General features: G+C 40.4%; 18 protein-coding genes and 6 pseudogenes across 25 annotated transcripts in view; 15 read left to right on the forward strand and 9 right to left on the reverse strand.

Annotated features, from left to right (window-relative positions):
• LOC137280542 (sulfotransferase 1B1-like) overlaps nt 1-1087 on the forward strand; it is a 5634-nt gene extending 4547 nt beyond the window's left edge. Inside the window, exon 6 of the mRNA XM_067811889.1 lies at nt 126-1087. Coding sequence (XP_067667990.1) covers nt 126-235 — 110 coding nt within the window. The 3' untranslated portion in view covers nt 236-1087. The remainder of the gene's footprint in view (nt 1-125) is intronic.
• A 2476-nt stretch (nt 1088-3563) lies between these two features.
• LOC137293836 (sulfotransferase 1C2-like) lies at nt 3564-6976 on the forward strand. The gene is made up of 6 exons (XM_067824606.1): nt 3564-3788; nt 4515-4693; nt 4840-5163; nt 5685-5788; nt 5871-6057; nt 6654-6976. The coding sequence occupies exons 1-6, from the start codon at nt 3775-3777 to the stop codon at nt 6761-6763; spliced, it is 918 nt and encodes a 305-aa protein (XP_067680707.1). The 5' UTR covers nt 3564-3774; the 3' UTR covers nt 6764-6976.
• A 1550-nt stretch (nt 6977-8526) lies between these two features.
• Nucleotides 8527-16333, forward strand: LOC137293893 (sulfotransferase 1A1-like). The gene is made up of 5 exons (XM_067824691.1): nt 8527-8699; nt 9400-9723; nt 10079-10182; nt 11214-11400; nt 15043-16333. Exons 1-4 carry the CDS (start codon nt 8624-8626, stop codon nt 11364-11366), a joined length of 657 nt encoding a protein of 218 aa, XP_067680792.1. The 5' UTR covers nt 8527-8623; the 3' UTR covers nt 11367-11400; nt 15043-16333.
• Nucleotides 16334-19729: 3396 nt separating this feature from the next.
• LOC137273452 (sulfotransferase 1A3-like) lies at nt 19730-33215 on the reverse strand (annotated as a pseudogene).
• Nucleotides 33216-33883: 668 nt separating this feature from the next.
• Nucleotides 33884-41923, reverse strand: LOC137280620 (sulfotransferase 1A1-like). Its single transcript, XM_067811895.1, has 6 exons — nt 41826-41923; nt 40050-40252; nt 39072-39395; nt 38073-38176; nt 37480-37663; nt 33884-35957 (listed from the first exon to the last, which is right to left on the reverse strand). Exons 1-6 carry the CDS (start codon nt 41858-41860, stop codon nt 35842-35844), a joined length of 966 nt encoding a protein of 321 aa, XP_067667996.1. The 5' UTR covers nt 41861-41923; the 3' UTR covers nt 33884-35841.
• A 13839-nt stretch (nt 41924-55762) lies between these two features.
• Nucleotides 55763-63773, forward strand: LOC137280594 (sulfotransferase 1B1-like). Of its 2 annotated transcripts, none has more exons than XM_067811892.1 (6): nt 55763-55974; nt 59319-59521; nt 61258-61581; nt 61789-61892; nt 62330-62513; nt 62696-63773. In XM_067811892.1, exons 1-6 carry the CDS (start codon nt 55949-55951, stop codon nt 62809-62811), a joined length of 957 nt encoding a protein of 318 aa, XP_067667993.1. In that variant the 5' UTR covers nt 55763-55948; the 3' UTR covers nt 62812-63773. The 2 variants fall into 2 exon arrangements, with proteins under 2 accessions (XP_067667993.1, XP_067667994.1); XM_067811893.1 differs by lacking the exon at nt 55763-55974 and adding an exon at nt 57234-57360.
• An 8015-nt stretch (nt 63774-71788) lies between these two features.
• On the forward strand, nt 71789-76903 carry LOC137280558 (sulfotransferase 1B1-like). Of its 4 annotated transcripts, none has more exons than XR_010956706.1 (7): nt 71818-71860; nt 73978-74177; nt 74585-74908; nt 75437-75540; nt 75796-75979; nt 76366-76534; nt 76720-76903. XR_010956706.1 is itself a non-coding variant. In XM_067811890.1 (6 exons), the coding sequence occupies exons 1-6, from the start codon at nt 71826-71828 to the stop codon at nt 76479-76481; spliced, it is 963 nt and encodes a 320-aa protein (XP_067667991.1). In that variant the 5' UTR covers nt 71789-71825; the 3' UTR covers nt 76482-76903. The 4 variants fall into 4 exon arrangements, 2 of the variants coding, with proteins under 2 accessions (XP_067667991.1, XP_067667992.1); XR_010956707.1 differs by lacking the exon at nt 71818-71860 and adding an exon at nt 73466-73582; XM_067811890.1 differs by having other exon boundaries at nt 71789-71860; nt 76366-76903.
• Nucleotides 76904-80034: 3131 nt separating this feature from the next.
• LOC137273468 (sulfotransferase 1C4-like) lies at nt 80035-85217 on the reverse strand. The gene is made up of 6 exons (XM_067806171.1): nt 84514-85217; nt 83892-84091; nt 82817-83140; nt 81384-81487; nt 80888-81071; nt 80035-80150 (listed from the first exon to the last, which is right to left on the reverse strand). Exons 1-6 carry the CDS (start codon nt 85215-85217, stop codon nt 80035-80037), a joined length of 1632 nt encoding a protein of 543 aa, XP_067662272.1.
• Nucleotides 85218-86512: 1295 nt separating this feature from the next.
• LOC137280636 (sulfotransferase 1C4-like) lies at nt 86513-97734 on the reverse strand. 2 transcript variants are annotated; one of them, XM_067811897.1, is made up of 7 exons: nt 97480-97597; nt 93065-93264; nt 92474-92797; nt 92232-92335; nt 91294-91477; nt 90962-91101; nt 86513-86575 (listed from the first exon to the last, which is right to left on the reverse strand). In XM_067811897.1, exons 1-6 carry the CDS (start codon nt 97503-97505, stop codon nt 90986-90988), a joined length of 954 nt encoding a protein of 317 aa, XP_067667998.1. In that variant the 5' UTR covers nt 97506-97597; the 3' UTR covers nt 86513-86575; nt 90962-90985. The 2 variants fall into 2 exon arrangements, with proteins under 2 accessions (XP_067667998.1, XP_067667997.1); XM_067811896.1 differs by lacking the exon at nt 86513-86575 and having other exon boundaries at nt 89008-91101; nt 97480-97734.
• A 6076-nt stretch (nt 97735-103810) lies between these two features.
• On the reverse strand, nt 103811-119279 carry LOC137293898 (GPN-loop GTPase 1-like). The gene is made up of 12 exons (XM_067824705.1): nt 119069-119279; nt 115496-115589; nt 113450-113489; nt 111707-111773; nt 111332-111369; nt 110120-110198; nt 108974-109114; nt 108482-108628; nt 107916-107998; nt 107339-107448; nt 105613-105720; nt 103811-105095 (listed from the first exon to the last, which is right to left on the reverse strand). The coding sequence occupies exons 1-12, from the start codon at nt 119240-119242 to the stop codon at nt 104983-104985; spliced, it is 1194 nt and encodes a 397-aa protein (XP_067680806.1). The 5' UTR covers nt 119243-119279; the 3' UTR covers nt 103811-104982.
• Nucleotides 119280-119625: 346 nt separating this feature from the next.
• On the forward strand, nt 119626-137508 carry LOC137293904 (BLOC-3 complex member HPS4-like). 2 transcript variants are annotated; one of them, XM_067824718.1, is made up of 14 exons: nt 119626-119674; nt 120281-120380; nt 122364-122510; nt 123086-123193; nt 123322-123453; nt 123828-123922; nt 124472-124541; nt 125097-125121; nt 125994-127543; nt 129522-129599; nt 130441-130498; nt 132087-132195; nt 132623-132793; nt 137220-137508. In XM_067824718.1, the coding sequence occupies exons 1-14, from the start codon at nt 119658-119660 to the stop codon at nt 137227-137229; spliced, it is 2670 nt and encodes an 889-aa protein (XP_067680819.1). In that variant the 5' UTR covers nt 119626-119657; the 3' UTR covers nt 137230-137508. The 2 variants fall into 2 exon arrangements, with proteins under 2 accessions (XP_067680819.1, XP_067680828.1); XM_067824727.1 differs by lacking the exon at nt 137220-137508 and having other exon boundaries at nt 132623-132797.
• A 4197-nt stretch (nt 137509-141705) lies between these two features.
• Nucleotides 141706-159105, forward strand: LOC137293916 (pre-mRNA-processing factor 19-like). Its single transcript, XM_067824742.1, has 17 exons — nt 141706-141772; nt 145040-145189; nt 145855-145931; nt 146551-146608; nt 147703-147786; nt 148225-148298; nt 149854-149940; nt 150493-150534; nt 151352-151426; nt 151903-151978; nt 152622-152731; nt 153358-153513; nt 153626-153695; nt 154271-154432; nt 155190-155290; nt 156012-156073; nt 156724-159105. The coding sequence occupies exons 1-17, from the start codon at nt 141754-141756 to the stop codon at nt 156866-156868; spliced, it is 1548 nt and encodes a 515-aa protein (XP_067680843.1). The 5' UTR covers nt 141706-141753; the 3' UTR covers nt 156869-159105.
• A 23455-nt stretch (nt 159106-182560) lies between these two features.
• Nucleotides 182561-183994, forward strand: LOC137273476 (kappa-type opioid receptor-like). Its single transcript, XM_067806184.1, has one exon. The coding sequence runs from the start codon at nt 182561-182563 to the stop codon at nt 183992-183994; it is 1434 nt and encodes a 477-aa protein (XP_067662285.1).
• Nucleotides 183995-187655: 3661 nt separating this feature from the next.
• On the forward strand, nt 187656-188954 carry LOC137273485 (thyrotropin-releasing hormone receptor-like). The gene has a single exon (XM_067806196.1). The coding sequence runs from the start codon at nt 187656-187658 to the stop codon at nt 188952-188954; it is 1299 nt and encodes a 432-aa protein (XP_067662297.1).
• Nucleotides 188955-199003: 10049 nt separating this feature from the next.
• Nucleotides 199004-201573, forward strand: LOC137273491 (uncharacterized). The gene is made up of 4 exons (XM_067806208.1): nt 199004-199055; nt 199499-199636; nt 199932-199997; nt 200766-201573. Exons 1-4 carry the CDS (start codon nt 199004-199006, stop codon nt 201236-201238), a joined length of 729 nt encoding a protein of 242 aa, XP_067662309.1. The 3' UTR covers nt 201239-201573.
• A 2154-nt stretch (nt 201574-203727) lies between these two features.
• Nucleotides 203728-207932, forward strand: LOC137280662 (uncharacterized). 2 transcript variants are annotated; one of them, XM_067811899.1, is made up of 4 exons: nt 203728-203858; nt 204742-204879; nt 205175-205240; nt 206003-207932. In XM_067811899.1, exons 1-4 carry the CDS (start codon nt 203807-203809, stop codon nt 206473-206475), a joined length of 729 nt encoding a protein of 242 aa, XP_067668000.1. In that variant the 5' UTR covers nt 203728-203806; the 3' UTR covers nt 206476-207932. The 2 variants fall into 2 exon arrangements, with proteins under 2 accessions (XP_067668000.1, XP_067667999.1); XM_067811898.1 differs by having other exon boundaries at nt 203801-203858; nt 205172-205240.
• A 2942-nt stretch (nt 207933-210874) lies between these two features.
• LOC137273501 (uncharacterized) lies at nt 210875-212547 on the reverse strand (annotated as a pseudogene).
• Nucleotides 212548-216112: 3565 nt separating this feature from the next.
• LOC137273510 (uncharacterized) lies at nt 216113-227122 on the forward strand (annotated as a pseudogene).
• A 4027-nt stretch (nt 227123-231149) lies between these two features.
• On the reverse strand, nt 231150-233677 carry LOC137273516 (uncharacterized; annotated as a pseudogene).
• Nucleotides 233678-236954: 3277 nt separating this feature from the next.
• Nucleotides 236955-239498, forward strand: LOC137273526 (uncharacterized). Its single transcript, XM_067806255.1, has 4 exons — nt 236955-237006; nt 237727-237875; nt 238188-238245; nt 239026-239498. Exons 1-4 carry the CDS (start codon nt 236955-236957, stop codon nt 239496-239498), a joined length of 732 nt encoding a protein of 243 aa, XP_067662356.1.
• Nucleotides 239499-244291: 4793 nt separating this feature from the next.
• On the forward strand, nt 244292-248988 carry LOC137280688 (uncharacterized). Its single transcript, XM_067811905.1, has 4 exons — nt 244292-244438; nt 245341-245478; nt 245771-245833; nt 247474-248988. The coding sequence occupies exons 1-4, from the start codon at nt 244387-244389 to the stop codon at nt 247944-247946; spliced, it is 726 nt and encodes a 241-aa protein (XP_067668006.1). The 5' UTR covers nt 244292-244386; the 3' UTR covers nt 247947-248988.
• A 233-nt stretch (nt 248989-249221) lies between these two features.
• On the reverse strand, nt 249222-251682 carry LOC137273533 (uncharacterized; annotated as a pseudogene).
• Nucleotides 251683-254684: 3002 nt separating this feature from the next.
• On the forward strand, nt 254685-259077 carry LOC137280696 (uncharacterized). Its single transcript, XM_067811915.1, has 4 exons — nt 254685-254745; nt 255488-255625; nt 255946-256008; nt 258189-259077. Exons 1-4 carry the CDS (start codon nt 254694-254696, stop codon nt 258659-258661), a joined length of 726 nt encoding a protein of 241 aa, XP_067668016.1. The 5' UTR covers nt 254685-254693; the 3' UTR covers nt 258662-259077.
• A 3075-nt stretch (nt 259078-262152) lies between these two features.
• Nucleotides 262153-264201, reverse strand: LOC137273540 (uncharacterized; annotated as a pseudogene).
• Nucleotides 264202-265986: the final 1785 nt, after the last annotated feature.

Genomic DNA, 265986 nt, shown 5'->3' on the forward strand with positions numbered 1-265986 from the left:
CTTTCAATACTGTTGGTATGATGACGTTTCTTTGCGGTTCAGTATATTATTTTCCAATCTTCTGTTATTGCCTGTACGATTGCATTACTTAAGCCCTTATGGTAAATATGATGTTACTGTTTCAGGTGAAATTGGGGACTGGAAGAACTGGCTAACTGTTGCTGAAAACGAGAGATTTGATGATGTCATACAGAAAACATATGACGGTACAGGCATTGTTTTCACGTATGATTAGACAACGCTCTACAGGGTTGTCTCCGTGAATATAAACATAAAATCTCATAAGAAGAACGTAAGTAAGAACATATAGGTAATAACTGATCTGAGACAGAATTTATCCAGTGAATTTGACACTGACATCGACGTGAAGTCAAGGATTGAAACAGTGTAAGTAGAAGATGGACGTGGACGCGTTCGCACTTTCGCCACCGTGATTAGTCAGTTAGCTGTGGCTTTGTATAGATACATTGTCAAAGGTATTGGGTAAATGTCTCACAGCTCATATGGCCCATTCTATTATCAAATGCATACGCTAAATAACAATGTATATAACAACGAGAAATGCTAAAATGCAGATTTGCAGTGTATTCAGCACTGTTTGGTACGACAATGCATGTATTCAGAAATGTTATAGACTTCAAGCGTGTCGTATTTTACTTCTGTTCATCATGTTTAGGATAAAATACTCAAAATGATTGGATTAACGTGGTTAGATAAGAGACACGTAACTCGGATGGGTGGTCACAAGCGCTAAATTGGTTGACACTTCATTGTTTTCCAATTCATGCTGGCAGAGATTGGATCATTTACAGATGACCTTCCTGTAGCTGGGATATATGTGTGTTCGGCTACAAACAACAAACAAATATTATGGAATGGAGTGGAGTAGGTAATTGACAACAATCTAACAAAATGAATTAACCCTTCCTAATTACCGACTTGCTGGGTAACTGAATCTTGTGCAAATAACTTAAGGAAACTTTCAGAGATAACTTAAACTTTGTTCAGCCTTATCTACTCAGATATGTGCGTTTAGAAATGCAACAATAACTGTTTTAAATATGATGAATAAAAATGTAGTTAATAAGTTCTGGCAGCTCTTTTTATTTGCCATTATAGCAGACCTTCAGCAAACAGAATATATTACCAGTTCACGCAGCAGTATTCAGGTGCTTTGCAGGCTTACCTGTATTAGAGGAACAAGCAACGCCACACTCGTACCTATTGAGGTGTCTTGTAATAACAAGGAACAACACATCAGCCATGCCGGACAGCGAGGTGACACAACTTAATGCAGCTGCTGTTGGATCGCTTCCCTTCGCTTCGAAAGAATCAGTGAGTTTAGTTTTACGCCCCACTCACCAATATTCCAGCTATATGGCGGCGGCGTGTAAATGGTCGAGTCTGGACCAGACAATCCAAGACCGATCTGAGCAATTGGGAACCGATGCCATGTGTCAAGCAAGTCAGCGAGTCTGACCACCCGATCACGTTAGTTGCCCCTTATGACAAGCATAATCGCCCTTTGTAACAAGCATGCGTTTCTGGTGGACTATTCTACCCCGGATCTTCACGGGTCCCTTTATTTCGAGACTACATGGGAAAGCTTCCACTGAAACAGATGTCGATCTGGCCGTCTGTGGACGGACTCATACGTCAGATTTCAGCGAGGTAACGACAACAAGGAGCTGTTCATCTTCTCAACATATGAACACCATCGTACAAGCGTTTCGCAATGACTTTCACACTTCGTAACAGTCAACCAAAATACGTTGTCATACATGTTCTTTCGTATAAATAATTAATGAACTATTTCTTCTAGGAAAATAAAATTGTATTATCAGTGTTCTTTAATGAAAACAATAAATAATCTTTAGCGAACAAAATCTTCTGTGTATATCAATATTAATGAACTATGCCTAAGGTGGACACTCTTCAACAACTGGTCTGTCCCTTTCATTATATGGATGTAGAAGCCCCACCTATGTGCACACAACTATTTTTAACGTGTCTCCCAAGTGGGAGTACACACCGTGACCTGGTTGCCTTGTAAGGGAGGAATGCTGTGCATTCCCTCAGTGTGAGCTGTTTTGGGGAGTATGGGTCTCGAAACTGCTTAAATAACGTTTTTTTTTGTGCTCTAGGTAACAATGGGCGTAACTATGTTCTAGTGACGAATACTTTGCCATTGTATACGTTTCGGTGAAAATGCTAGAAGAAATTCTAACCACCCATTCTCGGATTACTCTGTTGTGAATATATGGCGTGTCGCACAGCAGTGATGGCTGCCAATCGGTCAGTGTCGAAGCAAGGTGCATGGGTATTACAGGAAGTGCATTTGGGGTTTTAGCGAACACAGTGTACCACCGTGGACATCAGGAGCTGGAGTGTACTGTGACAACCTATACCACCTTTCTTTGAGAATACAGCGAGGTTAACTTTTAACATGGGTCGCTGACACATCGGAGTGAGTTTAGTTTTACGCCACATTCAGCAATATTCCAGCTATATGGCGGCGGTCGAGTCAGGACCAGAAAATCCAGTGATCAAAATCATGAGCATCGGTCTGCGCAATTGGGAACCGATGACATGTGTCAACCAAGTCAGCGAGCCTGACCTCCCGATCAGGTTAGTCGTCTCTTACGAAAAGCATATTCGCTTTTATGGCAAGCATGGGTTGCTGAATGCCTATTCTACCCCGGGACCTTCACGGGTCTGACACATCGGAAATATTTCATTGGAGAATCCGTTTATTGTGTATGTATGGATAGATGGATGTCATTGATGCATAAGACAATGGTCACTGGCATGTATATTAGCCACTAGGTCAACAAGATCTACTTCCCACGACACACAGGTTATCACACGAGTGGGTTTTGGAATGGTTAATATCCTGCATGAGAATCAGCCACGTGAGAGTGTCAACATAGTATGGGAGGGATGGTCAAAGTGATGCAGGTGTCAGACGTTTACCCTTTTAGTGAAAACCACCGGCACGTTATATGGCGTAAAGAAGCCAGGCAACATTCCACAAGGTTACACAACAACGTTTTTCCATATACGTCTGTAGTAACCTTACATGTTTAAATCACCCAGACTATCAACAGCCATTCTATGTACACATGGGCACAGACAGGCCTTTAAAACAACAGTAAAACACAATTTCCAGCCAATTTGTCCAGCTCTTTTTCCAAGCACAGGAAGCGGAACACATTAACGTCACTTTCGCACCAAATGTCACCTACTGGAAAATATCCTTACACACATAAGCGTAAGTCATGGTATAAAAATGATAGTACTGAATATTTAAAATTGTGTTTTCTTTCAAAAACATATTAAACATTTGATCTAACACTGTTTCATCCAATCACCACACGTCTCTGTCCAATCGGTTGTTTACGCACGGTGCTAGCTCAGAGAGCAAGCGGTTGAAATATAGTGTAGTGGAACCACAAACCACCGACGTTAATAGCCAAGAGAGGCAACTCTTCACAGCGAATATATCTGACCGGCTTGTTACGTGCCTCTTGCCCAGGAACATGACCTGCATTTACAGCCTGGAGCGTGTCATTTGGACTGATTCAGCTGAGAGACACTGTCCCGTGGATCTCGGCTCGGCCGAGTGCTGTCTGGCTTTATTCCCACGAAACCCAGACTTACCAATCAATGCTAACAATGCTCAATACCAACGGAGTTGCATGATAATAACAAACTGGAACATTCCTTCTTTAGGATAATATCAAAGGCATACGACGTGTACACACTGTGTTCAGTATGGAAGGTCAGCGGTAAGTACCTGTTACTTCGTTAAGCTTCTGCATCAATTCGGTGTTTTTCACTGTAATAATTAGTGAAAAATGGACCTTACATTATACACTCTGTTTCACCATCACGCATTAATCTGTTTTAAATAATTATGTAACAACAAAAAAGTTAAGGACTTCCCAATTTTCAATATTACAGTATTTACTAGTTTGTATTACGATCAACATAATACTTACATATTGAATATTGAGGCGGTCCTTTTTCTGTTGAGTATACCAATGTTTTTAACATGGATTTCGTATTTAAAATGCTTATAAATGATGACTTGATCTCATCGCTATATGACTGAAATAATGCCGATGTGGTGTAAAACCCAATTCAAATCAACCCAGCATACATCCCCCGTCACTCCATTCCCCAGCGCTATTAATTAATTACTGGTGCTATTTTTTTCCAAACCCGACGATACCTGCATTTAGCAGATGCTTGTTGGTCTATTTCCTGACAACGTGCAAAGCTCTCTTAAGCTGAGAAGTGTGAGGAGTATCTGTGATATCAGCTCCCACCGGCGACGTTCCGTCATCATCTTGACTCGGAACGAAAGGAATTGATGTTGTATGTATGTGGTTGTGTGGCTAATCACTAATGTAAGCTTATCTTTAATTGCTGCATTCATATCATTTATTCAAATACGACTGCACTCACGTAAGCAGCACAAAGGAGTCCAAGCGTTCCAGTAATCTTTGTAGAACTCCAGAGATTTTGGACTACCGGAATGAGAATGGTCATGGGTGGCGCTTCTACAAAGATGACGACGTCCTCCGGATGATTGGCACAACCATAGAGGATGACAACAAAATGATCCAAAAAGTTCAGAAATTCCAGCTGAGGGACGATGACGTAATGATAGCGGCATATCCAAAATGCGGTAAGACTTTGAGACAGATTATCAAGATTAATACACTTTTTTGGTCAAAAACGAATAAAACATCGATCTGCGGCATACTTGTTACAGTTCAAAGCAGTGTAGACCCTAATTCAGTACTCCCACTATGCTATCTATTCCGATCCCAGGTACCCACTGGTTGTGGGAAATCGTCACCATGCTCAGGGCAGGTAACTCTGAGTACAGCAGAAAGACGAAGGAGATCGCGATGTTGGGGAATCCACAGTTTGAAATGGCTGATCAACTCCCATCTCCAAGAGTTCTAAACTCACATATATACTTCCGTTATATGCCAGAGAAGATGGTGGAGAAGAGAATAAAAACCATCTTCATCCTGCGAAATCCCAAAGACGTCAGCGTATCTTCTTACTGTATGTTCAACGGTTTCAAAAACATGTTTAGGTTTGGCGGGACGTACTCAGAATATTTTGATCTGTTCTTAGATGGAAAAGGTGAGTGAAATGTTACTGTGTTGACATTCTGCGCTGTCCGAATGTGGATCCAACCAGTCTCGATTGTTGCCAACTATCAGACAACGCTTCTGATTGGGTGCAGATATGAACTGCCTCGCATGTCGCTAACCGGAGTTATACAGTCTGACATGCTACTAACTGAACACAGAGGTTTACTTTCATACATGATGCGAACTGAACATCGAGTTATACTGTAGGGCATGCTGATAACTGAAAGTAGAGTTATGCTGTCTGACATGCTCCAAATTTAATGTAGACTTATACAGTCTGACATGCTGCTGACGTGATGGTCTCCCAATGTAGCTCTCTGGCGTGTGGCAGCTGTCTGAAGTTTTGTGCTTCAGGAATCTGATTTAATTCCAATGCACCGACATGCTCCTGGTTGTTCTGTTGCTCATCTACTTCAGTGAGTGCTCTCTGTAATATGTTTTCAGACAAACACTTTTGACTATATATTGTGTATTTATGACCTTCATTCCATCATTTCTTCCTTGTTTCAGTTCCTGGAGGACTTTATGCCGACTACGTGAAGGATTGGCTACAAGCGACACAGGATTACCCTGACTTGCCTGTCTTGACACTGTTTTATGAAAACCTGAAAAAGGTTTGTAAATTTGAACTGTTAAAGACCAGAGTCAGTGAGACTAAATAGTCTTAACTGGTAACCCACATTGTGTTGATTTTAGGATCCTGTTAGGAATATCAAAACGGTTGCCGACTTCATTGGCGTGTCTGTCAGCGATGAACTATGTGAGCAAATAGCAGAAGCTTGCAGCTTTAAGAAGATGAGGACGGCAGGTGAAGAGGTGAAGGAGCGCCTAGCTAATATGCCAGATCTCCGGAAGGATGGTCACAAATTACTCTACAGGAAAGGCGAGTGTAAATAAATATTTATCGTCATCATGGGCAAGAGCAGGTGAAAATCCTTATGTCGGTTGCTGTGAAGACTCACGGATCAGAGTAGGTCTGCTGTTTCTTGTGATTCTTCACATGGGTTAGAGTGGCTCAAAACATATTTTTTTTCTTGTTGCGAGCTCATACACGGGATAGAGTACTACAGTGTCAAGTATTTCAGTACTAGCTGGGATTACACACATCAGATACCGCAGGTCCAAGTATTTCATTGCTCTATAGTTTTGAGAACCGATATAAAATATGACAGTATCAACGTTTCTTGATATGGCAGGAGATCGATTTTCAGAGAATACACAGGAATGTATTCCCATACATGATGCAAGGATGTGGTGTCGCATGTGGCGTGAAGTAAAGGATCGTCGATGTCCTGGAAGGTTAAGGAACTCCACTGGCCGGAATGGCCGAGTATAAGTTCTTCTGGTAAAGAAGAGTGCCAGCAAAGGAGAGTTGGATATCGACCGACTACTGTCCTACCGACCCATCCGATTGTCTGTTATTGCATGTACATTTGTATTACTTAGAAACTTATCGAATGGGTGATGTTACTGTTTCAGGTGAAGTTGGAGACTGGAAGAACTGGATAACTGTTGCCCAAAACGAAAGATTCGATGATGCCATAGAGAGAACATTTGAAGGCACTGGCATTGTATTCACGTATGATTAGATAACGGGATATAAAGTGATCATAGTACCGTCGTAGAACCAAATGTGAAATAAGACAATTATCTCAGGCGGGATTCATCACTGACCTCATGGTTAAACTTCAATGAATCTTCAAGCTAGAACAATGTGGCGACAGAACAAGGAACATCATCAGAAGAAGTGTTGGATTCAAAATGAAAGTCAGGATTTTGTTACAAATAAAGGATACTGCAAATATTCCCCAACTTATGTGGTCTTTGCGTAATTTATAAATGTAGCCTCACAGGTATAAGTGAGAGTTACCCAACACATCTTCCTCTTGTACATAATTAAGGTGAAATTTAGGTCTCACAATGGCATTTAGAAGTGATACACATAAGGATGAGCGTCTGTCTATGGACGTCAACTTATTTATTATGAGGAAGATAACGTTTCTGAATACATCTTTACTCTTCCTTCATTCTCCTGATAAAGGAGTAAGGAAATTCTCCGAAACGTTGTACCCGTTTTAAGCAATGTTCGAGCAATACCACGCGCTACCAGAAATGGGCTTAATACAGTGTATCCGCCTGGAGAATCGAACATGCGAACGCTTATGACCACAAGGCAATTCCAAGTGTTTATCAGGACAAGCATGAGACTCGCAGTGATCGTGGTAGGAGTGTTGACATTCAAGTGAGGTCACAATGCCTGAATCTAGTTAAGCCGGTTGAAAATATATGCCGACACTTCTGATGTGTCCCTGTTACACTCTTATAAACCATATCATAGGTGACTTGCATAGGAACTCTGTTATCAACAGCGGACTTGGTTTGTACCCTAAAGTACACCTGCCAAGTTAATTAGGTCGTTTCGTGCCGGCACATTATTTACCCACAGTTGTGCACAAGATAGCAGTGTTCAGGTACTTGAATGTTGCAAGTAATCGTCAGTGTCAGCCCTGTCTAAGCACGTGACTAGATTAAAAGCTAAGTCATGTGAGGAGAACAAAGGCGTTGACTTCTACAAGAACTGTTTGACATGGAAGATTACCAGTACACCTTACTCTCCAATACACTTTAGCAAATGCAGCAAATACACCATTCACGGCCACAATAGTTGTTGAGCAGATACAAGCTAAAGTACGTCCCCATTGTGTGGTCACAAAAGTAGTATTAACCTACTGACCAGTACTGGATTGGGGATTATTGAATCATATTAGAGTTTCGAATAAAGAACCCTTTGAGTCAGGCACCTAATCCAAAGTTCTAAGGGATCTAACCCACTAAGCAATTTGACAGTCTGCGTACTTTGTGTGCTCTGATAAGTGTAGATGCCTGACATTCAGAGTGAGGGTTCGAACTTTGGATGTGACACATCCCACATGTAGATGTGGGCATATGCTGGCATAGATTGACCCTTATTCGTTGTAACCAGAGGTAATTCTCCCTACCCCCGTCCCGCCACCCCTTCACAACACTTATGACGAGTACGTCTGAAATTAGGCTACTGAAAGTCGTTTTTCAGTATTATTGTTTTGAATATTTTCAGCTCAACACTGTTGACACCTAGTTGCCTGTGGCGTAACTTTTAAGGGGTCAGAAATACGCCCCGTGTTATCCATGATTGACTATTCTGATAATTCTGATCCTTGGTATGTGAGCACCATACCCATTGCTACTGGTGGCATCAATCAGTAAACTTATATAACATGTGCCAGTTTTTCTCTCACAAGTGAGCCCATAAAGTGATATACATCAAAGCGGCGTTAAATACAACTAATTTGGTATTTCCTTAAAGAACCCCCGAGATTCTGGACCACCGGAATGAAAAGGGTCAAGGATGGCGCTTCTACAAAAATGACGGCGTCCTCCGAAGAATTGGCTCAACTCCCGAAGATGATATGGAAATGATCCGAAATGTTCAGAAGTTACAGCTGAGGGACGATGACGTCATGATAGCGGCTTATCCCAAATGTGGTAAGAACCAGTTATTGTTTCAAGACCATTATCGTTTATTAACAGCTTTAAACGTGAGTTCCAGTGTATACCCTCCCTGGCTGTCAAAGGGATGCTCTTCAAATAGACATTGGATTCTACTCATACTTGTCTAATCTGATTGGAAAAGGGCCGACGGGATAACCTCGTGGTTAAGGTGTTCGCTCGTCACGCCGATGACCCGGGTTTCATTCGGCACTTGGCCACAATGTGTGAATATCGAGATAATGCTGGAATACTGCTTGTAGCGGCGTAAAACCATATTCTCTCACTCTGGTTGGAAAGACAAGAACGAAGGTACAGATTGTGAGCAGTCTTAATAACTAATCAATGTAACATGATATTCAAACATTTTTAATCCTGTAGCGTTGTAGAGTGATGTTTTAACATTGTTATTGTTGTAGAGTGCCACAGCCAGCTTTTTTACATCCCTTCAATTGGATAGTGACTAGACTCACAATGTACTGCAGTCCAGACTACTCACAAGTTTAGTTATGGCGGCTATAGCCGATTTATTGTACATAACATGATTTCGATATTTTCAGCTGGGAACAAAGGCTGGCCCAATGCGAGAAGATACTGATTGTTATACACAGTTCTTGTTGAAGGAACTGGACGGTAGCGTCGTTTTCCTGAAAATGATCTGATGTTTTAGCTAAAATATATATTCTGATCCCTACAGGTACCCACTGGTTGTGGGAAATAGTCACCATGCTCAGGGCAGGTAACTCTGAATACAGCAAAAAGCCGAAGGAGATCTCAATGTTGGGAATGGCGAAGTTCGAACGAGCTGATGAACTCCCCTCCCCAAGAGTTCTAAACTCACATCTATATTTCCGTCATCTACCCGAAAAGCTCGTGGAAAAGGGAATAAAAACCATCTTCATCCTGCGAAATCCCAAAGACGTCAGCGTATCCTATTTTAACATGGTCAACGGAACCAAAGGTAGTTTTGGGTTTGAAGGGACGTATTCAGAATATCTGGATCTGTTTCTAGAAGGAAAAGGTGAGAGACACATATGGTATTTTAAGCCGCGTGGTATTGCCAGAGCCCGATGGCACGATATGCGTATTACCTTGTATTTATATGTTGATAGTGTTCTAATTATTGATATTCATTTCATCTCTGTGTGACTTTAAATGCTCCGACGTAGTCTTCTTTAAGATGCAGTCACTGTGTCTGCGCGTTGTTTGTTCACTGAGTGTGAGTTGGGATGATCCCACGTGCTGGTCTGCCCGAATAAAGGTTAAGATGCCCTCGCTGTCATATGTTTGTAATAAATATAAAATTAAACATTAAGAAACAAAAACAAAAACACTCCTTGTATGACGCTACATAAATGATCCCATCCATGTTTCAGTAAGCAGTGGTGATTATGTCGACTACGTGAAGGATTGGATGCAAGTGAAACAGGACAACCCGGACTTGCCAGTATTAACATTGTTTTATGAAAACTTGAAAGAGGTTTGCAGTTGTTTTATTCAACAGGAATTAGTTGTATGTTTGGTACAGCGCTAGACAGCTTGTGTTGCATGTTGAAAAAAGCGAAAGGAAACAAAGAGCTGACCGGGAATCAGTCTGTAAAATATCTCGCTGTGAAGCAAAAAAATTTCGTATAAATCAACTAGGTATTCTAGTACGAAGAACGAAGTTTGGAAATTAAATCAAATCAGTGCAACATTACATTGGCAGTGCAAATTAGATTGTTGCAGTGATTTTACCAACAGAGACAAGGTTGCCAATTATCACCTCACTGATCAGGGTATCCAAATGGGGACTAGGCAGAACATCTAGCTAGAGAGGAAATCGATACTATTGCTGGTCTTCTCGTAAATCGCGATGTAATGTGAGACCAGGGCCAAAGCAGATTCAGGAATTCTGCTCTGCCTGGATTCAAGGAATACTTTGGAGGTAGGTAGCTGATTCGGTGTTGCAGATATATATTCACTTTCCACATAGTCGTATCCAATGTGCCTTTCTGGGTCTAGCTCAATCTGTCTTATGGTTCCAATCTGTAGGTCGTGACATAAACATCTGAATCTTTCGGATACAGGTTTCATTATCCGTGTGTTTATACTACTGGCTTCACGAATTAATGCCTCTATCTATCCCCTGTTATATGCTTACTGGCTTAACCATGTTATTGCTGGCATTAGCTCATATGAGTATATTGTGCCTTTTAATCCTTACGCTCTTTATCAGTTGCTTGATAATGGTGTTAGAACTTATACGAAAACGTTTCTTCTTCTAAATGCCTCTGAAAGGGGTTTTCCAGAAACACAGCTTCCAGTTTAGTATCTGGGAGAAAGATTGTGATTGACGTGCCCTACATCTCATGTCTCGATCTGCAATATGATACGAATAAAACGAACAAAATGTAATTCGAAATTTCGTAACTCTTTTCATGACTTTGTGAAGTGGACATTTCATCGGACAAGCCATCGCGTAGTGCAGCAGTAAGTGCAACAGTAAGTGCAACCGTGTCTTGGTTGCAGAATCCTGTCAAGAACATCAAGACGGTTGCGGAGTTCCTCGGGGTGTCAGTCACTGACGAAATGTGTGAGCAAATAGCAGAAGCGTGCAGTTTCAAGAAGCTCAAAGCTGCAGATGAGGAGGTGAAGGAGGGTTATGTGAGATCTTCCGAATAATGGAAGGAAGGTTTCGCTGGGATGTTTAGAAAGGGTGAGATCAGTAATAGCCTTCTTCGTTTCAGACATAAATCACACGAGGTTGGTTAGTTTGTAAGGTAGTGTCAGTAGGTTATCGCGACTAAAACATGATCAAAATACAAATACACCTTCAAATTGTAAAAAAAAAACCTAAGGGCAGTAAACACAACTTGAATATCACAGAACCAGAATTTAAAACTAGCACCTAACTCTAAAAGTAAGTTTCTAAACTGTTAGTACAGATACAAAAACGGGCACAGCCACCGAATGAAGGCGGGTGGCCATACTAGGCACCATGGGGATGTTTAGAACTTTGGTATGTTTATCCCTTGTAGTGGTAAAATCAATGCAGTCAAGGAGGATATGCGTGACCGTGATTATTTCGTCACACGGGATGCAAAAACGGAGGATCTTCACTTTTCAATAAATATTCATGTGCGGAATTATCGCATGTTGACCTCTTCAAATCTGGACTGACAACCCAAATAGTTGGTTTTACCGAATACATTTCATTGATACCTACCTGGGTGTCACACATATTTTGCATTAGATCACGGATATATGATCAGCATTAGAATCGGAGTATGGAATAAGAAGTGGTATCACAGACTTGTTGAGTGTTGCCTTACCTGCAATGCCAGCGTGGCTGGATAACCAACAGACAATGTGATATTGGCCAGTAGGAAGAGCATTATATAATTCACTTTTTTCGATTAAATGTGGATGTATGCAAAATAAATTGGTGATAGCCTTACAGCACGAAAGAGAGTCATAACCGATGCTATACTGTTTATAATTAGGGTGTTTTAATATATTCCAGACACGTTGATATGCTGCTGAGTCACAGATCTAACATACTGGGTCATACAATCTAAAATAATATTTAAATGTCCATAGTTAGTACAGTCTTGATTCTGGTCGATGTACTGATTGCAGTTGGTTGACGGCAGTTGAGACGACGTGAGCGGACGATGTTAGCAGACAGCTTGCGAAAATCCAAATCTGTCCTCAACGTCGTGTCGAACATTTCAGCAACCAATCCTTATATGCCTATCACACGGGTCTCGAGAATTCTGGCAAAAGCTCATTACGGCCATTTTGATCATATAGAACTCACTCGAATAAATGACTCACTCATATATTGTCCCCTCGATTTATAATGCTGTGGAAGAGAAGTACCAGATGACAAAGTTAACTTGAAACCATTAGGTAATGTATGGCAAATGGAGGTGTTGTGTGGTCTTATGCTTGAAGCCCAGGTCAAATATCAAGGGAGGATGACAACTTTGTTCCTGGGTGTTGACTGGCCAGGATGACTGCCGGGAGTTTCTAGAACTTTATTCTTGCCCCACAACAAACTTTAGCCAAGCCACTTTCATTAATAAATATCACGTGGAAGAAGGGATGAATGTTTGCCGTGTATAAAGCTCAAAGAGCAATGTTCATTACCCATGCAAACTTTTGTATTCGAAATTTTGAGAACGTCATAAACTCACTTGTCTCAAATACTTTCTTTGAACATAAAGAAGGGCCCTCTCTTTTATGGTTTAAATCTTTGACACAGATATTTGGTGCTACATTTTGTATACTCATCAATACATCTCTCTTTTTTGTATTTGAAGATCACATATACCGGTACCATCGTGGGTACAGATACATAATTCAAAATCATTTATTGACATCGTTATAAAATGAACCCCCTCATTAAAACTACTCATTTTCGACACCGAAGTACCTTAAATCGATCTTATAGACAACAGTGCAGAATTCTCTTCCGCGAACGAAATTTCAACTAATCAAAGCTGTGTGTTTTCACAATCTACTGCTATTTAATCTTGTCTTTGCCCCTTGTCTTTGGTGTCATGTAAAATCATCTTGGTCATGATTCAAAACATATTTAACTACGAGTAGAAAGTAGTTCTGTTTTTTTAACTTAATGAAAATAAACAATTATATTATAATTGATTCTCAAACTGACTTTTGACCCTGACGCTACGATTTTCAAAGATGCCAGTCCAAGAATAAATGTTATTTAGGGCTTTTTTCGCCTAGCTATAAAACTCCTTTCTACTGGTAGTAAAATATGTATTTGATTGCTGGACAATAGGCTTTTGCATGGCACTGCTTATAACATGGTGACACCATCCCCGACACGTAGGAGCATTTAACGGCAACACAACGATTCGACATGTTTTCGTTGACGTCGAGAAATCAGAAAATTGACGAGCTTGTCAAACATTTTATATGAAACTAACTGAAACTCCTTCCTCACGTGACGTCACTGCGGTTCGCTGCAGTGCTCTGGCGACAGAGTTACGTAACCTGTCTGTGGTTTCGTTTGAGGCCGAGAATGAAGCAGACGAGATCTAAGCAACTTTTAATGGCTCAGTATTAATTAACCACACGTTTTTTAAGAATGAATTTGGCGTGCCGTGTAAGACGAACCACAAGTTTTTCATATATAATGGTTAAAAACTACACAAGAAATAGTTTATTCGTTCTTTCAGATCTTTGGAATCTAGCACAAAAGAGAAACTGACGTTCTTTTAAGTTTTTTAATCCAATAAATGGTGATTTGACGGGGTTCCTCCTCTGAGTCATTTAACGTACGGATCGTACATGTGACCTTCTCTCGTGTGTCTCGTTCATTCACAAGTACGTTTGCGATTTTGATTATAAAAGTATGTTATCTGACCCGTGTTGGTGCAAACAAATGTATTGTATCATGTAGGGCACTCGAACGTTAAACAACACCTAACGTTAAATGGGTTTATTCCAACATCACAAATTGAAGTAACCATTTAACAGGGTCATCATTTTGGCTATGTTTCGAATGATGTGTAAGTAGTAATCTCATTTGAAAGGAGGATGTTGAAGATATTTAACTATATTTTAACAACTGACGACGATTGCCATTGTCTTGTGAACAGTAGAATGTGTCAAGTAAGTCGACGTTGTGCAACAACCTAAATGACTGGAATTCATATGGGAAAAGGAAATTAACGGTGGTTCCTGAAACGAGAAACGAATTTTCGCCCACAGAGAATGTTATTTAGATCTAAGGCTCTTCGTTGGCCAGTTTCATATATAAGGACATGCGGTGTTTGTCTAAATTAGTTTCTGGTCAGGCCGAACGTTTCAAAGGAATACCATGAACTAGTCACTATTTTTGGACTCTTACTTTTAGCAGACCTGCCCATCAGTAAAGCTGAAATCGAGCAATTACTAAAACTGATGCAGAGCATAGTTCTGTTTTTACTTTATGAAATCCCAATGGCTGCAGAAGGAGAAGCATTAGGTGTTTTAAATAAATGGTATCATATCATATTTGTCGTTTTCATATGCCCACTCAGGTATTTGCGTCTTTTGAAGCCTTGACCACACATATCTCGCCGTAATATCACAGTAACTTAGTAAGGACTTAATAATACATTCTATATCTACGCACTGAGGTATTACTTACACAATGAACTTCATGGTATCCGTAAGCAGCCAATCTAAAATCTGGACTGGCAAATATAATGTCCAGTGCATATCCCTGTTGTTATTTGTACCATATGTTCCCAAATTGTTTCAGAAGAACTAATGTCCAGCTTATGCATATGTATGTCACGCCCTTTTAACCAAAGTGCTTAAAGGGGTGATTTTGTTTCAGGTGAAGTTGGGGATTGGAAGAACTGGATAACAGTGGCAGAAAACGAAAGATTTGATGATGTTATAATGAGAAGATTTGAAGGCACGGGAATTGTATTCACATATGAATAGCTGCCAATTTATAATGTGATCATGTTTGTATGCCTTCGTGGGAACCTAAAGTCAAATGGTAATATATATTACGCATCAAGAGCTTAGTATCACTGATGTAAACGTAGTTACTTCAGTCAACTGTTCGAAACTAGGAATATGCCACACGGTTTAAAGGTACTGTTGATGCATGAACTGTTGCACTGTAAAACACATTCTTAACCTTGAAAAGGTCCCGGGATAGATGAGGTCTTCAGCAACCCATGCTTGTCATAAAAGGCGACTATGTTTGTCATAAGAGGCGACTAACGGGATGGGGTGGTCAAAGTCGACACGTCATCGGTTCCCAATTGCGCAGATCGATGCTCATGTTGTTGATCACTGGATTGTCTGGTCCAGACTCGATTACTTACAGACCGCCGCCATAGAGCTGGAATATTGCTGAGTGCGACGTAGAACTTAACCTTGAAAAGGTGACTGTCGTGAGTTCATGAAATTATTAAACTCAGTGAAATAGGCGAATTCTTAACAAAACGTTACACCAAATGCACTATATATGCACATACTTTTCATTTTGATGCATGATCCTCATGGACCCCTGTTTCGCTGACCAACGGATTAGCAGTAGTTTGATAAGACTTGGCAGCCGCAATTAGTGGAATCAACACCGAGAGTCACAACACAGTCCCATAACTGAAGATCACGGATACGACAGAGTTGGAATAGGGAATTTAACACTGCGTGAAACTGGTAACAAGAATGACAGATCGTTTAACTGATTCCCATGTTTGCAAGTTTCAACTATCGGAATGGGGCGTTTTCTTCGAACTTTGTTAAGGCCACATATTTATCTGCGAGCGACGACCAAGCTGAGAGCGACGTGCTAGTTACAAGTGCACGGACGTGCTATTGTTTGTTATCATATTGTAACAGAGTCATTAGACATCAGAGATCGATGTGACGAACGTAGTTTCCTTAAGCCTATTACTGAGGCATTTGTATTGCATCACATTCCATGTAACATCTTGGACAGATTATGGTTGTATCCAGGGATCATTTATGAGAATCGGATGGCTTACTCTGTGTAAGTGAATAGTATTTTCCACCACTCACCAACTATCATTTAATATTACTACATATACCACCTGAAGAACACAGTATTTTATCTATGAAACTCAATAAAATTACTGATTTAAACACTGCAAGCTTGTGTGTGTTCAGAATGTCTTAAAACTGTGAGTGCGTCCACAACTGGTTTATCGCTACATCATCCTGCTCTCAAATCATCTACGTTAGGATTTGTATCCATATTCAGTTTTGACTAATAACCCTGCACATGAGTGCCGAACCTTTCCACAGCTGAATTCATCATATCCTCTGTGAAAAGGGTAGGAGGTGTTACACAATGCTGGAGGGATTTACGTTGCTTGTCAAACTGCCTAGATGTACAATCTTGCACTTACACACATTCCATATATATATATATATATACACACACACACACACACACACACACACACACACACACACACACACACACTACCAAACATAATCAAACATGAACGACGGCATGTTATATAAGTGCATATGATATTGAATCGAAATTAGTGTGGTGACCTGAACCATCTTTATTCTATATTCTCTGCTGTAGATTGCAAATCGTTTCGAATTAGTTGATGTAATAATTGAAAAGCGACTGACATGTATCGAATTTCCTTTTCCGCCAATATTTGTAACTATCATACTTGCAGTCATTCACCTTTATTGATCTTCAACAAATAATATGTATCTATTTCCTTTCATTGCACAGTGCCATCCGACATTTATGCATATACCATGCACGGACAGACACACACCCACACTCACACTTTGCCTTATGAAGGGCGTCAGTCTTGAGTATAGACCCTGTCCATCAGCAAATAAACCAAGTCAAACCTGTGTTAACCGCTAACTCTTACCACTACCACTGGGTATTGGGAATCTGTTCTGACCCGTGACGGTCCCGGGGTAGAACAGGCATTCAGAAACCCATAAAAGGTGACTATGCTTGTCGTGAGAGGCGACTAACGGGATCAGGTGGTCAGGCTGGCTGACCTTTTGAGATATGTCATGGGTTCCCATTTGCGCAGATCGATGCTCATGCTGTTGGTCACTGGATTGTCTGGTCCAGACTGGATTATTTACAGACCGCCGCCATATAGCTGGAATGTTGCTGAGTGGGGCGTACAACTAAAGTCACTCACTCACTCACTGGGAATCTGTTCTGACTGTGGATTTATCATCGATTATAGTCAGTGCTATCGCTGGATTATTTCCGGGTGCGGCGTAAAGCATTCACTGAGTTAGTAAGCACCTGCCATTGCATCATCCGACACATAAATGTCGCATTATCGCGTTGTCGCGCATTTTTAATTTTTTTTTTACATATCTTGGATGGGGCGAAAATGTGACACTGACCTTGAAAATTATCACGATGTCGTATGTCGCCCTTTGGATGAACAGAATTCTTTTTTCAAAACGCGACAATGGGACAAATAGCCAAAATGTCGCCTTGTCGCGCTTTGGTTAATCTTGCTCCTGTTTGCTTCTTTTTCGAGAGGACGACGATGCGACAATGTTCCTTCTAGGATTCCATATAGCAGAGCATTAAATTCCACAGCAGCGGGGAACGGTTTAATTATTTCAGGTCCGAATTTTCGTGTGAAAGTATTATGCAATAACAGATATTAGAATGGGTTGCAAACTCGAACACACGATGACATGTTTACCTACAACAAGAAATAGATAGTTCTCACTTCGTTAAACTTTATACAAACAGGGTTATCCCCACTTGATTTCCAGACGTTTCAGGTCGATAGTTTAACAGAAGCATTAACTTTACCAGGTTTAAATTGATTGCTGGGTCCGTCCTCTCAATCGCACTTAACAGAAATTACCCTGAGTCTGTAACCATATTGCAAATATCTGCCACCTACATGACAGTAGACGTTTCATACACGTTCTGCTGGTACTGACAAGCTGTGCACATCAGAATGATACCCAAGACAGACACTTGTTTATTGACCGAATTATCCACATATATCTAACTTGTTACATGCATTTGTGAAATATATTTGTGGAAAAGGTTGTCAATATGGTCACAGGTTAATTCGGTAATTGCTTGCAGCTTCGGGTATCATTCGGGTAATATTCAACTATGTTGCAAATGGTACAACGTGTGGAGCCCATTTCTGGTGTCCCCCGCCGAGATGTGACTGGAATATTCCTAAAAGCGGCGTAAAACCGTACTCACTCATATATTTATATCCTCCTTTCGAGACAATACCAATCATACGCCTCTATAAATAACAACTTTTTTGTTTGCACACATGAAGCTAAAAGTGGCTGCAATCAGGTAATAAGAAGTTAATATACATATTGTGCTGAAACAAACATCAGGCTGACATTAACAACAACATTGAATAACAAGTGGTACGTACAAGGACGAGGCCAGGGGGATAGTAAGAACAACAAATAACAGGGGCAATGACGCAAATAAGCATTTTTTTGTAAAACCAGTAAACACAGGCTGGTTGTGTCGGAACAGATAACGTCTGTAGCTTAATTAGTCATGGTTGATCAAAGGTGTGCGGCAACGGATTTCGTATTTCGAAACTGAAATCCTGATTCCTGATGTATAGGACTTTAATTTTGATGACTGAATCATATGGCTTGGGAATGTTTGGTGCTCTTTGAGGACTGATTTACTGCTTGGCTGTTGAGGTTTTATGCCCTCTGTTGTGGATGTCTGCGGGACGGCGAGATTCAGTTATATAAACCATTGCCTACAGGACACAATCCTATTCCGACCAGTACATCCATTGCAGCCACAACAACCCCCGTGAAACCAAGTCTGGTGTATTTTCATGGCTTGAAGTATTTATAGGACACTTAAGGTTCGGTTTCTGGGTTGACAGAGACACTAAGAGACTTACGGCAGTATTGGCTGGTCCGTCCTGTACAAACAAGCCTGTCTGGTGTACGTGACACTGAGATGTGTAAATCTCGTTCACGAATAATAGTTTGGTAGTCTGAATCAGTGCATGTGCGGTTACGTTTTCCAAAGGATCAGCGTGATATAGTGACTTTATATTCTGGGTCAAGTCTCCGAATTAGCCAGTATTGATCGTGAGAGCAGAAGAGAACTACTGATGTACAAATCTGAACTGATGAAGAAATAATAGCTAAACGAGTGAATCATGGGACAACGTGTCGAGAGTCAAACTGAAAGAAGTATCATTCAGGACCATAGAGCTGCTCAATCTGCCTTTGCTAGAAAAAGTATCAAGTAATGAAGGTCTTTATCTATAGTGAGTGGTATACACATTGGTGTGTCGAACATACTTACTTCTACACATCTATCTGTACAAGGATAGTCGTGAATGAGGTACAATTCAAAAGAAACAACACCATGAATGGAACAGACGCCAGTCGCAAAGAAAGCATCGTCTGACATCATTTTTCAGGAGTAAAATGATTTTATGAAACATTATAAAAGAACATGGCGATCATAAAGTTGGAATATCGCTTCACATAAAACCACTGCATTTAATTTGATCTCATGCGGGCTCATAGGTAAACTCGAAGCCAGAATCCTTCATCTTCTCATCCCACATCTGATCAAATCTCTCACTTTGTGCCACAGTGAACCAGTTCTTCCAGTCTCCGATTTCACCTGAAACAGACAAAGAATGTATCAAGGGTAGCGCACAGGCCAAAAATACATCTGGAACACTCACGTATCTTGATCATACGTTTACTTGTATCATAACAACATACCATGACACTAATACTAAATCTTCTGATTTACATGTGTTGGAAATGGGACCACATCCATGCGTAACGTAAGAAAATCCCTATGATATTAAATATATTTAATGGGGTATGCTGGTGACAAATTGTTTATTGTGTTTCACCGAAACATGGCTAACGAATGTGAAACTTCGGGATCAATAATTCTTTCTGGATTTGAACAACCGATTTGCATGGACAGAGATCTTAAGATAACGGAGAAAGTAACGGTGGGGTACTGTGTGTGTGAACCAAAAATGGTGTATAGATCTATGTCTTACGTGAACGTTTGAGCACAAAGGGCGTGGAAACACCACCTGTTTCGTTCTAACCATATTACTTACCAAGAGAATTTCGACAGGTTTTTGTAACCCTTGCATATATTCCACCAAACGCAAACTCAGGAAAAGCCGCTGATTCAATCTGGACAGTTACGGGAAACTGCATGACTCTTTCACCGGATGCTTCAAAGTTCATGGGTGTCCATCCAGGCGACAAAAGACATTGGATTTTTGTTACGGCAATATTCGTGACGCTTACAGATCCTATGTAAAACTGCCTATCAGAATATTAGATCTTAGCGTAATTAATCTTGTGCCGATCAACAAACAGAAGCTGAAGTCGGAAAAACCTGTTATCCAGCAAGTTAAATCGTAAACCACTGCATCAGCTAAGAGGGTGTTTTGAGTGTACTAATTGCGATAGTTTTAAGAAAGCATGTCATTTTCTGGACGATATAACCAACGCTGTCACAGACTACATTAAGTTTTGAGTATAGTATTATTCCTCTTAGGGCAGCCAAAGTTTTCCCTATTAATAAACCGTAGGTTACAAAGGAGTTTAAATCTTTATTGAATAAAAAACACAAGCATTTTGTTCGGGTAGTATTCGCAAAGTTAACGAAATACGAATGGATGTTTCATGTCAAACAGCAAAATGTATAGATGTATATAAAGTTAAAACTGAAAAAAACTTCCACCAACAATTTGAAACATGCTCGGCAAGCATTTACGTTAACAAAATCCAGTAATTTATTGATGTTCAAGGTAATCTTGTTGTCGTTAATGGATTGAATTCGTTTTATGCTAGGTTTGATAATCATGATTTTTAGTAACGATATTGACGATAAGATGTAACTCCGTAATTTCAAGAAGTGACGTTCTGATTTTAAAAACTCAAAGAAGGCACATCTTGTAGCACTGATAACTTGGTATTGTTTTGAAAGAATCAACTTTGTCATTTTTCAGAAGATGTGTCATTGGTCATTTAGTTCAGCTGTAACTCCCACCCTCTGGAAAACATCCAATACCATTCCTCTTCCAAAAGGAGTAATCCCACCATAAATAATGACCATAAAGTGCTTCGACATCGAAGTGTTTAAAACGGGTTATCAAAATATTGTTTCTTGATAATGTAAGTCATTTGCTAGATTCTTTACAGTTTGCATATAGACCAGGGCGTGGAAAGGAGGACGCAACGTAAACCCTCCTGCAAAGTATTTACTTTCATCTGGACACTTGTAACAAGTAAGACGAATCATCTTTATTGATTTTTTCTTCAATACCATCCAACCACACCTTTGATGAGTAAACTGCTAAATCTTGGGCTTAATGGCAACATTATCAAACAGGTTAAAGAGTTCATGGTACATAGAGCACAGTATGTCAATGTCGATGGCTACCAATTTTCTTTTCTCTCAACCTCTACTGGAGCTCCACAGGGCTGTGCTCTTTCACCCTTACTATTCATTTTGTATACCATTGACTGTTACGTGTCATTTAAAGACGTGTTTAATGTGAAAGTGGCAGATGACGCCAGTGTTTCTGGTCTAATTTCTTATTCAGAACATAATTAGTTCTGTCTTGGTGTAAAGAATTTGTGTTTTCTGAATGTAAAGAAAACTAAGAAAATGGCGAATGTTTTTCGGAGGAATAAGAAACCTCTACATCCTCTCACATTGATATTGTAGACATTTGTGGACCCTTACATATATATCAGTGTTTTTTGGATTTAAAACTTTCGATTTCAAAACACATCCATCACATTACTGTATTCTCCTCGCCCCTTAAGAAACTTTTTCTGTTGACTAAACCATAGTTACCTTTTTTATCAAACATTTATTCAAACGATAGTGACCTGGATTCTTTATTTTGCCATGGAGGTCTGTCTGCTCAGAACAAAATGAAGCTTTTCAAATTTGTTAATTCTGGCAATAAAATTAGTCGAGTGTTTTTCGAGTATATTCCCTTCATTCATGAACGCCAAAGGCAACTCACATCAGACTTGATAGTTCAATTATTTATGGCACCATTTTGAACTGCTTCCATCTGGCCGCCGTTTTCGATAACCTTAAAACAAACAGAGCGCTACCTAGGCATTCCTTCATACCTCTTTGCCAAAGTGGTTAATTGTATAAATATGTCTGGCAATCATTGTGGGCAAGTCACTAATGAGTATACTTTAATGAAACTTTGTATGTATTCATTTTGAGGCCGTTTTTCAAACACAAAGAACTTCCCCCGGGATAATAAAGTCATAATTTATTTATCTTATCTTAAGAGCGAGGCACAGATACAGATGACAACAATAGCTGTATGTATCTCCTCGTCTTATTACATATATCAATAGTCAGACATGTCAAGTGGCACAAACACAAAATGTGTGCATGTGTATGGACAAATGAAACTAGCAATAAAATATATCACTCATCAGTTCTAGCCAATCATGGGTTTCCAGGATTAAAGTTATAACTTCTTATACCTTTTCTATAGAAGGTCCCTTCCGTGCCATCTGCCCACACCTTCATGTCTAATTTAGATTTCATTTCCTGGTCAACTTTTTTTCATCTTTTTAAAGGAGCAAGCATCCACGACGTCTTCACAGAACTGGTCTGTAGGTGAAAGGCTTAGGAATCTGGCGATGTCTTTGACGGTCGTGACTGGGTTCTGAAAGTAGTGGTGCTGTTTGTTTGAGAATTTGTCTTTTTCTGTCATATTTGATATGTCATTAAAGATTATATGCCTTAACTCAATTAATACTAGTTTTAACGGGATGGGCAGTTATAGAATAATGTACTCGTTTTACCTCATGTATTCATAGACATGAAACTTGGATATTTGCTCAAAAACGGCGTTTGTGCAAGTTTGGGACTTCGAGGAAAACGAATATATGTAGTTGGACGTCAATGCTCACAGTTTTCATGCCCTCATAAAACAAATCCAGGACAGGCAAATTTGGGGCAGCTGCCAGTTCGGCTTTCCATGCATGCAGGTAGGTGTGGTAGGACCCATACGGCACTGCAAACAAGGGAGTAGAATAATCAAGTTGCAGCAATGACATAACGCCGAATAACGTTCCACTTTATCTGGAAAAGGTGTGATTCTAGACCATGTCAAGTTCCTATCCATCAGTAACATTGACCAAAGAAACGATCGCTGTAACTCAGACCTGTGACAGTCCTAGCGCTAGGATAGTGACGCTTTGTGCACAAGATATTGACATGTTTGTATATAGAGGTTTAACCTGGCTATAAGTATTGCCACTACAAACGCATCCAAAATCATAAAAAATCGCAACTAAACTCATGCCGGATCCTACTGTCTTGTGAGCTTGTGTTTATCAATACTGTGAAGAAGCCAGGATACTGAAAATTAAGGAAGATAAAAGACAAACAATGTGGCCTGACTGAATTAATTTGTAGGTTAGATGGAGAAGAGCTGAGGTCATATCCAGTTCCCGTCCATATAGGGATAGGACACTGGCGTGTTTGTGAGTACAACGTCGGACCTATTCCAGGTTAAAACCGGCCCACGTGTGCTGACCAATGCAAAATTTGACGTGTCCTTGGTACTGATTAAAATGAACATGTTCGTGTCAATGACCTCGGCGTTTAGTTCACATTTGATGCAGTTGCGGTGAACTATAAACACATTATTCACATGATCGTGATATTCTGACATAGATCAACCACTCGTTGGACTTACATTTCCCTGAGAAAAACGCCTCTATAAACTCGTCGAAGTCACCTCCATACCCATACGGTTTTTCCCTATCTCTGAGGTGATTGAAGTAGGACACACAAACATCTTTAGGATTCCGCATGATCTGGATACACTTGATCTTCTTCTCCACGACCTGTTTAGGGAGCATACGCAGAGGGAGGTGGGTGTTGAAGACACGTCGAGGTGGCAGTGCTTCTATTCCATCTTTGAATGTCCATTCCAACATCCGGGTTTCCTTCACGTCCTTTTCATACTTGATTGTCCCACTGATAAGCATCTTGAAGACTTCCCACAGCCAATGGGTTCCTAAAACAGTAAAGTCCAGTTTTTCACCTGAAAGTCTATCCACAAATTGAAATACAATGACAGTAGATCTATCGAATCCATGTCGCTAAGCCCTACACAAAAGCAGACGTCCAGGTTGCAGTGTTCATCGATATATGTAAATAATTTGTGAACGTTCAGAGCACAGCCTTTACTAATAATTCCATGTCAAAATAAGTTAAACTGAATACACGTGTTACTATCTGTTAATGAATAAATAGAGTAGTAGTAGATCGAAACAAAGCAGAAAACGTCATTCCCTGTGCGCAATTTTGTTCACCTTGTGCAACATCAATCACTACATGACTTAAGTATTCTAATTTGTGACTCTGGTAAAGGAAGTTCGACCTGTAAAAGTATATGTCCAGTGATGTATCTGGACCTGCCCAGAAGCTATAATTCAAGCAATTCTGAGTTCAATTTCAAACCTTTAGCATTTGCATATCATCCTAGAATAAGACGTAATATAAGTAAATCCCATTTTTGTTAACAAACCATTCTTTCTATGTTGTAGTTTTTGTTTATTTGTTTGTTTTGGGGGTTGTTTTTATTACTTTTGATATGGATTCGTTGTGTCTGAATCTTAACTTGTGATAATTAGATACAAAGCCATAGTCCCATTTCCAGAATCCTGGACTTACGAAGACAAAGATCGTAAGGTACTGCACCAGAAAAAACACCTGTACGCTGACCCGTCTTCCAGATACATGAATTTCGCGATGGTAATTTAATCTAAAACAGGCGGTCGCACCTGTCCAAACAAGTAACTAGCATTGAAATAGAAGGCTACTTAAATTAAAAATATATTGATTTTAGCAGGGTAACAGTGAGTGAGTAAGTTTAGTTTTACGACGCACTCAGCAATATTCCAGGTATGTGGAATGTAAATAATTGGATCTGGACTATCCAGGCATCATACTTGTAACATCAATGTGGACATGGAATATACTGTTCCACTTCGCTATTACAATATACTTAAAGGACGTTAAATGTTGAGGCTGCAAAAACGAAATTAAGTAAGAATTTGTTGTACAGTTTTATTGTGTGATCCGTTTGACATGAGTGGCACCTGAATTTCGCAGTTCTGCTAATATTTTGGTGTCACTCCTATCAATAAGAATTATTTATAGACCACTGCCATAGAACTGGAATATTGCGCGTGCTGAGTGTGGCATTAAACAACAATCAGTCACTCAGCCAGTGAGTTGAATATGTACATACCACATTTGGGATACGCACAAATAATGATATCATCGTCCTTAAGTTCGGCTTCTCTGATCCTTTTAATTTTCTCTACAGGATTACCTCCCTTCAGCACGGAAGGGGGCGGCACAAAAATATATAGCCCATCATATTCGTAGCAATAGAATCCGTGTCCTTTCGAGTTTCTTAGATCAGGCAAATCTCCAATGTCGGCTTCCCTGGAAGCAAGATTCATAATAAGGATATGTATGTTAAACGATGTTCACATTCATGTCATACTAATATCCACCTACAGGATACCTTAGTGTGTCACTGGAAGTACATGCCGGTCAGTTTGTCTCACCCTCACGTGGCTGCACCATGTTTCTAGGCACACGAACAGAACGAGATATGCAGAAAGCAAATCGAGAGCAATGGAAAACGTGATAGAAAGCAATCCTATTTGGTTTGTATTCCCCTTCGAAGTACTTAAGTTTCATGACGTTTCCCTCAGTTTAAGTATGATTTTCAGAAACTCTACTTTCGCCTAGTGGTAAGCAATTAGCAAGGTGGTAACTATTCTACTTAGAGCGCTCTGGTGGGCAGTGCAGGTGTATACTTACTATGAACAAGAATTCTCTACAACCGCGCGAGTGCTCGATGTCATTTTGGAAAACAATTCCAAGGAATTGATCTGACAGTAAATAACAAAACTTCTCCTTTCGGATATGCACTTCTTCAGGCAGACAAGAACCTTTAAGAGATTTAAAGCCGAATCTGATTTCCTGGTCAAGGGAAGGGCACAAATTACATTTAATTTCAACTTGGAAACCCTATCTGCCCCAGAGAAGGCGAGATATGGTATGGAAACAGAAATTGATGGAAGAGGAGATAGAGAGATTGGCAAGGAGAAACACATTGATAATGATAGCTGATTCACCTAGAGAGCACTGGAAGATTGTGCGAAATTATGAATTGAAAATATGTATTAATTACGTATCAGCAGACGATGAGGTGGAGGACGGGGGTCTTGTGATTCATCAATAGCTTTGCAGATATTCTACTTCTGTTAAGCTAAAAACACAATGTATTCCCAGATAAGAGAATCAGAGGATGGACAGTTAAGCCATGGATTATGACGACTGGGCTATTGCTAAAACATTTTTGGCAAATATGTACTAGCTGGGAACCAATTACACTGACAAATTAACAAGACAAATCCAGGTTGCATGCTCTTGGTTGTTTTCTTATCAATTAGAACAGGGTTGTAAACTACCCCCTGTTTGTCTGAATTAGGCCATTAGAACCATTAGGCATATATCTGAATGTGGTTAACGGTTCACTTTAGACGTTCCAAAATGGCATTCGTCATGCTTTGAGTCAGTTTTCTCTGCACATTCTTTGTTTATTCCACAGGCTCCTAAGTGGGTGAACTTGGCTAGAACAAACGAGGCTTTTGTAGCTTCCAGAGAGAATGAAGGGCTATTTGGTGAACACAAATTGCATTTAACATCTTAGCTTCTCATGTTGATTTCCAGAGATTATGATCTTTTATGTTCAGTTTACAGATGTGCTTGGTTATAGAGATGATGTCAGGTTTTTACCAAGTGGTGTTTGCGACTACCTGATTTCCGGAGTCTCACTCCAGAGCAGATTCCACAACTTGGAAGTACCCTCTTGCAGAATGGAAACGATGGACCACAGGCAAATGGGGTTGCGCAGCATAGAAATATGACAAGTTTTCATATATGCGAGCGAAGCGAGCAAAGGTTGGCAACGTATGTCCCTTGTTTCGGATCAAAAAATATTTTTCATGTCAAAATATAATATCGCCACCATCAAAGGTACACTCCCGTTTCCTCACTTGGCTGTGCTCTCGCGTTTCCTACCCCAAGTTTAGTAATTACTCACATGAAATATGTTTCATTCAACATTTAAAAAGCCACTAATGGTATTCAGATCGTTTATCGCCTCCATTACCCCTGCCAGCCTCCAGTTGAACGAAGTGATGGAACAAGAATAAGCAGAAATTAAAATGAAATACCATATTGCCTAATTTTATTGTGAACCTGTTGGAGTTTATTTATTTTGTCTGTCCTCACTATTGTTAGAATTTTCGTAACATTTAATCTACATAAAAACACTTCTGGCGTAATGGGCGAAAGAAGCAGGGGAGGTTACTGTAATCATTCCATGTGGAATAATACCTTCCTGTTCCTTCACTTCCTTGAACCGGAAGCTGGAAGGGGTAATGGAGGCGAAGAACGGTCTGATGTACCACGAGTTGCTCTTAGCAACTTGAATAAAAACATTTCACGTGAGTAATTGTTCAACATAGGGCTGGAAATGTGAGAGCACAACCCGGTGAAGAAATGGGCGTGTGCTTTTGATAGTGGCGATGTTTTATTTTGGCATGAAAAGTATTTTTCGAACCGAAGCGAGAGAAGTACGTTGCCTACCTTTGCTCGCTTCGCTCGTATGTAAGAACACTTGTCATTTTCTCTATGCTGCGCAACCCATTTGGGCTACAGTTTGCCTGTGGATGGACACATTCATGTTGTATGTCTGAGAAATTACCACTGTCATTGTATGTATTATCTGTTATTGACAATAACGTCTCGTTTGTGTCGGATCAAACATCAGTTATAGCAATCGTCATGCTTATGTTGGTATTGATTTACCAAGTACATCGGAGAGACTAGTTTTGAGGGTTGTCTTGCTAAGCAAAGATTTTCCAAAATCTAAGAAAGATTATGTTACTGTAAAAAGTGTACGAGTCTAAAATGTTGCAACCTACAGTGATCGACCTACGAATCGTTTCAAGGTACCTACGCCGTTGTTTTAAGATCAGTTGGAACTCTTCACTTTGCAAGATCTGTTTATGTTTTATATAAACAATCAATTTTTTTCATTGAACAATCAAAGACTCGTATTTTTAGAGATGGTGCTCGGCGTATTTTGGTGGGACGAAGTCTTAGCTATGCCTTGTGGCTTGATTTGGTAAATATCTAAAACGGGCTGAATACTTCTAAATTTCACTGAATATCTTTTTAGAAATTTTTCTAAAACATGTACAGATCATGTTCGGGAAGGAAGATATCCCTTTGGCTTATTTTCGTCCAAGAGTATTGCTTATCGGTTCTTTTAAACAACATATTTGTGCCGAACATGAAGAAATTTTACCTACATAGCGTATGTAGTGGGATGCATCTGTGGCAGTTAAGGATTCCATGTTTACAAGACATCTTCAAGGATAACTTACAGAATAGGTTTAATGTTTCCTTTTCCTCGATCTCAAAAAAATGCATTGCAACAGTGCTATGTATGTTATGATGTGTGTAAATCTTCACACAGGAGTGGGCTATTTTGTATAACTGAAATAGGTCGAGTATTGATATGTCGTGTACCTGCAGCCAGCTCCAATGTATGTTTTATGATTAGTTAGCGTTCATCTGAAATTTGAATGAGAAAGGTGATGAATGCGTGAGTATTTCAGCCATATCGTGACTTAAAAAAGTTTTGCATTGATAAGAAAGAAGGTTTTATACAATCTGTCGGCTAAGGAGAGTAAACGCAACTATGCTATGACAGAAAAAGGATTAAACTATCTGGCATATATCTTTAAATGTAGAACACAATTTTGGACAATATAATGATAAAATGGGATATTGATCGCCAGCAGCTGAAAGTAGATCACTGCGCTAGGGACCATGGAGACCGACAGTACTTTTGCTTCTTACATGGACCCTGACTGGATTTACACCATTCTCTCTGTCGCTGGCGATGGCACTCAATTATAAAATAGTTTTATCCGATTAAAAACTAGTAGATGCAAAAGTACCTTGAGAGACATTGACGTAGATATCCTCTCGGGAGGATCATAAAATGTGTTAATTACGTCAATTTTATTTCAAACGCAAATCATAAAGGAGCGAGTGAGTTTGTATTTATCGTCACATTGGCAGTATGTCAGCCATATCATGATGAGAGAAAACAAGTACGTAAATTACAAATTAAAGTCAACAGTACAAAACCCTACCATCGGAGGACAGTATAGTAGCAATGTCACCACAACCTTTTTGATAGATTGGGGCAAATAAAAAGTAATAGTAAATGATTATTTAGCAAAAGCAATATAACAAGGGGCTTGAGGAACGCAACATTATCATTGCGAATACTTTAGTGGCGTTTAATATCAGTGTGGACGTGAAAAAACTGTATATATTTATATATAGATAAAAAAACGCTTCTCAAATGGCAAGCGGAGTCCGGACATATATAAGGGGCACTTAAAGGAGGAGATTAGTTAAATACTAGCCATCATACACACGTGTGAATAAAGATTGCTACCAAGAAATAAATACAATATACAGTCTTCAGAAAACACTTACATCACGATTTGTTCATCACTTTGACCCGAGGATATTTTGAGTGTTAGTTAAGCGAAGACAGGTCGAAGAGATGAAAAGGAAGTATCCCTTTCTCATTCAGTTTATCAGTGGTCTGACGTAAAGAGACACTCATGTCACCAGACAATGAGATCTTGGACTCTGTATCAAAGAAAAAAATGAGATAATATATATCAAGATATAGTATGTCATGTATTTTTTCTTCAGTTGCACTGAAAGCCACGTGACAACGCCACCATTTGCATTATAACAGAGATCGCAGATACTTTTGATTCAGATTGTTCGACCCACAACTGGCAACAAAAGCAGAATCTGATGAAGTTACACATATCTGCTTAAAATATGCATCCAGCTATGGACGGCTTGCAATTGTTGGGTTCCCGATTGCAATTAATCGATGGTAGAAATGAAAATCCTAATTTTCAACACATTCTTTTTCAGTCTTTATTGTTTGCCATGGCTCCTTAGTTCAGAATCCTAGACCCAAATCCATGGTCCCACTTCCAGAATACCGAACGTCAGTGCTTAGACACTGATATGTGAACAAAACTAAAAATGTTGAGAACATCCAAGCACTTGTTCAGGGTCTCATACATCTAACGGATGTAGGAAAGTTGCGATGGCAAATTCATTTAATGGAGGGCCCCAGTTATTCAGTCAGATAATCTGCACGGAAAAATAAAATTATATCAATTTTTGTTCAAAATAATTATCATTGCTACTAATTGAAATAAGATGCAAATTGTGTCCAATAAGTTCGACGTATTTGTCAATGAGATTGCATATTTACACACTATATCTAGTGGCTCTTCATCGTCAATGAGGGTCTTCTGAAGGATCCGAGACAATGTGCAGCACAGGACGAAACAATCATTGTATCAATTTGCTTATATCCAAGAAGTGCACAACAACAGTAAAGTGACATATCTTTAAATCCTTGGAGTTTTCTGCTCAATAGGGAGGAGAGTTACCATCCCGGACCTCCTCAGCACAGATCCCCAACACCTCTTACTCATCTCTAAGATCAGGCATACACCTATCTTGGAATGCAAGTTCGAGACAATCTTCAGAATGCCAAATTCAATATACACTTGGGGCCGAGTATAAATCTCGTTTAAAGAAAATCTGGAGTTCAGAGCTAAATGCTCGAAACAAGGTCAAAGCCACCAATACCTTTGCTGTGTCAGTCCTCTCCTATTCCTTTGTAGCAGTTGATTGGACAAAACAAGACATCCAGAGTCTTCACCCCCTGACCAGAAGGATCATGTCTGACAACAGAGCACACCACCCTCGTTCCTCTTTCATTCGTTTATATATGCCAATCAATTTTGGAGGACGGGGTTTGATTAATGTGGAGGCTCTTCATGATAGAATTATATGGTGTACTTCTGCACATATTTATTTATCGGATGATGCTCTGGTTGTACACGTCAAGATTTACGATGAAAGCAAGGAATTCCACAGCTATTTTAAGCGTGCCAAGGTTGTTGGACACAATCTGAAATTTGAAGTTGATTTTGTTGGTGACGATGTACTGCTGGACGGTACAGCGATGGGGGTAAACCAGGTGAAGTCATTTACCAAGTCTGCCCAGAGCCGGTCCTTTGTGGAGAAGCTTTCTGAGAAACCATTGCATCGTGTGTACATACAGTGTGTGGAACAGAACAGGAAACCAAACGACTTCTTAGCCTGGATGAAGTCGGCTGGCCTCAAATGTGAAACTGAGGGCTTCCTTTTTGCTGCTCAGGACCAGTCACTTCCTACTCGCAACCGCCAGAACGTGATTCTTAGGAGGATATCAATATGAAATGTCGTCTTTGCAATGAATTTATAGAGACTGTCCAACACCTTGTCAGTGGGTTCCCTTCCTTGGCACAAACAGCATACCTTTAAAGGCATGATGGCATGGATCGCTGCTTTTACTATCGTCTCCACCATGCCTCTGGCTTTGACCCCAAGGTCCATCCATGGTACGACCCCGAACATGTTCAGGACGTCCTGGAAAATGATGTTTTTAAACTTCACTGGAATAGGTCCATATACAACCTGAGACGATTCCATCCAATAAACCTGATCTTTTGATAAAACCAATGAAATTGTTTATATCAGTGAAATTTCTGTCCCTTTTGAGAGTAACGTGATTGGCAAGATTTAGGAAAGCATGATAAATATGCGGACCTCCCATTTGAAATGTCTCGCTTGCATCCCAAGTACATTGTCGTCAGGCTCCACACTGTTCTGAGTGCCTTTGGTTTGGTACCTCCTGATCTCTTGGAGCAGATCAGGAGGGAGTCCGGGTTCTCCACCGGGAGCACAGCCCTGACAATCTGGGTAATGCAGAAGGCTGCAGTGTTGGGGAGCCTTCATACTCTCCGGAAAAGTCTTGGTGGGTTCGACTAGGAGAAGTCCCATGCGCTGTCTAGGCTGCGTGTAGAGGGGGACAAGGGCCCTGAGCTGATGATGAGCTTGAAATGCCTGACTGTGCCAGAATCACCCGAACCCTCTCTGCTGCATTTCAATCCTTATCTGTAAAACATAATAAATGCATACTTAAAATGCGCCTGTTCCACACCCTAAGGCATGCTCAAAGCGCCTCAGCATATTTACAGTGGAGTATTCACAGATGAAATAATTAGCAATATGAGAAAATATGAGTTTTCAGTCTGGACTTAAAAATGTCAATTGTGTTCGAGCTTTTAATGGCACAAGGGAGAGAGTTCCAAAACACAGGTGCAGAGTACGAAAACGACCGGTAGCCAAAGAATGTTTCAGTTTGTAGGATGGGATGACCAGTAGATCTTGTCTGTTTGAGCGCAAGATGCGTGTGGGGACATACGGATGTAGGAATTCAGACAGGTAGGAGGGAGACAATCCATAGAGGCACTTGTATGTCAGACAGAGGATCTTAGAGTCAATTCTGGCCTTAACTGGTGCAGTTTTTTTTCAACACAGGTGTTATATGGGAACATTTAGAAGTCTTGCGGATGATGCGGGCAGAAGTATTTTGTAACTTTTGAAGTTTTTCAAGGAGGGTAGAACAGAGGCCAGAAAGGACGCTATTGCAGTAACCGATCCTTGATATAACAAGAAGCATCAGTTCTTAGGTATTGTCGAATGTTATCAATGGATTTCAGGTAAAACTAGCAGATCCTGCTGAAACTGTTAACGTGAGCATCCAGAGTCAAGGAAGAGTCAATGTGGACACCCAAATCCTTAACAACGTCAGAGAACTTGATGTCTGCATCTGCAACTTTAAGGAAATCGCTTTTGACTTTGTTGCGTTGTTGCTTTGCACCAAAGAGAACTGCGTCTGTTTTAGTGTCATTGAGTTTAAGCATATTTGTTGTCATCCAGCACATGATGTCTTGTGTAAATTTAGCTATGCAGTGAAGAATTGTGGAGAAATCTGGCAGATGAAAGGCTTTCGGGAGCTGAGTGTCATCAGCATAGGTATGGTGAGAAACTGTGTGGTTCGTAGTAATCATTCCGACATATCCAGTTTACAATACAAACAGGACCGGACCAAGGACTGACCCCTGTGGCACACCACATGTGATTGCAGCTCCTCTAGATCTCTCGCTACGTATGAGAAAAGGTTGTTGTCGGTCAGACAGATAAGATGACACCCATTGAAGGACATGACCTTCAAGTCCGTACTGTTGTTTCAGCCTAGACAGGAGTCTATGGTGGTCAGTTGTGTCGAAGGCCGCAGACAGGTCCAACAACACTAGAGCGAATCAAGCCATCAAGCAGCAATCCTACCAACACATATCGCTTACACATGGCACAGGTCAAAAGAGATTCATTGGCTATCTAACTATTTGGGTGACTATTGAGGGGGAAACAACTCTTACGATAGCGATGGTGTTTTGCAACATATTATTGCGATAGCGATAGTCTATGGTGACCGACTATACAATCGTTTTGTTTCTCTCCTTGAATTGTGTCATTGTAGGTCATCTCTCAAATAAATGTATAGTTTATGTGAAATGAACACAAGTTGAAGTATTTTCAGTACATTTTAATAACCGATAAGAAACTTCCAACTCAGATGAAGTGAACTATTAAATCAAAAACTCATGAAGAAAGGGTGCATGACTCAAAATCACAGTGACGAATCTGGTACTTTTGTGCTGCCTATATATCAACGGAAGCGTCAAGACAGAACATGACGAACTGTTGTGACAGCGATAAATTACTAAACTGTCGATAATCACACATACTATCTGTGCATCGACAGCTTTTCCTTTCTACCATCGATTAATTGCTATCGGTCACTCAACAATTGCCATCAATATCCATCAATCGCTTCATGCATGGACAGAACCCTAGTAAATATACATTGCAGCTAAAAGTATGTCCCATGAATATTGGTACAAATTAACTTAACTAATCACAGAACATACACATAACTGTTATTCAGATAGATCCAAGACAACATTGATCACCATCCAAATCATCATCCAAAGTGGTACTAGCCCCGCCACACGCACGCACGCACGCACGCACACACACACACACACCGTTCATGTAATGCCGGAGAGTTATAGTCGGCGCTTTGTCCCTCTGTCCGTCCGTCCGTGATCATTTTGTTGCCGGAGCTTAACTAAAAAACCGTGCAGTATTCTTAGTCAAGAATAATTCAGGTAACTGTCACATGATTTGTTCTTTCCGACTTGTGCGTGTGTGTGTGTGTGTGTGTGTGTGTGTTGGTGGGGGGTGGGGGGGTGGGGGCGGGTCAGTTTCTGATGATTTGGAATCTTATTCTAGAATGTAATGAAGTCTTATCAAAGAATGGAAAAGAACACATGAAAAATAGTCTAAAGCCTTGCAAACCGCTGTAAATAAGTAACACATTTTCCAAATCTTAAACAGTTTGACCCAAAACTAATCAGCTGGTTTTAGTAATCAAATATATTACAATAGGTATGTTATTGAAAAAAAAGCAAGTGCCGATTTTAACGTCGTTCATTTCAATATGTTTACAATATGTTTACAATATGTTTGGTCCATAGGTTTGAAGAATTCTTGGGACACGCCAGGCTCATTTTCTGGGTTGAGAGACACAAAGAGACTGACGCTCTAAGTGGGTCCTGTACTAACAGGCCTGCCTGGTAAGCGTGACCCTGAGGTATGTGAATATAGGTCACCGACTAAAAGTAAGGTAGTACGGCTGCCGTAGTGCATGTACGGTGACGTTTTCCATAGGTCAGCGTGATGCAGTGATTTCATTTTCTAGGTCACGTCTCCGAATTAGTGAGTGAGAAATGCAAGGTCACGGGTCTTTATAAATAACTGGGTTACACAACTAATTTGCAAATCTGAGCTGATGAGCAAATATTTACTTAATGCAGCCGTTTGTCCGTTGTCAAACTGAAAGTTAAATATCAAGGCACAGGGTCGGCACAAGTACACATCTATGTACACAGAAATGTATGTTAAACAAAGTCATTCCGGGACGAATCCATATTCTACAACCCCAAACCGAAAACAATGAAGTTGTTCCCTTTTAAGCAATTGCAAGTGATGTTGTGCATCTAAAAATATTCGTTATTGCGTATGTTCGTTTCTTCTGCAATGCACTCAAATGCACCTAATACAACAGAATGACAGTTACGGAACTTAGTTGTATGTAGCCTAATGTGATTGTTCTTTTTATTTATCTCATTTTTGATAAGATGGTGGCATTAGTCACAGGTACAGTCTTGTAGGAGTGCAACAATATGTCATTCTAAAGAACATAAACCGCTGAAATGAATAAGACCCCAACCCGTTAGACGTAAAAGGATGGGAAGTCAATAAGCCTTTCATGTGTTACGTAAAGAAAACATTTTTCATAAAGAAAGCATTGTCTGACTTCATCATTGTAAAATGATGTTATGAAACATTGTAAAGTGACATATTCTTGGCGATCATAAATTGTAAAATATCGGTTCACATGAAACCAATGCATTTGCTTTGATCTCATGCAGGCGCATAGGTAAACTCGAAACCAGAATCCTTCATCTTCTTGTTCCATATATGATCAAATCGCTCGCTTTCTGCCACAGTGAACCAGTTCTTCCAGTCTCCGATCTCACCTGAAAAAGACAAAGAATGTATCAAGGGAATCGCACCCAGCCATATGATGGGAAAATATTTACTCATTACAAATACAACGATCGTTCCTTACACCTGGAACACTATATATCTTGAACGTGCATGTATACCCCAAATAATTAGTTATGCCGCCATTGACGTATCCTGCGAATGAATGAGCCCCTATCCAAAACCCTTTAGAGCATATCTGGGACATGGCTGGTCCTCATGTACATCAAATGGATCCTTACGGAACCTGGCGCAACTGGAAGCTCCTTATATGAGGAATGGTGTACATTGCCCGTTAAGAGGATCAGGAGGCTGACAGAGGGGTGTCAGGAGGAGAGTGCTAGCTGTCATACAGTCACATAGAGTCCTCCATGGTGTATCCATTGCATAGATGTTGAGGTTAAAGAGTCTGGGACATGGTGTTAACCAACATTCCTGTGTGTCTGTCATATGTGACCGTTGAAGATCCGAGTTAGACTTAGATCCGAGTCAGACTTAGATCCGAGTTTGACTTAGATCCGAGTCAGACTTAGTCTTCAGCAACCCGTGCTCAGAAGACTATAGGGATCAGGTGGTCAGCTTGATGACTCATTGAATCGTATTCCATTTACTTAGATCGATGCTCGTGCTGTTGATCACTCGATTGCCTGGTCCAGACTCGATTATTTAGCGGCCGCTATGTAGCTGGAATATTGCTGAGCTCGGAGTTAACGAACAAACCAACGTGTCATGTGTGACATATATGCTTCAATAATCTGTGTCTCAAAAAGGGCGCTGACCACAGGGATGATCACCACAATTGAGGTGCTAGTTACAAGCAATGAAAAACAAGCACGATTCCACTCGGGGAATCATTTATATATTCTTAGACGTGTCTAAATTGCTAACAGCTGAAGGGATGATGTAAATCCAACTAGGGTCCATGCAGGTAGCAAAGGTACTGTAAGTCCCCATGGTCCTTAGTGCGGTGATCTTCAGTTGTTGGTGATCTATAGCCCGTGTTTTATATTGTATTGTCCTCTTAATTACACTGTTTTAGTTTCACATGCTAGTTTTATGTTCATATGTGTGATAATCTAGTATTTCTACTGTCCTTCGATGGCAGGTTTTTATGTTCTAAATTTATTAATTTTAAAATTGATATAAATTAGATTGTTCTCGTCACGATATGGCTGCAATATCGCCGATGTGACGCCAAATTTTAACTCACTCACTTTATATATTATTATACCAGAGACACATTGGCTCTGACGTCCAGTATGGAAGGGGCGGTGGGTTAGCCTAGTGGTTAAAGCGTCCGCTCGTCACGCCGAAAACCCGAGTTCGAATCCTGACATGGGTACAATGCGTGCGTAAAGTGTTGTTTCCGCCATGACATTGCTGTAATACTGCTAAAAGCGAAATAAAACACTTACTCACCCTAGTATGTATTGTACACTTCCATTGTAACTGACATACAATGTTTTGTCCCTTAATTCTAATCACTCAGGGGTTCCAAGAAAGAAGTGACAGTACCTTTCCTGTAGAACGTTCCTTCCGTGCCATCTTGCCATATCTTCATGTCTGGTTTAGTTTTCATTTCCTGGTCTACTTTTTTCATCTTCTTAAAAGAGCAAGCATTCGCAACGTCTTCACAAAACTGGTCTGTAGATGAAAGGCCAAGGAATCGGGAGACGTCTTTGACACATTTGACAGGATGCTGGAAGTAATGGTGTTAGAACTTTTAATGACAGCTTGAAACGATCATAGCTTCTGCCTCTTGTGCCATGGTGTATATATATGCCCCTTACATACATGCATGCATGCATGCATGCATACATACATACATACATACATACATACATACATACATACATACATACATACATACATACATACATACATACATACATACATACATACATACATACATACATACAGCATGAGGCACAATATCGGTGGATGGATTTATTTTTAGTTCTTAGCTCAAAATACTAGTGCTTTTACGGCAGGGGTATCTGCAAAATGAGTTACAATGTTTAATACATGAATATTAGTCAACGACTGCGCTCATGTAAGTTTGAAGCTATAAGAAAGACAAATATGTGTCGTTGGATGTTGATACTCACAATTTTCATGTCCTCGTAAAACAAATTCAAGACAGGTAAATCAGGGGCAGCTGCCGTTTCCTTTTGCCATGCAAGCAGGTAGTTGGAATAGGATCCAAAGGGCACTGCGAATTAAGAAATGTGAATTTGAAACAATGGCATATAACTGATTCAGAAACATTTCCCGCTTTATCGAGAGAAGGTCAAAGTTAGAGTCTCAAACACGTTCCTTTTAACGAGTCGTCCAAAGATAACGTTGAAACAATATGTCAGAAAACTGAATTCATTTGCTGGAGAAGAGACGAAGATGAATTTTACAATCCCTTCCTGCCCCTGTTCCTCTTCCTTTCTGCGCAGAACACCGACGTGATTGCGAATACAAATTCGAGCCCATCTCACACTAAAACTGGCCTGTGTATGTTACCGGTACCATGGGATGCATCGTCTAGTTTATCGTTTCATCGGCACTGTTGAAACGTGTCTCAGTGCGCTACTCTTGGACCACGTCACGGTATACAGTATACCCGTCTCATCGTAATACCTTCGGGCCATCTGTTAAAGGATTAACGCGGATATGGATTGAAAATTATAGTCCTATTGCTCTCAAGGCACTCGCAGTATCCACTACACCACACAGGCAGTGAAGACCTCGATATCACCAAATATGTTGCAGCGGGAGTAATTTCTGCCAACATGACATCCTCGCAGCGAATATGGTGCGGTGGCATAGCCCCGTGGTTCTATCGTTGCCTCGTCACGCCGTAGACCCGGGTTCTATTCCCATGACGGGTACAACGTGTAAAGTCCATTTCTGGTGTCCCTCGCCGTTATATTTCTGGAATATTGCTAAAAGCGGCGTAACACTATACTCACTCATGTGTATATTCATTATTTGTCTTCATCCGATTCGAGGGAACCAGGAAGTATTGAGCAGTTTGACCGTGTATATTCACGGTATATAAACGCCTTTTTCTCATGGCCGTGAGGTTCTGACTGTTATCAACCACTCGCTGTACTTACTTTTCTCTGACAAAAATGCCTCTGTAAACTCCACGAAGTCCCCTTCATAATTATACGGTTTTTCCATATCTCTGAGGTGGTTGAAGAAGGACACACAGGCATCTTTAGGATTCCTCATGATGTGGAAACACTTGATCTTCTTTTCAACAACCTGTCTAGGGAGCATACGTAGAGGAAGGTGTGTGTTGAAGACACGTGGTGATGGCACTGCTTCTATTCCATCTTTGAAGATGAATTCCATCATCCTGGTCTCTTTGACATCCTTTTGATACTTGATGGTCCCGCTGATTAACATCTCCATGATTTCCCATAGCCAGTGGGTTCCTAAAAGAGTAAGACAACCGTCCAACCGAAATAATATCCTCAAACTGAAACCTTTGGTTCAAACTAAGAATGTTATAACATATGTGATATAAAAGCAACATGTGATTGTGTACCTCATATATTGTGTAACGTCATCAAATGAGACAGGTGTGTAAGCAGTGATACAAGTGACAAATTCTGTGATCAAACTGAAACATGATCGATGTGCTTTCACGAGGACATTTAGTGGTATAACCGAGATTCTTTGTTATGTAACTATGACATGCTGAGACGTGTGACATATCTGTGACACGTCTTAATATACCTGAAACTTGACGTGACATTACTATGACACGCTGTAATATTATTGGGAACTGCTGTGACATTATTATGACATTCTATAATATAACTTAGACCAGTCATGACATTACTACGACATGCAGTAATAGAGAGACAAGGTGTGACACTACAGTGACATGCTGTAACATAACTAAGACTAGTTGTGACATTACTGTGACACACCATGAGATAACTGAGACCTGTTGTGACATTATACGACGTAATATAATCATCGTCTGGTTCAGACTCACATATGTTCCATCTTATAGCTAGAAAGTTGCTGAATGTGGCGTTAAACAACAATCAGTCAATCAGTAGCAAATGTCGAGTACCTACCACATTTGGGATACGCACAGATAATGATATCATCGTCCTTAAGTTCGGCTTCTCTGATACTTTTGACTTTGTCTGCAGGATGACCTCCCTTCAGCATAGCCGGGGGCGGAATGAAAAGGTACAGCCCATCGTGTTCGAAACACAAGAACCCATGTCCTTTTGAGTTTCTCAGATCAGAAGCTATTTCTCGAATGTCAGGAGTCCTAAACAACAGTGAAGATATGTATGTATTATAAGAGATAACATATGATGTCTAGCTAAAACTCCATCCGTCAAGTCGCCTACAACACAACCCATGGAACTATCGGAAGTGAGAGCAATGAAAGACATGTCAGACATCAATAGTTTGGGGTTCGAATCCCGTTTCGCCTTGCTTATATTTTTGAGCATGACTACAGAATACCGAGGCCCGTTGTTGTACATAGTAGACATCTTCATCTCGCATCACAAAAACATTACACCAAATATGAATGACATTATTGATGTAACTGAGCTTTCATGGCACCAATGACTGGATGAAAGTTTTATGGGTTCGGGGTAATATCCGTCTTATTAAATGACCAAGAACGTTGTTTGGGGAGCTCGCGAGTGATGGGTCAGGATGACAGAAGTCAGCAGTAGAGTTGACGATAACAGCAACCATGTGTAATACGGTTGGGGAATAATGAGTGAGTGAGTTTAGTTTTAGGCCGCACTCAGCAATATTCCAGCCAAATTGGGGGCGGCCTGTAAATAATCGAGTCTGCACCTGACAATAATTATTCAGTCATCAACAACATGACCACCTCGCCTCTTACGACATAGTCGCCTTTCGTATCAAGCATGGGTTGCTAAAGATCTGTTCTACCCCTGATCTTCACAGGTCGTGGGAATGATGATCGAAATGGCTCAAGAAGATTATGAACACGTGACAGAACGAACACCAGGGTGGAATTGTGGAGCCCAGCTCTTTCACACTTGGACACATGCGGAAGCCGGATGGCGATTCTTCACTGTCGGCAGTGCGGTGGGGTAGTCTAGTGGTTAAAGCGTTCGCTCGTCACGCCGAAGTCCCGGGTTCGATTCCCCATGTGGATACAAAGTGAAGCCCAGTTTCTGGTGTCCCCCGCCGTGATATTGCTGGGATACTGCTAAACGCGGCGTAAAATTAAACTCACTCACTCACTCTTTCACCGTCGACATAGTCTTGGGTAAATGTTTGAAACAGGTATATGAGTGTGTGAAGTTGTTTTGGAAACTTATTGAAACGATTTGCTGTATGGCATGAAATGAGCGAATATATATGATATATATGTATATATTATATCTCATTACATTTACACTGCTTCTCCCATCTCTTTTTGCGAGTTTTGAGCAAATGCTGAGCAAATACTTTTTGGAAAGCATGCGCTATAACAGTTCGTTATCATTATAATTAACAAACCTATACCAAGTAGACTAGTGACAGTTTCAACACCGTTGTCATGACTGTAGTGGTGAAAAAGCTTTGTGCACTTTTAATACACTAGTGACTACAGCTGTGGTGATGCATTGATCAATGTGAAAACTGTCGCATGTTCCTCAACCTTCAACATTACTATAAAAAGTACAGAAGGAACCCTTAATAGCAGGCAGTGTAGACGCGATAATAGGTCACAACGAACCTTCTCGAAACGACTGGCGAAACCAAGTTGTATTGTGAACGCCGGGACTGCTGCAAGCATTTAGCCACGCGTGTGTATGCAGAATACCGCTGCGAAATAATTCAGAAATGTATAAACTTCCGAAAATACTTACATCACATCATTTTCACTACTTTGACTCGAGGACATATTGAATGTCAGTGGCCCAGTTCAGTTAATCGCCTTATAGCTCGCGGGTCCGGTCACTGATAGCGACGCAGGCCTTGCGATTCATAACAGAAAGCGGTATGACGTACATGCAAGTGTGTGGGAGGTCGGAGGTCGACGGTCGGAGGTCACGAGAAAATGATGTCACAAGCAGCGGACACTGACTGCATTTATGGTTCGCGGAGCATAACAATGACTCTGCAGAAATAGTACTTTAGGTATTTTCTCTTCGTACTGCGCTGAAAGCCATGACGGCTCTGAGGCAGTGTCGACAGTATTGTAAAATAGAGAATCTCAGTCAAGTGTCTACTGAAATATATATTTGATACAGTAGCAAATATGCCGAGGATATTTAACTTTTATCAACGAGTATTGATATTTGACATCAGCGAACACGAGGGTGAGATTCTATTTATCATCCAAAATCATTCTTCATTCGTTTTCAGTGAAAAATGTACATTGTACATCTCTGATGTTTATGTTGTCTGGTCCAGACTCGATTATTTACAGACCGCCGCCATACAGCTGGAATATTGCTGAGTGAGGCGTAAAACTAAACTCACTCACGCACTATTCCTACTCTTTTCTTCTGTCATGGAAAGTCGTTACCTCTCCAGAGTTACCTCTCCTTAGTTGTTGTAAGGACACCTTGTTATGGGGTCTCGAATGTCAGGAGTCCTAAACAACAGTGAAGATATGTATGTATTATAAGAGATAACATATGATGTCTAGCTAAAACTCCATCCGTCAAGTCGCCTACAACACAACCCATGGAACTATCGGAAGTGAGAGCAATGAAAGACATGTCAGACATCAATAGTTTGGGGTTCGAATCCCGTTTCGCCTTGCTTATATTTTTGAGCATGACTACAGAATACCAAGGCCCGTTGTTGTACATAGTAGACATCTTCATCTCGCATCACAAAAACATTACACCAAATATGAATGACATTATTGATGTAACTGAGCTTTCATGGCACCAATGACTGGATGAAAGTTTTATGGGTTCGGGGTAATATCCGTCTTATTAAATGACCAAGAACGTTGTTTGGGGAGCTCGCGAGTGATGGGTCAGGATGACAGAAGTCAGCAGTAGAGTTGACGATAACAACAACCATGTGTAATACGGTTGGGGAATAATGAGTGAGTGAGTTTAGTTTTAGGCCGCACTCAGCAATATTCCAGCCAAATGGGGGCGGCCTGTAAATAATCGAGTCTGCACCTGACAATAATTATTCAGTCATCAACAACATGACCACCTCGCCTCTTACGACATAGTCGCCTTTCGTATCAAGCATGGGTTGCTGAAGATCTGTTCTACCCCTGATCTTCACAGGTCGTGGGAATGATGATCGAAATGGCTCAAGAAGATTATGAACACGTGACAGAACGAACACCAGGGTGGAATTGTGGAGCCCAGCTCTTTCACACTTGGACACATGCGGAAGCCGGATGGCGATTCTTCACTGTCGGCAGTGTGGTGGGGTAGTCTAGTAGTTAAAGCGTTCGCTCGTCACGCCGAAGTCCCGGGTTCGATTCGCCATGTGGATACAAAGTGAAGCCCAGTTTCTGGTGTCCCCCGCCGTGATATTGCTGGGATACTGCTAAACGCGGCGTAAAATTAAACTCACTCACTCACTCTTTCACCGTCGACATAGTCTTGGGTAAATATTTGAAACAGGTATATGAGTGTGTGAAGTTGTTTTGGAAACTTATTGAAACGATTTGCTGTATGGCATGAAATGAGCGAATATATATTATATATATATATATATATATTATATCTCATTACATTTACACTGCTTTTCCCATCTCTTTTTGCGAGTTTTGAGCAAATGCTGAGCAAATACTTTTTGGAAAGCATGCGCTATAACAGTTCGTTATCATTATAATTAACAAACCTATACCAAGTAGACTAGTGACAGTTTCAACACCGTTGTCATGACTGTAGTGGTGAAAAAGCTTTGTGCACTTTTAATACACTAGTGACTACAGCTGTGGTGATGCATTGATCAATGTGAAAACTGTCGCATGTTCCTCAACCTTCAACATTACTATAAAAAGTACAGAAGGAACCCTTAATAGCAGGCAGTGTAGACGCGATAATAGGTCACAACGAACCTTCTCGAAACGACTGGCGAAACCAAGTTGTATTGTGAACGCAGGGACTGCTGCAAGCATTTAGCCACGCGTGTGTATGCAGAATACCGCTGCGAAATAATTCAGAAATGTATAAACTTCCGAAAATACTTACATCACATCATTTTCACTACTTTGACTCGAGGACATATTGAATGTCAGTGGCCCAGTTCAGTTAATCGCCTTATAGCTCGCGGGTCCGGTCACTGATAGCGACGCAGGCCTTGCGATTCATGACAGAAAGCGGTATGACGTACATGCAAGTGTGTGGGAGGTCGACGGTCGGAGGTCACGAGAAAATGATGTCACATGCAAGCAGCGGACACTGACTGCATTTATGGTTCGCGGAGCATAACAATGACTCTGCAGAAATAGTACTTTAGGTATTTTCTCTTCGTACTGCGCTGAAAGCCATGACGGCTCTGAGGCAGTGTCGACAGTATTGTAAAATAGAGAATCTCAGTCAAGTGTCTACTGAAATATATATTTGATACAGTAGCAAATATGCCGAGGATATTTAACTTTTATCAACGAGTATTGATATTTGACATCAGCGAACACGAGGGTGAGATTCTATTTATCATCCAAAATCATTCTTCATTCGTTTTCAGTGAAAAATGTACATTGTACATCTCTGATGTTTATGTTGTCTGGTCCAGACTCGATTATTTACAGACCGCCGCCATACAGCTGGAATATTGCTGAGTGAGGCGTAAAACTAAACTCACTCACGCACTATTCCTACTCTTTTCTTCTGTCATGGAAAGTCGTTACCTCTCCAGAGTTACCTCTCCTTAGTTGTTGTAAGGACACCTTGTTATGGGGTCTCGAATGTCAGGAGTCCTAAACAACAGTGAAGATATGTATGTATTATAAGAGATAACATATGATGTCTAGCTAAAACTCCATCCGTCAAGTCGCCTACAACACAACCCATGGAACTATCGGAAGTGAGAGCAATGAAAGACATGTCAGACATCAATAGTTTGGGGTTCGAATCCCGTTTCGCCTTGCTTATATTTTTGAGCATGACTACAGAATACCGAGGCCCGTTGTTGTACATAGTAGACATCTTCATCTCGCATCACAAAAACATTACACCAAATATGAATGACATTATTGATGTAACTGAGCTTTCATGGCACCAATGACTGGATGAAAGTTTTATGGGTTCGGGGTAATATCCGTCTTATTAAATGACCAAGAACGTTGTTTGGGGAGCTCGCGAGTGATGGGTCAGGATGACAGAAGTCAGCAGTAGAGTTGACGATAACAGCAACCATGTGTAATACGGTTGGGGAATAATGAGTGAGTGAGTTTAGTTTTAGGCCGCACTCAGCAATATTCCAGCCAAATGGGGGCGGCCTGTAAATAATCGAGTCTGCACCTGACAATAATTATTCAGTCATCAACAACATGACCACCTCGCCTCTTACGACATAGTCGCCTTTCGTATCAAGCATGGGTTGCTGAAGATCTGTTCTACCCCTGATCTTCACAGGTCGTGGGAATGATGATCGAAATGGCTCAAGAAGATTATGAACACGTGACAGAACGAACACCAGGGTGGAATTGTGGAGCCCAGCTCTTTCACACTTGGACACATGCGGAAGCCGGATGGCGATTCTTCACTGTCGGCAGTGCGGTGGGGTAGTCTAGTGGTTAAAGCGTTCGCTCGTCACGCCGAAGTCCCGAGTTCGATTCGCCATGTGGATACAAAGTGAAGCCCAGTTTCTGGTGTCCCCCGACGTGATATTGCTGGGATACTGCTAAACGCGGCGTAAAATTAAACTCACTCACTCACTCTTTCACCGTCGACATAGTCTTGGGTAAATATTTGAAACAGGTATATGAGTGTGTGAAGTTGTTTTGGAAACTTATTGAAACGATTTGCTGTATGGCATGAAATGAGCGAATATATATTATATATATATATATATATTATATCTCATTACATTTACACTGCTTTTCCCATCTCTTTTTGCGAGTTTTGAGCAAATGCTGAGCAAATACTTTTTGGAAAGCATGCGCTATAACAGTTCGTTATCATTATAATTAACAAACCTATACCAAGTAGACTAGTGACAGTTTCAACACCGTTGTCATGACTGTAGTGGTGAAAAAGCTTTGTGCACTTTTAATACACTAGTGACTACAGCTGTGGTGATGCATTGATCAATGTGAAAACTGTCGCATGTTCCTCAACCTTCAACATTACTATAAAAAGTACAGAAGGAACCCTTAATAGCAGGCAGTGTAGACGCGATAATAGGTCACAACGAACCTTCTCGAAACGACTGGCGAAACCAAGTTGTATTGTGAACGCAGGGACTGCTGCAAGCATTTAGCCACGCGTGTGTATGCAGAATACCGCTGCGAAATAATTCAGAAATGTATAAACTTCCGAAAATACTTACATCACATCATTTTCACTACTTTGACTCGAGGACATATTGAATGTCAGTGGCCCAGTTCAGTTAATCGCCTTATAGCTCGCGGGTCCGGTCACTGATAGCGACGCAGGCCTTGCGATTCATAACAGAAAGCGGTATGACGTACATGCAAGTGTGTGGGAGGTCGGAGGTCGACGGTCGGAGGTCACGAGAAAATGATGTCACAAGCAGCGGACACTGACTGCATTTATGGTTCGCGGAGCATAACAATGACTCTGCAGAAATAGTACTTTAGGTATTTTCTCTTCGTACTGCGCTGAAAGCCATGACGGCTCTGAGGCAGTGTCGACAGTATTGTAAAATAGAGAATCTCAGTCAAGTGTCTACTGAAATATATATTTGATACAGTAGCAAATATGCCGAGGATATTTAACTTTTATCAACGAGTATTGATATTTGACATCAGCGAACACGAGGGTGAGATTCTATTTATCATCCAAAATCATTCTTCATTCGTTTTCAGTGAAAAATGTACATTGTACATCTCTGATGTTTATGTTGTCTGGTCCAGACTCGATTATTTACAGACCGCCGCCATACAGCTGGAATATTGCTGAGTGAGGCGTAAAACTAAACTCACTCACGCACTATTCCTACTCTTTTCTTCTGTCATGGAAAGTCGTTACCTCTCCAGAGTTACCTCTCCTTAGTTGTTGTAAGGACACCTTGTTATGGGGTCTCGAATGTCAGGAGTCCTAAACAACAGTGAAGATATGTATGTATTATAAGAGATAACATATGATGTCTAGCTAAAACTCCATCCGTCAAGTCGCCTACAACACAACCCATGGAACTATCGGAAGTGAGAGCAATGAAAGACATGTCAGACATCAATAGTTTGGGGTTCGAATCCCGTTTCGCCTTGCTTATATTTTTGAGCATGACTACAGAATACCAAGGCCCGTTGTTGTACATAGTAGACATCTTCATCTCGCATCACAAAAACATTACACCAAATATGAATGACATTATTGATGTAACTGAGCTTTCATGGCACCAATGACTGGATGAAAGTTTTATGGGTTCGGGGTAATATCCGTCTTATTAAATGACCAAGAACGTTGTTTGGGGAGCTCGCGAGTGATGGGTCAGGATGACAGAAGTCAGCAGTAGAGTTGACGATAACAACAACCATGTGTAATACGGTTGGGGAATAATGAGTGAGTGAGTTTAGTTTTAGGCCGCACTCAGCAATATTCCAGCCAAATGGGGGCGGCCTGTAAATAATCGAGTCTGCACCTGACAATAATTATTCAGTCATCAACAACATGACCACCTCGCCTCTTACGACATAGTCGCCTTTCGTATCAAGCATGGGTTGCTGAAGATCTGTTCTACCCCTGATCTTCACAGGTCGTGGGAATGATGATCGAAATGGCTCAAGAAGATTATGAACACGTGACAGAACGAACACCAGGGTGGAATTGTGGAGCCCAGCTCTTTCACACTTGGACACATGCGGAAGCCGGATGGCGATTCTTCACTGTCGGCAGTGTGGTGGGGTAGTCTAGTGGTTAAAGCGTTCGCTCGTCACGCCGAAGTCCCGGGTTCGATTCGCCATGTGGATACAAAGTGAAGCCCAGTTTCTGGTGTCCCCCGCCGTGATATTGCTGGGATACTGCTAAACGCGGCGTAAAATTAAACTCACTCACTCACTCTTTCACCGTCGACATAGTCTTGGGTAAATATTTGAAACAGGTATATGAGTGTGTGAAGTTGTTTTGGAAACTTATTGAAACGATTTGCTGTATGGCATGAAATGAGCGAATATATATTATATATATATATATATATATTATATCTCATTACATTTACACTGCTTTTCCCATCTCTTTTTGCGAGTTTTGAGCAAATGCTGAGCAAATACTTTTTGGAAAGCATGCGCTATAACAGTTCGTTATCATTATAATTAACAAACCTATACCAAGTAGACTAGTGACAGTTTCAACACCGTTGTCATGACTGTAGTGGTGAAAAAGCTTTGTGCACTTTTAATACACTAGTGACTACAGCTGTGGTGATGCATTGATCAATGTGAAAACTGTCGCATGTTCCTCAACCTTCAACATTACTATAAAAAGTACAGAAGGAACCCTTAATAGCAGGCAGTGTAGACGCGATAATAGGTCACAACGAACCTTCTCGAAACGACTGGCGAAACCAAGTTGTATTGTGAACGCAGGGACTGCTGCAAGCATTTAGCCACGCGTGTGTATGCAGAATACCGCTGCGAAATAATTCAGAAATGTATAAACTTCCGAAAATACTTACATCACATCATTTTCACTACTTTGACTCGAGGACATATTGAATGTCAGTGGCCCAGTTCAGTTAATCGCCTTATAGCTCGCGGGTCCGGTCACTGATAGCGACGCAGGCCTTGCGATTCATGACAGAAAGCGGTATGACGTACATGCAAGTGTGTGGGAGGTCGACGGTCGGAGGTCACGAGAAAATGATGTCACATGCAAGCAGCGGACACTGACTGCATTTATGGTTCGCGGAGCATAACAATGACTCTGCAGAAATAGTACTTTAGGTATTTTCTCTTCGTACTGCGCTGAAAGCCATGACGGCTCTGAGGCAGTGTCGACAGTATTGTAAAATAGAGAATCTCAGTCAAGTGTCTACTGAAATATATATTTGATACAGTAGCAAATATGCCGAGGATATTTAACTTTTATCAACGAGTATTGATATTTGACATCAGCGAACACGAGGGTGAGATTCTATTTATCATCCAAAATCATTCTTCATTCGTTTTCAGTGAAAAATGTACATTGTACATCTCTGATGTTTATGTTGTCTGGTCCAGACTCGATTATTTACAGACCGCCGCCATACAGCTGGAATATTGCTGAGTGAGGCGTAAAACTAAACTCACTCACGCACTATTCCTACTCTTTTCTTCTGTCATGGAAAGTCGTTACCTCTCCAGAGTTACCTCTCCTTAGTTGTTGTAAGGACACCTTGTTATGGGGTCTCGAATGTCAGGAGTCCTAAACAACAGTGAAGATATGTATGTATTATAAGAGATAACATATGATGTCTAGCTAAAACTCCATCCGTCAAGTCGCCTACAACACAACCCATGGAACTATCGGAAGTGAGAGCAATGAAAGACATGTCAGACATCAATAGTTTGGGGTTCGAATCCCGTTTCGCCTTGCTTATATTTTTGAGCATGACTACAGAATACCGAGGCCCGTTGTTGTACATAGTAGACATCTTCATCTCGCATCACAAAAACATTACACCAAATATGAATGACATTATTGATGTAACTGAGCTTTCATGGCACCAATGACTGGATGAAAGTTTTATGGGTTCGGGGTAATATCCGTCTTATTAAATGACCAAGAACGTTGTTTGGGGAGCTCGCGAGTGATGGGTCAGGATGACAGAAGTCAGCAGTAGAGTTGACGATAACAGCAACCATGTGTAATACGGTTGGGGAATAATGAGTGAGTGAGTTTAGTTTTAGGCCGCACTCAGCAATATTCCAGCCAAATGGGGGCGGCCTGTAAATAATCGAGTCTGCACCTGACAATAATTATTCAGTCATCAACAACATGACCACCTTGCCTCTTACGACATAGTCGCCTTTCGTATCAAGCATGGGTTGCTGAAGATCTGTTCTACCCCTGATCTTCACAGGTCGTGGGAATGATGATCGAAATGGCTCAAGAAGATTATGAACACGTGACAGAACGAACACCAGGGTGGAATTGTGGAGCCCAGCTCTTTCACACTTGGACACATGCGGAAGCCGGATGGCGATTCTTCACTGTCGGCAGTGCGGTGGGGTAGTCTAGTGGTTAAAGCGTTCGCTCGTCACGCCGAAGTCCCGAGTTCGATTCCCCATGTGGATACAAAGTGAAGCCCAGTTTCTGGTGTCCCCCGACGTGATATTGCTGGGATACTGCTAAACGCGGCGTAAAATTAAACTCACTCACTCACTCTTTCACCGTCGACATAGTCTTGGGTAAATATTTGAAACAGGTATATGAGTGTGTGAAGTTGTTTTGGAAACTTATTGAAACGATTTGCTGTATGGCATGAAATGAGCGAATATATATTATATATATATATATATATATTATATCTCATTACATTTACACTGCTTTTCCCATCTCTTTTTGCGAGTTTTGAGCAAATGCTGAGCAAATACTTTTTGGAAAGCATGCGCTATAACAGTTCGTTATCATTATAATTAACAAACCTATACCAAGTAGACTAGTGACAGTTTCAACACCGTTGTCATGACTGTAGTGGTGAAAAAGCTTTGTGCACTTTTAATACACTAGTGACTACAGCTGTGGTGATGCATTGATCAATGTGAAAACTGTCGCATGTTCCTCAACCTTCAACATTACTATAAAAAGTACAGAAGGAACCCTTAATAGCAGGCAGTGTAGACGCGATAATAGGTCACAACGAACCTTCTCGAAACGACTGGCGAAACCAAGTTGTATTGTGAACGCAGGGACTGCTGCAAGCATTTAGCCACGCGTGTGTATGCAGAATACCGCTGCGAAATAATTGAGAAATGTATAAACTTCCGAAAATACTTACATCACATCATTTTCACTACTTTGACTCGAGGACATATTGAATGTCAGTGGCCCAGTTCAGTTAATCGCCTTATAGCTCGCGGGTCCGGTCACTGATAGCGACGCAGGCCTTGCGATTCATGACAGAAAGCGGTATGACGTACATGCAAGTGTGTGGGAGGTCGGAGGTCGACGGTCGAAGGTCACGAGAAAATGATGTCACAAGCAAGCAGCGGACACTGACTGCATTTATGGTTCGCGGAGCATAACAATGACTCTGCAGAAATGGTACTTTAGGTATTTTCTCTTCGTACTGCGCTGAAAGCCATGACGGCTCTGAGGCAGTGTCGACAGTATTGTAAAATAGAGAATCTCAGTCAAGTGTCTACTGAAATATATATTTGATACAGTAGCAAATATGCCGAGGATATTTAACTTTTATCAACGAGTATTGATATTTGACATCAGCGAACACGAGGGTGAGATTCTATTTATCATCCAAAATCATTCTTCATTCGTTTTCAGTGAAAAATGTACATTGTACATCTCTGATGTTTATGTTGTCTGGTCCAGACTCGATTATTTACAGACCGCCGCCATACAGCTGGAATATTGCTGAGTGAGGCGTAAAACAAAACACACAAACAAAAATAAGAATTTGTCAACCTCGCCTACTGGAGTTTCTAAGAGAATTGTACCCAAACCGACATTTTGAAATGATGTGAACTATCTTCTTAATAAACCAGGAGACATGTTCAGTAGTAGTAGTTTTATCCTTTATCTTCAGTTTATGAAAGCACTTGTTAAAGTATTTATATAAATGTGGCTTGAATAGTGTTGAATGATCTTACCCTATCTTCAGCATGACGTTCAACGTATCTAACACGGGACAAAAACGAACGAAATACATTCATGTGATTCCGTGCTAAGGGTGGGGGTATGGGATATATCTGCACGTACTAGAATCAGTACTTTGATGAGAAATCATGCCACATACCGAATACTGATCATTATCACTGTAACCAAGACAAATAGTCAAAGCAGGCACTTTGGCTGGGTTCTGCATGATGGAAACGCGGATGGTTCCTTATCAGTGTTCCAAATCAGTGTACGACAAATGTCAAAACTGCCTAATTCCAACAACAATACCTTCTTTACTCTTGCGAATTCAGTTATAACATTCAGCAATTCAAATGAGCATTAGCCAATGCAGGCAAAGAAACGAAGAATGAATCCCTATAAAATGAAGAAAATGCTGAAATCAGAGGATTGCTTTTTTGACATTTCCGATAAGTTCAGTATTCGGAGCTGTGTATTAGTTTTCGATCAGGGTAACGTTTCGAGTGTTCTTGGCGGCGTTTCAGAATGAATCATTGTTGATTTCATAAAGCAGCAAACACTAGTGATTACTAATATGTTATTCTTAAAAATATATTTTATGTTGTATGTAATGTACTATGTTAATACAGTAATGTAACCTTTCCCAAAATGTTGGCGGTATACCAAATTTTATATTATGTGATTAACCTAGAATTTTATCAAAGTTCAAATTGTTCAATACAGTGAGGATGTGGCAACCGTTGATGCCAAGATTTATTGACTTTTATCTAGTAGCTAGTGAAAGGACTCCACCAGCCAGAGTATTTTACACTTGCTTTACTTACTGTTGTTAGTTACTTGTTGGTCCATTAGATCAAAACTGAGAGACTTAATAGAATGCTATACGATATACAACGTATTGCAATATTTAAACAAATTTGGATGGCACTTCTAACACAGAATACTAGTTGGAAACTAAAGCAGGAAACAAGCTGTATTCAGTGATAATAATGGTTTGAAATAGGGCTGCAACGACCTATCCATGGATTGCAATAGTTGAGTCTCCTATAGCAATTAATCCACAGTGGAAAAGAAAACCTATCGATGCATCGATAGCATGTGTGCCTATCGATAGTTTAGTAGCTCATCGCTGTCACAACAATTCGTCATGTTCTGTCTTGACACTTCCCTTGAAAAATAGGCACCGCGAAAGTATCAAAATTCGTTCACTTTAAGTTTGAGTTATCCACCCTTTCTTCAGGAGTTTTTGATTTAATAATTTACTTTATCTGAGTTTCAAGTTACTTGTCGGTTATTAAACTGTACTGAAACTTGTGTTCATTTCACATAAAGTATACATTTATTTGAGAAATGGCGTAGGAGACAATTCAAGGAGAGAGAAGAGGTCAGAATATTATACAAAGTTTGTTTTGATTCATTTATAAATTTACAAGTTACTTAGTTACGGTATGGCCGAACTATTGCCGATGTTACTGTAAATTAACTCACTCACTTACTTACTCATTGAATTGATTGCTACAAGTCACCAATAACACAGACACATCCAGCACCTGTACCACGGCGCACTCTAGCTGCACTACCAGGCACTCACCAAGCCATTTTTTTTCGTAAAAACATGATAGGTTACCAAGCTTTGTATTTAGACAGTATTGAGAGCTTGTTCTACCTTTCCTAGCAACAATCATGTGTAAGCAAAGGTTTTTTTATAATGGTAGCTACGACTCTGACGACTGACATATAAAAGGTGCGTATAGGCTAGTGCAACTTATTTCATGCTGATAAGAAAAACTAGCGACATGTAATATTTGTACTATTTTATTGTGTGCAAGGGCTGTTTGGTTATGTGTAAATCTAGGTCGTCTAAACATGTGGAGCGGTTCGTGATAGGGCACAAAGCCAAACAAGTGAAAATCGTGCAATATGTTAAGTTCGAGTCAAGATATAGGACATGAAACCGAACAAAAGTGATTAGGGCATGTTAAGTTGCAGACTTCTGTACATAACACATTAATTGCAAACTAATTAAATAGCGATGTGCTTTTATTGGCCGTCTGAATAATAAACCATGTACATTTTGTTAACAATGATATGAATGTACAGGTTCGATAGTGACACAATTATTCAGACATATGTATTCCGAACGGGACAAAATGGCAATTGGGATGTTTCTCTGATTGTCCAGAAATTCAAGACGAGTGGAATATATCGAGTTTGTACCATTGAGAGCACCCTCGATATCTCGTGGGCATACCTTCTGATAAATCTCCATTACACCCTGGATGCATCTGAGGACAGCCCAATAATTTTATTACATGTACCTCCTTCTGCTTGCTCTCCATTCTCCTCACAGTAAAGCTGCCAGCGTCAACAAAGATAACGGTCGCAGCTGCGAAGATTTGTTCGCAGTGCGAATTAGATTTTGGGGGAAATCATACAGACAAACTGACAGGTCCGAAGCTCTGCGGTTGGTTTTGCCAAGTTTAATCGGTTAGATAATTACTTAAGAAGCGAAAGTGAGTTGTGATTGGTACGCACAATTTCCCGGCGTAAACATGTTATTGGATAAACAGCCATCCAAGGGAGGTAATATGATCGTTGTGTTGAGGCGTAGATGCATCCAGGGTATTGTGGAGGCAACACTGAAAGTGGTTATGTGCATTGATACCTCATGTCAAACCCTAAAGTTGATTTTATTGCTAATTACACAAGTGATATGTCGTGGTTTAAAATGTGGTAAGCTTGTACAGGAAAACGATAGACGGCGGGAAGAAGGTAACCGATTGTGTGTTGCCTATCTCCAGCTAGTCTGCAACTGTGAGTGAGTCAGCTAAAAGTTTAAGTCACTTCGACAATAGTTCAGCCATATCATGAGTAAAACTAGTTCTAAACACATGGTAAATACAGAGCTGAATTATCGACATTTGTGAACGAAGGGCAATAAAAACTGCTGGAAGTTCAAAGATATGAACAAGCGTGTACATATAAAAACCAGTTTGCCCATCTAAAACGTTCTTACCATTATTACAATACTACATATAAAGTGAGATTCGAACAGGTTAGAGATCGCCAACAACTGAAGGTAGATCACCATCCTTTGGACAATGGGGACTTACAGTACCTCTGCTACCTACATGGAGCCAAGCCTTCGGCAGCCGGCGATTGTAGTAATAATCAGACCGTACTTTAGAATAACAAATATCCTGCTTTTAAAAAATGCTGGTAAGATTTTGGGACTTACGTGACCTTTCGGGGGGACAATAATTTGCGATAGTAGTCTACAACAGCGGCCGCAGTGCTGATGACGACATTGCACCGGGAGGGGTATACTATTTACAGGTAATATACTGAGTCTGTACCTCTTCTTGATGATAACAAATGACTGCAAAGGCATACCTCAGTGGGGACATATTTACAGTAAGTGAGAAGGTGTGGCTAATGCCTCTGTAAACAATATTTACGGGAAACAGAAATGGGTTTCATACACTGAACCCATGTGGGGATTCGAACCCGGGTCTTCGGGGTGACGGACGAACACTTTAACCACTTGGCACCCCACGTTAACTGAAGGCATATGTCATTTTCATCATAACAAGTAATCCCATTTAAATAAAAAGGAGCCCAAGTGACATTCGAACATGAGAAAATCTAGACTTGCTTCACATAGGGTATGGTAGGGTAGCAGGAAATGCTAGGCATTGGGGATAATGTGGGTCAGGAACTGTGAGACAGACAGCCTGCGTCACGTAAACTGATTGTTCACTCTGTGCACACATATTTGACAAACATTTCAGCACACCGTCTCGCACATAAGCAAAGTTGAAAGGTCAGAAAATAGTATCGCCGATGTCAGTGTCGACAAAGTGAGTGTGTTGAATGGAATGTGTGTCATACAACCGGATAACGTTCAACAGAACAACGTTAAAGCCGTACTCGTTATCGTCACGTGACCTTGACATAAGGATTGCACTGTTCTCGATGTAAATGAGTCAGCATTTCATGAGGCTGGAATTGCTCCCGGTCAAACAAGGAGTTATTGCAGTCTGTTCACTGCTCAAGCTTCAGCATACACGCACTGGACATCAAGCATGGCGGGCGTTGAGAAATCACTGCAGTAAGTATTCATTCATGCATATGTTTCATGTAACAGTTCTCTGGTGTCTTTCAGATCTTAATAACATTATGAAACTGTGAACGAGGGTCGGGTGATGCAAACAGGTCTGAACCTCACACAGACGGAATTGCGTGATAGTGAAATGTCTTTTTTTTCAATGTGATCCAGGCCACTCAAAGCAGTTCGAATGATCATCAAATTGGTAGAGGTCACTATGAAATTGAGTCCATGATCTTTTGAAACTGGAACACGATTTGAGAAACCCACAGTGATGCAGTACAGGCAGGCAAAAGAGAGCTGGACATCAAAAACCATCAGCAAACATGGGTCGGTTGTTTGGCAGGCTTGCTGTTTGGTTGGTTGGCTGGCTAATGCCTTTCTTGTCAGTGTTCCAGTTGTGTGCAAAGATGGTTTGGGGCAAATGTGGATCCATGAAGGCTGCTGTCTGGAGATAGCTATCCCGCTGCACTGGGTTAGTAGACAGGCTAGACGTCGTCAAAGATCCGTTACTGCAACAAACAGCTCGAGTGATTTCACTTTCGATTGTGAATCAACACCTGTACTCTACCATGATTCCAACAGTCCGACTCAAGTCGAAACAACACCAGCCCGGTTGTTCAATGACATACTTTCACAACTGATTAATTTGAATCATAAAGGCGTACATGGCTGTGTAACAGCGGATTATTTTCCGTGACTAATCACTCATTCTATCTGACAAAAGATTCAACAGAGAAGTATGATGATAATGCCTAGGATCATTATTCTGACAAACGTAACAGTGACCATGGAATGTAACTGGTCAAACAATCGAGACTGTTAGTTATTTTTCTGATGATGACTTTATAGATTCGGATCATTAGCTGTATGTTTAACACAATTCTGGTTTTCTTCGTGAGATTGTTCAGTGGCTGATCCTCTACCTTCAGATGTAAACACGCAACCCTGGGCGACTCCATTCTTACACATATTTCTAAGGTCTGTCAAAAGATTTCTCCGCCATTATGTCCCTTTGTATACTTCCGGAATTAAAGACCACAACACCCTGACAAGAGTGATCCATGTATCGATCTGATGCATGGCACACAGATGGGGTATTTGCTTCTTAGACACTATCGATTTCAGGCTATGATCAGAAAGTTCATACGTAATGTTAATTCATTTATCAGTATCTGAATAAAGTATTTTTGTATAAACTCTGTGGATATAACTACAGAGGTCATTATTTTGGGTTTTTTATGCGTGAGTTATCTGCGTTTGTTTGGCGGGGGAAGGCAGGCCGAGAATCACCTGTCTGCCGCCGTTGACCCATATGTCTTAAATAGATTTGCTGACCCGAGCCATACAGCTGGCATTCAACATGTCCTCGTGTCAAAGTGATGAAAGGTTTGTAATTCATGTAATTTCTGAAGAGCATATATTTCTGGAATCTGCATTCGTACTCTTCCTCATATACACGCGTGTTAATGACTGAGACTGTCCTAGTATCGGCAGTTTAAGGTTTCCATTGTACGTGAGTGTTAGCCTGACACGACGTGCGTTAGGTCACTATGACCTTTAACGCAACTGCAGCGATTACCTCTTCAAAGACAAATTGCTGAGGTGTTCAAAGTACGATCACTTCACCCCTCACTCCTTCACCACATGTATACTGATTATTATGGTGTTGGAGGTATTCCACGAGTACATTGACGCCTCCTTGCCAAAGTCAGAATACAGAAACGTATATGAGGACGAGTCCATTCCACAATGGTCAGAACTGCCGAACTGTTGTATTCGATTCATTTGATTGCGTTATGTAACAAACACGTGCACGCAGTAACGATTATTTCCTGATGCTCAATATCACTTGTGATCAGTTGAAGTGGTATCTGTAGTAACGTTTACAGGTATTCAGTATGTCAAGCAGTAAAATAGCCAGTCCGCTAGTCCGTGGCTAGCAAATATCCTGTCGGACCAGTCAATTTCCATAGTCTCTGACCCGAGTCGCGAGTGTATTTTCATGTTATCATTTTGTAAATATATCACTCTCTCATAGAAATATTCGAGATTATGGCCTGATAACCATTATCATCGTTAGTAGCTTAATGCTGAAACCCGTATCATGCCGACAGTAATTTATTCTCATCTACTTTTCTAATCTTTTAGGCAGTTTTACAGTCCAATTTCGGGCTAGTGACTTAATGTGTGGGCTTGTAACTTTCAGGCATAGCTGGCCCGACTAGGTAGCAAAATTTGGAAACTATTTCGCATGCTCATATCAACTACATACTGTATATCACGTACAGTACACAGTACATCAAGTGCAGTATACTGTATATCACCTGCAGTATACAATACATCAAGTGCAGCATACTGAATAGCATGTGCACTATACAGTACAGTGCAATATAATGTACACCACGTGCACTAGACTCTGAAAAGAACATATTTCAAAGCGAAAATGTGTTCTTAAATTAAAATTATTAAATATAATGAGTAAATGAGTGAAGATTTTAAGTCAGCGGCATTATTTTAACAATATCGTGACTACAAACAAGTTATAATGTTACAATAAAGAAATGTAAATCATAAAGCCTGTCGTCAGAGTACAGTAAAGACTAGAATATCACAATTTCAAATACAACTGATGTGGAAAGTTAAAACAGCACCATTTGGACAAACAATATAAACACGGGTTATTCATGGTCAACAAACGAAGGCAGATCACCATAATAGGTACCATGGGCAATAAATATACTGCAAAGGAGCCCAGAGACTTTTGTGCTTTTCAAAAACTGTATGGAAACCAAACTCGCCTCATATTCTAGCATCGCATGGGCTTTCTTGGATACATTTGTTTCAGGATCTGTATGACAGACTAAAGTGCAATGTGCACCGGCTGGGTCGTAACGCGTATTACACCCCTCTCTCGTTGGTTGACAAGCACCTCGTGGAAGGGTCTCATGCAGCTTTACGTTGTCATCGTGTTAGCGAGCATGAGCAGTTAGTGAGAAGCTCTAAGCTCCTAGTTGACAGCTCACAATTAAACCGCAGATGGACCTATGTTGTCAATTTGAAATATCGGCCAACAACATACAACAAAAGCAACAACGTATGTAGTCGCTATAACAATATGGCGGGTATTGCCTCCTCCCTTGTCTGCACCATCATTTCAAATAGTGTCGGAGATCTGACATGTTTCCGAAATCATGAATAACCATTTGAGAGTCAGACAGACAAGTAACTTTCGGTGGTCCCGTATATTGTTCGGTGAAGTAGGAGTGAATGGAAAAGTTTGAAACAAATAAGTATGTTATCTAGCAGTGCACATACATATGATGATCATGAACGGTGTTTTCCAGGGATCCCAAAGTTAAAGAGTTTCAGGATCCGAGAACGTCCAAAGGACTCCAAAGGATCCCCTGCTTCCAACATGACGGGCTGTGTTTATTTGTGCCACCTCCCGAAATGCTGAAAGGGGCTCGTCCTGTAGACAGAGTGAACAGTATCAAAGAAGCTGAACTGAAGGACGATGACATCGTTATCTGTGCGTATCCCAAATGTGGTAGGTACACGACATGTCACAATGAATGACCGCATGTTTTTTTAACAGTTAATGTGCAATTCCACAGGCAAAGACTCCACGTTTGCAGGTTGGTGCCAAACTGTCCCACACTTTCATTAGCTTCTGTCAGTTATTTCACAGCACATCTAAGATACATCACGGAGTTTGTCAGTCTCTTATAAATATTAAGACCTGTATCAGTCATATGACAGCCAGCCTCAATAGAATGTTGACGTGACTCAGTTATATCACTGAATATTTCAAGTATATTACAGTGTGTCTCAGACACATATAGCCACCGATTGTTTTCGCTACTGGGTTGCACCCGCCGTTATTATATCATTTATCTAACCAGACGTATCAGTTATTTGAAAGCATGTCTAAGTTACATCATTTGGAAGTTCAGTTATATTATCAGTTGTTTAAAAACATCACGACACATAGAGTCATATCAAGACACAAATCCGCTTTTAAGATGCTTATAACGAACTGACGGATATAAAGAACTATCTATGGTCCTTCGCTGCTCGTTGTGGTTATATCACAGTATCCCTCAGGTATATCACAGTATGCGTCAGTTCTTTCACAATACACTTCAGTTGTATCCCAATATGTCTTAGTTATGTCACAGTATGCGTCAGTTATATTAATGTGTGTTAATACAGCACAGTATGTTATATTCATAGCACATGGTCCACTTTTAATTACATTCCCAGTGTGTTATATCACAGTATATCACGGATATATCACAGTATCTCACAGTTGTATCACAGTATGCCTCATTTATATCACAGCATGTGTAAGTTATATTTCGGTATATCGCAGATATATCACAGTATGTCACAATTTTATCAAAGTATGTCTCACTTACATCACATTATGTCGTAGTTGTATCACAGCATATCTAAGTCATATCACGGTATGTCTCACTTACATCACATTATGTCGTAGTTGTATCACAGCATATCTAAGTCATATCACGGTATGTCTACGTTATATCGCTCACGGTACGTCTAAGGTGTATCACAGTATGTCTAAGTCATATCACGGTATGTCTCACTTATATCACATTATGTCGTAGTTGTATCACAGCATATCTAAGTCATATCATGGTATGTCTCACTTACATCACATTATGTCGTAGTTGTATCACAGCATATCTAAGTCATATCACGGTATGTCTCACTTATATCACATTATGTCGTAGTTGTATCACAGCATATCTAAGTCATATCACGGTATGTCTACGTTATATCGCTCACGGTACGTCTAAGGTGTATCACAGTATGTCTAAGTCATATCACGGTATGTCTCACTTATATCACATTATGTCGTAGTTGTATCACAGCATATCTAAGTCATATCATGGTATGTCTACGTTATATCGCTCACGGTACGTCTAAAGTGTATCACAGCATATCTAAGTCATATCATGGTATGTCTACGTTATATCGCTCACGGTACGTCTAAGGTGTATCACAGTATGTCTGAATATTATCACGTCGTGACTCAGTTACATGTCACTCAAATCACAGCAACTGAAACTAGAATCCAGAAAGATGAGAAAAACATTTATTGGAGCGAAACTGAATGATGATAAATAGATCCAACAAGGTGAATGTTTCTTGATATACCAAAACTAATATGGGGGAATGTTCTTACTTCTAACAAATCAAACTCATTACCGCAACATTAACACTGTTTTGTGGGTATCTAACTGGACGTTAATGTTTTAGGAACCCACTGGTTGTGGGAAGTCATCGAGATGCTAACCAGTGGCACTCTCCAACATCAAAAGGCTGTCAAAGAGACCCGGATGTTTGAATTCCTCTACAAAGAAGGAATAGAAGCAGTGCCACCTCGACGTGTCTTCAACACCCATCTTCCTCTTCGCATGCTCCCTAAACAGGTCGTGGAAAAGAAGATCAAGTGTATCCAGATCATGCGGAATCCGAAAGACACGTGTGTGTCCTACTTCAATCACTGCAGAGACATGGCTGAACCGTATAACTATCAAGGAGACTTTGTAGAGTTTATAGAGGTGTTTATGTCGGAGAATGGTAAGTATAACGAGTGGTTAACCATAGTCAGTACTTCGCAACCACACAAGTAAGATGGACACGACACAGGCGTTATTATAAGTTCCATTCTCACAAACCTGGGTCAAAGGATTGGAATTTGAGTTTTGAGTTTCAACCATCTCCAGATCTAGTTGGAAAGGATTCACTTACATATCATTGCTTTAACTTTAACTTTGTTGTTCTTAGTTCCGTTTGGGTCCTATTCCACCTATCTGCAGTCATGGAAAGCGGAAGTGGCAGCTGCTCCAGAGTTACCTACCCTTGATATGTACTACGAGGACATGAAACTTGTAAGTACTAATGTCTCTCAACCACGTTTTTCTAGTAGAAAGATGCATACATAAATGACTTTTTTGAACAAACACAAAGACATAACTGCACGTAATCTGCAATGTTTGAGAAGCTACCCACATGAATAAATGGCGATGTTGAACAAAGACGTAAGCGTATTGCTATGGCAAGCAACAGAAATTACTCGTTCACATTCAAAGTGGCACCATGTTGTAAAGCGTTCTGTCCCGTTAACACAACGGACGTTTGAATGACAACCCGTGCAGTTGTCAGTGTAGGAATTGGTCTTCAGTTACCTAATTTTCTTCAGTCAGTCCAATCAATCACTCGCTGGAAATTCATCCACTCTTGTGCTTTATAAAAGAGTCCTAAACCATAGCTCAAAAGACGAGAAAGCTATAATCATTTCAAACTCCTCTTACACAACCGAATCCAGGATCCTGTCAAGGCTGTCAAAAAAGTCGCCAGATTCCTTGGCCTTGCATCTTCAGACAAGTTCTGTGAAGACGTTGCGGATGCTTGTTCCTTCAAAAAAATGAAGAAGGTTGACCAGGAAATGAAAAGTGGACTGCCCATAAAGATCTGGGCAGATGGCTCAGGAGGAACGTTCTATAGGAAAGGTATAACACATCCCACTTCAATTCGGCACTCACTCTTCCTCTTAAAGACTCGCCTACTCCAAATTATGGTTTCATCAACGTGCTGTGGCAATTCTATGTTCTCCACGATACAATTTGTGGGTGACAAACGGACACTTGTTTAAGAGTACGCTGGCTCTTGATACATTCGTTGTCTGTTTCAGGTGAAATCGGGGACTGGAAGAACTGGTTCACTGTGGCACAAAGTGAGAGATTTGATATAATATGGAACAAGAAGATGAAGGATTCCGGGTTTGAGTTTACCTATTCACCTGTGTGAGGCTCAGTCAAATGCATTGTTTACATGTTCTCCGAGTTAATGGATTAAGCAAAATGTACAATCCCGGGTGATATTTGTGTAGTATGAATGTACGTACTCATACAAATCGTGGGAAAGAAGAGATGATGAGATTTATCACATCCAGGAGCTTTACCACGTCCACATTGGGCATTGAATGATTATCTGTATCAGCTAATATAAAGCACAGTAAACCGTCATGGCGGATTGTTCCTGCAATGCTGTACGTTGAATCTTATTCAAGCCGTAAATAATTTCCGTCCTAAAATGCATAATAGCGCAAGCACTAAACATCTTCCTGATAAAACATCTTCCTGATATAACTCGAGAGAAAAGAAACGTTTGAAATAAAATATAAGCGCTTTCATAAACAAGTGCTAACTATGAAACGCGCCATCTAAAGCTATATTTACTTAGCAAATATTGAAAACTCTCATCATCAATGGACGTATTTGCTGACCATGTCGAGGTGTCGAGATGATAGGTTTGGAGCACAAATTCACAAATCGTGTATTGGGCATTGTCCCGCGGGCCTGATGGATTTGGTGCTGAGTTCTAAAGGTTGGCTTTAGGACTTACGTTTATAGCAAACAAACTGTTGCATGTTAACATCCAAATTCTTTCTGCGGCGGTGCAATATATTGCTCATACACATATTTATTTCAAGCTGATTTACTTTTATAAATCATATTATGAAACACTGTAGGCTATTCCAGTTATGTAATCCGTAAGTAATATGACTCCCATGACCGTTTCTCTCTCAGTGACAGATGCATGTGCATGTATTGATGTTCATGCTCACATTCTGCAAACATTCTGATGGCATTGTTACACTAACCACATGGTGGCCAAGAAGGAGTTTTGTATTTTTGTATTACCTTCCATCATATAATTGTGTAACCTACTGTTACTATCATTAATATATTTTCTTATACTATAACAAATCTGCGTTTGTCTTTTCTTTTACAACAGGATCACTGTTTGTATGGTTCATGCCATAACGTGTTTCTAAATATGTATTTGAGTGATCATTAATAATCTTTCTGTCTGTCCCCATTACGCTGATATCTAATACAAACTTTTCAGGAGGTCAGTACGTGTTTTATAAAACAAAAAAAAATCAATATTGCTTTTCTCGGGTTTTTTAAACAGATATTGACCGATTAGAAGTCTGGTGTTGTTAAATTACTGACAAGTCATTGTAACATGTAACATGCTAATTAGTGGGCAAACAACTGTGTTGTTTCTAACGGAAATTGTAGTTCATGCTCACCTGACATTTGTTTATGATAGTTTATTAGGCTAAGGAATCGCAAACAAGGAACTGTTACCAATGTTCAAACGATTTTGCACATGGAAATCAAGGTAGCTGCCTAAGGAATTGAGTACACTTGAAAATGTCATCAAAAGTTAAGATCCCTCAAACAGTCAGTAAGAACATCATCAACTACAGATACGTTCATCTACATTAGTACCCATGAAGATCCGGGTTAGAAATATTCTTAATCCATACTTTTAGAAAGAGACGACAACCCAATTGTCACCGTGTCCCAGTTGTTAAGAGCGATGCTCATGATGTTGATCACTGGATTGTCTGGTCAAGTGTCGATTATTTACAGACGGGAGGGTACGTAAGTCCAAAAACTTTCAGGTCTATGTGAACTTTCCAGGCTTTTTAAGCGTAGAATTCTTGTTGTTCTAATTTTGACTAACTTTTCCTACAATCGAAGTCCTTCGAAAAATAGTCTTCGATAAAACTGTACCGGAAAATAATTCCTGTTGTAATAAATACTGTTACGGTTAAGAATTTACCGTGACATCAATTTAAGAAATCCCCTTGTAAACCAGCAAAACAGAACAAAGACAAGTTGTTTACGTTCAAATTCTATATTGTTATACAACGAGAGCAAGGTATACAAAGTCACAAGTCAATATAACAATGCAGATTTCAGGTACAATTCAAGAGAGGCAAAATCTAAGTCAATCGGTCACAAAATACAATATAGCAAACTCACCAAAGTCTTGGTGTGAGAGAGAATCAACTATGGCAGAATGTCAACACTGCGATGGGTGCGGCAGCAGATGATGTAGATTCAGGCGTTGACGGGATTTCATGCGTGTTGGTAGTAAATCCAGCAAATATGAATGAATGTCAGTGAGTGAGTGTCGCCCTCAACACGGCAACCAGCCTTTATATATATATACTAAGTCATTCCCGAAAGTTCGGCCACAAACGAACATCGCCAACACTGTAGAATGTCCTAAAATAAGTCTCCCGGAAGTAAACATCGAAAACTAGGAGCAGAAAAATTCCGGAAAACCAGAATACTAAAAGTGTTGACCAGCTATTAAAACAAAATGTTACCCATCATATTAAATATTGAAAACACTAAATGTTGTGACCCAATAATAATTATTACTTAATTAATAACAAAAATATACAGTAAATACACACTCGTAACACTCTCCCCCTTGAGGAAAAGAAGGTTTCGCAGAAACTTTCTGTTACAATCACAGCAATAATAACATAATAACATGACACGTAATAATATGAGCAATATGAATAACCTTTTGCAGAGTTACAAAGACAAAATGCAGATACATACATACAGCATCATCAGGTCATCATACATTTATACCCTGGAAAGTGCATCAGCACAAACATTGTCTTTGCCTTTAATGTGTTTGATCACAAGATTGAACCTTTGCAAGGTCAAACTCCACCTCATAAGTCTCTGATTTTTGTCCTTCATTTTGTGAAGAAAAGTCAAGGGATTGTGATCAGTAAAAACTTCAATTGGCAAAGTGGTGGTACAAAGGTACACTTCAAAATGCTGTAAAGCTAACAAAAGGCCTAATGCCTCTTTCTCAATGGTAGAATAATTTCTTTGCTGCTTGTCAAATTTCTTTGAAAAATAACAAACTGGATGTTAAATCCCTGAATCATCCTCTTGAATAAGGACAGTACCTGCACCAACATCACTGGCATCAATTTGCAACTTGAATGCTTTCTGAAAATTTGTAGCCTGCAATACTGGAAAATTCATGAGTATGGCTTTGACTTTTTCAAATGCAGTCTGACAACTGCTATCCCACTGAGATTTTACCTTTTTACCCAAAAGGTTGGTAAGTGGAAATACAACATCTGAGAAGTTTTGACAAAACTTTCTGTAATAGCCAGCCATACCCAAGAATCTCATGAGTTCTCTCTTAGATTGAGGTAATGGAAAATGTACAATTGCTTTATCTTTAGCATGAACTGGTTGTACCTGGCCATGCCCTACAACATGCCCTAAAAATTCCACTTGTGCTTTCCGAATTCACACTTGGCGAGATTCAGTTAACTTCGCCTCAGACAGTCTTTCGAAGAAAGCACAAGTCCTTTTCAGATGGTCATCCCACTCCATATCGTAATTGATGGACATCATCCATGTACGCCTCGACACGATCAAGGCCTGATGTGACATTGTTGACGAGTCTCTGGAACGTCGCTGGAGCGTTCTTCAGACCAAACGGCATCACCTTGTATTGATACAGTCGAACTGGTGTAGCGAATGCTGATATTTTCTTTGCACGGTCTGTTAGAGGAATCTGCCAGAAGCCCTTCAGTAAGTCAAACTTACTTATATACTTGGCTTGACCAAAGCGATCAATGCAATCGTCCACTCTTGGAATAGGATACGAGTCAGTTCATGAGAGTGCATTGACAGCTTTCATGTCAGCACAGCAGCGCCAGCCACCTCCTCTCTTCGGCACAAGAACACATGGTGAACTCCACGGACTGTCACTGGGTTCAATAATGTCATTGTCAAGCATGTATTTCACTTCCTTCTGTAGAATTTCACGTTTCACTGGATTCATCCGATAAGGGTGTTGTTTTACAGGCACAACATCACCTACGTCTATATCATGGCTAACAACATCCGTTCAACCAGGCACATCAGGAAATAAGTGAGAGAACTCATAAATCAAATCTGACATCTGAACTTTCTGCTCAGGGGATAAATGTGATAGTTTCTCATCAAGGTGAGCTAAAACATCAGAATTTCTCAATTTTGGTGAAACATTATTACTAAGATCATCATACGTCACATTGCTAACACAATAATCAATGTTGTCAACATTTTCACAATTGTCTTTAGTACAATCAGAAACTGGGGAGAGTGTGGCAATACAATTGACATGTTTGGTTTCTAACCTGTCATGATATTTCTTAATCATGTTGACATGCCACAATCTCTTTTGTTTACGACGACCAGGCGTCTGTGTCGCGAACCTTTTTGTCAACAACATATGGACTTTGATATCTTGCTCTCAGTGGCTGACCAGCAATGGGAAGCAAAACTAACACTGTCACACCACAAGCGAAATTTCTCTCTTTTGACTTTTTGTCATAGTTTAGCTTCATTTTATCTTGTGAAACTTTCAAGTTTCTTCTAGCCAACTCACTTGCTTTCAACAGTCTGTCCCTAAATGTAGACACATAGTCTACGAGATTGATCCTGAGGTCTGTCATTGAGCCATTGTTCTTTTAAGTGTTTTAGTGGCCCACACACACTGCAACAAAACACAAGATCAAAGGGGCTAAACCCAAAATTTTCCTGAACTGACTCTCTGACAGCAAACAACAACAAATGCACACCCTCATCCCAATCTTTCTCTGTCTCAAAACAATAAGTCTTGATCACATTCTTCAAAGTTTGATAAAATCTCTCTAAAGCTCCCTGTGACTCTGGATGATAAGCACTAGACTTAATACCTAACTGGTACATAGCTTGCTGAAACACCTTAGACATAAAGTTTGAGCCCTGATCAGACTGAACAACATCTGGCAAACCAACTAAGGTGAAAAACTTAATCAAAGCCTTGTCAATCACAGGAGCAACAATCCTACGAAGCAGAATTGCTTCAGGAAATCTGGTAGAAGCACACATGATTGTGAGTAAATACTGATTACCAGACTTAGTCTTAGGTAGTGGAGCAACACAATCAACAATAACTATACTGGAAGATTCCTCAAAAGCCGGTATAGGTTTCAAAGGAGCGGAAGGAATTGTCTGATTTGGTTTTCCACCAATTTGGCATGTATGACTGGTCTTACAAAATTCCGCCACATCTCGTCTCAAACTGGGCCAAAAGAAATGTGCCAAAATTTTCTCACAAGTTTTGTTCACACCCAAATGACCTGCCATGAGACTTTCATGTGCCAATGAAAGTACATGTTTTCAAAATACTTTCGGTACCACAATTTGATGGTACAATTTCCATTCATCCTCTGCAGGAACATCCGGCGACCTATATTTCCTCATCAGAACACCATCCTTGTAGTAATAACAAACTGGAACCTTGCTAACCTCCTCAAAAGAAACAGCCTTACTAGCAACTTCTGCACTTCAACATCCTCACCCTGTGTACTAATAAGCTGCTCTCTGGAAAGAATGTGTTCACCACCTGACAAACTATCTGACTTATCAAGAAGTCCTGAAGAGCTACTACTCACTGAAGATAAGTCCTCTGTCTCCACCTCACAAAGAATGACTCATAAAAGTACATGACAAATCATAAATGGTATCATTCTGCAAAGAAGTCTTGGAAGAAATGCCTTTCGACTTTGAACGAGTCACTGCACAAGAAGGAAAAATACCCGGAAACTCATCCTTCAACTTTTCAGTACTAACTGAACTTTCCGGCAAAACAGTGACAATAGGATAAGCGCCAACTTTAGCCCCCATAAGGTCATTACCGATCAACAAATCGACACCTGGAACTGGGAGAGAGTCAAAAACACCAACTTTCACCTCACCTGAAATCAGATCTGAAGTCAAATTCACAAAATGGAGAGGGACAGAAGAATTGCCACCTATACCCTGAAGCAAAACATCTGAGTTAGCTGAAGACTCATCAGAAAAAGGCAAAATATCCTTCAAAATCAGAGATTGAAGAGCTCCAGTATCCCTCAAAATAATAACGGGTCGTGGGGTAGAATTATCTCCCTTAAGTGACACAGAACCCTTATACACAAAGGGCAAAAACTCCTTCCGAACTACAGAATCTGGAGACTTACTCTCACAGACAAAACTCTCCTCAGAACCACCTGGAAAGAAAGGCTTAGGTGCAATGGACACAAAAGCATTTGGGGAACCTGTAGCCTGATTTTTAAACTGGAGTTTGAAACATGCGGACACCAAATGACCTGGATTCTTACAATACGCACAAACAGGATCAGAACCACTGGTAGTCTTGGGCTTAGACTGAAAAGTACGTGACTGCTTGCCACTAGAATTTGAACCTGTTCTAACACCACTGTAATCTGCGTGTCCTGAAGTCCGGGGAAAAGCCCTTTTGGCCAGAAAACTTTGTATTACCCGGAGACTTAAAAGAACTCTTGTGAGTCAAACAATAATCATCTGCCAACGTTGCAGCCTTATGTAAGTCATCAACCTTTTGTTCATCCAAGTAAACATGAACACTCTGCTTGAAATCTTACATCAACACTAACTGTCTCAAACCATCAAAATCTGTGACCTGCTTAGACCCACACCACTTATCAAACAATGTTTCCTTTTCTCTAGCAAACTCTACAAGTCTCATTGTCCCTTTTGTGCGCATTCCTGAATTTTTTACGATAAGCCTCAGTTACTAACTCATAAGCTTTCAAAAGTGTACTCTTCACCAGATCATAATCTGAGTTTTGCTGTACTGACAAAGCTGAATAAGCGTCCAGAGCTTTACCCTTCAGAACAGTTTGCAATAGCATAGTCCATGACTCCCTAGGCCACTTAAGATTTTCGGCAACTTTCTCAAAATATAGAAAATATTTGTCTACTTCTTTCTCATTAAAAGGAGGTACAAGCCTAGCACGCCTTGCAATGTCAAAAGTAGAAATATCTGAGATCTGAAAAGGGTTTTCAAGTTTTTCAGAGCAATTTCTTTGTCAATTTGCAATTTCTTCAATTCTATGTCTAATTCCTTTCTATTTCTGTCTCTTTCTATTTCTTTTTCTATTTACTTCTGCATCTCAAACTTTTTCAATGCCCTTTCTTCTTTTACTCTTTCCTTCTCCATCTCAAACTTTTTCATTTCCAATTTTTTTTCCAAACTTTTCAATTCTATTTTTTTCATTTCCAACAGGTCTGAACATTCCTCTGGCACCATTTCTAAAACATAATCTTGAAAAATTCCCTCATCAATATAGTGATTTAACACAATTTTCCAACTCTGAAATTTCCTCATAGCAGATTTGGCATCAAGTTTGAGATATGAAGAAATTTGCAATAAATCTGACTTCCTCAACTGACTAATTGTCTCAGAGTCAGGGGACAATACAAACTTCTCAAGTTCAAACACCATTTTGCTGGTTCAACAATTAACTTGTTGCAAAATTGCAGAAATTTGGAATATATTTCATAAAATATATGCAGATTTCAGGTACAATTCAAGAGAGGCAAAATCTAAGTCAATGGGTCACAAAATACAATATAGCAAACTCACCAAAGTCTTGGTGTGAGAGAGAATCAGCTATGGCAGAACGTCAACACAGCGATCGGTGCAACAGCAGATGATGTAGATACAGGCGTTGACGGGATTTCATGCGTGTTGGTAGTAAATCCAGCAAATATGAATGAATGTCAGTGAGTGAGTGTCGCCCTCAACATGGCAACCAGCCTTTATATATATTTACTAATATATAAGTCATTCCCGAAAGTTCGGCCACAAACGAATATAGTCAACACTGTAGAATGTCCTAGAATAAGTCTCCCGGAAGTAAACATCGAAAACTAGGAGCAGAAAAATTCCGGAAAACCAGAATACTAAAAGTGTTGACCAGCTATTAAAACGAAATGTGACCCATCATATCAAATATTGAAAACACTAAATGTTGTGACCCAATAATATTTATTACTTAATTAATAACAAAAATATACAGTAAATACACTGTCGTAACAATACCCGTTAATTCATCAGCTCTGAGATAAAAGACTGTAGAAAATAACATTGATAACTCACACATATAAGGTTATTAAATAGTTAAATTGACACCTTATCTTATCAATAACACATATAAAAACATAAAGTACTCACAAAGAAAGGATGATTAGCCTCAGAGTGTCACCGTGTTTTACATTTATATTTTGTTAGCATAATGGACAGACTAGAGATTTAAATTGATCATTTATCTTAAAAACAGTACACTGAAAACCAGTGTTTCTTCTCGTAGAGTAAGATTAACTGGACTTTCAGTTTATAGTGTAAAGTATAACTATGTATCCCAGTATAACATCACAGACAATGAATAATCTTCAACAGGCATTCTAGACCTATGCTGTATGACTCAATACGAATCGGCAGACATTGATATCCATCAATATTTTGTAGTAGGTATAAAGCTGAAACTTCTGTAATATATTCATGAATTGTCTATTTTACATTTTAATGATTTAGTGTATGAATATATGCTAGATGAAAGTCAGTAAACGCTATGAAAAACTAGAACAAAAAGCCTAGAAACTTCTTTATGTTATTTTGTTAAAACACTTCTTTTTCAAAATAGACTTTTCTCCGGTACTTTTCTCCGCGCACCGTCGCGCCACTAGTAAAACGTGTGAAGCCCATTTCTAGTGTTATTTTGATGGAATTTCCCTTAAAACGGCACAAAAACATACTCACTCAGTTATACTGACAAAAATATCAATACATACAATCACGACCGGTATTTCCCTGTTGGTGACACGCTAAACAAGCCTAAGATAAGAAAGGACATTCTTGATGTTAATTCATTTCTAAGTTTCTGATTAAACCGTTTCATCACATACATGTTGCACATAAATACAGGGGTTATTGCTTTGGTTTTTTGTCATGTGAGCTAGTGATAATCTCCTGACAGCTAAAACACCTTTGATTTGGCAAAGACCAGGCCGCTTATCAGCTGGCTGACTTACTTGACCCTTAAGTTATAGTTAGATTACCTGAACCGATCCACACAACTGACATTCAAAATGTCCTCAGATAACAGTGGTACACAGTTAGTAATGTAAGTATTTTCTGAAGATTACCCGTTGTTTTTCTAGATTCTGTTCCCTTGTGTGAGGGTGCATTTACTTAACGCCTCTTGTCCTTTGACAGTGTTAAATTCACCAGTTCACTGTTTCTTTATTGCTCAAAGCCTCTCCCGAGAGAACATTTGCAGTCCTTTCATAGAAGCGGTTACATCAGCTGCTTCTGTCATATTTTGGAATTCGGACCTACAATCGGAGAGGTCGGTGTGAGATATGAAACCCTGCCAAAATCAGAATACAAAGACGTTCAGGCTCATCAGTTCTGCATTACGACTTTCTTTCCTGTTCGGAACTGTCATATTATTTTATTAGATGCATTTGTTTGCGAAGCGAGCGTATGGAGTAACGAATATTTCACAATGCACAATACCACTAGCAAACAGTTAAAGAGTATCAGTACAGAGTATATGATGTCTGGAAGGCAAAGGGCAAATTGGAAGAAATTAAGATTACAATACAAGACAGCGCAAGAAAATGTACAGAATAAACATTTTATACATAATGAAAAGCATGTTAACAGACGTCAGAAAACACACGGTGATGGTGACCATGACAAATGACCTCCCATGGATGCTAATGAAAGGTTCTAGTGGAAACCTTTGTGGTATATACCCGGTGACTGCAACCTTGAGGCAGCATGAGTCAGTGGTTATTACCATTCAATGCATGAGATAGTAGCTAGGTCGTTTGTCTGTCAACAGATTGCCTGAGGATATGTTATAAAAAATTCCAAATCTAATAGACCTCCAGGGCCTGATGGTATTCGAAACCAGCATCTGTCTCCAAACATAATTACTTCACTGCTTCGATCCTGTTGTGGACACAGGTCATGCACCTCCATGGTTCTCACCTTTGAAATATCTCGCTTGCATCCAAAGTAAACTGTCGTCAGACTCCCCATTGCTCTCAGTGCCCTTGGTTTGATACCTCCTGATCACGTGGCGCAGTTTTCAAACGGGAGTACAGCTCTTCTGACACTCTGGTTATTGCAAAAGCTACGGTGTTGAAGAGTCTACATATTCTCCTGAACGTTCTGGGTGGGTTCCCCTATTAAGCGTTTCCTTGAAGACGTCCCATTCGTTGTTTGGGTAGCATGTAGACGGGGTAAGGGCACTGAGCTGATGATGAGCCTTACCACTCTGAATCAAGAGTCAATAGTAAGACGACCAGTGCCCGACCAGTGACACGTGGTTTGTTGATGAGGTGCCACATGGTCATGCGATATTACCTTTTTTGAATAATGTCCCTATAAAACCCGCATGGGTTAGAAATCTTAGTATCTTAGCTCTAGGCTCTAAGCTCTAAGCTCTAAGCTCTAAGCTCCAACAACATACAACAACTTCTGGGACACCCCTTTTGTTAAATATCTTCCGAATAACACCAACTAACAACATACCTTTGCCATAAATTATATTTGAAAGATCCCCTTTGACGTAATAAGACAAACATGGTTTTAACTTGGTTGGTCACTCAAGGGAAAGGTTGACATGTCAATATCAAGGAAACGTCTCAAAAGCATTACAAAGGTCATTGGTTAATTTGATATTTTTATCTGCGGGTTATCTTGGTCACAAACGTTTGTTTGGCGGAGAAAAGCAGGCCGAGAATCTGCCTATCTCGACCCACAATATATAAATAGATTTGCTGAATCGAGCCGCATTTGCATTCGATATGTCCTCAGATCACATTCATGAAAGGTTTGTAATTTGTTTAGTTTCTGAAGATTATATATTGCAGGATTTTTTTTCTGAGGACTCTTACTCATATACACGCGTGTTAATGACTGAGTGTTCTAGTATCGGCAGTTTAAGGTATCCATTCTACGTGGGTGTTAGCCTGACACGACGTGCGCTGGGTCACTATGACATTTAACTCAACTACGGGGACTACCTCCTCAATGATAAACTGTTGTGGCGCTGAAAGTACATGCACGTTTCAAAACTGGTCGCCACTTCACCCCTCCTTTAAAGTGCTGAAAAGTAGTGTATTGCTCAAAACCTCTCCCAACATGGAAACGTTAGAAAACAAACAAGTACATGTATGTTATCTAGCTGAGCACACACATATGATGATCATGAACGGTGTTTTCCAGGAATCCCCACATTCAAGAGCTTCACGATCAAAGAAAGTCGAAAGGACACGGGATCCCCTGCTTCCAACATGATGGGGTGTGTTTATTTATGCCATCTCCCGAAATGTTGAAGGGGTCTCGTCCTGTAGACAGAATAAATAGTATCAAAGAAGCTGAACTGAAGGACGATGACATCGTTATCTGCGCGTATCCCAAATGTGGTAGGTACACGACATGTCACAATGAATGACTGCATGTTTTTTATTTGTGCTCCACTGACAAAGACTCTGGTAATTGGTTAGGTGCCAAACTGTCCCACACTCTGACTAGCTTTAATGATGTTTAATATATACATCAAGGTGAATGTTTGTTATCAATGGTAATATGGTAAATGTTCTTATTTCAAACAAATCAAACCCATTCTCGTAGTGTTAACCCTACTTTGTGGGTATCTAACTGCACTTAAATGTTTTAGGAACCCACTGGTTGTGGGAAGATCCAACAAGGTGAATGTTTCTTGATATACCAAAACTAATATGGCGAAAATTTCTTACTTCTAACAAATCATACTCATTGCCGCAACATTAACACTGTTTTGTGGGTATCTAACTGGACGTTAACATTTTAGGAACCCACTGGTTGTGGGAAGTCATCGAGATGTTGATCAGTGGCACTCTTCAACATCAAAAGGCTGTCAAAGAGACCCGGATGTTTGAATTCCTCTACAAAGAAGGAATAGAAGCAGTGCCACCTCGACGTGTCTTCAACACCCATCTTCCTCTTCGCATGCTCCCTAAACAGGTCGTGGAAAAGAAGATCAAGTGTATTCAGATCATGCGGAATCCGAAAGACACGTGTGTGTCCTACTTCAGCCAGATTAGAGATATGGTTCCACCGTATAACTATCAAGGAGATTTTGCGGACTTTACAGAGGCTTTTATGTTAGAGAATAGTAAGTTGATTGATCATAGTCAGTGCTTTGCCATCATGCAAGTAAAATGGACATGACACACATGATCTTATCACTACGATTCTCACAATCCTGACCCGGGGTAGAATAGGCCTTCAGCAACCCATGCTTGCCACAAAAGGCGACTAGGCTTATGGCAAGAGACAACTAACGGGATCGGGTGGTCAGGCTCGCTGACTCAGTTGATTGATGTCATCGGTTCCCAATTGCGTAGAGCAATGCTCATGTTGTTGATCACTGGATTGTCTGGTCCAGACTCTATTGTTTATAGACCGCCGCCATATAGCTGGAATATTGCTGACTAAACTCACTCAGATGTGTCAACGACCAGTGTTAAATGTTAACCTCGCTGTATTCTCAAAGAAAGGTGGTATAGGTTGTCACGGTACACTCTAGCTCCTGATGGCTAAAGTGCTGGAATTCAAGTATTGAGCTTTGGCCATCTCCAGATCTAGTTGGAAAGGATTCACTTACATATCATTGCTTTAACTTTAACTTTGGGGTTCATAGTTCCGTTTGGGTCCTACTCCACCTATCTGCAGTCATGGAAAGCAGAAGTGGCAGCTGCACCAGAGTTACCTACCCTTGATATGTACTATGAGGACATGAAAATGGTAAGTATTGATTTCTCTCATCCACAAACAGAAAATTATAATTGCAAGTAATCTACATATATGCATAAATAACACCATGAGGCATAACGTCCTGTCAACTTAACACAGCGGACATTTGAATGACAACCCATGAATATCGGGGCAGGAACTGGTCTTCAGCTACCAATTTTGATCAGTCAGTCCTACCAATCAATCGTTAAAAACTTTAAAGAAATTGATAATCATTTCAAACCCCTCCTACACAATTGCATCCAGGATCCTGTCAAGGCTGTCAAAGACATCGCCAGATTCCTTGGCCTTGCATCTTCAAACAAGTTCTGTGAAGACGTTGCGGATGCTTGTTCCTTTAAGAAGATGAAGAAAATTGACCAGGAAATGAAGAGTGGACTTCCCGTGAAGATCTGGGCAGATGGCTCAGGAGGAACCTTCTATAGAAAAGGTATAACGCAGTACAGATAATTCCTAAAAACTCAGCTCGACAAGCACTCACACGAATACATACTCACTCAGTAAAAGTTGAAGGGTGTTTGCTGGTCACTTTTTGAACTTCTGCGCAACTCAGACTGTCGTATTCGGCTACGATCAACGACATTCACAATAAATGATATTCACTTAAACTTCTATTCAGAGTATATACGTGTAATTATGACTCCTAAATCCCACTCAAGATAACAACACTTGCAAATCGAAATCTAATGCTTATTTCAATACTGCTGTTCACCCCGGTTTTCTTGGCTGTTTTTTGCAGACAAACGTCACACGTCGAAAACATACGTACGCCTGTTTAATGTATGCTGGCTTTGATACATTCAGTTTCTGTTTCAGGTGAAATCGGAGACTGGAAGAATTGGTTCACTGTCGCACAAAGTGAGAGATTTGATCAAATATGGAACAAGAAGATGAAGGATTTCGGGTTTGAGTTTACTTACACACTAGCGTGAGGTCCATCCAAGAACATCCAAGTTGCATCCAAGAACCACGTGGGAATAAATGAGTGAGTTACAGTTTTACATCACATCGGTGATATTGCAGCCCATCGTGATGTGAATAAGTTAGATATAATCAAATATATGCTATGAAGAGACAATGAAACAGTCAGCAAGTATCAAAGCTGTACGTATAAAACCTACTATACCAATATCAAAATTAAATCATTTTTTAATTCATTATATGCTACAGGCTACAGATCAACAATGCTACAGACCACTACAAAACAAAGGCAAGAGACATACAGTGTTTCTGCTGCTTTCATAATCCCCAGCAAGATTTATGCCGTCACTTTGTTTACCAGTGGTTGTGGGCAATGTTTGTCGATATTATATATGAAACTATTGTCCAATAAAAAACAACTATCTCATGAGGATGTGCTTTTGTTAATTGGAATTCCGCTAATGGACTTTTGGTTGTCATGGATCACAAAAGTTAAAGGCGTTAAGTGTGGACTTTGAACACGCACCTTGAACTTGGCCTGTGTAATTTCACCTGTGTAAGCTGAGGAATAACCTCCCTTTCGCTTCTAGCTTCCGGTGCCATTCTGGAAGCTATGGTACGTTGAGGGTGTGGCATAGTTATGTCAGAATAGAACTGCATAATAGGTATAATAAGAGATCCTTGATGAGATGCATTGGGTGACGGTTTCGGATTTTCGCTCATCTGTCTGCTAACGTCGACGTTTCAAGATAGACCACTCAGGAGGCCTCGTCTACATTTGAATATTGCTGAGTGTGGCGTAAAACTAGATTCACTCACTCACTCACCTTGGACCCATCAACGATGATAGAGCGGTGCTAATCGTATTTAGATCTTAACTGGATATATTCTTGCTAAAGGACTAACTGGTTTGTATCAGATTATTTTATAATTAGTAAGTATGAAGTCTTCTTCTGGTCTGACTAATTGTGAGGGAGGTCATTAAAGTTGTCTATCACTAACCATCCCTGGTTGCGAAAAAGTATCATGCCACTTGCATTATCTAAAATCAAATTTCCAGTACAAGGTTTAAGATATGTCTCTTGGCGACACAGAGATGACGATTTGTAACCTTTAATTAGTAACTGTATTTCATTTCAGTTCTTGGCAATTCCATTGGAACGGATTTAATATGAGGATGTATTTCTCGAACCTGTGCTAGACACATTTCTACCTCTCTCTTGATATGGCGTCACCTCTGTATCCAACGCAGTAAACGTGTTTTCATTGGTTGTTTCTGTAGAGGGGTATATTTGCGTACAGAAATTTTGTGGACTGTTCTGGGGTATTTACCAAGATCAACGATCCCTTCTGATCGTACAACTTTGTCATCAAATGATGCCAAAACATATGGAACGTAACTGAATTCCTAATTATGTTATCTAAACGCACCGTGCCCAAGTGTGTGCATGAATACAGCCCTGGGCATTGACTGATTATCTGCATGAGTTTACATACAGCACCGTATAACACTATCATGCTGGACGTTGAATTTGGTTAATGCAGTAACTTATTCCCGCTTTTGAAATACAAATGATATAATAACCCAAGCACCTCTCTTTTATTAACACACTTTACTGATTTATCTCGGCAGGAAGAATATATCTAAAATAAATTAAATATAAGCGCCTTCATAAACTAGCGCTTGAATCAAATACAAGATACCCTGGCTGTCACATTCTTTTATAGGCTCATATGTGAATGTTGGTTGGTTGACTGTTGTGTAACGCCGCAGAGGGTATTTGAACTATGTGGCGGCAGGCTGTAAATAATCAAGCCTGAACCAGAAAATCCAATGATCATCAGCTTGTAGCAACTGGGATACGATGACATGTGTCAACCAAGTCAATGAGTCTGACCGCCCGATCCCGTTCGCCGCCTTTTACGGTTACTGAATACCACGTCTAGCAGAGATCTTCATTGGTTATACCACATAGACAATTTCAACTTCATGCAACACACTTAACAGATTTTAATTTTGATGTCACAACATTTTTAGACAATTACTGTAAATAAATGTAAATGACATATGAAAATTATGCTGAACGTATAACTCGTCATGTTTGACATATCACTACTTCAAAAATTCACGATAATATTTCGAGACAGCTAAACATTGGATATTTGAGTTTGAAAATTATATTATAATAACGGTAATTAAATCAAGAGTATTCAACTTTCGCCTGTAATTAGGTGGACACATATCTCTCAAAATTAGTTCCAGACACTTGCTGCTGTAGAATATTTAGGGTGATCTACGTGGAGCGAATATAATATATTTAATACAATGGAAGCTGTCGAAACCGGCAGTCACCGGGAGTGAGGAAATAATCTGGTTTAGACAGCGTAGAGCTCACATTGTTACCTACGACTAGAACTGAACAGTTTTGTCACTCTCATATACATGTATCACGCGGTTCTCTCAAACACTGCACACGCTGACTCAACTCCCTAGTTATGTTTACAAGTATACCCATACTGAACGGAGATTAACTTATTTATGTCGACAACCATGTGGTTTTAACGCAGGATTGATTGGTGACAATGCATATCCGGCCGACTCCTTGCCACAAGACGGGTTTGACAGCGCTGATTACTGTGAAAACACGCATTCGGGCGGTTCATTTCATGCCGAGATCCGGAACTGACAGCTGCTGGACTGCAGAGCTTTTAAAGGATGATAAATGTACAAGCCACGGAAGGGACTGAGATTTTATGCCGGAACTGACAACTTACCAGACTGGACAGCTGACGGCTATGAAAGCTCCCACTTCAATACACTTTCAATTATAAATCCCAATGGAAATAACTTCATCGGAAAAACAATACCTTCATATTTCCTTGGATGTAATACAGATGGAAGGCGTTTTAAACCGTCTATGCATCTTTGCTTTTGGTGTATTATTGTACAACAGACTCCAGTAACTTACGGTCTATTACATTTCTGAAATCCAAAGTCATTTTATAACGTAGTATGTAACAGTCAAAGTATATAACAGTCAAACGAATTTAGTTTTGTGTATGAATGCTGCACCTTGAAAACACCGCTCACACTTGACATCCACTATCTTGCCATTTGGCTATCCGGTCCATTATTACGAGTCCAGTCCTGAATGGTGGAAGTCGTGCTGTGCGTCAGACATCAAACCAACACCAATGCTATACGAATTGAGTGGAGAATCACAGTACTAACTCGATGGGAACTGTAATGTTTAAATAAGTTTTAATTCATTCAGGAATGGCGCAGGTGCAATACCGACAAACTTATTAACATTATTTTTATTTGGTGACTGCCACGTTTACAACGCAACCGTACAAGGAAGCCATGACGTTGTTATCCATGGTGTTTGTCCATATATTAATGAGTATGTACATCAACAAGAAGGACAGACCGCTTATATAAGTTTTATTATCCACAAAACACAAAGACAACAATGCGACCTGTATAGTGGATCAGTAGCAACCTCAGCCACTCAGAACGCAGTTGTCCATTAGTAATCGTGGCAAAACCTCTTTCATTTGACCTCACACAGGTGTGTCGGTAAACTCAAAATCAGAATCCTTCATCTTCTTGTTCCATATGATATCAAATCTCTCACTTTGTGCCACAGTGAACCAATTCTTCCAGTCTCCGATTTCACCTGAAACAGACAATGAATGTATCAACGCCAGCTTACTTTACACAGGCATTTGTCTGTCAACTGCGTATGTTACTACTACTACTACTACTACTACTACTACTACTACTACTACTAGTACTACGGCAACACTGCTGTCACTGCTACAAGCACCACTGCCATGCTTGTCGTGAAAATGTCGACCCCACAGGACTAATAAGGAGAGCGTATCCGCCTTAAACTTCAATTAATACGCGAATAATGTTTAAAACGAATGTACCGTATTTTCTTGCGATTATGTTTTTTTGTGATATCGTGTCAAAATGTCGTAGTATCGGAAATTAGGAACCGCCAATGTACCCAAACCTGACTGTGTGAAAGGTTCACAAACGTTTCAAGGCAATAAACACGCCTCCCGGAACTACCCTATTCTACGTATTGGGTGAGTGAGAGAGGATTGCGACGCATGCAGCAATTTAATATTCTTGCTATAGGGCGGAAATCTGTAAATAACCGACTCTGGACCAGTCAATCCAGTGATGAATATCATGAGCATGAATTCTATGTATTGTCTTGGAGCGGATGATCTCTGTCTCTAACGTACTTGAAAGTGAATTAATATGGATTTTTAGGGATGTCTGATGTTAACGCATCGCGAGGAATAACTTTTCGTCGAACGTCTCTGGAATCTGACAAATGAGTGGGTATTTCTAAAATTCTAAATAGGTTGTTTCCTGGATATAAGTGAAAACGTGTAATACCTTTTCGGTAGAAGGTCCCTCCTGTGCCATCAGCCCATATCTTTAGAGGAATTCTATCTTCCCTGTTCAGGTCAACTTGTTTCATCTTCTTGAAGGAACAAACAAGTGCAACGTCCGCACAGAACTGGTCCGTACGTGTGATACCCAGGAACCTAACAATGTCTTTAACACACTTGGCAAGGTCCTGAAAAGAGCGGTCCTAGAGTTTAAGGAGGCCTCGTTCACATTCAAAAGATCATACTTCATCATACGAATCTTGTTTCATAAGGCGATTGAATGTGGTTTCTTTATCACTCAACCATCTAATCCTGGTGGTTTTTTATTCAAACGTATCCTGTATTAAAGGAACGGGAATCGTGAAAGGGGGTCCAACTTTGAGTTCACTTGCAGGTTATTTTATCAGTTAACGGTACAATATCACTCTTTGACAGTAACGTCAATGATGAACGTTTGTAACTACGGGGACAACTTGACGGTGTTGGATATCAATACTCACAGTTTTCATGTCTTCATAGAACAACTCAAGGACAGGTAACTCTGGTGAAGCTTCCACTTCGGCTTTCCATGATAGAATATAGGAGGAGTAGGAACCAAACGGAACTAGGAAATAAAGAAGACATGGATGAAACAATGACACTTAACTGAATCCTTTCATCAGACGTGACGCTGGATTCCGAAATACAGGAGGTTTCTGTCAAGGTGTAGTGCCGAAACATACAAATGGATTTTTTAAACTCCAATGCTTGAAACACACTAATGACAGCCGTAGCGCTGACAGCGCCTGGATCATGTCCCTGTGTGGAGAGGTCATTGAAGTTTGTGGAACATTAGTCCGAGCAAAACCATGAATAGAAGTATGCCAGATATGTTACCAGAAGTTTAGGAACCAGTGCCCTTTCTTAACCTTTCAGTGAAATTTTAGGTGAAATCGCCATGGCAGAAACCTTCATCCATTTTGAGTCTTAGTACTTATATAGTGAACAATGAACAAACACTTTTGCATCATCTCAAGAATATGATTTCAACCATACCACAAACCTGAGAAAGTGAGTTACTTTAAAATAGCCGTGACATCAGGTAACTTGAGTCCCTCTTTGTGCAGCGACCATAGTTATATTATCTGACATGATAACTTCTCATAATAGCGGCCGACTTAACTGGGTTCTTTGTAAGGAGTCACACCATACAGTAGTGCTACTTTAAAATAGCCGTGACATCAGGTAACTTGAGTCCCTCTTTGTGCAGCGACCATAGTTATATTATCTGACATGATAACTTCTCATAATAGCGGCCGACTTAACTGGGTTCTTTGTAAGGAGTCACACCATACAGTAGTGCTACTTTAAAATAGCCGTGACATCAGGTAACTTGAGTCCCTCTTTGTGCAGCGACCATAGTTATATTATCTGACATGATAACTTCTCATAATAGCGGCCGACTTAACTGGGTTCTTTGTAAGGAGTCACACCATACAGTAGTGCTACTTTAAAATAGCCGTGACATCAGGTAACTTGAGTCCCTCTTTGTGCAGCGACCATAGTTATATTATCTGACATGATAACTTCTCATAATAGCGGCCGACTTAACTGGGCTCTTTGTAAAGAGTCACACCATACAGTAGGGCTACTTTTAATGTGGACAATATACTTCCATCGTGGCCCATGGGTGATTGTACTAGTTCCAACTTCAGGTAACATATATCTCTAACCTTCCAAGATTCCATGCCACATTTTCACATATATACCACACTTGTATTATGACTGAGAGTCGACAACTCCGTGTTTTATGCAGCGCGTCATCATTTAACATGTTTTGGTATAATGTAGACGTGGTTCAAAACACTCCGCCTCCATTCAAACCATCATTCCACGGACGAACACAGGACAGAAACCCCCATGCCGTCCTGACTAAGCCTACCCTTGTACTTACTTTTCTCTGTTAGAAACGCCTCTGTAAATTCCACGAAGTCTCCTTCATAATTATAAGGTGGAACCATGTCTCTGCAGTGATTGAAGTAGGACACACACGTGTCTTTGGGATTCCGCATGATTTGGATACACTTGATCTTCTTCTCCACTACCTGTTTCGGGAGCATGCGCAGAGGGAGGTGAGTGTTGAAGACACGTCGAGGTGGCAACGCTTCCATTCCATTTTTGAAGAGGAATTCTATCATCCGGGTCTCTTTGACATCCTTTTGATGCTGGACAGTCCCGCTGATCAGCATCTCGATGACTTCCCACAACCAGTGGGTTCCTAAAACATTAAAATTCAGGACCCAATTCCACATAGTGATACCGGTCGTAAGCTTTTGTCAGCTTATGGGATTTACGATCACCTTGGCCCTGTTTGACAAAGCTCCCGTAAGCCTAAGATCTCATAGCATTGGTACGTCCTATGTTACAGTATAGGAGGCAGGGATGCTACAAGGAAACTTAGGAGATCTTAAGCTTATGAGAGTCTCGTGAAACGGGCCCCTGAACGCTGAGATCGCTTTATGGAGCAGGTGTCCAATGCCATTTGTTGAGCAGCAGTGGAAGACTTAAAAATAACTCAACAATTTTCAAAGTTCATGTAGTTTTACTTGCATACCTTTGAAATTTTCAACGTCACTATATCCTCCAATATGTCCTAATTTGACACTGTACAGGACGCGGTATAGACAACAGTCTGAACGGTCCTTATGTGACCACTGAACCACCAAATTGAAGTCCTTATTTGACTTCTAACAATTGTGCCCTGATGTTTGATGTGACACAACATTCAGCACAGCAGACGCGTTACGATATCTACTTAGATTTAGAAAATGGCGGTGTTCAACGTTATATCAGCGGTCTTATTAGTATCAAACAGAGACAAGCTGAGATGTGATTGAGGCATGCCTCATATAAGTTAGATACCACTGGATATTTTGAGATTTGCCATGATACGGCTGGTATACTCCATAAACAGATGATATTAGGCAGTGATATTCAACCACTCATTTTAGGATGTACTGGGTACATACCACATTTGGGATACGCACAGAGAATGATATCATCGTCCTTCAGTTCGACTTCTTTGATACTTTTGATTTTGTCTAAAGGATGACCCCCCTTCAGTGTGTCAGGAGGCGGCACAAAGAAATACACCCCGTCATACTTGAGACAGTAGAATCCGTGTCCTTTCGAGTTTCTCAGATCTGGTAGCTCTCCAAAATCGTGATCCCTAGAAAATATGGTTCATGGTCGAAATATATGTTATTTACTAAACAATGTCCTTATTTACTAAATAATGTCCAAACTATCAATTAATTCATCGGACAATCAACTAGATAACCGACAGAACTTCTGCCCTCTCAATCTGTGTGGCAATAATGAAGCATGCAAACTATTAGCGTGATAACGGTGTAAGAATCTACATTGAAACTGCCACTCATGGCGGGCAAGACGTTCTCATCCATAATTGTGTATGCTTCATCATTAACACATTAACATCTAAAATGCCGATGAATCTGTGTGACCCCAAAATGGCTTCACCAGATTTGGGAGGGAAGCAATTTCATATCTCGATAATACACTTAAATCAAGGCTGCGATATTGGAACTTGCAGAGCAGTAGAAAGAAGTGCCATAAACCTGTGGCCTGTACTTCTCTCTCACTCCAACAGCAACGTTTCCATTATCAGTCATCGGCCTATATTTCTCTATGACTCCTAGAGCAACGTTTCCGTTATCAATCATCGACCTATGTTTCTCTATGACTCCTAGAGCAACGTTTCCGTTATCAATCATCGACCTATGTTTCTCTATGACCCCTAGAGCAACGTTTCCGTTATCAATCATCGACCTATGTTTCTCTATGACTCCTAGAGCAACGTTTCCATTATCAATCATCGACCTATGTTTCTCTGTGACTCCTAGAGCAACGTTTCCATTATCAGTCATCGACCTATGTTTCTCTATGACTCCTAGAGCAACGTTTCCATTATCAATCATCGACCTATGTTTCTCTATGACTCCTAGAGCAACGTTTCCATTATCAATCATCGACCTATGTTTCTCTATGACTGCAAGAGCAACGTTTCCATTATCAATCATCGACCTATGTTTCTCTATGACCCCTAGAGCAACGTTTCCGTTATCAATCATCGACCTATGTTTCTCTACGACTGCGAGAGCAACGTTTCCATTATCAATCATCGACCTATGTTTCTCTATGACTCCTAGAGCAACGTTTCCATTATCAATCATCGACCTATGTTTCTCTATGACTCCTAGAGCAACGTTTCCGTAATCAATCATCGACCTATATTTCTCTATGACTCCTAGAGCAACGTTTCCATTATCAATCATCGACCTATGTTTCTCTATGACTCCTAGAGCAACGTTTCCGTTTGGTCATACTGATATCTGTGACATCTAATACGGTATTTTCTTTATTTGCGATGGAACGTCATTATAGTGTAGCGGCTGGTCCAATAGTTCCTTTATATGTCACGGACCTGCGGTATTTTCTGATATCGTGGGTAATATCGCCCTTATCAACCATCGGCCTGTATTACTGTCTGGCTTCTGGAACAATGTTACATCTATCTACAACTGGCCTGTATTACTGGGAGTTCCTATGTTGTGTTCTCATCTTGACTAGCTCTGCATGGACTGCACGGTATGTTCACAGAACATCAGCTAGTAACCATTACCTTTGTCCACCACTGAGGCCTCTTGCCAAGAATTAAATCACTGACTCGCTCAGAATTAAATGAAATAGGTGATGTGAAGTCCGTGGCGAAACTGTCAAGACTTAGAAAGGATTGTTAAACGATTTATGGTTTCGGGCCAATATCCACCTTACATATGTACAAAATTGTCCTGTTGATATGAAAACAGCGTACACTTCCCACTGCACATTACTATACTGACGGGCAAAAGAAACTTTGTACGGTATAAAACCACCCCACAGTGCCGAGCAGATCGCACTCCAACAGAAAAACATTTAACAATGCCATGGTTAACTCCAAAAGAGCGAGAAAGGGTCATCGGAATGCTGCAGATGGGCGCCACTACGGGTGACGTTGCAAGATCGTGCCACTGTACTGTCGTTATCGTCAGGAACCTTCGTCGGTGTTATCAACAGACTGGCCAAAACTCGCCCAAAACAGACCCAGGAGAGGCAGGCCAAGGGTGACAACTGCGCAGGAAATTCACCATCTGCGCCTATTGCACCTGAGAAACAGCTTCCTGACGGTGACGTCATCAATGGCAACGGCTCTCGGTCACCCAGTCAATCGACGGACAGTAACAAGAAAACTATCAGGGCCTACCGACCATACCGAGGAATGCTGCTGACTGACAAACATCCTCATCTCAGGGTGCAGTGGACGACAAGAGTTAGACCCCATGTCGACCAAAATAAGCCAAAGTTTCTGTTAAAGCTGACTTTTTGTACTCACCATGTAACAGTGTCATTGCTTAACAAATTACAACGTTCATATTTCACTTTGTTCTTGTCGTTTTTTAAAGCTGTCAAAGTGTGCCAGCGGAAACTTTCTTTTGTCCGTCAGTTTATTATATTGCAGAGGAATTCTTCCAAAAAGTGGGTTGCTTTAGTTCTAGAAACCGGATGGTAATATTGCAGTGAGGGCTACTTACCGCAATGGATAGTCAACGTGGCTCTGCTGGGATCCCATGCTGTATTTCAGCTCTCTGGAAGCCTACAACAGAGACGTACAGAGCGTGATTCTGTCTCAGCCTGACACATTCGAGGGATGGTAGGTATATCCCAGTTCCAGACACGTGACAATAGCAGGTCATACTGATACCTGTGACATCTAATACGGTATTTTCTTTATTTGCGATGGAACGGCATTATATTGTAGCAGTTGGTCCAATAGTTGCTTTATCTGTCACGGACCTGTGGTATTTTCTGATATCGTGGGTAATATCACCCTTATCAACCATCGGCCTGTATTACTCTTTAACTCCTGGAACAATGTTACCTTTATCAACCATTGGGCTGTATTACTCTCTCACTCCTGGAGCAATTTTACCTTTATCAACCATTGGCCTGTATTACAGGGAATTCCCATTTTTAGGCCCAAGCGAAATGTATCCCATAGGTTAAAATACGTGTATGTTTCTGTAGTTGAACCAATGGGATTCAGTGGAACTACACAATCATTTGCGGGACCTTAAACAACTTTGTTAGCGTATCCACAGGTATGGGTTGTTCAACCACTTCACCTCACCCAGCCACACCCTATCCCGCCACGCCACGCCACGCCACGCCACGCCACGCCACGCCACGCCACGCCACGCCACACCTTGTGGATTGTGTTAAGTTGCGTTTGTTGGAAAGGCCATGCTAATTAGTTGTGAATGTTACGTAATAGTGAGGACAGTATGACAGACAAACATATGCATTGAGGGATGCATAAAATGTTGCACACGCCATATGCATGCACATTCGTTACCTTGTGGCTACATATTACAGATTGGTTTCTTTCTAGCTTTACATAAACCGTCTAAACATGGAATACATGATAGGCAGTTCACCAACCTTAGAAATATTAAATCTAACAATGTTCATGTTTACACTGGCCCGGCTTAGGAATGTGTGAAGTGTTTGTTGTGTACTTTAAGTGTGACCAAAATATTTCCCTTAGCCCAGGACACATTTAACAACTGACCCGCGAACGTCATGGGCATCATTAGCCAAGATAAACAATATTTACCCGAGATGCACCTGACATGAATGATTTGATTCAGAATATTTATTATCTCAAATAACTTTGCAGAAATCCTATGTTGAACTTATAATAAATTATGGGCGGTGGGGTAGCCCAGTGGTTAAAGCGTTCGCTCGTCACGCCGAAGACCCGTGTTCGATTCCCCACATGGGTACAATGTGTGAGGCCCATTTTCTGGTGTCCCCCGCCGTGATATCGCTGGAATATTGCTAAAAGCGGCGTAAAACCAAACTCACTCACTCACTCACTCACTATAATAAATTATAATGAATAGTTTCACTTGCTTCAATAGATCGTGGGATACAGTTACATAATTTCACAAACTGACAATGCAGTGCGTTCAATGTGATACGGATACAATTTTGTGACACCTGTCAACTACAACGAGTATGATATAAGGGTTGAGAAACTGTACAGAAAACACAGCATTGTAACAGTGGCTCGTGGATATATAGAGTTACAGAATATTATCTCATAGCTCCACGTTATACAATCATGTTGATGCAGATATTGAGACAATTTATATATACGGTATTATACGTTCATCTTTTTACGAAAACAAATATAATTGAAACTGTCACAGCACGTTTTTCATTCATACTGAACAGTTCATGCTTCAAATGTTTCAGTCGATTTAAACTGACGCAAACGTACGGTTCTCTAATGTAAAATGGCAAAATATAGTACGTTACGGTTCTCTACTGTAAAAGGGCACGATATTGTATGTTTCTCTGCTGTAAAAGGGCTCGATGTTGTACGTTTTTCTACTGTAAAACGGCTCGATATTGTACGTTTCTCTACTATAAAACGGCTCGATATTGTACGTTACGGTTCTCTACTGTGAAAGGGCACGGTATTGTACGTTTCTGTACTGTAAAAGGGCAAGATATTGTACGTTACGGTTCTCTACTGTAAAAGGGCACGGTATTGTACGTTTCTGTACTGTAAAAGGGCAAGATATTGTAAGTTTCCCTACTGTAAAAGGGCACGATATTGGACGTCTCTCTAATGTAAAAGGGCACGATATTGGACGTCTCTCTAATGTAAATGGGCACGATATTGTTCGTTTCTTTACTGTAAAAGGGCACGATATTGTACGTTTCTCCACTGTAAAACGGCAGGGTGTTGAACGTTTTGAAGACGCTTTGAGTATGAGTGAAGTTGCCACGACAATCCATCACCATTCTCACATGCTGTTCGAGGAGAATTTTGATCTACGCCCTATAACAGTTGTAAAAGTTGTAGTGTAAACTTCTTAAGTCTTACTTTTTGTAGAACGAGCTACTAAATTACACTACAATAAGCAACGCATAGTAAAACTTACTGAGTGTCATGATTCAGATCCCATTATGCACTTATGCGTGAAAGCTATATTATAGTAATAGAATATACAGTAATTTGATATATTGTATGTTTTATATTATATTCCATACAGAATAATCACCAGTACTGCTTATCTGTAATTGTTATCTTGTAGGGCATAGATCTTTGTACAGGACTTTCATGTGCCTGTCTTTCTGAAGAAATCAGACAGGCCTGATAACCGTTCACTCTCTCACTCCATTTTGATCAGCTCAGTTATAAGTAAGAAAGAAAGTCTTGTGCGATGAGAGATCTGAATTGAAGAACTTCGTGAAAAGAAACAGCCAGGAATGTGGTGTACTTCAAAGCCGTCCCTCTCAGAAATAATTATGGAAATGTCTCTTGCAGTATTCCATATACAATGGACTTTTATCCATGATGTCAACTGTCAATATGAAGACTGGGCCATCAACCACGTACATCAAGCACTCCCTGCGTGCTTCAACAGTACAAGTTCTTGGTTGTGCAGTGTTCGAATTTCAACACATCATGACAAACACAAGTCAAAAGTACGAGTCTAGCATGGAAACATACACTGGTTTGGCTCATGACACAGAGAAGATCAGATGGTCCGCGATCATAAGGGACATATGGCATGTGTAATGTTCTGTAACACGTATGTCGATGAACGTACATTGTGGGTGATGCTGTTGTTACTGACGTTTTGAGGGATGTTGACTTCCATGACATTTCCCAATATGTTAAATTCCTTAGGCAGACATTTAATGACTTCCATGTGCAAAATCATTCAAACGTTGGTAACAGTTTCATGTTTTAGATACCACACATGCATCCTTTTAAAAACAACTGTCAGGTTAGCATTATCTACCATTTCTACCAACAACAGAACAATCTTCATCCTTCGCAGCTGTTAGCCTACCTTGTTGTTGTAGGGTTCATGTAGGTATCAAATATACTGTAAGTCCCCACGGTCCCTAGTATGCTGGTTTGCCTTCAGTTGCTGACAACCTAGAGCCTCTTTTCACATTGTATTATTATTTCTGGTTAAAATATTTCAAATCAAATTACAAGTTTTAAACGAGTATCTGTGACACACTAGTGTTATTCGTCAAGAAGATTTATTTTTCCAATTTTATTCATCTGTAGTTATTTCCATATAATTATTCATTCTCCTCCACACGATATGGCTGAACTATTGCCGATGTGCCAACGGATAATTACTCACTCACTCACGATGTTGTCCACCATGCAGTATGTTGACTGTTAAAATGATTTGTCAGTAACAATGTCATCAAAATGTTTGCACATACCGAGAACTGTTATTTATAATATATACATTTGTGAGTGAGTGAGTGAGTGGGTGGTTGAGTGAGTGGGTGGTTGAGTGAGTGGGTGGGTGAGAACCGGAGATGGAAATGAAATGAAGTATAGATTTCTTTCCTTCGGACTACTTGATGGAATGAATGGTGAGTGTTGCCTTATGTTGTTTACAAAAATAGCAGATTGTGATAAACATCTGTGTAACGGAAGCAGTATATTGCACTAGGCCGCAGATACTGAATCTGAATGTTAATCTACAACATTTTGTTTGCTATGAACACAAGCCCTAGAGCATAAAAAATGTTTCGTTTAATGGCGTGTAAGTAACCTTAGTCTCAGTATTATTCGTTCACTCCCACAATGACTCTAAGAAACCCTAGTAGGAGGTCGAGTCAGGTAACCTTTGCGCGACCGAACGGATTCAACCAATCACAGCTACTGTTAAGGGTTCGGCAGCACTTACGAATTTCCCGAATAACCGACACTGATCATCGGTCCACTTTTCAGCCAAACTGTAGGTGCTATATGTTTTGTCGCCATTTCATGAGCATTAGAAGATGCACTATGTAATAAAAATTGTACAATCAGAAGATGTGTGTAAATGCTCTCGGACACTTTACTCCTGATTAGTGTTTATCGAAACAAAATTTCTTTACATACTTCAAAAATGGTTCTTGGATATCATAAATTCATTATCGCGATGCGCACCTAACCAATGCATTTGACTGGATCTCATACTGGTGTGTAAGTAAACTCGAAACCAGAATCCTTCATTTTCTTGTTCCATAATTGATCAAATCTCTCACTTTGTGCCACAGTGAACCAATTCTTCCAATCCCCGATTTCACCTGAAACAGAGAAAGCCCCATCAAAACTAAAGTACCTTACACGGGTATACACTTGTCAAGAACTATACGAAAATACTGTGGAGAAAGCATTATTCCCACAGTACTTTAATCAACTTATAATTTTGAGTGAGTGAGTGAGTTCGAATCCGTTTGAATCCAGAGTTTCAAGGATTAAATTGGGGTGTGTTATACCTTTCCTATAGAACGTTCCTCCTGAGCCATCTTCCCACATCTTCATGGGAAGTCCACTTTTCATTTCCTGGTCAACTTTTTTCATCTTCGTAAAGGAACAAGCATCCGCAACGTCTTCACAGAACTTGTCTGAAGATGCAAGACCAAGGAATCTGGCGACTTTTTTGACAGACGTGGCAGGATCCTGGATGCAATTGTATAAAAAAAAAGTCTATGAAATTATTGTAAATGTTGCGACTTTTGAGCTATTGTCCGTCTATTCATACACAACACTCGTTTTGTGAATCAAGTACATGTAACTGATTAGAGTAAATGAATGTTTTAGCGATGGATTAATTGACTGATTGCACAAAACTAGACAGCTGAACACAAAATCCTACCCTGAATTTTTGTCATTCTGAAGTCCTTTGTGTTAAAGGGGAGATGGCGTTTTAGAACATGGCGCCACTTTGACTATGTATGATAGTAAAACATCATGAGGATAATTATGACGAATGCTCCATACGAAAAAAGGGACATGTTCAAAGCATGCACACACAGCACAAAACAACAATATATAACAACCTCGGATATCCCAAGCCGTGTTTTAGGCACTAGAAAGTTATAGTCTAATTCCACCTGGTGCTCATTTTCCTGTTGGGTGAAAAGAGGAAAATTTGAACAAGCTCTCCTTACCACACTGCTTCGTTCTTAGCAGGACCTAAGTCCTAAAACATCTCAGGAATCAAACTGCCAAACACAGCGCCCCATCCAAGCTCTCCGCGCTCATTGTTTCGGATTTGTGATTCAGCTCTACGGACAGGACGATACGCCGCCAACTTACGCACATTACTCCTGCAACTGCCTTACAATTGTGCTTCTGTGTTTGTTCACCAATGCCACTTAAACATGTTTGTAGCTATCAGAAAAACGCGTTGTTGAGCAGCATCAATACTTACCATTTTCATGTCCTCGTAGTACATGTCAAGGGTAGGTAACTCTGGAGCAGCTGCCACTTCGTCTTTCCATGTCTGAAGATAGGTGGAGTAGGACCCAAACGGAACTAGGAAGTAAGGAAGTTAAAGTTAAAGCAAAGTTCCAATAGTTTAACCTAGACTTGGGAATCGTAGTAATAACAGTGTCTGTGTCCTGTCCTTTTTACTTGTAATACTGACTTTGATCATTCACATATCATACTTACTTTTCCCTGTCAAAAACGCCTCTGCAAACTCCGCAAAGTCTCCTTCATAACCAAGCGGTTTAGGTATGTTTTTGCAGTGGTTGAAGAAGGACACACAGGCATCTTTAGGATTGCGCATGATCTGGATACACTTGATCTTCTTCTCCACTACCTGTTTCGGGAGCATGCGCAGAGGGAGGTGGGTGTTAAAGACACGTCGTGGTGGCAATGCTTCCATTCCATCTTTGCCGATGAATTCAAACATCCGGGTCTCTTTCACGTCCTTTTGATGCTGGAGAGTCCCACTGATCAGCATCTCGATGACTTCCCACAGCCAGTGTGTTCCTAAACCAAGAACGTCCGGTCAGATACTCGCAAAAACAAAGTTAACTCTACCAGAACGAATCTTGTTTGTTTAAAGTTAGACCATTCTGCCATATTACCTTTGAAATCAACGTGGTTCTGACTGCACATAGTGTTTGTCATACGTCTCCAGTGAAATGGGGCAGTCAGAGTGTAGGGCAGTTCCACATCATGACGTGGAGTCTTTGTCTGTGGAATTGTACACCTAAATACCATTTAGTAATTCCTTGTTACACGTCGAGTACCTACCACATTTGGGATACGCACAAATAATGATGTCATCATCCTTGAGTTGGGCTTTTTTGACACTTTTGATTCTGTCAGCAGGATGAGCTCCCTTCAGCATCTGAGGAGGTAGCACGAAGAAATACACCCCATCATGTTTGTAGCAGTGGAATCCGTGTCCTTTCGAGTTTCTTAGATCGGGTAACTCTCCATGGTTTGGATCCCTGGAAAACACCGTTCATGATCACCACTGGACTAACCCACCCCTAGTCACAGAATATATATACCTGAGGAAATCAAGACTTGCTTTATTTAGGGCTTACGCATGCAGGGAGAATGAACGGTATGGAAAATACTGTAACAAAAATTCATGTCTATTCTTGGCTTCAAGTACCGAGATAATCAATTTCTCAGCCATCACAGTGATTCCAGCCAAGATACCAGCCTTAAGCTGCATCTAATTAAGATGACCTACCTTTTGTGCAGTCAGCTTCCAAGCTACAATATGAGGTATAACAGTAAATTACGGCACAAGGAACGTCAGTCATGTTAACAGTCGCCATCTTGAATTCCCTGACGTCACGTTTGCGTGTCATGTGACCTTATGTCACCTATAAATAGAGCTGTCAAGGTTAGCGTCGGTGCGGCAAATTGGACTTTCTCAAGCAAGGTAGGGTTCCAGGGCTACGTCAAAGCTTAATTCTCAATTTCACATCATGGGACATAATTATTTTATAACTTTTAATTAACAAAGATATTGATAACACTTGGTCTGTTCTCTAAGTATCTAGTTGTAGTTAGGTGATTATTATGGTTTTATTTTCAACCTTGTTGAGATGCGGATTGATTCCGACGGATTATCCTTGGCTTATGGGAATCAAGTGTACAGATTACAGATACAGATACACTCACAGTCACAGTTGTCCATCGCAAGGCAAGTATGGTTCATCGCCAGTAAGAATTATTACCGTTTAAAATTTAATGTTTGACAGTCGCTGATTGTCCTCGCGATGGGGGGTGGGCGGGGGGGTGGGTGGGGTCCCAAGGTCATTCCGACATGCTATGTTGACCTTATCAAGTTGCAGTCTCTGCTAGGGGTTTCTTACACAGGGGATTATTGGAATCATCTAAAGCCTAGACATACGTTTTTCAGTGCACGTTTTAATTGGGATTAAGCACCATTCTTACTTTTATCACATTTTGACAGCTCTTCGGAGGTGTGGCCTCCTTGTCATTCATTCCGGATCACGTGACTTCCGGAATACATTGTTTACTATCTGGATCAAGTTCCGGTTGCTGCAAGTTCATTCACTTTCCAGTTTCAAAGTTTATTGTACGGTTTAATTCATATAACAGCCAGGAGTCTCAATCAAGACTGCCATACAGCATTGCAAGACTTCTACAACCACGAAGACACGGGTTGACAAGCAAGATATCCAGTCCTGATGACAGTCCAGGTGACAGTTTCGAGATCGTGTATTTTCAGTTTAGTGCTCATTAAATAAAATCGTTATTCGTTGGTTTCACATTAATATCAGACTCGCTGTGCGCATGCGCAGAGCGAGTAAAAGCATTTACTGGTCAAATTCCGGCTTGGTCGTATGCTTACCGATAGTGTAAATACACTCAAAACAATATGATTAAATAATAATTATTTACGAGTGTTCGTAGCTGACTAAATATATCGATTTACATATGCTTTTCAGGTATTGATGTCCTATTTTGGTTGCAGCTGCATCAGAAATGTGTGTTTTGATAGTAGTGAGAAGGGGATGTATGGGTGCGCACAGCAAGTCTGAAATTAATGTGAAACCAACGAATTGGAACTTTATCTACTTGTTGTGTGATCCTTCTGCATATCGCCAGTTTCTTCATTCTTTGTCTGTTAGGTCCTTGTGATATATTTTCACTGAACTCTGGTATTTATTTTCTCACATTTTTTGACTGGTGGCAGCATCCATTATATTTATGTAGTTTGTCTACTAGTATTTTGACTAGTCCTTGGCCGTTCCGTTACAATACTATGAATCAGGGACTGTGAGACAAACTAGATCGCCACTTGTATGTGTTGTGCTTGATAACATACTCGTATCTAACTTTCTAACATTCCCATGTACCCGTCAGCTCACCTGCCGAGCAACATAACATACTGGACCACCTAAACTTCTTACCCGTCAGTCTTTCAAATGCGTATTCGTGATTTCGGAAAGAAACATTATCAGATATCCAAAACGGGTGAATCGAGGCTGTCGACTTGTGAAGAGATGATGAGCACCGGACAGACAAGGCAGGAGGCAATGGCCGTAGTGTCCGCCATATTGTTACAGTCTCTACTATGCTGTTGCTGACGTTATTGGTTGTTGTTGGTGGTGGTGGATATTTCTCAACCAAACAACATAAGTCTTTCTGCGGGTGCGCAACGTTTAATTGTGGAGCTTAGAGCCAAGATTCAGTTTCTAACTAGCTACTAATGCTGGTTAACAAGAACGTAACTCAGCACTGACGATGTAGCCTCTGTTCCTAGAAAAAGGTAAAATCGCATGACCACGTGGCACCTGGTCAACAAACCACGTGTCTCTTGTACACTGGTAACCTTACTCCTGACCTTACACTGTTGTAAGACAACGGCACAAATCTACAGTCCCAGAACTTCAAGAATATGTCTTGTTTCATACACGAATCACCGCGACAACGTTCAAACTACAAAACAGTACATATCGGATTAACTTTCTTAATCCCCTGTGATATGCTGTACACTGCATATGATATACTGTATATTACACTTGACATACTGCGTACTGCATGTGCTATACAGTGTGTTACACTTAATATGTTGTATGCTGCACATGGTATACCGTATACTGGGTGTAATGTACGGTGTACTACACTTGATATGTTGTATAATTGCACGTGGTATACATTGTATTACACTTGATATACCATATACTGCATGTGCTATACATTGTATTACACTTCATATGCGGTATACTGCATGCGTTATACACTTTATTACACTTGTTGCGCTGTGGAATTAAAACGTTATGATGTATCGAAGTGTGTTACTTGGGGAACTAAACGTGACTCTCTTGGCTATAAATGGATGAAATAATCTGAACAACAAACATCGGGGCCTAAACGTGAATCTCTTATAATGGGGTAGGACAGTTAATGTGAAACCTTTAAATTCTGTTATCTGTGCTATCTATTAGTATTGCAAAATTGGTGCTCTGTTACAGCTAGCTATATGGTACTTCTATTTTGATTAAATATCTATTTAAATTCTATTTATCTGTCTAGCTACATCTTACCTGGACAAGCTAACGGTAAAATCGTGACGAACAGTCACTTGACTCGACCAAACCTGTATACACACTGACCGAGGTTAGGCTTTGACCGGTTTTGAGAAATAATATGTACTTGTGTATATCTGTTTATGTTATGCAACACTACAACAGTTAGTGAGGAGGTAGTCAATGCAGTTCAGTTACAGGTCAAAGTGACCCAGCGCACGAAGGTGTCAACCTAACACCCACGTACAAGGGAAACAAATACTAGAAACTCCAGGTCAAAAACACCCGTGTATTTGAGGAAGAGTGCTCGAAGAAGCCCTGAAATCTTCAGAAAATATTTACATTACAAAGTGTTCATCCGTTTGACCCGATGACATGTTGTATCGTTCGATTCTGCCAATCTATGTATAACTTATGGGTCAAGTGAGGCAGCCGTCAGATAAGCGTCATGCAATATCCTTTCAGCTGTCACATGACAACGAATCAAACCAATAACTAATGCAGTCATGTACATCACCACGCCAAAAGAAAATATAGTTATGAAGAAATACTTCTTTCAAAAATTGAAAAACCTCAACCTCAGTCCAGCTAATGCACTCATAACAAAATATGGTCAAGGTGTCATGTATTTATCGTCCTGTTTCCACCCTTCCATACATTTCACAATTCATTGCGACAGCTACGTGCCCACGTCTGTCAGCATATCTGTCTTCTTTGTATGATCTTCATGAGCCCTTCCAGTCTGCGTACGGACTAAATCATAGCACTGAAACATTCCTGCTCTGTGTCATGAATGAAGTGCTATCTAGAAAGATAATGCAGCCCTCTTGGTTTTGCAAGATCGCCCCCCCCCCCCCCCCCCCCCCCCCCCCCCCCCCCACACACACACACACACACACTTTACCCCAGATATCAATAATGACGAATGTGTACACAGGGGATCGAATAACGGAGACGAGAAACTTTTTAAAAGACTTCGAGAGACTACACCGTCCACAACAAGACATTTCACTATCACGCAATTCCGTCTGTGTGAGGTTCAGACCTGTTTGCATCACCCGACCCTTGTTCATAGTTTCATAATGTTATTAAGATCTGAAAGACACCAGAGAACTGTTACATGAAGCATGTGTATGAATGAATACTTACTGCAGTGATTTCTCAACGCCCGCCATGCTTGATGTCCAGTGCGTGTATGCTGAAGCTTGAGCAGTGAACAGACACCCTGTAAGGACAATAAGATTCTGGTCTCATGATATGCTGACTCATTCAAGTCGAGAACTGTACAACCCTGATGTCATTGTGATAATAACGTACAGTTTAAGGGTTGTTATGCTGAACATTATCTAATCGTATTGCATACATGCAATCCAACATACATACTTTGACAACATTGGCATATGTACTATTTTCTGACCTTTACACTTTGCTGATGCAAAGTGCGCTGAAGACGGTGCGCTGAAGAGTGAGCAATCAGTTGACGTGCAGCGGGCTGCCCCTTAGTCTGTCTCACAATCCCTAAACCAGATTTTTTCGCCACTGCCTAGCCCTCCAAGCAATGCTAAAGCCCATATGAAACATTTTCTCAGGTTCGAATCTCACAAAGCCACGTTCATTTACGGGATTATTTGTTACTGTCCAAATTATATATTCCTTCTATCTGCGTGGGCAGTCAAGTCGTTAAAGCGTTCGTTTAGGGTTCGAATTCTCACATCGATACTATGCTTGAAATCTATTTCTGGCGTCCCCCGATGTGATATTGTTTACAGATTTGTTAACCACACCTTCTCACTTGCTGTGAATATCCCGACTCTGTTAGGTATGTCTTTGCAGTCAAATGTTACCATCAACAAGAGGGACAGACTTAATATATGCCTTGTAAATAGAAGCACGACGCTGCCACAACGCTAGAGAGAGGCATTACACATCCAGATAACTGTTTAATGGTGGATTATTTCCACTTTTAACGAAAGAGACACGAAACATCCGATGTCCTACCTTAACAAATTTTAAGGAACGCCACGGCCTATTCCCTGTGTACTAAGCAATTAATTCAACATTAAGGTTAGACATTGGGCAGCAGTGCACATAATCACTCCCAGTAATGCATGCCAGATGTATTCCACACGTCTTGGACTTGGTGACAGACGGGGAAACATCACAATTGATATTTCGTCACGTTCGGAATATGTCAGAATTACTCTGTCACTATCGAACCTGTACAGATTCTTGTACCTTGTTGGGTTGAGTCTCATCCAGGATTCTACCCCAAAGAGTCTGGCATCTAATTACCAGCCCACAAAGTTAGCCGTCTAACCCACTCAGCCACCGAGACTTCCAGCGTATCAGTGTGGTTAATGACGTGGCATCAAATGCAACATATGTCATAATTGGGATTTCACTTTATTAGTAGAGTACAGGTTATAGTACTTTTTTGGTTGAGTCTCGCGACTTCCAGGACACAATTGGCTGAGCGGGCTAGGTGGCTGACTTTGTGTGCTGGCGATTAGGTGCCTGACTCTGAGGGTGCGGGTTCGAAGCCCAAAAAAGTACTAGAATCTTACTAGAATCTCACTAAGAAAGTGAAATCCCATTTATGACATTTGACCACTTTCTAAATGGCATTGTGTAATCGTGCCATTAAATATATACAATGGTGTCAACGGTTCAGAAATTATTTCATTTCACGATACAACACGCATTACATATATGATGACGCAACATTATTCAAACTACATACATAATCAAGTGGATGTGGAATTATTCTAAGGAGTATATATGTCAAATCAGGACCTCGTCCGGAATTAATACCTTTCGTATATAGTAGGACTCCACCTTTTATGATTAGTTGAACAATACCTAAATGTTTACAGTTTCAATATTGATATGTGCGTTTAGATACCACCAACTGTATCTGTTCTTGGCGACAAATTCCCACTAAGATACCTGAGGTACGTTGCCCTACTGTAAAGCACAGGGGAATGTAGCCCTTTTGTCTGTGTCCTTCTACAGTTATCCCCCTTTTGTCTTGCAAGCGATATGTCGTTATATAACAGCATACAAATCCATTTAAAATTAATTTATGTCGTTAAGGTATCAAAAAGTATTCCATTGTATTGCATGTTTCTTAAATCAGTTTAACACGAGAAAGCCGTATACATAAACATTATCAGTGTAAATGAGAAAAATGTATGTTAAAACGCATACCGAAACTAAAATTTGCGGTGTCGTTTTTCAAACCGGTTTATTATTTGCAATTGAATAAACACCATCCGAAAATACAGACTCAGCATATTGCAGTCCTACGTAATTTAACAGTCGGAGTCTGAACCAGGACTGCAACAGTATTTCTCACACAAAGAACAAGTTTTTATAGCCAATATTCTAGTTCAGGTTCAAAACTCTAAATGCTAAGGTTAAAATGAATTTCTGATAAACAGACCAAGATAGCACGTCTGTGGTACGCCACCGATGGCCCACCTTAAGCCGTACTGGTGTTAGATAACTCACCTGTCTTTAATTACATGCTAAATGACCGCACAAATAGCTTCGTCTCCATTCTGAGCACACTGACACGCACTTGGACGCATCTGCATTTCTGGAACCAGGGTGATATCGTGAAATTTCTGAACCAAGGTGATATCGTGAAATTTCTGAACCAGCGTGATATCGTGAAATTTCTGAACCAGCGTGATGTCGTGAAACTGAATAAAACTAGACTAAAACGTTTGGAATGGTTCAATAAGTTCATAATACTGAAATAAGTTTTCTTTTGTTTCCGTTTGTTTCTAAAACAATAAAAAACATAACACAATTCACCTTAACCATTGTTCTACCATCAGACGCAATCAAAATAAACACCTCATCCCCACTTCATATTACTGACTGACTGGACGTGACGTAAGATATAGGTTGCCTATCAGATCCCTGCATTGAACTTGCTAACGTCTACTCCTGGAGTATAGTTATTGGTCACTCCAGTGCTGTTTAAAGCTTTGAATAAACCAGAAATGCCCGTGTGAATCTGGGACATGTTTACAGGGACGGCATACACGTTGTCTTTTGGCTTCCCGTTGGTCCATTCGACTCTCTTTTTGCCCATTTGACTTTCCGCTGGCCCTTTTGACTTTCCTTATGCCCATTTGACTTTTTTCAGTTTGGCCCTTTCGACCTGTTCCTCCTAAAGGAATATAAGTGATAACATGTTTGAGATAAATGTTAAACTCCAAGTCACTAATAATGTATTGACACAGAGACTCATTTCCATCCTATTACAGACATATTTAATCTCATAATTTGCGTCACTATTAATACACATGCTGCTTCATAAGTTGTTTCAAAGGCATTTAGAAGTTGGAGGAATCAAACTAAAGTGAGTGAGTGAGTGAGTTTAGTTTTACGCCGCACTCAGCAATATTACAGCTATATGGCGGCGGTCTGTAAATAATCGAGTCTGGACCAGACAATCCAGTGATCAACAACATGAGCATCGATCTGCGCAATTGGGAACCGATGACATGTGTCAACCAAGTCAGCGAGTCTGACCACCCGATCCCGTTAGTCGCCTCTTACGACAAGCTGAGTCGCCTTTCATGGCAAGCAAGGGTTGCTGAAGGCCTATTCTACCCCGGGACCTTCACGGGTCCAATCAAACTAAAAGTGCTTTATGGTTCAACTTCTTTATTATACATTACGGTATAATAAAGAAGTTGAACCATAAAGCACTTTTAGTTTGATTCTGCTTCATGCATAACACTTGGCTCATTCGTATAAAGGCGCAGTAGAATAAGCAGATCGGCGGTTGTACAACAAGACTTGCTGTTTGCGTTGTCCCACATTGTGACCTAAACATGTGTTTACACAAGATCTCTTTGTCCTTTAAGGAACATCCTTGGGAATTCTGGGTTAGTCCAACCTGTCCTGTTTGTTTGATGTGCCGACAGATAATCCCGTACGGGGGATTACCGTCTTGTCTCTATTGTAAAGTCGAATACTGGACACGGGGAGCAATATAAAGTTATGTCTTTTTAAGGGTTAAAAGGTTAAGAAGGTAAGTTTTAACAACATTTTAATACTGCATTTAATTAACTATGCTGCATAACTTGACATTGTTTTACAAAATGCTAAAGCATATGGTTCCTGACTATCCTTGTGATCTTGCTCCTGGGAATGTTTCTGATAACAGTAACTACAATCTGAGGAATAATGAAAATTATCAGACTATAACATGCACATCTACTAATTATGCCAAATCGTTTTGTCCGACATAATGTAACTGTGGAATGAATTACCTATAAATGCGGAAAATGCTTCCTCTGTTGGACAGATTAAGAATCTAATCAAACCACAAGTCAATACAAACATAATGTACGATCTAAATCTTGGTAGTTGATTCTGTCCAATAATTCACTGCCGCCTTAGATTGGGACGCAGTGACTTAAACAGCGAAAGGTATAATCGTTTCATCTCAGATAATGCTTCTTGCTCCTGCTCACAAGGCCCAGGAGGATGTTTTCCAATAGTTCTTCATGTGTCCTAAATATGATAGCATTCTTTTCGTCTGTCCTAAATATGATAGCATTCTTTTCGTCTGTCCTAAATATGATTAGCATTCTTTTCGTCTGTCCTAAATATGATAGCATTCGATAGGAATGAATCTTCGTGTGAAAACAATGTACCAAGGATTACGACAAATAAATATACACTGTAACAGGGTGGAAATGAGTCAGTCAGTTTCTACGTTTTGCCAGCCAGTCAGGTTAGCTGAACCTGAGCGTTACTAGCCCACAAAATAATTCACTTGCCCGAAATTTGAATGTTGAAAATTAGTAAAATAACATATTGTCGGCATGACATGAGTTTCATCATTAAGCTGCTAATATGATGAACACATCTATCAGGCCATAACCTTGCACGATTAAAGGTGTATAACTTAACAAGTCAGGAAGAGTGATATACATACAAAATTACCCCATGAAAATTCACCAGCCACTCGGACCAGGGACTATGGAGATTTACTGTCTCGACTGGATTTTTATTGGCCAGGCGCTGGCGGACAAGTGGCTATTTTACACACTGAATCGTTTCCATCGAAGTTGCTTCATATATCATTGCTTCGATCAAAGTGGCTTGATATGTCATTTAAGTTAAGGGAGAATGATAAATTATTTAGTTCAAAGTGGCTTGATATGTCATTTAAGTTAAGGGAGAATGATAAATTATTTAGCTCAAAGTAGCTTGATAAGTCAGTTTGATCAAGACAGTTTGAACGACTATACCGATCACATATATTGGACTAGTCGTTACTGTAACAACTGTAATCAAGACAGTTTGAACGACTATACCGATCACATATATTGGACTAGTCGTTACTGTAACAACTGTAATCAAGACAGTTTGAACGACTATACCGATCACATATATTGGACTAGTCGTTACTGTAACAACTGTAATCAAGACAGTTTGAACGACTATACCGATCACATATATTGGACTAGTCGTTACTGTAGCAACTGTAATCAAGACAGTTTGAACGACTATACCATCACATATTTTGGACTAGTCGTTACTGTAGCAACTGTAATCAAGACAGTTTGAACGACTATACCATCACATATTTTGGACTAGTCGTTACTGTAACAACTGTAATCAAGACAGTTTGAACGACTATACCATCACATATATTGGACTAGTCGTTACTGTAGCAACTGTAACATTTGACATGTGAAACAAAATCAAAGCGTTCATCTAGTGAACGCTATGCATCTTAGCTAAGATATGTCCAGGTTTTATTCGACATCTTCTATTGTCAGCAAAATGTTTACAGGTGTTCAGAGGAACCATTTAGTGATGCTTGGTTGCGTTACTCTTGACATTTCTGCTTCACACTGCCGGGTGATCACATCGTTATTAATTACTATTCGTTATTTGAACGGCATATGCAACTGCCAGAGATCATGTTCTATCCTCTGTGCAGACATCATGGGGAATCGAACCCAGGTCTTGTGCATGACGAGCGAATGCCCTAACCACTAGGCTACCCCGCCACTCCCATATCTACTTCCACCACAGTACGTGGTAATGGTATGGGAACTTCTTTCTCCTGACCTCTGGCAGATAGGGCATGCCTGGGTATGAGAATGATGATGTGTAGGACATGACAAGAAACGGCCAATAAGGGTCATTCAGTTCATTGGGAGCAACATCCCCAGGTTTACTCCTCTGATGCACAGCCACTGCTGTCCTGTCCATATCACTGCAAATCGTGGTCACAGGCTATACTGACGTTGCTGATCTGGCTGCCTTTAACATATCTCTCCGAGCTCCTATCACTCGAGATTGTATCACTCACATGCATGTTACCATAAATGGGTTCTTATCAATGAAGTTTTTACAGTAAAAAATCTGATCACAGATGACTTACATTTCACTGATAAACTGAGGGAGAGGTTTTCCTAAGCATGCAAGACAGAGCACAAAATTTTATATGACAAACCATTTATTAATGAAAATACAGCTGAGTTGAAGATGTGTGAATTAGACAGCCGACATTGAGTTTTTGTTTTAATCCTCAAGTGGTCACTTTCACACAATCAAATTCAATGTTACCAAACAAGTTATGTCTAAACTTAACACCATACCCGACCCTTTTTGTCAGTGTTCTCAGCATTCAGATATTCAGATCACTAATTACTGCAACTACAAAACACATTTACTAATATACCAGATGAAATGATGCGCTGCAAACTGTTACAAAATTTCACAGATATAATGAGTGAGTGTGTGAGTGAGTGTGTGTGATTTAAGTTTCACACTGCTTTTAGCAATATTCCACCAATATAACGCTGGGTAACACCAGAAATGGGTTCACACATTGCACCCTTTGGGGAATTGAACCCAGGTATTTGGTGTGACAAGTGAATGCTTTAATCACAAGGTTACCCCACTGTTCCACACAGAAAGAAGTGAAATGCTTGAGATGAGACTACATATCACAGACCAGCTGTTTGTTATCCATACTGTCACAAGTTCCAGAGTTCCAGGACAGGAAGATCTCCTGTACTTCAGCCTCAGAACGTTAACAAGAAAACAACATTCCTCTCCATCAGCTCTTTCACTGATATAAATCAAATCATTTTTCTGGTGTAACAAATCACTCAATATACATATCTTCACATGATACACAGTACAAAAAGATGACACATGATATTGGATACAGCTGTATCATCACCAATAGACAATGAATGGAAACCCACTGAAATATAGGCTTTTGAAACAGACTCTCATTCAAATTCAAAGCATGTTAAGATATGTGCTGACCCTCCATGATAAGAGGGTTCAGTCTTTTGAGAGCATCTCAGCTTAATATTTGAGCACAGACCAAAGTCATTAAGGTTTTTACCACTCTAGAAAAAACTTCAAAGATGGTCACGTTTGTTCACAGTGTCATAAAACAGGTTTACACAGATGTTTCGGGCACCCCTGTAGACTGCAAACCTTGCACACAAAATTGTTGCACCATAAATGTTCAACCCATGTTTTACGGGATGAATTCAAAGTGGGGCCGCAAACTGAGGCTGAATCATCACCCATAACTTGCTTTCATTCTGACACTGCCATCACATTTGATCCCGTTCTATTTCAAGCATTCTGTCACGTGTTGGGTGTGGTTTCCTGGCTGGCCTTCTTCTGTTTGTCTGCCTCCCGCTGCTTGTAGCTGGCCAGGAACCGTTGGAATGACTCACGTTCCCTCATCTCCTCCTCATCTGCAGACAACAACGCCGACGTCACATCATTGTACATGTGTTCACATCAGACCAACATCAGTCTCCTGAAGGTGGGAAAGCTAGGACAACCCAAACCTAACCTGATCACATTCATACCCCATTTTCAATCTGACTGCTTCTGTACAACAATTCATAGTGATAGATAACATTTTGGGTCATTGAGTCATTTATTTGAGTGACGAAAGAGGCTCTATGAACCTCATTCAAACTCACCCATATGTATGCATTTAAGCTTATATGCAGCTTATCTGTACCTCTGACAATACACTGTTATCAGCTTATCTGTACCTCTGACAATACATTGTTATCAGCTTATCTGTACCTCTGACAATACACTGTTATCAGCTTATCTATACCTCTGACAATACAATGTTATCAGCTTATTGCTGTACCAGTCGTGTGGCATGATGCAAAGGGGAGGTCACTCTAGAAACTCTATAAGGATCTCTGTTTCATGTTATATAAATTCATTTAACGTAGTGTTTTATAGGAGTACCTATCTCTGGTTCCTCGTCCATCCCTATGTATTCCTCATCACTGTCCTCTTCATCGACACCTGGCGTTATCACCATTTGGCCACTCAGCTTCTTCGGCAGAGTCTCATCTGAAAACATCACTTGCAGAGTTAGTAACAGGGTATTTTTCAGTCTAAGTAAACTTAGTCTCAGTATTATTCGTTACACTCCAACACAGAGTTTAACACACCCTAGTAAAAGCTTGCATCAGGTAATCTTTGAGAGGCATATCACCTTCCGTTCAAAGGCGACATGGCCGAACGGATTTAACCAATGAGACAACAGCTACTCTTTAGGATTGGCAGAACTTACAAATTCCCCAGTTTCTGACACTGATCCCTCAACAAACGAAAAGTCTCATAAAACACAAATACTGGATCTGCAGTATATATACTTTAGGATTTCTGCTGACATCATTATCATTAGCTAATATTTCTGTAAACTGACATCCTTGGATACTGACGAAATGCTATTTTCAGTGACTGTTTATGCACTGTTGTGTCATGTTCCATGTGCATCACCCAGTAGCAACAGTAGGTAAAATAGCATTTGGAACCGTTCAGGTACAAACCTTTTCGAGGTAAAAGTTCAAAGGTATGTGCAAATGTCCACTTTTGGAATTTGGTACGCTGTGCATTGATCAATCTCAAACATTGCCTGAGGTGAGCTCCTACTTGGGTTTGTTAGACTCAGTAGAGACTAAGTTTGCACAGACAGAGTATTTTTCAGAAAACATTTTGAGATGCCATACAGACTAATATCTACCAGAGCTCAAATCTGACTGGACTTGGGGTTTAGACAAGTGGACAAGTCTAGCCCACTTACATATTGATGGTGCCTACATTAAAGATTTAGATTGTCATAAACTAGAAAGGGTTGAAAATTCTCAGTCACACATTTCTGTACTATAAAGTCAACAATCACTGACAAAATGCAAAGAAAGTAGGCATTCCAGTGTATGAAATAAGGCCAATCCGACTGCCTGACATGGGCTAGATTTCTGATGGATAGTCTACATGTGCAGCTAGTTAAGATGTTCCATACTACTGAGTAAATTCAACACATTTTGGTGTCATATCTTGTTAAATCCATTTAGGAACGGAAAAATTTTGAAGTTAGCATGGCATGACTGGCTGGAGTTTTGGTTTATTTCATTCACTGGTATATGTATACAGATCATCCTATCTGGCATGAACTAACATTATTGTATCATAATTGAGATGGTTGATGCTCATGATGTCAGTCACTGGACCGTCTGGTCATAACTTGATTCATTATAAACCACTGTCAAAGAGCAGGGTTCTTAATGCATGCAGTTTAAAAACAAGCTAGGAAATTGTTAGACCCAGTTTTAACATGATTATTCAATCTGGATTCAGTAGATCAAGAACTGAATAGATAAGATCATGTTTCAAAATAAACTGCCATGATGTCACATGCTTGATGACAGCAGTGCCCGAAAGATGACTTAATTTTTTCTATCTTCTTCTGCAGTGAGTGAAGAGGGTACTTTTTTTGCTTTTAACAATGTCACAATTACATCACAGTTTGTTGGACATGAGTAATACTACTGTCTTTTGTTTACAAGGTTTGGGTGACACCTGAGGCATCATCCTCACCATCCTGAAAACCAAATTGGAATTTGAATTCCCATGAACCAAACTCTGCAGTGCCTCATGCCCCAAGCTTATCTATTGCCCAAGATACCTGTATCATCAGCCATGTCCTTCTTCAGTTTCTCCTTCTGTTTCTGCTTCTCTCTCTCCTCCTTTTCCTCTTTCTCTTTCTTCATCTTTTCATACTGAGGACGGTACTCTCTGAAACATGAATCATCACACCCTCTAGAGTGAGTGAGTGAGTTTAGTTTTAGGCCATATTCAGCAATATTCCAGATAAATAATCAAGTCTGGATCCTAAAATCCAGTGATCAACAGCACGAGCATCAATCGGCACAAATGGGAACCGATGACACGTGTCAACCAAGTCAGTGAGTCTGACTACCCGAACCCTTAGTCGCCTCTTACAACAAGCATAGTTGACTTTTAAGGCAAGCATTGGTTGGTGAAGGCCTGTTCTACCCTGGACCTTCATGGGTCCACATCTTTTAGATGTTGTTGGAGCTTCCAGAGAACTATGACAACTCTAAAAGATGAATAAAATCATTTCAAACCCACGATAGTTTACACAATCTTCACTGCAAGTGAACAGTTTCAGTTTACAGTGTAAGTGTTTATATAGTTTGGTTTGAAACATGTTTCCACCGAACATTAAGGAAGTGACCTACTTGTCAAACTCCACAGCACCCTCTGCAACTCTGTCCAGGAACTGGTCCAACCCCTCCCCTGTGACAGCAGACACACCAACAGTCTGGACCAAAACAGTGAGTGAGTAAGTTAAAACTGAACACTGTGTATGCAATTACTCTGTGATTGCAATTAGAACTATCATTTAAAACAATGTCAACATGCAAAAATACCAGTGAGGAAAATAAAAAATTCATCACTGAACAAATTGTCCACACCAGCATGGTGTTGATAAACCTTGAAACATAATCAAACTTTCATTCCAACTCATGATAATCATAGGCTTCTGACATCAAAGGTAGGCAACTCTACAACAACATACACATGCTGCAAAGATGTACAGTTATAACACTAATTACATTCTGGATCAACAAGAAGTTGACAAAGACAAAGTGTCACGAGTTTCCAAAAGATATTGAATAATCTCAACAATATTCTTTAACTTCTTTTGCACCTGAAAACATATTCAAAAACAAAAAACTGGATTCAAGCTCACATCAATGTGAATAAGGACTATCTACAAGGTCATTCTACACTTGACCTTCACCTTGAGATTGGTGTAGAACTCGTCCAGCACAAGACTCATGGACCGTGTGAGGTTAGAGATGTAGGACGTCTCATGCTCCAGGGCATCATGGAAAGATTCGAAGTCCTGCATCCACTCCACAGCAAAGCTGTTACTGACAATGTCGATCTGCAGAATAATATCCAAATATGTCGGTTTCTTCAAGCACTAAAACTGCAGATGAATGCAAGGTAACAAACTGTGTAAAAGTTGCATCGTTGTCTGTGCATTACAGCATATCAAAATAACCATAGGTGTGTCAACAGTTACATACAACATTCTAGAAATGAGTGAGTTGGGCCTTTCGCTACTTTTAGGAATATTCCAGCAATATCACAGTGGAGAACACAAGAAATATGCCTTAAACATTGTACTCTTGTAGAGAACTTAAAACCAGGTTTTCTGCATGACAAGCAACCACTTCAACAATAGAGCTGCTCGATAACTATACAATGTACATGTTTTGTTGTATACCTTGTTCATCGCGATGATGAAGGGGAGCTTGGTCTTGTAGAGGATGCTGCAGGCATACAGCATGTTGGACATGAAGGTCACAGGTGACACGCTGCGAGATGTGTCCATCACATACACCACAACCGTCGGGAACGTTGACGCCTGGATACAGTCACAACAATTGAATAAGTAGGCAGAGATACTGGATGCTATCCTTTTTACTGGCATCTACTTTTCACAGGAATCCAGTCTAAGTGAATTAAGTCTCCGTACTTTTCGTTACACTCCACTACTGAGTCTAACAAAACCTAGCAGGAGGTCCCGTCATGTAACCTTTGAGCAACCCAAGACCGTCCAGTCAAACGCGAGATGGCGGGACGGATTTAACCAATCAGACAATGGCCGCTGTTTAGGGCTTGGAGGGACTTAAAAAGATTGCTAGTAACTGACACTGATCCCTCAAAACACAGGTATTTGGCTTGCAGTATATTTGCTTAGGGTTTTCTGATGACGTGGTTACCATTAGCTAATATTTCTGCAAGCTACATCCGTGCATTTTGACAAAAATGCTATTTTCAGCAACTGTTTACTCAATGTTGACAGTATCGTAGCACGCTCCATGTGCATTACCTGATAGCGATCATATGGAAAATAGCATTTAGACTCGTTCAGGTACAAACCTTTCCCACGGAAAAGTTCAAACGGTATGCACAAATATCCACTTTCGTGATTTGGTAAGCTGTGTTCTGATTGGTCAGTCTCAAAGGTTACCTGACGCGACCTGATGTTTTGTTAGACTCAGTAGTGGAGTATTACAAAAAGTACTGAGACTTAGTTTACAGGAATCAATACTTCTTCTGGTAGCAGAATTTTCATGTCTATTTTTTCCCACTTGAATTTATCTATCGGTTATTCGAAGTTATTTATGAATCCCAGCTGAAAACTTTATGATAATCAGGCATGTATAATGGCTTGAGCTGCAGCTATTTCTTGAGTGTCCCCAGACAGAATAAACATGGTCATGCACAACTTTCAGTGGCCCATTCTAAGTTCAGAAAATGGCTAATAATCCTGAAAATGGCCCATTGTCAAAGTTCTCTTTCCCAATCCCTGCACATTCGCCCTGTATAACAACTGACAAGGAGTGACAGTTCCAGGTTAACTCACAAGGGCCTCTGTGATGATGCTGCCAGAAGCTGACCATGTGAACACCTCTATCTGTCCAGGTGTGTCGATGATCACATGCCTGAAACACATCACATCATGTTCACAATATCCCCTGCAATGTTGACATTTAGAATCCCCGCCATTACATCTCATCCATGTTTCTAGTCATGAGTACATGTAGACACAGGCTATTCCACAGCATCTTCTAACAGAATCTCTATTTCAGAAGCACCCAGAACAATCAACCAAATACCTCCTGGGCTAGAATGCAGTTTACTGGGTGCAGCACCAGCCAATGGCACAGAGCAATTATCTCACTATAGCGCCTCCACCCTTTACAATCCATAGGGTTAGGGTTTGGGGTTAAGGTTAGACACCCTTTACGATCCATAGGGTTTGGGGTTAGGAGTAGGCACCCTTTACGATCTTTAGGGTTAGGTTAGGTTTGGTTTGGGTCTGAAAATGTGCACAGTGCAGTACTCCCACCTCCTGTATCAAAACATGTCCCAGTGAGTGAGTTTAGGTTTATGTTCCTTTGAGCAATAACTCAACACTGCATGGCACCGGACACCAATAATGGGCTTCACTCATGGTACATATGTAGGGAATCAAACCAGAGTCTTCAGTAGGACAAATCAGTACTGTAACCACTAGGCTACACCACCACTGTTTTCCAATATCATTGGGAGGTATATGACTATGGGTACAAATGACCTAAGCAGCGTTCGAAATAACTGCCGGCCCACAGGCCCAGCACTGGTTGTTATTCTATCATGCCAGCAGTTTCAAACATGCGCAGGCCCTTGTGGCCTTCAGTAAATTATCTGTCAATTAGGTTTCAAATGGAATGTTTTCCTCCTTTTTTCATTAATGTTCAGAATCATCCACCATCCATCATATTATGATAACTTACATTTTCACTTCCTGGTATTTCAGGGCTTTGGCGTAGGAATGTCATCACCAGTCTCTGCTTGCAATAGGTTTTGACTGATTTTGTTGAAAAAGTGTAAAACTTTGTACAGTGTAGACTATTTTGTTTCTGATTAGTTTGACTTCAACCAATGGACCTGCAGATTTCATTCAGGGCCTGATGGCCAGCTGGTAAATTAAACTATTGCAAACACAGGGCCTAATCAGTCAACACTCACTGTCCTGGTTGCTCATGCAAGCTTTGAACATACCATAACAAAAACAAATTAGCTCTATGCTTACCGACATTCTGCAGACCTCTTCTCAATGAAGCCCATTACCTAAAAGAATCAACATATTCAACACAGAAATTTACTATACCATGTGAATTTGACAGTGCTATCTCTCAGAAAGAAATATAATCAGCCAGTCATTGTCACTATATTTCAAGAATGTTTCTATCAGAAGACCATAATAATGAATGAGAACATCAAAGACAAACAACCTGGTTAATATGTTGGTCATCCTCATCATCATCCTCCTCCTCATCCTCATCATCATATAATTGCAGGTTTATTACCATGTTACTTTCAAAAATTACATCAGGAACATGTTTACTTTTACAAATGCAGATAAATGGGTTTTCCTTTAGTTCTCTGCAGATAACTCAACACAAACCTGATCAAATCTTGTTGCAAACAAATTCAGAGATGTTACAATGCCGCCATTTGGACCAAGTGAGTATCTAGGAAACTGTTAAGGGAGATAATTCTTACAAACAACAAATGGACCTACACAGATATTTCAAGCTCAGTAGTCTAAACTAGCACAAGACTACTCTGAGGTGAGATATAGTAAACACCCCATTTTCATGCAATAACTGTGAAGTGTTTAAGCATCGAGGAAAGTGTCTCAGATGCTTGTAAATATAATTATGATAAAAATTCCAACTAGGGTATAACTCCAGGACAAAATTAAATTTCTGCTGTAATTAAAACAATATTTAATGTTGAATTAATTTTAGACATACATCAGCATGTTACTCAGTATAATTGTCACATCACACATAATAAAACTTGCAATACATGCAGGTGGAAAACAATGTGAATAGATATGTTCAACATTTTTCAGGTCAAGGTTAATATTTCCAAAAAGGAGAGAGATGATGAGGGCACATTATGGCGAACTGAATCTGCGTGATGAAAGATTTGAGATCCTCCAATGTTTTTTTCAAAGTTGCATTACAAGGAATGAATAAAGACGAGCAGTCACTAATAAGCTAACCCTGCAGGTGTATGTTTTTGACTTTTATTGAAGACGTACTCTTGTCACTTTAAGTGAGTTATTACCCGTGAAGGTCCCGGAGTCAAATAGGCTTTCAGCAACCCATGCTTGCCATAAAAGGCGACTATGCTTGTCGTAAGAGGCGACTAATGGGATCGGGTGGTCAGGCTTGCTGACTTGGTTGGCATATGTCATCTGTTCCCAATTGCGCAGATCGATGCTCATGCTGTTGATCACTGGATTGTCTGGTCCAGACTCGATTATTTACAGACCGCCGTCATATAGCTGTAATATTGCTGAGTGCAGCATAAAACTAAACTCACTCACTTAAGTGAGTTATTATTCCAGACCCGTGAAGGTCCTGGGGTAGAATATGCCTTCAGCAACCCATGCTTGCCATAAAAGGCGACTATGCTGGTCGAAAGAGGCAACTAACAGAATCGGGTGGACAGGCTCGCTGACTTGGTTGACACGTGTCATCTGTTCCCAATATTGCAGGTCGATGCTCATGTTGTTGATCACTGGATTGTCTGGTACATACAGCTGTAATATTGCTGAGTACAGCATAAAACTAAACTCACTCACTCACTTAAGTGAGTTATTGAACGTCACAGCAACAACATTTCAGGGATATCATGACTTGTCACTATAACAATGGACCACATATCCTGTCAGCTATTTCAACATGTCCAATAATTTTCTTTTCAAATTTTCAAAGTGTGAAACTTTCCTTTTTCCTTCAACTTGATAAAATTGTCTTGACTGTGCCTCACCATTTGTTTGAAGATAATTAGTAGTAATAACAAAGGCTAGACTGATTGGTCAACAAATCCACACTTGACACAGGTGATTTACCAGGCATGACAACAGGAAAATCTGTTCTCAGTGGAAAACTTAATACTGTGTCATCAAATGGGGGATTCAGAGGAAACAATTCTGAAAAAAAATTGGCAGAATTCTGAATTCCAGGCCCATTGACAAGGACTGAAATGTTTAAAGTGAGTTAACTCCCTTGCATATGGAAGACATCCTGTTTGATGCACAAATACATTTGTTAGCTCTGGTTTCATGTTTATTCTTACATTAACACACAGTCATGTGTCAGCAACTATCATGACAAAACATGGCAAAGGATACTGTTTCATCACCTCCTTGTAGTTCACCGTGTCCCGGATATCTGCAAAAAACAACAGTAATGTTGTATTAATGCAAACATGAGTCATCAGAAGATGACATATCCCCCTGGCCCCCACGTGTTTGAAAGGACAAATAATCTGAGAGTTACACATTGTATTTTTAGACCAAGTTTAAATTGTTTCCATGGAATTCATGAAAATTATAAATGCCATATATCTGTAACCAGCAAAGTCACAATTTCATGATCTGTCTCATATATCTGCCAAGATCTGTTGACAGATATGAAATGGTTTTCGAGTTATGCTCTGGGAACGAAGCCCACCCCTCCATTTTGAGACTAAGTCTGAAACGTTTCCATGGAAACCAAGAACATAATTCATCACAAGAACCTTTAAAAGCCAAAAGGCACAACTTTGGGGTCTGCCACACACATCTAGAAAGTTTTCCTAACCGATATTAAGAAGTTTTTGAGTTCTGCTCCGGAAATGAAACACACCCCTCACTTTTCAGACTAGGTCCAAAACGTTTCTATGGAAACCGAGAATATTATAAATCACAAGATCCTGTACAAAGGCACCACTTTAGCCTCTGACTGATATATCTACCAAGTTTTGCTGAAAAATATTGAACGGCTTTTGAGTTCTGCTCCGGAAACAAAACACACCTCTCACTTTTGATATTATGTCCGAAACGTTTCAAGGAAAACCGAGAAATAATAAATCACAAAAACCTGTACATAGCAAAAGGTATCATTTTAGGTTCTGACTGATATATCTACCAAGTTTTGCAGAAAAATATTCAATGGTTTTTGAGTTCTGCTCCAGAAACGAAGCCCACCCACCGTAAGACTAAAACCCAAAATGTTCCATGGAAAAACTATAAAAAAAAAATATAAATGCCAAAAATCTGTAAATAGCAAAAGGAACAACCATAGGCTGAAATTACTACATCTATCAAGTTTGGTCTAAAAATATTGAACGGTTTCTGAGTTATGCTCCTGAAACAAAATGATTAAGGACGGATGGACGGACAGACGGACGGATGGACGAGGCGTCGTCTATATCCCCCAAATAACTGATGGGGAGACAAAAATACCTCACATTATCATAATGACTCATTTCAGCTGTCTAACCATGTCCATTATTGAGAACTTAATCATGTTAATAAACGAAACTCTCTGGCCGTCCTTATTGTCTTCAGGTTAGCTTTGAATTTATTCATCAGCAAAATACTTGTAGTGAGTGAGTCTATTTATACGCAGCGCTCAGCAATATCCCAGCTATATGGTGGCAGTCTGTAAATAATCGAGTCTGGACCACACAATCCAGTGATCAACAACATGAGCATCGATCTGCACAACTGGGAACTGATGATGTGTGTCAACCAAGTCAGTGAACCTGACCACCCGATCCCATCAGTTGCCTCTCACGACAAGAACAGTCGCCTTTCAAAATACTAGTATGTAACAGTAACGGATGAGTTGACGCTACACACTACACCAATACAGGTCACTTCTTCATTAAAGGTATCTCAAGTCATATGCAATTATCACTGGTTACAATAACACTGGTCATTGTTTAAAGTTAATCAAACATGTCAGCCAAACTGGACATTCTCCACATAGGCTCATTACGCGATCTTTGTTCACCTTTGGAGTTTTTCAAGCCATGTTACGTTCATAAATGTTACCGTAAAACAAGGAGTAGCAAGCAATCATGCGGTAAAACATGTGGTAATTCATGTTATTTAGTAAATAACAAGTGTGAAAAAAAATATACATAAAAAATTCAGGGTATCACATTTTATCAACACAGATTCCAGCTTGTAGTAATTTGGTGATGCATTTTAGACTAGATCCTAGCACTCGCATTAAATTTGTGACACATTAATTTAATGATTTACAGTATACCACACATTTTACACCAGTCACATGGTGAAGACAAAATGCTTTCAAATACATGAGTTTTTCTTATCAGTATGAATCTAAAAATAATATCAGACATCACTAATATCATTAAGATTGAATCCATAATAACAGTGACAGACCTATGTTGGCTGGAAAGCTCACTTCTCTTATAGCAGGGTCAAGGTTGATTGTGTAAGGGGGCGTCTGCTTGGCGTGAAGATGTGCAGTTAATCTCTGTAAGTGAAAGGGCAGGTGATTATCATGAGGATGATCTTGCACGACACAAGTCAGGTCATTCAAAAGTTTAACACTGTGACATCTTGAGCACTGAATGAGTGAGCGATATTGGTTTCATGTCACTTTTTGATAAATATAAGCAGTATCACAGTTTGGGACACCAGGAATGGGATTCACACACTGTACCCATGTGGAGAATCAAATATTGTGCATGGCACTTAGAGCACAGGAATTACAAAAGTGTCTAAAATTCCCACCTGCCTGACCGTCCAGCATGATCTATTTTCATCTCAGACAGTCAAATTCAAAAGTAGCTTGTCCGGTAGCTTAGCGGATATTTCTACCCCAAACAGTAAATATTTCACAACATCAGATAGGATCTCTTATCGTCTCTTTGAGGTGTTTGAGGCATTATAACTACTTACGACTGGACAGTTCATGTAATGATAACCAATCACAACACATGTACTTGTAGCTTAACTAAACTCGGTGCATTGCCTTTTAGTGCTACATGCAGCTAATTGTGATGCCTCCAAAGAGTAAAGTATTCAGTAACCTTAATTGGAAGTTTGGGGGTGAGTGAGTGAGTTTTGTTTTACACAGCACTCAGCAATATTACAGCTATATGCAGTCTGAAAATAATCGAGTCTGGACCACACAATCCAGTGATCTACAACATGAGCATCGACCTGCAATATTGGAAACAGATGACACGTGTCAACCAAGTCAGCGAGCCTGTCCACCCGATTCTGTTAGTTGCCTCTTACAACAAGCATAGTCACCTTTTATGGCAAGCATGGGTTGCTGAAGGCATATTCTACCCCGGGACCTTCAAGGGTCTGGAAGTTTGGGAATTTTAAACACTGATAACGAGAGTCTTTGTTTCCACAGCTGAGAGAAATAACTGAATATGAGACTGAGTCAACATTTTGAGTCAACATGAGCCTGAAGTCAGAGATATTCTCTGCTTAAATATGGCAGATGCTTAAATTTTGCTTCAGAATTTTTACCATGATTATCATGACCTGTTATGAACATCTTGTACTGACCGATACATGTATTTTTTCTGCACTATGTTGATTATATATCAGTTTGAGGTTACTAGTACTCAGTTTTAATCTCTTGTTTATTTTACTGCATATAACCAGGGAGACTATATCTAGAGGGAGAAGAAACTTCCCCCAAAAGCTGTTAAACATATGTCACGGGTCGCTACATAACCAGTGTAGCCAATATGGCGGCAGCGTAGTATTTAAGATTGAGCCTGGTTTATTTTCAGCAGCTGATTAAATTTGCTGAGTGTTATAAGAACTGAAATCCAACATGTAGAAGATAGGCTAACTTTTTCGTCACTTTTGTTTGAGTCAAATAATTGGTATTAGTGTCATGTTAGGACCGCAGATTTGTAGTAAAGTTTCAAGTCGGTACGTTATAGCTCACTGGCTTCTATTCTCGATTCACCGTGAAGATAGACTAAATTGTGCTGATAAAAACTTCTTTCCCACATTCATTTAATTTCTAGAAGGGAAACATACCTTTACTTGAAAGGTATTTGTAAGTAATAGTAATAGTTTTATGACTTGAAAGAAATGTTAAGGTGCTATTGAGGTGTGTGAAAAATATGGCATATCGCTGATCTGTTCTGATCCGCCACTGAAATGCTACACACCATTGTTTGAGTGTTTGAGTTATTCCTTCAAAAACATCTTTCACATACACCTTTAATTCTTATGAGGGAAATATACTATCAGGTGAAATGTGTTTGTAGGTAATAGTGATAGTTTCAAAATCTAAAAAAGAATGTTAGGGTGTGTGAAAAATGTGACATATCGCTGATCTGATCTTCCATTGAAATACTACTCGTCGTTGTTTGAGTGTTTCTAGTTAATACTTCAAAAACATCTTTCACATACACCTTAAATTCTTAGGAGGGGAACATACTTTCAATTGAAATGTGTTTGCAAGTAATAGTGACAGTTTCATAATCTAAAACAAAAAGTTAGGGTGTATTTGAGGTGTGTGAAACATATGACACATTGCCGATCTGATCTGATTCACTATTGATGCTTGTGATGCTTCAGGGTTATAGTTCCACAAATTCTTTCTTTCTTGTTGATCTTATTATTTGACAAAACTGGAAAGGTGTTTAGGACGCTGTGTGACAGTTTTACACATTCTGTTTTTGAGGGTTGTATGACAGCGTCAGTTATCATATTGTTAATGTCCATTCCATTCCCCATATGCAATAACATATCTGAATTAATTATTAATGAATACGAAAATGTCTCTAAGTAGATTTTTAAAATACGACAGCTGGAGTTAACACGTGTTCTCGCAATACTTTTGCGTTCTTTAACATGCTTTGGGAGGGAAGGTCGTGGTGTATCATTTATTCTTTCATCCATTCACATGTATACTTCTTTCTTTTACTGTGTTTCTTTCTTCATTCAATCACATAATTCTTGCTCTTAATTCTTACTGGCTGAAGTAACCCGTGAAGGTCCCGGGGTAGAATAGGCTTTCAGCAACCCATGCTTGCCATAAAAGGTGACTATGCTGGTCGTAAGAGGCGACTAACGGGATCGGGTGGTCAGACTAGCTGACTTGGTTGACACATGTCATCAGTTCCCAACTGCGCAGATCGATGCTCATGTTGTTGATCACTGGATTGTGTGGTCCAGACTCGATTATTTACAGACCGTCGCCATATAGCCGGAATATTGCTGAGTACAGCATAAAACTAAACTCACTCACTCACTACTGGCTGAAGTTGTTAAACACTGAAGCAATGCTGGGAACGAGCCAAGTCACTGTGTGTGTTGGAGTATGACGAGGCACGCGTTAATTAGTACAAATGGTAAAGAAAGCAAGCGAGTGACCTACCCCTGTTGTAGATTATCCCTCATATATATAACTGCTGAACTCAAACAGATCCAGGAACAACTTTACCTAATGCATTGGCTGATGCAGTGAAGGGTAAGAACACAATTTTACCAGGTCCAACTTGCAATCATTGTATCTGACATTAGCTATGGCTCTAACTTCACTTATTTCCCACACTTCTTCAATCCTTGGGGTTTCTCATGTTACGGTTGGCTACCCCAACTAAACTCTTAGTCTCAGATCCCCTTTATGATCATGAACGTATTTGTGGTCCTCTGGTTTAGAGGCACCCTTTTCCTACCCTAAGGAGAGCAATAATTGATCATCAAACAGCACTGAGATGTATTGGGTTAGTTGTAGAGCTTGGATTAGCTACCTTACCGTTAGTAGGGTATTGAATCTTTGATCTGGCTTAGCTTCAGTTCTATCTCTAACAGAAGCGAACTAAAGCATGATAACGCCCGGTTAAGCCACAGGCGATCGGTGAACAGAGTATGCCCCTATACCTAGTTATACCATAAGTACTAGTATAGGGGCATACCCTATGCATCGATCGCCTGTGGGTTAAGCTCACTTCGCAGCAACGGATATACCTGGACAAACGTGCTCTTCCCGGAGCCAGCCATACCAAGGACAATTACACATATTGGCTTTTGAGTGTCTGCATTTTTCTGCCCTGACATCTCGTCACTTGAGATCTGGTCAGAACTCAATAACTCTCGTTCTTCGCATTCCCCAGGAGTAACGCATGGCGCTGCTTCGGCCATGTTGATATTTTAGGCAAAGCTATAATATGTACAATGGGGTTTCGTATGACGTGAATAGGTAACATAAGTAGATGATAAGTATCTGATATGTATATGATGTTATATAAATATCATGTTCCAATTATGATATTTACCCATGTATTTTCCGGGTGGGACATGAAACGTTACAGATTTTTTTAATACGAAACCTTATTCAAACATGCAACACGACACGCATTAAAAACGAAACAAGCACATTCAATTAAACATATACCGCCAGGCCATTTGTTAAAATAGCAGAATCTGTTGCTGTCACCAATGCCACATTGTCATCTACTATATTTTTTATCACACTATCAGATATTGAATGTGGGTCATTCACGTGTGAAATGGGTATTATTTACATCACGTGACATAAATCATGTGACGAGGAGAAATGGCCGACCTGAGCAGGTGTGTCTAAGTTTACCGATGTCAGAATATATCATGTTTTGCCCTACGCTGAACAAGGCGTTTTAGACCCTATGTTGCAGTTTGCCTTCCAAGATATGCATGTTGTTCTGTCGAATGTAAAACAAACAGATGCTGCTGACAGTGCTATGCCGGGTCAAAAACATGACTTTTCAGCAGCCAGGTGCTCTAAGAGTTTGGGTTTAGGGTTAGGCACCCTTTACGATCCTTTGGGTTATGGCTTGGGGTTAGGATCAGGTAACCTTTCCGAACATTGGGGAGCGCTAATTAATATGGAAAAGTGCGCATGGAAACGTGCAGTACACCCGATATTTTTTTAATTATTATTATAGTCGAGCTCCAATTGTCGATCTTTACACTGTGATATATAGTAATCATACACACCAATCTGTGCAGCTGAGATCCATTACGTCAGTTGTCACATATTGATAAAAGTACACGTATACTTCCTGTAATGTTACATTTGGCACATGATTTAATTAACAAAATTCTTAACAAAGATGTGTGTATTCGAAAGCTTCTGGAGAATTTATAGAGTCATGGAGGTATTATATTATAAGTTTTTACCATGTTTGTGATATTTACCAGAGGAAATGAGCTATGCAGTTTCTTCATATATGACCACAATGTGCTGAAACGTGAAGAGGATGATTTGAAGGATGCCATTGTCTACTTTTACCCCAACACAGTAAGTCTGATAGATAGTGTACCTGTACAGACTTGATACGTATGTGTCAAGAGAGACAGCGACTAATATCAATAATAGTATCAGAGCTTTATCATCTGCAAAAGTTCCAGGTCTGGCACTACTTTCATTCAGAGGGAAAAGAGAAAATTTCTCTTGACACTATCCCTACAAGGATCAGAGTAAGCAGTTGTAACTCAGTCAGAGAGCACATTAGAGCCAGGGCTCCAGATAAGGCGGGTATTTGCATATTTTACTCAATAAGAATCACATTTACTCAATTAAATTGAAATCTGGGAGTACAAATAACGCATAAGAATCTTTTAAAACTCAATGGGTCTATAATACCTTGCATACTTTACTCAGTTAATCAAATGACTTGTGTGTGATAATTTGTCCAGGCGCCCACAATCTACAACAGTGTTAGCAAATTTAAGCAATGCCTATATAATTATACATATGCTGTCATAGTCATAGCCACTGTCCGGAGGTTACTATAGTAGTCACTTGAATTTAATGTTGAGTGTTTGAAAATGGCTGCCAACTATTTGACAGCGTAAGAATTACTAAAAACTTAGTGCTGTTGAGAACCATTTATATTCATATACTTAAAGGCACCAATACCAATAAGGATAAGAAACTCTGTGTAAAAGTACTCAATTCTTTAAACTAGTGAGAGTATACAAAATGCTAGTATCTCCTCAAAAAGTACAATTATTCATACATAAACAGGCATGGGAGTAAATACCCAATTGCTTGAAAAATTGTCTGGAGCTCTGAGAGCTCAGTAAGTGAGTGAGTTTTAGTTTTACGCCACACTCAGCAACAGAGCTCAGTGAGTGAGTGAGTTTAGTTTTACGCCACACGCAGCAACATTCCAGCTAGATAGCAACAGTCTATAAATAATCGAGTCTGGCCCATACAACCAGTGATCAATGGTATGAGCATCGATCTGTGTAATTGGGAACCAACAACATGTGTCAACCAAGTCAGCAAGCCTGACCACCTGATCCTGTTAGTCACCTCTTATGACAAGCATAGATGCCTTTTATGGCAGGCATGGGTTGCTGAAGGCCTATTCTACCCCGGACCTCCATAGCTCAGAGCTCAGAGCTCAGTGAGACTGATACCTAGAAATACATTACTATTATGTTGAATGATATCTTTTGACTTTGTAGTTGATTTTGCTATGATTAAATACATCTGAAGGTCGCATTAATGATTAAATTTCAGCAGTGTTAAATTACCACCTCCATGAAATCTGTTGCCTGTATTGTAATCTATATATGACAGGTGCATTGATGTTAGCATGCAACATACCGTACATTCTATATCAATGAAATGTTGTGGAAAAAAGAGATGATAACATGAAGCATAATGAGGCATAATCATCTCTTCCTTGGATCTTTTTATAATAATTCTGGACGCTGAATTGTAATAGTGAGCACTGTCATGCACTCACAATAAACAAGTGGCAATGATTGAAAATATTGTCAGTAGGAAATATTATTAATGTTTTCCTACATGAAGCTTGTGTTATTGAAATTTTCGTACACCAACTTTTGTGAAAGCAAATATTGTTCATTTTCTCTTACAGTATACAACTTTATGACTTTATTTATTGTTTATTCCTAAATTATGTTCAGAGTGATGCTTGTCAATAATCCATGCAAAAACATGTAACAATTCACCAGTGATGTGAAATATATTTATTTCTGTCAGACATTGTTGGCAATTCTATTTGTGTTGAGTATGTAGTAAGTTGAGCTGCAGTATGTATCGATGATTGACAAATTTCAATCTTAATGATCTGTACCTGTAGCAAGTCCCAGTGACTAGGAGTACAAAAAACACAATCTCTCCCTCTGTGCTTCCTTCCATCTCTCACGCCACCATTTGGCTGGGATATTGCTGAGTGCGGCATAAAACTAAACTCATTCACTCTTTCCATCTCTCACTCCCTTATTCTTTCTTTCTTTCCCACAGGTGAGTGTTGATGACCAGTGTGCCCTGGTGGGTAAGCTAATTGGGATATCAGACTTCTTCTTTCATTGTCTGCCACAATCCTCTCCCAGGGTAATCAAACTTCTGTCAGAAAAGTTTGCTACACAGCGTCATGGTGATTTCACAGTTGTAAGTATCAATACAATGCTCAAGGCTGATACTCATGACACAATACATTGATTTACAACTCTGTAGCAGTATATTCATGTCAAGCTATGTTAATGTGAAAAAGTGTATAATAACAAAAACCTATGGTTGGGTGGTGCGGATGTTGGGGATTGGGGTAGCCTAGTGGTTAAAGCGTCTGCTCTTCGCACCAAAAAGCCTGGTTCCATTCAGCACATGGGTACAATGTGTGATTGATTGAAATACAGTGGAAGCTATCAAAACCGGCATCTGTCCCATTCGGCAAGTTGTCAGTAATGGCATAAAATCTGAGTCCCATCCATGGCTTGTATATTTATCATCAGCTCTACGATCTGGCGCATTGTCTAAATTGGATGATTATTTATTCAGTCCCAGTGAGTTCTGGTTTAGACAGCTTCCACTGTATATAGTATTACCGGACAGAGGACACCGGAAGTGAAGAATCACACAAGCACTTGGTCCAATATCAAGAAGATGGAATTCTCATAAAAAAATATTTAATATTGTCTGTCACAAACTGTTATGTTTTCATAACTGTTCATCATTTGTTTGAACAGGCCCTTGGTTGTGACTTGTTCATCCCAGATGATTTCATCACTCATCATTTTGAGTTTGTTTGGAAAGTGTTTGTGTTCTTCCAAGGCAGTTTGGAGGCTGTGAGGCAGGTAAGTTTTCCCATCACAAGCTGGACATTGATGTTCACAAATTTCCTTCAAATTGGGGATAAAATGGTCATAAAGCATAGTTCTTGTTTGCTTAGTTTCTTTTTCAAACATCCTTCTTCTGTTTTCAGCGATGTAAAAATAACCAAAGTTTCCCAGCTGAACTGGCAAAGGTCTGGGAGATGTACCTGCCGTTCTGTCAGTTCTATGGAGATCTGTTGTCACAGGCGTTCCAGATACTGCCTGATGTTCAACTATCCAAGGTACTTGAATGCTGATTCTGTGCCACTAGTTATATCCTATTATTTTCATGAATGTAGTGCAGGAGCATCATCGTGTGTTTTTTTCACACATTTGTAATATATACAATATGAGTTTTACTGTGAGTGTTTTGGTGAGTGTTACTGTGTATATGGATGTTTGCAAGTTTCAACAGCGTGGGTTCAAGGTTGCAGATGTGTAAATACCTGGCAATCACATGAAGTTGTTCTTAACTTCTGAAGGAAATTCACCTGCCGACACAACACACATTACTGCAATTTAGAAACACACAATAGTAATTATAAGAGTGTGTGTAGGGTACATCAGAAGAATTAGTGATATCACATTGTCATCTGCCATTCCTGTGCTTGTACAGAGTAGCTGCAAGACGTTCCTCCATGCCTCGCACATCCTGCAGCGTTGTCACCGACAACAGGGGGTCATCGGTGGAGCTCTGCTGTACAAGAGCAAGTACGTTATTGATCTTTGTTCACAATATCAATCACTGGTTTGTCCAATCCTCACTGTGGTTTAGCAGTCACTGCCATACAGCTGGACTTTGCTAGGAGACAACAAACACCCTACTTACACAATCAGGAGAATGAGAGTCCATGGCTGCACAGCGTTGGGCACATATTGGTTTAGAAGATAATATCTGAGCGTAACCAGAAACTGTCAGAGGGCAGTTGTTGTGAAGAGATGTCACCTTTATTTGGCATATTGTGTCTGTACAAAATCTTAGGTTCACAGGACATCATGATCGGAATCAAATCATGTTATGTGTGTATGCGTCATTTATAAGATTTTAGATGAATATAATGTACTGTGGGTCAGATTTCACATGGTGTATCGGTATGTTTTATTCTCAGGAAAAGTTCTAATGAATCTCATTTATGTACATAGATCACCACTTATGAAATCTGAATAAACTGAATGAGAATCTGAGAGTGGTTAAACTTTCAGTAGACTTTTAACTTTGGGTTTATTTGAAGTAAACCTCCCCTCCTATTGCTGTTTCAGAGTGTTGTCTACACAGCTGTCCCCCGATGTCACAAAGAGACTACTTCTCCTCAAACCACAGCAGAATCATGTAAGTATTGGTTTTGTAAACCTCTGTGTCAGTGTAGCTCTCTGTCCTTAAATCACCCCTGTATGAATCTTGGCCAGATTGTAAACCTCTGTATCAGAGTAGCACTCTGTCCATGCATCTTGCCCAGCATTATTTCTTAAGATCTGAAATTTGTTGTTGTGTGATTCATCATTTCCATGTTGTTGAGAGTTTACGCTGGTTTGAAGCCTGAAATTTTAATGTTTTGCCCTAAAGGGCCTTAAATGCATTTTAGCCTTGAAAAGGCCTTAATCACCTGTCATTTTCATGGAAAAGGACAAATATTCTCATTAAGCTTATTGTATTTATAAGAAACTAATACACAAAACTACTTTCCAATATCTTTGCAATACCAAACATTCCCAGCACTGCAGTGAAACTAAGAGTTACTTCCCTTTAGTGATCAAAGCAACACTGAACCAGTAAGATTTTCTGATATGGCCTTGATTGGGCTTGTGATTAGGATTAAGGAGGCTCTTCAAATTGATGGTTTGTACAAGCTCTTATAAACTGTCATTTTTTCCCTTTCTTTTGCAGCTGCCATGTCAAGAAATAAAACCAGGTAAGACATGTTAAATGAAAAAACATCTCAATAAACCGTGCCATCTTTATAACATTCCTCTATCTCCGTGTCTAATTCATTGGACACTTCTTGTAGGTTTAATGAATTTGATATCAATGGAAGTGTGTTTTTAAATGCCCTGGTAAACCAAGTTACAGTTTCCGTGGTTAGAAAGGGATATTGACAATATTCGTGTGTGCCTGCAGTTCCATTTAGCAGTAATATATGAATGTGGAGAGGGAAACATCTAAATGCTCACCTGGTTTGACTAGTATAGGTTGCTTTGACCAGTTCCTGCCTAAAATGACCAATGAAGTCCAGGTTAGAATTGATCTTCAGTAACCCATGCTTGTTGTAGGATTCGAAACAGGGTCAGGTGGTCAGACCTGCTGGCTTGGTCGACACGTCATGGTATCCCAGATGTGTAGATCGATGACTGTTGATCACTGGATTGTATGGTCCAGCCTGGCTTTTCTCGAAATGTTCGTAACCTGTCGAACTTCCTAAGCCCATTCTTAAGACATTGGCTACGATCAAAGTTACGAATTTTTAGGACTACGAACGTTTGGAGAATAAGTGCCCAGATTTTATTAGTTACAGACTGTTGTCAAATAATGGGAATATTGCTTAGTGTGGTATAAACCTAAACTCACTTACTCTATTCTCAATCTCGCTTCTATTATTTATTAGTATATTTTGTCAGATTTAGGGTGGTAGGGTAGCCAAGTGGTTAAACCATTCGCTTGTCACACCCAAGACATGGGTTTGAATCCACTTATGGGTACAATGTGTGAAGCCCATTTATGGTGTCCTCCCAACATGCTGAATGTAATGATGGAACATTGCTGAAAGCCAAATCCCTCACTTTTCAGATTTTGAGCTGCCAGGGGGTCTACGGCTCCTGAGAGTCTTCATGCCTTCACATGAATACTGCAGGATGAGTGGGCGCAGGCAGACCTCACTCAGGTCCAAACCCAGACCTTCCAGTAACAGACAATTCCTGCTGTTTGACACTAAGGCTCAGATGCCTGCAGATCTTTCATCAGTTCCTACTCTGGATTGTGACAGTGCCTTTTCACCAGAACCCCCTCCTCCGCTAAAAGATATAGTTCAGAGGATGTTGAGTGGGGGGAATGCAGATTTTGATGATGAACCAGAATCTCTACAAACAAACAAAGTGATAAAGACAAATATAAAATCTCAGGAAAGTTCTTCTGTGAAAATTGAAGGGGAAACATCTCTGCCTAAATCTGGAGAAACAAGAGAGATAATTCACAATCACAACAAAGCATCTGATTTGAAAACAGAGTTTGAAAGTGGTCCTGATTCAGGTTTTAAGGAAGTAAAAGAAATTGACATCAGAAGATTTGATGGAGTCCATAAGACTTTCGCTGAGGATGAAAACTGTACAAAGAAAGATATGGATGACTGTCCTGAAACAGACAGTAAATCAAAGGAAGACGTTTTGGTTGTGGTAGATTCTGCCATTGTGGGAAATAGTGTTGTGAGTAGTGACAAACCCAATCATGGGGAAGATGCTACTTCCTTTACCCTTAGTCATGATCAAAACTGGAATAATCAAAAAGGGATTTCTAGCAATGTTAATGAAGTTACCAGCCTTACATCTGGTGTTTGTGAATCATCTGCAAGTCCAAAACTAGATGCATCCAAAACTAGAGAAGATGGAGGCAAAGTGGAAACTGACTTTAGTAATGTTGGTTTTGTAAGTGAGAGTTCGGGCATTATTCCTAAATCTGAAATTGAATCACTAAATGACTTGGATTCAGGGCACCATTCAAGTGGCAGACAATATGAGTCAGAAATCTCATCTCACACCGTATTAGATGGAGATTTAAAAAATGAGTCAGAAGGTCAAAACCTTGCAGGGTCGAGTAGCTCACCTGAAGTAAGCAGTGTTTCACATTCCGCCCTTAGAGGAACAGGTGATGAGTACATAGAGGAGGATGGAGGTCATGTGACAGGAACTAGTCTGAGCCAGTCTGAACCAGCAGGAGTGACAGATTCTGAGAATGATGCAGTTACTCCCCAATCGTGTGATGATAAACCATTTGGACGAAGCGGTGGGACTGTTTCTTCTGTGTCAGATGATTGTATGTCCTCTCACAAGGAAACTTTAGAGTTCACAGATGACCATACTGTTTCCACAACAGCAGACCAAAATTCAGAGTGGCCATGGAAATCGCCAACTACAGCATCCAAGAATGTTAGCTTTGTTCCCAGTTCGGAGAGTTACGTGTCCTCATCTTACTCCCATAGTGAAGGCGAAACCAGTGGGAGCTGGATGGCAGAAAGTGATGGTCTAGTCGACCTGACACTCTATGTTCAAGGTCATTCAGAAATGTTGCTGCTGTTGCTGTTGGAGAATGGCGTGAACTGTGATAAGCCTCTGGTTACCAAGTTGGTAGGTGGAATATACAGCTGACTGATCAGTTTGTTGTTTATCAGTCTGTTGTTTATCAGTTCATGTCACAGAATATAATTGTCATTTTATGATCTTGGAAAATATTTAACTCTAGCTCTTAAAAACTGTAGTCAGTTTTTGCTCTATAGCATCCATGTTACTGATGATATTAATGCTTGTTAAAGTGCATCCTGGATATCTCCAGGGTATATGTTTCGATAAATTTCCATTATACTCTGGATGCATCTATTACCTCTCTTTACTGGCTTCGCATTCTCACAGTAGCCAGTCAGATAAGCTACTTGCTGTTACACCTGAGCTTGCCAGTGTCAACAAAAATAGTGGTCAAAGCTGCGAAGGTTTGTTCACAGTGCCACTCAGATTTTGCAGAAATCATACAGACAGATTGACAGGTCTGAAACCAGTGTATGATATGTCATCTACTTGGCAGCTTGCTGCTTGCTAGTTACGTATGGGCTTACAAGTTTATTTTATAGCCAGCCCTGTTGGCCAATACGTTTCCGAAGGGCATATATTTGATTAAGACATTGACTACGGGAAATATTTCGAAAATGATTTTCAACCGTGGTAGGGTTGGTTACATGTCAGCAACATTTTTCAGTTATCAGCCCTGTGGGCTTCCTGTTTTATTTAGGAGTTTCATACACTGCTGAAACTTTATGAAAACTGTATGCAAGAACTGTGCCTCTCTGCATCATTTGTGTTGCTAGGTTTAATCAGTTAGATAGTTTAAGTAGCAAAAGTGATTTGTGACTGGTACATATAACTTCCCAGTGAAGACTTCTGATTGGATAAAAAGCCAGGCAAAGGAGGTAATAAATGCATTGGGCTGAGTCATAGATGTATCCAGGTTATAGTGGAGATAATCGGAATAAATACCCTGGTGATACCGAGGATGGTTAAATTGTGCACATGGTATAACAAGTATTATGGGCCTGTGACCCCTGTGCTGAAATAAACTCACCTCTCTCCCTCCCACAAGACAATCCAGTGATTAATATCACAGGAATCCTTATGCACGTTTCGTATATGATGCTGAGTCTTACCCATTGTGTTAAGTCACCTCTTATGGTAGACATAAGACTAGAGGCATGATCAGAATCCTTGATCCTGAATGTCTGTGTCAAGACGAGTGCCCGCAAGCACCCACGAAGCATCCCCACAGTTGCCTCATCAAGTGAACAAAGATGGCGACCATTTTTAATGGAAAAAAAATAAAATCATCATCATTAGTCACCATCCACCTGACGAATGGGCAAGGAATAGCTAAGAGACCTTGTGTAAACAATAAAAAAGAAGTTGCCATGTACATGTTAAATGTCATTCATCACCACTCGCCCCTCCTGTAACCTCAAACAAGAAGACGAAAAGAAATTCAGCTTGTCCCGGAATAACATAAGGTGGTCATGATTGGTTTAATGTAACCAAGCGCTCGCAAAAGTTCAGGACCCATGCAAGCACAGTCTCATAGGTGCTCGCAGTTCTGAGCACACCTCTGTTTTCGCCTGGACTTTCAAGGGGAAATAACCATGGATTGCTCAATACCAAGACCACTAGCAATGATGTGGAACAAACTAGTGGACATTCTGGTGGTGGCCAAAAGATTTTGACTCAGGTTTCACAACAAACGTATTGTATTGTCTCTTGATGTTTTTAGCTGTCCCAGTTAGGTGTCCAGTATCAGTAAACAGTGGTCATGAAATGCAGATTCACTTAGATCTGGCTATCCATGTATCTGAAGTTGTTCTAGGTGATAGATCTTTAACATGATTATTAGTGTTACAAAATATTTACTTTAGAAACGAATGAGGAAAAACTATGTGCGTAGTAGCTAGTTTTGAAGTGATTGTTTTGGTTATATATACATGTATGTCAGTATCTTTTGATGGAGAAGATAAAATAACCATTACTGTCACTTTGTTTGTTTAGATTAATTGACATTCATTCTTTTAAATAGTGGCGTGGTTCTCTACCGCATCTCGCTGAACTGGACTTTGAAGTGAAGGAAAGCCTTGAGTCACACAACACAGAAGAGGTGGATCATTACTGCCTGTGTCTATTGAGCAAAATATATTTCAAACTGAATGTGTAAAACTTTCAGTAATACGAACATCAAATTGAATGCCAGTAACATGTAATATTACCAAATTGTAAATACAAGAAATCCTTAATTTTCCATGATTCTCTGTTTCAAATGTTCCCAAATAGCTGTTAAACGTGAATGAAACCACTCTCCATTGGATGATGTCATAGTGTGTGTTTTTGCAGCAATACACTTTTTAAACAACACATATCACAGTAATTATAGTCTGTTTGCAGTGAAAACATACCAATGAACTTCACTTTAAACAAAAAAATGAATGAAATATGGTAAAATGAAGATTGCAGATCCTCATAATGTCATTATGCCAATTGAACATTTAAATCACAGAATTTTAATATCTTAGGAAGAGAGTTGTTTAACAAACGATCACAGATTCAAATTGTTATTATTTGGTTGTATTAAGCGATGTAGTTGAACAGTGAAACAAATGCATGTGCAGTACATGATGAACATAACCAAAACCAACCCCACATGTCATTGGTGTTTTATGTGCATACCCCTTCATCTGTAAGCTTGTTCAAATATGATGCTTCCGTTCTTGCCTTAAATATGTAAAAGTAAATAATTTGTTTTTAAATTCTAATATTTGCATGGACGTTTATTTGCATGGTCCAAATATCAAGATATATGCTTACCATAAAACGTGTGAGGTTTTCAGTTTTTTTACATGATGTTTATGTGTCTAGGCAAAGGGTAACCATAATTCATTGTTATCAAATCTGTGTGCTTCTAATTCCCTTGATTCACCAATCAGTGTGTTATTAATCCGCAGCGAGGCGTCGGCAGCTACAACTTCCTCCGATACGACAGCTTCACGAGGAATGTCTCAGGTATGATTACACCTTGATGTCCTGGTCCTTGAAGTTCAACATGCATATATCACTCACTATGTTACACAAAGTATGTGATGATATTACACAAAGTAAGTTATTTTCTTCGCACACATAGTCTATATGCTATAAAGAAGTAAACAGATTTGTTACAAATAGTAACACTGCTATGCTCTGAAAATTTAATATGCTAAGCAACTGTAACACATTGAAATGCATTTGATGTATTTATGTCACATCAGCTAATGGTAGGATTGGTACATTAATAAAGTTGTTTCAGGTCACCCTGGTTTGAGGAAAGTGAGGGGTAACAATAGATGGAGGGGGATATGTTACAAGTTGTTCACTGGTCACAAAGGGGACATTGGTTGATGTACCTTCGATGTTTGTTTATGTTCACTGAGCACGAAGGGCAAGGGGAACATAGACAAAAATCAAGGGTACATCAATCCATGGACCCTGAGGGACCAGTGAACAACATATTTATCTTACCTAACCACTGAATGTTAATTTTGAATTGTTTGAAGCATATTTTTGTAGCCATCGCTAGATTTTGCAGACAACAAGAAAAACAGAGTTAGAGTTATCTTCCTTAAAAACAATTTGAATTCGCAAAACACCAGTAATTTTCGTACATGATATTTGATTCAATATTATTCAAGTTAAAGAAAAACTACCAGTAAGTAGGTACCAAATGAGTTTGGCATTCCCAGCGAGGTACTTAGAAATGTTCCTCGCTTGTAAGCAGGGTACATTGAAAATAATAGAAGAGCACTCAGCCAATCAGAAAACGACATTCATGTGTGAGGTAAGACAAATGAATAGATACCACATGTCCAGTTGGGTTTCTGTAACTGTATTCAGTATATCACAGACAGCTGGCAATTTTCAATATTTATGTCTTTTTTGGATTTCATGTCAACAATTGGCTTTATGTTCAAAATAGTAATAGGGCTGGTGTCAAGAGCTTTATTCATACTGTACTCTTAAAAAGTCTAGGAAATAATAAACTTTCAATCTGGATAGGAAGTGTAAATGTTAACAAACGTTTCAAGGACAGACCTGTTATGAACCCACCAGCATTTCCCTCTATTACCACCCCTAAACACAATGCATGATATGCACGTGCACAGCGTAGTAACCCCATACACGTGCATGGGGTCCCATTCTTGATTTTGATGTTTTTTCAAAAAGGTCGAGAAGTCACTTAGCACATTAATTTTGACACTCATCTTGCATCACACATTTGCTAGTGTTTGTTTCTATTTGTTTCTTTTAAAATGAAAATCTTATACATGCAAATTACATGCCATACACCAATCATCCTTCAAAAGCGACTACATTCCAAATAAGTATGGTTGTAAGGAATGCAAATGGTGATGCACTCTCAAAACATTCAATAATGTCATATCAACATTGATAAATCTCCCAAATATTTTTAATTGTAAATTTAAAAAAATGAAGATCCCAACCTTTGTTTTAAAGTGTATATGTTCACTATTTCCTGTTTGTTGTGACAATGATCATATGCTGGTAACCCAGGTAACTGATAGTTTTATCTATGTATTCGTACTGCTATTGTCTGCAGGCAATGTGATTGAGTCAGTGACAGGGGCAGCACACGAGTTTGTGGGGACATCCGCCAAAATACATCACTACTTCCAACAGAACCCTAACATGGTGGACATCTTGCTTAGGTTCGTACACATAGGGCTGTGAGTGGACTGTAGACAGCTCTTTTTTTTTTCGGTTGATTGTTTGGGTGTTGTTAGCAGTTTAGCACCACACTCAACAATATTCCAGCTATATGGTGGCATTATGTAAATTAATGAATCTGGAGCAGACAATCCAGTGATCATACAGCTTGAACACACATCTACACAGCTGGGATATGATGACATGAGCTAACCAAGTCAGCCAGTCTGACCACATGATCCAGTTAGCCACCTCTTACAACAAGCAAAGGTTGCTGAGGACAAATTGTAAACAAGATTTTCATGGACAGACAGTCTGTACTCTGTGCACTGAGTGGAGAGTAGACAGTGAGTGTAAAGTGGATAGATAGGCAATGGACAGTTTACAGTCACTGATTTTACTCACTATCCAACATGGTTGATATTCCAGATCTCACACTGCCAGTGTGTACGGCCATCAGTCAGTGAGCCATGAAACCTTCTTCCAAATCAACGCCCCACAGCGCCACACAGGGGGCTATCCACAGCCTAAAGACATTGTGTTTACTCTGGACCAAGTTGCAGCACAGAAGCTACAGACTGACCATGATTTGACACTCCTGTAGGTACTCACATCATTGCCAAACAATGCCATATATACAGCATACAAAGGCCAGACAACACAATGTATGGGTTTCACAGCATACAACAGCCAGACCACACAATGTATGGATTTTACCAAATACAAAAGACAGACAACACAATGTATGGGTTTCACAGCATTCAACAGCCAGACAGCACAATGTATGGGTTTCACAGCATACAACAGCCAGACAGCACAATGTATGGGTTTCACAGCATACAACAGCCAGACAACACAATGTATGGATTTTACCAAATACAAAAGGCAGACAACACAATGTATGGGTTTCACAGTATACAACAGCCAGACAACACAATGTATGGATTTTACCAAATACAAAAAGGCAGACGACACAGTGTATGGGTTTCACAGCATTCAACAGCCAGACAGCACAATGTATGGGTTTCACAGCATACAACAGCCAGACCACACAATGTATGGATTTTACCAAATACAAAAGGCAGACAACACAATGTATGGGTTTCACAGCATTCAACAGCCAGACAACACAATGTATGGGTTTCACAGCATACAACAGCCAGACAACACAATGTATTGGTTTCACAGCATACAATAGCCAGACAACAAAATGTATGGGTTTCACAGCATACAACAACAGCCAGACAACACAATGTATGGGTTTCACAGCATACAACAGCCAGCCAACACTATGTATGGGTTTTACACAATTCCCCAGCTTGGCTAAACTATGTGTGTATATCACAGCATGTAATAACTTCACAACACAATATCTGGATTTCACGGCATATGAAAGCTCAATACCACAATGTATGGGTTTCACAGCTTGTTTCAGCTTAACAATACAACACTTGCATATGCTTTTCACAGTATATCATGTCAAGAAATTAAACAAAGACATAATCTGCAAAACAAATTGTGATTAGAACATGCATTTAGTGTGTTTTACACATCATTATGTTCAATATATGTCTCCAAGGCAGCATGTCTGGAAATAGTGGATATTTGCATGGCATTGTAACTAACTAACTGAAGGACAAGATGAGTGATATACTTATGGAGGACCAGTATTTCCTTGTTAGAATCTAAAAGAAACTGTTGCTACAACGGTGCTATAGAAACTGCTCATCCAAGCTATCTTGTCATTATGGTCCGTTTGGCTCAAAAGCAGACCGATGAATTGCAATCTAACCCGAAAACTAATAGACATAAAAGTACTCAATGGAAGGCTGATCATAATCAAAACATCATACCAACTCTGTGTGTGTTTTTTGCAGAGGTTTATCTTAAAAATTAAAAAGTTGTTTACCAAACTATCATTAAAATATTGACACAGTTCAATGTTACGAGGGAGGAGTGCAGGGAGAGACAGTGTAACAACTTTTTTATTTTTAGGACACAAATTCCACAAAAATCTCACAGATTTGGTGTGATGTTTTGATTATGATCAGCATTTCACTGACTGTCCACTTTTGATCCAAATGGACTGTACTTATATACGCTTACTTGTGTTTGAGTTGTGATGACTTGTCAAAGAATTTGTCTGAATACATATATCTGTTACTCTGAGTGTTAAACCCACTTGTTACAATTATTATGTATACTTTTGTTGAAGATATCTTTTCTATCTAGCATGCATATCAAGCTATGAATGTGTTTTATATAATTACATGGTAGCCTGTATTTAAAATCATACACAAATAATGCTTGTTGCCAGTAATCAAGTCGTGTACATGTCAGTAAGACAATGGTGATACAACAGTTGTATCTGTTATGGCAAATGAATTGTATTTCAGTATGTTGTGATTCATGTAGCCGTATTGTGATATGTATTGCGATATATTGGGACCCTAAGTGTTTGACAGTCAGTGACACTAAATGTGCATGTCAATCCTATTTTTCACATTATAAGTCCATAAACATACATGTTTTGGTTTTGTTGACAGCAGTCTCAAAATTAGGTTGACTAGTCATGGATTTTATTTCATTTTTTAATAATTTATAGTATTACAGTATGTCATATGTCGTTGAGTAACGAAGGGAACCATTTTATGTTAATGAAATGATGTGTAGATTTCTAATTGAACCAGAAAGATAATCACAAAAACTTCAAGTATGCTTCTTACCCAATATACCAGTTCTCAAACAAAATGTTGCAAAATATGTCATTTGGATAGCGAATTGCGATATACCAGTAATATCGTGTAGTCCAAGTAACAGAAGCATGCATTTATGTGTCCCTTCTAAATAGCTCAGTTTTCTGGAAAAAAAGAAAGACGGATCATCACTTAATGTTTTCTCTAACCCTTTTAAAGGATTACTTTCAATTTGGCCAAGAATGTTGATGAGGAAACTAACCAGAGCATGGCATTTTCTACAACACATGCATTGTATACATTAAATACTTGAAAATCTGGCCTTCATCAGAACATATTCTTTAAACCTTCAGATAGGTATATGTTAAGGACACTTAATCCATCTGTACTACACCCTTTGTTGTAATGGGAGACAAATGGGATTGGGTGGCCAGGCTCGCTGACTTGGTTGGCACATGTCATCATATCCCAATGTGCGTAGATCAATGCTTATGTTGTTGATCACTGGATTGTCTGGTCCAGACTTCATTATTTACAGACTGCTGCCATGTAGCTGGAATATTGCTGAGTGTGGTGTGAAAGTAAACTCACTGACTTGTGAGAATATATTATTTAAATTTAAAAATCTGGAGCATGGGAAGTGCCAGATGCAATTTACTGCCAGTACCATGTTAGTGTTGTCTTGTTACGTTTTACTAAACTCTAAATCACACTTTAAAATATATATGCCAGTACTTCACAGGATATGATGTTATTTGCAGTTTTGTCTAAAGCTGTTAGTCATTCTGATATTGATCCTGGAGATCATTAGCCACTAAAACTATAGAACATAAACATAATGTTGTCTCAAATCAGTGAATGATATTATTTCCATGCCTTTTCTGGAAAAATTGTCAGTTATCTTTTGTATTTACTTTGTCAATATGTAGACATCACTATAGTCTGTCAACCTAACTTTTGCAGTTATCTTTTTGTTATTTTTTCAATGTAAAAGTGTTTACATGTACCTGCATATTTCTCCGTGTCTTAACAGGAACCTATTTCTAATGCCACAGTGATCACCTATGTTATCTATGTAATGATCAATATGTTTTCATGATTGTTTTGATCAACTTAAGTGGGTTCAATTGATATAATGTCTGACAGGTGACATAACTTCAATTCAGATTTGATTTGAATGTAGAGTTGTTTGTAAACTTTGAGAGTACTTCAAATTTCAAAACTTAAAACAACACCTCTTCAGTTATCGTCAGAGAGTCCCATTTCGAAAACCAACTCATCAAAAGCTAGGTTGAGAGACTGTACCTATATGCAGTAGATATAATTTTCTGCAGGGCATGCTTTCATGCATTTAATGTTTAAGACATATGTAGTGTATAATATCTAATATGGTGTAAAGCTAATGTATTTATTATAGTGTAAGTGCAGCTCCCCATGTTATTTGTGATGGACATGAGCCATTGATGTTTGAGTCCAAGACTATGAATATAATACAAGCTACTAATGATTTGATCACTTGATTCTTACTTACTAAAAAACATCCAGTCAGTATTTACTAGTTTTTCATGTAAATGGGGGAAGCAGACTGAGTTGTATCCCTTGAACATGCCAGGATCCTGTGATTGTGGATTCAAGTCCTAACTATAATCACTGGACTGTTGGCGTTAAACTATGCCGTGTGTTTTGTCACAGTAGTAGATAGAGCTCCCACAACTGGTTGACAAGTCATGGTATAACCATCCCACTATCTTCACAACTCTCATTGTGGTAGGCCTACACTTGAATCCATTAAACATGGTTCACACTTACCGTCTCAGTTTATCTCCCCTTGATCTCATTTACATGTTATTGGTCAACCAAATGTACGTAGTAGGAAAAAGGAAACAGTTGAGGGAGGACTTGCCCCAGCCAGTTTCAGTGATAATGAAGACTTACTTTCAATCCATGAGACTTTAGTCAAGTCATTATTATAGTGTTCAATATCTCGCAGACTTTATCATTTTCATGGGGACTAGGGCTGGGATGGGTAACCTGGGTACCAGTGGTGGGTGGGTAATAAATTGATGTCAGGAATTAATATAACGGCTGTGTAATAGGAGGAGGATTGCCCATGTAGACAACTTGGACCTTGCCTAGCCCTGTCTTGTATGTCTGAGGCAAACTCACATTTTGATTGGTCTGTTAGACTATGTAGGAGAGCGAATCAAATAGTCACTGGAGATCACGAGAAACCTGGGAATGGATAGAGGAATAAAATCTTAACATGGGAAATAAAGAGGATACCTTTCAGCATCAATAAAACATACGTATTCACTGCCTTGCTTTTTCAGAAATGAATGACGGGAGCGACCTTCCATCTTGCACACCCAATATCAAATAGGAATAATTTACCTGACATCAGCATCGGAAACTCATCTTCAACTGCATAAATGTTGTTTATAATATCAGGGTATATATTCTTCTTGGCACTACTGCCATATATCGTTTGCTTTTTAGTTAAAAGGTTCAATTTGCCTATATCAAGATGATGCTTATTGCTTGTTTTTCCATTTATATGTTTTGTATGTATGTTTTATGCTTCTGTTCAACAAATATATAAAATGTATTATTGAATTTTCATTTTTATGCACTTCTGTGTTTATATAAGACACCAGCAGATATCATTTTCACAATGTAGTCACATAACTTCGCAATATCTTTTTTACTCAAACATGTCAACATACTTAATCAAGAACAATGCCATGAACAGCGAATCCAACATTTGGACTCAATTCAACTATATTTGTGAGAGGTCAACTGCAAGGGCCACATGATTATATATGAAGTGTTCCAGCTATGTGTTAGCAGTATGTGATAATCCAGTGACTAACAGTATGAGCAACGATCTAGGCAGCTGGGACAGGATGACCACCCCACCTGGTCAACTTTCAGGAGCCAGATTGATTCTTGTGGAACAGAAACATTAGGCAACACGAACCTTTAACAATACAACTAATATATTATACATCCAGCCATGTTCTAAATTTTGTTATCCTAATTTAATTGTCATCTTATGTGTAGTGTGAAGCCCATTTATGGCATCTCCTGCCTTGAAATTGCTGGAACCAGCATAAAACTATACTCGCTCACTCACTCATCTTATGTGTAACGTGATTTTCCATTATTGAACTGGGTATGACCAATAACTGGTATAGTTGGTTGTAACTAATGGAGTTCAGACGATATTCCCATACTTGAAACACAATCCTACTTTATACTTTGACAAATATTTCTGTTACGGAACATATTTAAGAATAAACTAACTCATATATTACTCTAACCTGCCTTTGCGTGAAGCACGTTGCTGTTGCACGTGCATCTTTGGATTATCTTTGGTTAAAATATGGTAGTTGTTGGTCCGTACCTGGCCCTCGGCATTAATGGGTACTCAGGACTGGTCGGCTCAGAGTCAGTAAAATATGTTGAGTAGGGTATTCATGTTTAACTGCGGCTCGATATCTCAGTGAGCTAGCACTGTAAACCTGCTCAAGTCTGAGCCAGTACTAGCAGCCAGACATAAGCACGCATGCATGTTGTCATAGGAGTGAAATATTCTAAAGTAAAACACATTTTCCGACCAAATTTCATTTGATTCAGCTCTTTTAACATTCTACTTCAAATTCATGACATTTCAATGAGAAACAACTGCTTTGAAAGAAATAATTGAGGTTTTAACCGAAGAATTCATCACGTAAGAGGCCCTAGAAGAGCACAATCCCAACCTCTATATGTGTGAATGCGCCATCCGGGATTCGAACCCACAATCTTATCGCCAGCACACGAAGTCAACGATATACCCCATTAAGCGCCCACGCTATACTTACAAGTGGATGCCTAGTTGTCTACATCCTGTACAGAGTGCATCCCTGCTAAACGTAATATGACCATGAGTGCAATTTATGAAGCCTATTTCTGGTGTCCCCCGCAGTGATATTACTGGAATATTGCTAAACAGTGGCATAATACTAAACTCACTCAATAAATCATGCAAATTGGCACGGCTCCCAACGACCGAAAGTTGGAATACACAGTGCCATCTAGAAAGTGGCTAAGAGTAACATGTTATATGTTGGATTACATTTTCTGAATAATGTACTGATTCTGGATTTGAGTTCCAGAATCACTAGAATCTGTACTTTACAGAGAAAGTATCATTCCAAATATATCTATTTGTCTTAGTTCTCGCGTGTAGTACAGATTTGCGTTAATGTAATATTGGTTTACTGAAATGCTAGGTCTGGATTGGATGATTGCGGAATGATGTCTGACTTGTCACCAATAATGTGAACACCCTAGCTGAAAAGGGAAAGTGTGCATGTTCCAGTGAAGCACTGACGTGAGCATCAGGTTATAAGGAGATAAAAAAATTCAGGTTTAAGAAAAAGACTGCTGTCCTTTCGGTTCTTTCTCCTCAAGAGAGAACAAACTTTGCAAATGAGTACTCCAAGTTTTTCTATGAAATGATCTTCAAAATCCGAAGCTACTTTATCAACAAAGTTGAATCATCTGACTCTTGTATTGATAGTAGTCCACATCCATTCACACTGATCCAGACAGCAACTGAAGCTGAAATAGTATCACTGATCAAAAGCAGCCCTAATAAGTCCTGCACTTTCGATCCACTACCATCGTGGCTTCTTAAGATGTCCATGGGCAGTTTTCTTCCTCTCATCGCCTTTATTGTCACTGAATCTCCAGCAACATCATGCTTTCCACAGTCTTTGAAAGAAGCTACCATAAAGCTGCTCTTGAAAAAGCCAACTAAGGTTCTGGAGTTACTAAAGAATTATTGGTCCGTATCAAATATCTCAAAGTTGATCGAACATGTTGTGGCCTCCCGTTTGAAAGAGTACATGTTGGAAAATGAATGTTACTAGGTCTACCGACCAGCCTATCGGACCCACCGCAGCACAGAGACTGCCCGGACAAGAGTATAGAGTCACTTTCTGAAATCAGTTGACAAAGACGAGCAGTCATCTTGGTGTTATAAGACTTATCAGCATTATTCGATACTGTGGATCAAAATGTGCTTCTTAATGTGCTAGATAACTTTGGAATAGATCCGATCGTACTAGTCAAACAGGTCACAGGTATCGGTTGTGTAAACTCACAGAAAATCTACTTCTTGGGCGATCCTGTTCACTATATACACACTGCCAGCTGGTGACATTACCAGAGCACACAACCTTGATTTTTCATTTCTACGCTGATGACAGTCAGATCTACATGGTTTTCAGACCACTAACAGTAACAATCTCGTATCAGCGATTCCAACACTGGGTAGACGACATCAACCACTGTATGACATCAAAGTTTCTTTAATTGAACGATGTCAGAACAGAGTTGTTGGTCATCTACCCTAAGCAAACCATGACAAGGATCCGTCTGTCACAGTTCCAAACTGGCGAACACACAATGCCCAGAAGTTCACACGCCTGGAATCTGGGGGTTATCTTTGAATGAGCACTCTGTGTATACTCAAGAAAAACAAACAAAAACTCGCATCCCCAGGGGTTTAATGGTGCGTCGTACGTTGGCAGAGAATGGATGAGCAATGGAAAATATATCTTCCTGGGTACCACGTTATGGAGGTTACTCACACACTAATTAAGCATAGGATCCCAGCTTCAGACGAGCTTTTCATGGTCACATGACAGGAAAGTGCTGCTGGGATATGAAACAAATTTGGATGATTGCAAAAGTGTCAGTAGAAAACGGGTCTTGGACTCCAGATGGTTGGATTGCTATCAAGGGAGGTAAAATCACACACTAGGCTGACGTGATAGCTGCACCGTGCTACGCAGACAGTACAAATCAGAAAGGCATTTATGGTGCATATGAAAATTATGTGATGTCCGCATGACGAAATTATACTCAAAACAAACTGCATTAATCTTGCATTAACACTCTGTGTGGAGACTCATATCAACTCTGTTTGCAAAGGGTCATACCACCACAAGAAAACATTGACCCAAGCCTATGTTACATCCAGGATAGACAAAAGTACAAAACACAGATGCAAGAACCATCACCAGAACATCGAAGTGGGGTCACATCAGGCCAGTTATTCAAGACCTTCATTGGCGTCCTGTCAGCCACAGGATCCTGTACAAGATTCTTGTTCTTGTATTCAAATGTCTGAAGGGTCTTGGAACTTTCTGATGTCTGGAAATTTAAAAATGTTTCTGTACTATACTAGCTGTTAAGGCTCATTTTTTTTCTCTTTCTCTTCTGATGTTTTAGAGAGGGTAGGGAAAGCTACGTTTTGCATTAGCTGTAGCTCAAACAGACATGCAGCCTCCTGTCTTAAAATAACACACACAGGCCTTTATGTAATGGTGAAGCCATTTCTGGTGTCATCCGCCGTGATATTTCTAATAATCTAGAGATTATAGTCTCCAGCTATAATAAATGAATTATTCATACTGCGAAATGAATTATTGATATCATTGATACTGTACCCTTTATCAATCGTATGACATTTGAAATTGATATAATTATAGCAACTTATAACACTAGCAAAGTCATTATATATCTGCATTTAAGATACCATTCGTTAATATAGACATCAAAATTCATAATGTTTAATTTCGGCACCTACGTAACTGATCCAGTGTAACATGAGACCAGGAGACCAGGAGACCAGGGTCACGAACGTGATATCAGAGAAACTGGGTAGGCGGATCATTCTATTGCATTTTCAAACGATTTCGATGAATGTTGTCTCCCTTTGGTAAGCCATAATACCTTCTTGGTTGTCCCCCCACAATTCCCTTTATTTCGTTTCGTTTTAGCAAAACATTATAGTCACGTGACATATCCAACATGGCGCTGTGCTGTGCAAGTGAGTGTTCACCTCTTTTCGCTTTGTATTTACGTGATCTATGGTCAAGGAATTAATGTGTGTGTTCATCAGTTTCATGTTTTTGAATAGCACACATTTTGATGTGGCTTGGTATAGGCATTTAATGTATTCCTTTGTTCTGCTCAAGACTAATCGATGTTGCTGTGCCGGTTAGCCATGCTGCATGAGTTTGATTTTCAAACAAAACATGGGAAATCTCCATTCATTTGATCCAGTCAGCAACGTTCTGCAACTGTATTATTCGTATAACGCAATACAGAATGTAAATGAAATTATTTGTTAATAATATCACTTTCTATGAGCTGACTAATTAGTCTTTCGCAAATGATCTGAATATATCACATATTTTCGTTAGTGTTCAGTTTTCGGTCGCTTGGCTTTTGCGTATTAACATACACCATCATGTGTACGCGAAGTAAACTGTCAAGATTATCGTGCAAGTGTGCAGCTTACGGTGAATATCAGGCCCCCCTAAGTAATTGAAGGAATTACAGCAAATTTGAAGGAATTGCATCTCAAATGTAAACAAACGAAGCCCACTCGCGAAACAATTGCAGCGATATCGGTAGTTTAGCGGTAATAACAGAAACACATCGGCAATATCGGAAGCAATGTCGGTAATACTGGAAACACGCTCGGCCATCTTCGGAGATTTTTCGGTCGCGAGCGGAAACTCACGCAGCAAAACATGGCGTCGTTGGAAGAAACACCCGTCTCGGTGAGTTGTGTTTTTAGTTCCTACTATTACATTTTTATACTTATCCATCTTTGACCACCCGTGTTGAATGCGTTTAGGTATGAGGTGTTGTCGGGACAATAGCTTATGTTTTTAGGAAAAGATAGTCACTCTAGAAGAGTGTCACAAGTCATGCCCCTGGAGGTTGTTTACATCTGAACATCCAAGTCGTGCCGATGATTACGAACGTGCGCTAGATATAACATCATTTGTTTTGGAAAATATGTTTAAGTTTGTCAATTGCACTTCATAGAAAGAAAAAATATGGCTCATATACTTCTTCATGGCGCATGTTCATGATTTTCGTAATCATCGGCACGACTTCGATGTTCAGGTGTAAACAATCTCCAGGGGCATGACTTGTGACACTGTTCTGCAGTGACAATCTTTTCCTAAAAACATAAGCTATTGTCCCGACAACACCTCATACCTAAACGCATTCAACACGGGTGGTCAAAGATGGATAAGTATAAAAATGTAATAGTAGGAACTAAAAACACAACTCACCGAGACGGGTGTTTCTTCCAACGACGCCATGTTTTGCTGCGTGAGTTTCCGCTCGCGATCGAAAAATCTCCGAAGATGGCCGAGCGTGTTTCCAGTATTACCGACATTGCTTCCGATAGGGCCGATGTGTTTCTGTTATTACCGCTGAACTACCGATATCGCTGCAATTGTTTCGCGAGTGGGCTTCGTTTGTTTACATTTGAGATGCAATTCCTTCAAATTTGCTGTAATTCCTTCAATTACTTAGGGGGGCCTGAATATATAACCACAGGTTTAATTGCTTATGACCGCCGACACTGGCTCACACTTCACAGATTTTGACTGGTTTACAGCATTTTGTCAGTTGTGTTATCCAAATGCTACTGGCTAGCGACCAGTTATCGCCGCGTACCAGTTATCGCCAACACCTGGCTGTAGTGCTTGCACAGACACTTGACTTGTCTTTCTGTAGTAAACTACACACTGACACATCTCAAAAATGATATTTTATGAGAGTTGGAAAGACCTCTGCCCGTATCCCCCCTTCATTTTTATTCTTGTCAAATATCACCTGAATACATGTTCCTCACCTGATAACAATGAGTTTTAACATGTTTCTCTAATTGAATTTCAATATACATAAAGACATATCCAGCTTATGAAAATGTCACTCAAAGACATTTTTCCTCATTGATAAAATTGGAAATTATACCTGAGAGTTAAAATCACTGTAAGTATTTCACATTGTAGACATTACAAATGTGAATCCCCTCGGAAAACAAAACCCAAACATGTCGAGGGGATGTCACGTGACCATTAGTGTGTTGGCATGAAATTTCATAAATGATGAGAATTTAATGAAATTTAACCGGGCTATGTCGTTGACATTACAGTTCAATGTCTGAACATACCCATAATGCCAACATTTGATCACGAAACTTTGAATTCACCTACATTTCAATCTCCCTTTGATGGACTCGACTGATACCATGCAGGCGATGATGACAAAATATGACTGTCAGTTAAACCTTTACCTTTACATTTTTCTCTGAAGTTCATTATCCCAGCTAGCACAAAAACTGCAATGAAACATTGTTTTAATTTTAAATGAGGCGATAGACCTGAACAGTTACATGCACTAACACCTATGTGAGCGAATCGCAGCATTAGGGCTGAGATCATTCCATGTACATATGGTGAGCTAAACTGTATTTGTATTGTCTAACAAGTCAAGAGTTCATTTATTTTTTGCATGTTATGTAACACACTGTCACTCAGCCAGTAAGATGAACTTTGTGTTCAGCAACAAGAGAAAACTTTTTAAAAATTTACATATTGCAGAAAGTTTGCTGAACTAATGAAATTTGCCTGTTGTTACGTAATCACTACAGTGATTTCATAATTTCTATGTCTTCAAGTTTATCTATCATATTTTTCATTTAAATTATGTCTATAGATGCATTTAACATTTGATTCAAACATGCTAATTGTGATCATGATCATGAAGAATGATGAATGTTACTTTAGAGTGTTAAACGTGGTATTATGACTACATCATGTACATAAACTATTCACATCTAAAACATAGATATACTTGACATATTTATATGCTTAGTTTGCATATAAGGATAACTCATTTTGACAACAGTTCCTGAAATAGCAGGGAAGTGGTAATTTGATCTACATGTTTAATGTGTAAACAGTACACCATTTTTTAAATTCTGTTTATTTGTTATTTGTTTGTTTGGCATGTGTATGGAGGATACAATAAAAACAAACTACACCTACCTGTCTTTTGACTAAGTGAGTTGTTTGTGCTCAGACTCAAAAACTGTACCAATAGCTTTGCCACCAAATAAATCAGGATATAGTGCTAACAGCATGTACATGGTGAAGAATGATTTGTCTCTGAGATGAATTATCTGGACACCGAGTTGGATGATGATCTTCAGTTGTATCATTAACATTATGCTGGCAGACAGTTCAGTCATTGTCGTCTGATTGTCCGCGACTTCTTGTTGCAGTTAGTAACGAGGTACCCGAACATCCAGTGCTCTCGCCAGTTTCTGGCCATGTGTTTGAGCGTCGTCTGGTGGAGAAATACATTCTAGATCATGGCACAGATCCCATGAATGGCGAACAGTTGGCGGTGGATCTGCTGGTTGATATCAAAAGTGAGTTCACATTGAAAGCTGTGATGTTCAGACACCACAATTCATAACAACTGAAATAAAAATGACTGTCACTCATAAAGTCATCTCCCAAATAGCAAAAGTCAGGGGGCATTGTATCTTCTTGATGGAAAAAATAAAATATCTGGTACCTATGAGATTGGCTTAATAATCTATTGTACCTTGTATGAATATGTTTACTTCCAACCTTCCTTTGTGTGGCAGATTGGCCCCAAGCTTACACATGGGTGTTATACTCTATACTGAATTTATTAATGTATGTCCTCTGATTTTGTTAGTGTAACATTTTGGTTGTTTCATAAAATATGACAAGACATTACATATGTGGCATTCATCTAGCATGTGGGGTGTGGGGAAGCCTAGTGGTTAAAATGTTCACTCATCAAGCCTAAGACGTGTGTTCAATTCTCCTCATGAGTAGAGTGTGTAAATTCCATTTCTCATCTGCCATTTTTTTATCGCCATCATGATTGAACAGTATTTTACAATATGTGTGAGTGAATGTCCTAGAAAACAAACCAATCTGAAACACTCTAACATTAGTTATAGTGTATATGGGATAAATGTTCCTGGCACCATGTGAAAAGTAGTGTTTGTAATTAGCAGAAAGGAACTTAAATGATGTGCATCTTACTGACCAATTTCAGCATCTCCACTTGTGAAGCCAAGGCCCCCATCGGCAACAAGTATCCCAGCCATTCTGAAAGCTCTTCAAGATGAATGGGTAATAATCTTTAAAGTGTCTATCTCTGCATTTGTTCACCCCATGGACATGACCATATTTTGCATGTGATTGTTAAAATAAATATACCAACAGCAGTGTGTTTGCTGTTGTTTACTATATGTTGCCAAAAGTGTAACTGAGCATGATGTTGATGTATTGGGCAAATAGGATTCTTCCAGAAATTCAACAGTACACGTGACATGGTGGGATATAGTGACAATGTTTGAGTTGCTTCCCTTACATACCAGAACTTGCTGTTTTATTGGTGTAAGTGGAATGTTAGTCCTGACTATGGCTCGCTCGCTCACTTACTCAAGCACTCATTAGCTCACTAATTCAAACTTGAAACACAAAGTGCCTTTTATGTGACCATTATTCGTGAAAGATTGATTTAACATGTTGACTGCCCAACGCCAGTATTCTTGTCTATATCAGTGGTATTTTAAGACACGTTTCACATGCTGGCAAAACAGGCATAAGAAGCTGTAGTCTCCTGGCAGTAACAAAGACCACCAGGAGACGTCTTGGGTTGGATTAAATTGGTCTTACTCATCACTCTTGCAGCTGTAACAGTTCTGCAAGGTTATTCTGTTTGACTACATGTGTGTCCTTGTTTCAGGATGCAGTCATGTTACACAGCTTCACACTGAGGCAACAGCTACAGACAGCCAGACAAGGTGAGCTATTTGTATGTTGAGTTTATGCAGCTGAACAGTCAGACAAGGTGAGCTAAGCATATAAAGTTGTTGTCAGACAAATGAAGTATGTCTATATACAGATACAGAGAGCCAAACAAGGTGAGCTAACATACAACCAGACAAGGTGAAAATACTGAAATGTATGTATATAGAACTGGACACAGATAAGGTTAGTCATGCATTATATACTGCTGCAGACAGATTAGATGAGCTATATGTCTTGATGTTGGGCATAGTCAGACGTGGTCTGCATGTATACAGAGGGATGAACAAGTCATGTGATGTCAGTTTTAATAAAGCTCTTGGGATTTCTTAAGTCACATCAAATACTGAAATGTACCATTAACTCTAAGTTAATGACAAACTTGCAGACAGTCCTGCAGACAATTCTGTACTGTGTTTTGTCAAAGAAGGCTCGTAGCTGCAAGGCTTCATCTGTAGCAGTGAGTTACTTCCCTTGAAGGCATCCCCCACCAATAACCTTTGGTCATGAAGGTAGCGCTCAGATTTTGTATGAAGTTTTGTTATGGCCATCAACTGGCAGTGTAAATTGAAAAGTATTAGCCAAATTACAGATGTTAGTATATACGTTTCACAGATATATATGTTAAGGGTGTTAATGATCATTGGCTTGTGATTGGTGGATTTTGACAGCACTATATGCCTGTGAATTTCACTGAACTGACAGGAGACCTGCATCGTTTCAGGATTTCCCTCCATCATAAGCTGACACATTCTGAGAAGTGGAATATTTTTCAAAGCAGTGTCAACCAAACTGTTTGTCCCACTCATCATCAATACTGTATGATGAGTCTGTAATTAGTTCTGTGTATGAAATAAGCCCCCAACCCAGCCGGACATCAGGGTTGGTAACATCAGAATATTACCAGCCCAAAATGGATTTAAACAGACCTAGAAATATTACTCGGATGTATGAAACATGTTATCCAATGTTTTTACGAAAGCATCCAACTGGGTAGCCGTACAATTAGACCATCCTCCAGAAATCTAGCGCATCTCTGGCAGACAGACAGGCTTTATTTTATACACTAATCAGTGTTGTATGCTTTCAGAGTTGTCCCACGCCCTGTACCAGCATGACGCTGCCTGTCGTGTGATCGCACGTCTCACAAAGGAAGTCACAGCTGCCAGAGAAGGTATGTCACATTTTCACTCAAGCTGCATGCTTATATGAAATGCATGAGTTGAATTACCATAATCCAAATAGTTTTCATTCCTTGCGTAAAATTATTAAGAAGTGATTCGATCATGCAGTTGCACTCACTTAGTGCTTACCATGTTCATGTAATGGTGTCGATGGGGTAGCCTTGTGGTGAAAGTGTTTGCTTGTCACTCCGAACACCTGGGTTTGTTTTTCCACACAGGTACAATGCGTGCAGACCATTTCTGGTATTCCGCTCTGTGATGTTGCTGGCATATTGCTAAAAGTGGCATAAACCGAAACTCACCCACTGTTCATGTAAAGCAAACACAGTAATGGGAGTAGGTCACACTCAGTTGGACTGTTGTTTTTGTCACTGTGTTTTGTCATACTGAAGGATGTACATGTTTGATGGTTCAGTGTTGTACTTCAGCCTTGGCCACACTAAAACCCCAGGCTGGTTTGACAGCAGGGCCTGGAGGCTACCCACAACCAGCACAAGCCCCGGTGAGTGGAAACTTCTAATAACATACAGGCTTTCCCTGGGGCTGGTCATTACTAAAAGCGGTTCAAAAATATGTTGAAAAGCCTCTTGGCACAGGGCAAGTGACTTCAAGAAAGTAACTTGTCCTGACTAATTTTCCACTTGCCCTGATTTTATGACACAGTGCATGATGCTAATGTTTACTGGACTACTTATCGAAAATTGATAATTTCACTGTCTATTATTTCCACTTTATAAATATTAGGAACTTTGATAGCTTCACTATGAGCCAATATGAAATTATGTGCAAGATTATTTGCAGTTTCAAACGATAAGTGGAAATTTTCTAATAGTCCACTCACAAGTAAGCTTACATTATTTAATTGGCCGAAATGAAATCTGACTTGTCCTCGGTGTCAGGCGATGGGATTTTTTAACCCCTGACTAAGAGTTGTATTGTTAATGGGATGATATTACCCTGATATGTGAGGAACAACTCTAAATAAAAGGAAAGTGATATATAGTGGCTGGGTGATCGTAAGGGATCACTTGGATACATTGTGATGATGATTTTGACCTAAGGGAAAATTTGTTTGTTAGCTGGTCACTTGGTGACCATGGACAGTAAATATGTGTCTATATATGGCTCACAGAGTTATGCCACAAAGATTAATTAATCCTGAAACTTGTTTATCTTTGAAGGAAAATGGTATGATACTGACAAGCTTTGCTGTGTTGTGGATGTGGTAGATGACATGGACTACCTTGTTCGATTAACCGTTGTTTTTTATCAACAGTTGCAGCCATGATTAGACCAGAATTATAGCTAAAAATGGATAGAATTTTTTATCAAATAAAAACAAACAACAGTATCGGTTTTGAAGCATTTATTGCTAACACTAGGTGACAGAGATCACTGACAGTGACACACTGTGCTCAAATATGGAAAAGTCATAGAACAAAACAGATGATGTCATTATTCAGAGGAATGACAATCGACCTTGACCTTTACTACCAGCTGCAATTTGTTTAGTGCTTAACCATGTTACAGTTCCAGTCAATGTTGTCATTGCTGTCTGTTGTAATCTATGGCACATTTGTTCAGCCGGTGCCAGCAAGAAATTGCATAATGGTACATCTGACAAATGTGAATCAGACATATCATCAGTTTTGATACCAAGTTCAATGAGCTGCAGGTGATTGAACATCAAGTGCTGAGCTCACCTAACAACAGGCATTGAGGGGCATTATCAGGTTACATGGCCTACTCATTTCTGATAATATGTGGTCCTTTTAATGGTAATTCTATTAATTTTATCTACAACTTCAAATTGGATTGGTTAGTCATGTTTAATGACATAGCTGATACTACATTGCTGGACCCGGATTGCTTTGTTTATTGGTCATAGTATTAGTCACCAATGCTGTGTGGTCCAGACTGCTGTGTTTTGTCTAATATTGCTGAGAGTTGCACTGCACTCATACTCTCATCTATTGTTGCTGAAAGCTTATAAAAGTGTGCACAGTGACTACTTGGTGTTCGTGTGTCGGTCTTATTTTGGTTGTTGATATCTTCAGGCATACGCTGCAGAAGTTGGTCCAGAGGGGATCCAGCCCGACAGTCAGATGGAGGAGGTTGGGATGTCAGAGGAGGTCATTCAGAAGGTTAGTTGTGAAGATCTCATGAACTGTTGTACCCAGTGTCTTCAAATTTGGTGACAGCCTATATTGTGGGATTATGAAGACACTAGCTGATTTGGGTGACCTTGACCTATCTTCATGGTTTCCGCAACACTTTGGCACTTTTTCAAACATATTTTAATTCGATATCGCATGAAACTTTTGCACCCAGTGTCTTCGGTTATGTTGACAGCCAACATTGAGGGATTATGCAGTCCCCAGTCATTTCAGGAACCTCATATGTGACCAACAAAAATAAAAACTAGGATATATGTCACAAGTATTTCTTACTTCTTTAGTGGTGGGAGACATGGCCATATTACTTTTATTAGTGGCAGACACTTATTGAATCTATCAGTCCACATAAATCAGTGGCTGCAGCTGTATAATGGATCTGATCCAGTACAGTATTCCTGTACTTTGTGTAACAATGATTGTTTTTGTCATTTGAGAAGCTAAATTTCTGTGGAACAACATCATGTTTCTTGTTAGTTCATGGTACGGGAGTTATACTGACATGTTATCATTTCTTCCCAGCTGTCCGACCGAGCCACACTGCTTACAGCGGAGCGTAAGAAGGTACGTTTGTCCTTGGCGTAGTTCACAGAATTAGTATCTTGTGTTGGACAATATTTTTATTGTGTATTATTTGAAAGTAGGAAACATATAGTATATATGTATATGGTTAATGGCAGATATTCCAGCAGGAAAACTTAATTGTCTCTCAGTTTCGTTAATGGTAAGAAGTTTACTTGAGACCTAATGAACTAACTCTTTGATCCTTTCATCATGTTACTGGGCAAATGAGCCGTGAAGGTCTGGGAAAATAGGCCTTCAGCAACCCATGCTTGCCATAAAAGGTGACTATGCTTGTCGTAAGAGGCGACTAACGGCTTTGGGTGGTCAGACTCGCTCACTTTATTGACACATCATCAGTTCCCAGTTGCATAGATCGATGCTCATGCTGTTGATGACTGGATTGTCTGGTGCAGACTCAATTATTTACATACCACCACCATTTGGCTGGAATATTGCTGAGTGTGGCGTAAAACAAAACTAACTCACTGACTCACTCACTGGGCAAATATTGGAGCATACTGGTGATATGTAGGAACTCTGTAATTTTGTAATCCAATATTTAGCATAAATGTGTTCTCAAATTCTTGCATGGCATGGTAGAACATTGACCTGACATGCTTTAAACTAGGGTTCAATTTGTCACCAGGGTACTCTAGACAAAGCCTTTTGGTGATGAATATTGCTAAAAGTAGAAGAAAACCTTACTTACTCATACAGGATTGAAAGACGTTAAAATTTATAACTTAATTTTTGTTAAGAACTCGCTTAAGCCCATTACCGCCTTTCATAAGTCAGCTTTACTGTGTTTTGTTTTCAGAGGGGCAAGACAGTTCCTGAGGGTTTGGCCACAACAGAGGACATCCGTCAATACAGACAGCTGGCTTCACACACTGTAAGGAGATATGTTGTCAGAACAAAGTAGCCTGCACTTATATTGCTTAAAGTGTGTTCTTTTTGAGCTTTTAGATTATCAGTATGATTGGCTGAAGATTTGAAAAGTGCTTATAGTACTGCAATGATATAACTACATTGATACGACAGAATCCTTGTCCTTTCTTTTGAGCAGTGTAGTCTATTTACAACTATACTGAACAGTAAAAAAAACACAATTTCCAAGAAAATGAAATCTCATAAAAGTAAGCGTACATGTTTATGTCTTCTATTCAAACACTTGATAAAAAGCCAGATTTGCGTTTCTTTTGCTATTCAGTAAATATAAATATGTCAGATCTTTCCCGTTCTTAAAACTGTATGAAAGAATAGAGTGAATTAGGAAAGACTGATTAAATGTGTTGAAAATGCCTTTAGACGGTTGTGTTTGTCCGATTGATTGCTGCCATCTCTACAACACTGTCTCTGGTACTGCAGGGTCTCCACAGCGCCAGCGTTCCTGGTATTCTCTCCATGGACCTGTGTCTCCGGGATACATCCAGGATTGTTACAGGTGAGACAGACTAGTGTTTCATTGTGTCTGTAATAATCATCTGAATCACTCAGTAGCTTCTATCAATAAATTCTTTCCACAAGTCAGTCTGCAAAATATTTCAAGGGAATGGGATTTGTAATTGAACATTTTTTCCTTTACCTCATGATATACGATGGTGCAGTTTTCAGGATATGACACAGTATGTCATGTTTCATGCGCTAAATGTTCCAGATGTCCGTCTTGCTCAAATGTTCATGAGAAATTCTAAACCAGATCTTTCTTGGAAGTAGAAGCAAGTCATGTAGTTACAATAGAGATAAACCTGTGTATTGAAGTAGTGCAAATTTACAACTGGTATATCAGATATTTATTTGCATTAATCAATTCAGGCTGATGATTATGTCAATTTTCTAAAGTTATTATATGATTTTGCCATGTAATTACTGGGGATAACATTACATTATTGTGTCTCTTGAAACAGTGTTGTTTATCGGGTTGCATGATGACATCAGCCTGATTAGAACCATCCAACGTTAAGTACCAAGTGGTGGTTAACCATGGCACATCAAGCTTCACAACAGTTCCCCGTATCTGAGCTTGTTAAGTCGACATGACACGACATCCTTTGTGATGTCTGACACATAGGTGCTTTGTGTTCCAGGGGGCAATGACAAGAACGCTGTAGTGTTCAACAAGGATACAGAACAGGTCATGGCCATCCTCAAAGGTCACACCAAGAAGGTCACCAGCGTTATCTACCACCCAGAAGAGGTAAGTCACCATCCTTTTGGTGTAGACTAGTACCATCAGTGTCCTTCAGTTGTGAACAGCTCATCACAGTTCACATCCTGCAACAGTTATTCATCGTCCGGCAGCTCCATTGTCAGTTTAGAAAAGCTTAGCTCTATGATTGAATTTTATTTGGGTTTAAACTTAAACTCACATGCCTCACGTTAAAGCATTTAACGGGATCAGGTTGTCAGGCTTGCTGACTTCACATGTTCACATGTTATTGTAATCTAGTTGTATAGGTTGATGCCCATGCTGTTGATCACTGGATTGTCTGGTCCAGAGTCAATTATTTACAGATCCCCACCCTACAGCTGGAATATTGCTAAGTATGGTGTAAAACAACCCAAACCAACCTATCCTTTATCCATGATCTGTGTGATAAGTTGGATAATGGAGCTAATTTAGCTTGATTGTATCACAATCACATCCTGTAGAAGTTTATATCATTAAGATGTACCCAGATCAACTCCAGTTACCAGAGAAGTTTTACATCAACCCTTGCTATGAATAAATGCCGTCCAATAAATATGATGATCAGTTGCAGGGAAATTATCAGTATCATTATTATGTAATCAAGTTGTACCCATATCTACCGTGTTTTCCAGGAGCTTGTGTTCTCGGCATCACCCGACTGTACAATCCGAGTGTGGGGCATCACCACCGCTCAATGTGCCCAGATCATCCGTGCCCACGACTCTCCTGTCACTGGCATCAGTCTACACGCGACAGGAGACTTCCTACTCAGCTGCTCACAGGATATGGTATGCTGATACAGTAACTGCACTGTGTATTTGCTATTCATCTAACAAGTTGTTTCTCTGAAACTGTCAGCTGAAACAGAGTAAATGTAATTGAATTGTTATTGTTTTCCAGCATTGGGCTTTCTCCGACATCCGCACTGGCCGTGTTCTCACCAAAGTCTGTGACACATCATCAGGATCTGGTCAGTTCTCATGTTACCATTACAGTGGAATCTGTCAATTCGGACTCTGTGTAAACCAGTTTTCTCCACGACATGGACTACTCTCTGAGTCTTGACAAAATTGTTTTTATTTCTTCATTACAGCCTGCTTTATTATTTGGAATCTCTCAGTTACGGACTACAAACAAATAAAAGTCCTATAAATGAACTTGCTATGAGAAAAATGCTTTGTAATCCAGACATAGCTGACTAAAATAACAGTCTGTTGAATAAACATCTCCGTTACTTCTGTTGGGGTCCTAATATCAGCCAACTTGGTCCAACTACAACTCAAGTAGGTTGTGGGGGAATGTGTGCAAAGCTATTTCCGGCTTTGTTGGTGATATTCTTATGTGACAGTGAAGCAGCGTTTTCTTAGATAAGCTCATGTAGATTTCATGAAAGGTTTGGAAGGTTTTAATCAGGTTCCACAGCTTCCAAGGTCTAAGGGTGCTAATGTCACTCTGGAATTTATGAAACCATGTCCACTAATGTACATACGGCATCTCAATCTCTCCCTTTCCCCCTGACATGAGTTCTGTGCTGTATTTTGGCAGCGCCAGCACTGACCTGCGCCCAGTTCCATCCCGATGGTCTCATTTTCGGCACAGGCACGGAGGACTCTGTCATCAAGATTTGGGATCTGAAGGAGAGGACCAATGTGGCCAACTTCCCTGGACATCAAGGACCCATCACCAGCATCGCATTCTCTGAAAACGGTAAACAGGAATATTTCAGTTGTACTATTCAACATGACAGAAGCAGGAAGCAATTACTTTTTACTGTTTTGTATTCACAGGTGCTACGTATATAGAAATGTGGATCAGCTGGTCGCAATGTCTCATATGTCAACAGCTAACACATTTGAGAAATAACCATACTGTGTTTTCAATGTACCAGTTACTTGTAGTTTTACCAATGAAGGAAAATTGGAATAAAACATGCTATGTGGATGTCAAATGTTACATATTTACTTCACAAAAGTTCAGCAAGCCTTTCAAGATGTGCTCCTATATAGCACACTTTTGAGGTCTTATTGCTTGACATCAAAGATGTCTACAACTTCACCAAATCTCATTCTTTGCTGTCACTGAAACACGAGTTGATTTCTGTCATGTCCGGTTATGGCAAAAAAATGTATAGCAACGCATATGTGTGTGCTTAGGATTTGGTAACCATGGCGACTGCTGTTCTTTTATGTTTATTTAATGATAATTGCTGGGTTTCCCAGTTGACGTCGGTTCAGTGCTGAAAACCAGAGTGACGTCTGGTTATACATCTTCCAAGAGACTGAAGGGATCACACTGCCATTTGATTCAGTGGTGACATCATGTTGGACTTCAGGGCCTAGCTGAAAGCTCAGATCTTGTGTGTTTGGTTTTGCATGCTGACTGATATTGATTAGCTGACTACTTACTGATTGTGACGACCAAAAGTGGAATTTGTATCAGTGAGTTCCAACTTCCTGTTCCCCAGGTTACTATCTGGCCACATCAGCTGAAGACTCAGTCGTCAAACTCTGGGATTTGAGGAAGCTGAAGAACTTCAAGACAATCCAGCTTGATGACAGTTATGAGGTAAGTGTGAGCTGCCTTGGTGGTTTGCAAACATTTCCTGGCATATGCTATGTATTGTGTGATATTTATTCATATGGAAGCTGCCTAATATCTGCCAAGGGCTCATTTTGCTTAGGTAAGATGTGTTTTTAGCTAAGAAAGAAAGAGTAATAATTCACCTTGTGGTAGATTTAGAGGGATGTTGACATGGTAGATATAGATGATGGTAGGCATGGTAGATATACAAGATGGTAGATATGGAAGACATAGAAGATGGTAGGCATGGTAGATATAGAAGGAGGTAGGCATAGTAGATACAGAAGATGGAGGCGTGATAGATATACAAGATACTACATATAGAAGATATAGAAGTAGGTAGGCATGGTAGATACTGAAGATGGTAGACAGATATAGAAGATGGTAGACATGATAGATATACAAGATGCTAGATATAGAAGATATAGAAGATAGTAGGCATGGTAGATATGGAAGATGGTAGACAGTAGATATAGAAGATTGTAGACATAGATGATGGTAGACAGTAAATATAGAAGGTGGGTAGGCATAGTAGATACGGAAGATGTTAGACAGTAGATATATAAGATGGTAGGCATGGTGGATATAGAAGATGGTAGACATAGAAGATGGTATATATAGAGGATGGGAGACATGGTAAATAAAATCATGGTGGATATAGAAGCTGGCCCATTAGTTGTACTGCACCTCTCTTATCTATCTTCAGGTGAAGAGTCTGACGTTTGACCAGAGTGGTACCTACCTAGCTGTGGCCGGATCAGATGTTAGGTAAGTTACGGCATTCATCAGTGGAAGTGTCGAGTCAGGAGGAGCTTGCTAAACTTCATCATTTGACAAGGATCAAAATTCTAGAAAACCAGTTATGTATCTGTTGTCATGAGAACTGATGGGGATTCCCTTACTGAGGAGGTTACCTTGGCTTGTGATTGTGTAGGGATCTCAAGCATATTTAATGATCAGGAGCCTAGGCTTATCTCCCTGTGGGCTCCTGGGCAGATTTTATCTTTGTGCCTTAGACTTGTCTTACTGTGGGAATCCTGGGCAGACATCATTACTACCATGGTTTGTCTGCCCTTGGGCATTAGATTTAATCACTTATACCCTAGGCTTGCCCCTATTTTTGGATGGGCTGTAGGGTAGCCTGGTGAATCAAGCATTCGCTCATTACACCAAAGACCCGAGTTCGATTCCCCACATGGGTACAATATGTAAAGTGCATTTCTGGTGTCCCCTGCTGTGATTTGCTGGAATATTGCTAAAAGCAGTTTAAAACTATCCTCAGTCACTATTTTCGGATGAAGGCCATTTCTGATGTCCCTCACTGGAATATTGCTAAAAGTGGCATAAAACTGTACCCACTCATTCAAATTTTGGAGCAGATAAGGTAACCAGTAGCCGTTGTTGTTTTCTTGTTCCAGAGCATACCTTTGCAAGCAGTGGAGTGAACTGGCTGTGTTCAACGACCACACAGCAGCAGCGACCGGCATCAGATTCGGGGACAATGCAACATTCATGGCTTCCTGCAGCATGGACAGATCCCTCAAGTTCTTTGGCATGCCTTGAGTTCAGAGATCCTGGGTGTTCACTTGTACAGAACTTGAGAAAACATGTTTTTATCTGTGCTAGCAGTCTTGTGAATATTGACTATCCAGTTATCTTTTACAACCTGAATACATTTGGTGCCAACTTCTCAGTGTGACTTTGAGCTGCCCAGACCAGCGCTAAAACTATCCTTTAATACATTTTTATCAAAGTCACTTTGAAAAGTTCACATTTTGGCATAGCAACCTGTTTCATGTTTTCTAATTATGTGGTAGCATTTTAATGTAATCAGTACATCAACGCAACATTTTGAAATAGTACTTACATGTTTTAATTGCTTCATAGTGTCAGAAAATCAGGATCCTGTTCCCTTTACAGGAATTTGGATTCTTGCTCTAATTTCTTCTGGGAAGTGTTACATATTATTGACATGTTGACAAGATATGTTGGTGATCCTGTTCACAAGGCTGTCTTTGATGCAAGTGTTATAATGACTTATTGATGGTTAGGTAACCATCACTCATTGTATGTATTCATGAAGATTTGCCAGGACTTGTAAACTGGGTTAACTCAGTCCTTCAAACTCCCCGATTTAAGACCCTTGAAGTCTGACCCCAGGCCACCAAACCCTAAGTGCTCTTAGTCTTAGCGCCATCAATGCATATAGGGTTCCCTGAGAAGTTTTTTGCAAAATTGATTACCTTGACACATATTTCTATTGCCAGGTCCTATCATCACATTACTTGATCTGTACACATCATCATCAGTGCTGAGAGTGCTAGATTCTCAGCTACAGCAGCAGACTTCACGGACCTGAAAAACTCCTTAATTCTGAGCACAGTATATGAAGGTTGTATTGTTGGAAGAACATTGCTGTTAACACAAACTAATCTTAGTCCTACTAGCATGTCCAGTCTTAGCGCTAAGATTGCTTTGTGAAATGGGCACAGACTATGATGACATTTGATTCTGCTTAAATTGGATCAATGTGTTGGCCTATTTAACAGCTCCCTTGTGTTATCACGTGATGCAAGTTGAGTATTCACTTGATGTGACCATGTATTAACTTACAAGTATAGCTTGTTTTTGTGAAGATGTTCAATTTATCTTTTGGTTAAAGGCAACTTCTTGCTTACTTCTGATGACTACCATTGATACGTTATGTGTGCAACCTTACACTGTTTTATGTGTCATTTTCACAAGATGTTCACATGTGACATGCTGGTTCTCTGACACAGGAACAGGAATACTGTTCCACATGTATTGTGAATTGGATTAATCCATAGCGATTCATGACAGTTGGCATTGTAACACGCCATGCCCCTGCTGTCGGCAAGATGAGGTTTTATGGATCAATGAAAGTGAATATCATCTGTTTGTGTATTTCATTGACAATCTGTAATTCATCATGCATCTGATACAAAATACTGAAATACCCATCATTATCACCACATTTTGATGAAACTGACATCATAGGGGAAAAAGCACAGCATCGTGGCTAGAACTTCAAGAAATTAAAAGACTGTTGTGTCCAATCAGTTTCATTGTGAAACAGTGAACCCATTCTAGGTTATCCTGTGCATTACAACATATTTTACTTTTAAAAAAATACCCTTTTGCAAACTCTGCTTGAACAAAATCCTTGAGCATGAGGCAAAAATGGGAATCCAGTCAAATAAAGTGTGTGCAAATGTAGAGAACATGATAGTTCATTCTTCCCAGGGAGGTGAGAAAGAAAGTCAAATTCTCACAAGTCCACTGATTCGGCAGTCATCAGAGCTTTGGGCATATTTTGTATGTGAAACATGTGTAAATGTGGATTGTGTTTCTTCAAATGGAAGAAGTGAGCCGAGTATAATGGTATAAGAATGGAGATTTTATTCCCTGGAATATCAAAGTTGATGACTTGTATTACCTGCATCTGTATTCCATTGTTAAATTTTGCTCCCCCACTTTGCCGTTCATTTCAAAATTAATATTTTTTTATGATCGTACATAAACCAATGTTATTTGCCCAGCTAGTGGTAGCTAATTCTGCCTCGTTGTTCCATTTGCATATGTCAGGGGATTCATTCCATTGTCTTGTTTTCTCCACGTGTTCATATATTCCATCTCTAAATTGGTTCCATAATCGTGTTTAGTAGACATTTCTGCAACTTTTAGAAAGGAGAGTGGGCAAGAGAACTGGAAATGTGCCCAGAAAAACTTTTTCTGTGACAGTAATTGTCAATTTTAACAGAATAAATCATGGTATTTTCCGTTTGGATTTTTGGTGTTTTGAAAATTTTGTCCCTCTTCCAAGATCTCAAGAGGAGTTGATGGAGGTTACACATATTAAAGTCTTGCAGTCATTGAAATAAACTTTGGTCGACACCAGGATAAGCAATCTACCAAATGATGCAGCTTGTCCTGCCTGATTCACTGGATTGGGCAGGGAATCTGGAGACCGATTTAGTATCACAGCACTGGGGAAGGATGGTTAATGACTTATCTGGGACAGGTCATGCTACTAAAGAACATTGTGTGAGTCGGAGGAGCTGTGGTGCCTAGTGGTTTGAGGTCCTGGATTGAATTCTTCTCATGGGTACAATGTGCGAAGCCCATTTCTGCTGATCCCTGCCGTCATGTTGCTTGAATATTGCTAAAAGCGTCATATCACCATACTCACATTTATTTGATTCATATTGTTTGAGAATGCAGCACTGATAACACGCAGTGTAAGGATCCGACACGGTTTGCTCATGAAGAATTCAGTGTGAGACAACAAATAACGAAAACAGAGTTCTACATTTAATTTAGTAACAGCTAATGAACTAACAGCTTGTACACTGGTAGAACATTTCTGGATCCGCCTATGTTGTATTACGAAATTAAGTAGATTTACACATCAATACAAATAAATTGCTGTGGAGTAATTACACTGACAGAAGCGGATTACGGTACGAGAAGTTTAGTGGGGTTAGTGCCATTAATGTTCACATGGCAGCACCAGCGAAGCTTCCAGAAAGGCGAAATATTACAGACGAAAATATTTTCACAAAACCACTGGTTCTGATGTAGTGTGATATGAGCCTGCCTGCGCCTGCCCGCTTTTATTGTCGACAGATATTTTGTGTTTTGCTGAAGAACGAATAAGTCTGACTCTTGCCGTTGTGAAAAGCAACCTTGGCGTAATGACTACCGTATGTGTATGTGAAGGTATGGGAGTTACGATCGCCTTAGCGCTGAGACTGCCTTAGGTCTGCGTGAAGGTATGGGAGTTACGATCGCCTTAGCGCTGAGACTACCTTAGGTCTGCATGAAGGTATGGGAGTTACGATCGCCTTAGTGCTGAGACTACCTTAGGTCTGCATGAAGGTATGGGAGTTAAGATCGCCTTAGCGCTGAGACTACCTTAGGTCTGCATGAAGGTATGGGAGTTACGATAGCCTTAGCGCTGAAACTACCTTAGGTCTGCATGAAGGTATGGGAGTTACGATCGCCTTAGCGCTGAGACTACCTTAGGTCTGCATGAAGGTATGGGAGTTACGATCGCCTTAGCACTGAGACTACCTTAGGTCTGCGTGAAGGTATGGGAGTTACGATCGCCTTAGTGCTGAGACTACCTTAGGTCTGCGTGAAGGTATGGGAGTTACGATAGCCTTAGTGCTGAGACTACCTTAGGTCTGCGTGAAGGTATGGGAGTTACGATCGCCTTAGCACTGAGACTACCTTAGGTCTGCGTGAAGGTATGGGAGTTACGATCGCCTTAGTGCTGAGACTACCTTAGGTCTGCGTGAAGGTATGGGAGTTACGATCGCCTTAGTGCTGAGACTACCTTAGGTCTGCGTGAAGGTATGGGAGTTACGATAGCCTTAACGCTGAGACTACCTTAGGTCTGCGTGAAGGTATGGGAGTTACGATCGCCTTAGTGCTGAGACTACCTTAGGTCTGCGTGAAGGTATGGGAGTTACGATAGCCTTAACGCTGAGACTACCTTAGGTCTGCGTGAAGGTATGGGAGTTACGATCGCCTTAGCGCTGAAACTACCTTAGGTCTGCGTGAAGGTATGGGAGTTACGATCGCCTTAGCGCTGAGACTACCTTAGGTCTGCGTGAAGGTATGGGAGTTACGATCGCCTTAGCGCTGAGACTACCTTAGGTCTGCGTGAAGGTATGGGAGTTACGATCGCCTTAGCGCTGAGACTACCTTAGGTCTGCGTGAAGGTATGGGAGTTACGATCGCCTTAGTGCTGAGACTACCTTAGGTCTGCGTGAAGGTATGGGAGTTACGATCGCCTTAGCGCTGAGACTACCTTAGGTCTGCGTGAAGGTATGGGAGTTACGATAGCCTTAACGCTGAGACTACCTTAGGTCTGCGTGAAGGTATGGGAGTTACGGTCGCCTTAACGCTGAGACTACCTTAGGTCTGCGTGAAGGTATGGGAGTTACGGTCGCCTTAGCGCTGAGACTACCTTAGGTCTGCGTGAAGGTATGGGAGTTAGAACATTCCAGATACACCTGAACATGTACTGACTTCCATCCCGCTGCTTACCAAATGAAACACAATTTTAAATAAACAGTGTAATTTTACATCTCACACCAATCGATTCACGACAAATGTCTACCACATTTTAATTAAAACTAGATCACCTGCGATAAATGTGAAACAGATTGTCTAGTTCTGTCATCCATAGGGCATTTCATAGAATAGAAGAAATCATAAGAAATCGCTGCTAAAAGCAGAGTCGACTGTACAATTTTGACTATACCATGAGCATATCTGTTTAGCAGTATGCTGTTGTTTGTGGAGAAATCGGGCCTCATACAAGATACAAACGCTACATTGTTCGAAATGAGCGGGCAAGGACGGTAGATTGCTGATTATTTCGGAATATCTCTGGCAATGTTGATCATGAACTCAATGTCCATACCACATTTTAACAATCGAACCTATTTTCATAGTGATTTGAATATTTTCAGTCAATCAGCTTCATAGCCATAATCATAATTACGTCACGCTATATCACATTGAAGAGTGGTCGACAGAACCACGCACTGAATAAACTGAAGTAACCTTTCGTTCTACATGTATACAAGGCTCCTGGAAATTCATTCTTACTACTCTAGGTTTCTTCGATGACGTCATATGAACGAAATAATCTCGAGTGCGACGATAAACCCCATTTCACCTCAGCCTGGCGCAACAGACCCAGGGAACCAGGCTGATTTCACCTCACTCAATGTTTCGTTTTGGCATAGTGGGTGACGTATACGGTTAATGAAAAATGACAACAGTAACGTTTCTCTTTGTGTTGTGAGGCCGACAGACACTGATCTGATTTCATAGTAGATTAGCATATCGATACATGGTTAAAAAAACACAAATAATGTCAAACGAGGGTGACATGACTAGGTGCAGTGTGGATAAAGTGTACAATAATTCAAAGAGTAAAATATTTCAGTGTCTCATGTTTACACCTTTACACACAACAATACCATTCAAAAGTCTCATAAGACTGAATTAACGCCAAGCCATGACCATGTTATTTCGATCTGATTTAATGTTTTTCGATAATGCACTGTTTACATGTGACACAAACTAGTACAAACGCAAATAGCTTTATAACCCCTATGCCAAGATACCTTATCGTTCGTCTGTGTTTGTCTGTTTTTGACAAACCGTATTGTTCAACCGGTCAATGTCTAGTAAACACGGCCAAGGAATCCAACTGCGTGAACATATAGGACAATTCCACCTCAAAACAGCATGGCTAACATATAAACAAACCTCCCAGGTGAGCGTTTTGTGTTACCTATTGAACGGAAGTTCCTTGTTTCATGGTGATTACGATGGTTATGGTTATCATACTGAAGATGGTAATACTGTGAGAACCCAATAAAAGATCACAAGAGAGGTCAAGCCACTCCCACCTTCTCTCTCTCTCTCTCTCTCTCTCTCACTCACTCTCTCTCTGCTTCTGTGTCAAACGTAATATACTTATAATGTGTTTTTGTTAATTGGCATGGGAACGTGTGGTACATATCAGTATTATTTAGATTTCAGGATGTGTATTAAAGTTATTTTGAAATATAAAAACATATAAACATATGAGTGCACTTTCTTTTGCAAGGCAGTTTGTATCGTGGTTCGCTGAGTTCTCGGAAGGAGTATTGCTGGCTCGGTCACCTACCGGGTACCAATATTGCAGATTCTTGTAGAAAAGGGATCAATTATTTTGGTCAGATCATTTACCAATGAGTCACTGTTGTCAAATTGAATTGCCACTATCAGCAAACAATAGCTAGGCACACTGTAGATGGCACACTGTAAATTGAAACTTTACCATTGTACTGAAGAAAATAACTCCAGTATATAAATACAGATATTTGTCCCCCTTTATTTTTTAATACAATGGCCTCCTCTGAATGTCGTCCCACAATTGTTCTGTCGGGTTTAAGTGTGGACTGGGTGGACTGAAGAGTTTGTATGTCGTGATGACGGAGAAAGTCTCCAATTGCTCTGGCAGTGTGGGCACGCGCGTTGTCCTGCTTTCCATAAAGACCACAATGTGGAACGACGAAGGGCCTCAGCGTTTGATCAGTCTAGCGGGCAGGTGTCACACCATTTCCTGTATCAGGACCAATATTATGGAACACCGTACGACCTCATTTATGGTTGAGAGCAACAGCACCACATCATTATGCTCGGACCTTCCCACGAGTCTCTTTCCAGGACACAATCATCTGGAAAACGCTCCCCACGTCGTCGCCACACACTCACTCTACCATCAGACGTCGTTAGGCACTACAGGCTTTCGTCGGAGAAGCCTGTAGTACGCCACTCCAGGTGACTCCAATTCCGATGGTGTGTGGCCTAGTGGAGACGAGCACGGCGATGTCGAACAGTGAGGATCGGGCCCTTGTAAGGACTGTGACATCTGGGGTTTCTCTGCCTTTCTCAAACGCCTCCACACAGTGTCGTCTCTGGTAATTGCCAATACGTGCCCATGCGGTTTCCGTAGCTCTACGATTTTGCAGGTGATGACGGACAATCTGCCGATTTTGACTCTGCGTTGTCACAGGCGGTTTTCCTCTGCGAGGACGGTCGGCTGTGTTTCCACTGGCTTAGACTCTGGCTGTATATTGCTCGAACGTGAACAGAAAAATGATTTACAACATGTCTTGCAGTCTGGCCAGCATTCAGTCTTCCTAAGACTTGGTCCCTCTGTTCCCTTGATAATCGTGGAATCGGAATCGGATCGGTCACGTGATCTTGTAATGGCGAGATGCACAGGTGTGAGCTGAAGAAAAGAAAAGTGAATAAATCCACCGTCAAAGTGCATATAGACACCGCCTGAAGAGTCAAGGGTGTATCGGAAGTACCCTGGGTTACGATATTGCATAATGGGGATACCTGTTGACATTTGGAGAGGTATGATTGGACTTTTTCTCTACCGTGGAAGACCAACAATTAAATTTCACCCCGGTATACGGCTACCCACACGTCTGTCTCTTCGTCTCTGCCTTCTTGTTGTCTCCTTGTTGGTTGTGTGTGGGGACATTGAATCTAAACCAGGACCTGGAGGAGCTGAAGAAAAGAGAGACTACCGATCGCTATCACAAGACAGGGTACAGACTAGATAATCATCCAGGAATATTTCGTGTACCCGTGTGTTACCTGACAGGGCAGGTGAGAATTCATCGTGTACACTCAATGACCTCAATGTAACGCTGATGAATAGTCAGTCAGAAATTACCTCCCTTCACAACAAATTTGATGTATTTACCCATTACCTCAACGACAAAATAACACGTCTCACCAGAGAAAATCAAGAACTGAAAGATAGACTCTGGAAGCTTGAAAGTTCGATTCCCTTGAGGCTAATTCAAGACGAAACAACTTAATGTTTCACGGTCTCACTGATAAGAAAATCGAAACATGGGAGGATGGTGAAAGACCAGTCAGAGACTTTATGAAAGATACTCTAATTATCGAGGGCGCTGACACTGTTGGGGTTGAGAGAGCAAGTCAGGACCTCGACCAGTTATTGTTAAGCTTGCTTCGTTCAAGAATAAATCTCAAATAATGAGTACAGCACGTCAGGTTTTGAAAGGAGACAAAACCCACAGGGTATCAGAAGATTTCACAGAAAGTTCTTAAAATCAGATCTAAACTTTTCCCATTCATGCAGAAATTCCGAGATGATAATTGTGTGGCCTTTATCAGATATGATAAACTGATAGTAGACGGAGCTGTGTACGTGTATGACGACAACATGGAGGATATCCGGCGGGTGGGGATCAGACGAGGATGGAGACCCCGGGGCCAAACGCCCCCCTCGGCACGGGAATAGGCAGACGGCCGTGGCCCAGAATACTCGTGTGTCTGACCAAAAAGAAACTGTTGATTCGATATTGGCTCTTTGTTCATGGAATATACATGGACTTAGATCAAAACTACTTGATTATGCATTTGTGTCTTTCTTGATGAACTTTGACATTTTTTGTATGATTGAAACAATGATATTAAATGCTGAAAATTTACTGTGCCCTTATATTCAAAATTATGAGTATCGTGTTTGTGATGCAAAGCGTTTTAGTGATCGTTGAAGATTTTCAGGGGGTTTCACTGTCTGTATTAGACATTGTTATAAGCATTTGTTCTCAAGAGTGTATGAGCAGTGGGATAATTGTGTTTTCTTTCAGGTTAACCTACCTCAACAAAAACATTAAACTATTTTCTCGGTTTCATATACATTCCACCGAAAGGTTCGACTTTATACCAACATTTGGAAGAAAATGGAATACAACATCTTGAAGGAAAACTTTTGGAGATTATAACTGACAATGGAGATGAATGTAAGTTTATACTTTCAGGAGATTTCAGTGCACGAACTGGTTGTGATCTTGACTACCTTATAGATGACAGCACGGAACATTTACCTCTTGGTGATAAATACAGTATGGTTCAAAATTATTGAGAATAGCTAAAGCATTTCATATTATTAAACGAGAACAAATCAGATAAAATTGAATGTATTGTGAAAGTGAACTGACCTTTTCATGTTGTGTAGGTAACAATTAAATATTTTATCAAGTGTCCTTGAGCTTCACGGCACAGTCTAAGACGGGTAGGCATACTTCCTATCAGAGAGGTTAGTGTTTCGTGAGTTATGCTGTCACAGTATCGGACCACTTCTCTCTTCATGTCTTCAATTTCTGTCAACCCCTTTTGATTCACACATTCCTTCATCATCCCCCAAATGTTCTCAATGGGATTAAGTCAGGACTATATGCAGGAAATGGTAATGCAGTCACATTTTTCTCCTGAAACCACTGCTTGGCATGTTTTGCGATGTGTTTAGGATCATTATCTTGCTGCAAAATCCAGTCATTTCCATAAAACACATGTGCACTTGGAAGGAGAAAATTATCTAATATGTTAGTGTAGCGTTGACTTGTCAGATTTCCCTCAAACACACACAGCGGGGTCGTTCCTAATAAGGATATCCCTCCCCATACATGGAACTTTGGGCTGTATTTAGGTCGTTGATACAACGGTGCTGATGCAGACTTTGTCCATATTTTCACATTATTGGGATATGCCCATATTGAGCGTTCATCAGTAAAAATCACATTTTCCCAGTCAAAGTTTTCATGTGCCAAACACCACTCAACACGCCTGTCTTTTTGTTCTTGTTTCATGAGAGGAGAAGGAATTCCAGTCTTTTTCTCCCATCCAAGATCAATCAAATTTCTTCTAACTGTAGATTTTGATACAACTGTTGATCCCCTTTCTATCATTTCATACCTGATGTTGGAGATGCTTGCCCTTTGCTTTTTAGACGCTAAAATTCCCAGCCGGACGCGATCTGAGAAGTCCAATTTTCTGGGTCTCCCTGCTCCTTTCTGGTGCCCCAAATCCTTTCCCTCTTTAAAATTCTTCCTAATCCCATACACAGTAGAAAGAGGAGTTCCTGTTCTCTCTGCCAATGTATTTACATCATCAATTCCTTGATTACACAACTCAAAAATCAACCTTCTTTTATCTTCAGCAGACATTGTTGACAGTGCTGAGGAAAATGACGTCTGCTACAAATTCAGGGGAGGTAACTCTAATTGTACTATACTCAGTAGGCCAAGATGAGTTACCTCCCTTATACCATTACTTAGTTTTAAGTATCAGTGAATCAGTTGAGGTGTTAGGATAGCTCAAAGTAAGAAGAAAAATTCTCAATAATTATGAACCAGACTATACATGACGGATTCATTTAATTATCCTAGAAAGAACTGTGACAGTGTAACCGATGTGTATGGGAGATGTCTGCTCGACATATGCAAGATGTTTAACGTGCACATAGTAAACGGTAGAATTCCTTGTGATGAAGATGGTGAATTGACATATATATCACACCAAGGTAAAAACACGGCAGACTATCTTCTAGTGTCCAGTGAACATTTCCGCAATGTAAAGAATTTCAATATATCACCCCGAACAGAATCGGACCACCTGCCATTATGTTGTTCCCTAACAGGAATATTACATCCAAAACCTACTTCTGCAGCTGAGGATTCTATGTCTCCACGATACCACCCCCCTGATACTTAGATACCTGGACTTATTCAGTTGTTAAGGAATAAACTATGTGATTCCACTGAGGGAGAATTCTTTTCATTGCTCGATTCTGACATAACAGTGCAGGTCGTCTGTTAACGTCTGTGTTTACAAGTTGCGGTGAGGAACTGGGACTGTCATCTAACAGACGCAAACATAAGTGGAAGCAACAACCACCTTGGTTTGATCATGAACCAAGGACTGTGAACGATTAAAGTCTGAGCAATACAAAATCTTAAATTACTATAGGAGATGTAAATGTGAGGAAAATTTACATGAGTATCTGAGTGTCACGTTTGACTTTAGGAAGTGTTGCCAAGTTAAGAAACAGAAATATAACGAGAAGTTAACGAGAGACATTGAAGAAACTTTGAGAATCAAGGATTGTAAACCATTCTGGAAAACAATTGGGAATTTCTTGAAGGGTGATACGGGTGTTATAATGTAACACCGGGAGCTTGGTTTGAATATTTTAATACATTGCTGAATCCGAAGACAACAGATCGTAACAATACTGAATTTGACCATTTTGTACATGATTTTGTAGATAATCATAGTTGTGAAACCTGTGACGAAACCCCTTTCCATACAGACTTTCTGTCTGAGGAGATCACAGAAACTGAAGTCATGGACTCTATTAAATATTTGGAAAAAGGAAAGGCCCCAGGAGAGGATGGCATTCCTCTGGAACTCCTGAAAGCTGATATTGCATTATTGACAGCGTTTCTCCTACCACAATTCAATAAAGTAATGGATACTGAAAAGTTCCCTGAATCATGGGCAGACCCCAGTAATTATCTTGATATTTCGCTTTTAAACGTTTATGGAAAAATATTTACAACAGAAAAACGACTACGGACATGGATTAAACATAATGATTTGCTATCGGAAGCTCAAGCAGGATTCAGAGAAAATTATTCAACAATAGATAATATGTTCGTCCTTCAAGCGATGTGTACAAAATATCTATCGAGACCAAAGGGGCGATTTTACGCCACTTTCATTGATTTTAAAAAAGCATTTGACTTCATTCCAAGAAAGAAATTGCTCTATCTGCTGCTGAAACGTGGTTGTCATGGGAAACTGTACACCATCATCAAGAATATGTACAATAATGTTATATCTTGCATTCGGGTTGATGGACAGAAAACTCCTCCTTTCCATACATCCTCTGGAGTAAGACAGGGGTGTATACTGAGCCCATTGCCATTTATATTTTATATCAACGAATTGGTAAGTGACATGTATTCCTCCATTGGAAAAGGAGTTTTTGTTTCAGCATCAACAGACGATATTATGTTGCTGTTATTTGCGGACGATATTGTTACATTCTCATATACCGTGGCTGGACTACAGAGACAACTGAACTGTATTACGGAGTATTGTGCCAAATGGGGATTGGAAATTAACATGGACAAAACTAACATGATCGTTTTTCGGAATGGTGGAATCCTTTCAAGACACGAATCCTGGACATTATGCGGAAAACATGTTAAGATTGTGTTTTACTACAAATATCTCTGGTTCGTGTTCTCCTGTGTTTTAAAGTGGACAAAAGCATGTCAAACACTGGCCTCACAAGCGGGAAAGGCTGTTACACCTTTGTATCAGTTATTCAATAAGTGCAAAGACTTATCTTTCTCAACTGCGTGTAAACTGTTTGACTCTAAAGTGTCTCCAATACTGCTGTACTCGTCGGAGACATGGGGCTCTGTTTTCCAGGATTCTATAGAGAAATTACATGCAGCATATTTCAAGCGTTTTATAGGAGTTGGGAAGTTTGCAGCTAATAAAGCTATTCTTGGAGAATCAGAGCGATATCCCATGCACATCTGTAGTCAACTTAGAGTGATCAAATATTGGATTCGACTTCTGCGACAAGAGCCACAAAGATATCCATATAACTGTTATATGATGTTAAAACAGCTGGATGAGAATGGCAAGTCTACCTGGGTGTCAAATGTACGACATTTGTTGTTTGTAACTGGATTCTCATATGTTTGGATGATACAAGATGTCGGGGACCATGAACCGTTTCTATACACGTTTAAACGTTTAATTGATATTTACTTACAAGATTGGCATGACTCGATCAACAGCTCAAGTTTTCTCGATCACTACAAGCAGGTGAAACTGTCTCCCCTGCAACCTGAGAGATATATTACATTGCCACTGGATAAAAAGTTGAGACGAGCATACTGTAAACTCCGAATATCCCTGCACAATTTTTCTGTTAACAAGAAACGACGAGAAAATATCAAACTTGACACTGACGCACTATGTCCTCATTGCAGCCTGGGTACGGAAGATGAATTACACGTATTATTTATTTGTAGTAAATACGAATCTCTCAGGAACCAATATCTGCCAATTCACCACAATATCAATAACCAATGTATGATAAATTTGTTAAATAGTGAAAATGTTTTAGTTATTACATCCGTTGCTCTATATCTGAAAAATGTTTTCAATGTAAGGTCAAGCACGTAACCAATTTTTGTATATTTTCTTGTAATTGTACAATGGGCCATGTGGCCAAAGCACTGAATAAACCATTTTCAATTTCCATAATCGTGGAATGTCGCTACTGTCGAGCAGTGAATCACTCGGTGCATGTTCAGTGACTCTTTCTATGGGGATGGCACTTTGGGATGCACGTGCATTGCCATTTTCATATGATACGCACAAAAACCTCGTCCCATCATTACTTTAGTCACTGCGTTTTGACGACATGTTTTTGTGTCAAATACGGAATTTGAAACCACATTTTCTTCAACACTGGCAAAAGAACACGTCTAACTAAAATGTGACAAGTGGAAAATATTTAAAATTAAGATGAGATGAAACATATGTGGCAAAATTTGGTAAGGTGACCTTTCTTTTGCGGTTCAATATATAAATATTCATGTGCATGTTTGAAACAAACCATGAATGATATCAAATGAAAACACTCATTGCCAGTTAAACCTTTAAACATCATCCCTCTGACCCCAAATTCACACAACGTCATCATCAACCCTAACCAAGCGCGAGTAGAACATTTGATCCAACAGCCGTGACCTAGAACATGTATTGAACCACTCTGAACATGTATTCACAACCCTCAACCAGTATCCAACCAGGTTAGTCAAGAGGACCATCTCTACCATCCTCCACAACAAGCCCAAACTGACCAAGCTGGAATCCGCACCCATCAGAATCACCCTTCTACATCGTCTAAACCTCCCATCAAATCTGTAGACTCATGTATGGGTGAAACGTCAGGCCCCATTGATATCCGCATAAAAGAACATAAAACCTCAACAGCCAAAGCAGACAGCAATTCAGCCCTCTCCGATCATCAACAGAAATTCCTTATCCTTCAAATCAAGTTTGACAACGTCGAAATACTATCAACCAAGAATTCACTAAAAACACCCACTGAAACCACCATCGAAAGCCACCGCCACAAACCTTTGATCAACAGAGACCTTGAATACTACTTACCATTAGCCTTATAGACTCGACAAAACACACAATCAGCTTGTTATCACAACTTAATCCCCTTGTTTACTGGCCTCATCACCAGTCTCATTTGTTGTTCCTAGTCTCCCACTCGCCTCTCCCTATTATATACCAGTTGTTATCAAATAACGGGTTGCTGGTGATGTTAATCCCGTTAGCAAAAACATACTACGTATATATACTTCTCATAATCTGGTTGTATTCACTCTTAGCTTGATAAAGCTTTAAGAACCTTCAGCGAAACGTCGCTCTGTGTAATAAATAAGAAGTTGTCATCCTAGCCTCTAATTCCCACTGTGAAAGTGATTAAATCTGTCTGTGATCTGGAAACAACACCTGCCGGCAAGTTGAGAATACCCAGTACCCATAACATATCTTCACCACCACCACCACCCAGCCACCCATCCTAACCCCTACTCCAACTAAACTTTGTCCACGTATGTTTACTGGACCGATATTGACATTGGTCATTAGTCTCAAGGGACACAGAATCACAACATTAACTGTTCATGCATGATGACCGCGGGTTCATATCACAAGAAATAATGCCTGTTCCTGCCCGAGCTTGCTTCATCGCCAAAGTGGTCATCAGTGTATTCAGAGTGTTGTAGATCGTCAGGAAAGTAACCTTCCAGTGACGGCGATCCAGTCAGACGTGAAATTTTCATGTTTGTAGATATTGATGTGTTATCGTGTCCCCTGCTGTTACTGACGTTATTAACCAGGTATTTACCAGTAGGACCTGTCACACACGCCATATTGTTTACAGGTGACCCGTGTTAGATCGGGTACTGTTGGTGGATGTAAGACATCTCTGTTTGATCGTGGTTCCAGTCACGTATGCAGGGTGTGAGCACGTCACGAGTGTCACAACATCACAAGGTAAATATACGGCGTGAGAGTGTATGATTGAGTGAGTGACCCACTGTTGTCATATTCCATCGGATACTGGTCCGAGGATACCAAGAACGTTTATCACGTTTGAACCCCGATGTCGACATGACGCACCAATCCCTTGTGCAGTTTGGTATAAAGAAGGATTATTGTTGTGTTAATGACGTTAAACACCGCCTAACCCATCAAAGTATATTTTAATTGGTTTGTTTTCACTTTGCTGAAATGCGATTAGATGCTCACTGGGACCAACACCGATATTTTGAAATTGACTTCCAGGATCTGATAAGTCGTATATCTGATCGCCTATCAGAAATAGCCTACTGTGTATACAAGAGACTACCTTCATTATTAATTTCAGGACGTTAGTTATTAATACTGTTAAATCAGATAACATTTGAAATGTATGATTTACTGAAAGGTTATTGCAGATCGATGTCTGATTGCGAGGTAGAAACACTGATTCATATTTAAGCGAGATACAATATTATCTTATTCGATTTGTTCACTATATCAAAACTATCACTAATGAGCCAATTCATACTCGGCTATACTGGCAACATTCTACAACAAAACCGCGCTCATTGCACGTGTATATTGACTTATTTACCCCCTATCTATTCTAAAATTGGGGTCAGAATTGGTTTTCAGTAACCCATGGTTGCCGCAAAAGGCGACTCACAGGGTGATCAGGCCCGCGGATTTGGTTGACACATGTCATCATATTCTAACAGCTGTCTAGATGGTCTGGTCCAGACTTGATTATTTACAGACCGCGCCATATAGCTGGAATAGTGGTAAGTGCGGTGTAAAACCCAACTCACTCTCAACGTTCTGTTTTTGGAATATTCACGTGGAGTGTTGCACCCTTAAGAATGGTTGACACAATCAGGATTCGTATCTTAAGACATACTTTTTTATGACAAACATGGGTAAGTCGTATGTATAAATGTCGTAAGCGTTATCCAGGTCATTTGCCATATTCCATCATCACGCAAAAGGCAAGGGAACAATAAATGCCATTGTTTCCCAATAAGGAGATCACGCTTTTCTTATTACTATAAAGTTGTTTTTCACTGAGAAGGTGTAAGCCTAAATATAACACACAAATATTTTAGCCATAGGCACTCAGGGTATAGAGGAATCGAGAAAGAACTATTCGAAGTCATTGGTGGTGGAATATGTTTTTAATACTTACTAAAGGGGTATCATCCATATGGTTATCAATTTAAACAACTCACTAAAACCTCCCAAATCATATATGAAAATTGTTCACTTGTCACATGCTCCAACTGGTTATGTAAGATTTTAAAGCTAAACTTGGAATAACACGTTTCAGTAAGTGGCAGTTTCTTGTCCGCTTGTTATTGACATCGGAGCGACAAACCCCTGTCCACATTCATAAGAAATCTCTGCCCAAATCATTGTCGATTGCACAGATGTGACTATATGATGAACAGATATTTGTTTCAGCAGTACTACTGCTGTATGATGTTGTTTGCAAACAACACGGGCCCGAACCAGGCAATCCAGTGATTGTCAATATGCGAGCTTGTGTTTATGAGCAGCGACCATCCTATTTGTCTGATACCTGATGTAGAGACATCATTTCATTCTTGTATTGCAGCAGTGCCGCGAAAGACATTTTAACTTATGCAGCTTGTTTGACTTAAGGAGTATTTTTAATAAAAAATATGATATATGAGTATTCAAGTTTGTGACTATGCTTAATTGTTCATAAAACTCAGAATAAGCTTTAAGCATACTTTTGAACACTGGAAATGTGTTGTAGTAGTTGCCGAAAGAAGTTTATTAAAACAAAATAATATAAATGTGATGGTGCTTTTTTATTCGTTAATAACAGAATTAACACGTATGAAAACGCATGCTTCTGTGGAAACGGTGAATACAAATGTTTGTAATTGTGTATGGATTTTAAAATAAACTCTGAACATTGAAAATGTATAATTGAATCGTTTTGTTCTTGTGCATGGGCATATGTTATTATGACTACCATATATTTGATACCCTGTGATGTGCCGAGAACTGATATTCGGGTCAGACTACATGAGATCACCTAGGTCAGGCAATATTTAATAGTTATAAGTGATGGAAAAATTTCATTCATTCAGTTCATAATGAATGTAACATTACTCTGTATTAACACTTCTCGCATGCGACCCAACCCAATAAAAGTGCTAAAATCTATACTTGACCAGTAAAGTGTGATCCCAAATATAACATATGTTACATTTGACCATTTTCTAAATGGCATTGTGTAATCGTATATTAACACGTTGCCAATATTTCTGACATCCAGTTTTATAGGCAGACAGACAGACGGACGGACAGACAGACAGACATTTCATTGTAATTTGTAAAACCATTTTGTTTGTTGAGCTAGAACAACGTTAACGTCTGTTATTTGGAATCATGCACGTTGTGATAAATGCAGTCGAGTGAGTGAGTGAGTGAGTGTGGTTGCTTCCCGCTTTTAGCAATATTCCAGCAATATGAAAGCGGGGGACTCCAAAAGTAGGCTTTACATGTTTCGAGCTGATGCCAGCATCTTATCATCCTTACATAAATATATATTTCAATAGGCAATCTACGTAATTCTCAATGTACAATGAAGCTTGGTGGTCTCAATGAAGCTAGACGGCCTCTAGCAGCATGCTTCATACATTTTAGGTGTATCTTGTCAACAATTTGTACGTTTTCGTAACCCCAAACTTCACTTCCATAGATGAGAATCGGTAAAATTAATATATTCAAATGCTCTCAAAAGTGTGTCTATCGGCAATTATGACTTTCGGGCTCTCTTCAAGAGTAAAAACATGGCTTGGGTTGCAATATTATCGAGTTCTTTAACAACAGTTATCATGCGTCCATTTCTAGGAAAATGGAATCTATGGTATGTGTACCTATCAAATATTTCAGTTATTTGGTGTTCAAGGGTGAAAGAAAGTTTGAAGTTTTCTGCTGGGCCCGCTCCTAATATTATAGCTTTAGTTTACGAGATACATTTAGACTGGGTTTCCATTGTTTACAGTAATCGTAAAACGGAGTTCTTTTGGATTTTCACTTAAAAGAACGGTCCCATGAAGGTACGGGGTAGAATAGACCTTCAGCAACCCATGCTTGCCATAAAAGGTGACTATGCTTGTCGTAAGCGGCTACGAACGGGATCGGGTGGTCAGGCTCGCTGACTCGGTTGACACATGCCATCGCTTCCCAATTGTGCATATCGATGTTCATGCTGTTGATCACTGGATTGTGTGGTCCAGACTCGATTATTTACAAACCGCCACCATATAGCTTGAATATTGCTGAGTGCGGCGTAAAACTCCCCACTCACTCACGCTCTTAAAAACCGGTATCACCTGCGTATATGTGGAGAAATAACTCCATATATACAATATGGCGTTGTTTTTATCATAACCACTGCAAATATATTGTCTACCGTAAAAAATCCCGCTTGTCGAATTACCGCTTGTGCACTTGATAAAATGTCGTTTGATTCTAAAAAAATATTCTATCAGAAATCAAAAATAAGTTCCCCTACTTTCTTTGAGGAGTATATTAAGAGGCACGTGTTATCATTGTACTCCCGGAATAGTATTTTCGTGTATATATGTCCATTTGCAAACATGTTTTCTCACAATGACCTTTGTGGTTTGGTTAAAGTCTTGTTGTTTAGGAGTGGGGTGTCACTGAAATATACTTGTGTGGCTACTAGAACATGACGTGTATTTGAAATAATCTAAGGGGTAAACAAGTCGTGTGTTTTTCAAAACAAAGTCGTGACAAAAATGGTATTTTATTGTCCCCAAACAAAAACCACTTTTGTGAGAGTATTAGTAGGCATGTTTTTACGGTTGAATGCAATTTCGTCCACCAATCAACAACTCGTCTCATCACACGTGACCTGTGGCTCCTCAGACCCACATGACACGGCCGGTGACATTTTGAACCAGCCTGTTTATGGCGACAGTTTGCTTTGATTTCATGATAACGTTAATCGCTATCCAATCAGAAACAACGAGGCGGAGCATGACCAATGGCATGAGAGACTTTGTGCCGTTGGGATATATATTTGAATGTTGTCAGACATATCTTGTATATTGACCCACAGAAGCACGTGGCGCCTTTTAAGAATCAGGTAAGAAAAAGGTCGGGGAATATTGCCTTGCCATAGGCATGAAGTCTTGTGAAAGATGAAGAGGTTTGTTCATTACCGTCTTGTAATATAGAGCACCAATGACAACTGTTGACAGTGAGGCAGAGAAGTCAGGTTAATAGGAGAATCTAATCGTCTTGACAAAGAGAGAATTTATGGCAAGTGCAGGTGGTGAGACAGAGAGCTGTGTTCATTATCGCATTGCTGCTGAGGGGAGTCATGCCAGATAGGCAGATGGAGGGGCTCTGATGGTAGGGTATGGGTGTGTTTCTTGGGTGGCTGTTTATTATCGTCTTGCTGTTGAGAGGAGTCATGACAGATGGGCAGATGGAGGGGCTCTGAGGGTGGGGTATGGGTGTGTTTCTTGGGTGGCTGTTTATTATCGTCTTGCTGTTGAGAGGAGACATGGCAGACAGGCAGATGGAGTGGCTCTGAGGGTGGGGTGTGGTTGTGTGGCTTGGGTGGTTGTTTATTATCGTCTTGCTGTTGAGAGGAGGGGCAGAGGCTCGGGTGCTATTAAGGTAATTGGTGACCCCTTTTGAGTGGTGTTGTGGAGTGTGCTTAGGTGGTTGTTTATTACCGTCTTGCAATAAGCAGGATTTATGGCATCTGTGAGATGAGGTGGTTAGTTCATGTCATTTTGTTCTTTGGCAGTAACTGTAGACAGTGGGAAAGGTAATATAAAACATCAGTGGTAGTAATTTCAGGTATATACGCAAATCGGTGAGTTTATTATCATCGTATGGATCACCTCGACCTCGCTGTTAAGATGTATTGACATTCGGTATTACTGTTACAATGGCGGTATTTGTTTGGGTTTACGCCTCAGAGAACAGCACGTAAGCACACACCGACCTGTCAACCTCTCCTGTTGTGACAAAGTCCAAGGATGTTGACCCCTTTCTCGGAATCTAACACCACGTGTCTGAGGCTAACCAATAGGGACTTAGAATTGGGATGACACCTTTATGAAATGAAACGTTTTTAAAAAAAATCACAACCTTTAATTTTAGCCTGAACACAATTTTATGGAATCCCTTGAATTCACACAATTTGGTAAAATAATTTAGAAATTTAAGTCAGCTAGTTGTAACTGCACCTTTGTTGTACAAATAATTTAACCATTGTAGATGTCGAATCACATTAGTGTCATTTTGACTGCTGCAAAAGATTATGGGGTTAACATTTTGTATATCTTTGTTTCAAGGTGTCAGGTGTTTGGACATGGCGCTTATTAAATGGTTAGTTTGGTTTTGAACGCCTCACTCAGGAATACTTCAGTTGTCTGTAGGCGATCGGGTATGCAATGAATCTGGATAATTAAACATAGGCATCGATCTACGCAATAGGGATCCGATGACATGCATCAACCAAGAGAGCGAAAGTGTGACCACTTCATCACGTTGATGGTCTCTAAGCACAGGTATGTGTTGTTGTAGACCAGACATCCGTTCCAAAAACTGACAGGCTAAGATGATGAGTCAATGTTAAGTTTTGGGAGCTGTGATCACCTTAGCGCTAAGATCGCTTTGTAAACCCAACCAAAGTCTAGCCGGAATATTCCCCATATAACAATTTAACCAATCCAGTTCGAGATTAGTCAGTGATAAAGGGTCACTTTATAGTTGATGTCGCACAGACTATTACCTTACATAAACATACATAAAACACATTCTGGCAACTAGTTTGTTACTGGTGACCAATATTAGTTGGCAATAAATACTTATTAATTATAAGGAGGATGACTCAATGGCTATTCTGATGTTTAATTGTATGACATCTATCAATATGAACATTGTCTGTAATGAACATCCAACATCTGTTGACATCCAAACTGAACCAGGACGTCCTGACATATAGGCAGGTCCAAATACATCCATATTACAACCAGGTCGGCAATTTCAAACCTTTATTACACCTTTGCTATCTAACATGGTAAAGGATCCTAATGGTGTCGCTTGCCATTTCATGATTATTTATACTACTCAAGATTTGCCGAGGATCACGATCTTGAAAGATATGGAATCTAATCGTGTGCCTTCTTTGAAGCAGCTGATGACTTTCTTGCGTGAAGACATGCTTTGCGAACGAATGATTTACGCATTGAAATATGTGACGCGTGATCATTTTGATCATGTGTCAACAAAACAATATCTGTCCAAATCTGAAAAAGCACACTTTCTTTAATGCGTTCAAAATGATGCGACCGCAGTTTGGTATCATCATCCAAATTTGTTTGGATAGTTCCCAAGGGATAGAGTGATTTGGGTTTTTCACCCCTGGTAACAATATTCCAGAAATATTACGGCAGGGGACACCAGAAACGGAGTTCACACATTGTACACGTGTGGGTAATTGAACCCGGGTAATCGGCGTGACTTGCGGACCCTTTACCTGTTAGGCCACTCTACCGCCCCAGGGTACGAAGGAAGACTGGTATCAAATATTGTTGCTCTCTCTCGTAATCATATGTAACGCTTATGTCACTGAGGTGGCAACCGTGCCCGTGACTGCACTGCCTTATTCTCATTTAGACTGATATTTCAGTCGTGTACCTGTATATTTCAGTTTTTAGGTAAGACGAGTTTTTGATATTATGGAAATTCAATAGCACAGAAACTAAGCAAAAATATATATCACGTTTTATTCCACAAAGCTAAAGGAAATAATAATGAGTCTTGTAAAGTCATGACTTCTTTGAACCAGTCACAAGAAAAATCGTGTTTTATACCTTAAAGAAGAAGACAATAAACAACAACTAGCTGTGAATGAGTGAGTAACGTTTTAAACCACTTTTAGTAGTATTCCAGTAATGTCACCATGTTGGGATCGAACCCGGATCTTCGTCTTGACGATCAATCGCGTTAACCACTACCATCAAAACAACAAAAGGGAATTGTACAATATTTTTCAAAAGTAAATCTGTTTCATTCACTACGTTGTTAGGGTAACACAATTTAGTGATATTGTAAATTTAGCTATTTATTATCATCATGTACGCTATTAATCTCGTAGTACGTGTGTGTGTGTGTTTACACCTGTCTCTCGTGATGACCTCCAGGAACTTAATTAAAATAGTGATAATACAGCAGCCATTCTCCTTCTCATAAATATTCTGTAAACGTTTTTCAATTATTCGGAATGAATTAATCTAGCTTTTGCAATTGATCGGAAACGACCAGTTGTACAGTAACAATGGCTTGAAGTATGGTTGATGAAAATAAGGCACGCTGAACAAAGGGTCGTAATTATCAGCAACAGACGTGTCGCCTCGATTATTACCTTGTTGTGTACAGTGAACGTTATTGGGATTATATTATGGTGATCATTATTTCAGTATGTCTGTAATGAAGTCTCTATAGTGTCAGAAGGCCTCTTGCGTACGCCAGGGAATATTATTTGTCCTAGGTGAGTCACGGTTACGTGTTTATTTATTGTTAATTTGTCTTCTTGAAACTATTACGTTTGTTTCTTCTTAGCATCAAAAACTGGATTGAGATAGAAATCAGTTGTCACATTTAATAAAGCATACGTTGTAATCTTTATATTCCAGTTATCAAGACACGTACTGTAGTAATTCCTAAGACTTAACATACATACAAGGTACATGTCGTGTATAATATGCTAATCCAGACGTGTTTTAATCTTTTGGAAATCCCACGTTCGTTTTTTTCTGAGTTTCTAATGAAATTGCACAGTCTCCCACAATAACGAATTTCGAAAAAAGATATTAATGATTTTAGACTATTTATATTACCCTTCACCCTGATTAACAAACTTAGAATAATTCACGCGGAACCTCCAATTCACATTTCAATTCAAAATTTAGATTTTTAAGAAACAAATGACATTAAATACTGTTGAGAATATTCGGTCCAGATTACTTTCAGAATGACAAAATAATGAAGACAGGTTACTGTTTTCACACCTGATGTTTGCGAAAAAGGCAAGCCTTCTGTTGGTACCCGCCTGTTGCTGATTTCTGCAAAAAGAAGCAAAATATAAAAGCGCGTTTGTCTGCCTCAGTACAAAGTTGCCTTTGCCGTACGCCTGTGGCAGGCAAACAATAGGGTCTTGACCGGCACACAATAGTCTTTACCAAACAAGAGCAGAATTTCTGCCGCTTATATGTACACAGTAAGACATGCATTCATTTAGCAACACACCATAACAGGCCTAATCCATAAATAGTTTGTCTGGCATTAATAGATCACAGGGGAATACACAACACAAATACACATGCGTATAAGCCTATTAGTGTTCTATGTCGCTTTTGTTACAAATCTCGTCCCGACGATTCCTATTATCATTGAGTTGGCAAATAATTATATCGGATGGTTTAACCTCCCATTGTCTTATAGACACCCATTGTTTCACTTGACATAGAATATGATCGCCGTATTTCTGAGTGGTTAATGAAGTCCACTTCAGCAGCTGGACATAGGGCAATGGCAAACCTCCGGTAATAACACCCCAGGGACTTCAGTGTGTACAGAAACGGGATAAAGTTCTCCATGTTCACCAAACTGTTGTCTTCGTACGATGCCACCAAGGACAGTGGAATCGATTCCAATTATTTTCATGCGAAATGTTGAACATAATGAGGTCTGTTTATATTATTTAAATCACGACGTACCTCTATATTGCACCGGAGGACACTTCTACTATTGGTATGACTGGCTGTGCTTGCCCTTTCTGCCAGTGGTTGGTGTCATCATAGATTATCAGTGATTCATCTGAATCATTAGAACCACCTTTGCCCCGTTCATCAAGAGGACTATATGTTGATGGGCAATTGAGATTGGTTGTTCTCCAGGAGTTGAACTGTTACATTTAGCAATTACAATTGTTTGTAATCATATTTTTCAACAAAAAGAAGAAAAATCGTATATTGAAATTCGTACATTGTAACTTTCCTAATCATTTTCTAAAAGACATATAAATGACACTCATAGTTTATTTTTTTCAGATAGTAATTATATTACGACGTATATTTAACGATTTTAACTCCAGAGGATAAATTAATCCGAAACAGATTAAGTGTAAATATATGGCGAAAATTATGATGACAGAACAACATATCTGAAGTAGGGGTTTCTAATCAGATGTCAGTGTGATGTATATCCTTTAGTAATCTTTATGTTCCATTGTGACTCCTTCATGAATTATCGTTATTATGGAAGAGTTTCTGGAATTGCGATGATTATTTTATGATTCGCATTTTTTCTTTTATTTTCTTTCTCTGTCAGTGTTGATTCTGCTCTGGTATTCTTAATCTCTGAACAACATAAAACAGTATGTTAGACACGATAATTATTACAGTTTGTATTCATTGATAAATTGATTGTATTTTAGTATTTGGATTGTTTAGGATTCCTATACTTTCATTTATTAGAATTATACTCACATATGCCGTCCGTCTCTCAAACATAGGACATACATGTTTCTTTTATGGTACTGGGTAACGTTGTCAATTTGGTTTGCCTCTCAGCTACAAATTGTTCAGCTGATTAGAATAAAATAGAAAACCCCCAATAGTGTTTGCATATTGAATATTACTAAGCAATTACGAAACAAAATAAGAATGTAACCACTTCTGACAAAAAACTACTTCTAAACGTAATGACTACATTCCTATTTTTGTACTGATCACGTTAATTGTTCTATATTATGAGCGTCGTGTGTTCTATGTTATGAAGTTCTGACAGTTCAGCCCAGGGCACGTCGTCTTGTGCGTCAGTTAACCGCTTAACTTTCACTGTTGGCAAAACGTGATGTAGGCTATATGGGACCAAACCCTGTATGTTTCTCCGAGGACCTTGAACTTGAGCTGTGTCACCCCACGCAACGCTCACACCTGGCAAGTCTATTTTCTAGATCTTAGTTTGATCAATGTTTGTCAGCTTTTGATACGATTTATACAAACATGTTTGTGAGGCAATGTTCAGTTCAGATTTGAGGTGTATATTTGGTACAGATGTGGTATTTCCGTCAAAAACGCTACACACCAAGCCAAAGGGGTGTCGAACAAAACTGCATATTGTTCATGCTCTGACTCGCATACTTCCTGAAAGTATGAATCACTCACAGTTCTATGTTTCCCTGGGACGGTGGGGTAGCCTAGTGGTTAAAGCCTTCGCTCGTCACATCGAAATGTCGGGCTCGATTCACTATTTGGGTGTCCCCGGCCGTGATGTTGCTGCAATATTGTTGAAAGGGACGTACTAAACGAACCCACTTACTCTGACTTCATGAACTGTAGCTGTTGTGGGATATTTCGCCCTGGGTGCTTTCAAAAGTCAGGTGAATTTCCAGGGATGTTATTTCCACGTCCAGTTCCACGTATATTTTCAGATATGTATATTTTCGCCAGCGGAAAATAACATTAATCCTTCTCTAAAATAGCTTGGATTAATCACTGTACGGACTCGTGGTCCCTGATGCATAATTATTCGTGCATCCACAATTTGGAACCATACAGATATATTTTATCTGTTATTATGCTGTTTTCTTTTTGTTCATAGAGAGTCTTCGTCACCATGACAACCTATCTCGCGTTACTGGTTCTGTTTGCAACATTTTTCATACACGGTTGCGAAGCAAAAGAAGTACAGCGTCCGGACCCTTCAACAGCATCTACCATCTCAAGACAACAGAACGAAGACGAACACGCCTCGCATGCCGATGATGCAGTTCAGGTCGATGTCTTAAAACCATCACCAGAGTCGAACTCCACTGAACATTCCCAAAAGTCGAACACCACAAGACCAGCTTTACCTCCTCTCATTGACAGAGGCTCAGTGTCTCGTCAACAGTATGAAACTATTAAACTCGCGATTGACATCATCGTAAAACCGATCGTCTGCCTTGTAGGACTTGTGTTAAACGTCATCGGTATATGTGTACTTCTTCAACCAGAATTGCGCCATGGGTTCTACGTTTACCTAGCCGCATTGTCTTTCGCAGACTCGGGATATCTTGTGTGTGGACTTCTCCGATCGGCTGTTAAATTCTATGGATATTTTGACATCGTAGAAGCTACTATCATAGAAAACACCATCGTACCCTATGGTGATCGACTAATCGAGATTGCGTGTTGTAAACTGGGCGCCTACTGCATCATGCTGTTCTCTCTCGACAGATTCATTGCTGTTTTCCGACCTCTCAAGGTCAAGGACTTCATTCTGTCCCGCTATTCAAAAGCCATATGCCTTTCAGTAGGTATTGTTGTCCTGGTATTCCATATTCCTAAAGTCACCACCTTCGAACCTGTGACCGTATTTGACAAAAGCCTCAACAGGACCCTCACAAGGTTACGACCAATCAAGTTCGACGACGGTAGCGTCATGGACACCTTGCTGACTGTGTACAACATGATATACGACATCCTGTTCACGTATATCCCCCCTGTATTTGTCTGTTTGGTCAACATGTGCATAATAATCCAGATCCAGAGAACCCGAAACGTCCGGAAACGCCTGTTAGCCGTAACTTCGAATTCCAAGGACTCTGAACAACAAAAACTCATTGTCACCGTGTTTGTCATATCAGCGTTCTTTCTCATGGTCTACATTCCGTTGATTGCGACCCGTAACTTATCAGCCAGCAATCCCGATTACCGCCCCTTTAAACGTGAACATTACCTATTGATGATCTTTCCACCGTTTGTGTCCCTTGGTTGGTCCATCAACGCTGCCATCGACTTCACCGTGTATTTGGGGACGAGCGAACGTTTTCGGTTGACACTCTACAAAATGTGCGGTAGGGGGCGAAAGAATGGTGGGAGGCGACGCGGCTGTCTGTCGTGTTTGAAGAATAACTACAATTCGTCAGTCATCAGTCGCATCAGCAGTAACTCCACACAGAGCACGCGCAGCGACGTCACTTCCGTTGGGAAAGGCACCGAGTGCCAATCTGGATCATTGGGATCCTTCTCCTTCAGAAGGGTTGAAGGTACAGAAAGCCATATCTGATGAACGGTATTAAGACGTCAGAGTGAACAAAACAAATATGAACTGGAAATATGATTGTTGAGAATGCATCGGAAACGAGTCTGTTACATCGAAGTAACATATGCAAACGTGTTTCCTACTTTCATGAAATGAATCTTGTCTTCCTGACGTATCAGTGCTGAGTGCTAAGACAAAGCTCGACATGACTATTACTCAGTGTAAAGTTGTATTATTTAGAACCTATTTAGGACGTTCTTTCTTCCCAGTAGCATAACAGAATAGTTTGTAGTTATACATACTTTCTCTTACGTCACATGTATTCAATCCAATGTTGTTGTTTTTTTTCCAAGTATGTTTACATAGAGGTCTTGTACAGATACCCGTTTTTCACTTTTATATCCTGTCACATGTACAGATTTCAACCTTATCATGATTGTAGAATGTTTGTACCATACCGTTGCGTGGGCTCTAGTGGTTAACACGATGATCTGAATCACTTCGGACCAGAGAGGGCGGTTCGGTAGTCTAGTGGTTCGTCACGCCGAAGACCCAGTTTCGATTCCCGATTTGGGTCGTCATGTTGCTAAAAGCGACTTAAAACTAAACTCACTCACTCGGACCAGAGCAGTCACGATGTAAAACAACTAAACTGTTTTAAAGCGTAACAAAAATGTCAATCACAGTCACTTATTCGATAGAAATTGTCTGTAAAATTGACCGAGACCGCCTCCCTGCTTGAGTGAAGAGATTGTATTATTCCAACAATATTACACATTAGTAGATTGGTGGTTTTCCGGGGATTTATGTTCAATATTACACATGATATATCACCTGCACCTCCTTATATCCAATGGTTTCGCTACAGACACATGAACGTTTAAATGATGAACGTCCAAATACGGCAAAACTAGAGCAAATAATGGAAAGCAATTTTGATTCCGGGCGATTCACTAGAAACAGCACACTCGGATTTGCGGGGTTCCATCTGATATAAAACATTTCAACATCTATCTGGACCTTAGCAAGACTACAAAAAACCCAAAACACTAGCATCAAAACAGAAATAACACAAAACTAAAACGCGTTAATAGCAATATATTTCGTTTCCGTAAGGTTAACTATGGTTTGTCTATCTGTGAGATGTTAATTTGCACATACTCTTGTGCTGTAGTGTGTATGTATGTGTGAATGTGTACGAGCGTGTGTGTGAGATCCCAACTGTACTTGTATTTTGAAATAAACATCGTAAATACAACCATGACTGTTCGACATTTTCTATTTTTTCTACGTAAGGAAGTTATGAAGAAGAGGGGGTTATATTAATTAGGGCCCCGCTTTGATGACATTAGATATGGGGCCCGCTCTGATGACATTAGATATAGGGCCCGCTCTGATGACATTAGATATAGGCACAGCCCTGAGGACATATATGATCCTGCCGTGATGATATTAGATATAGGGCATACTCTGATGATGTTAGATACAGGCACCGCTCTGATGACATCAGAGACAACCCCCCGTCCTGATAACGTTAGATATAGGGCTCGCTCTGATGACATGATACAGGCCCCGCCCTGATGACGTTAGATATAGGACTCGCTCTGATGACATCGAACAGACCCCGCCCTGATGACATCAGATACATACCCTCCTGACACGTCATCGACACAGTATAGGAGTTACGTCATTTTTACGACAAGGATTGTATTGTGGAGCATGCACCATATCCGCTCTATGATACACCGCTCCCGGAACACAGAACTGAGTTTGTCACACTGTCATTAGAATACAGAAACCCATACATGAAACTGCAGTTTCGTTTATCATATACCCGCAAAGATCCGGGTTAGATTTGGTCTTCAGTAGCCTATGTTTGTCTTAAGACAAACAGGATTCTTTTACACATGCCACCGTATCACAGTTGCGTAATCAATGCACTCATTGATCACTGAGTAGTCTGGTCCAGATTATTTACAGCTGTCATCCTGCCACGCCATGACACACAAACATATGAGTGCCCAAGACTGACCACTGGACGCTTATGTCCCTTCGTCATTTGACCAGCGATATGGTTCCACGCACTCCTCGCCTGGACTAGGAAATATATTTATTTCTTAGTTTACATTAGTAAAGATCCGAAGATCAGAATTGGTATGCAGCAATCCATCTTGTCGTAAGAGCCGACTAAAGGGATTTGGTGGTCAGGTTCCCCATTGCGTAGAACGATGTTCATGATATTGATCAATGAATTGTCCAGACTGTCTCGATTATTTACAGACCGCCGCCATATAGCTGGAATATTGCCGAGTGCGCCGTTAAACAACAAACCGACCAACCAAAGACTGACCACTGGACACTCATGACCCTTCGTGATCTGACCAACACATGGTTCCACGCACGCCTCACCTGGACAAGGCGTCATATACATTTCTAATTTTACCGACGTGCCGACCTGAAAAATCAATAATGTGGGGGGAAAAATTTAGCCTTTTATGTATTAATGCCATCACCGATATTAAAACTTAAGAAACATCATATAATGCTTCACAATTTGATAAGTTCACGTGTGTGCTTACAGTGCACTAGAGCAGTAAACTCTTGTAGACCGTCATTCTACCTTGGCACTAAAGAAAATCTGAATGTGATTTTGTCAACATGTGTTATGAACTCCACTCAATAGCTGAAAATGTACATGGATCGGAACACAAACACAAATACTTGCATGTCAAAACACACTGTAGGAAAGTGTTTGTAAGGACGATATCGGAATATTTTCATGTATTATATATACTCAATAGCACACTGTACAAGGATTTTGTAACAACAGCTTAAAGAACATCAGTTTCAGAATATTACTACAATGAGGTGAAACAAACACTCACAAAATGTGTTCTTTCGTCAAAAAACAAAGCTATTCAATGGTATTCCAATGTATTTTTGCTGACAATGGTTTGCAAATAGGCATTTCCAACAGTAAATATTACGACTGGTAGGAGGGCAAATCGGCTAAGTTTTTCATATTTTCATTTTCTGAAAGTTTAAGTACGCCCACTGTAGATTACACACCTCTTGCTTTAATTTAGCCAGTCCTTCAATAAGAGCTGAGAAAGTGGATGCATGTGGTTGGGTAAATAAATGCAGAAAATCATTTTCTTTAATGTTTCCTTTACTTTCACATATGCCAAACATACAGTTCATAATGTCTGAAACCTTATATCACGGTGTCAGTTTCCACATTTCGGTTTCCGTCATTCTTAACCACTCAGTATGTTACGCCGCCATTTGTCCAAAAAGGGAACATGTTTGATATAATATTGCACCGGCCAAAATAGTCTGGGTGTGGCAACTATCGTTATCATATGGAGAACATGTCAAACGAATCTATTAGTGGCTAAAGTTTCCCCTGTCTTGAGTGTGTTATGTGGTAAAGGGTTCAGCCATGTTTTCTGTAATCATGAGCTTATGTCACGAATGCATGGCTTGTAAATTGTTTTAGAGAATATCTATGGGCACCACAGAATTCGGAGTGTTTGTTGCTCACGTTATAATGTTGAAGTATCGGGATAGCAATTCTCTATGGAGACTCTTCACCAAAATCTCCTCAATATACGACAAAAGGACATATAAAGTCGTATTTGTCTGCTCGCTTCAAACAAATATCAACGATGATTTTTTGTTTCAGATGCGGACCCTGTTCATCAGCACACTGTTCCTTTTACTTGTTGATTGGTGTCTCGCCTTCGACATCGGCGAGAGTACATCGTCGACCATGACGACAAACCAAAGCACCATCCCGTCAACGCTCATTCCCAGGACAAACACGACTGGCATAGCAGTTGGAATGAAGACCATACGAACATCTACTGCTTCGAAGGCACCGGAAAGGATAAACACATTAGTGACCGCTGTAGCGACCAGGAGGACAACTTACGTCATAAATCTAATCCTAAAACCCATCGTTTGTATTTCCGGTTTTGTGATGAACGTCATCGGATGTTGTGTACTTCTACACAAATCGTTACGTCACTCATCCTACCGATATTTGCTGGGTCTATTAATAGCTGACTGTGGGTTCTTGTTTTGTGGTATCCTGCACATGCCGACTCACATAACAAGAGAGTACGACGTCGTATATTCCAGTTACTTTTCGTCCGTGCTCGTTATTCCAGTCTGGCAATACTTGGAAAGAGCATTTTCCAAAGTGTCTTGCTACATTATCTGTATTTTGGCTTTAGAGAGACTGCTCGCTATATCCTTCCCGCTGAAGGTCAAGACTCTGGTCCTCGTTCGTCATTCTGGAAAAATAACTGCAGCTCTGTTCGTCGTCATATTCATTATGCATATTCCACGGATATTCCTGATACGCTTTGTTTGGAGACTCAACCGACAGTTCAACCTATCCATGTACGTCAGAGAACAGATAACCTATGATGGTCCTCTGCAGTCATTTATGACAATTTACATTAATTTCGTGCTGAAGGTTATAATGACGTATATCCCACCTTTCCTTCTCCTCGTGTTGAACATTTGTATCTGGATACAGTTGTCACTCATCAGGAATCGACGCAAGTGCCTCTTCGGAACGGTATCAGATGAGCAATGGAAAGTGACCTTGACTTTGCTGATAATTTCGACGTTTTTCCTGACAGTCTATATTCCACTCATTGCAGTTAATATTCTGGAAACAGAAGACCCAATACGATTTGCCCGTGGGGGCACGGAGCGCAATTTTAGGGAACTACTCAGCAGTATTTCGTCTTTCGGCTGGGCCATAAACTCAGGTAACGACTTTATCATCTACATCGTCACCAACGTCAAGTTCAGGGCAACGTTCAAAAAGATGTTTTGTTGTCGCAAGCAGCCTTTACACGTGACGAAGTCCACAGCAACGTCAAGTTCAGGGTCACACTCGAGAAGATATGATGCCTCCCAAACAAATATGGAAACCTTTACCGTGACGATGACTGGACCTCATAAGTAATAACCAACGTCAAGTTCAGGGCTATGTTCATGCTTTTGCCCTCGAAACGGAGAATTGTTATAAAAGGCACACCCGCTTACTATCAAAATTGACAACAGTCATGAATGGATGAATGAAACAGATGACTCAATGAACAAATTCAGCGTACACTATGACGGCGCGCTAGGACAGTGAGACGGCGTACAACAACGCTACGGTGATGGACTATGACGCGCGCTAGGACAGTGAGACGGCGTACAACAACGCTACGGTGATGGACTATGACGCGCGCTAGGACAGTGAGACGGCGTACAACAACGCTACGGTGATGGACTATGACGCGCGCTAGGACAGTGAGACGGCGTACAACAACGCTACGGTGATGGACTATGACGCGCGCTAGGACAGTGAGACGGCGTACAACAACGCTACGGTGATGGACTATGACGCGCGCTAGGACAGTGAGACGGCGTACAACAACGCTACGGTGATGGACTATGACGCGCGCGTGATGGACTATGACGGCGCGCTAGGACAGTGAGACGGCGTACAACAACGCTACGGTGATGGACTATGACGGCGCGCTAGGACAGTGAGACGGCGTACAACAACGCTACAGTGATGGACTATGACGCGCGCTAGGACAGTGAGACGGCGTACAACAACGCTACAGTGATGGACTATGACGGCGCGCTAGGACAGTGAGACGGCGTACAACAACGCTACAGTGATGGACTATGACGCGCGCTAGGACAGTGAGACGGCGTACAACAACGCTACAGTGATGGACTATGACGCGCGCTAGGACAGTGAGACGGCGTACAACAACGCTACGGTGATGGACTATGACGGCGCGCTAGGACAGTGAGACGGCGTACAACAACGCTACAGTGATGGACTATGACGCGCGCTAGGACAGTGAGACGGCGTACAACAACGCTACAGTGATGGACTATGACGCGCGCTAGGACAGTGAGACGGCGTACAACAACGCTACGGTGATGGACTATGACGCGCGCTAGGACAGTGAGACGGCGTACAACAACGCTACAGTGATGGACTATGACGGCGCTAGGACAGTGAGACGGCGTACAACAACGCTACGGTGATGGACTATGACGGCGCGCTAGGACAGTGAGACGGCGTACAACAACGCTACAGTGATGGACTATGACGCGCGCTAGGACAGTGAGACGGCGTACAACAACGCTACAGTGATGGACTATGACGCGCGCTAGGACAGTGAGACGGCGTACAACAACGCTACAGTGATGGACTATGACGGCGCGCTAGGACAGTGAGACGGCGTACAACAACGCTACGGTGATGGACTATGACAGCGTGCTATGAGAATAACACGGCATTCTACGACACAACGATGGCGCACTGTGACGCTTTGAAAGCGTACTATGACACTCTTATCACATATTATGACACTATGACAGCGTATTATGACGCTGACGGCGTTCTAAGACACTACGATTGCGTACTGTGACACTTCGAAGGCGTACTATGACACACTGACGACGTACTATAACTCAAAGACTACGTTCTACGACACTGCGGTTGCGTACTATGACACTATGACCGTATACTATGATACTAAGACGGCGTTCTACGACACTACGATTGCGCACTGTTACACTTTGACGGAGTACTTTGCGACGGTGACTTTGCGATAATTACGACATTATTCTGGGCGTCCTATAACACAAAGTGGGCGTACAGTGACACTATGACGACGCCCTACAACACTAAGATGACGTACTACAACACTGACACTATGACGACACTACAAGACGTCAAATGACCGGACTCGCAGCTGCAATATGATCATCTTTGCGTCAGTCCTGTAATTAACTTGAAACACTGATGATCTACTTTCACTTAGACATCTGCAAGTAGAATGTGTCATGATGGACAGACGTGTACTGGGTGGTGGGAAATCAATGGATATACCCAACATATAATACACAAGTAAACCTAACTGTCATCACTATACCTCTCTACACTTGTCGTTTACGTGGCAAAACACTAACCTATACTCTTTCATGCTATAGTTCTGTTTTATGATTCAAGGACATGGTCCGCCATGCTTCTCTCAATGAACGACTTTCATGGTTTTGACACCAAAACTGCACCAATTCTGTTAAATGGATCAGACATTTGGGGAGCAAACTATTTCCAAATGTCCATGCATCTCATTTCAAAAGATTTCTTGCAGTAGGTAAATTTGCTCCCTATCAAGCCATGCTGGGCGAAACAGGGCGCTATAAAATGCATATTGAGAGTCGAATGAGAGTTATTAGATACAGGATTAAACTTACAAGAATGCCTGATTATCGCTACCCTCATCAAAGCTATCAGTTATTGTTATCATTAGAAAACGGTGGAAAGCATTCATGGGCTTCAGATGTGAGAAATATTTTATTTTCAAGAGTGTTTTCTTAGGGTTTTTTAAAGCAAGGTTTTCGTGATATAAAATGTTTTTGTCAACATTTAAACAACATATAATTCAGAATTGGTACGCATCAGTAAATTCATCTAGTTTTCTAAGTCACAATGTAAATCGATGTTCGGGCGCTGTTCATTCTCAGATTTATATGTAAATTCCACCCCTAGTCTTGCAGTCGATGACGTAGATCAAGACCCGGGTATGGTGATCATGCTAGACCCCGTCTCGCATATCGCAAGTTGTGGCGCGCAAAGGAAGCCGGGAACCAGCTTAGTACCGGAAGCAGGAAAATAACAGGCCATATTAAGACGGGTCTAGTGATAGCTCTGGTGTACATTTAAATAATGTACACATGTAGTGTGGGACTTTCCAGCTTTCCTTTGGCAATGTTGCGATTGACAACAACCAGGCTTACCGCTGTCAGTGTCTCGGCAAACTGACAAAATGCTAAATGATATTTGGCTTCTGGGTGTCATTGTCACACGATTGTCACAATTACCACTTGCATTCTGTTTATAATTTCCGTTACATATTTCTGTAATGTCTTTCTTTCTTTCGTAACCCATTCGTGCTATTTCGGGACAAGCCGAATACCGACTGAAGTCTCTCTGGAAGGATTTCGTATTGAACACCAATACCACTTCAAACAAGGACGGTAACTCTATTTCCAACTGATTCCAACCGTAACAAACATTACCGAAGCACTCCGACGTTTCTGCCTGTAGAATATTTTAACTTACTGAAACAATTATAATGATACTGATGGTTTGTTGAAAACATATTACTGCCTATTTTTTTAAGAACACCATAATTGTCCAACTATGTTTAGGGCGAGGTAGGTTATGTCCAGCCACTGGGCTGCTAGTCAGAACAGAATAAGTTCTTGATGAGTGATGAAGCTTATTTTGGGGAAGAAGGCTGAAAAGAGAGAACCTCCCTGCTGTAAGAGTACATGCAGAATAAGTATGTATAAATTACGCCAAATATTTTACAAATTACATGACTGTAGCACATGGGTAGAGACCATGTGCTCAGTCAGAATTACAAACTATGCAGTAGCTGGTAAATATTTTAGATGAATGACTGAAATAATATTGTCATTAAATATGTTTTACAATTATGAAACAGTGAGATACCCTTCAATAAATAGTGTTTGTTTACAGAACAGAGTACAGACATATAAGAATATTGAAATCTTCCTCACATGAAAAGAGAGCACCTCCCTCCTGTAAGAGTTCGTGCAGAATGCATGAGGATTGCAGGTGAGGAAGGGCGTTTAGGCCAGAGGACCAACAGGCCAATCAAAAGACAGGCACCATCTGGCAGGTGTCAAAGGAAGGCAGATGCTAGAAAGTTATATTAGGTGGTGGAAGTTTCTAAAAGTAGAGTAGGGGAAGTCCAGGTGAAGCTGGAGACATCAGGGGCTGCTAAGGGTATTGATGATTGAAGATATATCAGTTTGTTGACATTCAACTGCAGACAAGGACAATATATAAATGAAAACAGCATGAAGTGATGATGACAATGACAACATATACATACATACATACATACATACATACATACATACATACATACATACATACATACAGACAGACAGACAGACAGACAGACAGACAGACAGACAGACATACATACATACATACATACATACATACATACATACATACATACATACATACACACACACACACACACATACATACATACATATAATGAGACTGTGGGGGATAATGAGGGAATGGTACTTATATGGTTATAACTCAATCATGAGGAGGACGTTTTTCATGAATAGACAATTAATTTATTTAAGCTGTCATAAGTCTGTAAATTTAATACCTGAAACTATCATATAGCGCACGTAAAATCTCGAAAGTTTGCCCACAAGGTCGTCAGAAAAAACACTCCGTTGGAAACACGAGAAATGCTATGTAAACAAACGCACAAGGTGTATTTCTGAACGACCCCTTGGTTCTCATTCCTCACGCGCATTCTGACAGGTTTGTCGGATTTTCGCACATTTCGTGATGGAGATAAGTCCATTCGTCTCTTTTCGCCCATTTCCGTAACCTCTAAGAAGACTCGGTTTTACCGGAAAAACACGAGTGGATCATGAAAATCAATAAAGCCTGAGTCTTGTTAACGAACATGTGACACATGTCATTTCAAAACAAAAGTGCACTTGTATCGAGTGTTTCGTGTATGAAGAATATCAGCATTGTCATGACCTCCAACAGCCTTCTTTCTGGGGAGAATGTCAGCCTTCTTTCCATGGAGAATGTCAGCCTTCTTTCTGTATCATTTACAACCACGATTATATTCCCCTGAATCTATTGCTGTTGTAGATATAACACTATGAATTTAGAAAACATGTATTTTTAGTTTAAAACGTCTTCGCAGAGACAAATCTTCTGAAATAAGTGTAGGGAATTACTTTCACCTATTGGATGTTCAAAGCAAATTTAGTTGTAGTTGATATGTGATGTCTCTTTGGCTAAATGCATTGGTCGAACATTCGCTGTGTCGTAATGGACAAAACACTTCAATGGATTTCTTGTTTCAACTATTTATCACTGCAACCAGCATTGTTTGGTTGATTCTCAGAATCGATCCTTTTCAAAACTACAAATGCTTCGTCTTCAGATTTCATACATGAACATTCACGGCCTGTTAACACATAGTTATGATTCCCACCGATAGGTTTATACCAATATGAACATAGTGAACATTCTCATATACTGCTGCATATCACCCATGTTAATCCTGAATAAATTTTCTCATTGTATACAGACCTCTTGACTTACAAACCTTTTGCGTACCGCTTACCAGAGAAACATAACGGAATATATTGCCACCATAACACGCAAACGATGCTCCCCTTGTTTCACTATTTAGAAGGAATGATTAAATATTGCGGAGTACAGAACATAACGATTCGTATTCTGAATCATTAACTATTTTCCAACACAAATAAATCTATTATGATTAAAAGTATTTCTACATCTGAAGATGTATCATTCGCATTAAATAATGTTTTATGACATTATGACAGCACTTTTCCGTGCTCTGTGTCAGATTGCAACATAATTTTAACACTGACTCTTTCAACACTTGACTGCTATCTCAAAAATTTGGAATACACTAAAAGAACGTTCATGGCCCGTTGAAATCAAAACTCTGACTTGTCATCGTGAAATTATATGTATTAAGAAAACAAGGGTGGCACCGCATCTCATTGTTTCAGTCAACTAATAGTATTCCTAACGTAATCGGAACTGAAACCAACCGCACTCACACTTGGCCTTATGTTAATCTATTGAGATTATATCAACATCTAATTGCCGCCTGTGATAATTTATACTAAAGCCCGAAACGACTGTCATTCAAGTGCTTTTTAAGCATAAATAAATGTGTTCACATCAATTTAACGCATGAGACCTTTTAATGAAAGACTATTGTGCGAATATTGCATTGGAGGAATAAATGTTACTTTAAATAGTGCGTGCTCGTTCAATTTGTTGCCTTTGCTGAAGACACGATCACTAACAGGGATACAGTCAGCAAAGATCGTTGGTGTCCCTGTTTTCGGTGGATAGCGGCGTGAAACCAAACTCACTCTCAGTCAATTAAACACACGTCCAGACATAACTGAAGATCATGATATATCCCGTATTTATCAATAATAATACTGCACTATCTAAAACGTAGGATATTCCATTTTGCGAGCATACCACTAACCAGTGCATATGAGAACATGTATATGTAATATATACCCATATGCGATGAAACATTTTCAAAGGAACGGAATATATTGTCACTTTATGCTTAATTCCCACTTTGTTTCATCATTTTATAAACTTTGCAGATCCAATATCCCCCGACCTTTTCAAATGATATACTAAATATACAAGTGTTGGCACTTAAATTCAATACAGCTCAGAAGTAAGCAATGTGGGCACTATCACAGCGAGAAATGGTTTTCACGCATTGTGCCCGTGCGAGGAATTAAACTCGGGTCTTCAGTGTGACGAGTGGACTCTTTAAGCACTAGGTTACCCCACAGGCCCAACTTCAGCTGTGTAAAAGTGTCCACCATGTCATTACAAGGCAAAAGGTCACATCCTTTTACTCACAAATATCAACGGAATCATGCTGTTTCACTGACGATTTACTCCATTTACTAGAGGGATTTAGAGCTAGTTGTGAACTTGCAAGGGTGACTGGTAAGAAAACCTGAGTACCATAAAAATATAGGATGACTCATGGGGACTGTGGGGTCGATGACTGCACACCCCATGGGAAATGGATGACACATCACACCATCACATCACACCATTAATTTGGACCAGCACTTGCTGGTAGAACAGCCTGGTAATCAACAAGCGTGTGTTGTGAAGATGGGATCATTTCAAAAGCCGTTATCTGGCCTATTGAATTCTACTCTGTTTGGTCCAAACTGATGGCGTGATGTGATGGTGTATTGTGTCATGCCGGTTCCCACGGGATTCGTTTTACACAGTGTTTGCATTTTCCATACTCAGTAACCTTTTCATGTGGAGAAAATCTGCTATCTCAAAGCGCGCGTCGTTGATACATGGTGCACTCTCAGCCTCCACACGTCCCTCAGCCAAGGTGTAATATGATATTTCCTCAAGTTGTACTCTAACATTAGTCTGTCTCACGGTAAATGTTCTATTGCCCATTCCAGTCTCTTATTGTTTTGCATTTTGCTTACGCTTCTTTTCTTTTTCTTTCATGCGTATGTTAATGTTTTGAAACACTCCAGGTGAGAGAAAAAGTGATTGGCCAGACCGCATGGTCTCATCAGGTGTTTCTTTGGGAGCCAGTTCTCACAAATTAATGTCCAAACTTATGGCTTGCAAAGTGTACGTAAAGCATTCCAATGACCATACTTATGAATCTTGATAATATTATGAATTATACAGTACAATGTACCCGCCCTAATATGCTCAATACCTGTTTATCATTGTTTGACCATCACCGTCACTTTCACCGATTTGCGAATGCCTTTCAGTTCACAACTATTATGTAAACAAATGTATCAGATTGGTATAAACAGTAGTAATGTGTTGGTAATTAAGAACATAATACTGAGTGCAACTGGGTAATTGCGTAATTTGTATGCACATCACATGTTCAACATCCGGGTTTGAAGCATCCATAAAAGAGTGATGTACGCATTGTCTGTTATTTCATATGGATTAAAGTGGCCAAAGGTAGTTTGTATATTATTCAGTTCACGAGTAATATGTATATAGAAACTATTTACAGAACTTGTATTGTTTTGCAGTTTTTTACCGCTACAACGAATAAAGTCAACATTCCACGGGTTAACTTACTGTTATAAAATCGCGAATGAGATTGACACAGTACAGTAAATGAACCATATTATTTTCCCTAGCCCCGCCTACAGTGCTCTAAATAGGTTATCCGAGTTAGTCAGTAGCCCATGCTTGTCATAATAGCCAACTAACGGAATCGGGTGGTCAGGCTCGCTGACTTGCGTTGAACGATGCTCATGCTGTTGATCACTGGCTTGTGGAGTCCAGACTCGAATATTTGCTGATCGTCGTCTTTACCTGGAGTACTTCCAAGTACAACATTAATCAACCATTTTATTCTGAACATAGCTTTCAGTCGTAATACTTTATTGGAACAGTTCTTACATTTGCCAATTTCGACATAATAGGGAACGAGACAACATTTACAGGAAGGAAACTCAGTGTTATAATTACCATAAACCAACATGTATTTAGTCCGTATGCAAGTCCAATCGGTATCCTGTTCTCTTCTCTATATTGGGATGATATGATATACTTCCATATTACTGTGTAGGTACAAGGTACTACCTTTACACTGTGTTTCATGGGATTAGTGATATTAGAGACTACCACTTTAAGCAATATTTCAGCAGTATCACTGCGGGGCATGCCAGAAATGAGCTTCACATATTGTACCCATGTGGGGAATCGAACCCTGGGTTTTGTGTGACAAGCCAACACTGTAACCACCAGGCTACCACACCGCCCCCAGGTTCATTAATGGGGTATGGTTCAGTCACTGTGAGTAGCAGACAATGCAGAGATGTGCATCAATGAGGGATCACCCAGGTCAGCATCGATATGGGATCGGATATATATATGAGCATGGATACTAGCATTTGAATATACAGATCAGCATCGGTATGGGATCAAATAGATCAACATAGATATGAGACCACATGGATCAGCATCTATATGGCATCACCTAGGTCAGCCTCCGTATGGCATCATATAGATCAGCATCGATACCAGTATTGGAATATACAGATCAGCACTGATAGGGATCACATAAACCAACATCAACAAAGGATCGGAGAGATCAGCACTGATATGGAATTAAACAGGTTGACATCGACACGGGATCACACAGATCGACGCTGATATGGAATCATATAATCAGCTTTCATATGGCATCACGTACATCAGCATCTACATAGACTCACACAGATCAACATCGACATGGAATCACATAGATAAGTATCGCTATGGGACCACAGAGATGACAAGCGATTTAGGATCACATAGCTCAACATCAATAAGGAATCACACATATCACCATCGATATGGAATCACATAGACAAGTATCGATATAGGATCACATAAATCACATTCGATTTGGGATCACATAGATCAACATCAATAAGGAATCACACAGGTCACCACCGATATAGAGTCACATAGATCAGCATTGATATGGCATCATATAGATCAACATGCATATGCGATCACACAGATCAACATCGATATGGGATCATACAGATCAACATTGATAAGGGATCACTTGATCAACATGGATATGAGATCACATAGATCAACATTCAGATGACATCACATAGATCAAAATCGATACAGGATCACATAGATCAAGATCCATATGGGATCACATAGATCAGTATCCATATAGGATCACATAGATCAACATCCATATGGGATCGCACAGATCAGCATGTATGCACAGTGTGTTTTAGTGGTTACTTCTGTACACTTGGTTACAGAGGAATGTTAGCAGGCAGCAAATTTGTTCCATGTACCAACCTGGTGAGGAGTTATTGGCGTCACTAAGTGGTATCTGGAATGGTACATGGCAGTAATTTACCCGAACAACACAAATACGTTCAACTTTGGAACACTTGAAACTTCGACTACCGAGCCACAATGACCAACCATCAACGACAATGGTGTGCGGACCTTGAAGGGAATATTTTACATGATATCTTGCAACCAGGCAGTGCAAATATGTAGACTCAGAACGTGTCAGCAATCTCTTGTATATCAACACGATCTACTCAGTTGTTGTTTTTGTGTTCACTTCAGTGATGTGTTGAGAGTACAAAGAGAAATTCACACACGTCAGACCATTGTTTGTGCTAATGTATGTATGTGTTCAGCACTCTATGGCTCAACAGCTGAGCAAATACCTACTGGTACTTAATGTGCATTTAACACTTGAATACTATTTGTAACGGAGACATCTTGAACACTCCACAACTGTCAAACCTGTGAAGAGTGTGTATATAACCACAACCACACGTGTTTGCATTCAGACAGCAACCATGAAGCTACCGCTGTATGTTTCTACGATCGTCCAGGTTGGGATAGCCACAGGTATGTATTCATGTGTTTGATACGATCTGTTGTTTTATCAGTTGTCTCTACATATAATCTGAACAATCATGTTGTTTTATCAGTTGTGTCTAGATACAATCTGAACAGTCATGTTGTTTCATCAGTTGTGTTTTGATACAAAATAAACAATCATAGTGTTTTATCAGTTGTGTCTAGATATGATCTGAACAATTATGTTTTTTATCAGCTATGTCTAGATACGATCTGAACAGTCACGCTGTTTTAGCAGCTGTGTCTAGATACGATATAAACAGTCATGTTCTTAAGTTAAAAGTGTCCTCCTGCGATATGAATAATCACGTTGTTATGTGAGTTGTGTTCACCTGTGACATGAACAATCATGTCAATGGTGTTGAGTCAATGGTGTTGAAATTAAAGAAGGAAGTTCCTACACTGGGTATTATTTGTTTCCTTGTTCACAGCTATGGTCTTGAATCAGAATAATGCGGACTGTCCCGCGGACCGGAGGTTCCTGCATGACCTGAAGTCACTGTTGAGGATACACCTGGGAGAGAAGATTATACCGCCTGAAACTGATTCTTCACAATGGACCAGATCGGGTAAACGATTACGTTAACCTTACAATGCCATACTGAATTCACCGGTGAAAACCGGATTACATTTGATGTTTGTCGTAAGAGACGACTAACGGGATCGGGAGGTCAGGCTCGCTGACGTGGAAGACACAGGTCAATGCTCATGCTGGTGAACCCTGGATTGTATGGTCCACACTCGGTTATTTACAAACCGCCGCCATGTATCTAGAATATTGTTGAATAGGGCGTAAACTAACTCACTCACTTGTACTCCATTACTATCTGATATTTTCTTTGATATTTGTTTCACTTGGAGCAGGAGGAGCGACATTCACACGCTGGGGAAAGACAACATGTCCGAAAGGAAATGATGTAGTGTACAAAGGTACGTAAAAGTGGCGAAATCCTGTTTACATATATGCACAAGTAAGTCTTGATTTGTTTACTAGAAACGTTGATTGCACCTTTCTGAATATGTATGTGATGGAGACAAAAAGGCCTCCACCATAGGGGACACACCCGGTCGTGCACGTAAGACGTGTCACCGACACATGTACAGGCAGGTCAACATAAAGCCAGCATAAGGAATTGCTCTGGGCAACATTTAGGGCTCTGATGCGTCAAACGTGCAAATATCTCCAACGTGTCTGTCATAAAACGCTTTGGAAGCTGTTTTGAGATCTTGAATGATGTAGCCTTGATCAATGAACATTTGAGTATGCTGTTGTGGCTCACGTCAAATTCAAGTGTGAATCGGTTGAAAATGCAGTTGTGCTCCCGTGTTTGAATCATTAGGTTGTGTACCAGATATGCTGATCTTATTCCGAACACCCGGTCTCATACTCTTCAGTAGCACTTTCCTTCAGTTCTTACCGTTTTGTACACCGTTCCGAGGTGGAATTTATTTAGTCTCTTTTGTTGATGTTGTGGAATTTTGTAGACCCATGACGACAATGAATGTGGGCAATCGAACCCGTGTCTTTCGGATGACGAGGGAACGCTGTCACCACTAGACTGCCCCAAATCTCCAAAGGTGATGCAGTTCAGTCAGTGTTCATCCTCATCATTATCATCGTCATCATCAATATTGTTAATTATGTACAGAATTCGAAGGGCATCCATATCTTATCAATTATGGTTGGACTAATTTCAGGTTATGCTGGTGGAAGTCATTATCAGGCAAAAGGGGGTCCGGGAACAACGCTGTGCCTCCCCGAAGCACCCATCTACGAAAAGTACACTAGTGAGGCATCAGGCACTTCTATCTATGGCACTGAGTATGAAACAGGTAGAGAGGCATCTCCTCTCCATCGGCTGTATGAAGACGATGTTCCGTGTGTGGTGTGCCAGAGTCATCACAAAACAAGTGCCATCATGTTACCTGCCAGGAACGAGTGTTTTCCGGGATGGCACCTGGAATACAAGGGCTATCTGTTTGGTGGCTCTACTGCACACACTGCTTCCAGTGATTATGTCTGTGTAGATAGTGAAGCAGCAGCCATGCCTGGGGGTAAGGCAAACACAAACGGCCATCTCTTGTATATGATCCACGCCAAATGTGGTGCCCTGCCATGCCCACCTTATGTCGACGGTTGGGAGTTGACATGTGCCCTTTGCACTAAATAGAAATATTGTAAACAGATGTGTGTTTTCTCAAATTCTGTACGAGTCTATGTATTGAGAGAATTATTTCAGTATTGACCATACATGCAGATTAGATTCAACGGTATACTCGCTTCATAATATTTCGAAGACAGTGCAGCCAATCACCTGTTTGTAAATCGTTATCACAGGGAAACATCATTTGTGAATGAATTTGGGAACATTTCTTGTGTAGTATGTATCCACCTGTCTGCATGTACAACAGAATCTGTGTGGGTCGAAATGCGTGTACTAAACTAATGCTAAAAAGGAACTATGGAGGGTGTTTGACCAAACTTGAAAATAAAAACATAAAAAAATAACATCTATTACATTTCAAACCATAGTTCAGGTTTACAGCAAATCTACACAATTTCATTTCATCATACATCGAAAATACCGTTAGACGGACACTGAAGGACGTGGTATGGTTTTCTCCACAATGTCATCATATGTTGAATCAGTAGTAAGTGTGCCCACTACTGACGTCAGTACACATGAAAACACGTCGACTCATTGAGGATGTAAGCCGACGAAGGGCGTTAGGGGTGATTCATGGCCATTCCCAAGGGAACCATTGTTCCATCTGTTTAGTCTTCTGATTTGTAGGTAGTCCCATAAGTGTTCTATCGGTTTCATGTCGCAGTAAAGACTGGACACAGCAAAGCTGTATGAGGCCTTGCGTTATCGTGTTGACACATAATGCCACGTGCTAACTGCTTGAAAACTAGCTTCACAATTGGTTGCCAAAACCTTATCACTGTATATTCGAGCATTCAGATTGCTATCAATAAGCAAAATTCTGGTTTCTAGATCGCCACAGATCCCATCCCTATCAAGCGACCGGCTCCAAACGGGTTGAACGCATTTCGGCGTTAAACCCAAATCCTATTTAGGTCGTTGAACTTCACACGTCGTCAATCGCGCATCTGCCAGCGTTGATCCCGAATGTCCCATGTCATTCTACGACGTCGGTTTTGAAGAGTCAGACGCAGTCTGCGGTAGGGTCGAAGTGCTCGAATACAATGTTCACTTAGTCTCCAATGCAATGTACATCGACTGATACGGTGGCCTTGTGTCGTCGTTGTCGTTGACGTCGACATTCTCAGATGAATTTTTCGAATGTGGCGATCATCACCGGACGTTGTCAGACGTGGTCGACCACTTCAAGGCCTGTCTGACGTACTGGCAGTTTGTCTTAATTGTTGCATCAGCGTGATAACAATTGCTCTGATGTAGCTGAAAGTTCTGTGAATGACCATAAGCTCATTGTTCAGCCATAGCGCGCTCTCTCTTTCTTACGATGTGAATCAAACATTTGTTTTATACAACTAGGTTGCTGGCGTGTCACGTGGGCTGATTTGTAATGTCAGTATGCAGATCAGCATCGATATGGGATCCCATAGATCTGTATCGATACTAGTGTTGGAACATACAGATAAGCATCGTTAAGGGATCACATAGATCAACATAGATATGGGATCACATCAATAAGCAATTGCACAGATCAGCATTGATTTGCAATTACACAGTTTGACATCGATATGGGATCACATAGATCAACATCCATATAGGAGCACGCAGATCAACATCGTCATGGAATCACATAGATAAGCATCGATATGGGACTACAGAGATCACAAGCGATTTAGGATCACATACATCAATATCAATAAGGAATCACACAGATCACCATCGATATGGGATCACACACATAAGCATCGATATTGGACCACATAGATCAGCATCCATATGATATCACGTAGATCAGCAACGATATTTGATCACGTAGATAAGCATCGATATGGGACCGCGTAGAACAGCTTCGTTATGGCATCATATAGATCAGCAACTGTATGGGATCACATAGATCAACATCCATATGGGATCATATAGATCAGCATCGATATGGAATCACATAGATCAGCATGTATGTACAGTGTGTTTGGTGGTTACTTCTGTACACTTGGTTACAGAGGAATGTTTAGCAGGCAGCATATTTGTTCCATGTACAAATCTGGCCAGGAGATATTGCGTCGCTAAGTCGTATCTGGAATGCAAGAGACACATGGCAGTAATTTACCAGAACAACACAAATACGTTCAACTGTGGAACACTTGAAACTTCGACTCTCAAGCCACAACGACTAATCATCAACGACAATGGTGTGCGGACCTTGAAGGGAATATTTTATATGATATCTTGCAACCAGGCAGTACAAATATGTAGACTCAGAACGTGTTAGCAATCTCTTGTATATCAACACGATCTACTCAGTTGTTGTTCTTGTGTTGCGTTCACTTCAGCGATGTATTGAGAGTACAAAGAGAAATTCACACACGTCAACCCTGTTGTTTAGGAATAGACTAATGTATGTATATATTCAACACTCTATGGTCCAGCAGCTGAGCAAATATCTACTGATAGTTAATATGCATTAAACACTTGAAAACTGTTTGAAACGGAGACATCTTGAACACTTCACAACAGTCATACCTGTGAAGAGTGTGTATATAACCACAATCACACGTGTTTGTATTCAGACTTGCAACCATGAAGCTAACGCTGTATGCTGCTACGATCGTCCAGGTTGGGATAGCCACAGGTATGTATTCATGTGATTTCGCTTAGATGATCGATTCTCTAGTTTTCCTAAAGAACACGACAGTCTGCAAAACAACAGGCCTTTGTTAAGGATCATATCATTCGTTAAAACTGACATAGCCTGTAAGGTCCTAAACAAATGAATCTGCGGCTATGTATATGACACGAAGGACTCCAAGAAACCATGTTGTTGTGAAGGTGGTGTCCATCTTCATTATGCAGAGTCATGTTGTTTTATCAGTTGTGTCTGGATACAGTTCCAGTGAACAGTCATGTTGTTTTATCAATTATGTCTAGATACAATCCCAGTGAACAGTCATGTTGTTTTATCAGTTGTGTCTTGATATGATCTGAAGTATCATGTTGTTTATTTCATCAGTTGTGTTTAGACCCGTGACGGTCACGGGGTAGAATGAGCCTTAAGCGACCCATGCTTGCTATAAACGGCGACGGTGCTTATCGTAAAAGGCGACTAACTAACGGGATCGGGTGGACAGACTCGCTGACTTGGTTGACACAATGATCGCAGATCGATGATCATGTTGTTGATCACTGGATTGTCTGATCCAGACTTGACTGTTTACAGGCAGCCACTATATAGCTTGAATACTGCTGAATGCTGCGTAAAACTAAACTCACTCACTCACCCAGGGTGCGTCTAGATACAGTCCCATTGAAAAGTCATGTTGTTTTATCAGTCGTGTCTAGATATGATTTGAACAATCATGTTGTCTTTTCAGTTGTGTCTAGATACGATATGAACTATCACGTTTTAAGTGAATTGTTTCCACCTGCGATATGAATAATCATGCTGATGAGTCAATGGTGTCGAAAATAAAGAAGGAAGTTCCTACACTGGGTATTATTTGTTTCCTTGGTCACAGCTATGGTCTTGAATCAGAATAATGCGGATTGTCCCGCGGACCGGAGGTTCCTGCATGACCTGAAGTCACTGTTGAGGATACATCTGGGAGAGAAGATTATACCGCCTGAAACTGATTCTTCACAATGGACCAGAACGGGTAAACGATTAAGTTAACCTTACAATGCCATACTGAATTCACCGGTGAAAACCGGATTACATTTGATGTTTGTCCTAAGAGACGACTAACGGGATCGGGAGGTCAGCCTCGCTGACTTGGAAGACACAGGTCGATGCTCATGCTGGTGACCCCTGGATTGTGTTGTCGACACTCGATTATTTACAAACCGTCGCCATGTATCTGGAATATTGTTGAATACGGCGTAAACTAACTCACTCACTTGTACTGCATTACTATCTGATATTTTCTTTGATATTTGTTTCACTTGGAGCAGGAGGAGCGACATTCACACGCTGGGGAAAGACAACATGTCCGAAAGGAAATGATGTCGTGTACAAAGGTAAGTAAAAGTGGCGAAATCCTGTTTACATATATGCATAAGTAAGTCTTGATTCGTTTAGTAGAAAAGTTGATTGCACCATTCTGAATATGAATGCAACTGAATGAGGTAGCCTTGATCAATGAACTTTTGAGAGAGGGGTTGTGGCTCACGTCAAATTCAAGTGTGAATCAGTTGAAAACGCAGCTGTGCTCCCGTGTTTGAATCATTACGTTGCATACCAGATATAGCTGACCTTATTCCAAAAACCGGGCGTCATAATCTTCAATGACACATTCCTTCCGTTGTTACCGCTTTGTACACCGTTCCGATTGGAAATCTATTTAGTCTCTTTTGTTGATGGTCTGGAATTTTGTAAACGCATGACCTCATTTTCTTCTCCCTTTTCTCACGTAGACCTCAGATCTAACGTATAATAGGGCCGGCAGTTTAGGCATTCGCTTGTCATACCGAAGAACCGGATTCGATGAAGACTTGAGTACAATGTGTCAGGCCTATTTGTCAGCAGTAATCTCGCATTATCACAGCTGGGGACACCAGAGTTGGGCTTCAATGAATGTGGGCAATCGAACCCGTGTCTTCGGCGTGACGATGGAAAGCTGTCACCACTAGACTGCCTCAAAGCTCCAAAGATGATACTAACTACATCACGTGCAGTTCAGTCAGTATTCATCCTCATCATTATCACCGTCATCATCAATATTGTTAATTATGTACAGAAGGGCACCCATATCTTATTAATTATGGTTGGACTCATTTCAGGTTATGCCGGTGGAAGCCATTATCAGGCAAAAGGGGGTCCGGGAACAACGCTGTGCCTCCCGGAAGCACCCATCTACGAAAAGTACACTAGTGAGGCATCAGACAGTTATATCTATGGCACTGAGTATCAAACAAATAGACAGGCATCTCCTCTTCACCGGCTGTTTCAAGACGATGTCCCGTGTGTGGTGTGCCTGAGTCATCACAAAACAAGTGCCATCATGGTACCTGCAAGGAACGAGTGTTTTCCTGGATGGCATCTGGAATACAAGGGCTATCTGTTTGGTGGCTCTACTGCACACACTGGTTCCAGTGATTATGTCTGTGTAGATAGTGAAGCAGAGGCAATCCCTGGGGGTAAGGCAAACATAGACGGCCATCTCTTGTATATGATCGACGCCAAATGTGGTGCCCTGCCCTGCCCCCCTTATGTCGACGGCTGGGAGTTGACATGTGCCCTTTGCACTAAATAGAAATATTGTTCATGAGTTTTCAAGAATTTACATGCTTAAAATAGTTCCAAGAAACTGTCGCGGTTTTTCCTGTTTGAAAATCGTTATCAAAGGGAAACATCATTTGTGAATATATCTAGGTAAAATTTGCTATGTCGTAAGTATCGACTATAAGTCTGTGTATTGAGAGAATTATTTCAGTATTGACCATGACTGTCCTACATGTAGATTAGATTCAACTTGTATTGCTGAAAATAATACGTCCTGGGTCCAACAAGTGGACACTGATATCCATATACATATAAGAAGGTAAGGGATGCGCTCAAAGTTGTCAAACACCCCACTCTCGATTATGTTGAATCAATAGTAAGTGTGCCCACCACTGGAGTCAGTACACGGCAAAACACGTCGACTCATTGAGGATGTAAGCCTACGAAAGACGTTAGGTGTGATTCGTGGCCAGTTCCATAAGAACCATTGTTCCAGCTGTTTAGCCTTCTGATTAGTAGGTAGTCCCATTAGTGTTCTATCGGATTCATGTCGGGGAACAGACTGGCCACTGCAAAACAATGATGTGGGCGTTATCATGAAAGTCGTTTGTCAGTCTAGCAGCCGTATGAGGCCTTGCGTCATCATGTTGGCAGATAATGCGATGTTGTAATTGCTGGAGAAATAACCTCACAACTGGTTGCCAAAACCTTATCAATGTATCTTTGAGCATTCAGATTGTCATCAATAAGCAAACTTCTCGCTTTGAGATCGCCACAGATCCCATTCCTATCACGTTACTGGCTTCAAACAGTTTGAACGCATTTCGGCGCTGAACCCACTCGTCTGTTAACACAAGCCCGACCGTCATTACTCAAAACCTAATGGTGACGGTGAACATAACACGTCGTCAATCACGCATCTGCCAGCGTCCATCCCGACTGGCCCATGTCAGTCTACGACATCGGTTTTGAAGAGTCAGACGTAGTCCGTGGTGGGGTCGTCGTGTTTGAATGCCATGTTCTTCTAGTACACTGTATATCGACTGATACGGTGGCCTAGTGCCGTCGCTGCCGTTGACGTCAACGTTACAAAAAGAATATTCTCAGATGAATTTTGTGGCGATCATCACCGGACGTTGTCAGACGTGGTCGACCACTTCAAGGCCTGTCTGACGTACTGGCAGTTTGTCTTAGTCGTTCCTTCAGCATGATGACAATTTCTCTGATGCAACTGAAAGTTCTGGCAATGACCATAAGCTCATTGTTGTTCAGCCATAGCGCGCTCTCTCTTACGATTTAAATCAGCTCTCTCTTTCTTGCTGGGATTATTAGTAACAGCATCCTGAACATAATTTAGAAGCAGACCACTACATGTCCGAATATTGCAGATTGTGTGAGCACTTTAAGACTTACTTTTTTTCACAAAGGTTCATGTACGACATTAAGAAAATGCAATTTTCATATGAATTAAAATCTTTTCCGATCGAAGATGTTTCAGATTATTGGTGTTTTTTGGACAGACCAAATCGCTTTCTCACACTTTTGACCTTGAATTTAAGGCTCAAACTATACTGAAAAAGGGTTTGAATCTCCTTTTCAGTCTGACAGTATGGTTTGTCACGCCCAGATTCGTGGTCTTCATGACACTCGAGAATATCATTCCAGTTCTCTTGGCTCATAGAAATACATACATACAGGCGACTAACGGGTGGTCAGCTCTCTGACCTGGTTGAGACATGCCATCGTGTCCTAATTGTGTACATTGACGCTCATGTTGTTGATCACTGGATTGTCTGATCGTTTTTGGGAGGTTCGGAATGATTTTTTTACGCCACTTTTTAGCAATATTTCAGCAGTATCACTACGCATCATGCCAGAAATGGGCATCACTTATTGTACCCATGTGGGGAATCGAACACTGGGTTTTGCGTGACAAGCCAACGCTTCAACCACAAGGCTACCACACCCCCCTCGGGTACATTAATAGGGTATGGTGCAGTCACTGTGAGTAGCAGACAAGCAGAGATGTGCATCAGTGAGGGAGCACCCAGGTCAGCATCGATATGGGATCGGATATATATGAGCATCGATACTAGTATTTGAATATACAGATCAGCATCGGTATGGGATCAGATAGATCAACATAGATATGGGATCACACAAATCAGCATCTATATGGCATCACCTAGGTCAACATCCGTATGGCATCACATAGATCAGCATCGATACTAGTACTGGAATATACAGATCAGGATCGATAGGGATCACATAGATCAACATCAACAAAGGATCGCAGAGATCAGCACTGATCTGGAATTACACAGGTTGACATCGACATGAGATCACACAGATCAGCACTGATATGGAATCATAAAGTTAGATTTCATATGGCATCACGTACATCAGCATCTACATACAATCACACAGATCAACATCGACATGGAATCACATAGATAAGCATCGATATAGGATCACATAAATCACATTCGATTTGGGATCAACATCAATAAGGAATCACACAGATCACCACCGATGGAGAATCACATAGATCAGCATATGGCATCATATAGCTCAGGATCGATATGGGATCACATAGATCAACATGCATATAAGATCACACATATCAACATCGACATGGGATCACACAGATAAATATTGATACGGGATCACTTGAGCAACATCAATAGGAGATCACAGATCAGAATCGATATAGGATCACATAGATCAAGATCCATATGGGATCACATGGATCAGTATCCATATGGGATCACACATACTTATGAATCTTGATAATATTATGAATTATGGAGTACATGCTCAATACCTGTTTATCATTGTTTGACCATCACCGTCACTTTCACCGATTTGCGAATGCCTTTCAGTTCACAACAATTATGTAAACAAATGTATCAGACTGGTATAAACAGTAGTAATGTGTTGGTAATTAAGAACATAATACTGAGTGCAACTGGGTAATTGCGTAATTTGTATGCACATCACATGTTCAACATCCGGGTTTGAAGCATCCATAAAAGAGTGATGTACGCATTGTCTGTTATTTCATATGGATTAAAGTGGCCAAAGGTAGTTTGTATATTATTCAGTTCACGAGTAATATGTATATAGAAATTATTTATAGAACTTGGATTGTTTTTTACCGCTACAAGGAATAAAGTCAACATTCCATGGGTTAACTTACTGTTATAAAATCTCGAATGAGATTGAAACAGTACAGTAAACGAACCATATTATTTTCCCTAGCCCCGCCTACAGTGCTCTAAATAGGTTATCCGAGTTAGTCAGTAGCCCACGCTTGTCATAATAACCAAATAACGGCATCGGGTGGTCAGGCTCGCTGACTTGCGTTGAACGATGCTCATGCTGTTGATCACTGGCTTGTGGAGTCCAGACGCGAATATTTGCTGATCGTCGTCTTTACCTGGAGTACTTCCGAGTACAGCATTAAACAACAATAACTCAATCAGTTAATCAACCATTTTATTCTGAACATACCTTTCAGTCGTAATACTTTATTGGAACGGTTCTTACATTTGCCGATTTCGACATAATAGGGAACGAGACAACATTTACAGGAAGGAAACTCAGTGTTATAATTACCATAAACCAACATGTATTTAGTCCGTGTGCAAGTCCAATCGGTATCCTGTTCTCTTCTCTACATTGGGATGCTATAGTATACTTCCCTATTACTGTGTAGGTACAAGGTACTACCTTTACACTGTGTTTCATGGGATTAGTGACATTAGAGACTACCCCACCGTCGCTCTTTCGCTGGACCCTACTGGGGACGATTGTTTACCCTGTGAGCTACTGGTCAGGGTGGTCCAGACTGTGTGTTTTTGTGCTGACATGGTCAGGTCCTGCTTTGAGGAACAACACATCTTTGTTAACGTAAAACTGAACTTGACGTTGCTGATGACATCGATGAGGAAGTCATTAGTGGAGTTAATGGACCAACCGAGAGACGTCAAAGAATGCATCATGTTTCTGAAATTTTTCTCCGGACCCGTTCGCCCAAATCGTTGTGGAATGTGTGTTTCGAGAACATGTACAGAGATAAACGGAATATACACGACTAAGAAAAACGCTGAAATCGTCATCAAGGTCAATGTCACCTTCCAGTGTTCCTGTTCAGCTGGACCCGTGAAGGTCCCGGGGTAGAATAGGCCCTTAGCAACCCATGCTTGCCATAGAAGGCGACTATGCTAGTCGTAAGAGGAGACTAACGGGATCGATTGGTCAGGCTCGCTGACTTGGTTGACTCATGTCATCAGTTCCCAATTGCGCAGATCGATGCTCATGTTGGTAGTCACTGGATTGTCTGATCCAGGCTCGATTATTTACAAACCACCACCATGTGGCAGGAATATTACTGAGTGTGGCGGAAAACTAAACTCACTCCTCACCCCTCACCCCTGTTCAGCTGTGCCAAAGAGGAACTTCCGTCGACGTCTGATTACAGCCAACTAAATCCAGATACCAAAGTTCAATGCCAGAGGAGACACGGTGGAATATATCTGAGAAATATTTTAAATACTGTGTTATTGTAAGTTGTTAGAAATGACAACCTGTTTAATGGACAAACCAAACAAAGCGCGTTTGAAATATTTTAGGAATGTGCAACATACATATGATAAGAAACAGAGCAATGCTCAATGAGTGAGGAAGAAAGTCATTGCCTTGCTCGGAAAGGATATGACAATCAGTCTCTCAAGAGCCAAAACACAGATGATGATTGCGGACACTTTGGGAAAGTTCCATGTAGTGCTTAGTTGAAACAGTCAAAACAGATGACAAGTAATTAGAATACATGACGTCATACTGCGCTCATATGTCAGCTGGCAGTCGCAGAATTCCACAGAGGAGGACCCCACAGTCACATAACGGTAGGATATGCGACGTAACGATTTGTGTAGAAGTACACAACATCCAATCACATTCATCACTAAACCGGAAATACAAACGATGGGCCTTAGGAAAAGATTAACATAAAATGTTGTTCTTTCTTCTGTGTTGGTGGTGACGATTCCTAGTGTTTTATGAGGCCTTTGCTTTGCTGGAGGTGATGAGGATACATTTCTATGAGTTGCCAACGAAGATACTGTGATGTTACTGCTCTCGCTGGGGGCAACATGGAACAGGAGGATGAACCCTTTTAAACTCAGTGGGATCACTTCCAAGTTTGGTGGTTTTCTCTGCAACAGACAAAGGTTACATAACAGACGAACGTAATGTGAATGTATGTATAGGAGAAAACATGCCTCTGAGGTTTCGGTAGACAAGGGTTTGGAGGGAAATGTTCCGACCTGGATGATTTTACATTTTCTACCAAAACCGAGGAGAAGTGTTTTCTTTAACATATATACCGTCAATGATGGGTAATTACATTGTAGATGAGCATTTAATGAAGCTACATAACAATCACTGAAGAGCACGTAAAATCAATTTAACGACAGTAACTAAAATAGTTTAACCCCACCACCTTCGTCGATCCGGTGGCCTTGCGGAAGAGCGTTTGCGATTAAACACAAATGTTTTGCGATTTGCGGTTCAACACCCGCTTGTGAAAACATTTGAATTGTGAGTTTAATCTTGAAAGATTTGAATGTTGATGTTCATATAAAGTTAGGAAAAGTAAAACCTGGGAAGCGGTCTTACTAACGAAAAGTAAATCCTTGGAAGAGGTCTTTCTAGCGAAAAGTAAAATCTGTCCCTCCAAAACAAAAACCTCAAATGCGGTTATTCTGGGAAAGCAAGAGATGACCTAATATGTGTATTGGAGAAACGACGCCACCGAGGTTTTGGTAGCCAATGTAAAAGTGGAGTGGGAGGGATTATAACGAGCTTATTGCTATAACGCGTCTGTGGAGCTACAGCATAAAGCACAATTCTTAGTGATTACTTCTTTGTGAGGCATTTAGAAGTTTGGAATGATAACAACATATGGGTGCATGAAATCTTTTAGCTGTTTTGCCCATAATGCCTGTCGTTGAAATGGTCGTTACTTAATGGCCCCAAAGAGTTCGTAATAAAGGTGGATTGTACGATGACCAAGTACCAAGTAACCTTGACCCTCAGACATAATCCGCTATGCCACACGTTCTAACAACACAACCATTAGACGGACCGGATCTCTATTCATAAACAATCTAGATTTCTCTATACTTTATGGAGAGGTGCAGACAGCATGACCTTAAGTGAGACGTCATATACTGTCTCTGTTTGATGATGTCGTAAAATGATTCACAATGCATCTACTTCACCGGTTACACCTGTTATGTGTTTTTAAGCATATTTAGCGTAGTTCTGTAACGCAGAATGAGACTGATATAATATCAGTTCCAAACCAGACCACCAAACATTTCTAGCGACAGAGTCTCGTTTTGAGATCGCCATAATTTCCAGGTGTCCGTTTGTCAGAGCACGCTTTACGACGTGTTTGAAAGGATTATGAGCATGGTGTTGCAATATACAAGTGCGTAGATGCATCGGATCATACTGATTAATATTTGTGTATCCAGTTAAATGAATTAGTCTAGACATTCGGGACCGGTTGTTGCACTATATGGCACAATAAGACGGAGTCCAATCAACAGAAAACGGGAATGTTGTGTAACCAGTGTTTTTACTTGATGGTTTGGTTTCTTTAATTACGATGAGGAGTTCGTACCCCTAGCCTTACTGTGAATTTTCAGAAGATGCAGTCGGATGTTAAGAGACAGGAACTTTTCCTCCCACATACACATTTTATCGTTGTATGAAGACAGAATAAGCTAACAAATGCTTGGAATAATTCCCCCAATAAATAAACGAGTGAGTGAGTGAGTGAGTGAGCGAGAGAACGAACGAACGAGTAAATGTCGATGCTTGTGTATACCAGTTGAAAATTAAGCAGCTTATATGCTTCTGAAAAAGGGTGACTAACCTGATGGGGTCAGACTCGTTGACTTGAAAACTCATGTCATCATGTCCCCATTGTTTGGATGCATGCTCATGCCGTTGTTCACTTGACTGTCTGGTCTAGACTCGATTATTTACAGACCACCATCATATCGCTTGTATATTGCTGAATTCACCATCAACAACCAACGAATTAACCAATCATTGTTTCCAGAAACTAATTATAGAGTGGAAAAGCTCGGAGCGTGAATTTTCTGCAGCATACCGATGTCCATTTGCATGACATTAGATTCCGTGGGCTTTGAATTAGGTGTGGATTGGCATGTAGCCTGTGTTTTAGGGTTTCCTTGCAAGTTAGCGCCACATTCATGCTAACTGTTTGGTGACTGACTTTTGTACAAAATGACTACGAGGATGCGTAGTGGGGCTCAAGGAAACACGATGTGTTATCCTGGGTTTCCGGGTCGGTGGTGTAACCATAGCGTTAAAGTTTCCCATCCCCATGCTAAAGACCCGAGTTCAATTCCCCACGGACAACGTGTGAGGTCCGTTTCTGGTATCCCACGCCAAACTATTGTTGGAATATTGCTTAAGATGGCGTAAAACCCAGCTCACTCACTCTCTCGGGTTTTCGCTTATTGCTTTGAATCTTGTCGATATCCGAGTGCACAGCAGTGTTTTCACCAGCTCGAAATGTGTTCTTGGTCTTGCAGGAGAACAATGACAGTATCAAGCAAACACATCCTGCAATACACTGAATCGGTGGAATTAATTTGCTGAAGGCAACAGTGGTGTTCCTTTGTAATCTCGGCTTCTGGGTTTATAAGGTATTGTGAAAGCATCAAGAAAATACGGTCTTGCCTTTGGGGCACAACCGATTGATGAAGTATCAGTCTGCACGGAATTCTCTAGAGAACTCTACAGTAGATCATTTGTTCCAGCATTCAAGGTATGTGGATGGACGGATGCGACAAGCGGAAAGATCATCTGTTCAGCTGTAACCTGTTGCCAGACTGTAAGATGTAGTCTTTTACATCAATAGTGCATGTATGTATGATCCGGTCATCGCTAAGGTTGAAACCTTCACTCGCACTAAGATACCAAATCTAACACGCTCAGGCCCTAGCTGAACCCACAAACACCTAATGCCCAACTCCTAAACCGTTTTCGAATTCCTGGATTCGCCTTTTGTAATGTGTATGAGCGACCAAGTGTGAGTGAGTATGGTTTTACGCTACTTTCAGTACTGTCATGGCAATTTTCTGGACGAGGACATCAGAAATGGCCTTCACACGTTGATGTGAATGGAACCGGATCCTTGGAGTCACGTGCAAATGTTTTAAGCACTGGACTGCACCGAACGACCAAGAAAATATTTCTAATAAAGCATGATGACAGATATTGCAATTAGTGTTTCACACCATCCATTGAACATCTACATTTCAAGGTCGGCGAAAAAAGTGTTCCATGATTATGTTGAGTTGTACGAGGTACATTTTCATAATACATTCATTAAATTATTGAGACTCACCATATTAGGAGAAACGCCTTATATCGAGGGTAGACATCGCCTGCTTGAGGTCTTAAAACAGCATCTAGTAGTTTGACATATCGTAGTTTCACATTATGCAGTTGTGGAGCGTAATCTTGCGTCAAAACGGTTGAGTGTAGCGTAAAATCAAAACATATGTGATCGGATATCAGTGCTGTTCTTGTGTGATCCCATATCGATGCAGATCTATGTGATCCCAAATTGATGCCGATCTATCTGACCCCATAGCGACTCTGATCTATGTGATCCCATATTTAATTTATGCTCATCCATGTTATCCATAACGATGTTGCTCAAAATGATACCACATTGATGCTCACTTATAATATCCACTATGGATTCTGATGTATGTGATCCCATGTGCACGCATATGGATTTTGATATGTATCCAATATTGATGCTGATCCTTGTGATCACATATCGCTGCTGGTCTGTGTGATACCATATGAGCGCTCGTACTTGTAATCCCATATCGATTCTGATCTGTGTGATCTTATATTGATACTGATGTATGTTATCAACTATCGATAGTGATCTATGTGATCCCAAGTTGATGCTCATCTGTGTGATCCCATATCGATCTATGAAATCATGTAGATCAGCATCGATAAGGGATCGAATAAATCAGCATGTATATACGGTGTATGTAGTGGTTACTTCACTGTACCTGGCTACAGAATAACGTTTAGCAGGCAGCATATTTGTTCCATGTACCAACCTGGCGAGGAGATATTGCGTCACTAAGTGGTATCTGAAATTCAAGAGATACATCGGGGTAAAATTTACGTTCAACTTTGGAACACTTGAAACTTCGACTCCCGACCCACAATGACCAACCATCAACAACAATCGTGTGCGGACCTTCAAGGGAATATTTTATATGATATCTTGCAACCAGGCAGTACAAATATGTAAACTCAGAACGTGTCAGCAATCTCTTGTATATCAACACGATCTACTCAGTTGTTGTTCTTGTGTTCTCTGCAGCGATGTATTGAGTGAATATACTTCCACATGTGTGTATTCAGCACTTTATGACTCAACAGCTGAACAAATATGTACTGATACTTAATGTGCATTAAACACTTGTAAACAGTTTGGAAAGAAGAAATCCTGAACACTTAACAACAGTCTTACCCGTAAAGAGTGTGTATATATATCCACAATCACACGTGTTTGTATTCAGACTGCAACCATGAAGCTAACGCTGTATGCCGCTATCATCGTTCTGGTTGGAATAGCCACAGGTATGCATTCATGTGTTTGCGCTTGGATGACCGATTTCCTAGTTTTCCTAAATATCATGATCTATGAAACAACAGACTTTGGTCAAGAAGTAGCATACAACTCGTCCATACAGACAACCTGTAACATTCTGGTCAAATGAATCTGCGAGTATGTCTATGACGCGAAGGAATTAAAGAAAGAAGGAAAGAAAGAAAGGGTAGAAAGCATGTTGTTATGACAATGGTGTTCACCAATGTGAACAGTTATGTTATTATGACAATAGTGTCCACTTGCGACTATTCATGTGTTTTCGCTTAGATGATCGATTCTCTAGTTTTCCTAAAGTACACGACAGACAGCAAAACAACAGGCCTTTGTTAAGGATCATATCATTCGTTAGAACTGACATAGCCTGTAAGGTCCTAAACAATTGAATCTGCGGCTATGTCTATGACACGAAGGACTTCAAGAAACCATGTTGTTGTGACAATGGTGTCATCTTCATTATGCAGAGTCATGTTGTTTTATCAGTTGTGTCTATAAATGATACGAACAGTCATGTTGCTTTATCAGTTGTGTCTAGATACAATCCCAGTGAACAGTTATGTTGTTTTATCAGTTGTGTCTAGATACGACATGAAGAGTCATGTTGTTTTATCAGCTGTGTCTATAAATGATACGAACAGTCATGTTGCTTTATCAGTTGTGTCTAGATACAATCCCAGTGAACAGTTATGTTGTTTTATCAGTTGTGTCTAGATACGACATGAAGAGTCATGTTGTTTTATCAGTTGTGTCTATAAATGATACGAACAGTCATGTTGCTTTATCAGTTGTGTCTAGATACAATCCCAGTGAACAGTTATGTTGCTTTATCAGTTGTGTCTAGATACGACATGAAGAGTCATGTTGTTTTATCAGCTGTGTTTAGATATGATTTGAACAATCATGTTGTTTTTTCAGTTGTGTCTAGATACAATCCCAGTGAACAATCATGTTGTTTCATCAGTTGTGTCTAGATCCGCGAATGTCCCGGCGTAGAATGAGCCTTCAGCAACCGATGGTTGCTATAAACGGTGACTGTGCTTGTCGTAAGAGGATCGGGTGGACATTCTCGCCGACTTGGTTGAAACAATGTCATCGGTTCCCATTGCTCATTTTGTTGATCAATGGATTGTCTGGACCAAACCCGATTATTCAAAGACTCCATGTACCTCGAATATTGCTGCGTGCGGCGTAAAACTAAACTCACTCACTCGCCCTGTTGTGTTTAGATACAGTCCCAGTCAACAGGCATGTTCTTTTATCAGTTGTGTCTAGATATGACATGAACCGTCATGTTGTTTTATCAGTTGTGTCTAGATACGATATCAACAATCACATTGTTTCATCAGTTGTGCCTAGACACGATATGACCTGTCACGTTTTAAGTGAATTGTGTCCATCTGCGATGTGAATAATCACGTTGTTATGTCAGTTCTGTCCACCTGTGACATGAACAAATGATGCCCTTATTTCAATGGTGTCCACCTGCGATGTGAATAATCTTCTTCTTGTGTCGGTGGTGTTGAAATTTAAGAACAAGGAAGTTCCTACACTGGGTATTATTTGTTTCCTTGGTCACAGCTGTTGTCTTGAATCCGAACAATGCGGACTGTCCCGCGGACCGGAGATTCCTGCATGACCTGAAGTCACTGTTGAGGATACATCTGGGAGAGAAGATTATACCGCCTGAAACTGATTCTTCACAATGGACCAGATCGGTTAAACGATTAAGTTAACCTTACAATGTCATACTGAATTCACCGGTGAAAACCGGATTACACTTGATGTTTGTCGTAAGAGACGACTAACGGGATCAGGAGGTCAGGCTCGCTGACTTGGAAGAAACAGATCGATGCTCATACTGGTGACCCCTGGATTGTGTTTTCGACACTCGATTATTTACAAACCGCCGACATGTATCTGGAATATTGTTGAATACGGCGTAAACTAACTCACTCACTTGTACTGCATTTCCATCTTATATTTTCTTTTATATATGTTTCACTTGGAGCAGGAGGAGCGACATTCACACGCTGGGGAAAGACAACATGTCCGAAGGAAATGATGTCGTGTACAAAGGTAAGTAAAAGCGATGAAATCCTGTTTACGTATATGCATAAGTAAGTCTTGATTTGTTTAGTAGAAAAGTTGATTGTACCTTTCTGAATATGAATGAAATTGAACGACGTAGCCTTGATCAATGAACTTTTGAGAGTGGGGCTGTGGCTCACCTCAAATTGAAGTGTGAATCATTTGAAAATGCAGTTGTGCTCCCGTGTTTGAATCATTACGTTGCATACCAGATATGCTGACCTTATTCCGAACACCGGGCGTCATACTCTTCAGTGATACTTTCCTTCAGTTGTTACCGCTTTTGTACACCGTTCCGATTGGAAATCTATTTAGTCTTTTGTTGATGTTGTGGAATTTTGTAAACACATTACCTCATTTTCTTCTCCCACTTCTCACTTAGACCTCAGATCTAACGTATAATAGGGCCGGTGGTTTAAGCATTCGCTCGTCACACCGAAGACCCGGATTCGATGACGACTTGGGTACAATATGTCAGACCCACTTCTCCTGTCCCCTGCCTTAATATTGCTGGAAAACTGAAGAGGTACATACAATCTTACTCACTTACTAACACATAATCACACAGTTTCTATGTGATTTCAAAGTCTATCATGCACTGAATTGTATGACCAATTGGATTGTACCAAAACAGCAGGCTGTTCAGACAATTTTTTTCTACTTCATATCTTTAACTTGAAAAATAACAATATAGCACTACACAATGTTAGAAATAGAATCAGTCCTGTTATTGAAGACCATTTGATGTGAGGACAAGAGAATGTGGCTTTTGTCAACGCGTCGTATGTGATCAACGTGATTACATACATGCAATACTTTGACGAAATGATGAATGAATACGTTGATGAAGACGAAGACATAGTTTAGTTCGCACTTCTTTAGTTGGTTTCACAAGACATGACAAACAAGTATACACGAATGAGGTGAGCGGACTTCCAGCTCAACACCCGGGCCTTTCCTGCGAGCGGCATAATCCTGCTCGCGGTCGTCCCTACAAAGACAGTCGGAATGCCGGTCTCCACACTCACATCTCACCTCCCAGTATAGATGTGAGCATACATATATATAGGTTTTTAACAACAATAGACAGGCAAAGATTCAACAATGGACAGATAGAGAAACTAATAGCACTTCCTTCTACAGTTGATGTGATGACAGACACAGCCAAGGGAGATGACCAATAAAGGCCATTAATGTCATATACAGTAATTAATGGAAGTGACAAAGAGGAGCAAGGTAGCTGACAAAACATTGTACTCTGCGGTAGTGATAAAGATCAAGATTGTAGATTGAATAAAAATAACTAAATATCATATAGCCTGGCTACCTAGTTTTTGTTCTGTAGATATATTTGGACATGGCTGTCCTGACACTATAACACTTTGTTTTTAAACAAGGACTGACTGAGTATGGCTTTATGCCGCGTTTAGCAATATTCCAGCACAGTCACAGCGGGGAACAACAGAAATGGGCGTCAATGAATGTGGGCAATCGAACCGTGACGGCGTGACGAGGAACGCTATACCCACTATTCTGTCCCAAAGCTCCAATGATGATGACTGCTACATCATGTACAGTTCAGTCAGTATTCATCCTCATCATTATCATCGTCATCATCAATATTGTTAATTATGTACAGAAGGGCACCCATATCTTATTAATTATGGTTGGACTCATTTCAGGTTATGCCGGTGGAAGTCATTATCAAGCAAAAGGGGGTCCGGGAACAACGCTGTGCCTCCCCGAAGCACCCATCTACGAAAAGTACACTAGTGAGGCATCAGACAGTTATATCTATGGCACACAGTATCAAACACCTGCAACGAACGCTCCTCTACATCGGCTGTTTCAAGACGATGTTCCGTGTGTGGTGTGCCAGAGTCATCACAAAACAAGTGCCATCATGGTACCTGCAAGGAACGAGTGTTTTCCTGGATGGCACCTGGAATACAAGGGCTATCTGTTTGGTGGCTCTACTACACACACTGGTTCCAGTGATTATGTCTGTGTAGATACTGAAGCAGAGGTTATCCCTGGGGGTAAAGCAAACACAAACGGCCATTTCTTGTATATGATCGACGCCAAATGTGGTGCCTTGCCCTGCACACCTTATGTCGACGGCTGGGAGTTGACATGTGCCCTTTGCACTAAGTAAAATATTTCAAACAAGCTATGTGTTTTCTCAAATTCTGTATAAGTCTGTGTATTGAGAGAAATATTTCAGTATTGACCATATGCATGACTGTCGTACATGCAGATTAGATTCAACGCTATACATGAAATACAACGCTTCGAAGACAGTGCAGCCAATCAATGAAGCCTTAAAGGAAACTTCTCGCGTTTTCTCCTGTTATGAAAGGGAAACATCATTTGTGAATGAATTTGGAGAAATTTCTCATGTGGTATGCATCCCTAGTCCGCATATACAACAGAATCTGTATTGGGCGAAATGCTTATACGAAGCTATTGCTAAACAGAAAGTATGCAGGGTATTGGATCAATTTGAAGAGAAAAGGAAAACATATATAAATTAACAACTATTATATTTCAAAACATGGTTCAGTCTTACAGCAAATGTACACAATTTCATTTCATAATACGTCGAAAGTACCGTTAGACTGACATTGAAGGACGTGACTTGGCTGAAACATGTCATCGTGTCCTAATTGTGTAAATTGACGCTCATGTTGTTGATGACTTGATTGACTGATCCTGACTGGAATATCTAAAGACAGTTTTTATCTTGTTGAGTGCGGCACCCACACGTCAGCATGTCTTAAACGTTTTACCGTTATAAGTATCATCCGTTATCGTGCATTCATCGATATGGGATCGCATAGATACTGATAGGGATCAGTACCGATACTAGTATTGGAACATACAGATCACAATCGACTTAGGATCACACAGATCGACACCAATAAGGAATCATAGAGATCACCATCGATATGGAACCACATAGATAAACATCGATACAGGATCACATAGATCAACATCAGTATGGGATTACATGGATCAGGATCGATATAGAGTCACATAGATCAAGATGGCTATAAGATCAGACAGATCAACATCGACATACTATCATACATATCAGCACTGATACGGTATCACATAGATAAGCATCGATATGGGACCACATCGATCAGGATCGATACGGCATGATATTGACCAGCATCAATATGGGATCACATAGATCAACATCCATCTGACATCACGTAGATCAGCATCGATATGGGATTATATAGATCGGATCGCATGTATATACAGTGTATTTGGTGGTCACTTCTGTACACTTGGTTACAGAGGAATGTTTAGCATGGAGCATATTAGTTCCATGTACCAACCTGTTGCGGAGATATTGTGCCACTAAGTGGTATCTGGAATGCAAGAGGCACATGGCAGTAATTTACCAGAACAACACAAATACGTTCAACTGCGGAACACTTGAAACTTTGACTCCCGACCCACAATGACCAACCATCAACGACAATCGTGTGCGGACCTTGAAGGGAATATTTTATATGATATCTTGCAACCAGTCAGTACAAATATGTAGACTCAGAACGTGTCAGCAATCTCTTGTATATCAACACGATCTACTCAGTTGTTGTTCTTGTGTTGTGTTCAGTTCAGCGATGTATTGAGAGTACAAAGAGAAATTCACACACGTCAACCCTGTTGTTTAGGAATATACAAATGTATGTACATATTCAGCACTCCATGGTCCAACACCTGGGGAAATATGTACTGATACTTAATGTGCGTTAAACACTTGAAAACTATTTGAAACGGAGACATCTTGAACACTCCACAACTGTCAAACCCGTTAAGAGTGTGTATATAACCACAACCAAACGTGTTTGTATTCAGACTTGCAACCATGAAGCTAAGGCTGTATGCTGTTACGATCGTCCAGGTTGGGACAACCAGAGGTATGTGTTCATATGTTCGCGCTTAGATGATCGATTCTCTAGTTTTCCTAAAGAACACGACAGTGTAGAAAACAACATGATCATATCATTCGTTAAAACTGACCCAGCCTGTAAGGGCAAATGAATCTGCAGGTATGTCTATCACACGAATGACTTTAAGAAACCATGTTGTTGTGACAGTGCTGTCCATCATCTTTATTATAGACAGTCATGTTGTTTTATCAGTTGTGTGTTGATACGATATGAGCAGTCATTTTGTTTTTTTCAGTTATGTCTAGATACGATCTGACCAGTCATGTTGTTTTGTCAATTGTTTCTAAGTACGATCTAAACAATCATGTTGTTTTTTCAGTTGGTTCTAAATACCTTCTGAAAAATTATTTTGTCTTATCAGTTGTGTCTAGATATGATCTAAACAATCATGCTGTTTTATCAGTGGGGTCAAGATACGATATGAACAGTCATGTTGTTTGATCAGTTGTGTCTAGATACGATGTGAACAATCATGTCGCTTTATCAGTTGTGTCTAGATATAAGCTGAGCAATCATTTTGTTTTATCAGTTGGGTCTACATACGATCTGTGCAAACATGTTGTTTTATGAGTTGTCTCTAGATACGATCTCACCGGTCATGTTGATTTGTCAATTCTATCTAGATACGATATCAACAGTCAGGTTGTTTTATCAGTTGTGAGTAGTATCTAGATACTTTATGAACAATCATGTAGTTTTATCATTTGGGTCAAGATACGATATGAACAGTTATGTTGTTTTATCAGTTGTATCTAGATACGATCTGCACAATGACGTTTTTTTGAGTTGTGTCTGGATACGATATTAACCTTCATGTTGTTTTATCACTTCAATGCAAAAAGGATATGACCAATCATGTTGTTTTATCACTTCTGTCTAGATACGATCTGAACAATCATATTCTTTTAACAGTTGTGTCTATGTACGATATAAATAGGCATGTTGTTTTAACAGTTATGTCAAGAAACGAGATGAAGGATCATTTTGTTTTATCAGTTGTGTATAGAGACGATATGAAGTATCGTGTTGTTTTATCAATTGTGTCTAGACACCTTCTGAACTATCCTGTGTTTTCATCCGATGGGTCTAAATACCATATGACTAATCATGCTGTTTTGTCAGTTGTGTCCAGATACGATCTGAACAATCATGTTGTTTTATCAGTTGTTTCTAGAGACGATATGAACTACTACGTTGTTGCATGAGTTATGTCTAGATAAGATGCGAACAGTCGTGTTTTTTATCATTTGTGTCTATATACGATCTGAACCATCATGGTGTTTTATTCATTGGGTCTAGATACGATATCAAGAGTCATGTTGTTTTATCATTTGTCTTTAGATACGATATGAACACTCATGTTATCAGTTGTGCGTAGATACGATGTGAACAATAGTATTGTTTTATCATTTCTTTCTAGATACGGTATCAACATTACGGTATCATGTTGTTTTATCAGTTGGATCTAGATACGATATTGGCAGTTTTGTTGTTTTATCAGTTCTGTTCTGATACGATCTGAACGAACCATGTTGTTTTATCAGTTGAGTGTAGAAACGATATGACCAATCATGCTGTTTTATCAATTGTGGGGCGGTGGGGTAGCCTAGTTGTTGAAGTATTCGCTCGTCAAGCCGACGACCCGGGTTCGATTCCCCACACGGGATTCCCTACAATGAGTGGAGCCCATTTTCTGGTGTCCCCCGCCGTGATATTGCTGGAATATTGCTAAATCGGTGTAAAAGTAAACTCACTCACTCACTCACTCACTCACTCATTTTCAGTTGTGTCTAGATACGATCTGAACAGTCATGTTGTTTTATCAGTTGTTTACAGATTCGATATGAACAGTCATCTTGTTTTATCAGTTGATTTTTAGATACTATATGGACAGTCATCTTGTTGTATGAGTTGTGTCTGGATATGACATGAATAGTCATGTTGTTTTATCAGTTGTGTCTAGATAACATCTGAACAATAACGTTGTTTTCTCAGTTGGGTGTAGACACAATATGAACAATCATGTTGTTTTATTAGTTGTGTCTAGATGCCATCTGAACAGTCATGTTGTTTTATCCGTTCTGTCTAGATACGATATGCTGTTTTATCAGTAGTGTCTATATACATTATGAAGGGTCATGTTATTTTATCTGTTGTGTTTAGAGACGATCTGAACAACCATTCTGTTGTATCAGTTTTGTGTGGAGACGATATGACCAATGAGTTTCTTTTATCCGTCGTGTGTAGATACGATATGAACAATCATGTTCTTTGATCCGATGTGTCTAGATACAGTATGAAAAATCGTGTCAAAAAGTTGTGTCTACATACGATATAAAAAGTCACTTTTTATGAGTTGGGTCTAGATACGATGTGAACAGTGATTTTTTTTTATCAGCTAGGTCTAGATGCGTCATAAAAGAGTCATGTTGTTTTGTAAGTTGTCTATAGATGCGATGTGAAGCATCATGTTGTTCAATCAGTTGTGTCCAGAGACGATATAATGCATCATCTTCTTTTATCAGTTATGTCTAAATGCGAGCTAAACAATCACGTTGTTTTTTCAGTTGTGTCTAGATACGATCTGATCAATAACGTTCTTTATCAGTTTCGTTTAGATACGATGTGAACAGTCATGTTGTTTTATCAGTTGTTTACAGATTCGATATGAACAGTCATCTTGTTGTATGAGTTGTGTCTGGATACGACATGAATAGTCCTGTTGTTTTATCAGTTGTGTCTAAATACAGTATGAACATATATGTTGTTTTATCAGTTGTGTGTAGATACGATCCGAACAACAATATTGTATGAACAGTTGTGTCTATGTACAATAGAAACAGTCTTGTATTATCAGTGGTGCGTAGATACGATACGAACAGTGATGCTGTTGTATCATTTGTGTCTAAAGACGATTTGAACCATCATGTTGTTTTATCAGTTGTGTCTAGAGACGATATGAACAATCATATTTTTAGTGAATAACGTCCACCTGCGATGTGAATAATCACGTTGTTATGTCAGTTGTGTCCACCTGTGACATGAACAAATGATGCCCTTATTTCAATAGTGTCCACCTGCGATATGAATAATGATGTTGTTGTGTCAGTGGTGTCGAAAATAGAGAAGGGAGTTCCTACACTGGGTATTATTTGTTTCCTTGGTCACAGCTGCTGCCCTGAATCAGAACTATGCGGACTGTCCCGCGGACCGGAGGTTCCTGCATGACCTGAAGTCACTGTTGAGGATACACCTGGGAGAGAAGATTATACCACCTGAAACTAACTCTTCACAATGGACCAGATCGAGTAAACGATTACGTTAACCTTACGATGCCATACTGAATTCACAGGTGAAAACCGGATTACACTTGATGTTTGTCGTAACAGGCGATTAACAGGGGGTCAGGCTCGCTGACTTGGAAAGCACGGGTCGATGCTCATGCTGGTGACCACTGGATTGTGTTGTCGACACTCAATTATTTACAAACCGCCGCCATGTATCTAGACTATTGTTGAATAGGGCGTAAACTAACTCACTCACTTGTACTCCATTTCTATCTGATATTTTCTTTGATATTTGTTTCACTTGGAGCAGGAGGAGCGACATTCATACGCTGGGGAAAGACAACATGTCCCAAAGGAAATGATGTTGTGTACAAAGGTAAGTAAAAGTGACGAAATCGTGTTTACATATATGCATAAGTAAGTCTTGATTCGTTTAGTAGAAAGGTTGATTGCACCTTTCTGAATATGAATGCAACTGAATGAGGTAGCCTTGATCAATGAACTTTTGAGAGAGGGGTTCTGGCTCACGTCAAATTCAAGTGTGAATCAGTTGAAAACGCAGTTGTGCTCCCGTGTTTTAATCATTACGTTGCATGCCAGATATGCTGACCTTATTCCGAAAACCGAGCGTCATACTCTTCAGTGACACATTCCTTCAGTTGTTACCGCTTTGTACACCGTTCCGATTGGAAATCTATTTAGTCTCTTTTGTTGATGTTGTGGAATTTTGTAAACCCATGACCTCATTTTCTTCTCCCTTTTCTCACTTAGACCTCAGATCTAACGTTTTATTGGGCCGGTGGTTTAGGCATTCGCTTGTCATACCGATGACTCGGATTCGATGAAGACTTGGGTACAATGTGTCAGGTCTATTTCTCAGCATTAATCTCGCACTATCAGAGCTGGGGACAACAGAATTGGGCTTTAATGAATGTGGGCAATCGAACCTGTGTCTTCGGCGTGACAAGGGAATGCTGTCACCACTAGTCTGCCTCAAAGCTCCTAAGACGATAATGGCTACATCACGTGCAGTTCAGTCAGTATTCATCCTCATCATTATCTTCGTCATCATCAATAATATTAATTATGTACAGAAGGGCACCCATGTCTTATTAATTATGGTTGGACTAATTTCAGGTTATGCCGGTGGAAGTCATTATCACGCTCTGCCTCCCCGAAGCACCCATCTACGAAAAGTACACTAGTGAGGCATCAGACAGTTATATCTATGGCACTGAGATTCAAACAAATAGAGATGCATCTCCTCTTCATCGGCTGGTTCAAGACGATGTCCCGTGTGTGGTGTGCCAGAGTCATCACAAAACAAGTGCCATCATGGTACCTGCAAGGAACGAGTGTTTTCCGGGATGGCACCTGGAATACAAGGGCTATCTGTTTGGTGGCTCTACTACACACACTGGTTTTAGTGATTATGGCTGTGTAGATAGTGAAGCAGAGGCAATCCCTGGGGGTAAAGCAGACACAGACGGCCATCTCTTCTATATGATCGACGCCAAATGTGGTGCCCTGCCCTGCCCACCTTATGTCGACGGCTGGGAGTTGACATGTGCCCTTTGCACTAAGTAGAAATATTGTAAACAAGCTGTGTGTTTTCTACAAATTCTGTATAAGTCTGTGTATTGAGAGAATTATTTCAGTATTGACCATGACTGTCGTACATGTAGACTAGATTCAACAATAGGGACTTGTATTGCTGAAAATAATACGTCCTGGGTCCAACAAGCGTACACTGATATCCATATACATATAAAGAAGGAAAGGGATGTAACGCACTCAAACTTGTCAAACACCCCACTCTCGATTATGGGCGAATTCTGAGTGGGAACTTGTAGAAAATACAGCCGCGATTCTTACTGAAATAAGGCCAGAAACATTCCCAGATACATTCCCTCAACAGGCTTGCACCAACACGATATATCACGCCACGAAATATAAATAATACTATTATGTTTCAAAATATAGTTCAGATTTACAGCAAATGTACACAATTTCATTTCATAATACGTCGAAAGGACCGTTAGACTGACACTGAAGGACGTGGTATGGTTTTCTCCACAATGTCATCATATTTTGAATCAATAGTAAGTGTGTCCACCATTGACGTCAGTACACATCAAAACACGTCGACTCATTGAGGATGTAAGCCGACGAAAGACGTTAGGCGTGATTCGTGGTCATTCCCGTGGGAACCATTGTTCCAGCTGTTCAGTCTTCTGATTTGTAGGTAGTCCCATAAGTGATCTATCGGATTCATGTCGGAGAACAGACTGGCACACTGCACAACAACGATGTGGGCGTTATCAAGAAAGTTGTTTGTCAGTCTAGCAGCGGTATGAGGCCTTGCGTCATCATGTTGGCAGATAATGCGACGTTGTAATTGCTGGAGAGAAAAACTCACAACTGGTTGCCAAAACCTTATCAATGTATCTTCGAGCATTCAGATTGTCATCAATAAGCAAAATTCTCGTTTTGAGATCGCCACAGATCCCATTCCTATCACGTTACTGGCTTCAAACAGTTTGAACGCATTTCGGCGCTAAACCCACTCGTCTGTTAACACAAGCCCGACCGTCATTACTCAAAACCTACTGAGGACGGTGAACATCACACGTCGTCAATCACGCATCTGCCAGCGTCCATCCCGACTGGCCCATGTCAGTCTACGACATCGGTTTTGAAGAGTCAGACGCAGTCCGTGGTAGGGTCGTCGTGGTCGAATGCCATGTTCTTCTAGTACACTGTATATCGACTGATACGGTGGCCTAGTGCCGTCGCTGCTGTTGACGTCGACGTTACAAAAAGAATTGTCCGGATGTGGCGATCATCACCGGAAGTTGTCAGACGTGGTCGACCACTTCAAGGCCTGTCTGACGTACTGGCAGTTTGTCTTAGTCGTTCCATCAGTATGATGACAATTTCTCTGATGCAACTGAAAGTTCTGGCAATGACCATAAGCTCATTGTTCAGCCATAGCGCGCGCTCTCTCTCTGTCACGGTTTGAATCAGCTCTCTCTTTCTCACGATGTGAATCAAAGATGTGTTTTACACAACTAGTTTGCTGGCGTGTCACGTGGGCTGATTTGGAATGTCAGTATGCATGTGCATTTCGTGTTGCATTAAAAAAAGTACTTTTGCGTTTTTGCGGGTTTGGTTTGTTCCTGGATGGGTCAGTACGTGTGATATCTCTCAGTATAGTTTTATCACTTTATCTTTAATTATGTGAATCCTTATGCAATATTCTTCGGTGTGTAGTTCTTTTAGCACTGGTTCATTTATCCTATTATATTGCTTTTAGGACTGAATATCGATATAGGTCCCTCTAACCCTTAACTAAATAATGATCGGATTTCTAGGAATATGGGAGACGTAGCTGTCAGGAAATATGCCCCAACTTAACATATTTCACATCACGGTGTTTGTTGGGATTATTAGTAACAGCATCCTGAACATAATTTAGAAGTAGACCATTACATGTCCGAATTTTGCAGATTGTGTGAGGAATTTAAAACTTACTTTTTTCACAAAGGTTCATGTACGACATTAACAAAATGCAATTTTCATATGAATTAAAATCTTTTCCGATCGAAGATGTTTCAGATTATTGGTGTTTTTTGGCCAGACCAAATCGCTTTCTCACACTTTGGACCTTGAATTTAAGGCTCAAACTGTGCTGAAAAAGGTTTCGAATCTCCTATTCAGTCTGACATTATGGTTTGTCATGCCCAGACTCGTGCTCTTCATGACACTGGAGAATATCACTCCAGTTCTCTTGGATTATCTACAACTCATAGAAATACATACATACAGGCGACTAACAAGATCGTCTGGTCAGGCTCTCTGACTTGGTTGAGACATGCCATCGTGTCCTAATTGTGTACATTGACGCTCATGTTGTTGATCACTGGATTGTCTGATCGTTTTCGGGAGGTTCAGAATGAGTGGGTTTACGCCACTTTTAGCAATATTTCAGCAGTATCACTACGCATCATGCCAGAAATGGGCTTCACATATTGTACCCATGTGGGAAATCGAACCCAGGGTTTTGCGTGACAAGCCAACGCTTTAACCTCAAGGCTACCACACCTCTCTCGGGTTCATTAATAGGGTATGGTGCAGTCACTGTGAGTAGCAGACAAACAGAGATGTGTATCAATGAGGGATCACCCAGGTCAGCATCGATATGGGATCGGATATATATGAACATCGATACTAGCATTTGAATATACAGATCAGCATCGGTATGGGATCAGATAGATGAACATCAATAAGGAATCACATGGATCAGCATCCGTATGGCATCACCTAGGTCAGCATCCGTGTGGCATCATATAGATCAGCATCGATACTAGTATTGGAATATACAGATCAGCATCGATAGGGATCACATAGATCAACATCAACAAGGGATCGGAGAGATCAGCACTGATCTGGAATTACACAGGTTGACATCGACATGGGATCACACAGATCAACATACTTATGGGATTATGGTTATCCATATGGGATCACACATACTTATGAATCTTGATAATATTATGAATTATACAGTACAATGTACCCGCCCTAATATGCTCAATACCTGTTTATTATTATTTGACCATCACCGTCACTTTCACCGATTTGCGAATGCCTTTCAGTTCACAACAATTATGTAAACAAATGTATCAGACTGGTATAAACAGTAGTAATGTGTTGGTAATTAAGAACATAATACTGAGTGCAACTGGGTAATTTCGTAATTTGCATGCACATCACATGCTCAACATCCGGGTTTGAAGCATCCATAAAAGAGTGATGTACGCATTGACTGTTATTTCATACTGGATTAAAGTGGCCAAAGGTAGTTTGTATATCATTCAGTTCACGAGTAATGTGTATATAGAAACTATTTACAGAACTTGTATTGTTTTGCAGTTTTTTACCGCTACAACGAATAAAGTCAACATTCCATGGGTTAACTTACTGTTATAAAATCGCGAATGAGATTGAAAAAGTACAGTAAATGAACCATATTATTGTCCCTAGCCCCGCCTACAGTGCTCTAAATAGGTTATCCGAGTTAGTCAGTAGTCCATGCTTGTCATAATAGCCAACTAACGGCATCGGGTGGTCAGGCTCGCTGACTTGCGTTGAACGATGCTCATGCTGTTGATCACTGGATTGTGGAGTCCAGACTCGAATATTTGCTGGTCGTCGTCTTTTACCTGGAGTGCTTCCAAGTACAGCATTAAACAACAATGACTCAATCAGTTAATCAATCATTTTATTCTGAACATAGATTTCAGTCGTAATACCTTATTGGAACAGTTCTTACATTTACCAATTTCGACATAACAGGGAACGAGACAACATTTACAGGAAGGAAACTCAGTGTTATAATTACCATAAACCAACATGTATTTAGTCCGTGTGCAAGTCCAATCGGCATCCTGTTCTCTTCTCTATCTTGGGATGCTATAGTATACTTCCCTATTACCGTGTAGGTACAAGGTACTACCTTTACACTGTGTTTCATGGGATTAGTGATATTAGAGACTATCCCACCGTCGCTCTTTCGCTGGACCCTACTGGGGACGATTGTTTACCCTGTGAGCTACTGGTCAGGGTGGTCCAGACTGTGTGTTTTTGTGCTGACATGGTCAGGTCCTGCTTTGAGGAACAACTTTGAGTTAATGGACCAACCGAGAGACGTCAAAGAATGCATCATGTTTCTGAAATTCTTCTCCGGACCCGTACGCCCAAATCGTTGTGAAATGTGTGTTTCGAGAACATGTAGAGAGATAAACGGAATATACACGACTAAGAAAAACGCTGAAATTGTCAACAAGGTCAATGTCACCTTCCAGTGTTCCTGTTCAGCTGGGCCCGTGAAGGTCCCGGGGTAGAATAGGCCTTTAGCAACCCATGCTTGCCATAGAAGGCGACTATGCTAGTCGTAAGAGGCGACTAACGGGATCAGGTGGTCAGGCTCGCTGACTTGGTTGACACATGTCATCAGTTCCCAATTGCACACATCGATGCTCATGATGGTAGTCACTGGATTGTCTGATCCAGACTCGATTATTTACAAATCACCACCATATGGCAGGAATATTACTGAGTGTGGCGTAAAACTAAACTCACTCCTCACCCCTGTTCAGCTGTGCCAAAGAGGGACTTCCGTCGACGTCTGATTACAGCCAAATAAATCCAGATACCAATGTTCAATGCCAGAAGAAGACACGGTGGAATATATGTGAGAAATATTTTAAATACTGTGTTATTGTAAGTTGTTAGACATGACAACGTGTTTAATGGACTTCCCAAACAAAGCGCGTTTGAAATATTTTAGGAATGTGCAACATACATATGATAAGAAACAGAGCAATGCTCAATGAGTGAGGAAGGAAGTCTTGAGCGAAAAGGATATGACAATCAGTCTCTCAAGAGCCAAAAGACAGATGATGATTGCGGACACTTTGGGAAAGGCGAGTCCCATGTAGTGCTTAGTTGAAACAGTCAAAACAGATGACAAGTAATTAGAATACATGACATCCTACTGCGCTCATATGTCAGCTGGCAGTCGCAGAATTCCACATAGGAGGAACCCACAGTCACATAACGGTAGGATATGCGACGTAACAATTTGTGTAGAAGTACACAACATCCGATGACATTCATCACTAAACCGGAAACGATGGGCCTTAGGATAAGATTAACATAAAATGTTGTTCTTTCTACTGTGTGGGTGGTGACGATTCCTGGTGTTTTATGAGGCCTTTGCTTTGCTGGAGGTGATGAGGATACATTTCTATGAGTTGCCAACGAAGATACTGTGATGTTACTGCTCTCGCTGGGGGCAACATGGAACAGGAGGATGAACACTTTTAAACTCAGTGGGATCATTTCCAAGTTTGGTGGTTTTCTCTACAACAGACAAAGGTTACATAACAGACGAACGTAATGTGAATGTATGTATAGGAGAAAACATGCCTCTGAGGTTTCGGTAAACAAGGGTTTGGAGGGAAATTTTCCGACCAGGATGATTTTACATTTTCAACCAAAACCGAGGAGAAGTGTTTTCTTTAACATATATACCGTCAATGATGGGTAATTACATTGTAGATTAGCATTTAATGAAGCTACATAAAAATGACTGAAGCGCGCGTAAAATCAATTTAACGACAGTAACTATATATAATAGTTTAACCCCACCACCTTCGTCGATCCGGTGGCCTTGCGGAAGAGCGTTTGCGATTAAACACAATTTTTTGCGATTTGCGGTTCAACACCGGCTTTTGAAAACATTTGAATTGTGAGTTTAATCTTGAAGGATTTGAATGTTGATGTTCATATAAAGTTAGGAAAAGAAAAACCTAGGAAGCGGTCTTACTAACGAAAAGTAAAACCTTGGAAGAGGTCTTTCTTGCGAAAAGTAAAATCTGTCCCTCCAAAACAAAAACCTCAAATGCGGTTATTCTGGGAAAGCAAGAGATGACCTAATATATGTATTGGAGAAACGACGCCACCGAGGTTTTGGTAGACAATGTAAAAGTGGAGTGGGAGGGACCCCACCCCGATTATAACGAGCTGATTGCTATAACGCGTCTGTGGAGCTACAGCATAAAGCACAATTCTTAGCGATAACTTCTTTGTGAGGCATTTAGAAGTTTGGAATGATAACAAGATATGGGTGCATGAAATCTTTTCTCTGTTTTGCCAATAATGCCTGTCGTTGAAATGGTCGTTGCTTAATGGCCCCAAAGAGTTCGTAACAAAGGTGGATTGTACGATGACCAAGCACCAAGTAACCTTGACCCTCAGACATAATCCGCCATGCCATACATTCTAACAACACAACCCTTAGACGGACCGGATCTCTATTGATAAACAATCTAGATTGTTCTATACTTTATGGAGAGGTGCAGACAGCATGACCTTAAGTGAGACGTCATATACTGTCTCTGTTTGATGATGTCGTAAAATGATTCACAATGCATCTACTTCACCGGTTACACCTGTTATGTGTTTTTAAGCATATTCAGCGTAGTTCTGTAACGCAGAATGAGACTGATATAATATCAGTTCCAAACCAGACCACCAAACCCTTCTAGCGGCAGAGCCTCGTTTTAAGATCGCCATAATTTCCTGGTGTCAGTTTGTCAGAGCACGCTTTACGACGTGTTTGAAAGAATTATGAGCATGGTGTTGCAATATACAAGTGCGCAGATGCATCGGATCATACTGATTAATATTTGTGTATCCAGTTAAATGAATTAGTCTAGACATTCGGGACTGGATATTGCACTAAATGGCACAATAAGACGGAATCCAATCAACAGGAAACGGGAATGTTGTGTAACCAGTGTTTTTACTTGATGGTTTGGTTTCTTTAATTACGATGAGGAGGTCGTACCCCTAGCCTTACTGTGAATTTTCAGAAGATGCAGTCGGATGTTAAGAGACAGGAACTTTTCCTCCCACATACACATTTTATCGTTGTATAAAGACAAAATAAGCTAACAAATGCTTGGAATAATTCCCCCAATAAATAAATGAGTGAGTGAGTGAGTGAGTGAGCGAGAGAACGAACGAACGAACGAACAAACGAACGAACGAACGAACGAACGAGTAAATGTCGATGCTTGTGTATACCAGTTGAAAATTGAGCAGCTTATATGCTTCTGAAAAAGGGTGACTAACCTGATGGGGTCAGACTTGCTGACTTGAAAACTCATGTCATCATGCCCCCATTGTTTGGATGCATGCTCATGCCGTTGTTCACTTGATTGTCTGATCCAGACTCGATTATTTACAGACCACCATCATATCGCTTGTATATTGCTGAATTCGCCATCAACAACCAACGAATTAACCAACCATTGTTTCCAGAAACTAATGATAGAGTGGAAAAGCTCGGAGCGTGAATTTTCTGCAGCATACCGATGTCCATTTGCATGACATTAGATTCCGTGGGCTTTGAATTAGGTGTGGATTGGCATGTAGCATGTGTTTTAGAGTTTCCTTGCAGGTTAGCGCCACATTCATGCCAGCTGTTTGGTTACAGGCTTTTGTATAAAATGACTACGAGGATGCGTAGTGGGGCTCAAGGAAACACGATGTGTTATCCTGGGTTTCCGGGTTGGTGGTGTAACCATAGCGTTAAAGTTTCCCATCCCCATGCTAAAGACCCGAGTTCGATTCCCCACGGACAACGTGTGAAGCCCGTTTCTGGTATCCCACGCCAAACTATTGTTGAAATATTGCTTAAGATGCCGTAAAACCCAGCTCACTCACTCTCTCGGGTTTTCGCTTATTGCTTTGAATCTTGTCGATATCCGAGTGCATAGCAGTGTTTTCACCAGCTCGAAATGTGTTCTTGGTCTTGCAGGAGAATAAGGACAGTATCCAGCAAACACATCCTGCAATACACTGAATCGGTGGAATTAATTTGCTAAAGGCAACAGTGGTGTTCCTTTGTAATCTCGGCTTCTGGATTTATAAGGTGATGTAAAAGCATCACGAAAATACGGTCTTGCCTTTGGGGCACAACCGATTGATGAACTATCAGTCTGCACGGAATTCTCTAGAGAACTCTACAGTAGATCATTTGTTCCAGCATTCAAGGTATATGGATGGACGGATGCGACAAGCGGAAAGGTCATCTGTTCAGCTGTAACTTGTAGCCAGACTGTAAGATGTAGTGTCTTACATCAATAGTGCATGTATGTATATGATCCGGTCATCGCTAGGGTTGAAACCTTCACTCGCACTAAGATACCAAATCTAACACGCTCAAGCCCTAGCTGAACCCACAAACACCTAATGCCCAACCCCTAAACCGTTTTCGAATTCCTGGATTCGCCTTTTGTAATGGACATCAGAAATGGCCTTCACACGTTGATGTGAATGGACCCGGATCCTTGGCGTCACGTGCAAATGTTTTTAGTACTAGGCTGTACCGACGACCAAGAAAACATTTCTAATAAAGCATGATGACAGATATTACAATTAGTGTTTCACACCATCAATTGAACATCTACATTTCAAAGTCGGCGAAAAAAATGCTCCATGATAATAAGTTGAGTTGTACGAGGTACATTTTCATAATGTTATTGAGACTCCCCATATTAGGAGAAACGCCTTATATCGAGATCTTAAAACAACATCCCGGCAGTAGTTTGACATATCGTAGTTTCACATCATGCCGTTGTGGAGCGTAATCTTGCGTCAAAACATTTGAGCATAGCGTAAAATCAAAACATATGTGATCGCATATCAGTGTTGATCTTGTGTGATCCCATATCGATGCCGATCTATGTGATCCCAAATTGATGCCGATCTATCTGACCCCATATCGATGCTGATCAATGTGAGCCCATATCGATGCGCATCTTGTTATCCGATATTGGCTCTGATCTATGTGATCCCATATTTATGTTGATCTATGTTATCTATAATGATGCTGCTCTAAATGATACCACACCGATGCTCTTTTATGTGATCTGATATGGATTCTGATGTATGTGATCCCATGTACTCGCATATGGATTTTGATCTGTATTATCCAATATCGATGCTGATCCTTGTGATCACATATCGATGCTGATCTATGTTTTCCCATATCGACGCTGATCTGTGTGATACCATATCAGCGCTAGTACTTGTGATCCTATGTCGATTCTGATCTGTGTGATCTTATATTGATACTGATCTATGTTATCCCCTATCGATAGTGATCTATGTGATCCCAAGTTGATGCTCATCTGTGTGATCCCACATCGATCTATGAAATCATATAGATCAGCATCGATGAGGGATCGAATAAATCAGCATGTATATACGGTGTATGTAGTGGTTACTTCACTGTACCTGGCTACAGAGTAACGTTTAGGAGGCAGCACATTTCTTCCATGTAAGAACCTGGCGAGGAGATATTGCGTCACTAGGTGGTATCTGGAATGCAAGAGACTCATGGCAGTAATTTACCAGAACAACACAAATACTTTCAACTTTGGAACACTTGAAACTTCGACTCCCGACCCACAATGACCAACCATGAACAACAATCGTGTGCGGACCTTGAAGGGAATATTTCATGTGATATCTTGCAACCAGACCGTACAAATATGTAAACTGAGAACGTGTCAGCAATCTCTTGTATATGAACACGATCTACTCAGTTGTTGTTCTTGTGTTCTCTGCAGCGATGCATTGAGTGAATATACTTCAACATGTGTGTATTCAGCACTTTATGACTCAACAGCTGAACAAATATGTACTGATACTTAATGTGCATTAAACACTTGTAAACAGTTTGGAGAGAAGAAATCCTGAACACTTCACAACAGTCTTACCCGTAAAGAGTGTGTATATGTAACTATCAACAATCACACGTGTTTGTATTCAGACTGCAACCATGAAGCTAACGCTGTATGCCGCTATCATCGTCCTGGTTGGGGTAGCCACAGGTATGTGTTCGCGTGTTCACGCTTAGATGATCGATTCTCTAGTTTTCCTAAATATCATGATCTATGAAACAACAGACTTTGGTCAAGAAGTAGCATACTATTCGTCCAAACAGACAACCTGTAACGTTCTGGTCAAATGAATCTGCGAGTATGTCTATGACGCGAAGGAATTAAAGAAAGCATGTTGTTATGACAATGATGTTCACCAGTGTGAACAGTTATGTAATTATGCCAACAGTGTCCACTTGCGACATGAACTATCATGTTGTTATAACAATTGTGTCCAACTGCGACATGAACGATCCTTTTGGTATGCCAGCTGTGTCCACTTGCGATATCAACAATGTCAGTGGTGTCTTCAGTATGAACAATAATTCTGTTCTGTCAGTTGTGTCCACCAGAAATAAAATTCTGTCCACCAGAATAATCATGCTGTTATGTTAATGGTGTTTAGCTGGGATATCAACAAATGATGATGCCCTTATGTCATTGGTATTCACCAGCAATATGAGCAGTCAGGTTGTTGTGTCAATGGTGTCGCACTTAAAGAACTTCTTACACTTCAACAATTCATGTGGACATGTCAAGTACATATTCTGCTAATATACGAGCACAACATCAGCTTATCTCTGACGACCATGATTGAAATTAAAATGAAACGCAATTATAAGTTAGAGAAGTTCCATAAACTGGCTACTATTTGTTTTTTGGGGGGCACAGCTGCGACCTTAAATCAGAACAATGCGGACTGTCCCTCGGACCGGAGGTTCCTGCATGATCTGAAGTCACTGTTGAGGATACACCTGGGAGAGAAGATTATACCACCTGAAACTGACTCTCCATACTGGACCAGCTCGGGTAAACACTTAGCTAATTCTACGATGTCATACTGGATAGCCGATGAAGAACCGGGATAGAACTGATCTTCAGTAGCCCATGCTTGCCGAAAGAGGCTACTAACGGGATCGGGTGGTCAGTCTCGCTGATTTGGAAGACACAGGTCGATGCTCATGCTGTTGACCCATTGATTGTGAGGTCCACACTCGATTATTTCCCCGCCGCCACATATATGGAATATTGCTGAATACGGTGTACAACTAACTCACCCACACGTCTCTGTGGTCGTTTAATGAGATCTGATATTTTCTTTGATTTTCTTGTTTCATTTGGAGCTGCAGGAGCGAAAGACAACATGGGGAAAGACAACATGTCCGAAAGGAAATGATGTCGTGTACAAGGGTACGTAAAAGTGGCGAAATCCTGTTTACATATATGCATAAGTCTTGATTTGTTTAGTAGAAACGTTGATTGCACCTTTCTGAATATATATGTGATGGAGACAAAAAGGCCTCCACTAATAGGGGACACACCCGGTCGTGCACGTAAGACGTGTCGCAAACACATGTACAGGCAGGACAACATAAAGCCAGCATAAGGAATTGCTCTGGCATCATTTAGGGCTCTGATGCGTCAAACGTGCAAATATCTTCAACGTGTCTGTCATAAAACGCTTTGGAAGCTGTATTGAGATCTTGAATGATGTAGCCTTGATCAATGAACTTTTGAGTATGCTGTTGTGGCTCACGTCAATTTCAAGTGTGAATCGGTTGAAAATGCAGTTGTGCTCCCGTGTTTGAATCATTAGGTTGAGTACCAGATATGCTGATCTTATTCCGAACACCCGGTCTCATACTCTTCAGTGACACTTTCCTTCAGTTCTTACCGCTTTGTACACCGTTCCGATGTGGAATTTATTTAGCCTCTTTTGTTCATGTTATGGAATTTTGTAGACCCATGACGACAATGAATGTGGGCAATCGAACCTGTGTCTTTCGGGTGACGAGGGAACGCTGTCACCACTAGACTGCCCCAAAGCTCCAAAGATGATAATGGCTACATCGCGTGCAGTTCAGTCAGTGTTCATCCTCATTATTATCATCGTCATCATCAGTATTGTTAATTATGTTCAGAATTCGAAGGACACCCGTATCTTATCAATTATGGTTGGACTAATTTCAGGTTATGCCGGTGGAAGTCATTATCAGGCGAAAGGGGGTCCGGGAACAACGCTGTGCCTCCCCGTAGCACCCATCTATGAAAAGTACACTAGTGAAGCATCAGACAGTTATATCTATGGCACTGAGTATGAAACAGGTAGAGAGGCATCTCCTCTTCACCGGCTGTATCAAGACGATGTTCCGTGTGTGGTGTGCCAGAGTCATCACGAAACAAGTGCCATCATGGTACCTGCCAGGAACGAGTGTTTTCCGGGATGGCACCTGGAATGCAAGGGCTATCTGTTTGGTGGCGCTAGTGCACACACTGGTTCCAGTGATTATGTCTGTGTAGATAGTGAAGCAGAAGCCATGCCTGGGGGTAAAGCAAACACAAACGGCCATCTCTTGTATATGATCCACGCCAAATGTGGTGCCCTGCCCTGCCCACCTTATGTCGACGGTTGGGAGTTGACATGTGCCCTTTGCACTAAATAGAAATATTGTAAACAAGCTGTGTGTTTTCTCAAATTCTGTATGAGTCTGTGTATTGAGAGAAATATTTCAGTATTGTCCATACATGCAGATTAGATTCAACGGTGTACTCGCTCCATAATATTTCGAAGACAGTGCAGCCAATCACCTGTTTGTAAATCGTTATCACAGGGAAACATCATTTGTGAATGAATTTGGGAACATTTCTCATGTGGTATGTATCCACCAGTCCGCATGTACAACAGAATCTGTGTGGGTCGAAATGCGTGTACTAAACTAATGCTAAAAAGGAACTATGCAGGGTGTTTGACCAAACTTGAAAAGAAAAACATAAAAAATTAACATCTATTACATTTCAAACCATAGTTCAGTTTTACAGCAAATGTCATTTCATTTCATAATACATCGAAAATACCGTTAGACTGACACTGAAGGACGTGGTATGGTTTTCTCCACAATGTCATCATATGTTGAATCAATAGTAAGTGTGTCCACTATTGACGTCAGTACACATCAAAACTCGTCGACTCATTGAGGATGTAAGCCGACGAAAGACGTTAGGGGTGATTCATGCCCATTCCCATGGGAACCATTGCTCCAACTGTTTAGTCTTCTGATTTGTAGGTAGTCCCATAAGTGTTCTATCGGTTTCATGTCGCAGTAAAGACTGGACACAGCAAAGCTGTATGAGGCCTTGCGTTATCGTGTTGGCAGATAATGCCACGTGTTAACTGCTTGAAAACTGGCTTCACAATTGGTTGCCAAAACCTTATCACTGTATATTCGAGCATTCAGATTGCTATCAATAAGCGGTTTGAACGTATTTCGGCGTTAAACCCAAATCCTACTCAGGTCGTTGAACTTCACACGTCGTCAATCACGCATCTGACAACGTCGATCCCGACTGGCCCATGTCAGTCTACGACGTCGGTTTTGAAGAGTCAGACGCAGTCTGCGGTAGTGTCGAAGTGCTCGAATACCATGCTCACTTAGTCTCCAATGCAATGTACATCGACTGATACGGTGGCCTTGCGCCGTCGCTGTCGTTGACGTCGACGTTCTCAGATGAATGTTTCGAATGTGGCGATCATCACCGGACGTTGTCAGACGTGGTCGACCACTTCAAGGCCTGTCTGACGTACTGGCAGTTTGTCTTAATTGTTCCATCAGTGTGATTACAATTGCTCTGATGCAGCTGAAAGTTCTGTCAATAAACTCCTTGTTCATCCATTCCCTTAGCTCTCCCCCTCTTACGATTTGAATCAAACATGTGTTTTTCACATCTGGGTTGCTGGCGTGTCGCGTGGGGTGATTTGTAATGTCAGTATGCATGTGCATGTGCATACATCAGAAAAAGTCGTTTTGCTTTTTTCGCGGGTTTGGTTTGTTCCCGGATGTGTCGGTATGTGTGACATATCTCAGAATGTGAACTTATTTGTGACATCTACTCTGCGGTAGGGTCGTCCTGCTCGAATGCGACTTTCTCATAGTATACTGTACATCGACTGATAGGGTGGCGTAGTGCCGTCGCTGCCGTTGACGTTGACGGTACAAAAAGAATTCTCTATTGAATTGTCCGAATGTGGCGACGTTGTCAGACGTGTTTGACCACTTCAAGGCCTGTCTGACGTATTGTCAGTTTGTCTTAGTCGTTGCATCAGTCCGATGGCAATTGCTCTGATGTAGCTGAAAGTTCTGGCAATGACGATAATTCCGACAGCGCTCTCTCTCTCTTATGATTTGAATCAAACATGTTTTTCATAACTTTGTTTGCTGGCGTGTCGCGTGGGCTGATTTGTAATATCAGTGTACACGTGCATTTCGTGTTACATCCGAAAAAGTTGTTTTGGATTTTTCTCGATTTTGGTTTGTTTCCGGATTGACATGGTTCAATATAGTTTTAGCACTTTATGTTTAATTATGTGAATCCTTAATATGCAATATTCTTCGGTGTGTAGTTCTTTTTAGCACTGGTTCACTTATCCTATTATATTGCTTTTAGGACTGAATATCGATATAGGTCCCTATAACCCTTAACTAAATAATGATCGATTTTCTAAGAATATGGGAGACGTAGCTGTCAGGAAATATGTCCCAAATCAACATATTTCACATCACGATGTTTGTTGGAATTATTAGCAACAGCATCCTGATCATAATTTAGAAGTAGACCATTACATGTCCGAAAATTGCAGACTGTGTGAGGACCGTCTTTCCTCTAACAAAGGTTCATGTATGACATTATCAAAATGCAATTTTCATGTCGATTAAAATCTTTTCCGATCGAAAATGTTTCAGATCATTGGTGTTTTTTTCTGACCAGACCAAAGCGGTTTTTCACATTTTGGACCTTGAGTGGCTAGGTGAATTTAAGGCACAAACTATGTTGAACAAAGGCTCGAATCTCCTATTCAGTCTGACGGTTTGGTTTGTCACGCCCAGATTCGTGGTCTTCATGACACTGGAAAACATCTTTCCAGTTTTCTTGGCTTATCTACAACTCATAGAAATACATACATACAGGCGACTAACGAGATCGGGTGGTCAGGCTCGCTGACTTGGCTGAAACATGTCATCGTGTCCTAATTGTATAAGTCGCCGCTCATGTTGTTGATCACTGGATTGTCTGATCCTGACTGGAATATCTAAAGACGGCTTGAATGTTGCCGAGTAGGGTAACCACACGTCAGTATGCCTTAAACGGATTACCGTTATACATGTCATCCGTTATTGTGCATTCAGTGAACGTGTCAGTGCTCTGTTCGTATGCACGTGCATTCCAGCGAGATGTTGGTGTCAAGAGCGTTTGAGGAAACGGTATGTTTTCAGTTGACTCAAGGACTACTTTCTAGGTTGATGTAGACGAAATTAGTGGAATTACGTTCGACAGAAAGGTCGTTTTGGGGAGGTTTAGGAATGAGTGGTTTAACGCCACTTTTAGCAATATTTTAGCAGTATCACTGCGGGGCATGCCAGAAATGGACTTCACATATTGTACCTAATTGGGGAATCGATCCTGGGTTTTCCATGATAAGCCAACGCTTTAACCACTAGACTGTGATACCGCCCTCAGGTTCATTAATGGGGTATGGTGCAGTCACTGTGAGTAGCAGACAAGCATCGATGAGGGATCACACAGATCAGCATCGATATGGGATCACATATATAAGTATCGATACTGGTATTGGAACATAGAGATAAGCATCGATATGGGATGACATAGATCAACATAGATATGGGATCATATTGATCACAATCGATTTGGGGTCACATGCATCAACATCGCTAAGGGATCGCCCTGATCAGCATTGGTATGGAATTAAACAGATTGACATCGATATGGGATCACACAGATGAACATTGATGTGGGATCATATAATCAGCTTTCATATGGCATCACGTACATCAGCATCTACATAGACTCCCACAGATCAACATCGACATGGAATCACATAGATAAGCATCGATATGGGACCACAGAGATCACAAGCGATTTAGGATCACATAGCTCAACATCAATAAGGAATCACACATATCACCTTCGATATGGAATCACATAGATCAGCATTGATACAGGATCACATAGATCAACATCAATATAGGATTAGATAGATCATCATCGATATAGAATCACATAGATCAAATGGCTATAAGATCACGTAGATCATCGACAAAGTATCATACAGATCAGTATCGATATGGGATCACATAGATCAACATCCATATGGGATCATATCGATCAGCATCGATATGGGATCCCATAGATCTGTATTGATACTAGTGTTGGAACATGCAGATAAGCATCGTTAAGGGATCACATAGATCAACATAGATATGGGATCACATCAATAAGCAATTGCACAGATCAGCATTGATTTGCAATTACACAGTTTGACATCGATATGGGATCACATAGATCAACATCCATATAGGAGCACGCAGATCAACATCGTCATGGAATCACATAGATAAGCATCGATATGGGACTACAGAGATCAAAAGCGATTTAGGATCACATAGATCAATAGCAATAAGGAATCACACAGATCACCATCGATATGGGATCACACACATAAGCATCGATGTTGGACCACATAGATCAGCATCCATATGATATCACGTCGATCAGCAACGATATTTGATCACGCAGATCGATATGGGACCGCGTAGAACAGCATCGATATGACATCATATAGATCATCAACTGTATGGGATCACATAGATCAACATCCATATGGGATCATATAGATCAGCATCGATATGGGATCACATAGATCAGCATGTATGTACAGTGTGTTTGGTGGTTACTTCTGAACACCTGGTTACAGAGGAATGTTTAGCAGGCAGCATATTTGTTCCATGTACAAACCTGACCAGGACATATTGCGTCGCTAAGTGGTATCTGGAATGCAAGAGACACATGGCAGTAATTTACCAGAACAACACAAATACGTTCAACTGTGGAACACTTGAAACTTTGACTCCCGACCCACAATGACCAACCATCAACGACAATCGTGTGCGGACCTTGAAGGGAATATTTTATATGATATCTTGCAACCAGTCAGTACAAATATGTAGACTCAGAACGTGTCAGCAATCTCTTGTATATCAACACGATCTACTCAGTAGTTTTTCTTGTGTTGTGTTCAGTTCAGCGATGTATTGAGAGTACAAAGAAAAATTCACACACGTCAACCCTGTTGTTTAGGAATATACAAATGTATGTATATGGTTCAACAGCTGAGCAAATATCTTCTGATACTTAATACGCATTAAACACTTGAAAACTATTTGAAACGGAGACATCTTGAACACTTCACAACAGTCATACCTGTGAAGAGTGTGTATATAACCACAACCACACGTGTTTGTATTCAGACTTGCAACCATGACGCTAACGCTGTATGTTGCTATCATCGTCCAGGTTGGGATAGCCACAGGTATGTATTCATGTGTTTTCGCTTAGATGATCGATTCTCTAGTTTTCCTAAAGAACACGACAGTCTGCAAAATAACAGGCCTTTGTTAAGGATCATATCATTCGTTAAAACTGACATAGCCTGTAAGGTCCTAAACAAATGAATCTGCGGCTATGTCTATGACACGAAGGACTCCAAGAAACCATGTTGTTGTGACAATGGTGTCATCTTTATTATGCAGAGTCATGTTGTTTTATCAGTTGTGTCTGGATACAGTTCCAGTGAACAGTCATGTTGTTTTATCAATTATATCTAGATACAATCCCAGTGAACAGTCATGTTGTTTTATCAGTTGTGTCTAGATACGACATGAACAGTCATGTTTTTTATCAGTTGTGTCTAGTTGTGTCTAGACCTGTGACGGTCCCAGGGTAGAATGAGCTTTCAGCGACCCATGCTTGCTATAAACGGCGACTGTGCTTATCGTAAAAGGCGACTAACGGTATCGGGTGGAAAGGCTCGCTAACTTGGTTGACACAATGTCATCGGTTCCCTATTTTGCAGATCGATGCTCATGTTGTTGATCACTGGATTGTCTGGTCCAGACTCGACTATTTACAGACAGCCACTATATAGCTTGAATACTGCTGAATGCTGTGTAAAACTAAACTCACTCACTCACTCACCCAGGGTGCGTCTAGATACAGTCCCATTGAAAAGTCATGTTGTTTTATCAGTCGTGTCTAGATATGATTTGAACAATCATGTTGTCTTTTCAGTTGTGTCTAGATACGATATGAACTATCACGTTTTAAGTGAATTCTTTCCACCTGCGATATGAATAATCATGCTGATGAGTCAATGGTGTCGAAAATAAAGAAGGAAGTTCCTACACTGGGTATTATTTGTTTCCTTGGTCACAGCTGTGGTCTTGAATCCGAACAATGCGGACTGTCCCGCGGACCGGAGGTTCCTGCATGATCTGAAGTCACTGTTGAGGATACACCTGGGAGAGAAGATTATACCGCCTGAAACTGACTCTTCACACTGGACCAGATCGGGTAAACGATTACGTTAACCTTACAATGCCATACTGAATTCACCTGTGAAAACCGAATTACACTTGATGTTTGTCGTAAGAGACGACGAACGGGATCAGGAGGTCAGACTCGCTGACTTGGAAGACACAGGTCGATGCTCATGCTGGTGACCCCTGGATTGTGTTGTCCACACTCGATTATTTACAAACCGCCGACATGTATCTGGAATATTGTTGAATACGGCGTAAACTAACTCACTCACTTGTAATGCATTACTGTCTGATATTTTCTTTGATATTTGTTTCACTTGGAGGAGCGACATTCACACGCTGGGGAAAGACAAGATGTCCCAAAGGAAATGATGTCGTGTACAAAGGTACGTAAAAGTGGTGAAATCCTGTTTACATATATGCATAAGTAAGTCTTGATTTGTTTACTAGAAAAGTGGATTGTACCTTTCTGAATATGAATGAAATTGAATGACGTAGCCTTGATCAATGAACGTTTGAGAGTGGAGTTGTGGCTCACGTCAAATTCAAGTGTGAATCAGTTAAAAATGCAGTTGTGCTCCCGTGTTTGAATCATTACGTTGCATACCAGATATGCTGACCTTATTCCGAACACCGGGCGTCATACTCTTCAGTGACACTTTCCTTCAGTTGTTACCGCTTTTGTACACCGTTCCGATTGGAAATCTGTTTAGTCTTTTGTTGATGTTGTGGAATTTTGTGAACACATTACCTCATTTTCTTCTCCCATTTCTCACTCAGACCTCAGATCTAACGTATTGTAGGGCCGGTGGTTTAAGCATTCGCTTGTCATACCGAAGACCCGGATTCGATGACGACTTGGGTACAATGTGTCAGACCCACTTCTCCTGTCCCCTGCCTTAATATTGCTGGAAAACTGAAGCAGTACATACAGACAAACTCAAAGTCTATCATGCACTGAATTGTGTGACCATTTCGAGTGATTCTTTGTACCAAAACAGCAGGCTGTTCAAACAATTTTTTTCTACTTTATATCTTTAACTTGAAAAATAACAATATAGCACTACACAATGTTAGAAACAGAATCAGTCCTTTTATTGAAGACTATTTGATGTGAGGACAAGAGAATGTTGCTTTTGTCAACGCGTAGTATGTGATCGACATGACTACATACATGCAACACTTTGACGAAATGATGAATGAATACGTTGATGAAGACGTTTAGTTCGAACTTCTTTAGTTGGTTTCACAAGACATGACAAACAAATATACATGAATGAGGTGGACGAACGTCCAGCTCAACACCCGGGCCTTTCCTGCGAGCGGCATAATCCTGCTCGCGGTCCTCTCTACAAGGACAGTCGGAATGCCGATCTCCACACTCACACATCACCTTCCAGTATAGATGTGAGCATACATATATATAGTTTTTTAACAACAATAGACAAGCAAAGATTCAACAATGGACAGATAGAGAAACTAACAGCACTTCCTTCTACAGTTGATGTGATGACAGACAAAACCAAGGGGGATAACCAATAAAGGCCATAAATGTCATAATTAATGGAAGTGACAAAGAGGAACAAGGCAGCTGACAAAACAATGTACTCTGCGGTAGTGATAAAGATCAAGATTGTAGATTGAATAAAAATAACTAAATATCACATAGCCTGGCTACCTAGTTTTTCGTCTGTAGAAATATTTGGACATGGCTGTCCTGAAGTAGACACTATAACACTTTGTTTTTAAACAAGGAGTATGGCTTTATGCCGCGTTTAGCAGTATTCCAGCACAGTCACAGCGGGGAACAACAGAAATGGACTTCAGTGAATGTGGACAATCGAACCCGTGTCTTGGGAGTGACGAGGAACGCTATACCCACTATTCTGTCCCAAAGCTCCAATGATGATGACGGCTACATCATGTACAGTTCAGTCAGTATTCATCCTCATCATTATCATCGTCATCATCAATATTGTACAGAAGGGCATCCACATCTGATCAATTATGGTTGAACTAATTTCAGGTTATGCCGGTGGAAGTCATTATCAGGCGAAAGGGGGTCCCGGAACAACGCTGTGCCTTCCCGAAGCACCCATCTACGAAAAGCACACTAGTGAGGCATCAGACAGTTATATCTATGGCACAGAGTATCAAACACATGCAACGAACGCTCCTCTCCATCGGCTGTTTCAAGACGATGTCCCGTGTGTGGTGTGCCAGAGTCATCACAAAACAAGTGCCATCATGGTACCTGCCAGGAACGAGTGTTTTCCTGGATGGCACCTGGAATACAAGGGCTATCTGTTTGGTGGCTCTACTGCACACACTGGTTCTAGTGATTATGTCCGTGTAGATAGTGAAGCAGAAGCTATCCCTGGGGGTAAAGCAGACACAAACGGCCATCTCTTGTATATGATCGACGCCAAATGGGGTGCCCTGCCCTGCCCCCCTTATGTCGACGGTTGGGGGTTGACATGTGCCCTTTGCACTAAGTAGAAATATTTCAAACAAGCTTTGTGTTTTCTCAAATTCTGTATAAGTCTGTGTATTGAGAGAAATATTTCAGTATTGACCCTGACTGTCGTACATGCAGATTGGATACATGATATAAAACGCTTCGAAGACAGTGCAGCCAATCAATGAAGCCTTAAAGGAAACGTTTCGCGTTTTCTCCTGTTATGAAAGGGAAACATCATTTGTGAATGAATTAGGAGAAATTTCTCATGTGGTATGTATCCCTAGTCCGCATATACAACAGAATCTGTATTTTTGGCGAATGCGTATAGGAAACTATTGCTAAACAGACAGTATGCAGGGTGTGGGATCAATTTGAAAAGAAAAGAAAAACATATATAAATTAACATCTATTATATTTCAAAACATGGTTCAGTCTTACAGCAAATGTACACAATTTCATTTCATAATACATCGAAAGTACCGTTAGACTGACACTGAAGGACGTGGTATGTTTTTTCTCCAAAATGGCATCATATGTTGAATCAATAGTAAGCGTGTCCGCTATTGGCGTCAGTACATGTCAAAACACGTCGACTCATTGAGAATGCACGACAGTGAAAGACGTCAGGTGTGATTCGTGGCCATTCCAATGGGAAACATTGTTCCAGCTATTTAGCCTTCTGATCTGTAGGTAGTCCCACTTTATCACTTTATCTTTAATTATGTGAATCCTTATGCAACAGTCTTCGTTGTGTAGTTTAAGTATCCCATATGGCTTTTAGGACTGAACATAGGTCATAGGTACTCATAATCCTCAGCTAAATATCGATCGATTATCTATGAATATCGGAGACGTAGCTTTGAGTACAAATGCCCCACTCAACATATAGCACATCACGGTGACATGTGTTTGCTGGGATTATTGGCAGCAGCATCCTGAACATAATTTAGAAGCAGATCATAAATAATGTCCGAAAATTGCAGATTGTGTGAGGAAATTAGGACTCATTTTTTCACAAAGGTTCATGCACAACGGTATCAAAATGCAATTTTCATATCGATTAAAATCTGTTCCTATCGACGATGTTTCAGATTATTGGTGTTATTTGGTCAGACGACCCGTGAAGGTCCCGGCGTAGAATAGGCCTTCAGCAACCCATACCTGTCATAAAAGGCGACTATGCTTGTCGTAAAGGGCGACTAACGGGATCGGGTGCTCAGGTTCGCTGACTTGGTTGACACATGTCATCGGTTCCTAATTGCGCGGATCGATTCTCATGCTGTTGATCACTGGATTGTCTGGTCCAGATTTGATTATTTAGAGACCGCCGCCATGTAGCTGGAATATTGCTGAGTGTGGCGGAAAACTAAACTCACCCCTCACCTCTGTTCAGCTGTGCCAAAGAGGGACTTCCGTCGACCTCTGATTACAGTCAACTAAATCCAGATACCAATGTTCAATGCCAGAAGAAGACACGGTGGAATATATGTGAGAAATATTTTAATTACTATATTGTCGCAAGTTGTTAGAAATGACAAATGACAAATGAAAACTATAGTTTTTTACTGAATGATATATGCATACTGATTTAGTGTTTAATGGACTCTCCAAACAAAGCGCGTTTGAATTTTTTTAGGGATGTGCAACATACATATGATAAGAAACAGAGCAATGCTCAATGAGTGAGGAAGAAAGTCTTTGCCTTGAGCGGAAAGGATATGACAATCAGTCTCTCAAGAGCCAAAAGACAGATGATGATTGCGGACACTTTGGGAAAGGCGAGTTCCATGTAGTGCTTAGTTGAAACAGTCAAAACAGATGACAAGTAATTAGAATACATGACGTCATACTGCGCTCTTATGTCAGCTGGCAGTCGCAGGATTCCACAGAGGAGGAACCCACAGTCACATAACGGTAGGATATGCGACATAACGATTTGTGTAGAAGTACACAACATCCGATGACATTCATCACTAAACCGGAAACGATGGGCCTTAGGATAAGATTAACATAAAATGTTGTTCTTTCTACTGTGTGGGTGGTGACGATTCCTGGTGTTTTATGAGGCCTTTGCTTTGCTGGAGGTGATGAGGATACATTTCTATGAGTTGCCAACGAAGATACTGTGATGTTACTGCTCTCGCTGAGGGCAACAAGGAACAGCAGGATGGACACGTTTCAACTCAGTGGGATCATTTCCAAGTTTGGTGATTTTCTCTGCAACAGACAAAGCTAACATAACAGACGAACGTAATGTGAATGTATGTATAGGAGAAAACATGCCTCTGAGGTTTAGGTCGACAAGTGTATGGAGGGAAATTTTCCGGCCTGGATGATTTTAGCATTTTCTACCACAACCCAGGAGAAGTGTTTTCTTTAACATATATACCGTAAATGAGGGGAAATTACAATGTAGATGAGCATTTAATGAAGCTACATAACAATCACTGAAGCGTACGTAAAATTAATTTAACGACAGTAACTATAATAGTTTAACCCCACCACCTTCGTCGATCCGGTGGGCGTGCGGAAGAGCGTTTGCAATTAAACACAAATGTTTTGCGATTTGCGGTTCAACACCCGCTTGTGAAAACATTTGAATTGTGAGTTTAATCTTGAAAGATCTGAATGCTGATGTTCATATAAAGTTAGGGAAAGTAAAACCTGGGAAGCGGTCTTACTAACGAAAATTAAAACCTGGGAAGAGGTCTTTCTAGCGAAAAGTAAAATCTGTCCCTCCAAAACAAAAACCTCAAATGCGGTTATTCTGAGAAATCAAGAGATGACCTAATATGTGTATTGGAGAAACGACGCCCAACAAGGTTTGGGTACACAATGTAAAACTGGAGTGGCAGGGACCGATTATAACGAGCTGATTGCTATAACGCGTCTGTGGAGCTACAGCATAAAGCACAATTTTCACCGATAACTTCTTTGTGAGGCATTTAGAAGTTTGGAATGATAACAACATATGGGTGCATGAGATCTTTTCGCTGTTTTGCCCATAATGCCTGTCGTTGAAATGGTCTTTGCTTAATGGCTCCAAAGAGTTCGTAATAAAGGTGGATTGTACGATGACCAAGTACCAAGTAACCTTGACCCTCAGACATAATCCGCTATGCCACACGTTCTAAGAACACAACCCTTAGACGGACCGGATCTCTATTGATAAACAATCTAGATTTCTCTATACTTTATGGAGAGGTGCAGACAGCATGACCTGAACTTAGACGTAATAGACTGTCTCTGTTTGATGATGTCGTAAAATGATTCACAATGCATCTACTTCACCGGTTACACCTGTTACGTGTTTTTAAGCATATTCAGCGTAGTTCTGTAACGCAGAATGAGACTGATATAATATCAGTTCCAAACCAGACCACCAAACCCTTCTAGCGGCAGAGCCTCGTTTTGAGATCGCCATAATTTCCTGGTGTCAGTTTGTCAGAGCACGCTTTACGACGTGTTTGAAAGGATTATGAGCATGGTGTTGCAATATACAAGTGCGCAGATGCATCGGATCATACTGATTAATGTTTATGTATCCAGTTAAATGAATTAGTCTAAACATTCGGGACTGGTTATTGCACTAAATGGCACAATAAGACGGAATCCAAACAACAGGAAACGGGAATGTTGTGTAACCAGTGTTTTTACTTGATGGTTTGGTTTCTTTAATTACGATGAGGAGGTCGTACCCCTAGCCTTACTGTGAATTTTCAGAAGATGCACTCGGATATTGAGAGACAGGAACTCTTCCTCCCACATACACATTTTATCGTTGTATAAAGACAAAATAAGCTAACAGATGCTTGGAATATTTCCCCCAATAAATAAATGAATGAAAGAGTGAGTAAGTGAGTGAGCGAGCGAGAGAACGAACGAACGAAAGAACGAACAAACGAACGAACGAACGAACGAACGAACAAATAAATGGCTGAGTAAATGTCAATGCTTGTGTATACCAGTTGAAAATTAAGCAGCTTTTATGTTTCTGAAAAATGGTGACTAAACTGATGGGGTCAGACTCGCTGACTTGAAAACTCATGTCATCATGCCCCCATTGTTTGGATGCATGCTCATGCCGTTGTTCACTTGATTGTCTGGTCCAGACTCGATTATTTACAGACCACCATCATATCGCTTGTATATTGCTGAATTCGCCATCAACAACCAACGAATTAACCAACCATTGTTTCCAGAAACTAATGATAGAGCGGAAAAGCTCGGAGTGTGAATTTTCTGCAGCATACCGATGTCCATTTACATGACATTAGATTCCTTGGGCTTTGAATTAGGTGTGGATTGGCATGTAGCATGTGTTTTAGAGTTTCCTTGCAAGTTAGCGCCACATTCATGCTAGCTGTATGGTGACTGACTTTTGTACAAAATGACTATGAGGATGCGTGGTGGGGCTCATGGAAACACAATGTGTTATCCTGGGTTTCCGGGGCGGTGTGGTAACCATAGCGTTAAAGTTTCCCATCCCCATGCTAAAGACCCGAGTTCAATTCCCCACGGACAACGTGTGAAGCCCTTTTCTGGTATCCCACGCCAAACTATTGTTGGAATATTGCTTAAGATGGCGTAAAACCCAGCTCACTCACTCTCTCGGGTTTTCGGTTAATGCTTTGAATCTTGTCGATGTCTGAGTGCATAGCAGTGTTTTCACCAGCTCGAAATGTGTTCTTGGTCTTGCAGGAGAATAATGACAGTATCCAGCAAACACATCCTGCAATACACTGAATCGGTGGAATTAATTTGCTGAAGGCAACCGTGATGTTCCTTTTAATCTCGGCTTCTGGGTTTATAAGGTATTGTAAAAGCATCACGAAAATACGGTCTTGCCTTTGGGGCACAACAGATTGATGAACTATCAGTCTGCACGGAATTCTCTAGGGAACTCTACAGTAGATCATTTGTTCCAGCATCCAAGGTATATGGATGGACGGATGCGACAAGCGGAAAGGTCATCTGTTCAGCTGTAACTTGTAGCCAGACTGTAAGATGTAGTCTTTTACATCAATAGTGGATGTATGTATGATCCGGTCATCGCTAGGATTGAAACCTTCACTCGCACTAAGATACCAAATCTAACACGCTCAAGCCCTAGCTGAACCAACAAACACCTAATGCCCAACTCCTAAACCGTTTTCGAATTCCTGGATTCGCCTTTTGTAATGTGTATGAGCGACCAAGTGTGAGTGAGTATGGTTTTACGCTACTTTCAGTACTGTCATGGCAATTTTCTGGACGAGTACATCAGAAATGGCCTTCACACGTTGATGAGAATGGACCCGGAGCCTTGGCGTCACGTGCAAATGTTTTAAGCACTAGGCCCCACCGAACGACCAAGAAAACAGTTCTAATAGAGCATGATGACAGATATTACAATTAGTGTTTCACTCCATCAATTAAACATCTACAAGTCGGCGAAAAAAAATGCTCCATGATAATAAGTTGAGTTGTACGAGGTACATTTTCATAATATTATTGAGACTCCCCATATTAGGAGAAACACCTTATATCGAGATCTTAAAACAACATCCAGTAGTTTGACATATCGTAGTTTCACATCATGCCGTTGCGGAGCGCAATCTTGCGTCAAAACATTTGAGTATAGCGTAAAATCAAAACATATGTGATCACATATCAGTGTTGATCTTGTGTGATCCCATATCGATGCCGATATATGTGATCCCAAATTGATGCCGATCTATCTGACCCCATATCGATGCTGATCAATGTGAGCCCATATCGATGCGCATCTTGTTATCCGATATTGTCGATCTATGTGATCCCATATTTATGCTGATCTATGTTATCTATAACGATGCAGCTCTAAATGATACCACACCGATGCTCTTTTATGTGATCCGATATGGATTCTGATGTATGTGATCCCATGTACTCGCATATGGATTTTGATCTGTATTATCCAATATCGATGCTGATCCTTGTGATCACATATCGATGCTGATCTGCGTGTTCCCATATCGACGCTGATCTGTGTGATGCCATATCAGCGCTAGTACTTGTGATCCTATGTCGATTCTGATCTGTGTGATCTTATATTGATACTGATGTATGTTATCAACTATCGATAGTGATCTATGTGATCCCAAGTTGATGCTCATCTGTGTGATCCCATATCGATCCATGAAATCATGTAGATCAGCATCGATAAGGGATCGAATAAATCAGCATGTATATACGGTGTATGTAGTGGTTACTTCACTGTACCTGGCTACAGAGTAACGTTTAGCAGGCAGCATATTTGTTCCATGTACCAACCTGGTGAGGAGATATTGTCACTAAGTGGTATCTGAAATGCAAGAGATACATCGGGGTCAAATTTACCCGAACAACACAAATACGTTCAACTTTGGAACACTTGAAACTTCGACTCCCGAGCCACAATGACCAACCATCAACAACAATCGTGTGCGGACCTTGAAGGGAATATTTCATATGATATCATGCAACCAGGCAGTACAAATATGTAGACTGAGAACGTGTCTCCAATCTCTTGTATATCAACACGATCTACTCAGTTGTGTTCTTGTGTTCTCTGCAGCGATGTATTGAGTGAATATACTTCTGCATGTGTATATTCAGCACTTCATGACTCAACAGCTGAACAAATATGTACTGATACTTAATGTGCATTAAACACTTGAAAACAGTTTGGAAAGAAGAAATCCTGAACACTTCACAACAGTCATGCCCGTAAAGAGTGTGTATATATATCCCCAATCACCCGTGTTTGTATTCAGACTGCAACCATGAAGCTAACGCTGTATGCCGCTATCATCGTCCTGGTTGGGGTAGCCACAGGTATGTGTTCGCGTGTTCACGCTTAGATGATCGATTCTCTAGTTTTCCTAAATATCATGATCTATGAAACAACAGACTTTGGTCAAGACGTAGCATACAACTCGTCCAAACAGACAACCTGTAACGTTCTGGTCAAATGAATCAGCGAGTATGTCTATGACGCGAAGGAATTAAAGAAAGAAAGAAAGAAAGAAAGAAAGCATGTTTTTATGACAATGATGTTCACCAATGTGAACAGCTATGTTATTATGCCAACAGTGTCCACTTGCGACATGAACTATCATGTTGTTATAACAATTGTGTCCACCTGCGACATGAACGATCCTTTTGGTATGCCAGCTGTGTCCACTTGCGATATCAACAATGTCAGTGGTGTCCATCTTCAGTATGAACAATAATAATGTTCTGTCAGTTGTGTCCACCAGAAATACAATTCTGTCCACCAGAATAATCATGCTGTTATGTTAATGGTGTTTAGCTGGGATATCAACAAATGATGATGCCCTTATGTCATTGGTATTCACCAGCAATATGAGCAGTCAGGTTGTTGTGTCAATGGTGTCACACTTAAAGAACTTCCTACACTTCAACAATTCATGTGGTCATGTCAAGTACATATTCTGCTAATATACGAGCACAACATCAGCTTATCTCTGACGACCATGATTGAAATTAAAATGAAACGCAATTATAAGTTAGAGAAGTTCCATAAACTGGCTACTATTTGTTTTCTTGGGCACAGTTGCGACCTTAAATCAGAACAATGTGGACTGTCCCTCGGACCGGAGGTTCCTGCATGATCTGAAGTCACTGTTGAGGCTACACCTGGGAGAGAAGATTATACCGCTTGAAACCGACTCTCCATACTGGTCCAGCTCGGGTAAACGCTTAGCTAATTCTACGATGTCATACTGGATAACCGATGATGAACCGGGATAGAACTGATCTTCAGTAGCCCATGCTTGCCGAAAGAGGCGACTAACGGGATCGGGTGGTCAGTCTCGCTGATTTGGAAGACACAGGTCGATGCTCATGCTGTTGACCCCTTGATTGTGAGGTCCACACTCGATTATTTCCCCGCCGCCACATACCTGGAATATTGCTGAATACGGTGTACAACTAACTCACTCACACGTCACTGTGGTCGTTTAATGAGATCTGATATTTTCTTTGATTTTCATGTTTCATTTGGAACTGCAGGAGCGACATTCACACGGTGGGGAAGGACAACATGTCCGAAAGGAAATGATGTCGTGTACAAAGGTACGTAAAAGCTGTGAAATCCTTTTACATACATACACTACTCAAACAAGAAACGCATAGCTGAAATTTGTTATCAGTTCATACAGGGCAGTCATGAAAAAACCTGAATGAACATTAACGGTCCAGTGTGCAAGAAACTGTACGTCACAAATGACAAGTCTTCCAAGGTCAAGGTCGCAGAGGAGTCAGTATCTTTGGTGGCTACCATTGTCATCAAAGTTTGCTTGGCATCGGTGTCCCATTGTCTGGAGCATATTCCGGATGAAGTGCCTTGGTATGAGTTGGTACTCTCCCTCAACGCCACAAATAGATCTAATTCGTCCCACAAATGTACAACAGGGTTATGATCCGGTGATCGTGAGGGCCAACCAAGAACCTGAACGTTGGTCTGGGCAAGGAAATCCCTGCTTATTCTTGCTGTATGCGACCAAGCGTTATCATGCTGAAAAATGACGTTCTGGCGGTTCATGAAAGGAAGGACATGAGGTCTGATGATTTCATCACTGTAACATCGAGCTGTCCAATCGCCCTGGACCTGAAAGAGATCTGTCCTGCCACTGTATGAGATGCTAACCCAAACCATGACACTTTCGCCACTACATCTGTCCACTTCCTGCACACAATTTGCAGCGTAGCGTTCGTTACGACGTCGATACACACGTGCTCTTCCGTCGGGACGTCGCAGCATGTAACGTGACTCATCACTTAATAACAGTTCTCCACCTTTGCAGTGGCCATGGGAGATGTTGGCGACACCACAGTCTGCGTTGTTGCCAGTGTTGACGTGTAAGGACAGGTCCTCGCAAATGTCTTTTTGAACAAAAACCAGTCTCACAGAAGCGGTCCTCACACTCTGATGAGAAATTGTCCTGGTACTACCGATGATGTGGAGGATGCTGTGGTGAACCTGTTCCGCATATGTCGAAGCCGAATAAACCTGGCCGGTGTGGGCGTGGTCACACGGGGTCGACCTGACCTGGGGCGATCACGTGGTGACCCTTGTTGCTGGTAGTGATGACAAAGTCTTGCTATGGTACTCTGTGACACATTCAGTTGCCTTGCAATCGAAGACTGAGACCCCCCAGCCTCCAAATGATCAATCGCATTGTTGCACTCAGTAAGTCTAAGCATGACTTTAACACCAAATTTAAGATTGTCAGCTGCTGCAAGCACATGGAAGCCCCGAGTTTTACTGGAAATGATGCATGGAATGTGCGTGCAAAAGGAATCGCATGAAATTCGTCCCGCTCACCATTAATTGCATTTACTGAGGAAAACAGATTTTGGTGTGTTTTGGCGAGTTGTCCTCAATGACAATGGATTCAAACTCGGAAATGTTTGCAGTCAGAGTTCACTGATTACATAGGCACCAATGATTCAAATTCGGAAAGGTACAGGGAAAATACTACCTATGCGTTTCTTGTTTTGAGTAGTTTACATAAGAAAGACGCGATGTGTTTAGTAGAAACGTTGATTGCACCTTTCTGAATATATATGTCGTAGAGACAAACACATATCCGCCAATACTGGACACTCACTCCTCAGATCTAACGCAAAATATGGCCGGTGGTTTAAGCATTCGCTCGTCACACCGAAGACCCGCATTCGATGAAGATATGGGTACAATGCGTCAGGCCTATCTGTGGTGTTCCCCGCCATACTATTGCTGGAATATTCCGTAAAGCGGCGTAAAACCATACTCACGCACTAACACATAACCACATGTTTGTATGTGATTCCAAAGTCTATTACGCACTGATATGTGTTTGACTAGTTGGGTTGATTTTGCACAAAACAGTAGGCGGTGTAAACAAATTGTCTGCTTGAAATCTTATGTGTTTGTACGATGGGTGCTAAACTGAAAGTTCAAAAAATACAGTAAAGCATTACACAATTTTAGAAACGGAATAACTCCCCTTATTGACTTACTAAGTATGGATTTTTACGCTTTTAGCAATATTCCAGCAATATCACAAGGGGGACGCCAAAAATAAACTTCAAACAATGTATGGAAACGAACCCGTGCCTGCGGTGTGACCAACAGACTGCCCCGAAGCTCCAAGGATGTCAAATGGTTACATCATATGCAGTTCAGTCAATATTCACCCTCATCATCATTACTGTTAATTACGGTCAGAACTGTACCAATATCTCATTAATTATGGTTGAACTAATTTCAGGTTATGCCGGTGGAAGTCATTATCAGGCAAAAGGGGGTCCGGGGACAACACTGTGCCTCCCCGAAGCACCCATCTACGAAAAGCACACTAGTGAGGTTTCAGAAAGTTATATCTATGGCTCTGAATATCAAACAGATAGCAAGACATCTCCTCTTCACCGGCTGTATCAAGACGATGTCCCGTGTGTGGTGTGCCAGAGTCATCACAAAACAAGTGCCATCATGGTACCTGCCAGGAACGAGTGTTTTCCGGGATGGCACCTGGAATACAAGGGCTATCTGTTTGGTGGTGGTACTGGAGGAACTGGTCCCAGTGATTATGTCTGTGTAGACAGTGAAGCAGAAGCCATGCCTGGGGGTAAAGCAAACACAAACGGCCATCTCTTGTATATGATCGACGGCAAATGTGGTGCCCTGCCCTGCCCACCTTATGTCGACGGCTGGGAGTTGACATGTGCCCTTTGCACTAAATAGAAATATTGTACACAACCTGTGTGTTATCTCAAATTATGTATAAGTCGACTCTGTATTGACAGAATTATTTCAGTACTGACCATGACTGTCGTACATGCAGATCAGATTCAACGCCATATATGATATACAACGATTAATGATATTTCGAAGACAGTGCAGATCAATGTAGCCTTAAAGGAAACTTTCCCCGTTTTCTCCTGTTTGTAAATCGTTATAAAAGGAAACATCATTTGTGAATGAATTGAGGAAAACTTCTCATGTGGTATGTATCCACCAGTCCGCATATACAACAGAATCTGCATGGGTCGAAATGCGTATACTAAACTAGTGCTAAACAGAAGGTATCCAGGGTGTTTGACCAAACTTGAAAAGAAAAGGAAAAACATAAATAAATTATCATCTATTATATTTCAAAACATAGTTCACTTTCACAGCAAATGTACACAATTTCATTTCATAATACGTCGAAAGTACCGTTAGACTGACACTGAAGGACGTGGTATGTTTTTTCTCCACAATGTCATCATATGTTCAACCAATAGTAAGTGTGTCCACTATTGGCATCAAAACACATCCAAACACGTCGACGAAGGGCGTTAGGTGTGACTCGTGGCCATTCCAATGGGAAACATTGTTCCAGCTGTTTAGTCTTCTAATTTGTAGGTAGTCCCATTAGTGTTCTCTCGGTATCATGTCGCAGTAAAGAATGGCCACAGCAAAACAACAATGAGAGCGTTATAAAGAAAGTCGTTTGCGTTATCGTGATGGTAGACAATGCGACATGGTAACTGCTGGTAAAATGGCCTCACAATTGGTTGCCAAAACCTTATCCCTTTGTCTTCGAGCATTCAGATTGTCATCAACAAGCAAAAGTCTCGTTTTGGAATCGCAGCAGATCCCATCACTATCAGGCTACCGGCTCCAAACGGTTGAACGCATTTCGGCGCTAAACCCACTCGTCTGTAAACACAAGACCGGCCGTCATTACTCAAAACCTATTCAGGTCGTTGAACATCACACGTCGTCAATCACGCATCTGACAACGTCGATCCCGACTGGCCCATGTCAGTCCACGACGTCGGTTTTGAAGAGTCAGACGCAGTCCGCGGTAGGGTGCTCGAGTACCACGTTCGCTTAGTCTCCGATACACTGCATCGACTGATACGGTAGCCTAGTGCCGTTGACGTCAACGTTACAAAAAGAATTCTCAGATGAATTTTGTGGCGATCATCACCGGACGTAGTCAGACGTGGTGGACCACTCCATGGCCTGTTTGACGTATTGGTAGTTTGTCTTAGTTGTTGCATCAGCGTGATAACAATGGCTCTGATGCAGCCGAAAGTTCTGGCAATGACGATCGACTCCTTGTTCAGCTCTCCGTTAGCTCTCTCTCTTTCTTACGATTTTAATCAAACGTGTGTTTTTTCACAATGGGGTTGGTGGCGTGTCGCGGGGGCTGATTTGTAATGTCAGTATGCATGTGCATTTCGGGTTGCATCAGCAAAAGTGGTGTGTAGTTTTTGGGGTTTTTTAGCACTGGTTCCTTTATCCTATTACATCGCTTTTAGGACTGAATATCGATATAGGTAATAGGTACCTATAATCCTTACCTTGATATCGATCGATCAAATATGCCCCAACTCAACATATTTCACATGAGTGGCTTGGTGTCGACAGAATGAGCGGACTTACGTTCGACAAAAGGGTCGTTTTGGGGAGGTTCAGAAATGAGTGGGTTTACGCCACTTTAAGCAATATTTCAGCAGTATCGCTGCGGGGCATGCATCGATATGGGACCGGATATATATGAGCATGGATACTAGCATTTGAATATAGAGATCAGCATCGGTATGTGATCAAGTAGATCAACATAGATATGGGATCACATGAATTAGCATGTATATGGCATCACCTAGGTCAGCATCCGTATGGCATCATATAGATCAGCATCGATACCAGTATTGGAATATGCAGATCAGAATTGATAGGGATCCCATAGATCAACATAGATAAGGAATCAAATAGATGACAATCGATTTGGGATCACATAGATCAACATCAACAAGGGATCGCACAGATCAGCACTGATGTGGAATCATAAAGTTAGATTTCATATTTCATCACGTACATCAGCATCTACATAGAATCACACAGATCAACATCGACATGGGATCACATAGATCAACATCAATAAGGAATCACACAGGTCACCACCGATGTAGAATCACATAGATCAGCACTGATATGGCATCACATAGCTCAGCATCGATATGGGACCACATAGATCAACATGCATATAAGATCACACAGATCAACATCGACATGGGATCATACAGATCAACATTGATATGCGATCACTTGATCAACATTCATATGAGATCACATAGATCAGAATCGATGTAGGATCACATAGATCAAGATCCATATGGGATCACATAGATCAGTATCCATATGGGATCACATACATCAACATCCGTATGGGATCACACATACTTATGAATCTAGATAATCTTGTGAATTATAAAGTTCAATGTACTCGTCCTAATATGCTCCTAATACCTGTTTATCATTGTTTGGCCATCACCGTCACTTTCACCGATTTGCGAATGCCTTTCAGTTCACAACAATTATGTAAACAAATGTATCAGACTGGTATAAACAGTAGTAATGTATTGGTAATTAAGAAGATAATATTGAGTGCAACTGGGTAATTGCGTAATTTGTATGCACATCACATGTTCAACATCCGGGTTTGAAGCATCCATAAAAGAGTGATGTACGCATTGTCTGTTATTTCATATGGATTAAAGTGGCCAAAGGTAGTTTGTATATTATTCAGTTCACGAGTAATATGTATGTAGAAACTATTTACAGAACTTGTATTGTTTTGCAGTCTTTTACCGCTACAAGGAATAAAGTCAACATTCCATGGGTTAACTTACTGTTATAAAATCTCGAATGAGATTGACACAGTACAGTAAATAAACCATATTATTTTCCCTAGCCCCGCCTACAGTGCTCTAAATAGGTTATCCGAGTTAGTCAGTAGCCCATGCTTGTCATAATAGCCAACTAACGGAACCGGGTGGTCAGACTCGCTGACTTGCGTTGAACGATGCTCATGCTGTTGATCACTGGCTTGTGGAGTCCAGACTCGAATATTTGCTGATCGCCGTCTTTTACCTGGAGTACTTCCAAGTACAACATTAATGAACCATTTTATTCTGAACATAGCTTTCAGTCGTAATACTTTATTGGAACAGTTCTTACATTTGCCAATTTCGACATAGTAGGGAACGAGACAACATTTACAGGAAGGAAACTCAGTGTTACAACTACCATAAACCAACATGTATTTAGTCCGTGTGTAAGTCCAATCGGTATCCTCTTCTCTTCTCTACATTGGGATGATATGATATACTTCCCTATTACCGTGTAGGTACAAGGTACTACCTTTACACTGTGTTTCATGGGATTAGTGATATTAGAGACTACCACGTGCTATACCCCACCGTCGCTCTTTCGCTGGACCCTACTGGGGACGATTGTTTACCCTGTGAGCTACTGGTCAGGGTGGTCCAGACTGTGTGCTTTTGTGCTGACATGGTCAGGTCCTGCTTTTTGGAACAACACATCTTTGTTAACGTAACACTGAACTTGACGTTGGTGATGACATCGATGAGGAAGTCATTAGTGGAGTTAATGGACCAACCGAGAGACGTCAAAGAATGCATCATGTTTCTGAAATTTTCCTCCGGACCCGTACGCCCAAATCGTTGTGGATTGTGTGTTTCGAGAACATGTACAGAGATAAACGGAATATACACGACTAAGAAAAACGCTGAAATTGTCTTCCAGTGTCAGGCTCGCTGACTTGGTTGACACATGTCATCAGTTCCCAACTGCGCAGATCGATGCTCATGTTGGTAGTCACTGGATTGTCTGATCCAGACTCGATTATTTACAAACCACCACCATATGGCTGGAATATTGCTGAGTGTGGCGTAAAACTAAACTCACCCCTCACCCCTGTTCAGCTGTGCCAAAGAGGGACTTCCGTCGACGTCTGATTACAGTCAACTAAATCCACATACCAATGTTCAATGCCAGAAGAAGACACGGTGGAATATATGTGAGAAATATTTTAAATACTATGTTATTGTAAGTTGTTAAAAATGACAACGTGTTTAATGGACTAACCAAACAAAGCGCGTTTGAAATATCTCAGGAATAGGCAACATAATTATGATAAGAAACAGAGCAATGCTCAATGAGTGAGGAAGAAAGTCTTTGCCTTGAGCGGAAAGGATATGACAATCAGTCTCTCAAGAGCCAAAAGACAGATGCTGATTGCGGACACTTTGGGAAAGGCGAGTCCCATGTAGTGCTTAGTTGAAACAGTCAAAACAGATGACAAGTAATTAGAATACATGACATCCTACTGCGCTCATATGTCAGCTGGCAGTCGCAGAATTCCACAGAGGAGGAACCCACAGTCACATAACGGTAGGATATGCGACGTAACAATTTGTGTAGAAGTACACAACATCCGATGACATTCATCACTAAACCGGAAACACAAATGATGGGCCTTAGGATAAGATTAACATAAAATGTTGTTCTTTCTACTGTGTGGGTGGTGACGATTCCTGGTGTTTTATGAGGCCTTTGCTTTGCTGGAGGTGATGAGGATACATTTCTATGAGTTGCCAACGAAGATACTGTGATGTTACTGCTGTCGCTGAGGGCAACATGGAACAGGAGGATGAACCCTTTTAAACTCAGTGGGATCATTTCCAAGTTTGGTGGTTTTCTCTGCAACAGACAAAGGTTACATAACTGACGAACGTAATGTGAATGTATGTATAGGAGAAAACATGCCTCCGAGGTTTCGGTAGAGAAGGGTTTGGAGGGAAATGTTCCGACCTGGATGATTTTACATTTTCTACCACAACCGAGGAGAAGTGTTTTCTTTAACATATATACCGTCAATGATGGGTAATTACATTGTAGATGAGCATTTAATGAAGCTACATACATAAGCGCACGTAAAATCAATTTAACGACAGTAACTATAATAATTGAACCCCACCACCTTCGTCGATCCGGTGCGGAAGAGCGTTTGCGATTAAACACAAATGTTTTGCGATTTGTGGTTCAACACCCGCTTGTGAAAACATTTGAATTGTGAGTTTAATCTTGAACGATTTGAATGTTGATGTTCATATAAAGTTAGGAAAAGTAAAACCTGGGAAGCGGTCTTATTAACGAAAAGTAAAACCTGGGAAGAGGTCTTTCTAGCGAAAAATAAAATCTGTCCCTCCAAAACAAAAACCTCAAATGCGTTTATTCCGGGAAAGCAAGAGATGACCTAATATGTGTATTGGAGAAACGACGCCACCGAGGTTTTGGTAGACAATGTAAAAGTGGAGTGGGAGGAACCCGACCCCGATTATAACGAGCTGAGACTGATATAATATCAGTTCCAAACCAGACCACCAAACCCTTCTAGCGGCAGAGCCTCGTTTTGAGATCGCCATAATTTCCAGGTGTCCGTTTGTCAGAGCACGCTTTACGACGTGTTTGAAAGGATTATGAGCATGGTGTTGCAATATACAAGTGCGTAGATGCATCGGACCATACTGATTAATATTTGTGTATCCAGTTAAATGAATTAGTCTAAACATTCGGGACTGGTTATTGCAATAAGTGGCACAATAAGACGGAATCCAATCAACAGAAAACAGGAATGTTGTGTAACCAGTGTTTTTACTTGATGGTTTGGTTTGTTTAATTACGATGAGGAGGTCGTACCCCTAGCCTTACTGTGAATTTTCAGAAGATGCACTCGGATGTTAAGAGACAGGAACTTTTCCTCCCACATACACATTTTATCGTTGTATGAAGACAAAATAAGCTAACAAATGCTTGGAATAATTCCCCCAATAAATAAATGAGTGAGTGAGTGAGTGAGTGAGTGAGCGAGAGAACGAACGAACGAGTAAATGTCGATGCTTGTGTATACTAGCTCAAAATTAAGCAGCTTATATGCTTCTGAAAAATGGTGACTAAACTGATGGGGTCAGACTCGCTGACTTGAAAACTCATGTCATCATGTCCCCATTGTTTGGATGCATGCTCATGCCGTTGTTCATTTGATTGTCTGATCCAGACTCGATTATTTACAGACCACCATCATATCGCTTGTATATTGCTGAATTCACCATCAACAACCAACGAATTAACCAAACATTGTTTCTAGAATGTTTATAGAGTGGAAAAGCTCGGAGCGTGAATTTTCTGCAGCATACCGATGTCCATTTACATGACATTAGATTCCGTGGGCTTTGAATTAGGTGTGGATTGGCATGTAGCATGTGTTTTAGAGTTTCCTTGCAAGTTAGCGCCACATTCATGCTAGCTGTTTGGTGACTGGCTTTTGTACAAAATGACTATGAGGATGCGTGGTGGGACTCAAGGAAACGCGATGTGGTATCCTGGGTTTCCGGTTCGGTGTGGTAACCATAGCGTTAAAGTTTCCCATCCCCATGCTAAAGACCCGAGTTCGATTCCCCACGGACAACGTGTGAGGTCCGTTTCTGGTATCCCACGTCAAACTATTGTTGGAATGTTGCTTAAGATGGCGTAAAACCCAGCTCACTCACTCTCTCGGGTTTTCGGTTAATGCTTTGAATCTTGTCGATATCCGAATGCATAGCAGTGTTTTCACCAGCTCGAAATGTGTTCTTGGTCTTACAGGAGAACAATGACAGTATCCAGCAAACACATCCTGCAATACACTGAATCGGTGGAATTAATTTGCTGAAGGCAACAGTGGTGTTCCTTTGTAATCTCGGCTTCTGGGTTTATAAGGTATTGTAAAAGCATCACGAAAACATACGGTCTTGAAATTTTGGGGCACAACCGATTGATGAACTATCAGTCTGCACGGAATTCTCTAGAGAACTCTACAGTAGATCATTTGTTCCAGCATTCAAGGTATATAGATGGACGCATGCGACAAGCGGAAATATCATCTGTTCAGCTGTAACTTGTTGCCAGACTGTAAGATGTAGTCTTTTACATAAATAGTGCATGTATGTATGATCCGGTCATCGCTAGGGTTGAAACCTTCACTCGCACTAAGATACCAAATCTAACACGCTCAAGCCCAAGCTGAACCAACAAACACCTAATGCCAACCCCCTAAACCGTTTTCGAATTCCTGGATTCGCCTTTTGTAATGTGTATGAGCGACCAAGTGTGAGTGAGTATGGTTTTACGCTACTTTCAGTACTGCCATAGCAATTTTCTGGACGAGGACA

Source organism: Haliotis asinina, chromosome 1 (assembly GCF_037392515.1).
Source record: "Haliotis asinina isolate JCU_RB_2024 chromosome 1, JCU_Hal_asi_v2, whole genome shotgun sequence".
Taxonomy (NCBI): domain Eukaryota; kingdom Metazoa; phylum Mollusca; class Gastropoda; order Lepetellida; family Haliotidae; genus Haliotis; species Haliotis asinina.

Excerpts from the sequence above, each read along its gene's own strand:
- LOC137273476 (XM_067806184.1), top strand. The coding sequence starts at position 182,561 with ATGACAACCTATCTCGCGTTACTGGTTCTGTTTGCAACATTTTTCATA.
- LOC137280662 (XM_067811898.1), top strand. The coding sequence starts at position 203,807 with ATGAAGCTAACGCTGTATGCTGCTACGATCGTCCAGGTTGGGATAGCC. Across the intron at positions 203,859-204,741 it reads CCAGGTTGGGATAGCCACAG|CTATGGTCTTGAATCAGAAT; the intron begins GTATGTATTCAT and ends CCTTGGTCACAG. Across the intron at positions 205,241-206,002 it reads AAATGATGTCGTGTACAAAG|GTTATGCCGGTGGAAGCCAT; the intron begins GTAAGTAAAAGT and ends GACTCATTTCAG.
- LOC137273526 (XM_067806255.1), top strand. The coding sequence starts at position 236,955 with ATGAAGCTAACGCTGTATGCCGCTATCATCGTCCTGGTTGGGGTAGCC. Across the intron at positions 237,876-238,187 it reads CCAGCTCGGGTAAACACTTA|CGAAAGACAACATGGGGAAA; the intron begins GCTAATTCTACG and ends GAGCTGCAGGAG. Across the intron at positions 238,246-239,025 it reads AAATGATGTCGTGTACAAGG|GTTATGCCGGTGGAAGTCAT; the intron begins GTACGTAAAAGT and ends GACTAATTTCAG.
- LOC137280636 (XM_067811897.1), bottom strand. The coding sequence starts at position 97,505 with ATGGCGGGCGTTGAGAAATCACTGCA. Across the intron at positions 92,798-93,064 it reads TTGTGCGTATCCCAAATGTG|GAACACACTGGCTGTGGGAA; the intron begins GTAGGTACTCGA and ends TTCTTGGTTTAG. Across the intron at positions 91,478-92,231 it reads ACTACGAGGACATGAAAATG|GATCCTGCCACGTCTGTCAA; the intron begins GTAAGTATTGAT and ends AATTGCATCCAG.
- LOC137293904 (XM_067824718.1), top strand. Across the intron at positions 123,454-123,827 it reads CTGATGTTCAACTATCCAAG|AGTAGCTGCAAGACGTTCCT; the intron begins GTACTTGAATGC and ends GTGCTTGTACAG. Across the intron at positions 125,122-125,993 it reads ATGTCAAGAAATAAAACCAG|ATTTTGAGCTGCCAGGGGGT; the intron begins GTAAGACATGTT and ends CTCACTTTTCAG.
- LOC137280558 (XM_067811890.1), top strand. The coding sequence starts at position 71,826 with ATGTCCTCAGATAACAGTGGTACACAGTTAGTAAT. Across the intron at positions 74,909-75,436 it reads GGCTTTTATGTTAGAGAATA|TTCCGTTTGGGTCCTACTCC; the intron begins GTAAGTTGATTG and ends TGGGGTTCATAG. Across the intron at positions 75,541-75,795 it reads ACTATGAGGACATGAAAATG|GATCCTGTCAAGGCTGTCAA; the intron begins GTAAGTATTGAT and ends AATTGCATCCAG.
- LOC137280688 (XM_067811905.1), top strand. The coding sequence starts at position 244,387 with ATGACGCTAACGCTGTATGTTGCTATCATCGTCCAGGTTGGGATAGCC. Across the intron at positions 245,479-245,770 it reads TTCACACTGGACCAGATCGG|GAGCGACATTCACACGCTGG; the intron begins GTAAACGATTAC and ends TTTCACTTGGAG. Across the intron at positions 245,834-247,473 it reads AAATGATGTCGTGTACAAAG|GTTATGCCGGTGGAAGTCAT; the intron begins GTACGTAAAAGT and ends AACTAATTTCAG.
- LOC137280696 (XM_067811915.1), top strand. The coding sequence starts at position 254,694 with ATGAAGCTAACGCTGTATGCCGCTATCATCGTCCTGGTTGGGGTAGCC. Across the intron at positions 254,746-255,487 it reads CCTGGTTGGGGTAGCCACAG|TTGCGACCTTAAATCAGAAC; the intron begins GTATGTGTTCGC and ends TCTTGGGCACAG. Across the intron at positions 256,009-258,188 it reads AAATGATGTCGTGTACAAAG|GTTATGCCGGTGGAAGTCAT; the intron begins GTACGTAAAAGC and ends AACTAATTTCAG.
- LOC137293916 (XM_067824742.1), top strand. Across the intron at positions 150,535-151,351 it reads TTACAGCGGAGCGTAAGAAG|AGGGGCAAGACAGTTCCTGA; the intron begins GTACGTTTGTCC and ends TTTTGTTTTCAG. Across the intron at positions 153,696-154,270 it reads TGACACATCATCAGGATCTG|CGCCAGCACTGACCTGCGCC; the intron begins GTCAGTTCTCAT and ends GTATTTTGGCAG.
- LOC137293836 (XM_067824606.1), top strand. Across the intron at positions 4,694-4,839 it reads AGCGGCATATCCAAAATGCG|GTACCCACTGGTTGTGGGAA; the intron begins GTAAGACTTTGA and ends TTCCGATCCCAG. Across the intron at positions 6,058-6,653 it reads CAAATTACTCTACAGGAAAG|GTGAAGTTGGAGACTGGAAG; the intron begins GCGAGTGTAAAT and ends TTACTGTTTCAG.
- LOC137280594 (XM_067811892.1), top strand. The coding sequence starts at position 55,949 with ATGGCGGGCGTTGAGAAATCACTGCA. Across the intron at positions 61,893-62,329 it reads ACTACGAGGACATGAAACTT|GATCCTGTCAAGGCTGTCAA; the intron begins GTAAGTACTAAT and ends AACCGAATCCAG. Across the intron at positions 62,514-62,695 it reads AGGAACGTTCTATAGGAAAG|GTGAAATCGGGGACTGGAAG; the intron begins GTATAACACATC and ends TGTCTGTTTCAG.
- LOC137273485 (XM_067806196.1), top strand. The coding sequence starts at position 187,656 with ATGCGGACCCTGTTCATCAGCACACTGTTCCTTTTACTTGTTGATTGG.
- LOC137273468 (XM_067806171.1), bottom strand. The coding sequence starts at position 85,217 with ATGATTGATAATGGAAACGTTGCTCTAGGAGTCATAGAGAAATATAGG. Across the intron at positions 81,488-82,816 it reads GGCGTTTCTAACAGAGAAAA|TTCCGTTTGGTTCCTACTCC; the intron begins GTAAGTACAAGG and ends TTTATTTCCTAG. Across the intron at positions 81,072-81,383 it reads TCTATGAAGACATGAAAACT|GACCTTGCCAAGTGTGTTAA; the intron begins GTGAGTATTGAT and ends CGCTCTTTTCAG.
- LOC137293893 (XM_067824691.1), top strand. The coding sequence starts at position 8,624 with ATGGAAATGATCCGAAATGTTCAGAAGTTACAGCTGAGGGACGATGAC. Across the intron at positions 8,700-9,399 it reads AGCGGCTTATCCCAAATGTG|GTACCCACTGGTTGTGGGAA; the intron begins GTAAGAACCAGT and ends TGATCCCTACAG. Across the intron at positions 10,183-11,213 it reads TTTATGAAAACTTGAAAGAG|AATCCTGTCAAGAACATCAA; the intron begins GTTTGCAGTTGT and ends TCTTGGTTGCAG.
- LOC137273491 (XM_067806208.1), top strand. The coding sequence starts at position 199,004 with ATGAAGCTACCGCTGTATGTTTCTACGATCGTCCAGGTTGGGATAGCC. Across the intron at positions 199,637-199,931 it reads TTCACAATGGACCAGATCGG|GAGGAGCGACATTCACACGC; the intron begins GTAAACGATTAC and ends CACTTGGAGCAG. Across the intron at positions 199,998-200,765 it reads AAATGATGTAGTGTACAAAG|GTTATGCTGGTGGAAGTCAT; the intron begins GTACGTAAAAGT and ends GACTAATTTCAG.
- LOC137293898 (XM_067824705.1), bottom strand. The coding sequence starts at position 119,242 with ATGGCCGAAGCAGCGCCATGCGTTACTCCTGGGGAATGCGAAGAACGA. Across the intron at positions 113,490-115,495 it reads GAGCTTTCCAGCCAACATAG|ATATCCGGGACACGGTGAAC; the intron begins GTCTGTCACTGT and ends TGTTTTTTGCAG. Across the intron at positions 110,199-111,331 it reads AAGAGGTCTGCAGAATGTCG|GCATGTGATCATCGACACAC; the intron begins GTAAGCATAGAG and ends GATGTGTTTCAG.
- LOC137280620 (XM_067811895.1), bottom strand. The coding sequence starts at position 41,860 with ATGTCCTCGAGTCAAAGTAGTGAAAATGATGTGAT. Across the intron at positions 37,664-38,072 it reads TTTACGAGGACATGAAAATT|CATCCTGTCAAATGTGTCAA; the intron begins GTGAGTATCAAC and ends CATTACTTCCAG. Across the intron at positions 35,958-37,479 it reads AGGAACGTTCTACAGGAAAG|GTGAGATCGGAGACTGGAAG; the intron begins GTACTGTCACTT and ends TGTCTTTTTCAG.